Source organism: Abramis brama, assembly GCF_963993115.1.
Source record: "Abramis brama genome assembly, chromosome: 13".
NCBI classification, from domain to species: Eukaryota; Metazoa; Chordata; class Actinopteri; order Cypriniformes; family Leuciscidae; genus Abramis; species Abramis brama.
Window position 1 is genome coordinate 10811569 of NC_139975.1, and position 241784 is coordinate 11053352.

A 241784-nucleotide genomic window follows, 5' to 3' on the forward strand; every position below is an offset into this window, starting at 1 on the left:
CCGTGCTGTAGGTTGGCTGTCCTGAAGTGAATCCTGTCATCATGTTGCTTAGAAAGGATTCGGTGGGACGTACAAGCTTGCAGGCGGTGATTTAAATTCTGTGGGCAGGATATAGTGACAGGGAGTGACTGGTACTGGTTAGCCCGGGACCTACAACACCCCATCACAACCCACAGAGGATAAAATCCCCATATGCACTAATAGATATATGATGTTACTCATTTTATTAAGGTTTCTCTGAAGTTTTTCTTTTTTTAAATTGAATCTTTTCAGTTAATTTAAAAATGTTAATATACAGTAAGATAATAAAATGCTAAATTCTAAAAAAAGAAATAACTAAAAAAGAAATGCTAGCATTGCAAGCATATGAACCCACCCTCCCTGCATATCGCCGTCCAAAGACACGCCTCCTCCAAAACACATGAACATACACAGACCAGGAGCGAGACGACCAGAGACAATATTATTGGATTACATCATGTGTCATTCACCGGTGAGAAAACTTTACAGTACCCATAGTGAGTAACAGTACTATAATGAACGTAAACAACTGTTTGTCTGCCATTCTCGCTCTATCTGCACAGTGTACATGAATGCACTGATCACGTATTATGTGTGTGTGAACAGGCTGCGCACTGGTATGCAAACACACATTGACTGACAGTGAACACGTGCTTTCATTTCATTCGGACCGAATGCAATGATTGAACGAACATTTTATGGTCCTACGCCTTCCACAGATGATATACATTTATAAAAATACATTTAGACCACTTAACATAGTGACTGCTTTCAGGATATGAGGAGACTTTCAACCAGCATAACAAAACATTTTTTTCTGTAGAGAATCACCTATTGCACCTTTAATCATTCCAAATGCTACAAGTGAATTAGGCATAAAAACCAATAGAAAATGTAAGGTTTTTTTTCTTTTCTTTTTTTGGCCAAAGACTACATTTGACAGTGTTAATAAATTTAAGATTAACTTTAGGTGAAAGTTAAGATGATGGCAAATGAATCTTAATGTAAAAACAAGGGAAACTGACCAATAATAATAATAATGATAAATACAAATAATACAAATAAAACAAAATAAAAAACCCTCTAATATTGACAGATATGGTAATGATACAGTTTTGTGCATCCCTAATGCTAATTGATGACCAAGACATAATCTCTCAGAGTGATTACAGAGACCCAAGTTCAAGCCCTATGTCATTAAACTAACTTTCAGTAAACAAAAAGTGTGGGTGCATGATTTGCCTGCATTTATTTAGTGATTTTACTGACTTGATTAACTTGAGCTTTATTGTGTGGTGCTATTCAAATCCAACCTCCCACAGCTTTGGATTCTAGCAGGTGAGGAGCCTCTGCAGACAGATAACACAAAAAACTACCTACAGGGACACAAAATAAAACAATTTTGACTGTATTGAAACATGTGATTGGCAAAAACAACAACAACAACAACAAAAAAACACACAAAAAAAAATTGTGTCTGCAAATTAGACACATTAAATCAAGATCCTCCTCATTTTATGGTGTTACATGAGCCATCACAAACACATTAAAGGGGACATATCATGCTAAATCCACTTTTTTAGCCCTTAAATGCATTTTGTTGTATATTTGGAGTGTTTAGAAGTACAGAAAATTTGAAATTATTCTCTTTAGGTGCTTCGTTGATATCTTTATATTCTGTTTTGGTCATATTTTTCAACCTGTTCCGATTTTTCTGTTCTCTATGACGTTTTTTGAACTATTACGTCACAGTATTTGCAGCGGAACTGCCAAATAAGGACATTGACTTCCGGCCCACCACTTCGAGCAATCCGCCATTTTTATTTCTCGCTGCAATTTTGTAGTCCAAGCTCAAGGATGCAGAAGTTACGAGAGGGTAAGTTAAAATGTTCGGTTGTTGGATGTAGTAACCCACACGCTTCATTACACCGTCTAATGTAGATGAACTGCCGCGCTTGTGACAGGGCCATAGACTGTAAAAAATAGGACAGGGCGCATGTTTAACTGAAAGAACGAGCAGAGAGAGAGACCCCGGTCGCGCGCGCACTCTCTCTCTTCGGAGCCAGGCGAAAGTGTAAACAAGACTTCACCGTCTCCAAACTAGACGCTCTCTTGCTCTCTCTCCCTCGCACATATTAATCAAAATAAATCGTCACGTTGGTAAAAGGTCGGAAGACCAAAGTTTCATGTGTAAATACAGTAACACACCATTTCGATACTTCCATATGAAGACGTTGTTCTGCAGGTTCGTCGTCTTCATTTTCATCTCCCTCCGGCTCCGACTCTGGCTCGAACATGTAAGGCTGGCTGGACAAGTCTTCCGTTGTTGACATTTTGTTAATAACGTGTGAATAAAACGTTTCTGTGCCGCTAGATAATCGTATCTCTGCTATCAAACTACAAAAATGGCCGAACGGGGTGGAGTTGAACCGAGTGTCACCTCTGCAACCAGGGTTGCCAGGTGCCAGCAAGGTTTTCCAGCCCAAAACCTCGTCAAAAACCGCGAGAATGCACAAAAAAACGCCCAATTTTTTTTGTGGCGTGTTTTTCGTTTAAACACATTGAAATCACTAACAAGCTTTAAAATTACCAATTTTTCGACTTAGCCTATCCGATTTTAGAAACAATATTCAATCAAATGAACGCAAAAGTAGGCTGTACCTCAGTCAGACTATTCTATTATGTTATGGAAAATAATGCGATCAACTTAGGCTATCAATGAGTCTGTTTATTGTCAATAAAAGTCGCTTGGAAGCATTCAGTAACAAAAACATTGAGTGGATATATGGACATAAAAAATAACCCACTTTAACATTTCAATTATTTCAAATGGCAACATGAAACATGCATATAAGGGCTGGGAGAAAAAAATCGATTCACCTAACGTTAGGTAGGCTATATCGCTTTTTTTTTTACGATTTTAAAATCGTTTTTTTTATTACAGAATATTACAGATATTAATTCAAATTAAATTGCTTTATTTTTGCCCTTGCTTATAGATAAGGTTGACAGAAGTTAACCACTTTCGTTTCAAAAACGTTTCAGGATGAAATGTGTCGTTATAGAGCTGCACGATTCATCTTTAAAAGACTGTGATCTCGATTCAAACACCCACGTGATCTTATTCCATTTCGTCTGTCTATTAAACCTTTGACAAAATCATATCGCAACATTCAAATCTGTGTTGGCGCTGCCGCTGACCCAGAGAGAGTTGTCATGAAACCGCAATGTCAGTCAGCTAGCTAAGTAACTTTGAAAACCCCGTGGCGCGATCTAGTGTGTTGTTGTTTGAGGGGATGGTAAACCGCCCAATCTGGCAACCCTGTCTGCAACCTGGAGAGGGGGCGGGGTATGAAGTGTCTCAATTGTATTTAAAGAGACCGCACCAAAACGAGTTGCTCTCAGACGCACATCAGAAAAGGGGTAGAAAAGAGGCCTGTGGAGCTATAATAATGAGGAATTCAGACCCAAGCATTGCAGTTCCGCTTTATATAGACTACAAATGTATGATTTATATGTAAAAAGGAACGATTTAAAAGCATGATATGTCTCCTTTAACACATTCAGTAAGCCAAAAAGAATGCAACAGAAGAACAGAAGCTTGATCTTTGTCTGCTTGGAGAAGGCCACTCACTTATGTAATTAATATAATATGCTCCAAACAGGAAGGATGCCAGTAATATCCCTTGATATCAAATTCCTCCCCATCTGCAAGCCAACATCAGCTTACTTCACAGTTATATTCTAAGCTACATGACAGTAGTTCCTAAACACACACACACACACACACACACACACACACACACACACACACACACACACACACACACACACACAAGGCCTCTAACACAAGGTCACTAGTCTTTCATTGCATATGACTATGGAAGCAGAATAGTCTCAATTATAATTCACACAAAAAACTTGATTCACACATGCGTAGACAATTTCACATGCATGAAACCTAATTCACATACACACACACACAAAAAAAAAAAATCACATGCGTGAAAAAAATATATATTCACAAAAAGCAATTCACATGCGCAAAATAAAATTATATATTCATAAAATACATTTCACAAATGCAAAACACAATTCGTAGACATACAACTGTACACAAAAACCTTTGAATGTTTAAAATGTACGAGTTTATCCTTGAATGTGAATGTGCAATGAATTCACCTGTGAATCTCCTTGGATGTGTGTGTGTGTGTGTGTGTGTGTGTGTGTGTGTGTGTTTGAGACTTTCCTGGCAGCGCTCTCCTCCTACACAGATCAGTCATACTCTTTAGCCAATCAGATTTAAGCTTATCAATCGACCAATCAGCATCACGTGAGGGCGGGCCTACCTGCATGTTACTTCATCAGCTTTCGACCACAGTTCATGGCTGGGCAGAGGTATGTGCAGCTGATCGTTCATTTCTGTGTTTACTGAAGTTAAAGAAGTTAGCATCTGTTTTCATGCATGTGAAATTGTCTACACGTGTGTGAATCATGTTTTTTGCGTGAATTATAATTGAGACTATTCGGCTTCCATAAATAACAATCAGTGTTAGAAAGTGTGATACCTGAAGAAAGCTATTTTTTAGAATTATTAGCATTCCAACATGATCACTGCACATGAACAACATGACAAAACCAGAATGCTCTCATTATTAGCAGACACGGTCTCCTCTTCCATAACGAATGCGGTTCCCTTGGCATTAAGAGGTTACATTCACCCGCTCCTGTAATCTCACTGCTCTTGCAGCACCTCTAATTTGAGTTCTGGACGTTTTCTCCACTTGTCACACTTTTTTTTTTTTTTTACTTATCTCAGGTCTCCTTATCTAAAGTTCCTCACTTTATCAGACTTTGATGCAGCTTGGTGGAGCTCATTAGATGAGAACATGGCTTCTCTCCAGACCAGAGGAGGTGGCAATGACAATAAACAGTATCTTATTATTCCTGTCCAGAATCCAGAGGCGAGCAATATGTCTTCCACATAGGCTTGAATGCCATTTTCTTTGGCTTTTATTCCCTAATTTCCACACAATAAACAATAAAGAATAAAAATTCTCCTTTACAGCCTTTAGTTTTCAGGACACGTCACAAAATACTGCAGATGTCAGAGGGGCCACACAAAAACACATGAGAAAAATATAAACTAAAATATGCTCGTCCTGAGAGTGAGACGGTGCTTCTGCAGTGACATGGTGCAGGACAACCAGGCAGTTCCGGAAAGAAGATAAGTGATTAGATCAACAGAAAAAAAAGCGAACAAGTGTGGGGGAAAAAACAGTAGGCTAGGCTAACACAAAGTGACGGTAGTAAAACACAATAGGCAATGCCTTATTTTTAGATAGTACAACAAAGACAATGATAAAATGTACATAGTCTGGACCAAAAAAACAAAACAAAACAAACATTTGGTCAGAAAGACTGGCTTAAAAAGGGGGGGGGGGGCAGCGGGACTAGAGGAGAGAGGCTATCAGAAAGCCTGCAGATTCTGCAGACCTGGTGAACATTGATTTATGACAGGAGGCGAAGAATAGACGACAAGAGCAGACAGCACTTTGTAAAGGCCACTGGAAACATGACACAGCTCCATGTAAGTCCAATAGATTTCAAGAAGGGTCCTTTTACAATAAATAAATAAATAAATAAATAAAAAGTTGCATTCAAGTAGATTGATTGAACATTTGCATTTGACAAAACTGAATAATTGGATTCACTCATCACATCCATTGTGAATTCACATGGTATGATCACAATGTAGCAATTAGGCTGTGGAATTATTATTGTGTTGAATTATGTAACTCTAATGATTTCATGTGAAAGGTGTTTGCTCTTTTGGGAAATCTATCAAGCAAACACCTTTCAAAAATGTGTCATTACAATTACATGCATTGAGAACTACCAAAGTAGTCTATATTAAAACATGTGACATTGGATAAAGTCAAATCAGCTACAATTGTTTTGATTGATTGTTTTTCCCCCATTCACTAACCGAATGTGGTGTTGTATGACCAGGTCCATGACATATTAGGCAATCAGGCAATGTATAGACTGCGGTTGAGGGAAGAAGACAAAAAGAAAGATTAAAAAAGAAAGAAAACAAATCAATGCAATTTCATTGTTGTTGCTAAGGCTTTAATGGACTATAATGGTAAAGGGTTCAGCATGTTTGTCTGTATCATATGCTGAATGTGAATTGGCCTTGTGTTTGTTGTACCAATCTCTGTCGTTCCTCTAAGAATGTCCCTTATTTTCACTCAGCACATTTCTTCATTTTCTTTGGACATTCAAGGCCACAAACTGTTACAGTTTATGTGCACAAACTGGGAAATGAGCAAAACAGAGACAATTGGAAAACCTTGTAAGCAATAAACCAAAATGAACACTCGCAAACCACCAAATGTGAGTAATTAAGACTGGCAAAGAAGTTGTATCACCAGTTGGGTCTCACTTAATAATAAACATTTAACTACATTTAAAATCAATCCAAAGAAATTAGAAACATCTACTTCTAAAGAAATCAAATTGTGCCTCATTGGCTCAATCTAGAAATGTACCTTCAGATGATATTTAGGATGTCTAAAGTTTAAATTCCTCCAGAACTCCATGTGCCAACACACACTGTATGCAATATTCCTCACAATAAACCATCAACAGGAAAATATGAGCAGGAAAATCACAATGTATCTTCACATTTTTAACAGGTGGCTTATGATGCAAGACAAGTGACACAATGACCTGGACTATTAGTCACAAATAAACAAGAAAAAAACTGCTAAATAGCTGCATTATCATTGGCTGTCACTATTAATCCATTGTTCTATAAATAAAGCCATTATTTAGAAGGCAAATAAAAAGATACTATAGATTTTTAAGTTTTTAAGAAAATGTCAATTTGCTGGGGACACAACATCTGTAAATAGCCTTGCACATCAAAACGTATTTTGTCACAGATGATCTGTCATATATCATACCGTCTAATATATCAATGCTATCTCAAAGGGCTCAGCTGTCATGTGGCTATTAAACCCAGACATTTAATATTCAGCCATAATGTGCTGAATGCTGTCTCTTTGATGGATAAAGGAGAATGGTGACACAGTGAATGACTGCCATTACAAAGTGACAGTGGAGGCCATGATGAAAGAACAAAAGGCAAACACCCTGTAAAAGATTCTTCTTACACCATCTCTTTTAAAGCGCAGCCCTCCCCAGAGTGGCCTTATTTATTTATTTATTAAATTTTTGTACTTGGCTGCTGCAAACATACTGTCACACAGAACAGAAGTTTTTTATATGAAGATATGCATACATTGAAGTGTTGATGTTTTAGGAATGCATATTAATTCACTGCCAAAGTAAATACAATGCTAATGGGCCAACTAATATATAACAGAGCTTCTCAAATGATTTTATCAGGATCGAGATTTTACATTGGAGATCAAGTGGTGACCATCACCATAATTGTTTAGAAAAATTTACTTTAGGGCTGGGTAAAAATATTAACATTTGATAATAAATTACATTTGTTTTGTGATTTTTAAACAATGAAGAATCAGTTGCTGGACCCAATGTAAAGCCAGACAGCAGTTTGGAAGGTGCTTATTCATAGTTTTGACCACTAGATTGCCACCATGTTAAAAAGCTTAGAGTAATGAACCCAGTTATGATACAGTTGTGAGGAAGACTTTGGTGCTTTGGAAAGCTTTGTTTTTTTGCCACCAAACTAATGGCAGAGTTTGAGGTCCGAATGTAATCTGATTAGGTAAAAACCTACCGGGAAACAATTCTTTATATCGATTTGTCTTCGAAAAATGCACGCCATTTCGTACGGCAGGGTAGTCCGATTCACTCAATAAGTGACTCTTATGAAATGGTTATTTTTAGTAAATCAAAAACATACAGCGCAACCAGTGCTGTTCACAAACAAATGACTCTTTTGAGCCAGTCGTTTTGATGAATCATTCAAAAAGACTCATTTGAATTAGTCTGACTGAAAGAATTATGGAATACTTTAATATTTTACATGATGAATGACATATATTATAAATTTATATTTAAAAAGTAACAAAAGTCACCATGAAATACATTTTTTATGGAATATTTCCATAATTATTATAAATTATTTATCCATGCACATCACAGAAAATGGACATACATTCAGCTGATCTCATAGTAAAGCCTTTCTCCTTGAGGATTTGCCCGAGTGGTCAGTGGATGCCTTAGGGCATTTAACAACTGGTTCGTATCAGGGGAAGTGATGGGAAAGATCACATCACCACATCTTTCTCAGACTGCATATAGAGCAAATGAAATAGAGTCATTTAAGAGAACATTTGGTCTCAAGAGCATCAGCCAACTGCAAGACTTTAATGTGAAATTAAAATCACTTTCAGCTCTTTTGTCTCGTTCATGTTGTTCACTCCATTGTAACAAAATATATCATAGTTTTTACACATTTGATTAATAATCCTCCACAAATATCTAGAGGTGCTAACGTATCACCCGATAATAACAGTGAGATGAAACAAGCGAGTCTTCCTCTATAGCCATTTTCACTGCTTTGCCAAGACTGATGACAGCAGCCATCGGGGACTGGACGAAAAGATCTGAGTCAATTTGCTGCTTCAGGTCCCCATGTGACATCAATTTTACACAAAATAAGGAATTCAAACAGTAAAATTCCACCAAATAAGAATTCATCTCAAATTCCATGGCAATAGAGAGGGCGAGATACGCCATCCATCTATACATTTATGTATGCGGTGACACATAAACGGCTAGGCTAACAAAATATGGGATTTCAAAATGGCAAAAAGCATCTCCATTAAGGAAATAAATCAATTATTTCAATAGTACAAAGCTGTGCTTTCTCTCACCATTTATTTTCACTCCTGCTATCTGTTGGCCATTCCTACCATTCAATTTTCCTATAGTTCATTTTCATGCCTTAATATATTGGATACATATATTAAACTCCAACACATAATTTTTAAATAATTCCACTACTTTGGCAGATATGTCTTTTTTTTGCCATGTCCCCATGCAGTGCATTTCTAAGATGACATCTGGCATTTCCTTAAGAAATAATAATAGTGATTAGAAATGTTTCTTCGGTTTTGATTTTTTTTGAGGAATATTCTTTAAATTGGTAACCAATGTTTTTCTTTCTATGGGGAAAAAAACAGCACAGGCATTAAAAAATAATACATTTTAAGAAATCCATGATGTTTCTCTAACTTTAATACAATCCATCCTGTTTAAAAATTACAGCAATCTTTGAGATATTAACATTTTAAAAGATGACTTATCCTTTTCTTTCCATTTTAATGAATGAAGTGCTTGTGCTTAAAATTAGTTTGGCATATGCATTTACAGAAATAAATCAGAAATAAGCAGTTTTTTACTACTATTTTAAGTTACAGATTTAAGTACTGAATAACAAGAACCTCTTTGTAAACCCCTTTTCTCTCAAACAACATTATAGCGTTCATCATTCAATAGTGATCCATTATCCACTTCTGTATGGAGGACTGAGGGAAGATTTCTACTCTCCATTCCACAGGTTATTCTAGACTCTACTTAGTAGGGCTTCAGCGCCCTTATCTTTTAATCTCAACCTACCCGTAAAAATACAATCCTTGGGACACCTGAGCCTCATAAAAACCACATGATTTTATGATCTCTCCTCATGTTTACTGAAAACTGCAGCTGTAGTGAACTCTCTGAGATCATTTCCTCTAAATCCTCCCTTTATTAGTTGTTAAACAAACTTTAAAGATCATTATATTAAGTAATATTCTCCCCTCTTGTCAGTGAGAGGCCCTTGCATAGGTGACAGCACACTTGTCTCTATCTCAGATTTCCTATCCATTGCAATGAAATAAAAGAATGCAACAATACCTATAACAATACCTATAATGACAATACCTATAATGACATCGATAACGATAACAATAAAGATATGGTTTTAGAAATTGTTCTAAATGTCAACAAATCAACACTTTTTTCCAGCTGATAAAAACATTCATTCTGTCATCATTTACTTAACCTCAAGTTGTTCCAAACCTGTATGAATTTCTTTATTTTGCTGAACACAAAAGATGATATTTTGAAGAATATGGGCAACCAAACGAGCCAAAGGCCCCATTGACTCCCATAGTATGAAAAATAATAATAATATGGAAGTCAATGGGTGACTTTAACTGTTTGGTTACAGACATTCTTCAAAATATCTTCTTTTGTGTTCAGCAGAAGTAAGAAATTCATACAGGTTTGGAACAACTTGAGGGTGAATAAATAATAAATTTTTGGGTGAACTATCCCTTTAAGCATTTAAAGTGTTAGATGACATAACAGCAATGTGTACTTATAATTATAGTTATAGTTCTCGATCCAGGTGTGAACAGGTGTTAAAAGATGCAGTTTTACATGGTTTATTCAAAATTGTCAGTAAAGCAAATTTTGTTCCCATGACGTCTTCCCACAGAGTGTCAAGAGGCAAAAGGTCAGAGGATCAAAATATGCTTGACTGACAGTCTGGTTTTTGAGCTGCCATAAGGAACAGGAGCTTGGTAAAACCACTGTTGTGTTGCAGTACAGGAAGTGTTAGTGGTTTACAGCACAAACAATCATTAAGCTCTCTCAAGCCCCCAGGCTGATTGCAAAGGGGAAATTAAAAGCAAAATCTGATAGGCAAAGGGGTGTCTCTCTTTATCTCCAAACATTATCTGAGCATCTCCCAGGTAGCGCACAGGAGGGATGTCCAGGGTGGGTTTCTCTCAGAGGACACCACAGCTGTCTCCACGGGGAGAGAGAGCTTTAATTAGATGTCAACACGGCTGAGGAGATGCAGACTCTACAATACTCTGCGGCACAGGGCTTGGCTGAGCTTCTACAAAACTGACGTGACTGGTCATGGGTGGCAAGTCCTGTGGGTGGTTATATTTCCATGTGTGAATATAAATATGAGTCAACAAAAAAAATATATATTTTCCTAAAACATGTTGACTATGTTCTTATCAAAATGTCAGCATAAATGTGAACTATAATACTGCATCAAACAAACAGGTATAATGTTATGCTTACTTCTTGGGTACGAGCACTGGTTGTGAGCAATGAGTGAGAAAAATGTAGGTTTACCACAAATTTAAGTACAAATATATTATGTATTTATCAAAAACTATGGCATCACTTTACAGTAAAGTCTAATTTGTTAACAGTAGTTAACTAACTAATAGCAATGAGCAATATATTTTTACAAGTACTATGTTGTTAGTTCAAATTAACTAATGTATAACTAATGTGGACAAATTAAACCTTATTTTTAAGTGTTACCAAAAATATGTATATATATTCATTCATTCATTGTCACTATAATTAATACGGTTTAATTAGCTTGTAGTAAAGGAATTGTTAATTGGTTATTAGGAGTAAACCGTTTTTACTCACTTTAGATGAGGTCACGGAAAATGTGAAAAATTACTGTAAGTGCTTCAAACCAAACTTTATTAGACATTAATTGCTTTCATAATCAGTGTTCCTTAAAAAGTTTAAAAATACATTAGGCGCGCACGCACACACACACACACACACGGAACACTTAATACAATTAATGTCTAATAAAGGTTGGTTTAAAGCACTTAATGACATTTCCCTATTTTTCGTGACCTAATCTAAAGTGAGAACTATTTACAGTTAATAAGTTGTTAAAGCATTAAAAAAAACAGTATCTAACTCTTCACATATGAGCTACTTAATAATAGTGTTAATTACAGTGACAATGAATGAAGAACTCACTATTTGTATATATTCATATACAAAGAATGTAGACTATATATTAACAATATATTACCGTAAAACTTCAAATAATAGCCAATTCAGACTACAGACTAAGCAACGATTGTATTTAATTGTACAGTACAATCATAACATAGTACAGACATGATCTTAATTCCATAATATCCTTAAACATAACTATATTGCTGGCCATAAACTGACAAAGTGCGCGTCTGGTGTGCGATACCTCGAGTTGTCATAGGCGTGAGGCGGCGCTGCGCTTCTCGTCCGGTGTGCGACCGCCTTTAGATTTTTGGCAGCATAAAAAAACGAAACGATGAGACAGCCATGGGCTGAACAATACAAGTTACCGGTAATATCCATCGAGCCTATGAACTAGTTGCCCGAAACACATTAACAAGAAAGAATGAAGGCTACCCTGTAAAACAACTGCAATCATGTGATACAAAAGGACCCTATTCATCACTATCATCATCACCACGATCCTCAACTACAAGTTCATTGGTGAATTCCTCCTCCTCGTCGCTCTCCTCCACTTCTCCCTCTCCGGCCTCCACTAACTCTGCCTGCCTTGCTTGCGCTAACAGCTCCCGGCCAGATGCGCAGGGCTCTCTTGCGTGCGCAATCTGCTCCATAGAACTGGCTTAAACAGACGATCTGACGGGTTTTAGAAGATTAAATACAACCCGAAACTAAAAAACAGACCAGGCCTCTATTTGAGACCGGCCTTTATTTATCCAAACCTGTAGCCACACCAGGCGTGTAAAAGAGACAGGCGTCTATTTGGGACTCGGCTATTATTTGAAGTTTTACGGAATTAAAGGGGTGGTTGAATATGATTTCACTTTTCTAACATTAGTTAGTGTGTAATGTTGCTGTTTGAGCATAAACAACATCTGCAAAGTTACAACGCTCAAAGTTCAAAGCAAAGGGAGATATTTTCTTTTAAAGAAGTCGCTTTTTAAGGACTACAACAAACGGCTGGTAGGGACTACACGACATTCCTCCCGGGTTAATGACATCACTAACCCTAAAATTTACATAAACCCGCCCCCGGGAACGCATTTATAGATTATCAAGACAGAATATGCTAATCAATGTCACATACACATAAGCTACATAAATTCATCAACTAACCATTCAGAAATGTTGTCTACATGTTGTCATGTTGTCTTCTTGAGTCTCTCCATCTTTCTGACGTCAGTTTGAACATAAAAGGCTAAAAGTTTTTGAAGTTTCCAGTGCATGTCTGTGTGAGGTAAAAGGACACAAGCTGTTGAAGCCCCACCCTCTCAGCAGCTCATTTGCATTTAAAGGAACAGACACAAAAACGGTGTGTTTTTGCTCACCCTCAAAAAGTGACAACTCTAACATGCTATATAAAAATAGTATTTTGAGCTAAAACTTCACATACACACTCTGGGGACATCAAATACTTATTTTACATCTTGTGAAAAGGGCATTATACCACCCCTTTAACTATAAACTAATAGTTTGCAAATGGTTTTTAAGTACTTTATTACTGTACTCATTATAGTGTTTCCAATTAAAGACAAAAATGTGTGTGACATGAAGAACACAAGCCTTGTTGACTCCATAAAAGGGGAAAAAAAAGTAATTGAAGAAAAATGAGGGGATACAGTGAGTTGTTGTTCCCATGACTTATGACCTCTCCTCGAAACAACAGACACAACCTCCTCGTTTCAAATAGTTCATCCAACAATATTGAGCGCTTTCTTGCCTATGTTGTGGTTTCTATTTTCTAGAATATTTCCATAGAATGAAAACAACATAACTGACAGTTGTCTCTCAAGCAATCAATTTCCTACTGTGCACGTTTCACCATTCTATGGTCTCCTTCTTCTCACATAATAGAATAATTTAAACTCAAATCAATATTTCATGACCATTTATTTATTCGTTCATTCATTTGGCTAGTAGCTGTGTATTAAGCAGAATAATGTACAATCAGCTGATCATTATGGCAAAATAATTCGCTTCAGGGTGATATAAGACCCCACTGCGTCGCCTCTGACTTTATTTTGAGATAATGACTGGCTGACTGTAGATTATCCCTTAAATAATAATTATTTCTGCCACCAACCTGGCTGTGAGTTCACAGCTTGTTACTATTCAAACCCTGGCTCTCATACTAAACCAAACATGCAAGTAAAAATATGCAATTCTTAATCTTTCCATGAGAACTAATACTTTCCTTAACTAATAATACTTTCCCACCCTGGCCAAAAGTGGAACAGTCTACAGCAAAAATTCTCAGTCTATTGCATATACCGTGTTGCTCTTTGATGTGCCAGCATGCAGTCTAGGAAAGTTTGGTTTTATCTCTCTGTTCACCGAAGCTTCCATCTTGCTTTTGGTTAATTTGCTCTGCCATATTCAAGGACCTCAGACTGCTGAACACTGTCAAAATCGATATTTGCACACACCGTTGCTGGCCATACAATCGAATGCCCCTAGAGACACTGGTAAACACGAATGAGACAGAGAGTGGAACGACTGATGTGAGAGATGGTTGTGTTGCATCAGTGTAGGCTGTTTAGTATTCTGCGGTTACACTCTTAATTGTCTACTGCCATGTCAGTTGACTGCAATAGAAATCTTTGACTTCTATAATGGGAAAGAGTCTGTCTCTTACATCGGCAAGCAGCTGTATACCACTTAATTTCCCATCTGGTTTAACTCTACAAACAGCAGCCATGAACCTGCTTGAATATAGATAAGAAAAAACAGAAGAAAAAAAAAAAACAGGTTAAAGATAGAGAGAGAAGCACAATGATAAGGAAGGCAGCTTGAAGTTGCATTACATTGGTTCTCATTTGCATAAAGTTCAACTTTTTTTTCCAACTTTGTCACATTGCAGAACATGCCACATGCCAACAAGTTGCTGTGATTCTCACTGGAAATTAATTACTTTCAATTACAGCATCAGTTTTGCAAAAGTGCTCGGCAGAATGATATTGCTCAAATAGACTTACAATGTTAAAATTCACTTCCTAAGTTCCAAAGGTTTTAGAGGACAACTTCATCATACCATATCCTCAGCAAACAAAATTAAAACAAACAAACAAACAAACAAACAAACAAAATGCTGCCTATGGTGCAGATGTCATAAAACTCGAGAACCAATGACACTTGACAGATGTCAAGTCAAGTGTTAAGGTGTTAAGACACCTTAATCTGTTTTAGAGCTGTACCAAAGGTGAACTTTATCACAGAATAAGTAACTTAGAATGTAATAAAACTACATTTTAAATAAATAAGTAAGTAGAGATATACATGTCTAATATAAACATTAAAAAATATGAACTTAGGTTGACACCCCCATGTAAATTAAAGCAATCCTTCACTGAAGAATGAAGAACTTTAGGAGGATTCCTAACAGAAATAAAATATGAAATTTCCTTTCCATTGCAACACATTATTTATAATTATCTTTAAAAACTGAGTTTAAGAAATAACAACAGATATAGGCTGACATTTATCACCCGAAAGCCTAGCATACCCTTTCTATAAATGTTTCTTATTTTATTTTAAATAATATTATATATATATATATATATATATATATATATATATATATATATATATATATATATATATATACACACAGTGAGGAAAATAAGTATTTGAACACCCTGCTATTTTGCAAGTTCTCCCACTTAGAAATCATGGAGGGGTCTGAAATTGTCATCGTAGGTGCATGTCCACTGTGAGAGACAATCTAAAAAAAAAAATCCAGAAATCACAATGTATGATTTTTTAACTATTTATTTGTATGATACAGCTGCAAATAAGTATTTGAACACCTGAGAAAATCAATGTTAATATTTGGTACAGTAGCCTTTGTTTGCAATTACAGAGGTCAAACGTTTCCTGTAGTTTTTCACCAGGTTTGCACACACTGCAGGAGGGATTTTGGCCCACTCCTCCACACAGATCTTCTCTAGATCAGTCAGGTTTCTGGGCTGTCGCTGAGAAACACGGAGTTTGAGCTCCCTCCAAAGATTCTCTATTGGGTTTAGGTCTGGAGACTGGCTAGGCCACGCCAGAACCTTGATATGCTTCTTACAGAGCCACTCCTTGGTTATCCTGGCTGTGTGCTTCGGGTCATTGTCATGTTGGAAGACCCAGCCTCGACCCATCTTCAATGCTCTAACTGAGGGAAGGAGGTTGTTCCCCAAAATCTCGCAATACATGGCCCCGGTCATCCTCTCCTTAATACAGTGCAGTCGCCCTGTCCCATGTGCAGAAAAACACCCCCAAAGCATGATGCTACCACCCCCATGCTTCACAGTAGGGATGGTGTTCTTGGGATGGTACTCATCATTCTTCTTCCTCCAAACACATTTAGTGGAATTATGACCAAAAAGTTCTATTTTGGTCTCATCTGACCACATGACTTTCTCCCATGACTCCTCTGGATCATCCAAATGGTCATTGGCAAACTTAAGACGGGCCTTGACATGTGCTGGTTTAAGCAGGGGAACTTTCCGTGCCATGCATGATTTCAAACCATGACGTCTTAGTGTATTACCAACAGTAACCTTGGAAACGGTGGTCCCAGCTCTTTTCAGGTCATTGACCAGCTCCTCCCGTGTAGTTCTGGGCTGATTTCTCACCTTTCTTAGGATCATTGAGACCCCACGAGGTGAGATCTTGCATGGAGCCCCAGTCCGAGGGAGATTGACAGTCATGTTTAGCTTCTTCCATTTTCTAATGATTGCTCCAACAGTGGACCTTTTTTCACCAAGCTGCTTGGCAATTTCCCCGTAGCCCTTTCCAGCCTTGTGGAGGTGTACAATTTTGTCTCTAGTGTCTTTGGACAGCTCTTTGGTCTTGGCCATGTTAGTAGTTGGATTCTTACTGATTGTATGGGGTGGACAGGTGTCTTTATGCAGCTAACGACCTCAAACAGGTGCATCTAATTTAGGATAATAAATGGAGTGGAGGTGGACATTTTAAAGGCAGACAACAGGTCTTTGAGAGTCAGAATTCTAGCTGATAGACAGGTGTTCAAATACTTATTTGCAGCTGTATCATGCAAATAAATAGTTAAAAAATCATATATTGTGATTTCTGGATTTTTTTTTAGATTATGTCTCTCACAGTGGACATGCACCTACAATTTTTTTTTATTTATTTTTTTTTTTTTTATTGGGTTTAAAGGTACAACATAACTGGAATAATTCACATGTTATCACATTTGAGTCCTCTTGAACACCATTACTTATTCAGAGAATGCATACTCGACTGAATTCCTCCCTGACACTAATTCTGTCCTTGACCTTTGGCCTAAACCAACTTTGCTAGTCAGTATTACCTTTGTTCCCTCATGTTTCTGATTGGAGTTTGATTTTTGACTTCCAGCTGAGTGTAGCTTGAGCATGGGAAAGGTTGCATGCAGATTCACTGATTACAGAGTCTAAATGTGAACTGACTGATACCATAGCAGTTGCTTTAATAAAGAGGTGAACTCCTGTTGCTTAATGACTGTTGAGTCTCTTTTTGTGGACATCTGGATGCTTTAGTCAACCTGTGAACTCAGTCTGTCAACCTTCTGCGTATGAGGTTCATATTACTTATCAGATTTCATTAGCAAGCAAATGCATGGCAGTGACACTTGTGTTTAACATCTATGGCATATTTCAAAAAGCTACTCTGTCATGATAAAAAATGATCTTCAGTTTGATTAAGATCCTGTTTTGGCGTTGTAAACCATTGAAGAATTTCTAGCAGGCCTTAAAATAACAATAACAATCACAATATCAAGTCAAGTAACCTTTATTTATATATCGCTTTTTACAATACCGATTGTTTCAAAGCAGCTTTACAGTGAAAATATATAACAGAAATATAACATTTTATAGAATATAACAGAAATGCTTCTGGGAGATCTATTTTTGACATATACTGCAATCAAAACATTTGCACATTTGATTTTTGAGATTAAGATATCGGGTCAGTTAATGCACTTAATAATTGTTGGGAATTAACACTAACATTAAATGCAAGGACCTGCAATATATTAATGTAGCTTTTTTGAGAAGATAATAATAAGTGCATGATCATATTGATATTCTACGCTGATAGACTAAATACAGATGGTTATTTCCAGCTTCAGACCAAGAGTCATATAAGAACCTATATATTCTTGCTCCTGACTGCTAGAGAGAAAAGGGACTAATGAGTTAGTCTGTGCTGCATAAAATAAAGTCCTGGTTGCCACGTACGCTAGCATAATGCTCACCAAATAAATAATTATGTGGACATGAAATATAGATCTGACATTATTTAATGATCTTACCTGTATGTTATTTTAAAGCTTCTACTTTAAAAAAGTACATTACAATATACAAAACAAAATACAATTTTATTAACTAACATCAACAGAATAATAAATACTATAAAAAATGTATTGCTCATTGTTAGTTGATGTTAGTATATACATTAACCATTGTTAACTAATGAAACCTTATTGTAAAGTTTTGCCTTAAAGGGGTCATCGGATGCAAAATTCACTTTTATATGGTGTTTGCATATAAATGTGCCTTTGCAGTGCGTGGACACAACCACCATACAATGAAAAAAATCCATTCACTCCTTTTTTTTATCCTCAAAAAGCCTAAACACTCTCAATAATTAAGCCGTTTGGATTTTCGGAGCAATATGATGTCATATTGCTCATGCTCTGCCCACGACCGCTGACGGACTGCCCCGTATTAGCATATTTCCTGTATTAGCATATTTCCTGTATTAGCATATTTCCGCCATCAGCCATTTGTATACTGTCCGCCAAGGCATCTCTTTACATGTCTTGTGTCCACACCCCCCATGGAAGAGAGGGGTGGGGTGACCAGTTGCTCATTATCATTTAAAGAGACATGCACCGAAACGAGTCGCTGTGAACAGAGCTGTTTTTGAGGAAGTAAAAAGGGTGTTGTTTTACACAACCATTGAGGAATTTTGACCAAAGTATGTTATAAACTTTAAATGAAGACCCTGAAGAAGCATACCAACTTGTGGAAAATTGGCATCCGATGACTCCTTTAACATTTTAATTTATTATCATAATTATAATACACACATTTGTTTATTGCAGAAATAGTTTTTCCGTTTACTGCACTATAGTGGCTAATGAATCAGGAGTCTCGGAAAATAGCTTACGTCCATGTTGCAAAATAATAACGCGGAGCTGCTAATATTTATCTGATACTGATTAAGATCCATACCTATACAGGTTGGAATCAACAAATTCTAAGCCACTAAAACAACATCTCTTACCATAGGGGTGGGGGAACAGATTCCAACAATGATTGCTTGCCATCAGATTCTAATCCACCCATGTTTCTTCTACAAGGAGACTGTAATATTTATCAAAATGATACTGGTTAAGATCCAACTGCAGTGTTGCAAATGGATGACAGCAAACTGCTGTACGCTATTGACCGATCAAAATCATGTATCCCAGGGTACTGTGCAGTAAGGTTTTATCATATTGTTTGGTGTTTCTTTAATTGACTTTCATTGTCCTTTGTCAAAGTCAAATCCCAGAGGCTCTGATAGCAAACTTGATAGACTGATTGATTGTGGCACAATGCGGGTATGTGTGCACGTATGTGTGCACTCTTTCGAGTTGTCACTAAGACAGCCTTCTAGTCACGTTGCACACCATCTGTTGGTGACTACAAGATTAGAACAGATCTATTGGAATGTAACTGTTGACTTTGCAGTCTCCTGTTCCATACTTGAGGAAAGATATAAAAATGAGTATCAATTTAAACAAATTGAAACAATTAAAAAAAATGCCAGTTGAAGAGCTATTGTATTACATTTGTAGTTCTTTAAATGGTAAATTACATGATTTGTTTTACATTATTTTATGAAGGATTAACAGTTTTAGCTATTATAATTATGCTGGATTTAATATCATTTTCTTTCAGCATGAAAAAGTTGGAGAATTAATCAAAAGCAATGTTTTCTTCTAATGCAATCTGAAGCACATTCTCACTCACTTTCATACTTTCCTCAAAGTGCACAACTGCACACCAAACTGATCCCACTAATGAATCAGACCTGTAGTGGAAAGCATGATGAAACGGTTGTGTTCATTTTGAAGGGTATGAAAAAGGTAAAACAAAATAAATAAAAAATAAAGGCTTTAGTCATGTTCTGCCAAATCATCAGTAGCAGTAGTGCTGATGTACTGCAGATGGCTTCATAGAATTTCTGGCACTACTGTTTTTCTCTCCATTTCATTCCAGCAGATGGATATATAGTATATATGTGGAATATGATTTCAAAACACTAATGTGTACACCCATTTTCTGAGCTTGTGCTGCAATTTTGCAAAGTTTTAAAGCACAATCATTGATACATTCCTTAAGGAATGCAACAATACAGTTAGAGGTTTTGTGCCGTAACCTTCTTTTATGTTTTTTTTTTTTTTTTTTGGCTAAAGTACCGTCTCATATTGGAAACTTTGTTAAAATACCTTCTCCCATCTGCCATTGAGTTCTTTATAGCATAAAATATCAAAGAACTCAAACAATACATAATTCCGTTGGGAACATTGTGCTGTCAAATAGCACTTTGTAGTCAGCACACTAGAGAAGAGTTTCTTTGCGATAGTCAGTTCTTTGCTTTATTTTCAGTCCAAAGTTCCCAGTTATCCACAAACCAGCAAATTACTTTTGAACTACGATTTATTTTATTTTGTATTTATCTATACACTATAATGAGAAATATTATGAATATCAGGGTTGTGTGCTACAGACAGGGGGGGGGGGGGGTTGCATTCAAATTGCAACAAGGTAGGGACAAAATCAACCTGTTCTCTTGAGAAAGCATAACTGTTTTTTGAGGTGACAATATTTTGTGGAAATTCGTCAATATGATTAGCTCAGAAAGCGATTTTTAGAAAAAAGCAAGCATGTAGATCCACCACTTAACCTATCCGTCATTCAATCGCAAGTAGATCTTACGAAAATTAACAAATTAGATCATACAAATTCATAGGAATTAGCCACTAATTCGCTAAAACGTAAAATGGAATCTGATGGCAAATAGAAATAAAATTGCCATTAGAGTGTTATGACAATGGTTATGAATAACAGAACATGCTTTTTTTCAGTAGTGTAAGTAAAGAAACCTTAAAACCTACATGAATTATACTTTATAAAAGTTGTAGAAAAGAAAGTACAATTGCTCCAATGTCTTCAGACACTTGGCCTCAAGGTTCTGGGCTTAGTGTAGCATTTGGAGGTTAAAACCAGTGCTTTTATTGAACTGGAAGCATCAGACTCAATCAGTTGTAAACAGTTGTGACAAGACAAGAAGCTTGCTATCTTTGAAACTGCTCAAGCAAGATAAAAAGTAGAGAGCTACATCAATGGCAGCCATCTCAAACATGGGTCACCAGCCAATCAGCTTTCTTGCCCTTTGGGAACGCCTCTATAGAGCTGCAAAATCTTCACTCTTAGGCAGAGTTAGAATTCATATTTTCTCATTTTATTTGTCTTATCTTATCATTTTAGTGTAAAATGAGTAAAGCTGTTTGTTGTTAGTTTTTTAAAAGATACATTTTTAGGCTGCTCTGTCTCAGTGGTCTAACAACGCTTGTAGATCAAGATGGCCAATCAAATCAAAGAAGGCGGGTCTTACAGTCTTCACAATGCACAAGTTCGTGGAAAGATGCAAGTAGATGTAAGTATTAGACAACTGTTTTACAATAGAAATGTTCAGCAACCGACAATAAAATAAGCGATCATGATTCATGTAATTCATAAATAAATGTGACGAGACAAGAAACGCTCGAGTTTTCAACATATTAGACGTAGGTATAAGAGTTAATGTGCGCACATTTCAAAATAAACTATTTTCAAATAGTTTAAATTGATTACTTCATTGCAATTAGACCTAGAACTTCTTTTAGCACTTTTTATGCATTTATTCCCTTAAATCCCTTTTAATCCTTTAATTATTTAATTCCATTATTATTATTATTATTTAATAAATAATAAGCATCAGAGGATGGCAAAGGTAAAATTAATTAAATATCCTATATCTGCTAAATAAAACAATGCTGTCAGTGGGTGATTCATTCTCAGTGAATTGCATGTATGCTTAATTTTGTGGCTATTACTGTGTCTATCAAAGCACCAACTTTGAAAGAGCTAACATTTTAGTAGGAACAAAACAATTGATGCTTATTCATTCATTCATATATATTTTTTTAACCATGCCAATCAATTCCTGGAAGGAGTCGAGGAACCATGTAGAGGAAGTGATCTCACTGCACTGATGATGTGCAGGCCATTTGACCTTCAGATTAAATATTTATGAATGTAAAACAAACAAAAAATGCAGTTCAAGTTCTAGCTCGCTTATCAATTACAGAGAGATTCTTTAATCCTTCAACCAAATATTTCTTTAAGAATATTTAAGAAATGGTCAGAAAGAGAAGGAGAGGGGGAACAAAGATTTAAGTGACTTTGAATGTGGCATGGTTGTTGGTGCTAGATGGGCTGGTCCGAGTATTTTAGAAACGGCTGATCTGCTGAGATTCTCATGCACAACCATCTGGGTTTACAGAGAATGGTCAGAAAAAGAGAAAATATCCAGTGAGCGGCAGTTCTGTGGTGGAAAATGCCTTGTTGATGCCAGAGGTCAGCTGGACTGGTTGGAGCTGATAGAAAGACAACAGTAACTCAAATAACCACTCGTTACGACCGAGGTCTGTAGAAGAGCATCTCTGAACACACAACACATCAAACCTTGAAACAGATGGGCAGGAAATAACAGGAACAGGAAAATAACAGGAAACTGTGGCTACAATTCACACAGGCTCACCAAAATTTGACAATAGAAGATTGGAAAAATGTTGCCTGGTCTGATGAGACTCGATTTCTGCTGCGACGTTCAGATGGTAGGGTCATAATTTGGCGTAAAAAAAAGGAAAGTGTAGATCCACCCTGCCTTATATCAATGGTTATTATATATATATATATATATATATATATATATATATATATACATACATACACAAACAAACAATTGTATATTTCATACTGACAATACACTGACAATCATACCAAACATTTCTCTATTTTAAATGTTATTTTAAACAAGGGAGATGTCATATTTCTCTTTGTAATACCTAATCCTATTTTCATTCCCACTCGACACAACCAAGTTGCAGCTTCTGTCCGTCTGATGTTTTCCAGAGCAGCAGGTCCTTAGGGAACAGCTCACAACAGTCAGCAACTTTCAGCTTTGCTCACTGAAACCCCTTAAGAAACCTCTGTGGACTCTGCCAGCTCCAAATAACAGGAAGCAAATCCAGGTAAACAGCCAGCGAACAATGGATTCAAACACCTTGCCAAAGACAACACAGCTGTGCACTGCCTCCACCTGTATGCCATCTCTCCTAACTTAGCTGTCTTCTTTTAGACAACTTAAATATCTCCCAAATTTGCTGTTGGAGAGCAGAATGAGATTTCACAAAGTGGGTGGTGGTGGGTTTCCTTACACCTGGCTATATTTATAGAATAAACATTATGGTAAAGATGGAAATCTGTTAATGTGCTCTCAGGTATGCTATCATACACAATCAGTAAGAACAATATTTAATGCAGGTCTGTCACTGTGCCAGTTACATTAATGGAACAGTTGGTGTTGTCTTGGGCAGAATGATCTGTGTTTATCGCCTCATGAGGCTTTTTAAATCACTGTCCTGGCACTCCAAACGGAGTTTCTCTCACACATATGTAACTTAATTACGTCACTTGTAATTTATGCTGTCCTCATAGAAGACAAATACATAAAGTACGATAGATGGATAGACTGAATATCATTTATGTCTTGCATGACTACAGTAGTTCCACTGCAGTTCTTGTTTTCACATTAAACTTTTACTTTACTAACAGATGACAACAGTGTACAGTGATTCTACAGTGCACAGGCACAGGGGCGATTGACTAAAAGACGAGAATGAGAAAGAAGAAGGGTCAAGCTCCTGCAGGCAACAGAACAGCATGGCAGAAGGAGAAAGATGCATCCTCCCTGCTTTGCATCTCATCTGGTGCTCTCTAAAGTAAACAACATGGAACCAATGGAACTTCCTCATTCTAATTTAAACTGTCACAATACAGTACATGTGATTTAAGGGCCAATGAGGAAATAAACTTTTTTTTCTTCAATGGGAGCACAGAGAGGATGTGCACTCCTACAACCTGACTGAATTGTGAAAAATCTATATACAGTATATCTATCTATCTATCTATCTATCTATCTATCTATCTATCTATCTATCTATCTATCTATAGAAAATATAAGCACAATACAAATAAACTTTTTTTACAATCCCAATACCACTGCAAGTTCAATAAAGTATTCTCATATTTCATAAAAGTAAAGCGAGTTCATTCCCATATCTATTTTACAGTTTGTAGAGAACCCTCACAGCAGGATGTCAAATGTGTGTTAAATAGTTAACACCACTGCAAATGTCCTGTTCATTTACACTGCATAAAGCTGTCTTACAATATCGCAGACAGCCAGTATGCTCTTTTGGTTGTGACTGTCTGGAAAACGAATTTTTCACAATTGTGCTCATTTTGCTACTGATCCCTCTCTGTGGAGTAGATGTGAAAAGAGGTGTGGGCTGATTTAGCAAATGCTATATAAATGAATGAGAAGCTTTTGAACTAAAAGGGCGTGGATGCCTGTGCCCGACCACGACCAGGAACCCTTCTGCTTAGAAATGTGACCAAAAGCAGTTCTTGATTACATAAAACACTGAATTGAATTACTTTGGTGTTTTGAGAACATATTTTAATATCCAAAGCCTCAAAAACAAAGCAGTTACTCTGTCAGTAACTGTAAAGCCAATCATCTGTTACCATGGATATTCATTTTATTAACACATCATTATTGAGTTTGTTATCGAGTATTTAAGTTCCTCATTTCCTTGCTGTGTTCGTCCGGTATTGTTGGTGGTTACTATTTAGGGGTGTGTGATATCACGATTTTTGATTGTGGACGAATAAAATGTCTCCAACGATCTGCTTTTGTAGAAATAGCGTAGTATCGTGCTACAGTGCATTCTATCAGTTGCAGTCTGGCGCCTCCATCTCAACATACTGTACAACGCGACGCATTCACATCACATGTTAAAGCAGAGGTAAAGTTACACTCATGAGAGTCCCTCTAATATGGTTGTTCCAAACCTGTATTCATTTCTTTCTTGTGCTGAACACAAAATAAGATATGTTGAAGAATGTCGGTAACCAAACAGTTGCTAGTCCCCGTTGACTTCCATAGGAAAAAAAATATACTATGGAAGTCACTGGGGACCAGCAACTGTTTGCTTACCCACATTCTTCAAAATAACTTATTTTGGGGGAACTATTCCTTTAATGTTAATAAAATAACGAAAAACAAAGAGAAAATCTTTTTTCTGAAGATCTTGACTGAGAACTTTAATACATAAACACTACAGTCTATGTAGTGTTTTATTTTTATATTTGTTCATTTAATTTCTTCCTTGAATGCTACTGTTAAATACACATGTAGCTGAAAAAATAAATAAAGCACTCTTTATTTAATTTGTATATTAAGTTGTGTATATATAATGTGTATCTTTGTTCTTATTTTTTAATAACAAAAAAATAATGACAAAGATTTTTATCTTCGCCACTTTGGCCTAAATGTCTGCCATTCCTTTTCATTTTATATTTTGTGACCTTGTAAGGCTTTGTTTTTAAAATAGGGGCATTAGTTTGGTTGTAATGCTCAGTCACTTGCAAAATATTAAAACCAACATGCAAAAAAGAATCGTGATAAAATCGTGATGTTCTTGAAAAAAATGCAGAGTCTGCATAAGTGGATATTCAGAAAAACACACAACAAATTCCAGGTTGTTAATTTCATAAGTTTCTCCAGAACTTATTAAGTTTGAAAGAGAAAAAAAAGTTTAGTTTTTTTTATTCTATTAACAGATGCTGGAAAGGCTGTTAAGAGCCAAAGTTCTCCTCACAGCTTGTTTAACAGCTGGATCTCCATAAGCCAAACTGAGTCATTCTACAGGAGAAAGCATATGGAATAAAGGGAGAAAGAGAAGTGGGGATGAAAAGGGAGTTAATATACAGTACTGTATAAAAGAGCCAGCATTGCTCCATCTATAATTGAGGTGAACAACAGCTGTGAGCTCTGAGACACAACAAAGTTTGAGCCAAAATTATTGTTGTATCAAATTATATCTAAATGAACCAGTCAGACAAACACCAGCAGTTATATCTCTATTTCTTTGTTTATTTTACATCACACATGCCATCAGATTGTGAGTGGGCATCCGGGCGACATAGCAGGTAACAAAATCACTGTTAAATACAGTTCTGTCATGACAACTGAGTGTTTGGCATGGTAATGGGTATGAAAATATTGATATATTTGGTCTTGGTGGAACAGATCGGCTGCTGTTGGTTATTGCTGCTGCTGCTGCTGCAGAAAAAGTACGGGACTTGCTACTGCCAATACATACACGACACGCTGCTGTGAGCAAAGACATGCTGCTGCTGTACAATATAGCATACATGAATTACTCGTAGCAGATCTATACAGGTGGAGCTGGGGAAGGTGGAGGGTTTCTGAAAGCGCGCTGCACTGCTAAGGCAAATGCTAACAAAGTATTGAGCACACAATCTCATTGGCTACTGATACAGCAGGAACCAGAGGTGGAAAGTAACTAATTTCAAATACTTTCGTTACAGTACTTGATTAGTACTATAAATAAATTGTGGTACTTTTATAATTGTGTACTTTATCTGTCAATCAGATGCGTGAAAAAGTGTGGCTCGTTGCTATAGCAAGTTAGCAACAGTGGGCTACCAGACCATTTTCGGTAGAACGTAAAAAAATGTTTACAAAAAAATAGCATTTTATTTAACATGTAAACCCACACCCTACTTTATTGTTTTACTGGCACTTTTTTTATCCATACCATTTTAATCCTACATTTCTTTGATCAGACCTCTCACTTACTGTTCTTTGCTTTTGCCCTTCTTAAAAAAAAAAACATTCAAATGATCTTACATGGACTGACTTTTCAAATTTAGCAATAAATCAATTGCTCTTGGCAACAGGGATAGCTAATATGTTTGCTTAGCATAGTGACAAACATGACAATTTATGAGATTGATATCATGTTTTTCTCCAAAATCACTATATGTAGGCTACACGTCAGTCATGTTTGAAATAACTTGCTTCTGTGGTTCCATGACATGTTGCTTCTTAACACAGAGTGAGACGGAAAATATATAATTTTATAAAAATGCTATACTCTGATACAGGCTATATGTCGATTAGCGTTGCATAGATGTACATCATTCTTACGAAAATACTTGAGATGGCTTGAAGAACACAGATAAACACAGATCATTGCAATGTTTATTGTCTTCATGTTACATTGCAAACAGGTTGAGTTAAAGACCAATTAGCCTGCGCCATCTAGTGTTTCATGACAGAACTTTGTATTTCTCAGTTTTGTGGTTGTAATAAAATTCTACCGTCAAATGGAGAGTGAGAGAATAATTTAATGGAAATTCTTTCAAGCCTCAGAGTAAAAATTGAAGTGCTGCAGGGAAAAGAGCCGGAGTTCTATTGGGGTCAGGCTAGCTCTTTTAACAGTATGCCACAGCAGTTACAGAATAGTTAAAATGCCTTTAAAAATCAATGATTTTAGCTTTCTGGTAATGTGCTATAAGCACATTAGCATATACGCTGAGGCTGGTAATCTTGTTCTTGTTCCAAAACATATGTGGCTGGTTGAACAGCTGCAGCACCAACACAATTGACAATATCTCTCAGGAGTATTTGGATTCATTATAGTATTTCAACAACAAATCATTTGTCACAATGAGTAATTCTTCCGTTTCATGGGTTCCTGCAGGGAAATTTCACGTTTTAACTGGTAATAGTTTTTAAAGGGATTCAATTAGCAGTGTCCATATTAAAATTGATTTGTGACACTTATCCACTCCTAAACGTTTGCAATTAAAGGGATAGTTCACCCAAAGAAGAAAAATATTTCATCTTTTACTCACTCTTATATTGTTCTTATCTTTCTTACTTTACTTTCTTTTTGTTTTTGCCACTGTTTCCATACAATGAAAGTCAGTGGTGTCCAATGTTGTTTTGGACTTCATTGACTTTCATTGTGTGAAGAAAGACAGTTGAAACATTCTTCAACATACATGTTTTGTGTGTTTCAAAGAAGAAGTAAATTAAGCCATTTATGTTAGGAACAACATGAGGGTGAGTAACTAATCAAAAATGAAATTTCTGTCATTATTTACAGACATCAATTGATTCACAACAAATTATGTCAATGACAATGCAGCGCAGAACTCTTACATTTAGTACATTCCTGGCTGGTGGTTATTGAGTCTAAAACATAACAAAATTATTTGCCAGAGAGCAGTGTCTTTTCACAGGGATGTGTCTTTTCTGGTAACTGTACCTTATGGCTGTCCCCGTCCTCAATAACAAATATTGCCCCCAGGTTCCAGCCAGTTAATATACTGTAAGTGTTATAAAGGTTACATCTAGCAAAATCTCAGTTTTCTATAATTTTATCATAGCAGCTGAAAGCGATCATATGTTAAGTTGACAAGGCAGTGCTGTCACCATTAAAATAAGTTGGAATCCTCTAGGAATAATTCATTTGAAAGAAATTACTGCAGGCGTGGAGATGGAAAACGCAGTCTCATCAGACATGATGCTACGCTCACTTATTAAAGGTGCAATGGAGTCCTGGAACGAAGGTGGGGGGAGATTTGTGGATTAATGTACAATTTAGATCCCTACTTCCAAAGCACTTTGAATTATTCAGAGCCGAGGGGGCTGTCTATGCATATAGAGTAATAAAGCTGGGACGCAGTGGAGAACGTTCAGGGGAAGTTAGGTTTTCATAAGAATTCCTAAGGAAATTAGGCCACTGTGATATGGAAACACTGTGAGCCCAATGCAGGAAACATCCAAACGCATTACTATTGCGAGTCAATAACAGGTAAATTTGAGTTTATTTTTGATGCATCATCTCAGAAGTATTTGTGCTAAAAATATGACACTTTGCTGTGAGCAGCATGTAAGTTGTGTACCGGTAATAAGAGTGGCAAAAATTTCCCGAGAATGTGAATCCCAAAATGTTTATGTTATTATACAAAAATGCTATTTTCTTCACATGCTGTGCAATTTTACCAGTAGTGGGAACCATCAATGTGCCAATGACGGTTCTATAAACAGGGCATTCTGGGCTCTGATCATGTGTCCTGAACATTTAATATTCAATTGCACATTGCCTCAGATGAAATCAATCACACCAGCAGTCTCTTTATATATATATATATATATATATATATATATATATATATATATATATATATATATATATATATATATGTATATATATATATATATATTTTAGATTCCTCAGGGTATAACTTATGATACAGTATTTACAGTAGGCCTATATTTCTGCCTATTGATTGCCACACTTTAACAGTTATTTTTACACTACACAACACAACTACACAAATATCCAACAATGCAAAAAACAGAAAAAACAGTCTCAATATAGTATTTTAATGTTATACATATATATATATACACACCATTATAATTTCTTAAGCAGTAAAATAACATTACCTAATCATACAAACCCCGACTGGAATAATGAAGTTAATTAGATCCAGGCAGTATGTTATGCAGTGTAGTTACTGGAAAAGTGTCCATTATCCCATTAATAACAACGGCTAAGGAAAGTTGATACAGAGTGTAAATACAATACAGTCCCTGAAAGCCGTGAGCCTTTTTTCCTTTTATTCTTTTTTTTTTTTCTTTCCTCATTCTACAGAACAATTTATTTCATTATTGTTCCTATAATAGTCTCTGTTTTCTTGTTATTGACTTCACGGACCGGTGGTCTCCTAAAGTGTAGATGGAGAGATATTGTAAAAGAAGGGCGTATGAAAGCGACCCTGCACTTATGATAATATCACCGGCTCAATTACAGCACTGACCTTCTGCTGTCCAGAGAGAAAAAGAATAAAAAGATAAAACAAAGCAAAGAAAAAAACACCTCTCTATCAAAGTCTCATAAAAGCACCCTTGGGCAGAGGTGCTGCTAACACAAGCATCTTTGAGCTGACCGGAGATCATTATTACAGCAGGGCTTCACCCCACACAGAGACTGAGGAACAAGATGGATTTTTCATGTCTCGGCGCTCTCTGTATGTGCTTGGCATCATCCAGCAAACTCTTGTGCCATCTTAATTACACTTGCTTGCTGAGAAACAGATATCATGGTGTATGATTTACAACTAAATGCAATGCATGGCAGTTTGCTTGCATAAAAATTACCGTGGTTACACACAGTCTGCTTAAGTGCCAAGAGCTGTTCTGCACATGATGAAGAATGCAAATGTATAAATGGCAAGAGCAAAATTTCAGTCAGTTAAAAGATCACTTGTTCAGGCCTCAGTTCATTCCAAACCTGAATAGAAAAGAATAGAATCAGTGAAGACTTTAATGAGTTGTATGGACTGTCTTTATAGTGCTTTTTTTATTTTTGGACCCAGAACAATAAAAAATTAAGTAAAGATCCTTTAAGGTTTAGAACATCATCAGGCCGAGTAAATAATAATGATTTTAATTCAAAAATTTTCATATTGTCTTCTTAATGATTAAATTTGGATAGTTTTCTTCTAGAAAGACAAAAAGTTCAGGTGGAGAAAAAAAAACTTTTTCTTTACCTTGACATGTTTCGACTGCAACCTGCAGTCTTCCTCAGAAGCGTCATCTGACAGCTGTGACGTGTCGTTTATCAGCTGTTATTTCCTGGGCGTGGCCAACCCGGCGGACCTGACAGTTCCGCCGGGCTGGCCACGCCCTGCCCCCCCCGCCGCTCGATGTTCTCTGGAGGATGGTGTTCCATGTGTGTGAGAGCATGTAGGCTCCCTAATCAGAACCAAACAAATACAGAAGATGGATAAAGGAGGCGATTGAAATCAGGAAGCGGACCAAAGACACCATCAACCGGGACGAGGGAGCCTACATGCTCTCACACTAGGGATGGGCATCTCCATACCTAAGGCCGATACGATACGCATCTCGATGCATAGCCAACGATACGATACATTAAAGATACATATAAGCAGCTACCGATGCGATGCGATACGATTCACTACTATTACGATGCAGTGCGATACGATTTCGATGCGATTCAGCGCGATGCGATTCAATGTAATATGATGCCATGAAATTATAGATAGTTAACTTTTATTTATTTAAAAATAAATATCAGACATACAGCAAATCATAAAGTAGCTTAAGTGTCTGACTTTTAATGGCTCTTTCACAAACAAAAGATTTGGTTTTCACAAAAAATATATATATATTTTTTTTCAGCTGAAAGAAGATGCTGATTTAACAAACAATAATAAAAAATAAACGTTCATAACTGTATTCAAATGTAAATATATATATATCCTACTTTAAGGTTGTGACTCTCATGACACGCCTCGCACTCCGTATAGTTGTGATGCGTCATATTCACGTAGCAGCTGCAGCAGTGGTGATAGTTGAGTGATGGTGATGAGACGCGAATGAGGGGAAATCGCGTCCATCGCGCCGTGCTAAACGTGTCTATCGCGCCGCAAGACCACCAGACGCGCGTCAACGCGTCTTTTTTAACATGGAAACCACTAGCTCCAGACGCTCTATTCGCGTTCGTTGTGGACGCAGCAGTTACATAATAAAATATTGGTCACAAATGATTGATCACTTTCTAAATAGTAGAAGTATAGCGCATCTACTAATAAATATAAATTAATAAATCGTTTTTTACCGATGCAAATATGTTAGAAACGATGCATCGCGATACAAATGCCAACTTATCCGATGCACACTTATTTAAATCGATGCATCGCATCGTTAGCTTTTATGCCGATGCACCGATGCGAATCGGTGAATCTTACCATCCCTATCTCACACACATGGAACACCATCCTCCAGAGAACATCGAGCGGCGGGGGGGCAGGGCATGGCCAGCCCGGCGGAACTGTCAGGTCCGCCGGGTTGGCCACGCCCAGGAAATAACAGCTGATAAACGACACGTCACAGCTGTCAGATGACGCTTCTGAGGAAGACTGCAGGTTGCAGTCGAAACATGTCAAGGTAAAGAAAAAGTTTTTCTCCACCTGAACTTTTTGTCTTTCTAGAAGAAAACTATCCAAATTTAAAAATGATTTTAATTTATGGGTAAACTAAACCCGAATTTCCCCCTGGTTTTACCATACTGAAGATCACTATCAGCGCTGTGGGGTTGTTGTTTTTTCTTCATCAGGTGACAGAATGGAGAGAAGGAGTTTGAGTTCCTTGAGTTCCACGGTTGCCTCTGGCTTCCTTAGTTGGGGACACTAACACTCAGCAATATTATTGATTCTACTGCACTGACACATTCAGATGGGAACTAAACTGAGCTGGATGATGACATCACTGATGACATCACTGTTTTCTCCAGGGAAGAACTCTGAAGAATTGAACTCTGAAGAATTGAGAATTGAATTCTGTTTGCATCGATTATTATTTTCCTGTTTATCACTGTTTTGTATAAAGCGCTCTATATAACTAAAGGTGAGTTGGGGCCAAAAACAAGGTTGGGCCCTAGAAAACATAAAGGTTTGTGGACTTCTTTACACAGCGTAATTGTGTCCCACTTATTCCCAGCTTTCTCTGCCTTTCAGGAACATATTATTTCCCTTGGGAGAAGAGCAAGTCAGTTCAACCATGTAAACCTCTTCAACCAAAAGAAAGAAATCGCCAACACGTTCTACTCAGCAGTGTCCATCCTCTCTCATGTCATCATTTGTCTTCATGGAAGAGAGAGAGAGGACACTAAACAAGGAGAAAAGATCTGAAACTATATTTTCATCTTAATTTATACACTAGAGATCTGCATAAAAGAGATATGTGGTAAATGCCATTTGTCTTCTGTTTTAACACACTGTATGCCTCACATCTTGAACATAATTGGTCAGTATTGATGGCTGTAACCTCTATTGCTTTTTCTTCTACTGAATGGAATAAAATCCCACTGTCATTGCCTAGGGTTTTTTTGTTTTGTTTATATATTTATTTATACACCAAGACATTTGAAGAGCTTCATTACACACACAGACAGATAGAAGCCCACAAGCAATACCAAACAGGTAATAAGTACTGCAATGCGTTTTCTGTAAATGGAAGATACTTCAAGATGTGTACGGTTTGATTCTCTTTGTTTTGCAGACAAAAATCAATAGTCCACAATCTACAAGCAGGGTGAGATGTCATGTCAAATTTGAGCTAACCCATAAGCGAACAGTGTTTTGCTTTGATGTAACTGTAGTGAAATGCTTTGTTTTTTTCCCCCTCCAATTAAAAGTAGAAGGAATAAATGTTACAGCAAAAACGTTTTGTTTAACAACAGCAAAGCAATACTATAACATATCCGCATTCAATTAAATTACTTTTTCAGCAATACGGACCACTTCGCATGCTTTTTGATGGTAAGGTAGTATGCATTAGATTAACTCAGCAATCCCTGAGTTAATCCTAAATAATAATAATCCATACTAAATAATCCAAAAACAAAATAATGTGTATGAGAGAGAAAATAATGTGTATGAGAGAGAAAACACCATTGAGTCTTCAAAATACACAAATTTGACACTGAAAGTGCATGGACATTGTAACTGCCTACAGACAACCACTCTCATTTCTGCTTCCACACATCAAAAGAAATTCACCTCTCACTTCCCTGTTAGGGCTTGGCTTCCTTCAGTGATTACAGGATAACACAATAATTAACTTAGGCTATGATGAATCAGCATCAATTCAATGAGGAAATTAGGAAAAGAAACCGGAAGAGAAATAAAATTAAATTGCATTTTTTTATAGTGAAGGTATAAAACCTTATTTGCACTATGATTTAAATCATATAAGCATTCAGTTTGTATTTAATTTCAGGCAATGTTCATGCATTCCAACGAGTCATTTGAACTCATTGAGTGGATCCTGGCTCTCTCCCAGCGAGTCTGGAGAAAAGCGATATCTCCCATAAAGACTTTAAAGGTTAGACAAGGTTGAAATGACTCAATCTTTCACCTCACGGAGACCGCTAATGGGTTTTGCGTCTATAGAGGAAATATCAAAGGGGAACTGGCAAATTATTTAACTCCAAGTGATCAGTATTTCATGTCTATTGACAATCAGCAGCCATTATGAAAGCATAAAGTGCAAAGTTATTAGATGAAAAGAAGTGCTCACGATTAAACCAGCTTTCTGCCAGCCATGAATAGGAATGACATCTCCATGAATATTTCATAGACCGCTGGGATTCTTGTCCATGTTTCTGCTAGGCTTTTGGGCAGAGGAGGACTCATACAGACTTTCATAATGGGGATGATACATGATGTATGATGAAGTCCAGACACTACGCCTAAGCATTTCTACTGGCATACATTCCATATGCAGTCTCTGTTTGTATTAGAAATAGGATTAAGCACTTTTTGCTATTATGTTGGTACATTTATGAGGACTTTCCATAGGCGTAATAGTTTTTATACTGTGCTAATGATATTGTCTTTCTCCTAACCCCACCCCTAAACATAACCCTAACAGAAAACATTTAGCCTTTTTACATCTTTAATATAAACTTTAGCATGTTTATTTAGCCATTTGAAGTATGAGGAGAGGTGGATGTCATCATAATGTGTAGAGGAGTCCTGAAACCTGATTTATGGCCAGATTTACTAACAGCCTGTGCCTGGGCGTAAAAAAAAAAAAAAAATTAGGATCTACTAAAAACACACATGAAAAATTAGCACTGAAAAGGCGTGAGTAGGGTTATTTTTTGCGGCTGACCTAATTGCATATGGATTTGTAGGAGTTTACTCTTCAGATGCTAAATCTACTGGAGAAGAGTATTTAAATGAATCATGGAAGGTGATGTACTAAGGTTTGCGTTTGTCAATATACTGGTATTTGCATGTCTTAAACCAGATGTTAAAGGAGAAGTTCACTTTCAAAAAAACTTTTGCTGATAATTTACTCACCCCCATGTCATCCAAGATGTCCATGTCTTTCTTTCTTCAGTCGCAAAGAAATTAAGGTTTTTGATGAAAACATTCCAGGATTTCCCCCCATGTAATGGATTCTATTGGGACCCAAACGGTAGAAGGTCCAAATGACAGTTTCAGTGCAGCTTCAAAGGGCTTTAAACGATACCAGACGGTGAATAAGGGTCTTATCTAGCGAAACGATCGGTCATTTCCAAAATAAATAAAAAAGTTTAAGTTTTATAAGCACAAACGCTCGCCTTGCTCTGTTCTGTGATGCGCGTTGAAGACGTCACGTAATACGCAATTACGTTGAAAAGGTCACGCTTGACGTGTTTACAAATGTGCGGAAGGAGGACCATATACACATTTTCAAATGTATTTGTGTCAGTTTATCGTTTAAAATGCCCATTCGTGTGCGTATCCTGGGTGTTTTAATATTAAAAAGCCAAAAAGAACATTTTCTTCAGGACAGAAATTTTTCAAGCGTGACCTTTTCAACGTAATTGCGTATTACGTGACGTCACGAACGCGCATCACAGAACAGAGCAAGGCGAACATTTGTGCTTATAAAACTTAAACTTTTTTATTTATTTTGGAAATGACCGATCGTTTCGCTAGATAAGACCCTTATTCATCGTCTGGTATCGTTTAAAGCCCTTTGAAGCTGCACTTAAACTGTCATTTGGACCTTCTACCGTTTGGGTCCCAATAGAATCCATTACATGGGGGGAAATCCTGGAATGTTTTCATCAAAAACCTTAATTTCTTTGCGACTGAAGAAAGAAAGACATGGACATCTTGGATGACATGGGGGTGAGTAAATTATCAGCAAAAGTTTTTTTGAAAGTGAACTTCTCCTTTAATTTGAGCTGCTCTTGGTAGATATTGTTGGTCATTATGGAAGTGATCCTGCATTTGTGTTAATTTGCGTCAGTAGATCACGTGCAGAACTTTCCACCCCCATCTGCGCTTTTTTGGAATTGTGCTCACGCTAATTTTCCCTGTTTAGTAAATCTGGCCCTTATGCTGCCTTCACGTGCTATAGGAATTATCGTAAATACTAGTTAAAATCCTAGTTAAAAAATTGGACATGAACACCCTCTCAAGTCAAAAATTTTATGTGATGAGCATAATTAGGAAACCATAGGCGCGAAACACGTGCGCACTCTGATGTAAACAATCCCCACATGTAGAAGCACTGTGTGCATGCGGCGCAGTGCACGCTCTAGTCTAATGTAAACAATCCTCATATGGAGAAGAAGCATGGCGGAAGGAGGAACGCTGCCGACGATTTATCCCTCTTCTAAAAGCAGGGCTGCCAACTCCACGCATTCAGCGTGAGACTCACGCAATTTACACATTTCACACGCTCTTGCGCCACACATCCATTTTCTCACGCAGAGAAAAATCACGGAGCAAAGAGGACACTGACACCGACAGACTAGACAGAGCAGGTTACTTATGATATGAAAACAATTCTCAGCTCTCAGGTTCTGTCCATTTTATTACGAAATTCAGACAATAAATAGCCTACCGTTTTGGCGCTTGTAAATGTGACGTGACCGATCGCTGTAGCGCCTCAGTTCAGGTAAACCGATCATCTGTTACTTTTTATTTAAAGATACAGTACAACTTACCGAAAGGTATTTACATCCTAATACATGCTCAGTTTGAATACATAAATAAAAAAATATACTTTATACAATATTATTATTTGATAAGTAATTATATTCTGTTAAACCATTTGATGGCAGCCAATATAAAAGTAGCATGTATTTCTTCAGTGACAGAAAGGGAGATAAAAACATTGTTCCTTTTTACACAATTATCCATACATACAGCAGCTGTCTGTGGCGATGGTGCTGAATTGGTTGATATCGATGGCTCGAGAATCAATTATTCTCTCGTGCAGGGGCTGCTTCACTGCGTTATGTGAGAAAGCGGTGTTCTTTATAAAAGAAGCACTTCAGAAATAGTTGAAATTGCATTTATTAGGACTCATGGGATATTATAAAACATAATCCAAACTATAATAGCCTAGCCTACATATTTTTAAATTGTATCATATATTGCTGCCATAATAAACATTTCAAATGGAGGTGGAGCTGCGATGAAATATTGTTCTTGTAAATACTTTCCAGCATTTCAGTAATAAAAGTGTACATCTTACGTACGGTGCTCGGCAGTGATCAAAAAGGATTTAAACAGTGAATTTTGAATCTCTTCTTGTAAACTCAGAGATGTGGATTCAGACGGCAATTAAATTACCGCACGACCTGTTTGTCAAAAAACAGTTGGTACTAATTTGGCCAGGGATTTTTACGCAGGTTGGGTGAGAAAAAACACTGATATTATGGATTCGGACGGCATTAAAATCACAGACTTACCCCTTTAAATGTTTAAAATACCATACGAGCCCATGAGAAACAATTAGCGTCCAAATAGGCCTAGGACTTAACTGACAGTAGCCTATGCTTCACTGTCCTTTAAAAGCACTCTTTAATTAAAATTAATAATATCATATAATAATATAATTAAAAATCTAACAACAATCAGTGTAATGACAATTTTATTCTTTGCATGAAAACACTTGAATTAGCCTAATTGAACACTGTCTGGGTATATTAAAACTTCAGAATTATATTCGTATAGACCTGCAACAGTGATAAGGTAAAGCTAAGAGTGGTCCAGACCAACCTTCCAATCATATGACTTACAGAAGGTATACTTAACTAAGAACGTTTCGGGAAACACGTATTATCGATAAGGTACAGCATAAGGTGTTACTTAAGAACGACGTAGCGTTAAGAAGGTTTCGGGAAACGCAGCCCAGTACCTGAATGGGAGACCTGGGAAAACTAGGTTGCTGCTGGAAGAGGTGTTAGTGAGGCCAGTAGAGGGTGCTCACCCTGTGGTCTGTGTGGGTCATAATGCCCCGGTATAGTGATGGGGACACTATACTGTCAAAAAGCACAGTCCTTCGAATGAGACGTTAAACCGAGGTCCTGACTCTCTGTGGTCATTAAAAATCCCAGGGTGTATTTAAAAAAAAAAAAAGAGTAGGGGTTTAACTCCAGCATCCTGGCCAAACTTGCCCATTGGCCTCTGTCCATCATGGCCTCCTAATCATCCCCATATCTACTGACTGGCTTCATCACTCTGTCTCCTCTCCACCAATAAGCTGGTGTGTGGTGGGTTTTCTGCCACAATATGGCTGCCGTTGCATCATCCAGGTGGATGCTGCATGGTGGTGGTTGAGGAGATTCCCCCCTTCATTATGTAAAGTGTTTTGAGTGCTGAGAAAAGTGCTATAAAAATATAGCAAATTAGTATTTAATAAAGTCATATAGAGGTCAAGAGGTTTAGAATTTGGGTGAATATTTTGGTTTTATCATTTTGGCCATTCTCATGGACGCTTGGAGCATCACGCTGTAACATTGTGTGCCAAGCTAAAGCCAAACTGGCCACTGGCCATCCACTCTCACGCTATCATATTTATCTATCTGATAAATCCCAGAGAGCCTTTATACCAGAGCACCCTCTCAGACGAGGTATCAGCACTCGCAATGAGCTTATCTGACTCTAATCTATCTTGGCAATGTAAATGTAGCTGAGTACTTAGTTACCTAATGTGACCTTCACTGCTCTTCTCCTATGTCCACTCACACTCTCTCTCACGCTCTGACAAGACTTGCTAATAATGCTGTTAGAATTAAAAATGCATTAAACAAAAGTCTGAATAGCTAGTATGTTTAAAAAATGAGTGAATTTTTCCAAGTCATTTTATGTGCATTCAGCAACCCCCCCAAAAAGATAATTTAATTATAAGAATAATTTTTAATAAAAACTCTCTTGAGATGTTGAAAAGTCCTGTAAGCTATTTTATGAAATACCACACATAAACTACAGCAAAACAGCAAAAAGAAAAAAAGTCAGGGGCTTATTTTAGCTACTATATAGTATGCAAAAAGCAGTATGTCAAACAAGAGAAATGTATGGATAGGCTATGTGGAATTCAAAAACAATAGATGAAAAAAGCCACACTTTACTACTGTATCTCATGAGTCCATGAACAAAAAGTTACTGTATATGTAAATGAGCAGGGGTCTCATTTATAAACGTGGTATACGCACAGAACGGGGCTGGAAATGTGCGTACGCCACTTCCCAGGAAAAGGTTGTGATCTATTAAAAACAAACTTGAATGGAGAATGTGTGCACCTGTAAGTAAACTCTTAGTCATGCGTATGCACATTTTGGATTCTAATAAATAGAAATATTTGTAGTGGATGCAATGCTTTTGAACACTTTTCCTGTGGCATGCTGTGTTGTAATGTTTTAACTACAGCAAGGATTGCTTAGCGCATGATAATAGCAGAACAAATGGTCTTAGGAAATATTTTCGCGCAAATAATGACCAATAGTGCACAATAAGGCCTATCTGTTTACATTAAAAATGTAAAGCAATAAAAAATGTGAAAAAGTTTGACAAAAACTTTCTCTGAAATGTATTTTATACTATTTTGATTTATTTATGCAAAAACAAGGCAAGGATAGGCTACTAAATGATTTTTAGCAATGTAATGTGACGGTAATGTAAAATGTAATGTAACATCTACTGTCAAGTCAAGTCACCATTATTTATATAGCGCTTTTTACAATACAGGTTGTTTCAAAGCAGCTTTATAGTGATAACAGGAGAATAATGCAACAAAGTTTGTTTTCAGCTGTACAGCAGATCTAGAAGAAAATTGTGTCATGGTCCAGCTTCAGTAAGTTCATTTATGTTCATTTCTGTTGTAAAAAAGTTATTAATTTAGTTCATTAATCTATACAGCCGGTCTGGAGAAAACAGTGATATCATCATCCAGCTCAGTTCAGTGTATGATTATGATTCAGGCAGCATTACAGGTCAGAAGTCAGATTGGATCAGAACATTCAGAATGTGTGATGTTAACAAAAATGGTCAAAGTTACAGTAGTAAAACTTTTGAAACTGCTTTCAGCACCAAGTCCATTTGCATTTCAAATCTCTTCTGCACTTATTTATTTGTATTCTTCGTGTATTGTTCTTTTATTTTCAATGCTGTTTCTACCACAACAGTTCTGGATGTGCTTTAAATGGAGCTGAAGATGAGGAGAGTGTCATCACCCAGCAGTTGCTCAGAAAGCAAATGAAAGACCATTTCAATTTATTATGGTCTAAACGTGAATCATTTGACCCTGTGGGAAAACAGTGTGTTTACCCAAACACAGAGAGAGTGAAAAAATAGCTAGTCGTGCTGTCTGCTTTCATGCAAATACAATTTCATACGCTGAACAGTAAAGCAGCTTTAAAAGACATTTTGTCTTGAGATTATTCAGGCATTATTGCTATTCCTACTTTAAAAACACCATTAAAAAAACAGGTGCTGCTCTGAACAACAGTTCTTACATGTCTTGACAGCCAGGCCAAGGGTTAGCCAGAGACTAATGAGAGGACATGGCACTGGATTCATAGCACTTAAATATATATAGAGCTGAGGGTTTGAAATGACTTGAATTGAAGAAAGAACAAATCTTGGAGGGCATCAGGTGGTTGACACACCAGACTGCCTTGGGCAAATGACCAAATCAATAATTGATCAACTCTTGATCTGTCAATCATAGCAGGAACCTATGGTTAATGTCACAGTGAATGCAGACTGCTGGATTACATGGAATACACCAAACCCGGCCCATCAATGATTTTTATGCAGCCCTCCAATTGATCTAGATTACAACATTACAGTGATGCCTGATATATCAGAGGACTTTCAAAAGCAATCAGTCAATTAGCGGTTTGTGGTACATTTCAGACCGTGACGCAGTTTAGCTAGCTTTCCAATTACAAACCAGTATAGGACCATAGAAATGAATACCGTGAAACATCAGCCAAGGGGGAAAAAAAGAGACAATTAATTCACATGCTTCAAATGTGTAATCGATGCATCTGATTTTGTTTCATGCTTGTAAACTTTTTATTGCAATATCTAATATATTATGTATAATGGTTAAAACTATACAATAATAATAATAATACAATGAAAATTTGCAGCGAAAAAGAGACTTTCGAAGCCATTTATTTTCAATTTCCGGCTAGAGGTGACAAGTTGACATTATGCAAATGAGCAACTACCAACGGGAACACATGGCTTGCTGTGGGATTCCATAATCAAATGTACAATTTTAGAAAGATTTCTAAAGGATCATGTGACACTGAAGATTGGGACAATGGCTGCTGAAAATTCAGGTTTGCCATCACAGGTATATGAAAAACACAAAGTGGAATTTGTTCTCTGACCAACATTAATCAACGAGATGAAATGTCTAAAAGGGACCCTGATGAATTCAGTTAAGTAAGTGTTTGTATGGAAATTTAGGGGAATGTGTAACCATGAGACAGAACCTTGACAGAAGTGCGTGCCTTGCCTCAGTCAGGGTTTAATTGATCGGTCACATAATGCGGACCCTCTGTGTGCGACTGGCCCCTGCTCATGGAGACGATAAAGGGGAGGCGTGAGAAAATGGAGCGGCTTGTTAGAGCTTTATTGTGCCTCTTTGGAAAGCAAAAAAAACACACAAAAAAACCACTGCTGGCGTCTCACTGTGTTGGTCACTAAGATCCCCCGCTGCTATAGCTTGTCGATAAACATTCAATTAAACTTGCTTGCTCGGTTGTTTTTGTCCCACTGTCAGCTCAGCTTCCTCATGTGGATGTTTTTTTTTTTTTTTTTTGCATGCCCACAGAATGGAAACTGATATAAGTGGATATTTATATTCAATTTCATGGTGATAAGACGGTAAAAATGAGCATAGACAAAACAATAACTTGTCTGATCTCTCTAAAAAATATGTTTTTTTTTTGTGTGTTTTACACTATTCCCTTAAAACAATGCAACTGTTCATTGGGCAACAGGTTCTTCAAGGTTACAAGGCCACTGAAGAACATCTGGTGCAAGATGAACAGGCATAATGAAAATGTTCAGTGAATAATTTCAAAATCATTTTCTTAATCTGCTTGTTTTCCAAATATCATGCATCTAAAATATTCAAGTAAAAAATAAAATCTAAACAACATTACAACTATTTACTTGTTGTATAAGTCTTATTTTTTATTTGGGGTCTGTAAGACTTTGTGTTTGAAAAGATGAATTTAAAAACTATTTTGAATAAATGCTGTTCTTTTGAACTTTCTATTCATCAAAGAAACCTGAAAAAGCTTTGCCATTATATGAATAAACTATTTTTTTAAAGTAATTTTTAATTGTAATGATATTTCACAATATTACTGTTTTTACTGTATCTTTGATGCAACAAATGCAGCCTTGGAGCAATTGAAACGATACGCATATACTTAATGGGTGCTATACATGGTGGCCTGATTGTGAGTGGTAGCAAGAAATTTGTGAGAGTTTGAGTAGCATGATCAACTTCCAGCTGTTTTGCACATGCCCCACCTTCTACACCAATCAGATGATGCAGTAATTATTTCCACAGTCTGTTGGTATGGAGGCAGATAAAGCCCAATGTTTTGGGATGCACAGCAGAGATAATGTGCCTGCTTCACACAGTTCCTCTCATCTCCACTGGAGTTCATTCTTATTTGCTGCTTTTTTCTCCCTGTGGTAAACCTGGTAATATAACTTTACCCCTTTTGCCTTGCATTTTGTTCTTGTGTTTGTCTAATTTGACTCATTAGCAAGTGTCCTGGTGACATGTTTCATAACCAACTGTTTAGGATTTTTGTTTTGTAATCAAACAGTTTTCGTATAAATGTATAGATACATATATTTAATGTAAAATACCAATGGGGTAGTAAATGTACCCGCTTGGAAGCAAGTCTTACAAGATTTATCTATCAAATAAATTTGTTTTGTGTTAAAGATGTTTAGTTTAGGGGTGTTTGTTTGTTTGTTAGCAACATAGATGGTGACTAAATATTTCTATGTATTATAAACCATGCATTTAAATGTATAATTAACATACAATTACATTCAATAATTCTGTCCTTTCTTGTAGGCTACATATTGTTGTATGATGTGGATTTTGTTTCCTATACTTGTTGACAAAAAATAGATCACCCACACAAGGTGATCACACACAGTTCACCTGCTTAAGCCTGAAAGCTCTTGCACAAGATTAATAAAATAGAAGTTTAAATACTGACAAATGGTGTTTTTTGGCTCTTAAAGTCTTTTCTACATAGCCAGCCAAATAAAAATATTATCATGATAAATTTCTCTAATATTTCCCCAAGTTCACCCCTAAGATTCCATAATTACAGTAGGCAAGTGCATATGCAAATGCAATGTGGATTTAAACTGATGTATCTAATAATAAGCTCACACTGAGAAGCAAGATTAAATCTCATCCGGGGTCAATTAAAGAACAATGGTCATGGCAAAGAAAATGAAGATTGATGCAGGACAAACAGTCAATATGAAAATAATGAACAGAATGACACCTCATTGATGTAAACCAAACACACAACAACACTGACAGTAATTCAGATTTAAGAAAGAAAGGGCAAAGAAAGGCCACAATCTTCTTTATTCGAACCAGAATGAAGAAAATGAGGGAACTCTAATAATACCCACTAACAATATGTCATGATTATGTGTATTGTTAACATCACAGACCAAAAGATTCAACATCTAATATAAACTCTCAAAAGACAATACATATTTTAACCTCTCAAAGAAACACATAAAACTACATACTTCTATAGTGTTTGAAAAATAGTGAAATGCAGAGGCACAAGAATAATATAGAGAGTCTCAGCTTAAATCTTGTTTGTCCTTTAGCAAATCTTAGAATTATAAATCTGAAAGTGTGTGTGTGTGTGTGTGTGTGTGTGTGTGTAAGCCTCCAGCAATTCCTCTCCCAACAAGCATTTCTGGGACTCTTCTGTTGGGTTTCTATCGTCACACTCAACAGCTCAATTAGTTTGAAGTCACAAGAAGTGCTTAAAACGGAATGCACACTATCACCACAAACTAGTGCACAGAAAAATATGTTTGCTTAATTGCCTTAATGTCAGTGGGGAAAGCAAGCTGCCCACTTCATAGTTCAGAACCATAAGCACATAGGATAACAACTTTAAGAAAAAAGTATTATTTTTTATTTTTTTAAATACACACACACACACACACACATATATATATACATGTGTGTGATGATGATGATGATGATGATGATGATGATGATGATAATCCAAATAAATTACATTTTCTACATTAAATTATCAAACAATGTAAAATAAACATTACGTAATTTAAAAATAAATAAGCGTTTTGCTTTTTTGACAAATCATTGTGGGTTAAATATAAATAAAAAAATATTTTGATGCAAATCCTTCTGAATTCACCCCCAATCCATTATTGATTCACTTTACCACGTCATTTATCAGATTCAGGTTTTATGTATTGCAATCGATGCTTATCGTTTCATTCCTCTTGGACAACCCCTGTTTCACATGACTGGATGGGAGTCAGGCAGAATTACTAGCAGAATCACTTCAAAATATGAGCAAAGGCTCTGAAGGCAAACTAGTATAGCTTGGCACTATGAATTCAGTCATGCCATGCGTTACTGACACATTACAGATTTTGGCGGTGCAATCTGGAGAGGGAATGGGAGGAGAGAGAGAGAGAGAGAGAGAGAGAGAGAGAGAGAGAGAGAGAGAGAGAGAGAGAGAGAGGAGAGAGAGACAGAGAGAGAGAGAGAGAGAGAGAGAGAAGGCAGACCTAGAGAAAGGGGAGCACTGGAAAATGGAATGTTGTGTCGTCACCTATTGGGATGGTGATCATAACTTTGCCTGGCGGCCATAAATTGTCTTTGGGACATCTAGTGTTATGGCATTGACTTTCACGTGATGGTTTCCTGCCGCTCAGTGTCTACAATACATCATACAGTGACATTTGGCCTGCAGACAGCACAGCAGGAGTGTCCCCCGTCACATTCAAGGAAGCTCTTAGTGGTGTGGAGAGACGACTCACTCACTTACTGATCAGGGTGCACACAACTGTACCATGCCTCCAAAAGAGCTGAGCTGACTTACTAGTTATCAAAAGAGGGGTTTTTTTTCTTGTTCCATTCAGTGTTATGGGTAAACTTTAGCAAATTCTGCTTATGAATGTAAACAAACTATGGAAATAGCTGATAGCAAAAAACAATGGCATACTGTAAGAAAGCCATGCTAAAACCAAGTAAACAGTCTGCCAGAACAACAAACACACAAGGCCCACAAATCTGAGAACGCTAGGGAATATACTTTCATTTTACATTCTAATTTAATACTCAGTGTTCATTAATTATATTACTTGCATAAAAATTCATAGGATTTCAGTGTTATCTCAGAATTATGGACTCCACTCTGTGTATTTTATGCCAGGTGCAACATGAAAAGGCTTTTGTTCTCTCACTTTCTACAGCCCTCGCAAACGTTAATTTGGGTTCAGGTTCTAAATGTCACCTGCTATCATGTCTGAGGAATATTCAAATAAAGAGTTAGATCAGACTCAAAGTAATTTCTGCATAATTCAACAAATCTCTGTTGTATGTGATACATTCTCAAGAGTTGAGAATGACAGTCACAGTGACAGATGTTGGTATTTGAAGCTCTCGATGGTGTGGGAGTGATTTGTCAGAGAATTGCTCCACTCTGTTCTTTTTATATTTTTAAATTAAAAGTTTCTTTTGAGGCCCATTTTGGTACAATCTGGCATACTAAATGCAGATGCCACCATTCAATATTATTGTGTATTATTTAGTCTGTATTACTTGTGGGCCATTGCAATGGACAGGATTGGAGTGGACATTGTCCTACCCAAATTATCACTCTCAATTCTTACCCCAAGTGCAGGTCATGGATTGAATTTAAATGCAGTTTTACTCTACCATAATTCCCTGAACAGATCATGAAAATTCATGTCTGCTGCTCAAAACTTTTCTTTTTTTCTTTTTTTCTTTTTTTTTGTATTATATAGAGATGATAAAGTTGAAAGATTCATTTAATAGACACACAGGTCAGCTAACCTAACCATAACTATTTAATATGGCATCAAAAGATATAAAAAAAAGAGGCTATCAGAGGGAGAAATGAAACAGAGATTAAAATATTCTTTGTAAATATTACACACTCAGATTCTACGAATGTTCTGTTGTTGCACGTGTCTAAGCTCAAGAGGAACCGAGAAAAAGTGATACTACAATGCTAGTAAAATAAAACTGAACAACAGGTTATAATAACTTGTACAAACAGGCCTTGTCCGTTGTTTTCTGAACCAGCACTAGTGAATCAGTGTCTGTTTCGTCAGCCAATCACGAGTCGTTTCTTTTCAATGAATTGGTGAAATGAATAAGCCAAACAGTCTGAATCAGTTCACTATTCAAAATGAATCATGTGGACAGCTGAGCTCACTCACTCACTAATGGTCTCTGTGGTGTTTCGAACTCTGTAAAACAGGATTCTTTATAACACAGAACAAAAAGATCAATAAGAAAATAAGAGGATATTTACCGTCAATCCACTGAAACAACACCTGCTAATCCAATCCAGTTGTGTGTCAGCAACGAAGATATTAAATTACCACCGTCAAGTTCAACACCTCCGCCTGCAATGTGTGAACACTGTAGGCTACTGCAGGTAAACATGTCCAAACCAAAAAAAAAAAAAATTGTATTATCATGGTTCGACATTTATGTAACGTGGCGTTCCAACTAAATAGGCCTACCATAATACTACAGGCACTGTGCGCGCGTTGTCTGCTTATGAATTGACAGGAAATTACTTAAAATTAAAATCCCCTCTCTCTTTTTTTAGTTCATCGTAAATTAATTTGATGTTCCCGGGTTAAATGGACGATTAGCTTACATTATCAACCAGCAACCAATACTATCAATTTTTTTGTATGTTTACTGCATAGCCCATGTTGTGTAATATTCAGTTCCTGTGGAAAAACTTTCGGTGGGTGAAGTACACATGAATATTCATGATATGTCCCCTGTTGTGGGCGTGGCCTTGAGACAACGCGCAAACGAATGTGTTGACTGAACATATTAGTGCACGTTCCTCAAATCGCAACTGTTTAATGTATTTCGAAATAGTTTGTGTAAATATAATTTTACACAATTTTACAGTTTTGTCTCCATTGAGAGAGCTATCACGATGCAAAAATGTGATTAGGCTACAGTCAGTGTAAAGTCTTTTCTTCTATATTGTGATGTACATCCGAGTGTAATGGATTATCGGAAATAAAACATGTAGGGTGGAGATTTGGTTCTATGTATCATAAAAAACATTGTTGATTGGATTTTGAGATGTGCTAATTGCGCTCAAAAGTGGAGGCAGATTAACACAAGCTTGAAGGGGCGGTGTTTAAGCGGACTAAATGATTGGAGAATTCCTGCATTTATAACCAAAAAGAAGTGTCGTTTCCACTGGAATGTCCAGAAATGGCATTTTAAAATAAATAAATAAATAAATAAATAAACTTGTGCAAAGATAATTAGTTCACAATAAGCTATAAGCACACATATCTATAATATGCATTTATAAAATAGATATATAGGCTAAATTAATTAATTTTATGCTGACTTAAACCTTTGAAATATCCTATAGTCATCAAATAGGCTACTTTTTTGTCAGTCACTACTAGGTTTTTCAATTATTATTATTATTATTTATTGATTTAATAGCTTTTTTGGCAAAGCAACAGTATAGGTTAATCTTTCAAATGTATAATGCGGCTTTATCCGATTTACATCCATTAAGGCCAACTGAGCTTTGCCTTTTAAACCATGCAATGGAAATATAACACTTGAAAGACAATGTGCCCCAAACCTGTGAAGCGTGTGATCACACAGAGTAAGAGTAATGAATGATTTACAGACCTACAATTCCAAGCATCACAAATTTGTCTAACACCAGTGTTATTATGGCAGACAGAAACTCAATTTATTTACAGCTAAAAACACTCTTAAAACCTCTGATTGCTTTTTAGGGTCTGGATAAACAGCAGACAAGAGCTGCTTGTACTAACATGAATGGAAATACTAATAACAAAGGAAATACAGATTTTCTTGGTATCTTCTGTCTGTTTTTTAAAAGCTTGACTACATTCTAGCAGACCGCTCTTAGATGTGCACTCCACATCCTATCACTCATCGCAGCAGATTCAAGAAATAGTATCCGTTTCACTCGCACCACTTATTGAAAATAAACCGTGACCTACAGAGTAAATTTGTCTGAACAGCTTCCTGTGCTACACCTCTCAGCCCCCTCTCACTTCAGCTGCTATCTATCAGTATCAGAGTACCAATGCGATCTACCCATGACAAGATCTTTCTTCCCACTGTACAGTACGGGTCAAGTTAATCGAATCACAAAATAAAATGTGCATCAACTGATAAACATACACAATTTCACTTGGCTGAGATTCAAACTCCAGACATCTATCATTCATAGATACCACCATGTCATGTCATCAATATTATAACTTTTTATATTTGACACTTTTTTGTATTTATTAAACTATTATTTCGATTTACCTTTTATTCTTAATTTTTATTCTTAACTTTTTTCTCTCAGCAATGTAGATGCATATAAAGAATTATAATAAACAACAATTGATTACCTGTCTGATCGGACATGACAATAAGGAAGGACTGCCCGATGGCCCGGGGCCAGCATGAGAAATACTTGCTTGATTGGGACAGCTGACAGAATGTTCACATATTTTGTCTTGCCAATTGAAGAATCCAAGTGATTTAAAGGTGCAGTAAGCAATTTATGAGATGTTTCCATCCAAAGTTGCGAATTTAACTAAAACATTTGCGAATAAAGCACAGTTTCCATCCAGTCAGTTGAAGAGAACAAAATTATCACTTCCTGATAAACTGTCGATAAATATCACAAAGAAAAATGGAAGTTGATGCAGTAGGAGAAGCCACTACATATAATGTTTGTATATGGGTATAATATATTGCTTCTCAGAATGCGCAGATGAAACGCAATAAACGCGGTCATGTTAACTTGCTTTCTGAGGCAGATGCCTGCTGTTTGGGAACGCAGTCGAGTAAGACAGTACATTTTTAAAATGTATGCGCATCTTGGCATTTCCTTTCAGCTTTTCTTATGCTATATCCCAAAATTTAAAGAAAAATAGGTGGATAGAAGCATAGCTATCATTGGACACTGTTAATTTGAAATCAGTCCAGACAAACACACCTCTCCTTTTATTGTTCCATCCCCAAAATGCACAAACACACAATGCAAGAGTGGATAGTGGATTATCATAGCAGAAACGAAGCAAAACAAAGTGAAGATGACAAACGAACAGCAAAAAGGGAGAAATAAAGAACACACAGTACACAAGAGGATATATAGGCAAGATTTCATTGTTACTCGCCAGCAGCACACTCAAAACCAATGTTATTTATGTATGGAGTAGAAAAAAACGCAACCTCGGCGTCTGTTTTCAGGCCTTCGCACTTATGTCTCTCCATAAGACCTATTAGGCTTTTCTAATATTAGCACTGGTCCAAAAGCTCTTGTCTGATCACCGTCTTTTCCAGTGATATTCCTCCTGACCTTTTCTCTTTTGTAATGTCTCTCAGCAATCTTTCTTCAGATCTCCCTCTTGCTCACTCTCTCTCCTCCCCCATCATGTGAATACGTCAACTTCTGCTGATTGTGTGTTGTGGTGCTCTGTCCGATCCACTTTCAACAGCGTTTTTGGCAGTGAAAATTTTGGCGGGGAAGATTTATCGGACCATCAGTATGTTAGCGTTGAGCCCTTACTAGTACTCCATCTATACAAAATCTATCCAGATTACCATTGCAATGTAATCAAAGTGAGGACCACTTATATTTATCAGTATCTAAACTATGACTCAATCTTATAGATTTAACCCTATGAAAGATGTTTTCTTTCTATACTGATACGTCTTACCAGCAGAGTGCACTGCTTTTCTCAGATTAATGGAATTCTCTTAGGTTCTTCTCTCTCCTTGCAAAGGCCTTATCGTGAACAAACAGCTGGCCATGTATCAGTGGAGTGCAACACGTGCCTGCACACACAGAAGTGTGCGGCACTCTTAGTCGGGACTGTAGTAAATCAACAGCACAGAGCTGTAATGGGCTCGGATTCACAGTCTCTCCTTCAGAGAGAACAGCAGCACAGACACGCTGAGAGAGGGATGGTGAAGAGACATTTTTTTAAGACAAACATAGACTGAAAGGGGCTCTATAAGTGGATAACTTATTAATCCTTTATGGACTCTGTTTTGCTTTTCACTTTTGTGTGAGGTGTGAGCCAAAGTATCTGAGAATTTATGGCACTTAGCTTAATTTTTTGGAGGATATTAATTCCAGGTATGCAAAACCTCCTAATAGAATGTTTTGGGTTCCACATTTAAGATAAATCTGTGGCATTTCTAGCAGAAAATAATTCCAACTAGTCCATTAGCACTTACAAAAAAAGTTTGGTCTTCTGAGATAAATCCGCAGTATTTCTGGCATTATGTCAACTGCAACAGATAATAATTACAAGAAGTCATTTTGCACTTACAAAAAATGTTTGGTTTTCTGTGATGTATTCTACTTTTTTTTTTTTTTTTGCTGCAAATTCTTCTGAAAATAAGAAGAACTGTAATAATACTTATATGGCGTTTGACAGTCTTTCTCTTCTGTAAGCTGAGCACAAATATGGGTTTTGGAAATGGAAAAACAGTGTAACAGAAGAAAGAGAGTGAGATGAGAGAGTTACAGCGCTGCTGACGGAGTGGAAGCTGTTGCTGGACCTGCGGGATGAGTCATTGTTTTTGCCTTGGCAAACATACAGTACACAGAAAGAATCAGCAAACACGGCACCTCAAGCACCACACCTGTCCCAAATGAATCTGTCAGAGAGAGAGAGATATATGAAGATGAATGCTCTTTATTTTAGCCAAACAACAACATTAGCCTCAAGTTCTTTAGTATTATGCAGTTTAGCTCTCAATGTTTAGAGATGAGCAGGTTAATGTCATGCATCCCAGCTGAGAAAACCAGCTCACCCTCAAGTCATCCTACAGGTAGGTGTATATGACATTCTTCTTTCATTGTATTAAAAAATGTCCTGGCTCTTCCAAACTTGACAATGAATGGCCTTTTATGGTTTGAAGTCCATCAAAGTGCATCCATCCATGATAAAAGTGCCCCACACAGCTCTGGGGGGGTTAATAAAGGCCTTCTGAAGTGAAGCGATGCGTTCGTGTAAGAAAAATATCCATATTTAAAACTTTATCGAATAAATAACTAGCTCCGACAGACGGCCGTACGCATCGATTGATGGCGAAAAAGTAACACTTGACCTGACGCACGACGCACTGACGAACGAGGAAGCGCAGAGGATAGAGAAAAACAAAACACCAGTCACGTATTTGAAGTCTAAAACAAGAATTTTTTAAAGAGAAATGTCGGAGGAGCTTGAGTTTGAGCATTCACTGCCATTATAAAGCTTAGAAGAGCAAGGACATTTTTTAATATGACTCCGATTGTATTCGTCTGAAAGAAGAGGATGACTTGAGGGTGTGTAAATCATGGGCTAATTTTCATTTTTGGGAGAACTATCCCTGTAAGGTGGTTAGCATGTGACGCAGACTGGATAAGCTGGTGATATTGGTCTGTTTTGATTGGTTTTAGAGGGCTTTTGGGCACTTGTTAGCTGGTCAGGGCTAGGGAGACCATGCTGGTTATCTTTACCAGGCTGGGGAGACCAGCTAGACCAGATTAAACCAACTAAGCCCAGCAAACTATACCATATGGTTGAAGTTGATATGACAAATAAATAAATCCACTTTATTAAAGTCACCATAAAAGTAAAATCGACAAATCTTCTTTTTATGGAATATTGCAGTATTTATTATAAATTATTTATTTGTGCACTTTTTTCTTTTTTAAATCATTTACCCTCCTTTCACATAACATGAAAGGAGAAGAAATAGCAGAATCTTTAAGATATTTGTTATTTTCATAAAAATTCATATGGAAAAACAGACTGCCTGCCATAAAGGCTATCCAGTCACTTAGGGTGGCATGCAGGGGCAGCTCTTACAAGAAATACATTTCAATTCATCACTTCATTCATGAGATAGCACCCACTCTGTTATGCTCACCCTTTTCATTGAAAATGAATTGTGACCTATCGCGGAACATTTTTCCATCCACCCCCTCTTACTTGTGCTATCTATCAGCATTTTTTTTAAAAAATAGGTTAAGTGGTCTGCTCTTGACAAGTCTCTTGCTAGAAGTCAGTACAGGTCAATGTATTGTATTTGTTATAAAACATTTTTTTAACTCAGTACTTTGCTCACTCAATAAAAAGCTCATCATGTGACATTATTATTCAATAGCATACTTTAATAATTCTATTTTAGATTATAGTTTTTATTTATATTATAGAGAACAGGAATAGAGTACCTAAATGTAAAATAATAATAATATATTTTGTGTTAATAAAATTATTAATATTTTAAATTAGGTTTAAATTCTATTTTCAGTTTTAACTTTATAGTTTTAGTAATTTTGTTGTGTTTTTGTCATTCGGTATATATATATATATTTGTATAACCCTGCATGGAAGAAGGCAAAGCACACAAAAGGCTGAGTGAATGCATTTAGTATTTTTGGGTGGCTTTCTGGCCACTGTATTTTATGCTGGCCACTATTCTGTTCAGTATATTGGAAAATCATGCTAGTTTCATTTCTATGCTCAGTGGCAGTGCCTAAATATTTTAGCTTCTATTACACAAAAAAACTGAATAGTTACATGTAATTTTAATATCAAATATTTATAAATAAAAAAGCACCTGCGAGAGCATTTAACTTAGGACTTGTGGTCAATATGCCTTGAAATAATGATCAAGCGCAGGAAAAAAAAAATGCTTGTTTTATGCTTTGCCCGGTGCATAATTCATTGTTTTAGAAATGAAGGGAACAGGAAGGCAATGTCTGTGCCGTAGATGTGCACATGCAGAGGTACAGCAAGCAAAAAGGGGCTTAACAGATAAATCAATAATTTGTGCTCTGTTGCCGCTACATATGGGAGCTGGGGATTTAAATTTGCTTGACTGCTGATTGAATTTTACACCTTCAGCTTGGGAAAACGGGAAGTGTAATTACTTCGATGATGGAGAGAACAGGGTATAAAGGAGCACCGGACGAGAGAATTAACAGCATGGATCGTTCAACGCTGCCTCCCTTTTCACTCTGTAAGTCAGAGTAATGAAAGGCAGGGGTATAGAACACAGAATTATAACCGTGAACCCCTGTGATGGATGGCGATCACCATGTAGTTTAGCTAGCTGTCATCGAACGGCTGCAGCAGGAGACACGGATACTTGAGTTGCTAGCACTTGTCGAGAAAGCCAAGACAACCTATCAGTTCGTTTCACTGCACAGACCAACATGTTAAAATGTAAGACAGTTTGAAGTAAAACGCTAGTTTGTTCTTTTATGCAAATCTCCTGGAAGATTTCAATGATTTCAATGTTTTTGAAAGGCAATTTTTTAGATGAGAAATATAAAAGTAACATCTTCCAAACCACCGTCTCATGCAAACAAATCAACACATATCATAACCTTGATATGTTATGGAGTCCTCAAGTACCGTGTTCTTATCTCATGCAAAGAAGGTGGCTATAACAATATAACAACAGGTCGTAACAATGAGTTTACATGCACAGCAAAACATAAATTTGGGAAAACAATATTTTGTGATATATAGTTCCTTAGGACATCCTGCTAATTAAACTGGATGCTAAACTTCTGAAGTTAAATGCAAAAGAACTCAATCTGACTTCAGACAAACTCATAAGCATAGGACCCCACACTACTACTTTTATCATGATAACACATTAAAATGCAGATGGCTATGCTGTCATCAGTGATGTGAAGCACTTAAGGGTGTGAGCAATTAGATGAGAGCTTATCTTGAACGCGTTACAGCGCACTAATAGACGTCTGGCTTAAATGTGATAGATGAAGCATGCAGATACCAAATTGCAAATTTCACTTCGGGAACTTTGAGTGACAGTCCAGCTTATTGCCAAGTTTTTCCACTGTTGGTGTTTTGTAAAGCACTGTCAGCCCTTGATTTATTGTTTGGCAAATTAGCTAGCTAGCTAGCATATCAATGCAAGTGCAGAAAGACTAGAATGAATTCTTAAGTGGAGTACCAGATTCCTGTGGAGTTTATATCGAAGTTAAATTGTGTAAATCACATATGAAATATATCGTGTGTTCTGCCACCTGCTGTGAGAAACAGGCTAGAGAGAGATTTCGCTCATCTCCATGAGGAATAATTTAACTTTCTTGCTGAGATTGTCACTGTAACAGCTTGTTGTTATGATGGTGTACATTTAAGATTTGCCTGTTGATGTAAATACACCTTATGATAAAACAAACTCTGTGACTTCTGTGTGCTTCTGCAGCTGTGATGTATAAATAATCAATGTTGTAGGCCTACAGTAGTGCCATAAAATGTATATTTTCCAGTATATTCCAGTACAGACTCAGTGCTAATAGGAGTGGAACTAAATATTTTCTATTCTGAGAGCATCTGACGGCCAAGGGAGACTGAGGCTTTATCTGCTTCAAGTCTTAATTGGTTTCATTCCCTTTTAGAATTTTCCAATTATATACACATCTGGAGACCTCAGTGGCATTGAGCCCAACCAAATAAACACACATACTCACACAAACATACAAGGTGAAAGGGATGTCAGCTGTGCAAGTCTTCATGGTCACACCGAATCAGTGGTGCATTAATTACTGAAGTCAAATCAAAGCTCTGCTGCTCTGGTCCATTAAAGTTAATGTACAACTAAATCCACTAATGCATTAAAAACTTATTTTATTCATTTATTTATATTTATCAGTCAGTATTGTATATTTAATTGTTTCCACTTATTTTACAATTTAAATTGTCATTTTTAATTCACTGACATAAAGGGATAGCGATAGATTACAGCCAGATTTAACCGCAGTTTAAGAGATATTTTGCTTTAAGAGTGCATTTCGGCGCGAGTTGCTGTGTGTTTGTGCATACAAATGAGCCTCTTGAAAATGTACAGCAGCCTTTATTTATGTTACTTTGAAATGATTAGCAAACTCTTTGTCAGATCATCAATTTTCATCAAATTCTAATCATCAAATTTCTCAGCTCCAGAGCTCCCTTCTCTATTATTATGAGCACTTATTTTTTTATAATTAAAAAAATCCTTTATCCCTGAAGCACAGTTTATTAGACTGTGCTGGGTTTAACCCCGTAAGAAACCTGTTTTATTCAGTTAACACTTTGGAGGACATTTTTAATAAAGTTAATCAAAATATAGGCTAGTTTTAGATTTATTTATTTTTAGCAAAAAAATATAAAATCTGAAATAATTCTACCATAAATGTTTCTCACTATGAAAATATTAACAAACAAACAAACATGTCAATTTAATGGGCAACTTTGAACCTCAAACTACCCTTTTGAGTTAGTCTGTGCCCTGTCTGAAGCATCAACCACATCTATATTTGATTATAATTTCTGCTCCATTTCAAATGATGATCTACATACAGTACATTCATGCAAACATATTTACTTCTGTAACTGTAAACGTGGTGATGCATCAATTCGTAAACTGGATCATATTTTCACTAAAACTTTCAGGCATGTTTTGAATGATTAACTCTGCTTGCGTCCCATCCCATATTAATGTTTTAGTGTTAGTGTTAATAATTCAGAAGTGTGTCTAGATAAATGTGTGTATATGCAAAGGTGAAAGAGCTATGCTTTTATACATATGCAATTATATGTTTTGGAAAATATGTATGCACTGGACCTCATAAATGGGGTCCAAAAGTCTGAGACCACAAGTGAAAATACTTATTTTTTTGCATTTATCTGATTCAATACTGTATTGAACCCTACTGTATGATATGCATGCACATTAATATAAACACACATGATGGTTGTACAGTAAAGCTGTAGTCTATTACATACAGATGTCCTCTTTTTCCTTTCGTTGTCCTCTAAACTGTAATGAAACTCCCTCTTGGGCAGAGCTATTTCTTGTCAGCCTTGTTAACTCAGAATCAGTAGCAACATTCAGCTCTCTGGTTGCTTTACTCGTTATCTACTTTTGTCCTCAAAGCAAGTTGGGCGATACCTCGCAATTGGGTTGGTCAGACCTATAGCTTGGCTTTATGTGACAAGACCTGTTTGTATGCGGACACTCAAAAGACCTCTTCAGAGAGCTGTACAGTAAGTGTCTGCAGACCTGAATATCGATTAGACTACCGTATCGAGTTTGGCACCTCAAAAGGCAACCACTTTATACACATAAAAGCCCAGGGGAATCTTCTTTTGCTTTGATTGAGATATTGACCACACAGCCTGACCTCATAGACCAACTCCAGCAGGTGCTGTTATTCAGAGGCACTTTAAATTTTCCTGGAGAGGAAGAGAAGCATTTGAAGTGGTAGCAGAGAGCTTCCAGTGCTTATGTTCATGTTGATAACTTTATTCACAATGACAACAATGAGGTGTTATTGAACTTCTTTAATAATTTAAAAACTAACATCAAATATATTTGAATGATCATCATATAGCCATACACATCATTTATTTAGGAAATCCTAGGATTCTTAGATTTTTATTTTTAGTTAAAATCATCATTATCATCATCTTTCATATTTTTCCGTTTTCATAATTGTTTTATTGAAAAAAAATCAGTAGCCACTTTTATAATACAACTAAAAAACTTTCATTGCATTCAAGTTATTCATTTTTTCAGTTTGTGCATTGCTTGGGAATCCCATGATCTTACATGACCTTGAGCACATGCTTTATTATTTGAGCTATATGAACAATGTGTGTGATTTATGTGCAGTTTGTCTAAATGCAAAAAATTACCTTTAGCAAGTAAATGAGAAAAAGTGAACTCATCTACAAAAAGCATGGCCCCATTAACCCCTGGTAGATTTCATAATTATACCATCTGGCTGCAGAAAGCATCATATACAGTTTTGGGGAAGGTTACTTTTAAAAAGAATTTGTTACAATAATGCATTACTCTCTAAAAAAGTAACTAATTGAGTTACTTAGTTACTTTTTATGGACAGTAATGCATTACATTACGTCATTTCTTCTTATTATTATGGTGGAATTGGATCATCGAAAGTCAGCAGCAAAGACGTTGTTAATAAAGGAAGATTAAATACATATTATATTTGTATAATAAGTATATTTGTATTATTTAACATAATTAATGCAGTTTTGCATATTATTCTGAGTTTTCATTTCACTGTTTTTATTCATTTTGAGAAATACTGAATCTGTTTTTGTGCAAGTGAGATGAGTAAATGCATGCTCATATTTGGTCTAGAACTACAGTAACCATCATGTTTACATGATACAAAAATATATAGTAAATGTTTTAAATTGTGGAATGGATTTTGAGATTTTAGAATTGAAAAATAAGGTTGGAGTCTACTGAAACGCAGTGAACACTAAATCATCACATAGTTGTTTGAGAGCTGTGTTTGGATGCTATAACCATTCAGGAGACCTGGCTATGACACTTCTAACCCATCAGAGCATCTGCTGCCTCTGAAATTACTTAAGATGCTGTGATCCCTCAGTCTCCAGCGGTAGAGCCGCTACTTTCAGCTTGAGAGATGCTTGAGATCCCATGTGATGTGATCTAGTTAGCCGTACAGCTACCAAACACGTGGTTAGCGATGCTAATTAAACCGAGAGACAGGTATGAAAACAAATGATGAGGCTGTAAAGCCCTTTCTGTATTTCCATCTGTTAGAATAAGCCTAAATGTCTGAACACTAAATGCATTTCTGCTTAGCTGTATACTTTGCGTTTGAATCAAGAGCCCTGGGGGACATTTGGTTTCTTGAACATTGCTTAGCAAGGTGGTAAACTAATTCAGAAAGCACTGTTCATAAATCTCTGCAACATGCAATTTAATCTGGATCAGATTTTAAAGATGTACAAGGAGCGAGAATTTGATATAATGAAATTTAATGGCATAGTTCCGAACAACTAACCCTTATTTTTCTCTGTCTTGCTTTCTTCCCCACCCGCAAGCAAGAGCTGTCAGTGTACACTACCAATAAAGCTCCTCTAGTTGACTACAAAGGGATTCACACTATCAGAGACTTCCCACTCACACATTTCTATCGAAAGCTCTGCCAAGTCCTGCACTCAGAGGAGCCAACGGCCCAAAGCTCACTTCAGCTCTAAACAGGATTGCAGCAGACTGTCGAGTGGCCTTGCATCAAGCAGTTATCTTATGGGGATGATGGTTACAATCCATTTCTGATGGGGGTTGGACGTGCAAGAATGGCTAGAAACATTTTGTTTAATTGAATAAGTATTAAAAAAAAGTACATGGGATAATTTAGGAAGAACTGGGGTCATTCCGTGTCAAATCAACCAAAGTTCGGAAACTTCCCTGGCTCAAATTTTGGATTAAATGTCATAGATGTATATTTACTGAGTAATCCATTATTTTGGGGGGGGTCAAAATAAAAATTTTCACTAGAGATTTGGAGCCAAATTACAGGGGGGGTAAAATTACTTTAGAAAGATGGCAGCATCATTATTTAATTTTTACACAGAGATTGATAGGTCTATTGGACTTGGACCTGCTTTGAGATCCCCATATCTATGGGACTGAACTATATAGGGCCTTAAAAATGAAGATTTCAAAAGATTTTTTTTTTTAAGAATGAGAATCTAGAATGATATTAAAATATCTTGAATACTTTTAGAGTTACATGCATGACAACTTCAGAAAAATAATAGAAAATACAAGATCCATTTTTAGTTTTAACATTATTTGTTATTTAGATGTTCCTCTTTAAAAGAAAAAAAAAAGTATCAGCTGTATGCAAAGTGACCCACATTTGATTTTTGACCAATTGACCAATTTACTCATGGAGCCTCATTAAGATCTCCATATCTCTGGGATTGAACCATTGAGGGCCTTTAAAATGAAGATACCAAAAGGAAGGTTTGTTAAGAACCAGAATAACATTAAAATATATTTAATACTTCTTGACTTACAGGCATGCAAACTTGAGGCAAAAAACACAAGAAGTTTGCCATTTTTGAACTGGCATATATGAAACAAAGATTGCTAAAGTCAACAGATTTAATTAATAGACCAACCAAGCTCTGTGTAAAAAAAAAAAAATAATGATGTTGCCATCTTTCTAAAGTTATTTTTACCCCCTGTAATTTGGCTCCAAATCTCTGGTGAAAATGTTTATTTTTTACCCCCTCTATAAAATAGTGGATACTCAGTAAATACACATCTGTGACATTTAATATTTTGGCTTTCATCACTATTTGTGTCTTTCTACAGAAAAGAATATTAACAAAAATATTCTGGGGCCGGGGACCTCCGGTTGAGTTGACATGGAATGACCCACTGATATTTATGAGACTTTTTTTGTTATGACCGACAATTTTCAGCTGAGGCAACAACAAAGTGCAAAATCCTGATTCAGCACAATAAATCTGAGCAAGCAAAATACTGTATGCACTGTATGTACAACCAGCAGATGGTCCTGAGATTCTCTGTCATCATTTACTCACCCTTATGTTGTTCATAGCCTGATGGTCCTAAACGTCACTGGACCCCCACTAACTTTTTCATTATACGGACCAAAAAAATTAAATAAATGTGGGGTGCTTTTCAAAATACCTTTTACAGTATCATACAGGTTTGGAACAACATGAGGATAAGCAAATGATGGCAGAATTTCCATTTTTGGATGAAGTATCCATTCAAAAGTTTTTTTGTTTTGTTTTTTTTTGCTTGTTTTTTTGCAGTGTAGCTCTACTCAGTATTTTAAATGAGTAATCGCCCTTTAAAAATCATGGGTATGTTCCTACAGGACCAGATTGAAGCCGGCTTGGTAAGATTTTGTTAATGGGATCTGCTTTCCTGGGCAGTTAATGAGAGAGTGTGCTACTAATGCAGGACAGTGTTTCAGTCATTAATGAGTGTTTGTTAGGGCAGGAGGGAGCAGGAGGACTTGCAGTCAGTGTGTGTGGAGGCAGGTGGCCTGCAGCTGGCCAACCGTTTCACATCACAGTCACTCCTGACCAGTGTTGGGGGAAATCCATTAGTTTACGTAACTTGAGTTACGTAATCAGATTACTTTTTCAAGTAACTAGTAAAGTAATGCTTTCCCATTTATTGACTTTGTTTTCCCATTTATTGACTGACAGCTCTCTTGTCCCAATGCTGAGAAAAATCGTAAGTGCAGAGGCATTGTGTGTAACATGATGGTAATTTTAGTTCTAGACTAAATGTCAGCATGTGTTTACTCATCTCCATCCATCCATCCATCCATCTTCTTCCGCTTATCCGGGGCCGGGTCGCGGGGGCAGCAGTCTAAGCAGAGATGCCCAGACTTCCCTCTCCCTAGACACTTCCTCCAGCTCTTCCGTGGGGACACCGAGGCGTTCCCAGGCCAGCCGGGAGACATAGTCTCTCCAGCGTGTCCTAGGTCTTCCCCGGGGTCTCCTCCCAGTGGGACGTGCCCGGAACACCTTCCCGGGAAGGCGTCCAGGAGGCATCCGGAACAGATGCCCGAGCCACCTCAGCTGACCCCTCTCGATGTGGAGGAGCAGCGGCTCTACTCTGAGCTCCTCCCGAGTGACCGAGCTTCTCACCCTATCTCTAAGGGATCGCCCAGCCACCCTGCGGAGAAAGCTCATTTCAGCCGCCTGTATCCGGGATCTTGTCCTTTCGGTCATGACCCAAAGCTCATGACCATAGGTGAGAGTAGGAACGTAGATTGACCGGTAAATCGAGAGCTTCGCCTTGCGGCTCAGCTCTATCTTTACCACGACAGACCGGTACATCGACCGCATTACTGCAGAAGCTGCACCAATCCGTCTGTCAATCTCCCGTTCCATCCTTCCCTCACTCGTGAACAAAACCCCAAGATACTTAAACTCCTCCACTTGAGGCAGGAACTCTCCACCAACCTGAAGCGGGCAAGCCACCCTTTTCCGACTGAGGACCATGGCCTCGGATTTGGAGGTGCTGATTCTCATCCCAGCCGCTTCACACTCAGCTGCAAACCGTCCCAGTGCATGCTGAAGGTCCTGGTTTGATGAGGCCAACACGACAACATCATCTGCAAAGAGCAGAGACGAAATCGTGTTGTCACCAAACCTGACACCCTCCGGCCCCTGGCTGCACCTTGAAATTCTGTCCATAAAAATTATGAACAGAACCGGCGACAAAGGGCAGCCCTGCCGGAGTCCAACACGCACCGGGAACAAGTCTGACTTACTGCCGGCAATGCGAACCAAGCTCCTGCTTCGGCAGTACAGGGACCGGACAGCCCTTAGTAAAGGACCCCGGACCCCATACTCCCGGAGCACCCTCCACAGGCCGCCGTGAGGGACACAGTCGAATGCCTTCTCCAAATCCACAAAGCACATGTGGACTGGTTGGGCAAACTCCCATGAACCCCCCAGCACCCTGTAGAGGGTATAGAGCTGGTCCAGTGTTCCACGGCCTGGACGAAAACCACACTGCTCCTCCTGAATCCGAGGTTCTACTATCGGCTGTATTCTCCTCTCCAGTACCCTGGCATAGACTTTCCCAGGGAGGCTGAGAAGTGTGATCCCCCTGTAGTTGGAACACACCCTCCGGTCCCCCTTCTTAAAAAGAGGGACCACCACCCCGGTCTGCCATCCCAGAGGCACTGTCCCCGACCGCCACGCGATGCTGCAGAGGCATGTCAGCCAAGACAGCCCCACAACATCCAGAGACTTGAGGTACTCAGGGCGGATCTCATCCACCCCCGGTGCCTTGCCACTGAGGAGTTTCTTGACTACCTCGGTGACTTCAGCTTGGGTGATGGACGAGTCCACCTCTGAGCCCTCAGCCTCTGCTTCCTCAATGGAAGACGTGACGGCGGGATTGAGGAGATCCTCGAAGTATTCCTTCCACCGTCCAATGACATCCCCAGTTGAGGTCAACAGCTCCCCACCTCTACTGTAGACAGCGTTGGTAGGGCACTGCTTCCCCCTCCTGAGGCGCCGGACGGTTTGCCAGAATCTCTTCGAGGCCAGCCGATAGTCCTTCTCCATGGCCTCACCGAACTCCTCCCAGGCCCGAGTTTTTGCCTCCACAACCACCCGGGCTGCAGTTCGCTTGGCCTGCCGGTACCCGTCAGCTGCCTCAGGAGTCCCGCAAGCCAACCAGGCCCGATAGGACTCCTTCTTCAGCTTGACGGCATCCCTTACTTCCGGTGTCCACCACCGGGTTCGGGGATTGCCGCCTCGACAAGCACCAGAGACCTTACGGCCACAGCTCCGAGCAGCCGCTTCGACAATGGAGGTGGAGAACATGGTCCACTCGGACTCAATATCTCCAGCCTCCCTCGGGATCCGGTCGAAGCTCTGCCGGAGGTGGGAGTTGAAGATCTCTCTGACAGGAGACTCGGCCAAACGTTCCCAGCAGACCCTCACAGTACGCTTGGGTCTGCCGAGTCTGTCCAGCTTCCTCCCCCGCCATCAGATCCAACTCACCACCAGGTGGTGATCAGTTGACAGCTCCGCCCCTCTCTTTACCCGAGTGTCCAAGACATACGGCCGCAGATCAGATGAAACGACCACAAAGTCGATCATCGACCTACGGCCTAGGGTGTCCTGGTGCCACGTGCACTGATGGACACCCTTATGCTTGAACATGGTGTTCGTTATGGACAAACTGTAACTAGCACAGAAGTCCAATAACTGAACACCGCTCGGGTTCAGATCAGGGGGGCCGTTCCTCCCAATCACGCCCCTCCAGGTGTCACTGTCGCTGCCCACGTGGGCATTGAAGTCCCCCAGTAGAACGACGGAGTCCCCAGTTGGAGCACATTCCAGCACCCCTCCCAGAGACTCCAAGAAGGCCGGGTACTCTGCACTGCCGTTTGGCCCGTAGGCACACACGACAGTGAGAGACCTATCCCCGACCCGTAGGCGCAGAGAAACGACCCTCTCGTTCACCGGGGTGAACTCCAACACATGGCGGCTGAGCTGGGGGGCTATAAGCAAACCCACCCCAGTCCGCCGCCTCTCACCATGGGCAACTCCAGAGTGGTGAAGAGTCCATCCTCTCTCGAGGAATGTGGTTCCAGAGCCCAAGCCGTGCGTAGAGGTGATCCCGACTATCTCTAGTCGGAATCTCTCAACCTCACGCACAATCTCAGGCTCCTTCCCCGCCAGCAAGGTGACGTTCCACGTCCCTAGAGCTAGTTTCCGTGTCCAGGGATCGGGTTGTCGAGGCCCTCGCCTTCGACTGCCGCTCGATCCTCTCAGCACCGGCCCCTTACGGTCCCTCCTGCAGGTGGTGAGCCCACGGGAAGGCGGCCCCACGACGCTCCTTCGGGCTGAGCCCGGCCGGACCCCGTGGGGGGAGGCCCGGCCACCAGGCGCTCGCATACGAGCCCCAACCCCGGGCCTGGCTCCAGGGTGGGGCCCCGGCTGCGCCATACCAGGCGACGTCACGGTCCTCGGTTTAATTTTTCTCATAAGGGGTTTTTGAACCGCTCTTAGTCTGACCCATCGCCTAGGACCTGTTTGCCTTGGGAGACCCTACCAGGGGCATATACTGTAGCCCCGGACAACATAGCTCCTAGGGTCATTCGGGTACTCAAACCCCTCCACCACGTTAAGGTGGCAGTTCAAGGAGGAGGTTTACTCATCTCACTTGCACAAAAAAGATTCAGTATTCCTCAAAATGAATAAAATCAGTTATATGCTAAATCAGACTATGCAAACCTCCAATAATTAAATGTTAAATAAAACAAATATTTCTATGCATTTAATCTAACTTTATTGACCAATGTACTTGCTGCTGAAGCAAAAATGTATTTATATGTATTGTTTTTATTGGTGAAGTAAATGTTAAACTTTTTTCTCCTGCAATCCTGAAAGTGTTGTTAGAGCTGCGCCTTCTGTACACCCGTGAATTTGCACTTCCTTCAGCCTGAGGCTTATTTCAATTTTGGTGTGAAAGGGTCTTTACATTTGCCCAAAAATAGCACTTTTTTGTTTTTAACAAAACAAACAAACAAAAAAACAAGCCCAGCCCAGGTGAGAAAAAGTAACGCAAAAGTAATGTAATGCATTGCTTTTCTTAAAAAGTAACACAATTAGTTACTTTTTAAGGTAGTAATGCAATATTGTAATGCATAAGTAACTTTCCCCAACACTGCTCCTGACACAGGGAAAAGCTCACATTGCTCCTACATTTGCACACATCAGTTTTAATTTTTCATATACACATTTATATATGTATATTTAATGCATCCTTACTGTGTATGTGTATACGGTCACTGTGATTTTGCCAAGCAAGACATTAACATATTTTGTTGATCCTAGAACAAGATCCTACCCCTAAACCTAACCTTTACCCATAATTCATCCCTAAAATTAGAGGGAAATGATAGGTACATAACACTGATGTAGAAGCACTTAACTTAAATTGAAATCTCTGACTTTTGTTTGTAGGCTTTGATCTGAGCAAAGTTTGTGACATTTTATTTTAAATTTTTAGATCTTTTCTGAGACTCTAAAGGAAAACTTTTAGATTAATGTGGTCTCAAAAGAAAAACTTTTAAAGCTAAATTGCATATTAACATTGTAGCTCTATATTCTAACGCCTTGTCTCGTTGCCTTGCCTCCTATAGAAACCACTGAGACAAAGTTCATTCTTGCATGAAAAAATAATTGAGAGGTGAAGTTTCCCTTTAGGAAAATTCACCGGTCTTCTAAATTTGTGGCCCACATGGTGTAATAGAAAGAGCTCATAGAAAGAGCTCACAATACCTGTTAACAGCAGGATGCATATTTAATAAGCCATTGGTGTCTGAATAACCTTAAGTTTTTCACATAGTGTCCTTTTTTCAATTTGTCTATACTCCTTGCTTTTTCTTCTTTATTTTCTTTCATAATGAGTACTTGCATCAGTGTTAGGGCTTAGAATTGATGCTAAAAAACATTGATTCTTTGAGGCGTTGGGAACTGAGAGTTGACTCTAAATTCCTGACTACTACTAGAAGAGCCTTAACAGTTAGTAGAACGGGTTAGATTGGGATTTGAGTAATCCCAATGACTCAGATCTTTTGATTCTGTTCACAAGACCCACTTATTCATTCAGTTACTCTTTCTGTATGTTACATCATTACACCAGTCGTCAGGAAAAGGTGAGTGTATCTGAATATCGTGAGTGAATTGTTGATTTATACACTCAAAAGTTTCATTCAAATACAACAGTAGATGAGGAATACCAAGTGTTTTTGATTCAGTGATTCACAATGCTATCTTATTACCTCAAAACACCTAGAACATAGTGCATAATTTATAAACTAATAGATTTTGACATTTTCATCACATAACCAGCTCCATATGTATGGATTTTCTGATGTGGTAAACTTGCTTGGTAGGTACAGCCTTACACTTGCAATGTGGAATGCTCGGATGTAATAGGAATCAGGATGTGTTTCATATGAAGTAGCATATTGTGATTTCACCTAAATGAGAGTTACAATGGTTTTAGATTTAGACTATTAGTTTATAAATCATTTAGACTATTAGTTTATAAATCATGCACTATGAGTTTTTTGAAACACGAGTTACGACACTCGATAAAAGAGCTCAAAGCCTCAGAATGAAGCTAAAACGCAGGGTTTGTTCAGCAATTGGCTTTTTTTTTTCTCAAGTTAGCTTTTGCTTTTGGTTAGGATTAGGGTAGGGTTTAGTGGGCACTTGAGTATTAGCCTTTTAGAACACAGTTCATTTCTGAACTGTCGTGACAAGTACAAAAACCAATATAAAATGTTTCCAGAGTCACATTTAAGTGTTTCAAATTGACGTTTAAGTGTTTTGTTTTTATACTGAAAACACCATTTAGAGCCAGTCTCTGGATATTTTACTTTGAAACTTCTAAGCTGCAAGTAACCAACAGGCACATTTTTATGACGTTGGATAAACCCTCATCTGCAATGGAGAAAAAATTGAATCACTTACAGCACATCTTGTGGACTTGTCATCTAAGTGCAGCAAAATGTACCCAGTGCCACATATTTGGGGTTCTGCAGAAATTTAAGCAGGATGTATTTCCAATTAGCCTTGGGAAGCTTCAGACTGAAAATGTTTAAATATAATAAAAAAAATATATGTGTGAATTATTAAAGAGATAGTTCACCTAAAAATGAAAATTCTGTCATCATTTAAGAAGAATACGGGTAAGCAAACAGTTGATGGGCCTCATTGACTTTCATATGGGAAAAAATACTATTGAAGTCAACATTCTTCAAAATATCTTCGTGAAACAACTTGAGGGTGAGTAAAGACAGAATCTTCATTTTTGGGTGAAATATCCCTTTAACATGGCATGCTGAATCAGATTTTATTTTAATTTTTTTAGCATTTTATTATTTCCAATTTGTATCATTTCTAATACTGCACTGTTTACAAGATCTCACTTCACCTTCCTTACAAATCGAGGGACAGTAGTCTGAAATTGACTCTTGAAATCCATTGCATTCATTCGGAAATTGTAATTAAACAACCCTAATTGGTATTTGTCGAGCTACACACAACTGTCCTGTGATTTTACCATTTTAGCAGTTGTTAAACTCTGATAGTTATGGATCTTCTTCTGATAGTCCTTTTGACAGCCATGTTGACACGACTGGCATCATTTGTTCGACAACAAAAGAGAAGCCATGATGATGGTTTGATCGCCTTATCAACTGCAATCTAATAGATTATAGGAGGTCATTCTTTCAGATAGAAGGTCAGTCTGTCACCCATCTTTCACTTTCTGTCTTTCCTTTTTCCTCACATCCTAAAATTCTCTCACTCTTTTTCTTATTCTCTCTCCTTTGTGTGTCTGGCACACAGCTTTGACAGACAGGCTGAAAGGTGAAAGGCTCATCAGTGTTATCAGCAGGGGACAGAAAGACACAGGCAACTATACAACTCTCTGTGCTGCACTGTCTCTGCCTAATCATCCAGACCCATCACACATAAACACGAAGCCTTGTGCCTTGACGGGGTCAAGATCATGTGGGTTTATTTTTATTATCCCAAATAAAAGGGTGCACATTACTACTAACAATCAGTCCTATGGTTTTTAGGCCAAGAAATTAATTCATAATCTGTTCCAGAGAGACGACTGTTGCATTTGTTCTAATATTACAATCTGCTGTATTCACTGCTTATGCTCCCAATTGGTTTCAAAGGTGCGCTGAGATCAGCCAGCCTAATTGTCATCATATTTCTCCATTTAAATGAGCTATACAGACAATGTATCCTAGAATACCCACTTAAAAGTTGCCTTGATTAAGCATAAGGTATTTATCTTTTTTTAAATTTAACAACTTGGGAGCCTCATTCTGCTATTCGGAAAGGGTTTAATTTTTTTTCATGCATGTCCAATGAACCATAAACAATTATTGCCCATCCTCCTGTGGAACAGTCCTTAAGACAACAGTTTACATGTGGAAGACTATTCAAGTCACAGTTCCAATAACTTGGGCACTAAAGAGTCCTTTCTACTGACTCAGGAGAAAGATGCTCAGGGTATCTGATCACCTGCGTGAAAATGCTGTAGTCCTTGTGGGTGTGTGTGCGTGTGTGTGTGCATGCGTGTTTGTTGTGTACTGCGTCAGCACAGCTAGTGCCATTTTAGGTGGATGATAACGCTAATATGATAGCTTTCTCCGGGTATTATAAACCTCCTTGGCACTACTACATAAACTTGATGAATGTGTGACCTAAAGGTGTTTATTACACAGCCACATATTATTGCCATATCAGGATTACACCCTCATAAACCTCAAGTAGTCAGGGTGAAATGAAAGTCAGCATTTAGTGAAGTTTCAGTTAAGTGTTTGATTTCAAAGTTTTCAGTTTTATTCTTTTTTTGTGGAGTCTCCAATGAGTAGTATTAACAATGAGTAATTAACAATACTGAAAATAATTTTTTAACTAATTATCTATAATATCAGCTCAGTTGTACAGCTAAAGGTGAAAACCAGATGGTTTTAAATAGGAGTGTTAATATATTAGTTGTTTTTATAACATAATTATAATAGAAATGCAGATTATATCAATGATTTTTGTGCAAGATGTGGCATGATTATGTACACAAAGCATTGATGAAATTGCATCAGAAGCCTCTATTATGTTCTCCATGCTGTGGTCCTACAGGTTGCCTGCCAAAGCAAAGCCTGCCAGTAACATGAAGGAAGTCATTGCAAAGAAATGGCTTTATTTTTAATTCCCCCTCTCCCCTGCTTTGTGCTAAAAAGATTAGTGTTGCGAATTACATTAAGAATAAATTTGTTTCAATGGCCTTAGGAAAAAATATTCTTTTAGAAATGGATATTTGTATGGATGAATAGTTAGAAGCCAGGAAGATTGGACAAGTGGACAAAGCAGCATCCAGAACATTTCATTGTCATTTGTGCCGGGGACACATTTAACGAATAGCTGAAACATACTAAGACTGAACTGAACACACTTACAGACGACTTGAGCAGATTTAAACATCGACTGTGAACACCGACTAAACACAACTATCTCTTACTCAGCACGTTTGGGCGTGATCAGTTGTAAGTATCAAATTACATTCATAATTGGCTTTACCGGCTTTAACCTTACAGTCATTAAGTGTGTCCCCGGCTTTAACTAGTAGCCTGCTAAATTTTTCACAGGCCCTCAGAGTGAGATTCAAGTCATGACATGAGTAATTAAAAGAACTGGACCCAAGGAAGCTGTGATCCATGTGAAAGATATAGGCCAGCCGATACAGGTTATCAGTCAAACAGCAGCAATGTTTTTAAAAGCTTGAACACTAGCAAAGAAATCCGTAAAAGTCAGTAGGCTATGTATATTTTTGAAGATTTTAGTATCTTTACTTATCGCTGTTTTCAGCTTCCCATATAAGCAGTGTGGTTCATGAAGTTTGCTTTATATTTTAGTAGTTAGGGACTTAGTGAAAATAAATGTTTTGAGGTGCATTTTGAACATAGGCAGGGATGGGGCAGAATGGACGTGGAGGGGTAGATTGTTCCAGAGTGTGGGAGCATTGGTAGAGAAAGCCCTGTCCCCAAAAGTCCGCAACCCTGTGATGGTTTATGATGACAGAAGGTGATGAAGTTATATGCTTGCATGTTGAACTCCTGCATCTCCTCTAGTAAAGATATGTTGTTAAACGAATCTTTGCCTTGCCGCTCGTCATTCAACATAGTGTCAGAAGTGGTCCTCATTGCTTGGGCTTTATGGCTGTCTTCGGATGGGCCTCATTTCTCTCAATAACGCAGTGCACCAGGTCAGTCTAAAAGAGAACTCAAGTTTTGCCCAGCAGATTAACACAGAATATGCAGATCTCTTCCTAGATGAAGTAGGAAAGCTTCCTGTAACATATGAAACTTGACAAAGAAGCTCAACCTGTCGTCCGTCCAGCACGAAGAATTCCTGCAGCAATGCAACACAAGGTAAAAGCAGAGTTGGAAAGAATGGTCGCTATCGGCGTTGAAGGAAGACTTAAAGGCGTTAAGACTTAAAGGAACTTTGTAGGGAACTTTTCATTAAGGAAGATCTGTCACAATTAAAGAAGGAGGATGTAGAACATAGTGCTCTGTAGCTTTAAATCCAAACAGACTAAGTTGTTAAAGCTTGCTTCTACGCATGCGCGAGTATGTGTTACGGTGATGAAGTTATATGCTTGCATTTTAACAACCAATCGGATAAAACTGTGAAAACTTCTCCAGAACTGACATTCATGGAAAATACCCTTGTTCTTAGAATACAATTCAAATTTCAATATAGTGTATATCTGACCTTTGCTTTATTTAATGCGGGTCTGGTTTTATTGTGTTCACTTATTTTAAACATATATCCTCTGCTATAGGGAAAACAATTATTTGTGCAATTTAACTTCTGACTAAATGTATAGTTGCTGAAATGCGGCCTTTTTGGCAACTAGCCCCAGTCACCTACAGTATGTGTACTGTACTTCATACAGTATATAATATGAGCTGTAGTCCAATTGGTTGTCTGTTTCAGTCTCCTGTTGCTCAGAGATAACAGTGGGCTCTGGAAAGAGATAACCATGTCAGAAGTGAAGGCCTCAAATAAGCCTCTGCCTCCAAAAAGACTCTTTACCAAAGATATTCCCTTTACTTCGAACTCTGTAAATACCTCCTAGTGGTCTCTCTCTCTCTCTCTCTCTCTCTCTCTCTCTCTCTCTCTCTCTCTCCCTCCCTTTGGCTTTCTCTCACTCTCTCAAGACAGCAGGCTCATCTATCTTTTATTTTCTCACACTGTGTTTCAAGGCAGAAAGTGGGCAGAGAAAAGAGAGATGACTTTGAGTATGCAGTACTCATCTCAAAGTGCCACACCTGTTGGATTTCCTCAGCTCTTTGTTTTATTTTTGCTAAAGTGAAAAGCTCATATATACACAAATTATATAAAAATTATATTAAAGTATTTCAATTGTGTAAGCTTGATGTGTGAATGCACGTTCCATTTAGTAACAATAAATAATGCTTTTTAAAGCATATATGGCCTTTTCCATTAGTAAAGATAAAGGCATTTATACATAGATGGAATAATAACCGAAAACTTTAGGTTGTCATTATTTAATACCAAACACCTCATGTGATAGTTATAGAATGTGGTCCATCTACATCTCTTGAAATAAAGTGTGAAGGAATTTTCACTGTTAAAAAGTATAATTGTAAGAGAAGCAGCAAATGTTTTACACCATAGTGAGAAGCTTATAAGAAAAGCAGTGCATATGCAAAAGGGTAAAGTGGGGTTTGATTTAGTTTTGCACAACACCAGGTGTGTGTGTGTGTGTGTGTGTGTGAGAGAGAGAGAGAGAGAGAGAGAGAGAGAGAGAGAGAGAGAGAGAGAGAGAGAGATTGCATTATGTGGCAACAGAGCAGATGGCTGACTAGTTTCCATGTCTCAATGCACAGAAGTGCTGATGAATATGTTTCACAAGTACCACTGTATGGAATTTACTGAATATGCTTCAGTGAATTGAGTCTTAGACTGAGTGTATTACATTTTCATTGTAATGCATACAAGTAATTTGTTGCTGATTATATCTGTCTGATTTATTATATTGATATATGAGTAAGACTCTCTCAACATTATTATTAAATAACATATCAACAAATTAACTAAATAATTAATGTATTTAGTTTTCCTTCCAACCGCCCTAACTAGGGATTTATTTATTTATTTATTTTAGTGACGTCAGTGTCAACGCATTAATGCATGCGATACATTTTTTCCAGTTTTAACGCAATTAAGGCGGCATCCATTTTTTTCTGTCATCCTTTGGCAAGCGTTACATTATATGATCACACTCTTATAGACGCAAATGATTTTAAACCATTCAAGAGTGACAAGACAAAAGAGAACGCGCTGTCTGTGAATGTCCTGTCTATGTGACCAGCCACACACACAGACGCACAGAAAGACGCGAGTTCTCATTCGAGTTCTCATTCGCGCTTGAACGAACAATAACACACACAATTATGCCAAAATGTCCGTTGTGTATCCTCATAGTATCCTGGTAAGAGTAGTCTTAAATGAGTTAAATAAAGTCTTAAATGACCGTGAAGAGTTGTGAGAGAATGAGATGCGTCAGATCCGCGTCGTGTGCATCAGATGAAACAAAAAAAAAGAGCTTTTTGGCAGCAAGCACTTAACATGGGTTTGCTTCATACAGGGATAAAAAAAAGTAGCCCATGTGAAAAATGAAATACTCTGCTGTATCTTTAATGATGTGGGCCTAATTTTCTGCCAGAGGTCCTGGACATCTTGTTCAGATACATGGCATCATGGATTCGATCAAATACCAACAGATAAAAAAATCAAAACCTGACAACCTCTGCTAGAAATCTTATAACAGGCCACGTTTGGATCTTCCAACAGGACAGTGATCCAAAAACAAACATCAAAATCAAAACAAAAATGTGTCACTGACCACAAAACCAAGCATCTGCAATGGCCATCCCAGTCCCCAGACCTGAACCCTATAGAAAATGAGTGGGCTGAACTGAAGAGAAGAAGCGCCAACATGGATCTGGGAATCTGAAGGATCTGGAGAGATTCTGTATGGAGGAATGGTCTCTGATCTCTTGTCAGGTGTTCTCCAAACTCATCAGGCATTATAGGAGAAGACTCAGAGCTGTTATCTTGGAAAAAGGAGGTTGCAAAAATTACTTAATAAAAGGGGGCAAATAATTATTCCCAACACATTTTGGAGAAAAACATTTATTTCATAATGTGATTTTTTTCATTTCAGTTCTTTTACTTCAATGAAAGGTTAGACTTTTGCATTTTTTAAAAAAAAAAAATATCAAAAGGATAAACAATGCAGATTTATTTTTTACAGCCATCTTTGATCATATTTACCAAGGGGGCAAATAATTCTGACCAGCACTGTATATGTGTAGACCTGTGTTGCAAGTCAAGTCTGATTTAAGGTCAAAATGGATGGTGGTTTGCCCCTGTAACCCAGTCCTCACGCTAATGGTCCATTATAACCATGGGCAAGAGATGACTGATGTAAGGGCTTTTTGTTTGTTCTGTAGCCACAAAGGTTTGAGTTTCACTTCATCATAAGGCTGGGAGATTGAAGGACACAGAAATGACCCACAGAATTTCCTTTCTGTCAGCATTAATTTGTTGTTGCACATGTTAAAGTCCCATATTGTACACCTTTCTGGAGTTTTATTTTAGGTTTTGATGTCCTTAAGAATATATATTTGCGGTATAAGTACCAAAAACCATCTCAATATATTTTTACAGCTCCTTTCTCAGGAGCTCTGCAAGAACAGGTCGATTTTGGCCTGCCTAATTAATACTCATGAGCCTCTTTTCTGATTGGCCTGTTGTTTTCTGAGTGACGCACGGCCAAGCCAACCACAAGTGACTAGGGTCATGTATGCTGTAGTCTGCTGTGGTTTGGTGATGATCACAAGTAAGGTAAATAAAACACCTGTAATGATGGTGATAAATTATTTGTTATTAAAGCATAAACATTCACAAACCACTGTTAATTTAACATAAAAGCAAGCATAGGCTACTACGTGCATGGTATGACAGAAATAGCGCAAAGTGCGCTCCCTTTAATTCCTAAAAGCTGATATCTCAGTTCATCGTGATCTCACAAAGCTCCGTTATTATCAATGAAGCTGACTGCACAATAAATCTTTCATAATGTCTACACTTCGTTTGTTATAATCAGAGGATCTGCCAGCACGCAGAATTCAGCACTGCACAAAAACTCAGTTTTGAGCGGTGAGTGGATTCTATCTTAAATGCATTCCATTGGCCATTACGTTCAAGAATTCAACACATGTCTGTGATTGGCTACATTGCTCAACGCTGCAAACATGTTATAAATAGAAACTCGTTCTGGCCTGTAAATCGTTTTTATTTAGTTTTAGTTATTCTTGATGCTTTTGTGCAACATATGAATAACAATTTATTTGTTTTTGGATGTTTTATTTTTAGATATTTCTATTTTGCAGGAGTCCCATGAATCGTTTTATTCTCCCGCAACTCGCACATACACGAGTACCTTACGCCCACACTCAAATTTAGTCCCGCGCCGCACTCTGTTGCATTGGGTCCCGCGGGAGTGCAGGCGTCTACATCCATCAACTGAACAGCATTTTCTCTACATGTTTCCGTGTTGTTGTTGCTCAGCAACGATGTTGTCTGGGGGTTGGGCAAAAGGAGTGAGGGATGTTGGGCAGTGCTCGGGGTGGTGACTGAAGGTGGTGACTGAGTAGTTCTGACATCACATTTTTACGGAAGTCACAACGGCTCGTGAAAAGGCACAGCTAGGCCTACTTTATTCAGGCTGTGTGCATTTGTCTGTGGATTGACTGTTTTGAAACTTATATGGTAGTTACATAGCCCCTAGACCTCTGTTACCATGAAAAAAGCCAGGAAATTTCATTTTTGACAATATGGGACCTTTAACTTTTGTCAGCATCAAACTGCTCATTAGCTCACACTCTTTACTTCCACTGCTGTAGGCGTTTGGTTACAATCAAAGGTGATAAGTAGCACATTTAACACCATATGTCCTGTTATCTTGCTTGCTTTATTAATTTATTTTTCTTTTTTTAAACAAAAAGCATGCTGTACCAGTAATTCTCAACATGAGATGTTTTTTTTTTTATCAATACTATTTTAATCTATTATTTATAATACTTCTGATATTCATTTAACAACAATCTTTAATATTAGAATGGTTTAAATATTACAATAACCATTTTTATTATTTATTTTTTTGTAATTAATGATTTTACTAAAGTTAGCCTACTTTTAAAGATTAATCTATTTAATCTATTAAATCCATTTATTTAAGCTTAGACACAACCATAGATTAGTTAAAACACTGCAGACTGCATTTTTCAAACTGCAATTTTTTTTTCCATTTTTATCCTTTTTTTTTATCTATTGATTTATTGATTTATTTTGATTATTTGTTTAATAATATTATTATTTTTTAATAAAATTAACAATCAATTTAAATAATATCCAGTATAATAATAGTGGGTACCCACTGCATGATTTTTAAAGTCGTTTCACAACAAAATACACGTGAGAAATACAGGATAATGATGTAAGATCAAGTGAGAGACTGGATTTCTTCTTGTGAAAATGATGCACACAAGAAGCTTATGATTCAAGTTGTCTGTGCGCCGATTTTTTTGCGAAAAATAATAAAAGAAATTTTGCTGATGTTTTACTGTTGGATTCCTTCCTTTCCTTTGACCTGTATCTTGGGCTTTCATTAGCTGTAGGTTGCCGCTGATTCGAGTCAAAACACGTTTCACACTCCATGATTGAAAACTTATAGGCAGCTGACTTGTTGCCTCACTGCCATATCAGGCAATGACTTTATAGGCAGCGTTTGCAAACCTCACAATTTTCTACTTTTGAGGCAGCGTAATGGTTTAATGATCTACAGCAAAATAAAGTGAGCTTTGGTGATTACTAAGCACATAGTTTATTGCTAGAAATTTTATCAGAAGGGAAAAAAACATTAATTTACACACAAACTGACCATCAGCTGCAACTTTCAGACACCATCTTTATTTTTTAGCTCAACTGTCACAGAATGGAAAGCACGGGGTTGTGGGATATCAAATGCAGCGAATGATGCATGCTTCCTTCAAAATTCCATCAGATGAAGGTATTATAGGAGACAGGAAGTGAAGCTAACTTTGGATTCGGACGTGCCTTGATGCCTTCCTACCTTGGAATGCATCCTCCGAAGGCAACATTATTACGTTTTCGGTCACAGCCTCTGAGTCGTAGACTGGTCCAGATATTTAGCATGCTGAATATTTCATGGGCATCAGCGACACGTCTGCGCTTCTCTCAGATTGCATCTTTGTTCATTCACACTACACAATTGTCACTCACGTGAACAAGCACCGTTTTGTCTCAGATTTCGGTCATTTGTCTGTGATTTCCACAAAACAGACGGCAAGTAAAAATCGGGCTAAAATCATGCAGCGTGTACCTAACATAAGAGTTCATCAGAGAAACCTATTTCTGGATTGGTGTAGATGAAGAGGTAGTTGAACACTATAGGTACATATAACCAAAAGGACTGATAAACACTGTTAAATACCACAAAAACTCTTAAAGCAAGTGTTTTGTTTAACAGTCAATTGCAAAAGTGTTTATTTTTCAGTCATGCTGGTGTAATATTTTTGGAAGGGCAAAAATAGCCATGTAACTAGCCATTAAATCTACATGAAACAGTCTGATTTCTGACTACACTGATGATCTCAGCATGCTCTCCTCAAGTGCACCTGTGATTGCCATGTGAGAGTCAACGGTTCATCTCCACCTGTTCTACAATTAATGGCTCGCAGCGGCTGGACATTTCATTTCATGCGCGTCACTTGCTCATTACACAACAAGTTAGCAATTCATACACGTTGACTGAATTAGACTTCAGTGTAAATTAAACTCAGCACATGCAGCATTATTAGATGGACATTATTATCAGAAGTTAGAGATGTCTACAGAAAGCAGAACCTATTGAACATGCTCTGAATTTTGCAGCACTAGGGAATCATGGGTAGAATGATTAAACTGCCGAGGGCCGTGGAGATGTAACTATCTTATGGGTGTTAATGGCTGGAACTTGGCTTTACTGTGAATGTTGAAACTCTTGCAGTAGAGCCTGAGAGCGTTGTAGATTTCTCTCTCTCTCTCTCTTTCTCTCTCTCTCTCGCTCTCTATCACAATATACAGTATCTGACTTATAGGAGGGGGTCCCATTCAAAGACATCATCATATTCCGAGGTTGGTGGTATCAAAAAGATTGAAAGCCCCTGGTCTGGCGTAGAAGCTGAGGAGTAGTAGAGTCTTCATTTTTATTATTTATTTTTTTTTAAACTGCATGGGTTTTGCATACACAGGGCAGTGAATTAAAAAAAATGATGATGATGTTGTTGGAGAGATTGTACTTTCAGTGTCCAGGGGAAAAAAAAGTTTGTAGACCATGTATTAAATAAATGATCTGTGGAGCAAGTGGATGGAAATAAGTATGGCATTTAACAAAAAAAAAAAAAAAAGGAAATTTGGCAAAAAAGGGAGGGAAATTAAGTATTACAGCCTGATCTCGTTTGGTATTTGTGCCTTTTTTGTACTTTTTTATAACCCATTTGTAACTTGTTTTGTACATTGTAGATTTGGATATGAACTAAAGCACAATGTCAAAACAAACCTGTAAAATTGAGGTAACAATTTGCGCTCACTTTTATTTCGTATATGTCATTTCATGTGTTGAGTAAAGGCTACCTATATGACACACTAAAAGAAACTAGATAAAGTCTACCTAATTTATGTCAATAATATAATGTCACAGGTTTCCAACTCTTCCAAATTACAGTAGTTATGGCATGAACGCAGCATAAGCTTGTTGTTTTGGTTCAGGAGGATTTGTAAAAGGGGGCTGCTGTTTCGGTTGTGGTGCTCGGTGACTGCCGTCTGTCTAACTCTGCATAGCATGAAACGTGTTAATGACGTGATGTGTGCATGAGCAGGGTGTGCGGAGGTATGGAAATTCATACATTGACAGGCTGGTAGGACATCGTATCACTGCATTCGTCATGTTCACTGCATTCAAATGCAATGATTGGACGAACATTTTATGGTATACCACAGATGATATATATATATATATATATATACATGCATACTGTCACGTTTTGATGTGTTGAGTTCTGTTCTGTGATCTTGTTTCCCCCTGTCTTTGTGATTTTGGTTTAGTCCTGTTAGTTTTTCCCTGTCTGTTTGATTAGAAATGCCCATCACCTGTGTTCTGTTAATTATCTCATTAGTCCCAGTTCTTTTAAGCCCTGTGTTTTCCCTCAGTGTTTGTTGGTCGTTGTCATTTCATGGTTGTGTTTTGAAGTCCTGGAGTTTCTTTTCCCTTGTTCCTGTATGTTCATAGAAGTTAAGTTTGTAAATTACCTAAACCGCAGTTCCTGTGTCTTCGTCCTCGGCTCCCTACACAAACCTGACACATACATTTGAACCACTTAACATAGTGATTATTATCAGGATGTGAAGAGATTTTCAACCTGCATAACCAAAAATATTTCACCTGTCCTGCCTTTAAGTAAACTTCAGTTTTACATATTTAAGTAGATTGGACACAATTAAATTAAATAGAAACTAAAGTTTTAATAATTTTGCTTTAAATTTAATCAAGTAATTTAACAAGCAGTTTTACAGTGAATATAGACATATTAACAGTATCTAAAACTTAAAGTATTTTTTACTGCATAGATCTTGTAAATCTTTATGAAACATTTGCAGTATATTGATATTATAAATGTTTTGGTATGGTTACATTTTACTATTATGTAACATGTTACTGCCTGTCAATATTGTTGCAGCTCAGTGCTTGCCAAATGCATAAATATAAATAAAATAGAATCTGCTAAACGCTGTGCATCAACCTATCATCGGAGAGATTGTCACATACTTAGATATGTTCTTGCTGTTCCTTTTTGTCTGATTTGAACCCACAGTACTCCTCCGGGTCTAATTACCTGTCCTGTCTCCTAGGTTACACATGAATAATTGCTGCTGTTGACTGCAATTCTGTCTCTTGATAATTATTTTGCTTTGGGAACTTGCTGATCCTGAAGGGGTTAGGCTAGAGGTGACATCATGTCACCTGTTTAAACCTGTTATGTTTCTCAGGTTGGGTGAGAGGGCAAAGTGAAAACCTGGAAAGTCACAGGCTGATGTAATTAAAAGCATCGCTTCATGGATATGCGCTGCTCAGAACAAAACAAGGTTTAAAATGTAATTAAACACATGGATATTTATAGATCAGAGGTAATTGAAGTTACTAAACAAAGAAAAGGGTTGTAATGAAGCAGTTAACCAACAAATTGAACCAACACGGCATTTTTTTTCAGTAAATATAACATATTTTGTATCAGTCATCATAAGGGTCAAAATATATTATGTTGTTTTTTTATGGGTCAATATTTTGACTCACAAAGGTATCATTTTTGTCTATAATAATACATTTTATTGAATCATGGGTTACACTTTATTTTGATAGTCCACTTTAGACATTCTACTAACTATAAGTAACTTTGCAACTAAATGTCAAATAACTCTCATTAATTTGCAACTACATGTCAACTAACTATATTAGGTTAGGTTTTGTACTTGCAAAGTTACTTACACTCAGAATGTTTTTTGGGGACCATCAAAATAAAGTGTTAGCAGATATTAAGCAGACAGTCTACTAATACTCTAATGACTGATAGTTGACATGTAGTTGCAAAGTTACTTATAGTTAATAGAATGTCCAAAGTGGACTCAAATTAAAGTGGTACCGAATCATGTGATTTTGGTTTATGACTGTCAGTTTTATATTTTGTTTACACACACACACACACACACAAAAAGAATACAAAAATGTAATGTTTGTAAAAGGATCAAGACATATAGTAATTATTTGTCAATTTTATTCCTTTATCATAGTAATTTAGGCCGGTTTCATACCTACTCTCACTGGCCACTTTATAAGATACACCTGGCTAGTACCGGGTTAGACCCCCTTTTGGCTTCAGAACTGCCTTAATTATTCATGGCATTGATTCAACAAGGTGCTGGAAACATTCTTCGGATATTTTAGTCCATATTGACATGAAGCATCACGCAGTTTCTGCAGATTTGTCTGCTGCACACCCATGATGCGAATCTCCCGTTCCTCCACATCCCAAAGGAGCTCTATTGGATTGAGATCTGGTGACTGTGGAGGCCATTTGAGTATAGTGAACTCATCGTCATGTTCAAGAAACCAGTTTGAGGTGATTTGTGCTTTGCGACATGGTGCGTTATCCTGCTGGAAGTAGCCATGCGAAGATGGGAACACTGTGGTCATAAAGGGATCAGACTAAAAAAGATGGACGACGCAACTTTACATCTTGCGCTGATTTGGGACATGATTCTGCACAGTAGTGAGCGTGACGTGGAGCCGTGGTATCAAGGCCCTGCATATACTCCCGCAGAATTGGTTAGTACAGTTTACTGCAGAACAACTCGTTATGTTGATGTGAAATAAACAGTTATGGAAATGTAGAAATTAAACTTGAAGCTCCAATCTTCTCCCGTAAATCCCCCCAAAAAGTCTGTTGGTGCCTCAATGACTACTTCGCTCAGAGAATCTGTCAATCACAGCTGTCAATCATAACGTCACACTAACATTTTTATAGCATCAAATAAATAAATAACTAAGTCCAAACTTATTTTAAAAAAACGAATACTTAAACTTGTATAAAAAGTGTGATAAAAACTACCTAAAATGACAGAAAACATCTTTGGAAAAAATGTATTTAAAGTGTGTAATTTGATTATTTAATTTGTCTAACGTCCCATTAGACTCAATTGGTACTATAAAGTGTGCCAAGAAAATATCCCTACACCATTATGCCACCACCACCAGCCTGAACCGTTGATACAAGGAAGCAGTTTCTGAAATACCAGCCCGTCTTTCACCAACTATGGCACGTTCAAAGTCACTTAAAGTACCTTCTTCCCCATTCCGATGCTCAGTTTGAAATTCACATCATCTTGACCATGTCTACATGTCTAAATACACTGAGTTGCTGCCATGTGATTGGCTGATTAGATATTTGCATTTGAAGCAGTTGAACAGGTGTAGGCTACCTAATAAAGTGGCCAGTGAGTGTATACACTACCAGTCAAAAGTTTGGACACACCTGAATTAGTATCAAAGTATCATAGCTAAATATAATAAAAAAGCTCTGCAAAAATTTCTCACTCAAATATGTTGGTTGGTTGGTTGGTTGGTTATAATTAGTTTTTAGATTTAACAAGTGAACAAAACATTAAGTGAACAAAACATTATTTTAACAAAATTCAATTCTTAAATGACTTTGTTACAATGGAAATTACAATAAAAGCAGGATGCTCTTTCTTTGTAGAAAGCCATTAAATCCGGTATTGGTAATTTTGACTCCCTTTATGCATTCATGAACTCTTTAGGTCATGCATTTTAAGGTAGAAGACTGTTTTGAATCATTTTTCTTCCCTTACAGTAATTTTTATTGCATAACACGCCGGTAACAGTTCAGATACAAATTACAAGTGACCAAATAATCTGTGTGTGTGTGCGTGTGCGCGTGCGTGCGTGCGTGCGTGCGTGCGTGCGTGTGTGTGTGTGTGTGTGTAAAGCTCAATGGTATCCTGCTGCTGATTGAGACCGTGCAATTAGCTTCCTCCATAGTGTGGGTGGTTAAATCCATCCACAGCAACCCTCCGTCTGCATCACTCTGATTCTGTCTCTGAGTGCCTTTATCAGCTTTATTGCGTGAGTACTGTTTCCTCAGCCTATCAGCTTGAGCCATATGGGCTTTGTCTTTGCAGCTCTCTCTCCGTCATTTTTACTGTAGGTGTTTTTAGACAGCTAAGTGGGTCTGTCATCAAAACAATTATATGAAGATGCTCTCTCTCTCTCTGCAAGCCGTTTTTGGTGCTCTTCCAATAGTCGGCTGAGATATTTGGCTCTCTACCCTCCAGACTTGCCCTCAGAATCCCTCTCTCATTGTCTGTGTAAGGTTACTTTGACTTCTTCGCTTTCCCCATTGTGTCGTTACAGCGAGTTATTGTTTCTTTTGGAGCCCAGTTGGATACATTGTCTGATTGATATGTACTCCAATGTACAGTCACAAACATAATAACTTTTTCCATGTCAACTGGCTGCACCTAACAGGAGGTCTGTGAAGTCTAAATGGTACACCGTGGTGTAATAGCTGTGATGGCTGAGGCGTTCGTGTTAATATTTGTGTCTAATAGCACTACAGAGATATACAGAATAGCAATTTAGAAAAAGAGAAGATTGCTGATTTGTTGAGTGGAAATGCAGAATAGATCTCTCTTTTTAAAGCAGTGCGTCAAACCCAATGTTTACTTTAATCTAATCCAGTGAGTGAAATAAGTGACAGATTTTTCTGTCGTGTTTGCTCGATAAAACCCCTCTGAGCCACATAATGTTTGACACCATGATGAACTGATGAGTGTAGAAATCAGAGAGATACTTGAGACAGATATTAGAGTCCCAGCACAGATGTGAAGATGCGCCTTCAGAACATGGGTGGAATCCTGAGTGAAAGTGTCCCTGAGCAACACTATATATTGCTGATTTCATTTAAAAATTATATTTATATTTTATAATTATATTTTTGAAGGTATATACACGCAGGTATGCACATTGGAGTGTTTTTATTTCACTGTAAGTTACTCAGTTAATCATTATTATCTAGTGTAATGTATGTTGCCTTTTCATTGCACCATCTATGTTGTTGTCACTGCATTTTACAGTAACAAATCATATAATGTTAATATACCAACCTATTTGAGTTGTTAAAATTGGTTTAATAACATAGGCAGTTATTCAAATTTTTGCCATCTTTTTTACAGGTCACAAATCAATGCTGGACTTGGATCTAATGATTTACATTTACTGACCACAATATAAATCAGTCTGGAAGCACACGCAAATGCACCACGTGGAAGGGAAGGGAGAGGACAGGACAGGACAGCCTGCGCACAAACTCTGTTCATCTTTGTCAAGGACAATTCATCTAAACGGATGAGCTCAGACAAGTCGGCTGGCTGTTTCCACTCGTCGGTTTTTGCGGCGGAGCTTTTGATTGGCTGATTGTATTATTGTATGCAAATCCGGTCGGGGTTGCAGCCAGTAGGTGAAAGGCTCGCGCTGGTGTGGCTCTCGAGACCCGAAGCGCGAGGTGAAGCCGCTTTCTGTGGAGCTGTCCACTCCAGGAGGTGCTGAAACCAGGATTTTCACGTCAACCGACAGTTGGAAGGAATGCACTAACTCCGAGGACGCTTTATAGCATAACCAAAACGGGATTGGATTTACTTCGCAGTTAACATTATTGCTCAAAACTCTATCGGAAATATCTTTCTGGATGACTTGTAGTTGGATTCACAGGTATGTTTTCTTCTTTCTATGATGTACTACATATCCTGTTGTGATTTAAGATCAAGCCTCAGGTCCGTGGATACAGCACGGATGAATTTCAGTGGGATTTAAACGCATTCACTATATTATTTGTGCTTGCTTTTTGACTGGAATGCTGTTTTTCAAAGGGATTTAATAGAGAGGCACTGTGGAAACCACTTTCGCTGTAGAGTGTGAATAATTTAGCATATTGTGCAGTGACATTCAGCTTAGCGGGCACAACTGACTGAATACCAGTAGCCGTGCTTGATGGAGGGTGATGAAGTTAGACGAGCTTTTTCCATCAGCCGTTATCGGGGACAAGTTCACTCGTCGGTCGATCCGATGTCATGCTCCCTCAAACGGTGCTGCGATATTCCTCAAATGAATAAAGTAAATGTTAAGCGATCATACGGGACCCTGGGTAGAGCTCGTGGCCGTTTAATTTAGCCGCAGGGTACTTATCAAGTTGTTTTTCTTAGCACGCAAATCCTTGAGTGACACCGTGCGCGCGCGGGGGATTATACTCTTGTTTGCCTCGTGCAGATTCAATCTGGCGTGTGTGTGGATGGCGATCGCTGGTAATTGACGTGGCTGGCTGGAGACGGGCGACAAATTGGTGTCTGTAGTGCAATTATACGGATCCGTTCATATAGGACGTGTTCTTGCGTTCAAAAACAGATCGAAGGGGCGCATCGCAATAGAGCACAGGGCTCTCCAGACGCTTTTTAAGTAGTTTAACTGTTATAACTTGACAGCAGGATGAGAGGCAGCGAACAAAGACGTCTGTTTAACGTAGCCTGTGTGTTCATAAATCGACTGTTTGAAAACAGCGAGGAATTAAGACAAGAACGCGTCCTGTGTAACCGGTTCAAACGCTTTAACGCGTTCATACTCGAATTATGTTACATATATGACTATACTTTATTTGGATGCAGCCACAAATTATGACAAATCGGTATATTATCATTTTTACAGTTATTTCTAATGTCCATTCTAATCAACATCCAGATTGTTGTGGTTTGCACTTGAGATATTACAAGCAACTTTATGTAGATTATAAATTGTACATATTGTTGTTCAGATTGTGTGATGTGGCACTCATAGATCACATTAGCAGCATCTAATAATCCTGATCATTTGGTTGGCACCAAATGACATAACCAAAACTTCCAAGAACATTTGAATGTGATGTCTGTTACAACGGACACTGGGTCTAAATGGGTTAAACATCACTGTAAGATATGTATCACCATGTTCACAAGGTAGATAAAAAATGCCTATTTTCTAATCGAAACTGGTCATCTATCAATAGTTCTTGTCTTCTTCAAAGTTGATAGGTTGTAGGTGTAATTTAAAAATTGTATTTCATTTATTGCAGCAACATTAGACAACAACACCTCAAGAGACAGCATTTTAGATTTGAAGACAAGCTGTCACCATTTAGTCTGTGCCATATTCGCAAGCTCTCCTGTTTTGATATTGCCTGTTGGTTTGGCTTTTGTTTGGAGCCAGTGCTTTGTGTGTACACTGTTTGACTCCAGTTTATTTACAAAGTGAAAGGTATAACTGCTCAACTTGACCTTAGATTTAAAAAAATCACAGAAAAGAGTAAAAACAGAAAGGTGGGTGGAAATGCACGGCACCACCTTCTCAATGTATGACTGATGAGGCTCATAGTTAATGTATGAGAATTCAGTGAGGGTCAGCTACTGTATGAGCTCCCATTGCTTTTCTGCTCGAGTGATTCTAATGCACACCAAATCTATAGCGCTTAGTAGCGAAGAAGGCATTTAACACAAAGGCTCTACAGGGAACTCACACAGTGCAGAAAACGAGGAACAACAAACATTTGCTTCTCCCACAAGATGCAAACATGCATACTCGCACATATAGACACAAAAATGAAGCCTCAGGTCTGACAAACACATATTAAATATGCCTCCAAAGCAGATGTCCCTCAAAAAATCTGTAAGAAACGATGAAACCTAGCCGGAGAGGTTGAGGGGAAAAAAAATTAATTGGAAATATATCAATTTACATCGGCAGAAGGGAAAATGTACTGCAAGTACATCCTCAGCACTCGATCTTCCCGTAATACTGTACAGGGGACCACATTATCCTTCCTCATTCTGTAGCAAGACCTCACCCTCTCACTTTTCTCAAACTCTCCACTTATAGAGTTTCACCCAATTATTGTAAATGTTTCAGCAGCAGATAGAAGAGCTGCTGTAATGCTGTGCTGTGCGCTGATGTGAGAAACGCTGCTCACAGTGGAAATAAATGTTGGCACCATTACGCATGAGAGTGGTTTTGCATGCGAGATGGGAGGGCTTCCGATACATCATCTGAAACAGGAAACTACTTAAAGGGACAGTTTACCTAGAAATTAAAAGATTATTCACCCTCATGCTGTTCCAAACCTGAACGACTTTCTTCAGAAGAAGATTTTGCTAAATGTTTTTTGTCCGGATAAACAACAATATTTGGACCCCAACATACTTTCAAGGTACACTGTGTAGGAATTTCTCCCATCTAGCGGTGAAATTGTATTTTGCATTCAAACGAATAGTGCTCTCTAGCGCCTCGCTTTTTCAAATGCGTGTTGCAACTACGGTAGCTGTTATGTACCAAGATGCTATGACAACATGTCCTCCAATAGCACTTCATCATTTAACTATACATGTTCTACTGTTATGCTGCCTATATAATGAATTACACAACCAAGCAATGAAAAAAAGCTTGTAATTTAGACTGTAACATTGACTTACCTGTCGAGAAGAAAGCAGGCAATTTCAGCGTCCCTTTCAAAGTCTTTCTCCTTCATTAGAAGTACCGTGCAGTGCAGCCTTTCATATTTGCCGGGGCAGTGACAAGCGCCTCTCACTGATCTCATTGTCCGTTTCTGCTGGTTTCAGTGACGCTGGCTCTGAAACGCGTTGTGGAAACGCGTTGAGGTAGGCTAGTGCTCTTTGTCCCTCTCTGCTATTATAGTTTTTGAAAATGGCGGACCGACATGGAAGCCTCCTTGGACTTACACGTCCAATGTAAATAAAGATAAGAAATTCTTCGCTTACGAGGATAAGTCAGATCATTGGCAGAGGTAATTTTACACCAATGAGGACGTATTTATGCATAAAGACATTGATTTTAGCTAATAAAAATAAGTATTTTTATTAGCTAAAATCAATGTCTTCAAAAGCACTTTTAAAACTACACAGTGTACCTTTAAAATATCTTATTTTGTGTTCCTCTGAAGAAATTGTAACACCTTGGGCCCTATCATACACCCGGCGCAATGCAGTGCCAGGCAAAACGCAAGTGTTTTTTGCTAGTTTCAGTCCCACGCGGTTATCATTTTCACATCCTACGCCACGTTGTTTAAAGGAGAACTCCGGTCAATTTTAACATTGAGCTAATTTTTTTGTAAATTTGGAGTGCTGTCAGTACAGAGAACAACGACAAAAATCGGTGTTGCCTACACCGTGTTATCCTCTTTTTAAAATTTGCACCCTGTTGACTTAAATGGGGCAAGTTTTAAACCTGCTTTTAGCCTCTTAACATCCTTGATGTGTCATTACAAGTGCCCAGCCAATGTGAGTGCTTCCTTCAGAGTGAACACGGTGAATCTGACTGCAGTAGATGTGAAGATATGAATAAAAATGAAGTTAATTCAGCCAGCGCTCATACCTGTATTTACATCCTGTTTTTGGTCGAAGTCCACAGTAGTCGATTGTCGAGTTCACGCGCGTGATCATAGGTAACTAACTAACTGCGTGAACTCGACAATCGACTACTGTGGACTTCGAACGAAAACAGGAAATAAATACAGGTATGAGCGCTGGCTGAATTAACTTCATTTTTATTCATATCTTTCACATCTACTGCAGTCAGATTCACCGTGTTCACTCTGAAGGAATCACTCACATTGGCTGTGCACTTGTAATGACACATCAAGGATGTTAAGAGGCTAAAAGCAGGTTTAAAACTTGCCTTATTTAAGTCAACAGGGTGCAAATTTTAAAAAGAGGATAACACGGTGTCGGCAACACCGATTTTTGTCGTTGTTCTCTGTACTGACAGCACTCCAAATTTACAAAAAAATTAGCTCAATGTTAAAATTGACCGGAGTTCTCCTTTAAATGGCAAATGCATTTGTGCCTATTTGTGCACCCATGGGCTGCTGGTCTGAAAACGAGGTGTGTTCTGGCGCATTGTTGGTGCGTTGCTATTTTGAGGCAACTGAAATAGAGTGTTCCATTGACCACGTCAAAAGTCAATGGCGCAGTAATTTTTTTGTTATTTAAAGAGTGCGTTAGTAATGTGCGCCTATAGGCAGGTCCACAACACGCATACACTCTGCTTATTACAATGTAAAATATGGTGGAATCTGGACTGTCCCGTAGATGATCTGCTTGCATGCTTTAACCTCACACAGAGGCAGATCTGTTTCCTCTCTGGAGAAGCGTTCAGTCTTTCCACTTGCAAATTCCGCCAACGCTAACGCAACTGGCTTTTAAAGGGAATGGGAGATGAGACTCTGATTGTTTTTTTGCAAATTACGCCCAAAACACACCCATTACTCATTAAGAGAATAGGGACAACCCTTTTAGACCATGCGCCGGGCATGCCGACCATTTTTCCTGTCTTTAAACTAACAAAAGTGGATTCGGATACACACTAAGTGCGCTTGCGCCGTGCACTTTAGACCATGCACTTAGATCGTTAAAATAGCGCCCCTTGAAGGTTAGTAACTGATGGCAGAATTTTTATTTTTTAGGTGAACTGTCCCTTTAACATGCATGCCAGTAATGGATCAGCATGAGGCATTAATCATTTTCAGTCTTGTTTTTCATTTTCGTCATCACTATCCACTTCATCCTCAGCAACATTGTCAGCCACAGCTGCATCTTCATCATCATCATCATCATCATCATCACCACCATCACCATCATTGTCTTCCTGCTTTTCTAATTTTCTGCCTTCATCACAACTCATGGAATTGTTATTATGCGAGCATAATAGTAGTCTGAGATTTGCAGTTGTTTACTGCGCTGAAAGGCACTGCACTCACATGATACAAAAATATAAAAAAATTGAAGAGGGGCAATACAAACACTCTAATTGCTTTCAATAATTAATCTCTTCAAATGACTGCCTTGCCCTTTCTGCCTCAACGTGAATAGCATCACCCCGAGATACACATTCAAATAAAACACCAGCATTATTTTCACACAATGCCGCTGAGATGCATGTGCTGAGCAAACTTTGTTCCTGGCATTTGTGGATTCCCCAGTCCATAGATATGTTCATCACAGACCTGAGTGAGTCCTACTGTTGCACTAATGAATCCTGACACTGCCCACAGATTGGACAGGTCAGTGCAATCCTCCGTGACCAGCGAATAACACAGTTCACTGCTCAGTGGACATAGAGCTGTCTCATAGACTGAGCTCACAAAAGGCCTTTCTGACTTGCTCTATGTATCCATCTAGCAGTGTGAACTTTGGGTTTAGGGCAACTTTGTTGTATTTCTGTTAAGTTTTGATAGAAGTTATGGAACCCAGTTTAAAATCTATAGGGCAATCATCTCCATTAACTTTTAATGTTGGCATGTTATGGCAAATCTGTATGGCTGACTTGATTTGTGCTTGATAGGGAAGATTTGGGTTTGACAGGGCATAGTCACAACGTACTGTATCTGGCTTTGGGCTTTGGAGAAATTAATTAGATTGTACAAGCGCCATTTTGAAGTTGAATAGATTAAAGAACAAAGCCAAGCTTGGAAAAGTGATTTGAACTCGCATAGGGAAATTGTCAGGATATTTTCAGCTTGTTCTCAGGCTTGTTCCCAGATTGGTGGGCTGGCTGGCTGATCCTGCTGATGTGAGTGTGAGTGTGTGTTTGTGTGTGTGTGTGTGTGTGTGTGTGTGTGTGTGTGTGTGTGTTTTGTGCCCACATTGCTCTAGGTGTGAGCTCTGGAGCATGTCTGCACACAGACAAAAGACCAGTCTTTGTGAAGGAGGACTGGTTTTAAACTCCAATATGGCCAATGAGGTCATATTATTTTGGACTGACTTTGTGTATTATATGTGTATTTCTCTCTCGCGCTCTCGCTCTTACTCTGTTTGTGTGTGTGTGTTGTGGGATACGCAGAGCCCCAGTATGACAGTCTGAGCTGCCTTCCTGAGCTGTCGCATTTTAATGGATACAGGTGCCAGTTTCACATGGTAGCATCTGTCCCGAAACACAGGTACAGCTCTAGAAAGCATTGTATCTGTTGCATAACGTAACGTGTCTCTCCGCTCTAATCTCACCTCTGCTGGCTGCTAAGGTTGTGTGTGTGCACCACATTTAATGAGTCCAGATTACCCGGGGAGAAATGCTAAGCAGCCCAGTCATGTCATGACAAACTAAACTAGAAGATCAGGATGCTTCTTTGTAGGTCACAATGTTGTAATGACACTGACTCAGACTATGAATTAAATAAATTACTTTAAATTGCACTGTTAATTGCAGAAGGTTTATCATGGAATACAGAAGCTTTTAAATAATGATTCTTTTTTGAGTCAGATCTTTTAAGTAAACCATTTGTATTGGATGAAACACGTTGACTGGTTCGGTTCTCAAAAACTCACTGATCCGGTTGTGGCAGTTAACAGCGCACAGAAACATTATCAGAAAATCACAGTTTTAAATTATGTCTGTCACACAAATTTTTTCGTATACACTTGCAGTAGAATATAGCACACAAGTTGCATGAACTGCTTTTATGAACTACTTTTTATAGTACTTTTGCTTCCTTTCTAAAACTTATTTCTTAAAAATATGGATCATGCTTCAAAATATCTGCAATAGAAAGTCATATGGGTTTGAACATGACATGAGGGTGAGTAAATTATGGCAATTTTCATTTGATGGTGAACTAGCCTATCACTTTAAGATCTCATCTTTCCCATAAGGCTACACCCTTCAAGTGAATTTAGTGAAATGTAGGTTGAGATGGACGTTTTGGGGATGGTCTCGGTTAGAGGATAAAGCACTTGAGGGGGAGTGCAAGCAAGAGAGCTCCCTCAGGCATGACTACTTTACGACTGTTTGGTCCCGTTGTTACGCCTCTCATCTTATTAGATTTCAAAGAGAAAGACCACACATGCTCAAAAACGAGAACAGAACCATTTAGAGAAATCCTTATGCTCTGCCCAGGGGACTGCCTTACAATCTAGGCTGATTAGCATATTACCCAGCATGCTCAGAGAACTCATGTTAGTGGGTGGGGAAAACTGGGAAGTGAGTCATTCAAGGTGGGAGAACCCCTATGGGAGTTATTCCAGAATGCTCATAAGTATGTTTGCACATTAATCTGGTTTTAGTCCAGCTGAACATTGGCTTCAAAAGGGACCAAATGGTTTTATCAAGAGAAATAGAGATGTGAGCCCTTGTACTTGTTCTCCCTTCATGAAAAGGAATTCCTCCCTTTGATCTGAAACTTGTTTATCCTCCTGGATATGTACGTCTGTGCTGGATTTCGAGAAGGATTACCTCTAAAGAGTGATTTAGCTCTGAGCTCAATTTCCACGTAAAACGGGAAGGATTTAAGCATCTGTGTCTCTTCACTCCGTGTTAGACCCTTCTGAGCTGAACAAGAAAGCAAACTGGAAAAGTAACATCAAATGAAAGTTCAAGTTTAGACTTGAAAATGTTGAACTTGTTTTTTTAATACCTACAATGGATGATTCCCCATTTCTTGCACATAAATTATTCTTCTGTTGTCGTGCACATGTGTTTTAATTATGCAGTTATATATACACACACCCATTATGGTTTGAAAACTACAGAGACCCTAAAGGGACATACAGTAGGGAAGGAAATACAAATATTTGTCAATGCTTTTGCATTCTCTCGCAAATATTTTGCATTCCCCTGAGAAACTTTGCGTTCGCTTGCGAAATGGTTGTGTTCCCCCGAGAAACTTTGCGTTCAATCCCAAAGAACACAAAAGTTTTGCGAGGGAATGCAAAGTTTCTCTGGTAAACGCAAAACTTTTGCGAGTGAATGCAAAAGCATTAAAACATATTTTTCCTCCCATTTCATATTTTTCCTATTACCATATCCCTTTAGGGGCTCCATAGAAAACTTTGGTTCTCATTGGAAAACAATGTTAAATGCAAAAAAATAGCATAAAATAAAATGAAATTTAAATTTAAAGGTATTTTTGTGCACCTTTATTCCCTCATAATTAGGTATATTGGTTCCTTGTTGGGTCAGCACTTGAGATCTAATGGAAATCTGGGATAAAATATTGTTTAATGGATATTGTCAGGTGCAAAATATCCTTTAAAAAATAGCCCACTGTTGACACACAGATACAATCATGAGCACACGCGCACACACACACAGTTACACCTTCTCAACTTTTGACATTTCTTTATCAGTGACATTTCTTTAATGCACAAATGACTTACTAGGAGATATGCAAGACAGCACTGTGTTCAAAGCATGCAGCAATTCACGCTTTTTGTGATTACAGTGCTGCATTTGGGGAGATATCTGTATAAAAAGATAACACGTCTATGAAAATGATGAGCAACAATAAAAAATGCCACCAGGTACACATGTGCAGAGCAGTGTTTACACAAGTCCTGATCTCTTTTCTCATCTGTGATTGTGTGTTCCTGCCAGCGTGTTTTTATCTTTGTTTTTCAGCAGAACTTCGGGTGTAATGAGTCAGGGATATTTATGTACCCTACCCTTGGATGGATAAAGCTTACTCCCCTCATGCTAATCTGGTTAAAGAACCAGCACGTGGTTGACCTGCCCAGCTAAACCCTGGTCATGTGACATTTATCTGATCACATGATGTCCTCTATATGGAGAATGATAGACCTTCTTTAAGGAAGGAGACATTCTTAAACACAACTCTTAAATGTTTTGTGCACACAGATTTTCCTATTTTAAAAAAAAATAAAATATTCGGAAATGTTATGTGATGCTGCTTTGTTTAAAACCATCCCTTTTCATTTTAAGTTTCAGAAGCATTTTGCGATTTCTTTAAGTTGACAAACCGTAAGATGGAACTTTCCAAGGGGACCTGAACACAACATACTGTGTCCAAACTTGGTCCTGGAGGGCCACTGTCCAGGAGAGTTTAGCTCTAGCTTGATTCAAAACACCTGTCTGGAAGTTTCTAATATGACTTGTAAGACCTTGCTTAGCTGCTTCACGTGTGTTTAACTGGGGTTGGAGCTAAACTCTACAGGACAGTAGCCCTCCAGGAGCAGCATTGAACACCCACGCTGTAAACTATAGTGTTAGCTTAGCTAAGCTAAATGTACACATGGCAATTGTTATTTTTTTCTGCTCAAAATACTCCAACATGTGTATAAAGCTTCTTTTTTGATCATATTTGGATCCTTATAGAATGAGATAGAAAATAGATAATTTGTAGCTTTTTATACATTTTCCGATATAGCTACAATAAATAAAGTGGAGCATGTGGGATTACCCATGATGCATTGTGGCGGGAACAATGCATCCTGGATCTTTGACCAGTTAATTCAAGTTAATTGTAAATCACTTTTCTAGTGATAAAATGTAATTCTCTTCGAATAGTTAAGTACACAGAATGCATGTGTATGCTGTTGTTGTTTTATGTTCTCACTGTTTAAGAGTGTCGTAGCATCAGAGATTGGGTATCGGCTTAAGCAGATACATTTAGGCGACATTATTGCTTGTGTTTGTTATGTTTTATTAAGAACACTTTTACATTTCATTTCCATTCTGATTTAGTAGAAAGTTACTTTTTTTCTTGTAAAATCACCTTTACTTGTAAAAAAAGCCCAAATGAAGAAACATTCCTCTCATTATCAATGTTGACTACTTAATCTTTTTAAAAATGTGTTATACTTTTTTTTTTTTTTCGTGATTCTTAAAGGAATAGAAAGTTCAAAAGAACATCATTTATTTGATACAGAAATCTTTTGTAACATTGTAAATGTCTTTACTGTCACTTTTGAATAATTGAATGCATCTTTTGTTTGAAAAAAATATATATATACTTTACCGACCCCATCATATGACATCAGACTTATCTTCTTCGCTGATCATCTAAATGCTTGGGTGACCTCTGATAAATGAAACAAATAAGAGAGGTGTTGCACTGATGAATGCTCATTATTTATTGGAATATGGAGAAGTGTGACGCAAACATGACATCCATCAATATTTCTCTAAATGTGCACGGTGCTTCTGGACTAAAAGCCCATGACATAACAAACCCATTAGAACTTGAATGACTGCATTGGTATACTTTTTTTTTAACATCCTAAACATCCTAGATTTGTTGTGACAAATGAATATATTACTTTCGCTGAAAGGTTTCTGATACAAAACAGTGATTAAATATTAAAGTTAAAGACTTGATACCTTGAAGTTGAAGTATTCTGAATTATTGAAGTTGAAGACTTAATAAATAAATATATATAGTTTGTAAAAAATGATGAGTTTTTTTGTCTGTAAATACAATTAGAAATTTGGCATTAGAGTGGGGATCCTGCATGTGCACCAACAGGTTTTAATCACTTTACTTTTTTCCAGCTCTGCTTTACAACTTCAATAATGAAGCACTCCATGGGCGTGTGTTTATGAGCATTGCAGATGCTCATAAACACTAGAATCTCACAGTTCACCTGGAGGCCTGAAATAAAAGTTCCCTGATCATTGTTGACTTGGAGTAGCAGTGATGATGTTATGTTACTGCCAAAAATATGCTCTGTGATCAACAAAAGTTTATGATACTTACACATGCCGTCCATCAAAATAATTTTCACAAATGAGCACGACTTTTATGAATTTTGAAGCCTAAATACAATCACCAGAAATAAAAAGCTAACCTTAGGCTGTAAACAAACTATACATGGTTGCTCCACTTCAACGTCACCACCATCACCAAGCTAAAATTAAAATAGAATTTAAAAAAAATAATCTTTTTCCCTGAAAGTGTGAGTTAAAATAGTTTGCAAGAACGTGATTATAAACACAACAAGGCTGTGAAAGTGGACTAGTGAGAATAGATGAGATTACCTGTTCGGCATGATGACGTTTTGCAGGTTTTCATTTTGTGTGGTGACATTTAAACACTGATTGCAGTTTAATGATATTGAAACAACGGTGGAGAAGGATATTTTGCATGACCTTTAGGACACTCATGAGGTTTAACAATATTGCAGGCAAATTCAACACAAGCTTTTTTTGTACAGTCCAGTATAATTAGAGTTTCTGCTGACAGTTTACACGATGACAGAAAAGTCACGTTGACACAAATGGCCAACATCTGTCACTGCCCACAGCCCAATGATTTGACAGACTGCAAAATATAGGCGAGATTTTCACAGGGATTTGTTAGTGGAGCATTTCCAGACTTTAACAGTCACTGTCACTTCTCTCGACATGGCGCAAACAGTTGCATCTCAAATTATCAGGATGAGTCACAAGATTGCAGAAAGATCTGGGTTACGCTCTTATGAATGTACAAATAAATTACACTATTCCACTGTCAAAATTTGCAAAAAATAGAACAAAAAAATCGCAGCCACCAGGGGTGTAGGGAACAACTATGCATATCAATTAGACAACTGAATGAATATTAATTAGGTTGCGTGACATTTGTCAGTGACTGATTTGCTGAAAAGCAGATAAAAGGTTGCCATATTAGGATTACATGTTAATTCGTTCGATTTCAGAAGTTGCTTTCAGTTGGCAGAGAGTTTTATTTGCTCTTAAATCGCTGATCATAAATGTGCAGAGTTTAATTAGGTCCAAAATATACATTTAAAATTCACAGATATGAGCAACAGGCTAGGGAATAAAAACAGCCAGAGAAAGTAAGACTAAGGCCATTTTTTCTGACTCTCTCTGTACGCCTTGTTGCATGATAAATGTTTTATTAAGTCTTCAAATTCACCCCATCTGGTCAGTTTAGTTTGATGTTGAAAAGACCATTTCAGCTGAAAATACATTTGCACAAATGACATCAACACATAAATGCTTTTTCCTCTTCCCCAAAGCAAAAAAAAGAAATTGTATGTACAGTAAGTGCTAATAGAATGTTATGTTTGTTATTGCTGTTGCTGCCAGCTATGAAACCCAGTAACCAGACCTTTGGGACTGCTGAACAGATTTTAGCCAACAATAAAATAGGGTTTTTCTGTATTTCCTGAACCTGTGTATACTATCGCTACACTTTCCTTTTATGATATACTGTGTAATCCAAATATTTATTCATCTTTTGCAGCCCTGTATGTTTGTGTCACAATTCAAATAGTCAGAGCTTTTTACCTCACAGGAGAATAACAAACAGTTGCAAGCTCTGCTGTTTTCTTAAACGTACATGGCCTGGTGTAGATGTCCAGCATAGTTGACCCATATAAATGCTGAATAGCCATCAGGACAGATGTGGTCATCACCTGCAAAAGGACCTTCCTGTCGGAGGTGATAGTGATGTTTTTGGTCAAGATGTAGGCCAGATGGTTTAGCCCCCTGAGGAAGTGGAGATGTTGTCTAATTCCTTTGTTTATCTACATGAATTCTCAAGAACTGACTCTTTCCACGTCCCCCTGATGGAAATGTGATTGAAATCTTTGTGGGATGCATTATATATCATGAAGTTATATATATTTAACACTTATTTTATATTTTACACTTATTTTATATTTAATTTTCGCTGTAAAAATAGCTGTTGACCCTCTAATTTCTAATAGCTTGACCCTCTAATTTAATTTAGTAATTTTTGCAGTCGATGAGCCACTTTGACAACCTTGCCAATCTGTTATGGTCAGTTTTGGATGACTGTTGGATGAATTAAATACTTTATAGAGGGTGGCATAAATTGTTACTACAAAGATTACAAATTTCTGCAATGCCAGTGTTACCAACACAGCATTATTACTCTGGTCTACTCGAGCATGGGGGTGTACCGAGCGACGGAAATGATGGTTCAGAAGATCATGCTCTGAATACATGGCAGCACTGTTCAGTAAACAATCACTGCAGGTACAGTTTAGATGCAGTAGGAGACAATCGTATCGCTCTGCCTGCTGGGAGACTGTCACACGATGATCTATTGTGAACATTGTGAGTGATAGACAGCCCTCATTTGAAAGTCAATGCCAAGACACTTGGCATGGATGTGGCGTAGACGATTTATGGCCACCTGATAAAGTTATGATGACTGTCCCTATAGGTGGTTGCACAGCTTTCAATCTTCCTTCTTAATGCTCCCTCTCTTCTTGGCACACAGGCAGCCTGAAAATGACAGTCATGCATGGCGAGATTGAAATAAATACACAGATGGGTAGCACAGGTTTGCATCGAGAGCGCTTGCTCATTTTTTGGGCCAGTCATGTGCCTGACTTCAAACCGATGATGTAAAATGGTGTTTGGACAGATCTCTTCTTAATTGCTTAGTTCTGAAAACCAATGCCATGTCATTCTAAACTATTGTTTCGATTCCAAATCTCTGAACTCCTGCAGGACAACTCTCTCTCACACAGTAATCGGCCCGGGACCTGTGACGAGGGGGGCCTCGGAGTACGTCCTACTCATTTAAACCCATAAAAAAAAACTTGTCCCCATTGCTTTGTACTCTCATCCATATTTATTCATTTTTATTTGTTTTATTTATTTTTCTATACATATATTTGTTATGTTAATGAGCTAACTTTGTTGCTTCATTGCTTTCTCTGACAGGAACACTCTTTCTTTTTTGCATTGAAATACTGTGTGCAAAAGTGGCAAATTTGTGTTTAGTGAATTCAAATATATTTTTAGATGCCTTATTTTGTCACATGAGAAGGGGTTTTCAGTCTTTTAGATGCCACTGAACCCCACATTCTCAACTGTAAATAGGTGTGCAATAATAACGGTTTCTATTTCATTGCATTATTACTTTTTTCAACTTTAGTACTGAACTCTGTCAGATTGATTGATTAATTTTTTTAATACATTTTTAAAAAATAATTTCTTTATTTTAATCAATGTATTTCTTTATTTAATACATTTGTATTATTTATTAATTTCTTTATTTTAATCATTTTATTTATTTCTTTATTTAAATCTATTTTTATTATTTATTCATTTTTTAAATATTTTTTTTATTATTTTTAATGTCCTTATATTAATATTTTTTATCATTTGTTTATTTTAACCAATTTTTATTTATTTATTTAGTTAGTTAGTTTTTTATTATTTAATATTTTTCCTCTAAACTTTTACAGACACACTGGGGGTCACTGATTTAAGGCAACGAAACGTTTCCATATCCCATCTTAATCTAAATGTTACCTCGGTATGTGCGCCTGACTTAAAAACAACTGCAATCTAATTCACTCTCCGTCATTTCTCCGGTAATACATATGGATCCTTTTCCTTAGCTTTATCTTTATTTCCTCATGGTGCTCATTATTCCTTAATTGATTCTTGTAGATTTCTTGCCATTGAGTGTGGGCTTCTTATTGAAAGCATTAGTTTTAAACCCACAGCAGATTGGCATCCTCCTTTGTCTGCTCTAATTAGCTGAGCTGTGATGCATTGTTTGTTTCAAAAGGCTTCAAATGCTCCGCTTGACTTAACCTAGACAGTTCGTTGTTTGTGTATTCATGTCTTTTTGTTTTATTACAGGAGGGTAATGAGAAGCTCCAAAAGATGGTGGGCAGCTGTCCTGCTCTTGGGGGCAGCGCTGATCGCAGAGGCACGTCCAGGCAAAGAAGAATTTAGCCCGCTGGCGTATCGACCTCTCGTCAGATTCCGTCACAAGGTATCGATCTTTCCTATTTCATTAGCCATCCCTTTACAAGATGAGACTCCTTTGTGGCCGGTTACGACGCTAATTACTATGGAAATCCGCATGGCATCGAGCGCTTCTGGTTTGATTATTGTCACATGACGATTCATTATTATTCTTTTGCTCATGAACCAAACATCAGATATGCACAATAATATTTAAACTAAAAAGAATTGGATCTATGCCACTGGACATTTCGAACTGCAGGCGAAAACTCCTGCTGCGCTGACATCATGATGAAACAGCACAGCATGATTGTGTAATTGAATGTTTATTGACTGGCCGTTGCAGCGAGCTTTGTGGACACACACAGTCAGATACCAGCAATTGAGGCGTAATGCAGCACTAACAAGCTCCACTGGTTCCCTCTTCTCTTTTTACTTCATCACCTCCATGAGCAACCATTCATATTATGTAACGGATCAATTAAACTCTGACTGAGGGAGGGCACTGACTGACAGAACAGGGACTCATGGGAACATTTTCCTTTTATATCAACATAAACAGCTGGGAAAGGGGTCACAAAAATGGTCCCTTTAAGACATGTTTATTTTTCAGTTACCTGAAACTCATGGGGTGTTTTCATACTAAACCTTTGGTGCAAAGTCTGTTCAACGTTTGACGAGAGAGCTCTGCTTGGAAATGTGGTCTGGAGTAAATTGAGTAAATAAATTGTTATTGATTATGTAAATTTTACATCTTTGCATGCTCCCTGTCACACTCATTACACTACAATGCATTTCTCGGAGCTTCTTGTCTTCAAAGAAATGAGCTTTGGAGAGCATCTTTCATTCTTTTCATCTCTTGCAATACGTCTGCAGCTTTCAAACAGACAAACTGAAGTGGTGTTGTGTGCGTGTTAAGTTTTGCTGGTAAATCTAAAGGGACAAGTATAACTGGTGTCTTCTCCTCCTGAGTCATTACCTAGCTACAGTAAATAGCTGCCATTTGGTAATTACTGTTAGAGATGATGCAATCATGCCACTGTCCTGACCCAAATGCACAATGTGGAAAGAACCAAGCAATTCAACCAAAAAACACACCTAGGCTTTTAGAAAACGTCCTCTCCATTTCTCATGTGTTACCGTTTCAGACAGCTTTTAGTATTGTCAAGCTATCAAAATATTCCATTTATGAGTGAGGTTTTGTATTAAATATTATTTCATTAGAATTTGACAGATGGCATAGGCAGATATGCAGTGTTTCATTGATGACGAGCTTCCTGGGAATTTTTATTTCTTGTAAGACTGATAGAGCATTAATATCATGTCAGCCAGTTCAATTAATAATCTTATGTGCAGTGCAATTTAAGTCTGATTTATTTACAATGACTTGGAGGAAAATAATGGAGTTAACAGGCTTTACATTTGTTTTGCATCTGAGAAATTGGGATAGTAAAGATGATGATGATGATGATGATGATATTACTATTATTATTTAATATTTTGAGTATCTGAGAAATGAGGATACTACTACTAATATTAATAATAATAAATTATTATTATTATTATTATTATTATTATTATTATTATTATTATTATTATTATTATTATTATTATGAGTAGTGAGCAGCAATTGACATCAAACATGGGAAACTCTTAAAATAATGTGGAGCTCAGTCTTAATGTGACCCACTAATAAAAGTGGAAGATCGCTACTGCTGTTGTAGTTATAAATGTTTTTCAAGTGCACATTTAACCTAATGACACTGTCATTAATTCTCTGAAGGTAACCTTGAATATCCCACTCCATTCAAGTATCAGTGCTGTTTGCTAATGCTCACAACCCTCTTATGTAGACATTCATTTAATAAAGCTGGAAATCATGAATGAAGATGCCCTTCGCTCTTCTCTTTCACTATTAATTGCTAATGCTCTCATACATATCAGAAGGCATACATAGTTGAAATGTGGGAACTGTGGGAACACGTGGTTGCCATTTTTCTTGCAATAACTTCCTTATCAGACCACAGTGTGTGGAAAATCCATTAAATGCAAAACAAACAAACAAACTCCAGCCTCAGATAAGAATGTATTTGATGGCACAAACCAGAAACAATATTAGTAATTGTAATTATGCTTAGTGGTTGTGTTATATATGAATCTTATATCAAGGGTCATATGAGTGGGGTTATCATGGAGATTTCCAGCAATATGAAATCATAAAGATGACTGGCTAGGGTAAGGCAACTGACGTAGCGTTTCAAATGGGGGGAGGTGTGTTGGACGAGGGCTGCAGGGTTGAGCCTGTTTTTCTGGCACGGGCACAGAGATAAGCAGTGACCCCATTAGCTTTCCCTCAACTCGGCCTGCTTCAATCATCATGAGTAATTCAGCTTATAGTATGAAGCTTTGTCCTGCTCTGCAAAAGCCAATCTCCTGTCATAGCCAAAGGTTTAATTCACAGTAGCCCCATCCTTCCTCTACCTCCACTCAGATTATGGCCCAAATTTAGACCAATCAAAAAGCTAGACTTTTGAATGACAGATGGAGCACATGTAAGATAAAGCAAGTAGGGCGGGGTCTTGTAGGATCTTATTATAGCTGTGATTTCATTTCTGTAGTTCAGTTGCGTAATTGATGTACAATTGATTCCAGGAAGTTAATCTATTCACCAAGCCTCAAAAGTCTTCAGAGAGTCACAGCAGAATGAATGAGCTGTTACCGTGAGCTAAATGCTCTCTCTACTATTGCAGGAATGTGACTTTAAGATAACATGAAATGAATAACAGTTCAGGGCAATTACTGTATACTTCTTCCTCAATACACTGAATCAAGAAATAACCACTGTATACTTACATTTTAAATAAGAACTGCTAGGTCAGATGGTGAAAAAAGGAAACAAAATGGTAAGTAAAAGAGAAAAATCTGGAGAGAAGTGTTGGTGACCATTCAAGTACACCATTGTAAGTGCATAACTGAAGGTGTTTATGCTCGAGTTAAGAAGGTGCTGTTGTGAAACTGTCTTTGTCACGGGCACAGGAAGGGGAGGGGCTAGCAAAATTGGTTTCAATTTTGGACAGATTGGACAACTGGCTCCAAAGTCCTTGGAAAACAGAGAGAAAGCTTGTAATTGCCTTCCTCATGGTAATCACTCGAAATTAATATCCTCACCAGTTATTTATCTTAAAAGAATAATCCCTCTAGATATCCAAATCATCTTGTTGATCGATTTATATCAAGACCAATTACTGATATATTTACTGATTACTGATTTTAATGCTCGACTATACAACAAAAGTTTATTTAGTCACCATTTTCCCTCATACATACTCATACACAGCAATTCATTAAGCAATAGTTCACTATTTATCACTAACACTTTGTCTAGACTAAAAACAATAAAACTTAAACAGTGATTCTGTCTACAGTGGATGTGACGTGACCCGAGCAACAATCTTCGACAGTAAACTGATGCCTCGTTCTGTTTATGACGTACTGACAGGAAGTACAAATGCTCTGCAACGGGCGCTTTGTCGCATCCAGTGTAGACAACCTTTAGCTGTTGCAGCGTAAAAATAAAATACTTGTAAAAATACTTTATATGCACATCAACTGTCATTATATTGTAAGGAACAGCTTATAAATATTAATCTCATGTTGTATTTTACAAGAAAATTAAACGGAGTAAATGATGACCAAGTTTTCATTTTGGGTCGGCTAAAGCTTCTGGTTTAGAATTGTGTTACCCTTTTTCTTTTGTTTTTCATCTTATGGCACTGTTGTATGTCTTCCTAAGCAAAATGATAGCTTACATTAGCATTTCCCATTTGTCTCTAACGGTGGAATACGGCATTCTTTAACCTTTAGAAATAGACTTCGTTGAGAGACTGCCGTACCCTGGCTGGTCTGAATAAATGAATCATTTAACTCATACTGACAAATAATTCAGGCACCAACATTTTAAAAGAATATTTTGGCTTTCTATGGCAATATGCCATCGGAATTATGTGGCCTATAACATACTTTTAAAGAAAGAAAGGAGCAGCAGTTAATTAAATAAAGTCACATTGTTAATTTATTAATGCAATTTTATGTAGAAGTATAACAGGAATCAGATGCATGGGGGGGGTGTAAAACATTAAATATCAAGTGTGTGGATGTCTGTGATCAGGACTCAAATGACATTATATACTGTAAATTTATTGTAAGTCTTGTTTTTCTCTCTGTTCTTGTTCCAGCAGGATGGGATCTCAGAGAGTTTACGGATTAAAGGTATGTACAATCCCCACTTATCTCTCTTCCCACCCTTTTTAGACACTAAATATGGACCAAAAGGTACCAGTATTTTACCATTGTGTTCTTTGAAGTACTTTGAAGTGAATATGGTTATGATTTTGTACTTTGTTATTCATTATCTGTATTGAGAATTGAGCATTTGTTAGCATTGAGAATATGTTAGCATTTTGAACTAGAGAGTATGTATTAATTCATGTATCCCTTAAAAAAAGCTGCATGATGCCAGTATTTGGACTGAATGCATGTTTATTTTGTGTGGAGCAGTATTGGGTACTCAATCAGGCAGCATATAGCCACATTAATTATCATGCTAGCAAACTGTCTGTGGTTTAAGGTGTAAATCATGTGTTGGCTATTGCCCAGCAGTCATCTGTAATTAGGATGGCACAAGAGTTAGTCAGATGATGCCAAGAACCTACAGAGAGTGCTGAGATGTGAAAAATCCATCTCACTCCTCAGACTCTGTGTGAGGTGAAGTCCCACCATAAATTTTATCTCAGGTCAGCTTGTGTTAGCAGCTCCTTTGGCTACAGGTAATATAATCAGACTTTAATAGAGAAGCAGACTGTATTACTGCAGAAGGTCAAAGTTGAGTTGGCATTGTGATAAAAGAAAGGATCTCACTTATCTACAGCTGTTCAACCAAATGGATGCTCTCTGTTTTGTCTTCTCTGCCTTTTTAAAGTCAGTGAGCTTGTTTACATGCACATCGATGTGCTGATAACTCCCAAAAATCAGCTTATGGAAATAACTTGTTGTCCTGGTTATATGCAAACCAATAACCCGGCAATGAAACTAATCTATGTTTACAAGACTTTATTAATAAATCAGGTTATTTTGCGGTTGTGAATGTAATCATTGAATCTGACTAGTATTCCATGTTATGTCAGTTGTGATGTTAAATAAATCATTAAAAACTGAAGAGTATTCCAGTGGAAAACTTACAGACTCATATATTGTCCTCTCAGGCAGTTACTCATGCAGAACTTTGATTTCTTCTGAACCACTTCTACTTCGGCTGCATGAGATGAGAACGCATTTTTATAATAAATTGGGTCAGGAAAGAGTCAGAGTTTGCAATATATTTCCTTGAAATACTCTGGATGTGCTTAAAGGCACACTATGCAAGATTTGTACCTCAATATAAAAGCATCGAAACCATTTTGATGGTAAACAAACTCGTAGTAGGGCGAATCATCCCGATAGCAAAGCGGGGGGGGACGCCGCTGGAAAAACCAGCAATGCAAGTTTGAGAGGTGGCGCCCCGACAAATCTGGCGTGAATCACGACTTGCTATACAGCACAACGTCACATACATCAACAACATATGAAGCAGCCTCTATGGAAGACACTAGCATGCATTTCAGACGTGAATCATGGGAGTCGACGAAGAAAACGGAAAGTACTCCACAGCGATTCTAGGGGTCGCTGTTTGAGAAAAAAGGAAACTGCATAGTGAGCCTTTAAAGTGTTAGTTCACCCAAAACTGAAAATTCTATCATAATTTACTCACCCCCATGTCGTTCCAAACCCGTAATGCTTTCGTTCATCTTCAGAACACAAATGAAGGTATTTTTAATGAAATATGAGCAATTTCTGTCCCTCCATTGACAGATTACGCAACTACAACTTTGAAGTGTCAAAAAGTTCATTAAAACTAATCTATATGAATTGAGCGGTTTAGTCCAAATTAACAGATTTAATTTAGGCTTTTATTCACATAGAGCACTCATCAACGCACACGTCAGTTGTGGTAAACGGAGCTCAAGCATACTTGCTTGATGTAGGATAACTAAGGTTTGATCTCGTGTGTTACGCAGCACGTTTGAGCTTGCACAAGAACCATTTTTGTTCTTTCGTGTCAAGCAGGTTCGGTTGAGCTTCTGTTTATGTCCGCTGAGGAATGTTTATATGTCAATTAGAGAAGCTTTAAAAGCTTAAATTTTCATATTTTTTTTGTGAACTAACCCGTTCAATCCGCATGTAAGGATGCTTTTCTCTCACATACTGTATCAAACAAGCACAGTTCAATAAGCTGAAAGAACGCAGGTTAATGCGTTTAAATACTAGGAGAATGTATGGGGCAAAAATCTAGCTTTGTTGATCGGTTTATGCTTAAGCCATTTATGACTTTACTCCGATAAGGAGGTAAGCAGGTTAATGCGTTTACATGACCACGTGCATTTTGGCTTATTAAGCATAATCAGGTTAAGAATGTGCATAATAAACATACTCAGTGTGAAATCAACATTGACCCTATTTACTTTTTTTCATTCATGTTCCTTATTGTGAACGGTTAATCTCTGCTTGTTATTAAAATGTTCTTCATAAATTTGAACTTAAATTGAATAAGTTACTCGTCCTCTAAAATAACTTATGTTTTGATTTTATCACCACACAACCTATTGGATAATGTTGGCCAACAACCTAATGGCTAATTATTAGTCATTGTTTTAGCAAACTCACATTCAGTCCATCCAATCAGTTTTAAATGGATAAAATCAAGCCCCGCCCCTATTTTTCTAAATATTTTCCCCCTCTTTGAAGATAATACTTAGTGCATATATTTTGGACACATTCGAAAATCTTCATTAGCCTAACAAAAACGGATTCTCATAATCCTAACAAATGCGTGAACTAGTTTTTTATTTCTTCATATTACCCAAGAAAACCAATGTGGAAACGCTCGGACGGCTTGTTCTCCTCTCCACTTAAGATTCTGTCAGAAAATAATTTTTGAGGGGCCGTTTCAATTATTTATTAATCATTTTAATTATTCAGACTAATTACTCCATGTTTAAGTGGATTAAATTCTGACTTAGGTATATTAACTTAATGGAGGTTTTGGAAGATTCCTCCTGTGACTGTGTGAAAGTCTTTTGATGAAGTTGATTTATTTCTTTTGATGAAGCTCATCTATTGAATAATTATTTCAACTTTTGAAGTACATTAAGCTTTAGTGGTGAATACATTCAGTATAGTCAAGACAAACTGCTTTCGGCTTCATTTTTGACATGGCAAATGTTGCCTGCTTTGTGAATTCAAAGTGCAGAATACAAAATATAGCTGGAAATAATATGAAGCCAACTGAAATTGGCTGTCAGAATTTGGAAAAGAGAAAAACTAAGAAAGCCTGCACAAGCGCACAGCAGAATGCCCTGTAAATGGAATCTTAAATGAAGTGGTTGGCATATCCAGCTGAACTCAAAATATCTCACTTCTGAGGGTGAAATTACATCTTTTTGGGTTGAAGAATAGCTTTTTTAAATAGTATGAAAATTGGAGGTAGTGTATTTGGACCACCAGCCACTCGACACTATTACTCAAACCCAGCTCTCATAGCATGCAGGCAACTTTCTTTCAAAAGCTTTCTTTCTTTTTTTACATTTTTCCAAATACGAACATGGGTGCCAATAGTATGGAAGCTTGTTTCCGCCACAGAATAAAACATTTTAAAAGATAATTGCGACTTTTTATCTCACAATTGTGAGTTTACATCTCGCAATTCTGACTTTATTTCTCAGAATTGCGAGATATAAAGTCAGAATTGCGTGAAATAAAGTCGCAATTGCGTGTTATAAAGTCAGAATTGCGAGATATAAAGTCAGAATTGCGTGAAATAAAGTCGCAATTGCGTCTTATAAAGTCAGAACTGCAAAATATAAAGTCAGAATTGCGTGAAATAAAGTCGCAATTGCGTCTTATAAAGTCAGAATTCTCACTTTTTTCTCGCAATTGCGACTTTATTTCACGCAATTCTGACTTTATATCTCGCAATTCTGAGAGATAAAGTCAGAATTATGTAAACTCGCAATTGTGAGATAAAAAGTCGCAATTATCTTTTAAAATGTTTTATTCTGTGGCGGAAACAAGCTTCCATACAATAGAGCTCTTAGCATGCTCATAGCACAAAAGCAGGCCTGGTCCCTTGATCCTAACTTTTAAAGGTCCCGTTCTTCGTGATCCCATGTTTCAAACTTTAGTTAGTGTGTAATGTTGCTGTTAGAGCATAAATAATATCTGTAAAATTATAAAGCTCAAAGTTCAATGCCAAGCGAGATATTTTATTTAACAGAAGTCGCCTACATCGAACGGCCCGTTTGGACTACATCCCTCTACTTCCTTCTTTAATGACGTCACTAGAACAGTTTTTTGACTAACCTCCGCCCACAGGAATGCTCCCTCAACTCTACTGAAATTCGTTTATGTACTTGCGCACTTCTTATAACTTACTGTGTTTACTCAGCTCTTACGGTGATTTTCTGAAGTAAAACTGACGCTTCATCTTTTGTGTGATGTACACAAGGGCGTAGATTTGGTTTGAACATTGGGGGGGTTGAAGTTTGGGAATGCCTCTTGATATTGTGATCATGGTATAAATATTGGGGGGGTTGTAATGCATAGATTTAAATATTGGGGGGGTTATCTCCCCCCCGTCCCCCCCACAAACTACGCCCCTGGATGTACAATAAACTTTATTAAACTCATCAGTATATGTTTGTTTGATAATCATTCAGACAGCAGACTTGTAGGCTATTAATAAATAATGGATACATACAAGCAGATGACAAATACGTTATAATAACCGTAATTAAACTACTAAACTATACCTGTTTCATCTCTATACAGCACTCTGACTCTGTAGGCATTATTGTCCGACTCGAAATGAACACCGTTACTGAGAGTTTCTGATATTATCATCATTCCGTGAGATGAAATTGTCCTGAGAGACTGAGCGCGAGCTCATGAAGCTCCGCCCCCTGGGTCGTCCAGCAGCAGCTTATTTGCATTTAAAGGGCACACACTAAAACAGCGCGTTTTTCTGTGCCCCAAAAAATGACAATTTAAACATGCTGTAAAAAATGATCTGTTGGGTATTTTGAGCTGAAACTTCACATACACACTCTGGGGACATCAGAGACTTATTTTACATCTTGTGAAAAGGGGCATAATACGGGACCTTTAATACATTCACCTGTTCATCAGCTACTGAACATCCCATGTGTACTTGTTCATGTTTGATCACTTAATGTAATTGAATTCTATTTATGCAGATTTTTGCTAAATGCTATATTATTTTGCATGCCTAAAGAGGAGAGGAAGATGATATTTTGTAATTGGATGCTTGAAGGAATATTCGGGGTTCAGTACAAGTAGAAATGCACGATAAATAATAAATCTAATAAACCTGCTGCTGTGTTTTAATGTTCAAACACTGTTTAATGTTCAGTCAAACAAAGGACAAATAAATTACTCACTGCTCTTGACTAAATAAAAAGATCCATCTATATTTAAATTATACAGTAATGAATATGCAGTGTTTTTTCACATTTGATTGATTACTGTAGTTTTTGTTTTATTTAGGCTATTTATTTATAAATAAAAAATGGGGCCAAAATTTGCCCCATTACTTCCATTGTAAGTGCCTGACTGTAATCTCGATGTTTGCTTTTTTTTAAAGATGAATCTAAATTATTTTGTGAGCTAATCAACACAATATCACAGATTAAATTTAAAACTGGAGTATTCCTATAAGAACAGGCCACAGCGGCCAGTGTGGTAAAAGTCTGAGCACTATTATTTCTCAAATTGGTCTTTGACCATTAAGACCTTTAATTTAATTCCAGAATAAGTGTTCAACTCAGTAGGAAAAGTTAATATTGAATTTCATGAATATTCATTAGCAGAAAAAGCCAATGAAGCATGAGGGTGTCTAATTTCAACAAAGGGATTTGCACATGGAAGGTAATGAATCTCAAAAGACTCATATGGGAGATGAACGCTTCTGTTGTTGCTCTTAACAGATGTTGTCTCAGCGACATTGCCAGAAAAACCAGACACCTCTTGCTGAGAGTGTTTTTAAAAGCCCCACTTTAGCGGTTCTTATAGCCCATCTACATATAATGCTAATAAATTATTTAAAGGGATAGAACTCACCCTCAAGTTTTTACAAACCTGTATGAGTTTCTTTGTTCTGTTGAACACAAAAGAAAATATTTTGAAGAATGTTGGTAACCAGACAGTTGACGGCACCCATTGACTTGTATTACCATACCATAGTATTTTTACTTCTACAATGGAAGTCAATGGCTATCGTCAACTGTCTGGTTACCAACATTCTTCAAAATATCTTCTTTTGTGTTCAACAGAACAAAGAATCTCATACAGATTTGGAACAACTTGAGGGTGAGTAAATTATGACAAAACTATCCTTTTAATGCTTTATTAGTATTCAGCTAAAAGCACAAATAATCCATTCACAAAGTACAAATTAGACTATTTCAGACTATTTTTTTTATTTCTCCTCCAAATGTGGAGTTTAGTTAGCACCAAAAAACATTATCTCAGTTTTTCTATTGTTGCAGTTCTGGTGCATCTGGCCTGGACTGAATCTTGCCAACTCAGTAAATTAAACTGCAGTGGTGGCATACTATAGAAATAGACAACTAAATGAATGGTAGACTATATGAATAAACAAGACAGTGATATTTGCTCATTTAGACCTAAGGCTGAGAATGGTTAGAAATCTAAACTTTTTTCTGTAGTAACGGATGCCTGCTGCTCTTTCTCTCTCTCTGTCACTCCTTTACTCACTTTGTTTTTACCCCTTTTTCCAGTTAAGTGGCTGTTTTGGAAGCCACATGGACTCTTTTCGAAAACCTAGTGAGCTGTCCGCTGCCTACATTGGCAGCTGTCTTCTAAGGCGGCATTCTAACTGAAATGGAACCTCATAAGTGACTAATTTGGAACGTTCTGCATTGGCAGCAATGCACAAAATGCACAAAAGACTATTGATTTCAATAGAATTTGATGTGGGTATGTTATTTTGCTAAAAAAAAGTGGCACAACATCCTAAATATTAGGTTAAATAGTTCATTTTTAATTAGATGAAATGTATTTATCAGTGCTTTTCAGCATTATATAGTTAATATTTCAGGGCACTATGGGAGAGCTTCCATTACCCTACGTAACTCACTAGATTTTACATTTTTGTACGTGTCACGGATCCGTGTTATGTGACAGTATGCTTCTGTGTTATGTGACAATATACCTTTTGTAGTTTTTCATGTTGATTTCCCTTTCATTGTCTCCTCCAGGTGTGTCGTCTTAGCTCGTTATCTTAAGCTTGTAATTGTGTTGTTTGCTTCCACTTGTCTTGTCCCTAGTCTTCGTTTTGTTTTGTTTTGACTTTTGTTTCTTACATTAAAACCACTGCAGTTAGATCCACATCTCTGCCTGCCTTCTCTCGCTCCGCTCATTACAATTGATTTATTTTAATAAAATTTGTATTATTATTATTTATTTATTTACATTTTTTACTCAGATTTTCTTTTCCACAGACCCCCTTGTTCTACAAGAAACTCTTGAAAAACCCTGAAAGAGTATAGTTGATGCATACAGTGATAGTCGGTGGAATTGCTCAATGGCACAGAAATGGTTTAATGCTATATGAATTAGCAGGGTGAGGTTTCTGCGGGGTGTACAATTACTGAAGCATGGTGCCTCATAAATAGTGTTACTCAGTGGGACTTAATGACTGCTGCATTTTAATGGGGTTAAACTCCACTCGTTGTGCAGATCTTAACACTTTACAGATTCCACCTCTGAGCTGTGTTGCTTTCTATTGAACACCATATCTACTGCTTTATGGGAACCAGTCTATAACGGCGCCTGGCTTGTCATTAGCTGTAGGATGCCTTTACCCTCTTATAGTCAGTTTGTAATTTCTTAAAGTTCAGGCAAAAGTCGATTGGACTAAATTTGCATTCAAACAGTCATTGGGTCTGCATTGTTGTTTTTTCATAGAAGATCTTTTGAGACTGATTGAAGATAAACAATGTTGCCATCTAATGGTGGTTCATTTTCTTTTTCATTGATGATCTAAACATTAATAAGGAAGATAACGGTAGAATAAATGGTTGTCTTCAACCTTAAAGAGGGAAACAAATTGTCCTTGATCCTTTGAAGTCTTATACAGTGTACTATGAAAGCTTTCTGTAACCTTCAGAACTTAAAGAATCATCCCCAGTTAATAAAGACAATTCATTGAAACTAAGCTATATATTTGGTAATATATTGTGCATTAATTTATATAAATTTATAAATGTATTATATAATCTATAAGTATATTTATAATGATAATGTATTTATTAATGTGTATATATATATATATATATATATATATATATATATATATATATATATATATATATATATAAAGGTGTGTAGAATATACAATCTCTCATTAGATATAAGGAAAACATTCCTGCAATTCAAATTCACAGAAACATTCACATTATTGACTGAGTTTGGCTCAATCTCAGAGCTAAAAAGATGAAAAAGAAATGAAAATTCAGCATTTGTTCCCTTTGAGAAGTTTATTCTCTTTGAGGCACAGTAAGTTGCTTGCGTTGGGTAAATGTGATTAAAGGCCTCTATGAGGAAACATTATTGAATTCTTCATTTCTATATGAAAAGCTCTCTGTTCAATCACTGCAATATACCAGCATTACAATGTATGAGAGAACATCTTTACATCTTGAGATATCAAATAAGCTTGACTTAAAATTACTATAATAGTACTTGTGAACTGAAATTTAAGGGTCAGAGTTTAAGGGTCAAACTTTGTTTGAAGCGCTTCATCATAGACTGATATTTGTGTTTATTAATAATTCAAATACGTGAATTACAGTGCATGCAGTGACAATGTTTATTGTCCTTCTAAGACATCTCGTTGCAGTTTGTTATTGTGTTCCGTAGCTGCTCTCGTTCCTTTCAACAGATTTATTAGAGCTGATCAGAGTCAGGTAATAAAGGAAAATAAAATAATAAATGAGAAATAATGCCACAACTGATTCAAAGTGACGCGCCTCGGAGGAAGCAGATCGCAGATCATTACGCCTGAGATGCTGCGCCGTCTCACTTTAATTTAGCCAGTGCTGAGACGTGAATCGTTGTGCATAGTGATTGTACAGAAGCATGTTTAATGAATGAAAACCGGGAGCACATCAAACTTAGTGTTTTTCCACCTTTTCCATAGCAAAGCGGTCTATAAATACGGCTCCTCTCAGCCAGGTGCTTTAATACAACCCCCAGAGTGATGAGAACCCATCGTTTTGTGATATCTCAGTCTGCACTCCGGGAACGACTCCGGGAGAGATTTGGTTTGTTTAAAAGAATCTCAGAGTAGTTGGTAAAGAGAGAGCAGATGGAGGAGTAATGGCAGGCAGGTGAGCGCAGCGTGTTTCTGTGTTGTCTTTCATGAGGAGTTTGAAGCGTTGTTTGAAGGCTGTTTATCCGGATGTTTCCTCTGTTTTGGAGGAGCAGAGTCCACAGAGGCTTCTTAAAGGGCTGCAGCGAGCCGAGCTGAAAGCTGCCGAGTGTTGTTTACTACATTACCCAGAGTCCCTAAGGACCGGCTTCTGTGCTGGAAAACATCAGATGGTCTGGGACTCGCACCTTTGGTAGTGACAAGAGAATGAAACGATCACGCAGTGTTAAGAGGAAAGAGACAAAACCCATGTGTTTAAACAAAGGCTCTGAAAGTTTGACGTGTCACCGCTCATTCAAGCGCTGCTGTGTCAGTGTTTAGTTGAAAGCCTTTACGCAGACTTTGAAAACACTTTAATGCCAAATTCACTGAGAGCAACTAAAGTGAGGTTTTTTTATGACCTACATCATTCATCTTAATGTGTTGTTTGCTTCCACTTGTCTTGTCCCTAGTCTTTCAGGCTATGTTGTTTTTTTTATATATATATTTAAACAAAAGTAAAAGTAATAAAAAGTGGCCAGTGGCTATATCCAAATTCATTATTGTTTGAGCATGTGCATAAAAAAAAGGTGCAATTTTATTTTCGAAAAACAAAGGTAAAACACAGCTCTGATAACAGTATATAGTAAGGGATATTCATTGTTCTAGACTCAGGGCTCTTATATTTGAGCATTTTTTTATTTTTTTTTCGAAGATTCGATTCAGTCAATCTTGTAGTAGCCCTGGTAATGCATTAAGAAAACATTGCCTCACTGCAGACAAATTTTGTGCATCTAACTCTAAGTTTTGTAGCATCGTGTGTAGAAAGTGATTCTTGCTGTCTTTTTATCAGTCTGATTCCAGAGGTATTTTTTACAATTCTTTTTCCTTCATAGAGAACTCCATAGGGATTTCAAATTTGGTCACAAACCAAAATATGCCACAAACACACACACACACACACACACACACACGCACAAACACATTGGTACTATCAGTATCAGTATGAGGAGGACATTCCATTGACGTAATGGTTTTTATACTGAGCTAATGCCATTGTCGAGCCCTAACCCTAAACATACCCATCACAGAAAACTTTCTATGTTTTTACATTTTCAAAAAACATAATTTAGTATGATTTATAATATTTTCCTCATGGGTTCCCCACAAGGTCAAAAATTATTAGTATTACTATCTTTGTGGGGACATTTGGTTTACATTTTTATTGTTGTGTAACGTCACACACACTCACACATATACAGAATAGCAGCATTGATTAATAACCTCGGAGCTCATGGTAGGTCTGCCTTGAAATGGTTATACAGAGTGGTTAAAAATCAGTTTCTCTTTGGAGAAAAAGAATGGTATTTTTTTTTTTCCTTCTGAAACCAGACACTGCTCAATTTATCATCACAAATGGCTTTGTGCAGACGGATATCAATTACAATAGCTAAGATATGACAAGCATTCACCACTGTGTTGTTCTTTCGCACAGCTATTAGAAAATATTCACAAATACAGAGTAACTGATACGCTCGTCCTTTATTTTGTCTGGCGGTCTTCGGGTGTACATCTGTATGAATAGATATGACTGTATCCATCTCTGAAGCGCTGTGCTGTGCTCTTATTAGTTATCATTCATGTCATGGAACTGCTATAATCAGCACCTAAGGGCTGACACTAGGTTCAGAGACCAGCCGGGAGAGCGGAGCTCAGTTATTGCTCAGTCATGGCTTTGCTGTCGGTGTCAGGTAGAGGAATCGTTCCCCGGTGAAGACCGCTGCATTGCTTTGACCTCTTCAGGTCGTTGGAATTTGTCTTCTGTTTCTGCTGCTGTCAACTTTTTGTTGGCTCACTTTTTTGATTACTACTTCTTTTGTACTGTTACTTCAGTGCAGACATTGATCATTTTTCCATTATTATATGGCACTCTGTTTAGGATTCTCGCGATGGCTTTTACCGGGATGAAAAGTCCATGTTTGATGGTGGGCAGATGAAAGCCGGACACCACACCTTCACCCAAACCCTTCATCAGAATCAAGCGTTCCTTCTCTCGCTCTCAGACTCACTCTTTTCTCTTTGAAAAGCTGACTCATCAATAACAAATCGTTGCGACTGAATTAGTCATTTGTCTTTGATGTCACCGTGGTCAAGGCGAGGCACTGTGTGCATACCAATTAGACACTATCTTGGCTTCTGTCCACCCTGCTGGCAAAAGCCAATTTTCTCTTTTTACTACAACAACCTGCTGGGAGAAGGTCGTCATTATGTGGTACTTGATGAAAGAAGTCATAATTTATTTACACGCATCTAAAAGGTCTCTAACTCTCTAAAGGACAGTGTGACTAAAAGCTATTTACTTAGTTTTCTGTGATGTATTGAACATGATTGTTGTGAATTTTGCTATAGAGTTTTGCATTGGGAATTTTGCTGTAGAGTTTTGTTTAAATTGGAGAAAGGATTTTCATTTAATTAGATGTAATTTTCATATGTGTATATGTTTGTTTGTGTGTGTGTATATATATAGATAGATATATATTGATATATATTGATTGAAAATATATATATACAATACAATCAAAAGGTTATGCACATTTTAGGCTATGTTCTAACTTTTCAAACAAACTATAGTTCTCCTTTCATTTTTTTTATTTTTTATATATAATCCCTGAGTTTTTATTTATGGCTTTTACAGGCTTCTTTTATTAAGTTCTCTTACTCAAATGTAACTGCTATTGCACAGGGGAACTGAGATCTAAAATGTGACTGTGCATTTTCAATAGTTAATCTTTATGAATTTATCTTCTGCAGGAGGAGTGGAGCTCATATCTCTGTAATTGATAATTAGTGGAAGCGTGCTAGAGTTCAGGCTATGTTTTATTACAGTCATACATATTTTCTGCCAGCATTGTCAAAACCACAAATACAAAGCTACTGTATGGCATGACAAAACAATTGTGAGATTGTTCATAACTTCTCTATCTCTGCTCTTTTTACTGTGCTTTATTTTATAAAGTGTGTGTTTTAAAATACAGTAAGTTCATTGCTTAGTTGGATGTGGGATGAAACTTATATTTAAACTTTGATTCCATGATATGAAAAAGAACACATTGACTTCTAATGAAGTAAAGTGAATGAACATGGCATGTTTCTTCGGGTAACATTACAAATTAACATGATTTCCCCTGTATTTGCCGTGTCTTTGCAGGGTTCCTTGGTCAGAATGGCTTTCCTGGGCCCTGTGAACATAAGTACTGTGGTTTGGGGAAGCACTGTGTGGTTGACCGAGAAACAGGTGAAGGAGAATGTCAGTGTCTGGATCGCTGCAAACCACATTACAAACCTGTGTGTGGATCTGACGGCAAACTCTACCAGAACCACTGTGAGCTTCACAAAGCTTCCTGTATGGCCCATCAGAGAATAACCATCATGCACAGCGAGGAATGCTTCTACAAAGGTATGGAACCAATATGATTTGTTACGGTATATTGTCCATCACTGTCCAGCTGCAGCTGCATGAGTACTTTTTATTCATATTTTACTTTTATTCAGCAAGGACGCATTCAATTGATCAAAAGTGATTGTAAAGACATTTATAATGTTACCAAAAAAAATCTGTTCTCAAATAAATTCTGTCCTGTTGAACTTTTTATTCATTAGAGAATCCTGAAAAAATATTTCCACGAAAATATTAAGCAGTTTAATAAACTGTTTTCAACATTGATATTGATCTTAGAAAGATTTCTAAAGTTTCATGTGACACTGAAGACTTGAGTATGATGCTGAAAATTCAGCTTTGCCATCACAGGAATACATTACATTTTAAAATATATTCAAATGGAAAGTTATTTTAAATTGTAATAATAATTCACAATATTACTGTCTTTACTGTATTTCTGATTAAATAAATGCAGCCTTGGTAAGCATAACTTTTCAAAATCATAAAAAAATGATGTTTTAGTATTGAAGTGCTTTAGTGCTTTATTTGCTTGCAGCAATCATCTTTAATTGTTTTGTAACTTCTGAAAATGATGTGGAGTTATAAGAACAGCACATCCTGATGTGTGCAGCGAGGCAAAGGACATGTATTTGAGACATTTATTTTCCAAGAAAGAGAGAGGCTGTTTTGGTTTGCATAATCACGATTCTCTGAAATTATGTCCAGCTCTAATGGACTAGTAATGGCCACTAATGAATGAAACGTCCATATTGTGTTGTGCTTGTAAAATCTGATTTAGAATTAGGAACTTAACTTCCTTAAACCAGGATTCATTTTGAAAACAGTACAAATATCAGTTGTTGCCCATTTGGATGATCATTGATGTTCTGCTGGCTAATTTATTAGAAGTTTAATTTCTGGATAAGAACCAGATTTATTGAGACAACTTTACACTTTTGAAGATGACTTTAGTTTAGATGAACAAATTAAATGTGTCTGTTGAAGTAATGGACCTTCATTATTGTTCCAAACAAGTTGGTATATGAAAGATTTCAAAACAATGCTGAAATTGTATGTTCCCATACCACAGTATATCATCTCTTTTTTTTGTTGGGTTTTGTCAAGTACACTAAGGCCTGACAGCACCTAATGCAATACACCACCCTAACTACTTCATATATGTGCAGGAAAATTCTTCAAACTCTTCATCTCTCCACTTCCACATTCTGACCAAGAAATCAAACCTCTAAAGGCCCTCTCAAATCAAATCTCAGTCAAAGCATTTGGCCATCAGACGATGATATTGACATGCTTGGGCCAATCAGTGCAAGTTTGGGGAGCCAGAGAGATGAATGGTTCATGTAAAATAGATGATTGTCCTGCAAATCAGTTTCACAGAAGACAACACAATGTCGGATTGCAAAATTGCCCTCTAAAGATTGTTTTTTTGTTTGTTTTTTTCGTGCATTTGCTTAACAGGATATTTGTCTAATTGTTTTTTATTATTATTGTTATTTCAATAATGTATGTGGTTTTAGAAAATGGTTGGTTTGTTCTCCTCAGTTGAAAATTTTAAATATTAAACTGTAGAAATTTGATAACTAGAGAGATGATTGGATTGGATTGGATAATTAGGCGTTCTAATTATCAGTATTGTATCAAATAGGCCCTAATGGTTTTCACAATAGCAGGTGCACTCACAGCATAATTTCTGTGCTTATTTTCGGGAGTTTTAAGAGCTTTGGAGGAAAATGTTTATGTTCTAAAAAGAAAAAGAGACAAAGTAGGCTGATGAACTTTGAAGGGAGGCTTTGATTCTGGGGGTGGAAGATGCTTGACTGCACTATCCTCTCCTGCTTTCTCCTGTCTTTATTTCTCTCTCTCCCTTCAAATGAAAATAAGAGTAGAGCATTCAGATTCAGATTCTAATGTGTATATATATATTAAATAAATAAAAATATAGCAAATTAATTTAATATGTATACATATTTAATTTAATATATTAGAGCTGCACGATTCTGGATAAATTGAGAATCCCGATTTTTCTGTGTAAAATGGAGATTGCGATATATATCGATATATATCGATATATATATATATATATATATATATATATATATATATATATATATATATATATTTATATGTAAATATTTCAAATGGGAAAGAAAAATACACATCATGCAAGATATATTCTCTGAAAACAAGTCTTGTTTCTCAGGTAAATGTATTTCGCCTATGGATATTTAGATGTTTTTTGTTTGTTTGTTTACTAGAAAACAGTAAATGCATTGGATTTGATTGGACTACAGACACATCTAATGTAAACATGTATAGATCAGTGAATGCAGAAGCATTTGTACCTTTTCATAATTAAGTAGACTGATTATTGTAAATACAAAAATAGTGCTTGTCTTCTTTATGTGTGTAGAAATCAGTCATCTCTTTGCTATTTGCACTCAGCAGTGCCCAATTAAGTGCCAGAGTCTGCATACTATTCTTCTCTAATGCTTCATTTATACTCCATGTTTCCATCGCTGTGCCACTCCAATATTTTTTCCTGTCTCTTAGGGCTTTTGATTGTCTGGCTAGGCGGTGTTTACAAATACTGATATTGTCAGAGCCTAGTGATTTGGGGCCTGTGCATACGCCAGAGCAAATTAACCAAAAACAGCAGGATGAAAGCTTCACGGAACATCAAGAGACTGCTGATTCTTCCCAAACTATGTGCTGACCAGGGCAAAGATTAGAAGTAGCAGGGTAGATGCCATAATGCTAAGTAATAAAACATCACAGAACATATGCTGTAGGCTACAGAACTTCCATTTCCCAGTGGGAAGGCGGTGAAGGAGTTCTCTCTAGGCAAGGAAGAGGTTTCAGATTTTCTGTGCCTGTTGGGCTGTATGGTCTGGCATGAGGCGGTGGGTTTGGATAACGATGGGATGCAAGCTGTTGGGTTGGCAAAGCAAAATGTAAATGCTTTTCTAATTGCTAGCATACATTCGAGCCCAGCAGTACATCTCGTGCAATTACAAAGCATTACTTTCATAGGAAACTCTTTTGTTCAGTGCTGTACGGCAGGGGTCCCCAACCCCCGGGCCGTGGACCGGTAACGGTCCGTGGGACATTTGGTACCGGGCCGCACAGAAATAATAAATAACTTACCGTATTTTCCGGACTATAAGTCGCTCCGGAGTATAAGTCGCATCAGTCAAAAAATGCGCCATGAAGAAGAAAAAACATATATAGCCGAAGTCGCACTGGACTATAAGTCGCATTTATTTAGAAATTTATTTCACAAAAACAATGTTACGGACGGGACAGTTCTCCGTTACGGACGTGAGCACTCTGAAAGTGGCACTGAAAGACTGCTTTAAAACTTTCACAGAGACCTCAAACAGAAAGCACAAAGTCTTTAAATTTAATTTAGTTTTGTATTAATTGTATCTTAATTTTAATCAATGTTTCATCAACCAATTGTCTGGATTTAATAAATAAGAAGTAAATATATAAACAATTAGATAATCACGACACGGAGGCGCCGGCACGTGAGCTGGAGCTGGTCTCATAAATTAACCGAAACTCAGCGTATAAGGTAGCCTACTTGCCTCACAGACCTGAGAAATATATATAAAGCTTGAAATGTCTACTTTAAAACAGAACAATTCAAAACGAAAGAAAACAGACTGCTCTCTGCTTATGTAATCCGTATGAAGTGTGCATTTCTCTCTGGCGCGTTCACTACTGCGAAGATCGCGAGTCAGCATCGCTTCATCTTTCCAGCCGACACGGACATAACAAAAACTGGTTTATTAGTAAACAATTAAAATGTCTCCTGCTATATTTTACATACTCATAATCATTAATTTTGCCGGTTCGTTGTGACAGCTTTTAGGTGCTTTATTGGCAGCGCCACCCTTACTGTCATGTTCACCGTCTGTCTCTACACTACAATTCCCAGAATCCTCTTTGGCACACCTGCATTCACTCTCTCCAGATTACTAATCACCTGCACCTGTTCATAATCAGCAAGCTCTATAAAACACTCACCAAAGCCTCAGTTCATGGTCAAGCCTCCAACAGGAACAGACCATTATCCATTGTCTCCTGAAGTCTCTGATGCATCACGATTCCGCAAAGTAACGTATACTCACCTGTGAAACACTAACCTCTGTATCATTGTTCCGCTGTCTCCAGAAATCCTGTTTGACTCCATGTTACCAGTGATCCTGTATCCTCCTGAGCTTCCTGTGTTCACTCCGAGCTTGCTTGCGACTGCATCTGAAAGGGAAAAGACAAGTATTAATGAACTGTAACTGCTTGACATCAACTAACCTGAAGATAACATGCTCACCTGTTGTCTGCCCCGCACCAAAGAGTATAGAAGTACCAAGAGGCGAAACTCAATAGAACGTTCCATTGCAACAAACTCACCCATGCGCAGAGCTGCAGCTCCGCCATCTTGGACTGAACGCAACACAGCTGTCATAGAATTGAATGATACCGGTTCAAATTCAAAAGCGGTTAAATGAACTAAAAAGTAGTTTCTAGTTTTTAATATCTCTAGAGCAGACATCCCATGTCTCCCGGAAGATCCGGGAGTCTCCCGCATATTGATAGCGGCTCCCTGATGCCCACAAATTAGCTAAAATCACCCGGAATCTAGAGCGAGCGAGCAAGAGCGCGCAGCTCCAAACCGTGTAACGTTAGAGCACACGGCAGAAAGGGTGAGGAAGCGAAATATCAACCTAAAATGTGGAACACAACTTGTTCAGATTTTTTGCTTTCATTTTCTTGCAGTTCTAGAGTAAAATATATTTTGTTATATATATATATATATATATATATATATATATATATATATATATATATATATATAAATATAAATAAATAAATAAATAAATAAATAAATAAATAAATAAATATAAATATATATATATATATATATATATATATATATATATATATATATATATAAATATATTTTAAATTTGTGCATTTTAATAAACTCAAACTTATATAACTTTTTTCTGTTTCACTTTCATAATTTATTTCACTTCAACAATAATCTGACAAATTAAAACAAGACCAACCATAGGTCTAAATTCCAAAGCATTATTGAATTACAACCATTTAAGTTTGGATAGTGATTTTCATGTTTATGCGAAAAAAAGGTAACACTAGTTAAAGGGTTAATTTAGTGATAACAATGAATTAATAAAGCGGTCATTTGCCAGGTTAGGTGTTCATATATCTCTGAAAGTATGCGATTTAAAAAGCCCATTTCGAGTCTTGACAATTTCGACCAAATACATAACATTAGCAAACTGTTACTGCGGTTATGGGATAGCTTACATTAACGTTACAGCACCTGTTATCGTTGACGTTAGCTCACTTTAAAGTTAATAAAAACCTTTTCTACTTTACCTCTCTGGATCTTTGGGGAATCTATGAAATGCTAGTTGATTGGTTGTACACTGGTAGTTGTTGCAGTTGATGGCAGAACACTGTTTTCTTTGTTTCCAATTATTTCCAGACATAATGTTAATGCTGTACAGTAGTTGTGCTAACGGTAAAGCCGTTGGTTCAGTCCAAAATGGCGGCCACGCTACCAAAGCGCCACCTAGTGGCTGTTGTCAAAACTGCAACGGAGTTTTGCCTCTTGTTACTTCTATACTCTTTGCCCGCACTGAGTGATCTTCACCGAATCTGCACCTGAACTCTGAATACTCACCTTGCACTCTTGTCTATTTGAATAAAACTGTTTGGATTCACTTACCTCTGTCTCCGTGCCTGTATCCTGACAGAAGGCTTGACCTTAAAAAAAAAAAAAAGAGAGAACCTCCAGTGAAAGCCTCCAGTCGAAGATGGAGATCGGTAAGCAGGCCTTTGTGGGAACCCGCAAAGCTGTTTTCCGTGGGGTCCATGGAGGTCACAGGGGAGGATATGGGCGATATGGGTCCAGACAGCTTTTTCAGCACCAACATCTCTGCGTCCAGCCAGATCTTCACGTCCAGCCCGATCCTCATCTCATCAGCCCTGTCAAGCAAGAGCCAGAGCCAGTCTTCGAGCAAGAGCCAGAGCCAGAGCCAGTCTTCGAGCAAGAGCCAGAACCAGTCTTCGAGCAAGAGCCAGGGCCAGTCTTCGAGCAAGAGCCAGAGCCAGTCTTTGAGCAAGAGCCAGGGCCAGTCTTCGAGCAAGAGCCAGAGCCAGTCTTCGAGCAAGAGCCAGAACCAGTCTTCGAGCCAGAGCCAGTCTTCGAGCAAGAGCCAGAACCAGTCTTCGAGCAAGAGCCAGGGCCAGTCTTCGAGCAAGAGCCAGAGCCAGTCTTTGAGCAAGAGTCTGAGCCCGTCGCCTGCCCGCCGGAGACTGGGTACGCCGCACTAGGATCTGCTCATGAGGACACGGTGCTGATTGTGGCTGTTCTGTGTGTGTGGGCGGCACGCGCATCGACTGCGGTCCATGAATCCAGCCCCGAGTTCTCTGATATGCTGGTCCCGTCCAGCCCCGAGTTTCCTGATATGCTGGTCCCGTCCAGCCCCGAGTTTCCTGATATGCTGGTCCCGTCCAGCCCCGAGTTTCCTGATATGCTGGTTCCGTCCAACCCCCGAGTTTCCTGATATGCTGGTCCCGTCCAGCCCAGAGCCCGTTGATCCTGCGCCAGAGCCCGCTGATCCTGCGCCAGAGCCCGCTGATTCTGCGCCAGTCCTGTCCAGCCCAGAGTTTCCTTCGCCGCTGGTCCCGCTTAGCTCAAAGCCCTCTTCACCGCTGGTCCTGCCCAACCCAATACCCTCTTTGCTGCCGGACCCCCCCTTTCCTGTCAATTTCCCCATTAAAATGTCACGTTCACCGTCTGTCTCTACAATTCCCAGAATCCTCTTTGGCACACCTGCATTCACTCTCTCCAGATTACTAATCACCTGCACCTGTTCATAATCAGCAAGCTCTATAAAACACTCACCACAGCCTCAGTTCATGGTCAAGCCTCCAACAGGAACAGACCATTATCCATTGTCTCCTGAAGTCTCTGATGCATCACGATTCCGCAAAGTAACGTATACTCACCTGTGAAACACTAACCTCTGTATCATTGTTCCGCTGTCTCCAGAAATCCTGTTTGTCTCCATGTTACCAGTGATCCTGTATCCTCCTGAGCTTCCTGTGTTCACTCCGAGCTTGCTTGCTAGCGACTGCATCTGAAAGGGAAAAGACAAGTATTAATGAACTGTAACTGCTTGACATCAACTAACCTGAAGATAACATGCTCACCTGTTGTCTGCCCCGCACTGAGTGATCTTCACCGAATCTGCACCTGAACTCTGAATACTCGCCTTGCACTCTTGTCTATTTGAATAAAACTGTGTTTGGATTCACTTACCTCTGTCTCCGTGCCTGTATCCTGACACTTACATGTTACATGAACGCATCAGCACGAAAACATGGAGATTTTTTTCTTTTGGGGGCATTTTGTTTGTGTTCCGGCTTTCTCAGTTGTCTTTAGGCACGATGTTACGAGGACGCTGCTAATAAAGTTGTGAGTAGGCCTACACACTGGATTCATGTTTATTATTATATTTAAAAAATACCCCAGTTTTTATGCCGGTCATATAATTATATTTTGTTGTATTTATCCGCCACACCTTAAAGGCTGGTCCGTGAAAATATTGTCTGATATTAAACCGGTCCGTGGCGCAAAAAAGGTTGGGGACCGCTGCCGTACGGGACACCCACCGGTGACAAGGGGCCTGACCCATCACAACATACATTTGTTAAAAAATTGTTTTTCAAAGTTGTAAATAAAAATTCAATTTCAGTGTTTCTACTTCAGAATTTCATGTTTAATTGAATGTGTTACTGGTAGTTTCTTTGTAATTAATTGTGAAATTTACCCATCAATCCATCCATCCATCCACACCAGTTATTTCCCCACCAGATTGACACATGAAATGACTAAATGACAGAAATCTACAAAGATGAACAGAAAACCAGAACTGAAAAGTATAAAAAGTAAGCCATGTCAGATAGTTTTAAGTTGGACCCCCAAGATGTACCCGCTGCTCCTGTTTATTACATCAAACAAAGGAAAAATATTATGCGTCAAAGTTTTAAACTTTTCAAAGTATTTATGACGAATAATCATCAGACGTCTCAAAATACAGCTTTACTGTCAGTCGGAGCGGGGGAAAAAGATTCATTTCTTGCCGCGTTGACTGTTAGGAAAAAATATCCCCCCATTAAGCTTTCCTCTGTCTGTTAAGCTTCAATTATGTCCCTTATTCCAGTGACTCACCCGCCACATGACTATTTGCACTGGGGAAATTAAATGGCTCTTTCAGAATTCTGCACTTTGCTCCACACAGTGTGTAAGTTTGAGTTGTTTTGAAGATGATATATTCATCTCATTCTTTTCTCCCCATTACTTCAATTTCTTTTATGAGAATGAAGAGTTAATGACGCTTGTGGTCTGTCTGATGGAACTCCATTCAGCCTTCAGTCAGTCTTTCGCATGTCTTGTGTTTTTAAAAATAACAGCATACAGGTTTAAAACAATATGAGGAAAAGAATAACTGAATCTTCCTTTTTATGGTTTATTATTACATTTAACATTAGTGTGCCTACAAGATATATATATAAAAAAAGTGCTTCCAGAACAATAAGAAAAAAACCCTGTTGAGTTAGTTAAAAAAAAAAAAAATTATACTTTTTCTGTAATGACCCAAACGAGGTGCGACAGTGCCTCAACTTCAAACAGCATCTAAATAAGTCTGGCATGAGTGTATTTTAAATAAAACAAACAAAAAAATTCTGAAAATACTTATTGGAGAGAATTAATGAAGGTGTCTGTTTTTAAAGTCGGTGTGAACACATCAGGGAACAGGGAAGGCACATGTATCATCAGTGCATACTCATTAGAGTAAATCAAGTTTCCCTTTCTGTTCCTCATGGCCTTAGTGGGTTTTTTTTTCTTTTCTTCTTCTTTTAATTCTCAGTTTATCCCTTTAAGCCACGTCTCAGGCTCCAACAGGTATGTGGTCCCTAATAAGCTCATTAGCAGTCTGGGCTGCAGTAGGAGGGATGTCCAGGGTGGGTCTCTCTCAGAGGACACCACAGCTGTCCCCCGGGGAGAGAGAGAGAGCTTTAATTAGATGTCACACTGCAGACTCTCTCAATACTCTCTGGTATAGGCTGACACTCGAAACAACTGACATGTCTGCTCAGGTGCATCAAGCCATGTGTGAATGCAAATATTTAAATTCTGTGATAATGTAGCTGAGTAAACAGGTTTTATTTTGCAATAAATAATGTAAAAGGGTCAATTTTATAAATGGGGATCAAAAAATAAAGAAATGGAAAAATCGTACATTTGAGTGAACATCATCTCCGTCATGTTTCTAAAAACATGTTAAATATATTTGTAAAAATTATTATTATTTTTATTACTAATAATTCATGACTATCATTATAATTATAGGAAGTCATCACATGCTCATCTAACAGTTGTATTCAAGTCACTGTATGTGTGCACTGAATTTGTATTGTATTTTTGAAGAAATGAATAGACAAAAAAGTGACCAAATGTGCTTCATCTTACTGACTGAATAAAATGTTTTAGATTTTACACTACCGTTCAAATGTTTTGGTTCTGTAAGATTTTCAAAAGTTTTTGAATTATTTTTTGTATGTTTTCTATTTTATTATATTTTAATGTAATGCATTCCTGTGATAGCAAAGCTGAATTTTCAGCGTCATTACTCCATTACTTCAGTTTCACATGATCCTTCAGAAATCATTCTAATATGCTGATTTGCTGCTCAAGAAACATTTATTATTATTATCAATGTTGAAAACAGTTGTGCTGCGTAATATTTTTGTGGAAACCATGATACATTTTTTAAGATTATTTAATAAATAGAAAGTAAAACTTTTTACTGTCACTTTTGAACACCCAAAAAAAATCCAAATCCCAGACTTTTGAACAGTAGTGTCTCCACACTTTTATCCTACTTCCATCATGATTTAACCATAACATTTTGTACATTTGAAGGAACTCAAATTTTAAGGGCCCTATTTTAACGATCTAAGCGCATTGTCTAAAGCGCACGGTGCAAGTTCACTTAGGGCGTGTCCGAATCCACTTTTGCTAGTTTAACGACGGGAAAAATTGTCGGCGCGCCAGGCGCATGGTCTAAAAGGGTTGTCCCTATTCTCATAATGAGTAATGGGTGTGTCAAAAATAAATTATGTTATTTCCTCTACTGTCCAATATTTATTTGCCCTTGAGGAAGTTCTGGGATCAAATGTGGTCCACGTTGTACCATCCCAAACTTTACAGCTTCCAATTTTAAGAAAACAGAACTTCGGTCAATAAAGTTCAAGACTGATGTCTACTGTCAAGAGAATTGACATCCTTTAGGAAAGTAGACGTCTGTGCTATAAGATCCACTTTACACAGAGCCAGACTATTGCAAGAATCCAGGCATTTTATGATGTACACACAACCTTACACCACTTTGACCTAAGTGTTTATTTTCTGGTATAGAGAACTGTTTTCAACAATCAAGATTTTAGGGAAAAAATAGCATATCTAAGATGCACTGTAAGCTGTACTCAGATTTAAATTGCTCTGTAATTCTAGTGAAGCTGGGGAGGTAAAGATGAGGTCATGCATGGCGACGCTCCAGGAGGCGTGATTAAACGTTTCAACCCACCCCCGCGGGATTATCTGATCATCCGCATGCAGCGTGCGCAGGATTAAAGCAGCATCACAATCACATCTGCACCGAAAACTGAGACACGGGAACCTTATTAAGACCCTGAAATCATGAATGTAGACACGCAAGCACAAAGTTTGATGCTTTGTTTGGTGCAGCTTGATGAAGATGTTTTTTGGGTTTTTTTATTCTATAAGCTATTTAGTGAGAATATAATTAGAAAGTCAGCTAGAGTCAAAGGACAGTTTTTGGTTTTTCAGGCTTGTTGGGGAAATGGACAATTTTAAAGAAAATCTTACCAACCCCAAACTTTAAAATGAAGGTATAAAATATACAACTATATTTATGCTTATATTTATATACAAAATGTACAATTTATTGAAGATCAAATGTTTTGCGATCACTTTTCACTTTTTTTTTTTTATCTATTCATTTATTCAAAAATACATTCAATGAAATTCAATGCATATGTGACTTGAATACAACTCTTTTATGAGCATGTGCTCAATTTATTTATTTAAGGTTGTAGTGTGATTTCCTAAAACATGATATTTCTGAATTAATAATTCATGATATTTGTTTTAAAAAAAATTGCACTTTTTACACAAATATATTTACAACTTTTTTTGGAAATATGATTAAAATAAAGTTCACTCATATGTAAAAAAAAAAAAAAAAAAAAAAAGGTTCTCATTTTCTTTATTTTGTCTCTATTTCACCTTATTTCACAATTTCGCCTTTTATGTTATTGACCCTTTTATATAATTTCTGTTCATTTCTTTTTAAAACCATGAATGCAGACACACAAGCACAGGGTGTAATGGTTTGTTGGCTGCAGCTCGATAAGGGTGTTTGGTTTATATATATATACAGTAAGCTATTTAGTGAGGATATAATAACGGATTAAATGTGAGCTCACGTGAAAGGAATTTCTAGGATTTCCTGTAATTATAAATCATCAGCTCAAGCTATTAATGATAATGCTGAATGTCATCTGCTTTTTGAAGTGCTCTCTTCACATCTGATTCTGGAGGCTTCAAAGTCCTCATGCTTCCCTTTTAATAATAAAGGCAGGTGTAGTCAACAGGTGTAGTAGCCACTTTTAGGCATGAGAAAGTCTGGACTCCTTGATGTGCCCCTTATGATGAAACATGTAGGAAAATGAGGAAAAGTCTTTGTCTATTAATTTTTTTTGTGTGTGTGATTTATTTAATAAGACAAAAGGAGTGGAAAAAAGATGGATGGCATAGTTAGTGGAGACATAACATTCAAGATAATTGACTCATTGTCTTGATGGAGAAGCTCTGTCCCAATTTAGATCTACTAATTTGGTTAGCCGCCCAAGGAATATGATATTATTTCGTCAGGGACATACTTTGGTCTACGGTTAGATGGATGGGACATCTCACCTCTCTTATTGCGCTGGAATGAAGATGAATTCTGTGCATTTAGCCATGGTGATGTTTGGTTGAATTGGACTGCTTAAAGGAAAAAAAGTCAATGGCCCATTTTGTGTTGAATTGCTGTCATATGGGGAATTGAGGTTCGGAATTGTCTCATGGATCTTTTCGTCTAGAACCCGACGGCTGCTGTCATCAATCTTAGCAAAGCAGCGAAATAAGCTTGGGGAGGACAATTGCTTCTGCCTAGCTAGAATGTCGTAACACCCTGCTAGCTTATCAGTGGAAAAGATGAATGTTCTGAGTGTTACACGTTACTGTCAAAGGATGAAACCTCTGGAGATTTGTCGGGGGATTATTGTGAGCTTGGCTTGTTAAAATGTCTTTTATTCTATAATAATCTCACTTTTAAGTTTAAATGCTCTCTGTGCAAAACCAATAAATCCAGAATTGTTCTAAGGGTTGAGCGTTATGCAGAATTTAATTGGGAATACTCATTATGAAATAAATGTTTTTCTCTAGTTCACATTGGCCACAATTATTGGCACACAATTATTGCAATGTCCTTTTCCCAAGTTAACAGCTCTTAATCTTTATCTATAAGGCCTGATGAGTTTACAGAACACCTGACCAGAGATTCCTTCAAATCTCTCCAGATCCTTCAGATTCCCAGATCCATGTAAGTGGTGCTTCACTTCAGTTCACCCCACACATTTTCTATAGGGTTCAGGTCAGGGAACTGGGATGGCCATAGCAGAAGCTTCATTTTGTGCTCAGTGACACATTTGTGTGTTGATTTTGATATTTGTTTTGGATCATTGTCCTGTTGGAAGATCCAATCATGGCCCATTATAAGACTTCTAGCAGAAGTGGTCAAGTTTAGATTTTTTATTTGGTGGTATTTGCTAGAATCCATGATACCATGTATCTGAACAAGATGTCCAGGACCTCCAGCAAAAAAATAGGCCCACAACATTAAAGATCCAGCAGTATATTTAACTCTGGGCATGGGGTACTTTTTATCCCTCTTAGCACCAAACCCATCTGGTGGTGATGTAGGTGCTGTTTGATAAAAAAAAAAAGGCTTTCTGACCCCAAGAATCAACTAATCTCTGCAGTTCTCCAGCTGTGATCCTTATATAGATATAGACACACGTCCTCTTCCAGGCAGATTTGTAACATCTTTAGTTGATTGGAATTACGTTCAATGCTTTAGCTATTTTCTTACAGTCACTTTTAATTCTGCTGCACATCAGAACTATATTCTTTGGTTTTACTCTTTGTGATGAATGATGAAGGGAATTTGGCCTTTGTGTTTTCTCATATTTATATTCCTGTGGCCAATAATTGTGGCCAACATGCATTGGATAAATACCCCCCCCCCCCCCCCCCCCCCCCCACACACACACACACACATTCAATTGATTTACTTCAATGAAAGGTTAGAATTTTTGGAATTTTTTTAATGAAATATCAAAAGGATAAACATTGCCAGTTTGCTCCACCTTTGCTCATATTTACCAATGGGCACTGTACATTAACTTCCCAAGTCTTCAAAATAGACACATCTCAAAACAGAACAATTCAAGTTTCTCTGTTGTGTCATTGTGTTGCATTTTTTGCAATTCAATAAATTCCTGTTACACTTGTGCAGCTCTACACAGTCAGAGAGAGGTCATGTGTTCATTTCCCTGACTCCAACGCTATGCTAAGTGCTCAAAGGCATTCACTAACCTCTCAGATTGTGCAGAAATGTTCAAGGAGAGAATGTATATTTGAGGGAGGGAAGCAATTCTTTTTTATCTATAGAATCACAAACTGTCCTCCTACAGTATATGGAGTGGAGGAGCTCAGATTAGATAAAACTTTCACACTCTTTTTAAAGGGCAAGGAATTGTAGTTTTGTTATCAGTCACGTCTTTCAGTATTACGTTTGCTGTGATAGCTAAATTGCCATTGTAAAAAGGACTGTAGAAGATCTTCTGGTGACTGTTTGCCTTTGTTCTTATATCATGGCCTCCACCGTCACTCTGTAATGGCAGCCGTTCAATGTTTCACTCCCTTCCTTTTTCCATCAAAGAAACATTGTTCGGCACATTACGGGAAACTGAATATCAAATGTCTGCACAGCCAGCATGAAAATACTGTAGAGCCTTTAATGTTTATGAGGTGATATCAAGCACTGTGACACGTGACATAGTAATTTTGATCTTATGCGATAGAACTTCTGCTCCCCTTTGATTGTCACGGCTATTTCATGTTTTTATGGCAGCCTTCAGAGTGCATTAATGGTCACATGTTCATTACTCTGTCTGTATGGGCAATTATTTTGCAGAAAAGTCAACATGGACCCTTGAATTAAAATAACAGCACAACACATTATGGAATGTTCTGTAGAACAAAGTATGCAGCTACAGTATATATACATACTGTATACATATATACATACATGTATACACTATAACTACATACTTTGTTCTACAAAACATTTCATAATGTGTTGTGGTGTTATTTATATATATATATATATATATATATATATGTCTAATTTTATATATGTCTAATATCAACCTCGTTATTGGCCACTTCTCACATTTCACTTAAGACTGTTGTTAGGCACACAATGTCAATTTGAGACATTACAAATAAGCAAAGTGGCTGGTATTTTGATTAAAACCCTGGATGCGTGTTGCGGTTCTCCCATAAGGCCGCTGTGAAGACTGTCTGCTGGACAGCCCTATCAGTTTGACTGACAGTCCTTCCCAACCAGCCAACACAAAAAGAAAGCATGAGTGAGCGGGTTGCCAATACCGCAGATTACTTCGTTTATCACCAGCAGTCTGATTACACACAGGCCCAATGCCACAGTGGGCTGAGCCCATTTTTGGACACACATTAAATGAACGGGGCGTCCTGTGATCGTCAAGAATGCTGAGATACATGGTGACTTTTTTAGGTCAGCTTTAGTTTTGAAGGAACGAGGACAACCTATAACAATTGAAGTTTTGAATTGCCTCTTTAGAGACATGAACCGTCAATCAAACATTTTAGACTGTTTTAACATATTTGTTTCAGTTTTCTCGTGGATGCACGTGGATATTAATGAAGCACATGTCTGTGTGAGGTTGTGTGTGTGTGTGTGTGTGTTCTTTTATATATGGTTTATGAGGACACAAATATGTATGATGACATGGGTATTACGATGTAAACATGGATTCCTTGTAAACCTAAATTCAAAAATGCCAAATGTTTTCTGTGATAAGTAGGTTTAGGGGATAGAATACCCAGTTGGGTAACACTTTATAAAAACGTTCAGTTGTAAGTCATTTATAAGTGGTTAGTTAATGATGAACTAATCATTTACAGAACATTCATAAATGATTAGCAAGTGATATACTAACATTTTATGTATGTTTTGTATATTCCGTTACAAGTTATTTACAAGTGATTAGTAAATGATTAACTAATTATTTACGAAACATGACTATGCGTTCATAAATGATTAATAAGTGATATGTTAATTATTGTATGTATGTTTTGTAGATTCAGTTTTTTTTTTTTTTTGTATGTATGTAGCAATTAGAGGGTGCAGAAAGTGTTGTAAATGCCTTGAATACACGTACAGATCATTTGTAACAGGTAAGTGTAACACATTTACAAGTGATTAATAGTTTACACTTTAGATTAGGGTATACAGAAAGAAATGATATATAACACTTTCTGCATCCCCTAATCTAAAGTGTAAACTATTCATCACTTGTAAATGTGTTACATATACATAGATAACATTTGTAGATCTTATGACTTTTTGATTCTTGAAGTGGTAATCTACGAATGAAGTGTAAGACATTTACAAGTGATGAATAGTTTACACTTTAGATTAGGGGATGCAGAAAGTGTTGTAAATGATTTATTCATGCGTTTATACATCTATAACAGGTGTTGAACACTGTAGTGTGTACTGCAGTGTAAGTGCTGACTGGTGAGGGTATAGACAGCTGTCTTCTCTGAAACACATGGAGTCTTTAACCACCGTGCACCTGATGTGAGCAAAACATACAAAAAAAGTAACATCACTTATTAATCATTTATGAATGCAGTCATGTTTCATAAATAATTAGTTAATCATTTAATAATCACTTGTAAATGACTTGTAATGAAATGACTTGTAAATGACTTGTTACAAAACATATAAAATATTAGTATATCACTTGCTAATCATTTATGAATGTTTTGTAAATGATTAGTTCATCATTACCTAACCACTTATTAATGACTTACAACTGAACATTATTGAAATTGATATTTAATACCTGAATTAGAATTGAAGTCATTAACAGAATGGAAAAATTAAAGTAGAATTAGAAGAATTCAATTGAATTAGAAGAAATTCATGAATGAATTGAATGTATGAATGTAATTTTCAACTAACTACACAAGTTAGGCTTTTAATTAATAATTTAAATTTAAACTGTAATTATATGTATATATATTAAAAAAAAAAAATAGAATTTTAATAATATTTCACAAGAGTACTGTTTTTAATAGTTTTTATTTTTATTAGTAGTACTATTATATATAATTTATTATATTTCATAAACATACGTTTGTAAACCAGGGTTAAGTAACTTCATTTCCCAGAATGCTCTGTTGGATTTCCGTGAATTGCAATTCAATAAATTCCTTTTCCTGGCGTTCCCATTCAAATTATCATACTACTTTCCAATTCAATTCACATTCCAACTCAAGAATTCAAAATTTTGCTGATTAATATATATTAAGAACACTATTTTGTACATCTGTGAATGTAAGAGGCACTAGTGTTAATTAATATCAAAGTGAGCATTTACAGTTGCATAAATGTTTCTACAAATGAACACTGTAAAAAATTTCTAACCCTCCCAAATCAAAAATTTCAAGTGACCGATAACATCTAAATTTTTCAATTGGCCCAAGTGAAATTCTTGTTGCAATAGTCTGTTAACATTGGCTCAATGAGAAATAATACGTCAGACTAATTGAAAAATTTAGATGTTATCGGTCACTTGAAATTTTTGACTTGGGGATGTAATTTTTTTTTTACAGTGAATATTATACTACTGAAGACAGTTGGTTTTGTCGCCCTGATCATTCAAAATGATTGTTTCTTTCCTTCTGCTAGCAACAACTATAAGATCTCGATGCTTTTTGTTGCTTCTTCTGACAAAAATGCATTCTAAATTTAATAGATGGTCTTTCTTTGTCTTTGTCTCGTTTATCCTCTCTTCTGCTGATGTTATCAGGTATTATATCTCTTCTGTTCCTCAATGGTAGCTACTGCCAACAGCAACTCTTTACCACTCAGTCTGATACCAGTGCCAAAAAAGGCCCCACACAGAGGAAAAGAGTGACAGAGCCTTAAGAAATCTCTCTGTCCTCCTCTCATATCTAGTCTCTGTCTGTCACTGACCCTCAGGGTGGCCGGCTCAGCCGAGCCTTGCCAAAATATTGTTCCTCTTGACGAGATGGCCTTGTCAGCCTCTCACTCGTTATATCTGTCAAAGTCAGTTCCTCCAAGTGTGTACGGGACCTTCAGCACTTAAACTGAGTTTCGCTTCCACCGACCTTGCTAAAACTGACTGTAGTATGTGTGCATTACTTGAGTCTAGGGCTTTGCAATCAAATTAAAATTGATACTGTGATGTGGCCTTGCGCATTATAAAACTGCCAATGTTGAGAATTAATTAAATAAATATATAGCCTGCATATATTGCATGCTTCAAAATTAAGCTGTGTTTTTGTATATGGTGTTGAATGCCCCACACAAACCATCTCAGCAGGTGCTATGAGCTTGAATTCCATTGTAAAATCTGATTCACTTTTGCATCATTAAAAACAATTTTGCTAAAGTTTCTATAGAAATTGTAGGTTTCCAAGTGTGTTTGTTCTAGTGTCAATTTCATTAATGGAAACTATGATGGAAAATGTTTGTCGACAAGTTTTTTTTTTTTTTTTATGACTAAGTTGAGATGATGACAACACCATGGTAAATAAATGATAACTGTGACTATAGCAATATGCAATATCACTGGTGAAAAAAGAAGAGTCGACTAAAACTTGAATAAACAAAAACAGGAAAAAGGTTGACTAAATATGATAAATACTAAAAAGTACACTGATTCACTCAGAAACAAAATAAGTGACTCTTTATGAATAAGTCACTGATTTTATCAAATAAATATACATTTCTATTTCTATTAAAAAATGTAATTTAGTGCTAAATTGCAGTTACTATATTTGTCAAAATAATCAATTTACGTTTACCAATGTGTGCAGCCTACTCGACATTTCAGAACATTCCCAATTCAAAAAATAAATAAATATATAAAAATTGTTATAGTCCTTACAGCTCAAGACAGAGAGAGAAGGAGAGAGAGATTGTTCTGTTGCGGTTTTAGAAGAGTGATAATAAGACCCTGAGCTGTTTAATGTCACTGTCACCTCCAGCCTGAAGAGAAGCCACATCCGCTTCTACGGGCAGGTAATGAGCTCCTCAAAGGTGTAGCAGTGCCTGCGAAAGTGAGAAATCAGAGATAAAGGGACAGGGGTAAGAAAGGAGAATAGAAAGAACCTGTGACAAGAGAAAAGAGAGTGTGGAAATCAAATTAGAGGTGAAACGAGAGGTAGACAGCTGGAGAAGATGACTTACTTTATGTAGAATAAAGCAGCACTACTGAGACACAGAGAGAGACAAAAACAATGAAGACGAAAGAGGAAAAAGGACAAAACACTAAGGCAAATGCAAAGTTTTCACTCGCACATCACACTGGGAGAGCCTGAATAATAGCCTGGCTGCCAGAGAGTTGTACATTTGTCATTGCAACAACTCATATGGATATCCAGCAGCAGGTAGATTGTTATTGAATGCGCTCCCTGTGAAATCCTCCAGCGAGATGTTAGGTGGTCAGGCGCAGCGAGAGAGAGAGAGAGAGAGAGAGAGAGAGAGAGAGAGAGAGAGAGAGAGAGAGAGAGAGCAGACTTTACAGCCCACTGCGTTCACACGTCCATTTCTGCACTTGACAGCAATGGCACTGGCCTTGTGCCCTTAAAGACTGGGATCAGTGACCTCAGACTGAAGCAGAGACTGAAGCCGGGTGTGTATTTGATGTATAGAGCATGTAGAGCGATGTACTTTGAGAACAGAGAGGCAAGTCAGCACACAGAGACCCTGATCTACTGCTGTTGCACCGATCTGGGATGATCACAGGGCATCTCTACAACAGAGCGAAAATTTCACTGTGGTGATACAGACTGTAGTACTAGCATAAGCGTCGATTTCGGTGAGTCATTTTGTACCCACCACTTTTTTTTTCAGGTAACGTCCATAATAATTGGACTTTGGGTTAGATTTTTTGACAGTTTTCAGTGGTTATGAGGAGCAATATGAGAGAGAAATTTGGTAATCATTGTTTTGGTACATTAAACCACGTCATGTCATATTGTCAACATGGTACTTATGAAGCAGAATAGTGGGTCATATGTCTAATACTTTTTGAAAACTTAAGGCTTTCTTCTTCATAAATCGAGTCGGACATCATCACATTTTTGTATTTTTATTTATTTACATTAGTAATATACAGGACATCGTCTTTCAAAACATGACTTGCGCAAAAGAGAGAAAAAAAAAAATGAAGGCGTCATTGTACCCAGCACTTCTGAAAATGCACTTCCGAATGCGTCTCTGTCCCCAGCACATTTCAAACCAAACTGACGCCCATGAGTTCTAGCAAACTAAATATTAGTGTGACAGATAAGTTAATGAAACCAAGAAAGAATCCTGGTTGAATGCTTTGATTTTCTATACACTTTGATTAGGGCTGGAGCTAAACTTTGCAGGACAGTGCATGTGTCCCCTGGAGCAGTGCTGAAGATCTCGGCTGTAAGTCATTATTTTGGTGGAATATTACAGATAAAATATCATTACTCAGCTGAGATTAAGTTCAACCCTTGTGCCTTTACAAATGTTTATGCATGCATTTGTTCTGTGAAACTTTCATTTTGAATTTATTTATTTATTTATTACTTACAGTGAAAGTCGGAGGGGTCCAGTGTTGTTTTGGACCCAGTTGTCTTTCAATGTATGTACAAAAACAGTTCTTCAAAATATTTAATTTTGTGTTCCACAGAAGGTTACAGGTTTTAACTGATATGAAGGTGAGTAAATGATGAAACAATGGAGAAGGCCAAGAAGAAAAAAAAAACATTAAAGGTGCCGCTGAGTGATCTCAGCTGAGTAATGATATTTTATCTGTAATATTCCCCCCAAAGTAATGACTTATTTTATGCCCGTTTTATTATTATTTCTTAATGAATTATCTAAATGATAAAATTGGCTTGTTAATGTTAACAAGCCCTCAAGCTGTTTTTATTAATTCCACCATATTAAACCCACAGTCTGACAGGACTGAATTTCATCTGATCTAACTAGATTTACCAGTGTGGTTTTCAAAGTGAATCAGGGTCACATACATCACACGAAGTGGATCAAACATGCAGATATGAATGCAGGTGGCCGTCTAAACCAATTTCAAATGGAGAGAGATCAAATGCTTTTCCGGTGTCATTCCTCTGGGCAGCCTGGACGTGTCAAGTTTTGCTTCAAAGTGAACCATGCAGGCCACTTGAGTGGTTTTATGGCTTGTACTAAATGACTTTGTGCTTAATGCTGCATTTGTGTAATGCTTGTCAAAGAATACAGATATTCTGAACAGTTTTAAGAGGCTCTGGCACATAGGCAAACTGTGAAGTGCAGGGTTGTGTGCTGATGTCACATTAAACTGAATTGAGAATGATTTTTATGTTCCAATTTATTTTCTGAATTTGAATTGGGGTAGCAAACAGAATATAGAATTTAAATGTAAGGACATCAAATTAAAGTTTTTAACAAGAAATTTTAACAAGAACTGTCAGGACGAACTTTGAATATACAGTAGGCTAGACAAAACCTTGTTTTAAAGAAATCATTATAATATTCACATTATAATGTGCTGAAAACATTTCTTTGGGGGTGAGGAGGAGGGGGTTCAAGGTTTTAAATTAGTAAACAGTTTTAAATGAAAGATTTATTGTGTGTGGTCTAAGGAGTGAACTATCATTGTTCAGGACTATATTTAGGTGAATGCATATTGTGACGTCATTTCTTAGCGTAAAATTATTACCCCAATTATAATTAACAGCAGCTTGCCACAGCTAGACACATGCAGCCTAACACTTTTATTTGTCTACGTGTCTTGAATTGCCCATCACAAACTTGTTTATTGCAGCTTCTCACTTTTGCAAAGTAATATGACCCAAAATTCCCATCAGAATGGGCAACCAGCCATAGCACGCTTCTCGCTGCCGGGCCACGGGTCACAGCCATCAACTGCACGTCCTATGTGAGCAATGCCATCATACTATAATTTATTCAGGAACACACAAGAGGATGAATCTGGTTTCTTGTTAGACATGGATGGAGTGCTATTTCCACCGGACCTGGCGCTCACGTGTGTTTACTGAGATGAGAAACAGTTGCATGATCGGTCCATTATCAGTGACCTTCTGTAGTACTAGAGGTCCCGGTTGTGTCGTACATTGGAGGACGGATATATATTTAATAGCCTTCATCCATAAGAAACTCTCTGAGGGATGAAGGTTGAACAAATAAAGACAGGAAGGTCATTGAAGAACTTTGTAAATGTGCTCCTCTGTGGGAGAAAGTTGGAGAGAGAATGCATAGATAGATCAGTTGGAAACAATGCCTTTCTGATTTGTGTTCTTGCTATAAGTAAAACCTATTGCTGTTGTGTAGACGTTTCATCTTTTGTATAACACCCTACATACCTTATGTACTGGCTCGCACTTCAGCATTCTTTACAAAATATGAAGCATATAAGCATCTAATGCAGAACAGATTATTTATTTAGTTTATTATGCTTTTCCACAAGTAATTTATCATTATTTAATATACCGTTTTTTTCCTTCATATTATGAACTTGAGCATTTGAAGTGGCATATGCCATGAAAAGATGCACAATCTCATGAACAGTGGACAGGAATGTCATGACAGTGGTACTTTTGGTGTTTGTCCAGTCAATGTTCTCTTAAAACATAACTGCCAGTCTGAGCAATTAACACTGTCCTCTTTTAAAGCTGCTTTGAAGTCATTTATCTTGTGTGGTATGCAAATAAATCAGAATGGAACTGAATAATTACTTGTGATGATAGTATCCCAGATAAATCAGCAGTCTTGGAGAGATTGTGGATTCTTTACGATTTATTCTGTGTTTATATATATATATATGACACAGTCATATACTTATGTCATGCAATAAAATGCAAATTAATTATTTAAAAATCATACAATGTGATTTTCTGGATTTTTGTTTTAGATTCCGTCTCTCATAGTTGAAGTGTACCTATGATAAAAATTACAGACCTCTGCATGCTATCTGCCATTTATTGGTTATCAGCCATAACATGAAAATAATTCTCGGCTTACTAGTTTTGCATCCCTAAATTTCATATACATATCCAAACATATTGACTGCATTGTACAGTAAGTTATTTTAGGACCTTTGATTGTTCAAACTGTTTCTGGGAAAATAAATGGACCTCTTGAAACTCTGAAGACTTTTAGCCCTGAAATCCTGTTACAGTAAATATACAATAGATGTTGCAAATAATGAATCTTTAACAGAACAAAAGAAAAACACAAGATACTGTTGCTTTTTTTTTTTTTTTTTAAGTTAAGTTAAGGTCACAAGAAAAATGTGTTTTGAAGAAAACAAAAGCCAAAAAAAATACTGTGGGTTTCTGTTTTCGGAAACAGTCGTTATTTTTTCAATAACCAGTTGTGTCACTATAATATATGTACTGCTAATGAATCTTTGGTGCGTTTTTTTTTCCCACAAACATGGTTTCTCACAGCTTCAGTCCACACTAAAAATCAAAAGACACGTGGATAGGCTCCTGTTGAAATGCTGCTCATTCATGTAGCTCTGATTCTAGAAATCTCCAGTTTTCCACACATTTCAGAATTTTTCCTTTTGCACGGTATAACAACATTGCTGGAACTCTACAGCTGTCAAATCACAGGTGGATGATGCAGTATAAATATTCCCCCAGTCACACATCTGCAATTCTGGAATATGATAGAAGACATGCAGTTCCTCATTTGCCACGAGCCAAAATATGGGAATGCTAATGTGCCGTGTGTGCAAACGTGCACGCACACATAGGTTTGATGACACTGACCTTCATCTCCTCTGGGCAAGGTAGTCGGTAGACAGCCATTTATCTTTTATTCATTCTGACATTTCTAGGGAAGGAAGCTTTCCTGCCACGGTGGCTTGTCAAAGTAGAGGCCATTTTGTGATGTGTGGCACGCTTTGGCTGATCAGCACGCATGCACACAACACCAGGCTCAGACACGTATATTCATATATCTCAGTATATCACACACACACATTGCAGTTAGTGGTGCAGTCATGTGGAGATGAGCTGTGAATGACTTGACATCTGTCAGTGAAACTAGTTTGACAGTTTTTAAAACCAGCTGCTTTTCCTTAACCTCTTTCTTTCTCCCTCTTTTGCTTTCATTTCTGTTTCTGCCTTTCATTATCCATCTCTTATGCTCCAGAAACAACATCGGTATTCTCACAAGAAGCCACACTGCACCACCTGAGCTACATATAACGACAAAAACATCTCAAATATTGTCAAATGCTTTTTGACAAGACTTCCCAACCATTGTTTCCAGCAACTGTTTTAAGTCCCTATGCCACCTTTCCAGTGCTTTCTTAAACACGAAGTCTAGAATAATGCACAGAGTCTTTCCTCCTCTGCTGTGTTTGCCTAACACCGAGCGATTCTTCTGCAACCCATTAGCATTGTCGGGACAGCAGTATGGTGTTTTGTCATTATATTGATAGACATAATGATTGAGCTGTTTGAAGATTTAGAATAGCTGTTTTTTATCATCAGATGTACTACCTCTAATTTATGCATGCTGTTCTTGTAATTCAAATTACATAGTTACACCAGTTGGTTGTCTTCATGAGTGAGTCATTTAATCATTTATTGAAAATATTTGTTCATAAACGCTGATTATTTAGGAATGAAACACAAGACTGTTATTATGAGTTACTGAATCATTTGTCCAACCTTTTTTTTCTTCAAAAACGCTGATTTATTCAGGAATTAAATAAGTGAATCACTGAATCATTCATTCAAAATGCCAAATCATTCAGAATTAAATAAACGTTAGACTAATTTGTGTTGCTCGGAGATGTACAGTGGTTCTGTTTTAGTACAGAGGTTTTGTTTGAAACTAAAATGCATTGGCGGAACAAAACAAAGTAAGTGGTAATATTGTATCTAAAATGTAAGGTATTCAATATTAACTTCATGTATACTGAACTGTTGTATCCACCTTTAACATAAGAACAGGCGCAGCCAACTGTAACTTAAATGTGCTAGGCTTCTGGTGTCATTCGCTTCATGTTATTTTAGTTGTATGCTGCTTGATATTGCAAACTGGTATTCGTTATCATATTATTTTACGTTATTATCGTAATCAACACGCTGGTTTGTAGGACAAATAGTTTTTCCATTTACTGCACTTTGTTATTCTAGTTATTTGCCTATAGCGGCTAATGAATCAGAAGTCTCACGCATTCACAGAAAACAGATTTTTTTTATATTTATATAACAGAGGTTGAGGGTTTGATTCCCAGGGAATGCAGAATGTTAAAACATATGCTTTGAATGCGCTAATAATTAACATTTGATGAAAGTGCCTACCAAATGTATAAATGAAAATGCATGTGGAAATCCTCAAGTTCGTCTGATTCTTCTTGTGAGATCCACCAAATCTGCAAATTCTCATCATTTATTTACATGACAGACCTGTTAGAATTCCTCACATGACCATTTGTAAAAAGGGCTTCATATTGCCACAGTATTGATGAATTAGTAATGCTGCAGAACCGTGAATCCATCTCCATATCCATCACTGATCTGATCACCATTTCTCTCCCACTCTTCACAGATGATAACTGTCGTCTGGGAGATTATAAAAAATTGAAGACCAAGATGTTGGACTTACACGCTCAGAGGTACTTGACCTCTGGTAACCATGGCAGCCGTGAGAAGGATATGGCAACTAGGAAGCATCTGGTGGACATGATGTTCAAGCGCTTTGACGCAGATGGTAGTGGAAGAGTTGACAGCAGTGAGCTCTCACAGGTAAGACAGTTCAAGATCATAACAAAATCAGTCTCTTTTCTTTCACCCGTTTAATTGACGTATTTAAGTGGGGTCTTTTGACCTTCTTAACGTGTATCTGTCATCTTAATGACCATTTTCAAACCAACAGAAGAGGTCAGTTTTCTGATAAAAGAGAAAAATAGAGATGTTGTAGGGTTCAACGATAAAGATTGTTTTGGGCCTGTTGAGTGAGCTATCATTTATCATTTTAAACCTTTGCTGTTTTAATCTTTCATACATGTTTTTATGCCTTGCACATGAAAACATCTGAGTATTTATGATATGCTGAATTATATGTCACCAAGGTAGAATTAACTGCTAACATATACACTGTCTTAACCACAAATTATTGGTCAGGAAATTAGCCAAATTTAAGCAAATGCACTTCTTAAAATGCCATTGCTGCTTGTCTCAGAAAAACATCAAAGACAGAATGAAGTTTTCGGCAGAATATGGGAAGTTGTGTGTGGAGTGAAGAATCACGATGAAACAGGAGTTGCATGGTGATGCTCCAGATCGTGACTTTGAGAAATATAATAATAAATGCATCTAATAATAAATGCATCTCTACCATAGTGAATAATGGAGAAAGAGCTGTCATTGAGTGGGGAGCCTTTTTAGCTGCTGGTATTGGTGAGCTTCACTCTGAAAAGTAATTTAATGCTTTGGAGTACAGGATAATATTGCAGAATGGCTTGCTTCCCAAATGATCAATGATCAAATATTATTTTTCAACAAGACAATGTTCCTGCCCAAATTTCAAAGACAACCAAGAAGTCCATCAAGGCTGGCCTGGTCAGATTCCAGATTTGAACCCTGATCTCACATTAAACTCAAAATGAACTGGGAGGCATTTTTTAACTTCTCATGAACTGTTTTAAGCCATCAACATTGAGTGGAACAACACTGAGTTTTCATTCTGTAAAAAGCTGTCTACAAGTTTACCCACTCATCTTAAACATTTAAAGAAAACAAAGGTGCTAAGTTACTTTATCTACAGTATTTGTCCCAATTATTGCTCATTTCCTGACCAGTGTTTTGAGATTAAAATGGTTAAGACCGTTAAAAGTCCATTACATATTTTGTCATATTTTTGTCTTGACCCCCTTTTTTCCAATAGTGTATATGAGGTTTTAATGAAATTGCAAGAGTAAAGAAAAGGGAAAACATAGGAAATAAGGGTTTGTGAGAGCAATTTCTCAAAAGCAGCAGTTATGGGTTTTCTTGATGCATTTTACTCACCCTCATGTCTTTCCAAACCTGTATGACTTTAATTCTTTTGTGGAACACAAAAGAAGATATTTTAAAGAATGTTGCTAACTTAACAGTTTTTGTTCCCATTGACTTTCTATTGTATGGACAAAAAACAATTCAAGTCAATGCGGATAGACTGTTTGGTTATCAACAGTCTTCAGAATATCTTCTTTTGTGTTCCACAGAAGAAATAAAGTCATACAGGTTTGGAAAGACATGAGGATGAGTAAATGATAATGTAATTATCTATATAACTCTGTAATGACAGAATTTAAATTTTTGGGTGTACTATTTTAAGTTTACAAAAAGGCAAAATAAATTATGAAGTCCAATCAAAGCCTTTATGCAAATACACGTTGTTTTCGTTTGTTTACAATAATACAATATCTAATGTTTGAATCTGATATGTTATGAAAATAGCTGGGGATCACTTTTCCCACATTCTATTGAATTAATTTGAAATGGCAAATGAGCAGGTGAGCTTGTCTCTATTTTTAATAACTCGTTCATAAACTGATCCCAGGTCAGTTGTGCTTTATCTTGTCCTGCGGCAGAAAGATTACACCTGTCCATAGAGATACTGTGCATAGCAAAATGAGCAAAATATGAAATTATTCATATTTCTCCAGAGAGAAAACTCTGAACGCACTTTCACTCTCGGTTATAGGCGTGAGCCATTTCAATTTCATTGTGCAATATTTTCATGTCATTTGCATATTTCTTCATTCTCAGTGGAAGAAGAATAGATCTCTTTTCATGCATGGCAGATTGAAGACAATGTAAAAAGTGAAAATTTGGACCGACCCTGAATACAAAAGCTTGGCCTTTTGACATGAAGCTACTGCAAGGTTGAAAAGTTGTTAGGAATGGGAACATATTGTGAAATGCCTTGCAGCAAAATCAAAGCATTTTGCTCTAATAGAGCAATTAAACTGTATCAGTATTCTGCTCAACTCTGTAGGTCTTCTGGTACACCTGGAATAATATTCATGCAGAAAGTAAAGGGACAGTCCATGAACCCTTTCTGACTTAATGAATGAGTATTGTTATTGATGCCATATCATATATTTAATAATTTATTTATATTAACATAATATAGGCATATTTAATACATAGTGTCATTCTGGAAACCACTTAATGCAAAATTTTTATATATTTAATACCAAGCCTTAAAATATACAGTACATGGTATAAAATACCATTTGTATATAATGCCACCAAAACATGCTTAAGACACTTTAAAAATGTGTGCTTCACTACATCCAATGCAAAATATTAAACAAAGTTGCATCTTCAAACAAATGATGCTCAAAAACTTTTTTCCAGAACTAACTTTTTTCCTGCATTTTTGTGCATCTAGAAGTGTTTATATTTGAAAGTGATAGAATAAGTACATGCCTAAAGCTGTTCTGGGATTTCATTAAGCACGGTGGATTGGATGTAGAGAGTCGTTCATTATGGAAAACTTTGCTGACATCGCCTGTAGCATGCGGCGCGCATATCAAAGAGGTGCATCAACAAATTTCAGCATTTGAAAGTTTGCTTGTTTGTTTGGTTTGTCTTCGAAGTAAATGGTAAATCAACACTGTAAAGCAAAAGAGGAGAAAGTAAAGGTGTTGAATCCGTTTCTGTGCTGGTATCAAGTCTCTGTAAGAAGATTAGAGATGGCAACAGATAATAAAAGGACAGGATTGAATCTGAACACACAGGTCTGGTTTTAGTAATATAAGTCAGTGTGGGTCAGTCTTAGCACTAGGTATGCTAAAGCTTTCAGGACATGGTATATATATGAAGACTTCAGATGCAAAAGCCTCTAAGTGCCATCTGAAATTTTCTTCTAAAATTAGCATTTTTATCAAGCTCGTATATTTAGGTTCAGTAATTTCACTTTAATTACAATTAATAGGTCATTTTCATTGCCATTAAAGTGAAATAACTGAACATAGACATACAAGCTTGATAAAAATTATCATTCTAGAAGAAAATTTCAGATGGCACTTAGAGGCTTTTGCATCTGAAGTCTTCATATCAGGTATATATATATATATATATATATATATATATATATATATATATATATATATATATATATATACCATATAAACCACATAATGTATATAGTTTATATCACTTTCGGTAAGTTTTGAATCCATTGACCACCAGTCACCAAGTTAAATATGATTGTTCATACCGCATATGCTCAAGGCATTTTCCAAATCTTAACAGTGAATCTAACCCCTAACATTTATTATCAAAAATCCCTCCAGCTTTCTTTCTCTAACTGTAATTACTATCAGATATTTCTGGCATGGATGAATGATAGAACGTTTTACAGTAATCCCTCATGTTTTCCAGCATAAGGCTGTTATAAAATCTTGCTCACTTCTGGATGTTTGCCAGCCGACAGGATGCACAATGTCTGATGCAGATAGGAATCACATCTTTAATTATTCAGAATGGTACACTAGAGAAGTTTTGCTTCAGGATGGAGATTTTACATCAGACGTCATGTGGTGGAGGCCCAAGACGGCACCAAAGTTGTGTAAACAAACATGTCCTTAAATGTGAACATCCTTTGTTAGTATTTCCTTGAGCAACATTCACTGCACAAAACACATTTGCGCTGGTAAGTAATCATGTTATACAGTAGGTGCTGCTCTGGATTTAATCTCTTTAATGTTTTGATCTTTAATCTTGTTGTCATGCAGGTCATCAAGCAGGAAGGTCTGAGCAGGACGGCATCAGAGTGCACCCTGTTCGACCTGTTCAAATTTAACGACGTCAACGATGACGAACACCTAACTAGAGAGGAGTTCTACGCAGCTTTTGGTGAGTGTTGGGTTTTCATAAAGTGTTGAAAGTGAACAAAGCTGAGAGAAATTTTCAGCTGCATAATTAGCACCGTCATGGCTGAATGCACATTCAGTAACTGTGACACTTATTTTCAGTGTCATTTGTTAATAGCACAATGGATAATTGCAGTATTTTCATGAAGAAACTGAACACATTTTCAGTCTCGGTTACAGATGTGAGCAAGTTTATTTTCATTGTGCAATATTTTGGATATGTGTTTTGGATATTTTGGATATGGATATGTGTTCATTCTCACAGGAAGTAGATTAGTCTCTTTTTTATTAGTGATTGGACGTGTGAGGAAGTTAACTGTTCTCGTTCTTATTCCAATTAGACATGATGAAAGCAATGACTTGCAGTTCAGTAAGTCGAGAAACACTGATTTGTTCAAGTCAAGTTTGTTAACGACAGATTTTTTGTTATTGTTGTCTTCGATTTTTACGTTTTTTGACTGATTCAGCTAACTCAGTCAATTGTTCACAAATCAAACTGCAACTACTGAGGACTTAAAGGAATAGTTAACTTAAAAACACAAATTCTGTCATCATTTACTCATTTACAAGTTGTTTCAAACCTGTATGAATTTCTTTCTTCTGCTGAACACAAAGGAAGATATTTTGAAGACAGTTGATTGACCCCATTGACTTCCATAGTAGGAAAAAAAATGCTTCAGTTTCAGTGCAGTGCTCCGTTAGTGGCGTTAAAAAACTGCGAACAGAGCCAAACATCATGAAAATCATTAGGTTCCAGTAAAATATTGCAATATCCAGGTTCTTGGATTCCAGCCCTGCTCTTCATAGCAAGTTCAGACCATTGGCATTAAAAATGTAATGAAGTGACATTTCTCTGTTAGTCCATTCCACTGGGTCAACGGCCTCTGAAATGGACTGTGACTCTGACAACCCACTGTTAGAAAGTCAGATCTTGCGGTCATCGTAAAGGTGAATGGATCCTAATTAAGCTCTAATTGAAGTCTACAGTCACATTTTTCAGTAAGCCACTGAACAGTGGCGGCCTGAGTACCATTTTCCTCTTTCGTGTACTCATTAACGGATTTGCTGAAGAGAAACTGAGGCACACTAATTAACTGCATGACTCAAGATGCAAGTAACATTTGGTATAGAGCATTTGTGTCAGCCTGGAAACTAAGTTATTTTGCTAAAGTAGATGAACGCCCAGACTCCATGGAGTGCCTGTAGTAATCAAGCTGATGAAAGATGTTTTATGTTGAAGAGGTGGACAAGACTGACCTCACTAAACTGAGCCGGTCCTCTGGTTTTATGATACATTTTTCTATTTTATAGAAATATATTTCGAATGTATACACACACACGCACACATACACACACATTGGGTTTTCATGTTTTATGGGGACATTCCATGTACAGAATGACTTTTATACTGTGCAACCTGTATATTCTATCCCCCAACCCTAAACCTACCCATCACAGAAAACTTTCTGCATTTTTATATTTTTAAAAAGGATCATATAGAATTATTTATAAACTGTTTTCCTCACGGGGACCAAAAAATATCCCCACAAGGACAAGGAATTTGGATATCGTAATCTTTGTGGAGACATGTTGTCCCCATAATGTAGGGTTTACTAGGACCACACACACTGCTGTTCAAAAGTTTGTTAATGTTAATGTTTTTTTGTTTTTTTTCTTTGTTTGTTTGTTTTTTAAATCTATTATGCTAACCAAGGATGCATCCTTTTTTTGTAATTTATAAATGTATTTATAAACGTATTTATGTACTTATTTAGCAGCCATTACTTGTGATACTGTGATACATTTTTGTTTCTGGGTTCTTTGATGACTAGAAGGTTCAAATGAACAGCATTTATAAAACATTTAAATATGAATTCAAATATTGGTAACACTTTACAATAAGGTTCACAAGTTAACATTAGTTAATGTATTAACTAACATGAACTAACAATGAGCAATATATTTGTTACAGTATTTATTAATCTTTGTTAATGTGAGTTAATAAAAATACAGCTGTTCATTGTTTGTTCATGTTAGTCCACAGTGCATTAACTAATGTTAACAAATACAACCTTTGATTTCAATAACGTATTAGTAAATGTTGAAATCAATATTAATTGAGATTTATAAATGCTGAAGAAGTATTGTTCATTCTTAGTTCATGTTAACTAAGGTTGTTAACTAATGAACCTTATTGTAAAGTGTTAACCAAATATTGTGTAACATTTTAATTTAAGTCAATTGGAGATGGTGTTTTTTTATCAATTTAATACATTGTAGCTGAATAAAAGTATTAAAATATTCCTGACCCCAAACTTAATAGTGTGTGTGATATATAAATTACAAAAAAGGATGCAGCCTTGGTTAGCATAATAGAATTAAAAAAAACACATATATAGATAACACTTTACAATAATGTTTAATTTGTTATCATGTTATTGTACAGTATTAACTAACGTGAACTAACTATGAGCAATACATTTGTTACAGTATTTATCTTTGTTAACGTTAGTTGCATTGTTCATTGTTTGTTCATGTTAGGATGGGATAAAAAAATAAAGAAAGGACAACAATGCATAGAGCACTTTTCCGAGAATCCCGTTGTTACACACTGTGTTTTTGAGCAAAAAGCAGCTTTTCAGACAGGAAGTAGATTTTAGAATGAGAATCACTGCCTTTGTCTGTCTCCGTGCATTTACTCCGATCTCAGCGGGAGTTTGGATGAGGTGGGAACAGCCCTACAGGCAAATAAATAAATAAATAAATAAATAAATAAATAAATAAATAAATAAATAAATAAATAAATAAATAAATAAATGTCTTGCTACTTTTGCTATTCTTCTAAACTTAAAGATAAAAAGATTACATGACATTTTGTCAGACACCTTCAGAGAACTCCTTCACACTGTCTGTTTCCAGCTCCTGATGCTTTGAACAAATGTTTTTGAAGAGTTTGAAGAATACTACTTTATAAACAGTGCATGTTGGTTGTACCAACAGCATTAGAGTTCATGCTGTGAGATGGTGCTTTAGATATCTGCCACGACATGTATGAGAATGTGAATATCTGAATGTGTTTAGTCGGTTTCGACCTTCAGTGTGAAATTTACCCACTGATATGAGCTTCTCAGGTTCACCAGATCCTGGCTTCTTTTTCCATCACATGGGCACCCGCTCCAAACCATTTTCTCAAAATGTAAAAAGGTCTAACCTCATTGACCCTGTTCACTCCATGTATATTCACACTGATAGCGATCTGCAACATTAAAGCAACACGGAATCATTCATTTAATATGGGCATGTCCAACAAAGTTGAGTTGAGAAAAGTTGAACTTTATGCAAATGAGCATTGATGTAATATGGCAACTTTTGATAGAAGCAAAGTCAGTGATCTGTCTCCTGTGAGATAGTAGTCAAGTGTAGGCAAGATGGAGAGGTTAATGCTACTGTGAGCAGTTTCACCATTCTATGTAATTTGTTTCAGCCCACATACAGCGATAAAATACAAAATGATGCAAATAAACCATATCAGAAATTGATTCATAGAATGAAACTCATTAATCTTGTTCATGATGTGTATTATGTATTGCAATTTATACACAAACACTGCAGCAAGAAAACGGATTGATTTCCAAAACAGAATGGTGTCTTTTTTTTATCATTTACAAGATTTTAAAAAACTATGGCTAATTATATACAGCCCATCAATAATGTATAACAATAACGGTCAATAAGACAGCTACCTGACCTCCAGTGATAAAATTGCTCTCTGTGTGTGAGTCAAGCAGCTGTTCTCTTACGAGAGTTCTCTCGTACTGCGTTTTAACCAAAACGCTACGGGAAAAGTCTCTTTTCACGAAACACTGAAGCAAAAAATTATCCTTTAATTTTCATATATGTAAAACGCGTTGCGGCAGCAGTCAGCTATGGCGAGACGGCTTGCTCGCTCATTGGCTGCTCTGCGGCAACTGCATAAGCCTATCGAGCGAGGCCTGAGGTGACGTCAGGCCAATGAGGGCGCTTCGCGCCCTCCTCGCCACTTCCCGCCGAGACGGGCGTGGCTTACCTCTATAAAAGGAGCTCGAGAAGGCTGATTCACTTGATTTTAATCTCTTCAGCGAAGCGCACGCATCGCTGGATCACGAGGAAGCACGCGTCGTCTGATGCAAGCACTTCAGCGGGACGAGCCCTTGAAGCCGCTGGCCAACGCCGCCTTCTACCGCCGTACCTGCTGCGCTTTCCGACGCCATATCCTTTACATTCTTTGTTCTTGTGTATGTGTGTGTGTGTGTGTGTTCGCTTTGCAACACACACCCCTAAAAGAGCTGCGTCTTTTTCAAGACGACTTCTCATGCAGCGCTCGCGCTCGCTGACGGCGAACGCCTTCACTCCGAGCAAATTGCCTACGGTGACTCTGAGGACTCGCCGGGCATCCTTTCCGAGGCTGCCCTTCCTGGAAGCGGATGGCGGGATTAGTTTTTCTTTACGTTACAAGAAAAGCTACCCTGCCTCTGCACGCGTCATTCACCGGCGAAGGAGAAAAGAGTGTTCTTAGTCCCACCGTTGGTCGGTCTGACCTCTTTTCTCTCACATTTCTCAGTTCCCTGTTCGGCGACTGGAAATATTATTGCAGCAAGTGAGTCTGTTACACGCTTGCCTGCCAGCAAACGCCGAAGAATACATGTTGACGCCGCTTTCAAAAGCCTGTATCCCCCTGTGGCTCAGTGGTGGAATTATAGGTTTTTCACACGGGAGGCCGGGGTTCGGATCCCGGTCTAGCGGCATATATATTTATGCCGCCAATGCTTTGCTCTGTCAGTCCCCTGAAGGCGACTGCAGAGATGCATTTTGCAGCCAGCGAGCGCGTAGTACCCGCTTGCCTGCAACCGAACACCGTTTCTACGGTTCCCGTGCGTCACTGGCGAAAGGAGAATGGAGTATTTTCAGCCCCGCTGAAACTGGGCAATATCCACTCTTCTCACATTCTGGCATTTTGCAGGCGTCTGAAAATGCAAATCACTCTGTCTGTTCCCCGAGAGGCAACTGCAGACGTGTTTTTTTTTTTTTTTTTGCTGCCCACGAGCACGTGGTACATGCCTGCAAGCAAACGCCAGTGTGGATAATACTCGCGCTGACTTTGTCTATGTATCTTCACTGTGGTCCAGTGGTAGATTCTTAGACTTGCGCGCGGGGGATCGGAGGTTCGAACCCCAGGCCTGCCGGCAGAAAATATTTATGCCGCCGAAAGCAAATCACTCTGTTTGTTCCCCGAGAGGCAACTGCAGACGTGTTTTTTGCTGCCCACGAGCACGTGGTACATGCCTGCAAGCATACGCCAGTGTGGATAACACTCGCGCTGACTTTGTCTATGTATCTTCACTGTGGTCCAGTGGTAGATTCTTAGACTTGCGCGCGGGGGATCGGAGGTTCGAACCCCAGGCCTGCCGGCAGAAAATATTTATGCCGCCGAATGCAAATCACTCTGTTTGTTCCCCGAGAGGCAACTGCAGACGTGTTTTTTGCAGCCCACGAGCTACTTCTACCGAAGTCCCGGCCACGGCCGATGATGCTATATGTGTAGAGAAGATGCCCACTGCTAGTGCCCATCCCTACACACTAGCACAGCCCTTCACACAGGGCCCGCGCTCATATATTCGACTCGGGTCGATCACGCACACAACATAGTGAACGTGCCCACTGCCTAGTGCCCACAAACACTATGTTCTGCATGCCTTGTGGTTTCTGTAAAGACGAAACCTGTGTTCATTCACTCTGCTCAGACAGACAGTGCACTCATTGCAGTAACTGTGCCCGCTCTCCCGCGCCCACACTTACTCACGGTATTTTCTGGTGTCCCGGCCACGGCCGATGGTGCTATAAGTGTAGTGTCGATGCCCACTCCTCAGTGCCCATCTCTACACACAAGCACAGCCCTACACTTAGGGCTCGCGCACATAAAATCGACTCAGGTCGATTGCGCTTCCAACATAGTGAAAGTGCCCGCACAAACACTATGTCTCACAGACCACAGGCTCTCTGTAAAAACGAGATCTGTGCGCGCTCGCTCTGCTCAGTCAGACAGCGCGCACAAAGCAGTGAATGTGCCCGCTTCCCGCCCACATTTACTCGCAGACATGAGTCCCGCGGGACCCGCTCAGCCCTCCCTCACTCAGTCAAGCGCTGTAGTAAGGTCGAGGACGAGCGCTCTGCCCGCTGTAATAAGCGCGCCCCCCGCCTCGAATGCCACAGGTATAACGCCTACGTTATTGCGCCCCGAAGCGCCTCTGTCGCACGGCGAACAGAGCGCGCTTCGCATCCAGCCCTTAGCCAACCATGCAGAAGCATGGGCAGCGCTTCCAGGGGTTTCGGACTGGGTGCTAGGCATTATAAGAGAGGCTTCTCGCTACAGTTTTGTCGACGCCCTCCCCGCTTCACAGCGCGCGTCCAAACTACGGTGGTTTCAGAAGTAGCACACCTACTTCGCGCCGAAATATCAAAACTGGTAAGCAAAGGGGCGATAGAGCGTGTGCCCCAAGCTCAAAGCGAAGGGGGGCTATACAGCAGATACTTTCTAGTCCCCAAAAGGACGGTGGTATCAGACCCATACTGGATCTAAGACAGCTGAACAAAGCATTAGTGAAACGCAGTTTCAAAATGCTCACGACCAGGAAAATCCTCGCGCATGTTCGCCGAGGAGACTGGTTTATGTCAATAGATCTGAAGGACGCGTATTTTCAAATACAGATAGCGTCACATCACAGGCGATACTTGAGATTCGCCTTCGGGGGTCAGACATACCAGTATACAGTCCTGCCGTTCGGTTTGTCCCTGGCACCCCGTACATTTACGAAATGCATGGACGCAGCGCTCGCTCCTCTCAGACTCAGAGGCATGCGAGTGCTGAACTATTTGGACGACTGGTTGATCCTAGCCCAATCACGATCTCAGCTCGTGGAGCACAGAACCATTTTACTCGATCACCTCGAGAATCTTGGTATCACGGCCAATTGGGCGAAGAGTTCACTGAACCCCAGTCAAACGATTTCGTTTCTGGGTATCGTTCTGGACTCGCAGTCTATGACAGCGCGGCTGTTGCCACAGCGCGTGCTGCACATTCAACGCGCGGCGAAGTCTTTCCGCCGCGGCGCTTTCACCCCGCTCAGGAAGTTTCAAAGGATGCTGGGTCTCATGGCCTCAGCATCATCAGTTCTCCGGCTGGGCTTGCTCCGCATGCGCCCGCTGCAGTTCTGGTTGAAAGCGCGGGTACCCGGTCGATTACGCCTCAAGGTCGATCAGAACTGTGTTACAGCCCTGGTGCCTTGGATGGCGGACGACTGGTACCGATCAGGTGTAAGCCTGGGGACTTCCTCGGGAGTGAGGATGGTGTCGACAGACGCATCCACCTCGGGATGGGGAGCGCTGCTCGAGGGCAGACCGTTCTTCGGCCTGTGGTCGGAACGAGAAAAGCTCCAACACATAAACTGCCTAGAAATGCTGGCAGTGCACAACGCGCTGACGCGTTTTTGTCCCCACATCAAGGACCAACACGTCATAGTCCGTTCGGACAACATGGCTGTGGTGTCCTACATAAATCGCCAAGGCGGTCTGAAATCCACATCCCTGTACAGGCGTCAGAATGTGGGCCCAGACAGACTGTCCAGGAACAACGTTCCCCCGGGCGAATGGTCTCTACACCCACAAACAGTCCGGCTGTTGTGGGAGAGATTCGGCAGAGCGGAGGTGGACCTATTCGCGTCCCACGAAAACGCTCACTGCCCCGCGTTCTCTTCAAAGAGCGACAGCGCGCTGTCCCGAAGGTGGCCGCGCTGCCCGCTATACGCTTTTCCCCCCGTCTCCCTCCTGCCACAGGTGTTGGAACGGGTCAGGGAAACAAAATGCCCAGTGCTGCTTGTAGCACCGTTCTGGGAGAACCAAGCATGGTTCCCAGTCCTGATGCAGTTAGCAGACATCGCTCCATGGCCAGTGCCGTTGAGGAGAGATCTCCTCTCGCAGGCCGGGGGCTCGATTTGGCACCCACACCCGGAACTGTGGTCCCTTCATGTGTGGGCGCTCAACGGATACCCGTTGGTCTCGCAGAGGGAGTCATGAATACCATCACTCAGGCTAGAGCACCGTCGACTTGGCGGCTTTATGCTTCGAAGTGGTCGGTTTTCTCCGGCTGGTGTACAGCTCGGAGCCTTTCACCCCTCGAATGCGAGGTAACGGAGGTTCTCTCCTTCCTACAAGAGCTGTTGGATAAGGGCAGATCCCCTTCCACGCTCAAAGTGTATGTGGCGGCTATTTCAGCGTTCTCCGGTTCAACGCTGGGTCAGTCACTGGGAAGGAACGATTTAGTCATCCGCTTCCTCAGGAGAGCTAGGAGACTGAATCCACCCAGACCTCCTTCAGTCCCTATGTGGGACCTTTCTACGGTCTTGGCGGCCATGAAAGGTGCCCCTTTCGAGCCTATCCAGTCTATTAGCCTCAAACATTTGTCTTTCAAAAAAGTGTTTTTGATGGCTCTCGCTTCAGTGAAGCGCATAGGCGATCTGCACGCGCTCTCTGTGAGCCCGGCGTGCTTGGAGTTTGGTCCTATGACTCTAAAGTCATACTCAAACCTAAGCACGGCTATGTGCCGAAATCCCTCAACACGCCTTTTCGGGCTCAGGTTATTTCCCTGTCTGCCCTGCCGGCATCGAGTGAGGAGGGGGACTCGAGTTTTCTTTGCCCTGTTAGGGCTTTAAGAGCTTATATGTCCCGCTCTGCTGTCTTCAGACAGACAGAGCAGCTCTTTGTCTCGTTCAGCGGACGTTCCAAAGGAATGGCTGTTTCGAAACAAAGTCTATCCAGATGGATAGTTGACGCCATAGCGCTGGCTTATACTGTCAAGGGCATTCAATGCCCGTTGTGAGTTAGAGCGCATTCTACGAAAGGCGTTGCCTCCTCGTGGGCTTGGTCCAGCGGGATTTCCCTACAGGATATATGTACGGCGGCAGGCTGGGCCTCTCCGTCTACATTTATCAGGTTTTATAACCTAGAGGTTCCCGCCTTACAGGCTAAGCTTTTGTCGGTGTAATCTATTCAGCTGTCTAGCCAGACCTCCGAAATCGCAGGCGCAATGCGCTACCGACTATCTTGGGCAGAACTGTGTAAGACCCACATTTCCCACATTAGTTCAGGCTCCCTACCCTGTCTATGTGATGTCATATTCGCGTCTGTGGACATGTCTATATAAGGACGGAGGGAAACCCCTCCTGTCTTTAGACTCTCCCTGTGAGGTCACGTTAAGCCTGCGGACGCTACAGTATAGGGAATTAAGGCTCCCCTCCCTTATTCCCTGACTCTGTGTGAGTCTATCTGGTGATTATGCACTGTATGCCTGAAATAGCTTCCGGTGATCAGTGTTTTTATCCTAGCACGCACGGCGTTTTACAAGGGGTTCCCGTAGCGTTTTGGTTAAAACGCAGTACGAGAGAACTCTCGTAAGAGAACGTACTCGGTTACTAACGTAACCTCGGTTCTCTCTAGAAGAGGGAACGAGTACTGCGTTCTCTGCCGTGCGTCTGGTTCACTCTGGTTCGCTTCGGCGATCAAAATCAAGTGAATCAGCCTTCTCGAGCTCCTTTTATAGAGGTAAGCCACGCCCGTCTCGGCGGGAAGTGGCGAGGAGGGCGCGAAGCGCCCTCATTGGCCTGACGTCACCTCAGGCCTCGCTCGATAGGCTTATGCAGTTGCCGCAGAGCAGCCAATGAGCGAGCAAGCCGTCTCGCCATAGCTGACTGCTGCCGCAACGCGTTTTACATATATGAAAATTAAAGGATAATTTTTTGCTTCAGTGTTTCGTGAAAAGAGACTTTTCCCGTAGCGTTTTGGTTAAAACGCAGTACTCGTTCCCTCTTCTAGAGAGAACCGAGGTTACGTTAGTAACCGAGTACGTTTCTCCAGTATTCATTGTGACATTTGATCTGGCTTTGTCTGTTGTGAGATATTGTGATGCAGGAGATGCAGCTGAAAATCTGTAAACAGCATTATTTATTGACTGGTTTTAACATTAATTTATTGCATGAATGATTTATTATTTCACATGAATAACTCAGACTTACTCTTGCATGATTTTGATCTTGGTGGTCTGATATGGGGCTAAATGTACACTATGGTGTAGTAGACTCTGGTCTGATGGGGTTAGCACACTTTGGTATGATAAAGAAGGTTGAATCTGGTCTGATGGGATTTACTGATGTGAACAGAGCTTGTCAGCGTTGACTTGTGTTGTTCAAACTCTCCAGGTCCGGGTGTACATCAGTCACATGGGTATATATCTCAGTCCTGATGGAGGGTGACAGCCCATGAAAGCATGAAACTGTCCAGTTTTGGTTTGGAGAGTCTCTGGTCTTCCTAAAGTAAGATGGAGGGCAAGGGAATCTAAAAGAGCTGGGCAAGGTATCTTATGCGGTGTTTAAGTAAATTATGCAGCCTAAAAACTTTCTAATTGCACTGCATCTAAGTACATTACCGAAAGATGCTGCCTGGGTTCTTCATGCCCTCTCGATTCCATATTGCAGCAATTAGCACATGGTCTATGAGAAGTTTTAGAGACATGCTAAATGTGTTTACTCAGATTCTGGCCCTTTTCATAATTATTTGAGTAGTTCACACATTTAATGCTAAACATGTGACTCGTTTATTCATAGCAGTAATTATAATTAACGTATACTCATGTTTTTTTTATCAGGTTCGGTTCCCAACATGCATGAATCTCACAAGCTCAGCGAGCAAGCGAAAATTGGACTGGAAATATCTTGCATATATTTCAGCATCAGTTTAGAAATAAGTTTTCCAAATCTGAATGATGAATCTGCTGAACCAAAACTGGACGTAACGATTGGGTTGAATCAGTCAATCCATTTTGCGAACAAATCATTTAGTCTGGTTTTGTGAACTGGTTTAGCCAAAAAGCTTTGTTCACAAATTGGTGCCTTAACATGTTTATGCTTGCACTGGTAAAATATACCTTGACTTAAGGTAATCAGATTGTTAGTTAGTTAGGAATTACTTCAGGGTTTCTTATAATGTCTGAAATACAAATTAAAAGAAAGTTACAATTGTGTAAAATTCTTATATATTGTTTGGGGAAGTTTTTGAAGCCAACAATGTGTTGAAAAATGACAAATCTTCCTGTCATTTTTCTGCTTTTGACTCTTGTTTACTCATGCTCCTACTTGTGATTGGTGTGCCTACGTGGTTCTTTATCATGATTGGTTTGTTCAGCTGGCATATCTGTATGCTTCATGCTTCAAACTATTTACATCCCCCAGTGGAGTCAGAAGGCAATTACTTAACGCCACGCCGGCCCACAATGCCGTTCCTTTCACCTGTCAGGGCTGATATGCCTCCGGAGAGAACGTCAATCCACCTGCTCTGTCTGCTAAACAGACAAACACTCGCACACACACACACACACAGAAATTCAGGATCCGCTCAATATCATTGGCAGTGGAGAATTGCGTGATAAGAAACAGTGCCTCACTTGAAACAAAATTGACTTCGGTGAAAGGCAATACAGACTTTTAAATATTGCCATATGGAAAGTGAGAGAAAAAAACAAGGTGGCGAGTTAGAGAAAGATAGATAAAAATAAAAAAAATCACAGTTCTGTAATACGGTGTGAAATGCGCTTTAATTAATCAAATTTAACCAGGAGTCTATCCCATTTTTTTTCCTTGAACAGTCCCTCTTGTATATGAGCTCCAATTAGAAGTACTGTATGTGTACTGTGATGGCATGCTAATATGAGCGCATTCTCCAGTGTCTCTACTGACAAATGCCATGGAGATGGTGTTTTTCACAGGTGGTGTGAAGTCAGCCTTTCTTCAGCTTCTATTACTGCCTGTCTCTCACATTGATTGGGTCACAGTAAAGGTTTTATTCCATCTGACTTCAATGACTTCAACTTTTAAAAGATTCTGCAGCTATCACAGAAGCCTTACAGACTCATAAATGTACTAGTGGATGGGCGGCAGAGAGCGGAGCATGACTTTTGATGGAAGGGCAGCTGGTAATTATGATTGAAGACCGTTGACGGCATCGCTGCTTGTTGGAAAGGGTCTGTTGTTGTTTTCTTGAGCTTTTACACTGTATATTGTAAACTATCCTAAAGTAGCAGTTCTAAAGTCTAATGACTGAAATCTTGGTTCCTCTGGTTTTCTCTTTAGCTGTGTTTACATAGTGTTTGGGACTGACAGGTGTGACTCTCGAATTGTTGTGTTCATTCCGGGGTTGTCAAGACATTTACATTCCCGTTCAATTCCTGAATATGAATTTAATTTAAACTGAGGTTGCAATCAGATGCCGATAAGCATTTCAAATTTGGAGGTAAGGTAGAAAATTGAAGCCGTGTTTCCACTTCAGGAACTTTCCCCAGGAACTAGGAACTTTGGGGTGGTACTCTGTGTATTTCGACCACAGGAACCAGGGTCTAAATGAAGTTCGGGGTAAAGATTTCCCCCTCAGAAAGTCCCTGCTTGCGAGGTAGAACTTTTTCAAAGTTCAGGAACTTTCGGGGTGGGACTTGGGCGCTGAACATGCTGATTGGTTGAGTTCATGCCACATTCCGATTGGTTGACTCCACGCAGCATTTAAATTTAAACGACCATTTTTAAAAATCTGCTCTCCTACGTCTCCGGTCTAATTTCGGTGGAAACGCGGCTTTAGTAACACTTTATTTTGATGGTCCCTTTAGACATTCCGTTGACTATAAGTATCATTGCACCTACATGTCAACTAACTTTCATTAGAGTATTAGTAAACTCTCTGCTTAATATACTATGCTAACACTTTATTTTGATGGTCCCCCAACAGACATTCTACTGACTAAAAGTAACTTTGCAAGTACGTGTCAACTTATTTTACTAACCATACCAGTCTACTAATACTCAAATGAGAGTTTGTTGACATGTAATGAAAGTTAGTTGACATGTTATTGACATGCAATGTTACTTATAGTCAACAGAATATTCAGCCCGTTCTCATCCCAAGGCGTCATATACTGAAGCTTTTGACATTTCGTCTACATCGAACGCACATGGCACCCTTTAGCGTCAATATGAGACGCAGATAGATATGGGCCAGAAGGCACCTCCTAGCGGCCTAACCCTAACCCTACCCCAGACCTAAACCTACCCATAACCGGACAAAGCTCTGTGCGTGTCATATTGACGCTAAAGGGTGCCATGTGCGTAGACGAAATGTCAAAAGCGTCAGTATATGACACCCTAGGATGAGAATGCGTTGGAATATTTAAATGTGTCCATCAAAATATGGTGTAACCGAAAAATTCAAATAAATTGAAATTCAAAGAAATCCCCTTAACTGACGCTTTCAGCTAGAAATTTACACTACTGTTCAACAATTTGGGGGAGTGGCATAGCGGGCAGGCGTGTTGGGGGGCCATGCGATAAACAACCCCCTAAAAGAGGACTAAAAAACGTATTCTGCTGCTGTGTGCATGGGATTTCTCTCACTGAGTTGAAATAACTGTAGCTCTGCTTGCAGTAGAAGCATCACCACTCTGTAATGGTAAAGACTCATGCTGCTGCTGTGAGAGATGGTCGAGCCCTGAGGGAGAGTCTACTCATCTGCTACACGTGCTCTAAATGAGGGGTAAAACCTGTACTTGCTGCACTGTCATTAATCACAAACAATGACTGAGGATTAAATGCCTGGACAGCACCTGCCATACTATTTCCACATTATATGTAGTCTTGCATTGTGATTGGTGCACCATATTTGTTTAGGCTGCATCTGGGTATTTTTAATACCATAATCTCTTTCTCTATTTCTGTTTCCTACACTGACATCCACCTAAACAAATACTCATCTTCTCACTTGTATTCCTTGTTCTGAAAAATCCATTTGTCTTTCAATCCTACAGGTAATTGTAAAACGTGGTGCCTTGCCTTAGAGCAAATTCCAAATCTACTAAGACACAAAAGAGTGTAATTGAATGGCTTGAAAAAATATTGCTGAATTCTAGACCTCACTCATACACATGGTCTGTTTTGAAAGGTAGTTGTACTTGTACTGATTTACTGCATTCAGGCTTTATTTATTGTATTCATGAGAGTTCAGATTAATTTTTGCCAATGACAATAGGGTAAAGAGATGAAGATGTAGCCATGCTTAAAGGAATAGTTCACCCCAATTTGAAGGTCCAAAAAGGACATATAGCACCATTTGTGTTTGTGTGTGTGTGTGTGTGTGTGTGTGTGTGTGTGTGTGTGTGTGTGTGTGTGTGTGTGTGTGTGTGTGTGTGTGTGTGTGTGTGTGTGTGTGTGTGTGTGTGTGTGTGTGTGTGTGTTTTCAGGATTTTAAAATATTAATACACCCAAAACTTTTGAACAATTTTATAGCTCAAGTCACATGGACCACTTGCATTTGTCACTTTTTGTCCTTTATGGTGTCTGGCAGAAATAATCTCTACTTTTTTGTATAGAAAAAGGCTCAGATGTTCTGTAAAATAAAATGTTGTGTTTCGTAGAGATAAAAAAAAAAAAAACCTTAAGTAATGACAAAAATGGAATTATAAGAATCCTAGAAAAAAATATCAAGAGTGAATTGTTGCCTTTTGTGTATTGTCTATACACTCCATGAGAGGTTTAATAGTCATGAATAGAAATGACTATTCAGTCTGCTTTGTTCAGTTCTGATTTCTGAGTACCTCATATTATTCTCTCATTTCCCCATACTGTTCTAAAAGCCCCAATCTGGTAAGTCAGCAAGAGTTCATTCTCTTTGTCCACACCACTTTTTAAAACAGCTTGTCTTTTTGTTTTGTGTTTGTGGTGCTGAAATGGAAATTTTTTAATGTTTTGCTGAGAGTCACTGCATTCTTAGTGGAAAACAACAATGTCAAATTCAGCTCTCACATGCTCAGACACATGCTCCATATTGTCTAGGTTTTCCATGGCTCACTGTCTGTTTTTCTGAATTCACAAAAGAAATGCAAATACAGGGGTCATTACTTCTAATGTACAACCTCTGGTGTAGAGCTGCCATTTTGGTGTATTAAAATAAAAAGTTCTATTTTCACATATTAGAACCCAGAACCCTTTGAACTGAAAGCAACAACTTCACAATCAATGATGAATTCACAATCAATTGATGATCCTTGCATTAATTCATTGGCTTACAAAATCCCAGGATAGACTGTGACAGATAAATATGTTTGAAGTTCCTTTAAACACTTGAATTGAAGTGGAGCTGCGGTATCAAGGTGGTACCACACTCCCGCAATCCTCTTTTTTTTTTAAGTAGCCTGACTGCTCCAATTTTGATGTCTGCTGATTGTAGCAAAACTGAAGACTTGTTAAAATAAGATAACAGTGCTAACCACATATTCATATTTAAAAGTGACATATCAATGTATTGTTTACTGTAAAAAAACAACAACTAGTAACGTCATTTTTTTGGTGGACAGCAACATCAACAATCTTTAGCTCATGCAGTCTGTTTTAGGTTAGCATCCTAGAATTGATGGTTAACACTTATGTTTAACACATACATTCAATATGTCAGCAATAGTTATTAATGCAACACACCTCTGCTTTTCTCATATAGAACTGGGTTATTTGAATGGATTTTTAGTCATTGTTTAATTTTTGTTATCCTCATTTTAGACAAAAATTAATAGACCAAATAATTAGTAACTCCTATGAGCTAACGGTCACCTGCTTTTTACATTAGGCTTGTTGTCTTTTAGCTAGCTGGCCCATAACATTTATTAATTAGCTTCTAAAATAGTACAGTTTACTGCAGAACAATTCATTGTGTTGGTGTGAAATAAACAGTTATGGAAATATAGAACTGAAAGTTAAAGCTCCAATCTCCTCCCGAAGATCCCAAAAAAAGCCTGTTGGTGCCTCCGTGACTATATATCACTCAGAGACGCTGTCAATCACAGCTGTCAATTATGACGTCACATCCCCATTTTTATAGCATCAAATAACTAACTAAAACCAAACTAAATCGAAAATACGAAATCTTGAATATGAATACGAATAAAATACGAATATCTCTGAATGCATCAGCGTGATAAAACCCATATTTGAGACTAACAGAGACTAACACGGACAAGAAGAAATTGTTGAATAAAGTCATTTTATATATATATATATATATATATATATATATATATATATATATATATACAGTATATATATATTATTCTCGTCGCTTAATAAAATTAAGGTTGAACCACTGTAGTCACATGGACTATTTTAACAATGTATTTACTACCTTTCTGGGCCTTGAAAATGGTAATTGAGTTGTTGTCTATGGGGGGTCAGAAAGCTCTCGGATTTCATCAAAAATATCATAATTTGTTCCCGAAGATGAACGAAGGTCTTATGTGTTTGGAATGACATGAGGGTTTTTAATTAATGACAGAAGTTTCATTTTTATGTGAACTATCACTTTAACTCAACTGTGTAAAGATGTCTTTAAAATGTCATTTCATAAGTACTTTTCTGGCATCTTTGCAGTGTAAATTTGGCAACAGACAAGTTAAGGCTGCTCTGTTTCTGTTCAAAATCAGTCTAAAGATGCAATGCCGCATAAAAGCCAGTATAAATTATGTCTGCTCTGACCCAACTCATCTCCTAATATCAAAGTATAGCGTTGCGATTGCTGTGTAAATGCCTTTATGCCACCTCTGAGCAGCATTACACAGTCTGTGTGAAGACACTTAAATGCCACTTCAGAAGCACTTATGTGTCACCTTTGCAGTGTAAATTTGGCAACTGACAAGTTAAGGCAGCTCTGTTTCTGCTCAAAATTCAGACTTAGAAATAAGAAAACTCTACTACATATCTGATCTCTCGTTAAATACATAAAAGTGACACTCATGTGTTTGTGCTATGGTGTATATACACTCAGATCCTCTCTCTCTCATAACTGTTCCACAGAAGTATTCCCCTGAAATCACTCATGAACGCAGAGAGTGTGCCATGCAGAATTAATCAGACATTAAATGAGGGTTGCTAAAGGTGCATCAGCACTACAGTGCTGTTATCCACTATATGAGCTGAGAGCAACACAATGAATAAGAGACATTAGCGACTAATTTGGTAAATTAGCTTTAAATGAGAGCACAGCGCTGAAATGCGAAATTGCCGCTTGCGAGGCGAGAGGCATGTTTGTCTTGCGTGCAAGCTGGTTATAATTTCCAGGATCTTTAATTGCGTAAATTTGAGATATCCCAACCCATGTACTCATTTGTTTTGCCGCAGCTTGATTATGTTTTTCACTTGTGTGCATCTCTGTGCATCGCTGTAATTAAAATAACTGAAAAATCATTTTAGATGTCACTAACATGATCATGGGAATTAAGGAGATCAAATCAATCAAGACTCAGTGTGATTTTATTGAGGAAGCTACTTTAAAAATAGCTCGTCAGCCTGGCATAAATTAAAGTTGTTCAAGTACTGTAAAGGTACTCTTGAAAAAAAGAGTAGTTAGCTGTAAGCTAGCAATACAAAAGTACACTGAAGCCCCCTATGGAAGAAATCTGTTAAACAAATTAATACATTTCACCTTGGTTAATTGTTTCTTTTTGGAATTAAATGAGATGCTCTCACCCTACAGACAAATGTGTTTAGCCTAACTTAAGAGCATAACTACTTTACCTAGCTAGTAGAGTGCTGACGCTTTTCTTGGAGATCTCATTTTGCCATTTTTCTGATCTTTCTCATTTAAAAGCTAGTCGCTGTCTGCTTTATTAGCAGGTGTCCTTGGTTAACCCAAAAGGTCAGGGTATAGCTCCACTGAAAAGCAAATGAAGAGACTTTACCGTTAATTAGACCAACTGAAGTGTTGGCACCTGGCTCTATTATTCCTCTCACGCCTTAGAAAAACTGAAAAATGATATATGAGGATCTTTCAACATATCCTATAATGACTGAATGACGCTGTTGAGTCTTGGCTGTGGAGATAATTAAATTCAAACTAGATGTTAAGTTGAATAGTTTTTAGTTGAAAAGAAGCCTTCATAATGAACTGCCGTGTTTGGTTGGCCTTTCTGCTGAGAGGCTCGTAGGAACAGCTGTTAATTCTCACCGTCATTAAAATCTTAATTTCAAAACTAAGCGAAACTATCAGGAGATGCGTGCTTAAAGCAGCACAAAACCTATCAAAATCATTCTATAAAGTGTTGTGAAGCTATGATTTAGATTGTAAAGCCATCTTAACTCTCGCCTTGGGCAGTACAGCGACTTCGTCCCGCTCCAGGTGCGTGTTTGCTTATATGTTATGTGAAAGGTGACATTTCAGAGCCAGAAAACGTAGTGGCTTGTTGCACACACAATCTGTCCCAAAATCTAGTAAGCTGCCTATGAAGGCAGCATTCTAAGGCATTATATGCATGCTCCCATTTTGACTCATTTCAGATGCAACTTAGCTTATCTTTCACAGTGAAGACAATCCAAGAATGCATTGCATCAAGCTCAGTGCAGTGTTATTTTAGTATTATTTATATACTTTTATAGTATTTTATTAATAATTAGAATTTTAATTAGGTTTTATTTTTCTATTTTCAGTTTTAATTTTAATTTTAGTTTCAGTAATTTTATGTGCTTTTGTCATTTTTATCTTTTATTACACATTTATTATACATTTATTACATTAGTTGATATTTAAAAATCAACTAATATATGTAATAAATGTGTGTGTGTGTGTGTGTGTGTGTGTGTGTGTGTGTGTGTGTGTGTGTGTGTGTGTGTGTGTGTGTGTGTGTGTGTGTGTGTGTGTGTGTGTGTATTTTAATGTATGTATATACATTTCTATTTTTTGTTTATGTTTTTTTAAGTGTATATTTTTTGTTTTATGGAAACTTGTTTCCACCACGGAATATATATATATTTTTTAATAATTGTGACTTTTTATCTCACAATGCTTGTTTACATCTCGCAAGCGCGAGAAAATAAAAAGTCAGAATTGCATGATTTACATTCGGAAATTGTGAGAATTAAAGTCAGAATAAAGTCTTTCATCTTATTTTATTTCAGTTATACCAAAAATTATCTTTAATAGTTTTAGTTTTGGTTTTAATTTAAGCTAACAAAAGTAAGCAAACTTGATACCGTCAGAAAAGGCTGACTTTAGGTAGTGGTTTGTAGTGAGTGTGGAATCAAAACAACAACTCTAATATGTAAATGCTATATTTATGGTATCCTTAAATACATAAGCTATCTTTTAATAGTAGCACATAAATCATCATACTAAAATAACCAACCAACATGCAAAAGTCTCCTTTAAAAATGGGTATGACCTATTTGCACATGTGGCTATTTGTGCAATTATAATACCTATAGAGATCTTAGCAAAATATGTCCTTTGAGAATATTTTTGTACAAAAACTTCTTGAGCCTTGTATTAAATCTTGACTGAATACTGACTGTTAGATAAAACATGACCTTTGATATGCCGTGCTATCTTTTTCATCCAAAGTCCTCACAAACAAATAAAGAGATCAGACATATTGCCCTCAAGTGTGTAGGTTAGTGCTGGTTTGGACTCGAACTGGTGAGCTGGTTTGGGCTTGGTTCATGGTCAGATCATACCAGGAGCAGCTCTGTATTTATTCTCTTTTCACTTTAAATAATGATGCATCTGTGTTACCTTTGGACCAGCCTGATTTATAAAACAAGAAGTGGACTTTTAAACCTCCACTTAAGTGTCTGCAGCACTGTTTATTGTTTTATTGGAATGTTATGTGTCACAGGAAGTGACATTCACACCGGTAATGTGGCATCTGAGAAAACCAGATGATGTTCTCACTAGAAATCACATGTAGTCACAAGTTATACAATATTCAACTCATTTTCTAAGTCAGTTTAATGTAATTTAAGTTGAAATTAGTTTAACATCCAAGTTGATTGTGCTTAAAAATGTAAGGCAGCAACTTTTTTTTACAGTGTAGAAATATATTTCAATGGCTGATGTTGACGCCTTGTGAACAAATTTACTGGGAAAAGAAAAAAATCAAGCCGATATCAACTACACTTTGTCTCCCTTTGTTTCTCAGAGGTCTATCAGCTTAGCCTTCCCGAAGACCAAAAGCTGAGCGTCACCACGGTAACAGTGGGTCAGAGCGCTGTTCTCACATGTGCCATCACTGGAGACCAGCTGCCGCCAATCATCTGGAGACGCAACAACCATGCCCTCAACATGCTCGAGCTGAAGGACATTAACGTGAGTGACATGTGCCTTTACCCTTATTTTATCTCCGTCACACTCTGCTTTTACTCGTCAAGCGTGTGTGCGCGAGCCATCTGGAAAGTGTTGCAATCATCTACCTTTTTAAAGCTGATGAAAAGTGAGCGGCAGCATTTTCAAGCCAATAAATTGCTTGACACACAAGTGCAAACGTACATTCAACAGCGACCTTGTTTTAAAAAATGATACGACATGGTGTGAGATCATGCGATGTTCAATCTAATCTACTTGGACTCTCTCAATGTGCTTTCTGCTCAGTTTAGCTTTTAACGTAATGGAGTTTGGAGTGAAACATTCAACAAAAAAGATCGAGGCCAGGTGTGATTTCACAAAAGAAACCTATAAATAACACTAAAAGAGCTCAAATTAAAGTTTCCAAAGTCTCTAAGTTTTCAGATGTTCCACAGTTGTGCCACGCTCCAGCTATACTATATATTTATTACAGCAACCTTAATCAATCCAAGCTGATGAAATATCGCCCCATGATACCAAATTGAGATATGAGTGATGTTTTAAATGTTCGTACTGTAACGCAACATCACTCAACGCGGCTACAACTCAATAGAAAGCACATTAGTGTAAATGAGAATTGAGAGAGAAAATACTCAAGAGAAACTAAATGGGTTTGGTAGTCTTTTATGATGTTTGATTGAGCCAATATGAAATGAAGTCATTTAAGAAAAAAATAAATTAACAGATGTACTTAAATAAATGAATGCAGTCTAGAGAATATGTTACGTCTCTCGTGGGATATGCCACAGGCTAGAAACTCAGTTTGTCTAACATAAATGAGTACAAATTCATTAAACGCAGTGTTATATATTTATGAATAAATATATGTGCACTCTGCCAGAGAAAAGGGTTTGGGTTTTTTTGGGGGTGTATTCCCAACACACTACAGTTTATCCTACAATATATTATATAATGTAGAAGAAAGCTTTTCATGATTATGTATGTTACACTGTATTTTTATTTCTATTACTGTGTATATATTTGACCAGCCAAAAGCCCGTCTCACTTGGGGTATTTATTCAATTAAGTCAACACTAGCCTCTGTGTCATCCTCGATACATTAAACGTTTATGAGGCCTTTAAATGAGGAAGGAGTCCGTGGCTGCCAAGATCCATCTCAAGAACCTTCGCCCTGCAGTCCCTTCCACAATATCAGCCAGACGGGACACACTGTACACACTCACACAAGATGGTAGCATCTACATGAATAATCTACAGACTCAGAGGAAAGCTTGTTTAAATGTCAGCAGCTCTACAGACAATCCTTTAGGACAGCAAAGCTGGCTGACCTAAACCAGAAGACTCTAGTAGGCAGAAAAACATTCACATACCGTTGGGGTATCCTGCATTCCCAGAGAAATGAATGTTTTCATGTCTGTCACAACCGTCCCACATAAAGCCATGTTACATGAACATTTTATTTTTATTTTTTTATATTGTAATGCATTTCTTTCTTTCTTGTGTCTACTTTTTAGTCTTCTATCAGATAGAAGCTCATTTATCCAAGTATAGTTATATTGTTAAGTTCAGTGAATTTTATTTTTATTGTTATAAATGTTTGATTTGATTTGAATCATTATGCATTTCTTTATTTCTTGTGTCTACTTTTTAGTCTGCCTTCAGAGAACCTCATCTTTTTTAGAGTTGTTTTTTTGTGTGATTTGTTTTTGTTTTGTTTCGTTTTGGTCTTCTGTCAGATAGAACCCCATTATCCAAATATAGTTGGGGTTATATTGTTACGTTAAGTTTATATTTAAGTTTATTTTTTATAAATATTTTATTTTATGCATTTCTTTCTTTCTTTCTTGTGTCTACTTTTTAGTCTGCCATCAGATAGAACCTCATTAATGCAAGTATAGTTAGAGGTAATATCGTTAAGATCAGTGAATCTCGTCTTCATGTAAGAAAGTATCTAGTGCACGTTAATGTGATAAAATGAGGGCGCTTGCTGAGCGTTGCATCATGGGACGCTACTAAGTCCACCGCACGGCCATTATAAAACGGCTCCCTGAATACATAAAACAAAAGAAGAGGATTTAAAGACTAAAGTAGATACTGTGGGGAAAACTTTACTAAGGATTAGCAAGAAGAACCATTTGAGCTAGCATATGGTCTCACACTGTTCAATATTATAATGGCCTATAAAGGTGAATGATAAAATAAAAAAAGACTGCCTAAAGTAGATGTCTAATTATTAAAAAGTGACAGCTGTTTCCTATGCAACAGAAATCTGATAACCAGCAGTTAACTATCTTTGCATGTTGACTTTCTCGTTTGCACCTAAAATTATTCTTGAAACTGAAATGTTGTTTCAATTGATTTCCTTTCTGCAGATCCCCTCTCAGGTAGGTTCATGTTTTTTGGTTTGCATGCCTGTAAGCTGCTAGAGTCTGAAAACCCTAAAGCTAATCAGTTCTAACACCACAATTAACCCTTGGTGACTCACAAATCTGAAGACTGGGTTACGGTGCCTGCACTATTGAGCTGGTTCAGAGTCAAGGGAAATGAAGGAGCTGATGGTTTGCACTCTTCAATGCCTCTTCAAGACATCCTATTTCTCTGTCCATTTACCATGAGCTTTATGATGCCATTTCCTAGACTTATATTTTGCAGTGGTTTTCTGTATGTCATATCCCTTATATGGTATACTGTACATCAATGTTGGGGAAATGCTTTAAGCTGTAGCTTTGGAATCTTCAAGCTACCAGTCAAGCTTTAGAAAAATTAGTTGCACTACAAGTTACTAACAAAATTTGTATTTATGCATTTTTGGATTAAACTGATAGATGTAAACCTAATGACAGTTATAGTATACATATAGAATCAATCAGGGAATCAAATAAATCATCTGAATGAATTCCCATAATGAATCACACTTCCCAACAGAACTTCAGAGAGAGAGTGTGGGTTTGAGAGGGTGTTTGATTATTGCCTCAGTTTGTTAGGTTTTAAAACTGCATGCGCAAAATAGTGTCACATAAAACCAGCAGTGTACCATCATGCTACACTGGCACTCATTGGTAAAAGTAGCTCATTAAGTAGAAAACTGAGCTAAGTTAACAGCATCAGTGCTTATAGTTAAATTCTCCACAATACTGGTGTACACATTCATTGTGGTTTTGTGTGCATACATGTGAGTGTCCACGTATATTCAATCTTACTGCATAATTCTGCAGCAAAATCAAATCAAAATTTACATATTTAATCAGAAGCATCTGAATCGTCCTTGAAGGAATACTTTCATGTTCCTGAGCATCAGGATGGCAGGAAAGGCCGGTTGACCTTGTAAAAACAGTGGCGTTTGAATTTATTAGCTTCATGGGGTTTTGTTTGGACATTGATGCCGTTTCTCTTCAGCCTTTGTTGTCTCTGATGCTGCTTGTTGCTGTACGCACTGATTCTTCTTTTTTTCTATTTTTATCATTAGACTTTCAAATGACTTGGTACGATCTGATTTCATTTCATATTCAGAGGCTCCTCTGTTTTGCCTCTTTATAAAGCACTTTTTTACTGTACTGCGGTTTTCACTCATTAAGAGCACGTTGTGACAAAAAAAAAGGGCTTGTTTATTTGTTGATTTGCACAATCAAGGTCGTGGCCTGTAGTGAGCAGTTTTGCATCCTTATTAGTGCATATTAACACACAGCCAAACTGCCGTTCTTCATTGATTGTTCTATTACAGGTATGTCCAGAGGCCAGTTACAGCCCTCAGCTTGTCTATTAAAATATATGATATGTGGCCCGTTACTGTGGTGACACTAACTGAAATCATGAGATTGTGGCAGAAATGTGGGATATTCATATAAAAATGTATTATATTATTAAGGTAGATATATAGGCTAGTAAAGGAGGAATGATATAGGCCAAATTACATGAATTTTTGTTATAAGCTAGTAGTTTTTGAGCATTTGTAAGTATACCATATAAAGCCATTCCATATACCATATAGTTACTTTTTTGGTGCCACTGCCACTGGTCTCAAATATTAGTCTGAGCTCTATAAATAATGAAGGAGATGTATCCAGCCCCCAGGTGTGTCTACAACATCGAATTTAGCCCCCTTTAAAAAAAAAAAGGTTGGACACCCCTTTTCTGTTAGAACTGTGTGGCTTTGTAGAAACAGTAGATTAAATGTCTGTTAATGCTATTATCTGACTTGATAATGTAGTCTTTGAATTATCTTCATTTCAATTGAATCTGTTTACCATGTAATTCTTTCATCAGTTGGCAGTCCTAATTATTTGCACATTTTTTAGATGCATGTTCTATACCTTCTGCATAAATACTCATAAATAAATAAATATTTCTCTCTTTCTCTCATTTTTAAAGAGATAGTAAATTCTATAATTTACTCACTCGCATGAAATTTAAAACCTGTATGTACTTTTTCATCTTGCAGAATACAAAAGATACTTTATATATATATATATATATATATATATATATATATATATATATATATATATATATTAGGGCTGTGAAACGATTAATCGTGATTAATCGCATCCAAAATAAAAGTTTGTGTTCACATAATATATGTGTGTGTACTGTGCATAATTATTTTGTATATATAAATACACACACATGCATGTATATATTTAAGATTTTTTTTTTATTTATACATAAAATATTTATATTTATATATAATACAAATGATATATACAGTATATTTAAGCAAATATTTCTTAAATATATACATGCATGTATATATATATATCCATACAATGAAAGTCGATGGGGTCAGATGTTATTTTGAAAAAATCATCTTTTGTGTTCTGCAAAAGAAAAAAAAGTCATACACAAAATTAGAAGAAAGGGAGGTTGAGCAAATGATGACAAAATTCAGATTTTTTTGGATGAACTGTTCCTTTAAATTTGTTGTTTTTCTCAGAAGCAGTGTGTTGAGAATAAATGGTGTGTGTAGCGCTTTAATGACGGCCTGCAGCAGAGCTGATGCAAATGTCCGCTGCAATCTGCTCCTATTGATTACCTTGTTTTTTAACTGTGCCCGTTCTCCTTTTCTTTCTCTCTCTCTCTCAGTCCCTCTGTATTTTCTTTTCACTATGTCACAGAACAGTTTTATTGCAAGCTGCTCTCTTTTCTCTCTGCAATCCAGTATCTGGATGCTTGATTGCACTCCCACTTTTTTATTTGCAGATTTATGCATTCAAACTAACGTTGGTTATAGTAGTTCACTCTGGCATTTTCAGCTCTGGGCTGTTGTTTGCACTTGTGTGTCATAATCTCTCACTCTTTAAGGTCATGTTGATGTAATTTTGTGTATTTTTAACAGGATTTCGGAGATGATGGATCACTGTACATTACCAAGGTGACCACTACACATATGGGCAACTACACCTGCCATGCAGACGGCTACGAGCAGCTATTCCAAACACACATCCTGCAGGTTAATGGTATGTATTATACAAGCATATTCACTTGTGTAATGAGCAGTCAGAATCAAGTATTCGAGAGAGCATGAATTTAATCCAAAATTTAATATGCACTGTACTGGACAGTAGCTTGTGCAATGTATATGTTCATAGCAAACACTGATAGTGAGTACTTGACAACAAGCATTATCATCTCACATGTTATACTGTAGGTGGCACGTTATATACCAAATGTTACATGCTTTAATAATCACTAAATAAGTGAAAAGTAATAGCTGAAATATGTTGATCCACAAGTATGTAAAATTAATAGCTGAAATATGTTGATGAAGTTCACACCAAGGACGATAACTATGGTTATAATAAAAATACAGTTCTAAAAATTGTTCTAAATATAAAAGAATAGCAGAGTCCACACCACACCTTTAAAGGCACAGAGAAACGGTATAGTTGGAATCACTTTCAGAACGATTTATTTCAGCTGATGAACAATAAAAACAATGACAGCCAATCAAAACGTTATTGTCCGCTGTTGTTGAAGCTAATATAGTTGTTGTTATAGTTATCTTTACATTTATCATTCTTAGCATGTACGGGCCTTTATATTTGTATTTTCAATAAAAAATGTAGCAATGAATAGTATATAAAATGAAATGCATTTAAAAAAATACCTATACACGTATTCTATATTTATAAAACAATACTTATAAAATGAATAATAGTAATAATGCATAATAATTGTTTATTTTATCATACTTCAGCTATTACATTTTACTTATAGTAATTATTACAGCATTAATTATTATAAATATTATATTTTTTACTTATATTAATTAGAGTTTGTAATGCAGATTTATGCATAAAGAATCATATAATAAATTATTATTATTAAATAATATTGTTGTTAACGGAGTACTCAGTTTATGGTCCATAACACAAAGAGATTAAAAAGAAGGGGAGAATTAAAAATGCTTTTTTATGATGGTAAAAAGTGTCTTTTTGCATTTTTCTTGTTCTCTGCAGCTGAAATTGTACGTCTTTCACCATTGCTTGATCTCCTGCTACATTTTCCCTTGTTGTTTTTCATTGATACATGAAACACATGGCAATCAAATGGCCCTAAATGATAACATCACAATGCAATTGAATGAAAAACAATTGAATTTGCCTCCGGAGCCGTTGCCTAGCAATTAATCGTGGTCAGAGCTGGGAGAAAATTAGAAATTAATTAAGGGACGTGATACATGTTCCCTTTTTGTGTTTTGAGCCACAAGGGCACTATTGCTCCCCTTTACCTAATTATGCTTCCTGATGACCAAAAGCAATGGAATATTGCTTGGTCTTCTTTTTTTTCTCTTTTTTTTACATTCCACAGTCAGTTTGCTAATGCTTTTACTATTATTGCATCTGTGTAGATTAATTTAAGTTAAAGCATTTACGTTTCTCTCAAACAATTTTTAATTAATTTCCTGCACGGCACACGTAAATGACGGCTAACCTTTTGGCTTCAAATTGTTGTCCTTAGCGCCTTTTTCATTTAGAATAATGACAATATAAGGTTGTTGCTTTATTTTTAAGGCAAGGTTTCGCAAGGTTTCGCTTGAAGGTTAAAAAAATCAGGCAAAAAAAAGACAAACATTAATTACCATCTCTGTGGTGTAGTATGTATATATTGTGTGAGTGGGTGTCATTTTTCGTTATTTGTTTAAGAGCAGTGTTAGCTGTGAAAATGAAAGGGGTCAGACAGGTTCACAGAGACCCGCTGAGTCTCTGAGATGGTGAAATGGAGAGGAAACTCTAATCGAGGACACTGAAAGCTCATCAGAACCGACACACATACAAAAGCACTAGAAAAACACACAATTCTCTGTGCCGCATGTAATGGACACGTCCGCACACCAAGAGACAAGACAAACATAAACTAATAAATCTGACTCTCAATTTCACGGAGAAACAAATACACACAGAGAATTTATCCGGTCCAGTGATGGCGGACTTACACACCACCGAGCCAAAACACTTGCTTATTCTCACAGAAAATCAACACTGAGGAAAACAAAGAAAAGGAGTGAGATTGGAGGAGATGAGGGGCCATGAGAATTTTGTGATAGAGCTGTCAGCTTTGATGTGTTTCACACAGGGGACAATCTCAAGTCGATCCCCAGGTAATAAAATACACACAAAGACAGATAAAGGTACACACACACACACACACACACAGAAAGAAAAGTCATTTCGTAGGGATTTTATATCATTTCTAGGTTAAGCTTAGTAAAGAATGAGAACGAGAGAGTGCTGGTTATGTTCTAGTTCATTTAACCAAAATTGTTACCTGGTTTTTCTAATGTAATTCTCTAGCTATAATAATAATAATTTAAAAAAGGATGAATAAAGGGATAATTCACCCAAAAATGTATTGTCTCATTATTTTCTTACTGTCATGTTTTTTTTTGTTTTGTTTTTTGCAAACTTTTATGCGGTAGTGTTTTCCCCCAATATGAGGGTTTTTGAAGATTATCCTTGGTATTTTTCTCCATATAATTAAAGTATTAAATATACAAGCATATTCACACTTACTTAATGACCAATTAGAATCAAGTATTTAAGAGAATTTAACTGACATTCAAGAATGACTGTTGAATTCAAGGAAGCATCTGCTTTATCCTGTTGTTTTTTCAAAATTAGTGTTTTTGAAGATTGTCCTTGCAATTTATATTTACATTATATTTTTTCCATATATTTAAAAGTGAAAGGAAACCAGATCTGTCAAGCTGTAAAAATTATGTTGACCCACATCCATATAAATTTTTAAGTACATTACAGAGGATGGAATATATTTGAAGAATAATGATTTCAGGAAATAATAACGTTTCGGTCTGTTCCTCACACAAATCTATTTTAATGGCTTCATAACACTTTTCAGAATACAAAGCAGCACTTTTCTTGTAATATTAGTATTGAAATAGGGTAAAATGTTGATTTTTAAACTTCTTTCTCAAACTCAGTATTACACTTCAGATATGATTATATGTGTTCCTACATTTCCTTCATGCTTCATGGCTTTGTTTTCACACGGTTTACTGTTTATCAAAATCTGCTCATTAGCAATGAGCTGATCTTGGAACACCACAAGGACCTGAGCTCGCGATTTTTACACTAAATGATTTCTGCTTTTCAATCGTGAGTTGAACGCCACAGTCCCAGGGAGCTTAATGCTCTGATTCCACTCCCTGTGCCTTGAAGCTAACCATTTCATTAAATCAACCCCCTTGCGTGCTACAAAATTGGTCACCCTGCCAGCACTGTCCAAACATTTCCTCTCATTTCTCCCGTTTCCTCACTTATAGAGCTCTAAATAAAGTAAATAAGCAATAATATATGTACTTTCTTGAAGAATGAAAAAAAACTCTTATTTCACCATTCTGACCAGTTAGGGTTGTGTTTCCCAAAAGCATCGAATACATAAGTATATTACATAGCTGCCAACTTTTGAGTTTTGCTTGGAGTGAGATTTGGGGGGATGTAAAAAAAAAAAATCTTGCATCACAATAAATGTATTGTGATTGTCAAAACGTTTTAGTAACTAAACTGAATTTTATTAGGTTTAGTGACAATGTTTATATGGTACGATTTCAATTCAATTCTTGTGATTTGATTTAATATTGACTTTAATATTTTGGATAAATATTAGGTACACAAGATAGGCGTTAATTTTTCTCAAGAAAAAAAAAAAACTAATCTAATGCTGTAAACATAGGCTACAGACAGCCCTATCAGCTGGTAGTATTATTTAAGGTTAAAAATAACTATAATAAAATATTATATATAATATATATATATATATATAAATAATAAATATAATGCGTTTTTATTATAATAACTTTATTTAATGATAAGTAAAAATATAATAAATATGTAATATAGTAGGCTACACATATTTAGCAAAATACTCTCTATAGCTCTTTTTTTCTAGCCAACTAACGTGCTATAGCCTATATTATGGTCATTAAATGGCTTTTCTGAGGTAAATGTTCTCCAGCTGTTTTATTGACCCTTTCCGCAGTTGAAAAACACTGATTGATCGATATTATGTATAATGAATATACATTTCGGTAAGTTGTACTGTTTCTTTCAGCATTGTTCATTCGTGTTTATTGGCTAGAGCCTACTATTAGCTAGAGATGATCGGTTCACTTGCCGCTAGGGATCTGTCACGTCACATTTACAAACGCCAAAACGGTATTTATTGTTTGAATTTCGTAATAAAATTGACAGAATCTGAGAGCTGAGATTTTTTTTATATCATAAGTAACCTGCTCTGTCTATGTCTGTTGGTCTCCATGTACTCTTTGCTTCGCGATTTTTCTGTGTGTGAGAAAATGGATGTGTGGCGTGAGAGAGTGTGAAAAGTGTCAATCGCGTGAGTCTCACAGTGAATGCGTGAGAGTTGGCAGCTATGATATTATAAAATCATTGCCACCAATGGTCTCTACGATCAACTTGGCTCACAATGCTTTGGGGAAACACAGCCCAGGATGTTGACTGTTTGTTCATTCATTATCTTTGCTTACACTTTGTCCTTTCCTCTGTTTTTTTTTCTGTGTTTTTTTTTCATAGTGCCCCCTGTTATCCGAGTGTACCCAGAGAGCCAGGCACGCGAGCCGGGGGTCACAGCCAGTCTGCGGTGCTACGCTGAGGGCATCCCCGACCCACAACTCTCATGGCTGAAGAACGGCATGGACATCACCACGAAACTCTCCAAACAACTCACACTTCAGGGTACAAACAAATAACCATTGGACATTTCTGATTCTTTTTATGATTTATGATTGTAATGCTGCAAATGGCACAGAAATGACACTTCACATTTAAGGAGACAAGCATTTAAACATACCCTCTCTATATGACAATTATGGATGTCAATCTTAAAGAATTACACCATTTTCATTCTGGTTCCTTTCATTTAAAGAATATTTTAGTGCCATTAAGGAATAATATTTGTGGGAAAATGCAATTCCACTGCCAAATGATGAGATAAAAATCTCACAAGAGTCATTAGCCACTTTTTCACCATCGAGCCAAACCATTCTCATTGCTTAACCATTCCATTTCGTGCCGATCTGGCCCAGCCTGAACGGATATGGCTCCATGTTCCACTGTGGGGCTGATAACAAACCTCTTTGGAATGTAATACAAATGTGTCAGTCGTTGCCTTCGTAAGGCAAGACTTTACAGACGGTATGAGATGTAAATAGCGACCGCGTTGTGGAAGATGATTGGGTATTTCTTTTAATTGTACTATTAACTTGTGTTTATTACACTCAAATTGTGCACTTTGCTGTAGAGAAACTGTTAGCCAGGCAACAGACAAGCGACCAATCCTGAGTGGCGAGGTCACTACTCGCATTCTACCAGGCCGAAACACAGAATTCCTGGCCGAGAACGGGTTGTAATCGTGCCGTGCTGAACCAAGCTCAAATGAAAATATATATGGAACTGTTCCTTACCATTCATGACAGTTAAAGGGGCGGCTATCCATTCCATAATCAGACTGATCTATTTGACTTCACAGGTTCAGTAACAGTTTATGTGGTGTTGAATAAGTAGTGAAGGAAACTCTGGCAGAATGTTTTAGTATAGTATTCTGCATAAACAGAAGAATGCATGTGTGAGAACCATTAACAGAAAAAAGATTTTATCAATGCAACCAGTTCTGGAATTCAGAGAATTCCCAACCCTAATGGCAGTAGTGTCCTCTGTTCTCAACAAAAGCCTTTGCACTAGCTGATTTCACATTGGAAAAAAAGTGCCTGTATCTTTACACAAGCAGACATTGATTTTGTCGTTCTGAAGGAGCTTTATATAGCCATGATGCCTGCTGGTTCCACTGTAGCAGTGATTGACGTGTTTGTCATAATCTAGATCTTTACTCAATCCCACAAATTCCCCCTGTGGGGCCTCTCATCAACAAACGTTCCTCAAGTCAGCTAAAGCTAACATGACAACTTGAGAACACTATAAATGTTTCAGCAGTTATCAAACACATTTTCATGATCCCATTAGAGGAACTTGCATAAATGGAGCCGTTTCTTTCACAAGTGATTTAGAGAGGTGATGGAGGAAAAGTTCACTTCAGTCCTTCCTTCGTTCTCTCTTTCCTTTCCAGCTAACGGGAGCGAGGTGCACATCAGTAACGTTCACTTCGAGGACACCGGCGCCTATACCTGCATCGCCCGCAACGAGGCGGGTGTGGACGAGGACATCTCCTCTCTATTCGTGGAGGACTCTGCTCGGAAAACGTGTATGTATAAGTCATGATGTGCTGTCCATCCCTCCCTATGATGGAACTTCACTTCCTGTTTCTTTGCATTATTCATCAGACTAAACATTAATAGTTTATAAACTTCAGATAACTTCAGATAATAATAGTACCAGAAGGAGATAAAATAATGGAAGAAGAGTCCCAGCAGCCTGATTTTTCAATATTTGTCAGTAGGTTTATGGTGCTATGCAATGGAAATAAGAATTTGTTATATAAGATTATCTGAAGGAATTTAAAAGTTATAACAGTTTGAAATTAATTAAATGAATTATTATTTTATTATTTTATTCTTTTTAATTTAATCCATTTTACCTTTGTAGGGTAGGAAATATTGCTTGTTTTTATCTTTTGAAATGAGTGCTGCTTGTTTTGTTGATGCAAGTTTTTGTTGTATACTCTGCTAAGTCAAAATGCACTTGCGATTGTACTTGGGAGTGTTACTATGGGAACACTGAAAGCAAAATTGTATTGAATGTTTCAATATAATTTTTAGATTTTCCTCTTGCTGTCACCATTGATTAACGGTGCTCTAAGCGATGTTGGGTGACGTCACATCTTGTTGACGTTCGAAATATTGTCAAACAAAATGGAGGCTAGCTCGACCCTCCCTCCTCCTCATCCCGTCCCCTCCCCCTCCCTTCCGTGCTTCCTGAAACAGGCTTTTCCGATGTAAATTCGGGACTTTGCGCGTTCCTTCTCCTTTTTGCTATTTGTTCATCGGAATGTCGTCTCTTTGGTCGTGTGTCGGCCATATCAAAATTCAAAAGAATATAATTCTAACGTTAGTCGTTGTCGTTGTCTCGGACATCTCTCCTCTAGCTAACTTCCCTCTTCATGCTTCTTTCTCCTCCATTCCCCACACCCCCCTTCATGTGCACGCGCACTAACCCCCCAACCCCTACCCCCAAATCATTCTTGTCTGTTATTGGCTGGAACACTGTTTGTTATGTTTCGTGGTCCAGGTTGGCCCAGTTTGTTTTTCTTGCCGTTTGTGGAGCCTGGGCTGTCTACAGAGACCGTGCTTTTTTACAGTGTGTTCAGGGGACAGGCAGCTAGCAGATAGTGAGGAGATGTTTGCTGTATGTGACAAAAAATGTTTCTGCCTAAAAAACACGTGACATCGCTTAGAGCACCTTTAAACAACTGCAACTAGTTGAACAAAAGAACTCCAATAGTTAACTAGTTGATGAAACCCTTAGTACACTACCATTCAAAAACAAAAGACTGGTAAGATTTTGTTTTGTTTTTGATAAAGAATAAAGGCTGCATTTGCAAAATGCAGTAAAAACAGTATCTGTAAAATATTAAAAGAACTGTTTTCTATTTTAATATAATTTAAAATGTAATTAATTTCTGTGATGGCAAAGCTGAATTTTCAGCATCATTACTCCAGTCTTCAGTGTCACATGATCCTTCAGAAATAATTCTAATATACTGATTTGGTGCCCAAGAAACATTTCTCATTATTATAAATGTTAAATACATTTTTTCAGGATTTATTTGATTAATTGAAAGTTCGAAAGAACAGCTTTTAATTCTAATAGAAATGGTTTATAACATTACAAATGTCTTTACTGTCACTTTTGACCAATTTCATGTGTCCTTGCTGAAAAAAAAATTTTATTTCTTTTTTTTTTTATTTTTTTTATCTTACTGACCCCAAACTTTTGAATGGTTGAGTATGTGTTTTTATGTGCTTGTTGATACAGTCAGGTGGTTCATTGTATTGTAAGCAATGACATTGTGGACAGTGAAGGATGCAAAGGAACCTCACAGGTCACCATACAGTCATCGGTCATGTTTTGTCTAATAGTTTTGTTCAAAAAGGAGTTCAGATACATAGTTCAGAGTTCTGGCTATTGTAGTTTAGCGAGATGTGACCGTTCAATGCACTGTACAGACAGAAGGCCAGAGTTTCCTCACAGGTCATACAACCAGAGCCAGTGCTGTCTGTGTTTTCCCTTCATGCATAAAGGATGACAGTATTTTTTCAGATTCACTACAGCATGCCCACTGATCTGGAGTCAGTTCATCCAGACCCTTTGATCTCTGCTCCGTCAGATGAACTCCTCCAGCTGTCTGGATCAACACTCACTCTAGAACATCTCATACACAGTTTCTCCTCAAGCAGACTATGATCTCTGCATGTGAGAATATTCTCATAGGTGTCACAAATAATTTGTATTCTAGAATACATTTTCACTTTGGACACATAGTTAATGGTGCTTTTGCATCCTTAAAAGCTCCAGACCCATCTTCATTACATTATTAATTGCATAGAAAAGAGCATTTGACGACATTATTAGAAAGAACGTCATACAGGTTTTGATCAACATGAAAGTGAGCAAATGTTTTCATTTTGGGTTAACTGTTCTTTTAATAGTTCTGATTCGTCTCTTGTGTTGAAACTAGGCTAAATAGTTGGATTTGATAGTCTGTGCTATTGCTTTCATTGTGAATGAGAGGAACAATCCTGCACTGTCAGCTGGGATTTCCTCTTACATTAGTCCTGGAACGGCAGGTCTGAACTCATAAGCCTGGGATGATACACGGCTCCCTGCTTCCACAGAACGCACCAGCCTGGCAAATACATTTCCATATTGTGCCCAATCACCACATGTAAAATCTTTTTTTTATGGATATCAATGAGCCTTTAATATGCTGCCTCAGTTTTGTGCAATGAATTTGTCTAACTTATTTATGGGAGATGTTTTCTATACATTATATGCCTGAAAATACAGAAATCAGCTTTCATTGGTGCCTGGCTACACAAGATGACCATTGATACAGAACAGTAATAGCTAGAACTTATAGCAAAGTTGTGTGTTGGCTTTTGAATGTACAGTAAGTATTACAGCTTCTGAAAGGTTGCAGGGGGCGTGTGATAAAAGTAATCGTACATCTAAAGGGCAAAACAAGGTGAGGTTGGTGGTCAGCCATCAGTAGTTGGGGTCAGTGCCATTCTACAGGTCAGCGGGGGAAAACACACCACGCTCAGAGGGGAGATAATGATCTTGGTCCCATCCCTCTCTCTCCTCAAGATTTAAAGGTCAGACAGTGTCCCTCAGCCCAGCCACGGTGCTCTAGAGATCATGAAATTGGATGTCTGTCAAAAAAATTCTAATCTTCAAGGGCCACTGAGTAAAAGTCTTTTTTCTTTCTTTTTTCCTTGTCGTACTTTCCACAGACTGTGTTGCTGAACACTCTGGCCCGGTGTCACTTTCAAATATTGTTGTTTATATAATCGGCGCAACATGTCTGGCTTAACAAATAGGATTCCAGAAGTAAAAACAAACGTAATATATTTTTGCATATAGACTACTGTACTAAAGTTTGGGGTCGATAAGATTTTTGAATGTTTTTGAAAAAGTCTCTTAACACCAAGGCTGCATTTGTTTGATCAGAAAAACAGTGAAAACAGAAATATTGTGAAATATTAAATTTTCTTTAAAAAAAGATTTAAAAAAATAATTTATTACTGCAATAGCAAGGCTGAATTTTCAGCAGCCATCACTCCAGTCTTCAGTGTCACATGATCCTTCAGAAATAATACAGATTTGGGGCCCTATTTTAACGATATGAAACGCAAGTATCAATCTCGGGCGCTGTTGCTATTATATCGGCGGGATAAATGACTCTTGTGCCCGACGCAAATCTAAAATGGGTTGGTCTGAAGTAGCTACATTCGTCATCTCATATTCCCTTTAAAATAAAAGTATTATTTTAATATATATATATGTAAATATACAGTGAGGAAAATAAGTATTTGAACACCCTGCTATTTTGAAAGTTCACCCACTTGGAAATCATGGAGGGGTCTGAAATTGTCATCGTAGGTGCATGTCCACTGTGAGAGACATAATCAAAAAAAAAAAATCCAGAAATCACAATATATGATTTTTTAACTATTTATTTGTATGATACAGCTGCAAATAAGTATTTGAACACCTGTCTATCAGCTAGAATTCTGACCCTCAAAGACCTGTTAGTCTGCCTTTAAAATGTCCACCTCCACTCCATTTATTATCCTAAATTAGATGCACCTGTTTGAGGTCGTTAGCTGCATAAAGACACCTGTCCACCCCATACAATCAGTAAGAATCCAACTACTAACATGGCCAAGACCAAAGAGCTGTCCAAAGACACTAGAGACAAAATTGTACACCTCCACAAGGCTGGAAAGGGCTACGGGGAAATTGCCAAGCAGCTTGGTGAGAAAAGGTCCACTGTTGGAGCAATCATTAGAAAATGGAAGAAGCTAAACATGACTGTCAATCTCCCTCGGACTGGGGCTCCATGCAAGATCTCACCTCGTGGGGTCTCAATGATCCTAAGAAAGGTGAGAAATCAGCCCAGAACTACACGGGAGGAGCTGGTCAATGACCTGAAAAGAGCTGGGACCACCGTTTCCAAGGTTACTGTTGGTAATACACTAAGACGTCATGGTTTGAAATCATGCATGGCACGGAAGGTTCCCCTGCTTAAACCAGCACATGTCAAGGCCCGTCTTAAGTTTGCCAATGACCATTTGGATGATCCAGAGGAGTCATGGGAGAAAGTCATGTGGTCAGATGAGACCAAAATAGAACTTTTTGGTCATAATTCCACTAAACGTGTTTGGAGGAAGAAGAATGATGAGTACCATCCCAAGAACACCATCCCTACTGTGAAGCATGGGGGTGGTAGCATCATGCTTTGGGGGTGTTTTTCTGCACATGGGACAGGGCGACTGCACTGTATTAAGGAGAGGATGACCGGGGCCATGTATTGCGAGATTTTGGGGAACAACCTCCTTCCCTCAGTTAGAGCATTGAAGATGGGTCGAGGCTGGGTCTTCCAACATGACAATGACCCGAAGCACACAGCCAGGATAACCAAGGAGTGGCTCTGTAAGAAGCATATCAAGGTTCTGGCGTGGCCTAGCCAGTCTCCAGACCTAAACCCAATAGAGAATCTTTGGAGGGAGCTCAAACTCCGTGTTTCTCAGCGACAGCCCAGAAACCTGACTGATCTAGAGAAGATCTGTGTGGAGGAGTGGGCCAAAATCCCTCCTGCAGTGTGTGCAAACCTGGTGAAAAACTACAGGAAACGTTTGACCTCTGTAATTGCAAACAAAGGCTACTGTACCAAATATTAACATTGATTTTCTCAGGTGTTCAAATACTTATTTGCAGCTGTATCATACAAATAAATAGTTAAAAAATCATACATTGTGATTTCTGGATTATTTTTTTTAGATTATGTCTCTCACAGTGGACATGCACCTACGATGACAATTTCAGACCCCTCCATGATTTCTAAGTGGGAGAACTTGCAAAATAGCAGGGTGTTCAAATACTTATTTTCCTCACTGTATATATATATATATATATATATATATATATATATATATATATATATATATATATATATATATATATATATATATATAATGTATATATTCCCTTAGTTTCTAATCAGAGTTTGCATTGTACCCTTATAAAAGACACTAAGTACTATTTTGTGAAACCAGTTTGGAAATGATCATTATTTTTGCACTTCCTTTTAGTACGGCTTGTTGCACTGAAATTACACACTTAACCTTTACGCTTAAAATAACAGTCCCACATCAAAAATCTCCCTTGTAAATCGGTGCAAAAACCCTAATTCAATTAATACTTAAGACAGCAAATACTGTCGCAAGTTATACTGCTATCATCAAATATCTGAGTACATCTCCTATCCCAGAAGGTATATATGCCATGAGAATGTCAGCAGATATGTGCTATGGGAGGAGGATTCAAACAGGCGAGTGATTTGAGGCTGGTGTGATGCGAAGCACTCAGGTGTGATAATGCTCATCATCTATAAGAAAAGAGACGATATGCCTTTGCTGTCTTGTCAAGGGGAAAATTACTGGACAAGTATTTAAGGCTGTCGGATAAACGCCACCTGCTGCAAACATACAAACAACAGTAGTGCTGATCTCTCTGTGGTCTCACGCAGCTGTGTTCTTGTTGGATTATGGGATTCCATGTTTGCTCTGGTGTTATCATGAGAGATGGGGAATGGAAATAAAGGAACAGATGCAGAGAGAAACAAAATGTGTCTGAGTACCCACTTTTCCTCAGTCAAACACAAAACTCTCATATGTTAGCAAGTGTCTTGCCAAAAGCCAAATGGGAGGGTTACTTTGTCCATTTGTCTGATTTTTTTGTTTGGATAAGGAAGTTTATGCTCTACTAGAGAGCTTGTCAGAATTATCATTTCACACCCTGTAATTTTGTGTTCTGCTCTGTCACACACTAGGCCCATCAAAACAATGTAGGCATCTCTTCTCTGTTGCATGCTGGGATATGCCAATGATCATGCTCACCTCTGCCGTTCAGTGTTTCACTGGCTGAGTTTTTAAGTTAAGTGTGGACAGCTCTGATCTAAAGAAATCTTGAGCTGTATGCGGCCATTTCCTTGCTTTTATTCCTTTGAAATTTTTGTTATGAATAGTTGTTCAGAAAGGGAAAAAAAACCTAGTTCAGAAAACTTTTCTAAACAATTTGTTCACTACTCTCAGCCGTCATTTACACAGCAGGCTTCAGTCTATTGTGGTCTGTTTCTCACACAGGGATTTTTTATATTACTTTAGAAATGTTAGAACATAGCATATACATCACATAGACTCAGTCTGAAACCTCTGGTCTCCATTCATTTTTTTTTTTTTTTTTTTTTTTTTTATTGTGCACGATTTAGGCTTATATAAACTACCATTAAAAAGTTAGAATTTTTTTTTATACTTTTACTCAGCAAGAATTCATTATATTAAGTTTACTGAGTAACGTGTTATAAAAGATTTGTGTGTCAAATAAATGCTTAACTATTCATCAAATTATCCTATAATATACATACAGTATATATGATTTCTACAAAAATATTAAAGGGTTAGTTCACCCAAAAATGAAAATTCTGTCATTAATTACTCACCCTCATGTCATTCCAAACCCATAAGACTTTCATCTTCGAAACACAAATGAAGTTCTTTTTAATTATTTCTAAATGAAATTTAAACCGCTTAATTCATATGTATTACTTTTACAATCTCTTTACAAACTTTTTGAAGTGGTATTTGCGTAGGCTGACAATGGAAATCTCACCGATTTTATTAAAAATATCTTCATTTGTGTTCCGAAGATGAACAAAAGTCTTACAGGTTTGGAACGACATGAGCGTAAATGACAGAATTTTTTTTTATTTTTGGGTGAACAAACCCTTTAAGCAGCACAACTGTTTTTAACATTGGTAATAATAAGAAATGATTGTTGAGCAGCAAATCAGCATATTAGAATGATTTCTGAAGGATCACGTGACACTAAAGATTGGAGTAATGATGCTGAAAATTCAGCTTTGCCATCACAGGAATAAAATACATTTTAAAATATATTCAAAAAGATTACAGTTATTTTAAAATGTAATAATATTTCACAATATTACTGAGTAAATGCATAAATACAAATAAGTAGTGAGCATAAGAGACCATTTCAAAAACACTAGAAACTGTGTATAATTTCTGTTTAAAAAACATTCAGATAAAATTTGAGTGCATTGTCTTGCGTTTTTTTTTTTTGTTTGTTTGTTTTTTAAATTTAATGTAATTAATAATCAACTTGAACACTGTGTGTGCAAAGACGTGTCTAAAGGCCCGTTTTCTTGGACAGTTTAACCTTACACTCCATATTGCCGCTCTAAGGCAGAAATTAGCAGCTATTTTCTTTTTCCTTCTTTCATCAAATATATTTTCCAGAGTCTATTTCAGCATCAGCCACTCTCTGAGGTGTTGCCCTGTACCTGAGGGCATTAACCTCAATATCCAAAAGACTGTAGGAGTTTGTATTAAAGTTTAAAGAAAGCAATACCAGCAAAATAAGGTAGTGCACTCATCTGTAAGGTAGCATGACCTTCCAAACTTACTGAATACACAGTATTTTTCCATATACACACTACACACTATGTAGAAAGTAGGAAAGGTTACTTCAACAACTCCTTCAGTAGTATAGAATATTCACTTATTGAGTCTTCATAATTGTCATAATTAAATCATTTTCGGTCTTTTAATTATGCAGGACCACCAGGGGTATTTGCATAACAGAGCATTACCGCGATAGACGCAGAGTTGCATTCTCAACTCATGAATGCTTTGATAGGTCCATGAATGATTCAGAGAGGCAAAGCTGAAATGCGCACCCCAGGCATTTGTCTTGATTAGTTTTCCGTTGTGTTGGAGACCTAATTAGAGTCCAACACTGGCCTTCACCTGTTACACCGTCGCAGTCGACTCGTACCACTGCTTTATCTCCCACTGGCAGCTTGAAATGTGACTCTGCTGTCGAGAACATAGCGTTTCGGTCAAAGTGCATTTTAGTTAAGGGGGGTGCTCTTACGCTAATTTGCCCTGTTTAGTAAATCTGGCCCTTAATCTTTTATTTAATTTTTTTTTTTTTAGGTTTTGAGAATGTTAAAGGGGTCATATAATGCCATTTTTGTACAAGCTAATATGATTCTTTAGGGTCTAAAATAAAAGTTTGTAATATACTTTAATTAAAAATTCTCATTAGTATTGTAAGAAAACACTCATTTTACCTGGTCAAAAACAGCTCTGTTTTCAGCACGCCATTTAAGTGCATGTGTCTTTAAATGATAATGAGCTTTGCTCACCCCACCCCTCTGTTCTGTGCATACACCATTTGTAATAATAACACAATAACCATAACGCATTGTTCATTATAAACGTGGGATTATGAATTATATTGAGAACGTCGTACATAGAAAACATGCCATAATGTACCCTGAGTGTAAACTTTAGCCGCATTCATCATGAAGCGTGCAGCAAGCGATTTGCAAAGATTAATATAAATATTAATATAAAGGTTAATAAAACGTTACACTCACTTCAGTTCTTCTGAAGTTGCAGCAGGAACACGAATAGTTGGTACCGATCCTTTTTTCAGGAGTAGCTTCTTAGCAAAACCAGCTTTATACTGACCTTCGTTTGTAAAGCAGTCTGGTGTGAAATGATTCGCGCAAACATGAAAGCATTGACGTTGATCGTGGGGAATATTCCCTTCGAAAACAAAACTCAGCCACTGCGTCTTCAGCGGTTCGGATTTAGGAACATCAAAATGACTGCTGCGTTCCTTATTGCACCCAAGAACAGAACACCACAATCGCTTAGACGCCATTCTGCTCATAGACAGTGCTCCAGCGTATCCAGCGTATCAACAATGACTATGATTGACAGCTCGCTCACGAGCGAGGGCGGGTCTGTGTTGAAACGCTGCTGTCAATCAACAATCGTGGGAGGGGCGTCGATTTTGTGACGTCACAAAATCGAACGGCTTGATTTGAGAGAAGGGAAAACATATAAGAAGATTTAAAAAAAAACACTGGATGTATTTTTATCATTTTATGATGGTTGTGTACAGGCACTGCCAACACACATTTCAGTACAATCAACTTGTAAAAGTGCATGTACCATTATATGACCCCTTTAAGAATAGTAGTTTAGCATAAACATACAAAATGTTATGGTATTTGGTTGCATGTTGAGTCTAAAATGTAAGATAAATAATGTTCCAAACATCAAAAATATGAATTTAATTTGAACCCAGACTTAGAGGGACTCCTCTGAAAGAACCTCTTATTCCCAAAGTTCTTTATTCTCTCTGCTGAGTGATATTGTGTCAGTACACTGTGTTATTGGAAAAGACTGGGCTTATTTCTTCCAAACCACTCCCTTCTGCTTTCATTCTGTAGCGGAGCTCCGTGTTCCCCGAGTCTTTTTTACATTCCTCATCAATTGCTGATGCAGTGGCAATATTTTTCACAAAAGTCTTTTAGATTGCGAAGATACATTAACTCATAGAAAAAGAAGTTGACTAAGGACTTTTTTGAAGATTAACTCGAGCTCCATCACTATTCTTGAAAGCGTTACTCTGCTCCCCTGTCTTCTTGATGAAGTGAGAGTGGAGAATGAGAATTGCTTGGCGTAGGGATTGTAGCACAGGTGAATTGTGGGAGATTGATTCGCAGTCTGTGAGAGATTGAATCAGATTGCTGAGGAACGGTTAGAGGTCACATCTTCACTACAAACTGCACCAGTGAACAGTCAGAACGTAATAAGGAGGAGAATTTGGTCGTTACTGGCATAATGTGCTGTTCTCTCATGCTAATATATTTATCAATAGATCCTCTGTGACAAATATTGCGCAGAGATTAATAATGGCATATCTGTCATTTGTGGGTAATGGCCATCATTGTTATTTTTAGCACAAATGCTGTGGCCATCAGGGATCATTTCTGTCTAATGGAGGTGTTTTATTGTAGTTATTTATTCTGCTCTAAAATGCTTTTGGAATTATTCTGGAGTTAATTGTGTGATATTTTTTGGTTATGCTTTGCTAAGCTGCTTGATTGCCATAAGACCCATTTTAAAGGTATTTGATCATTGTTAGTAAGGCATTGATCTCAATCTCCAAAGTTTAAGTATTTTAAAAGGTAATGCTATTCACAGCAGTTATGGGTAAATAATCAGGCTTAATGCAAAGATAAGCTCCGACTTTCACCCTTATGCACATTGTTTCCTCCGTGTGAATGATGTGGTTGGTGGCTCTGCGTATGAATCTCCGCAGGCCGACCTCAATGTATAATGCCGACACAGTATTGATTACACATGAGCGAGTCAAATCAATAAACTCCTCAGGTTGCAGAGTATAATTACTTGGCCAAATCAAATACAACTCTCCATAGCTTCAAACTACGTTAGAAAAACCAACCAGAATTACAATTGTTGTTGCAATAATCTGTGGGAGGTTTATAGCCGGAAGTGTGAGTTCATCTTGTATCTCTGGTGTATCGGATTTTAAAACTTTCAGGAGAGTAAAGTGCATCAAACCTCTCTCATGTGAGTTCTCTTTGTGTTCTCTTACAGTGACAAACATCCTGTGGAGAGAGGACGGTAAGCATGGTGTTTTAATATTAATGTGTAGCGTTTGTCTGGACTGTGTTAATGCTGCGGTCCACCTTGTTTTCGGGGATCTGAGCCCTGAGCACTCTCATTTATGTCCCACTACAGGTCTGGGGATTGGAAACATGTTCTATGTGTTTTATGAGGACGGTATTAAAGTCATCCAGCCAGTGGCCTGTGAGATTCAGAGACACATCAAACCCAGCGAGAAGCTTCTTGGCCTGCAGGTGAGCTGTCGTATAAAAGAAATGTTAAAGTACTTTTAAATGTACAATAGAAACCCTCTGTTTTCCCTCCTGCTTGCTCTAGCCCAAAGTTTATGAGTGCTTTTTATATATCAGCTTTTTTGTACATTTATTTCACAACAACAATGGCTGATTGCTGATGTTTGCTACATGCTACCAGAGTTATGCTACTTTAGCTCATTTGCTACATACAGCATGGATGGTGCTGCATCCATCCACCCTTCCTTCCTTCCTCTTTTTCTTTCCTTCCATCCATCCATCCACCCATCCTTTCTTTCTCTCTTTCTTTATTTCTTTCTTTCCTTCCTTCTCTCCATCCATCCATTCATCCTTCCTTTCTTTCCATCCATCATCCTTCCTTCAACCCATCCATTCTTTCTTTCTTTCCATTCATCCATCCATCCTTTCTTCCTTCATTCCTTCCCTTTTCTTTCCTTCCTTCCTTCCATCCACCCGCCCGTCTTTCTATCCTTCTTTCTTTGTTTATTTATTTCCTTCCTTCTCTCCATCCATTTATACATTCATCCATCCATCCTTCCTTTCTTTCTTTCTTTCTTTCTTTCTTTCTTTCTTTCTTTCTTTCTTTGTTTCTTTCCTTCTCTTATCCATCCATTCAGTTCCTTCATTTTCTTTTTTCTATCCTTCCTTCCTTCCATCCTTTCTTTCTTTCTTTCTTTCTTTCTTTCTTTCTTTCTTTCTTTCTTTCTTTTTATTCCATCTCTCCATCTATCCAACCAACCATCCATCCTTCATTCCTTCCTTCCTTCCTTCCTTCCTTCCTTCCTTCCTTCCTTCCTTCCTTCCGTCCATCCACCTATCCTTTCTTTCTCTCTTTTTATTTCTTTCTTTCCTTCCATCTCTCCATCCTCCATCCTTTCTTTCCACCCATCCATTCATCCAACCTTCCTTCCTTCCTTTGATCCATTCTTTCTCTTTCTTTTTCTTTCTTTCTTTCTTTCTTTCTTTCTTTCTTTCTTTCTTTCTTTCTTTCTTTCTTTCCATCCCCCCTTCATTCCATTCACCCATCCTTTCTTTCTCTCTTTTTTTGTTTCTTCTTTCCTTCATCTCTCCATCCATCGTTCCTTTCTTTCCATCCATCCATCCTTCAATCTATTCTTTCTCTCTTACTTTTTCTTTCTCTTTCTTTCTTTCCATCCCTCCTTCATTCCATTCACCCATCCATCCTTCCTTCTACTTGTTCCATCCATCCATCCATCCATCCATCATTTCTTTTCCGTAATTCTTCTTCTGCTTCTTGGTTGCATATCAGTATAATCAGCAATACTGGACTTTCTTTTTAGACATGACCAGTGCTTTTACCCTGTGGAGTTTGATTCTCAGCACAGACATCAGTTGAGCTCCTCCCTCCATCACTTACATCCCTACACTCTGCATATCATTTCTCGGCTCTTTCTGATAGGTAGCTGCTAGATTTACACAAGCTATTAAATGATTGCCTTCCTCTGTTCTGCTGTTCCATCGGAGCTAAGTATGCTGATGAGACAGCTGTGTTTGTTTGGAGCTCTGGGTGGTGAGAGCTTGAGTTTCCAGCCTCCAGAGAGGCAACAGGCCTCTATTAGGACATCAATCAAATACCAGGCCATAACGGCAAGCCCCAGTGCAAACTCTGGGCAAGAACATTTAGAGAGCATTACGATATGTTTTTCCTATGTTCTGCTTGTGGGAAATCACTGTCACATGTGCTTCCCTCTTTTTAAAATATTAATTGATCATTTTGAAGATCTTACAGATCATTGCAGTTAAAATAGTGGCAGCTGACACTATTTTATAATTGATAAACACTATGTTTTGATAAAACTTCAATGGCAAATGTGCAACATTGTTGGTTAATTGTTAAAATGACACCACAACTGAAGGACAAATATATGTGACCCGCTCTGGCGAAATGAGTCGGAAGTCGCAACGTTCCATTTTAAGATATGGGCAAATTATGTGGAAAAACAATGAAATAATAGGGGGGGTTTTTGTTGTTGTTTTTTGTTTTTTTGCTAATTTCAAAGAACAGACATTCAAAAATAATCTCCCAAAGTTTCGTAGTCCAGATAATTGAGTAAAGGTATTTAAATGACTGTTAAAGTTTACAAAGTTTTACTAAATTCGCTGGAAATGAACATTGCTTTTCTCAACTCCTCTCGTCTCCTCTGAGCATTTCCCGGGTATCCCCTGAAACGTCACTATCTCTGCTCTCCAAATGGTGTTACACGTTGTATAGAACCAATCAAAAAGCTTAGAGATGTACACAAACGCTGATCATTTGTCAATGGGAAGCCCCGTTTCAACTGACCGGCACGCGATTGGTCCAGTCATCCTCCTGTCAGACTCGCAGCGCTCTGTGTAAACAAGCTAGCAGATCTCCTCAGAAAGATTAAATATTATTGATTTGAGAAATGTCGCTGTCAAAAGAGAGCAAAGTCGCCAAAGCATTGAACTCACTGGAGGCTTCTAACCGAAGCTCTGCTGCTGGTCATTAAGAGTGGCTAAGGCTAGTCAGTGATTTTTTTGGATCTGGAGACGTGTCATCCTCTGATGACAGCGACAGCGAAAGTGACAGCCCTGTGGAAGAGGATCACGACGATGATGAAAATGCTGAACAGCCTAAGATATGATTGCATAGGCTAGCATTATTTGTTCTCTGTTTCCTTGTCTCTCTGCCTCTCTCACTTTCTCTCTCTCACACACACACACACAGACACACACACACACAGACACACCCTCTCTCTCAAGCAAAAATGTAGCACCTCTGTTCAATCTTTCTGATTTTAGTAATTTTTTGTAAAAGTGCCTTTTAAATTATTTATTCAAATAAAAACTTTAAAATAATTTGAGCTTCATCCTGGTGTAATAGCATTTATATATATTAATGTCTTTGGTCAAATTAAGCTGTAAAATAAATAGTTTATCCCTTTAAATGCAATGGATTTTGAAAGATATCAACAAAAAACGGGCAAAAAACTTTAAAAGCGATTTTCTCAGGTTTTCAGTTGGAAAAAGAGGGCAGACAACCATAATTCAAATGTGTATATCTTTACAACCATTCAAGGTATGACTTTGACTTGGATATCATTTGAAAGCTTATGGTCTCCTCTTTCCATTAATACCAAAATATGTGACTCATTTTGCTGGATCAGGTCACATATAAATAATTTTCACAAAAAAAGAAATATTAAAATGATTCATGATAATTACTGGTTATTGATATATATAGGAAATATTTCTTGAGCACCAAATCAGTATATTAGAATTATTTCTGAAGCATCACTGAAGACTGGAGTCATGATGCTGAAAAATCAGCTTTGCCATCACAGGAATACATTTTATTCATTTTAAAATATGTTCACATAGAAAACCGTTCTTTTAAACATTGTTTCAGAGTGAGAGAGCATGTGTGGATCAATCTACAGCAGTGTTTATTAAATTAATAAAACAAAAACACTCAGGAGCACAGAAGAAACATTGGAGCAATACAAACTAATCTATACATAAGCAATAACAATAACCCCCAACTAAATGTGGTATTATACGGAGGACAAAACCAGGAACTAAACTAGCAACATATGAGCGTAATTGGTAACTAAAACAAACTAGGGCATAAGAAACCAAGGCAAAAAAAGCAACATTCTTTGTGATCTCATGAGTGCGCTTTGTAATTTACAAGCATTAAAAATAACCTTAAAAGCCGGTGGCTGTTGCACCAACTAAAACTGTATTTGAGTCATGCAAGAGTGTCGCTAGACCTGACGAACCCAGTCACATCCGTCTGAGTCTCCGTCTTGATTGTCGTTGGCAGCCCTTGAGTAGCCCAGTCAACCGCATCACCACAGGAGATGCCCACTTCTGCACAACCTCTGTGGTCATCCATCAAGCCAGCTCTCAGCTCTTTAACCACAGCACATTCAGCCTCAAGTCTGAGACACTCACATTTAGACCGAGCTTGCCTTCATGATGACACTTCTGCCCACTATCAGTCTCTTCCTCTGAGGCAGACGTCACAGCTTCTTATACTGTTTTCTTTCACAGTTTAACTAATTCATTTATGTGGCTTCATTGAAAAGTTTAATAGCATTGTTGAGGCCAGCAGTGTTCTATAGAAAAGAGGCCTTCAACTCAGAAATGAGACATTTTTAGATGCATTGATAATATCTCCATAATATTTCTGTGTTTGGTTACCCTTTTTTTTTTCTTTTTTTTTTTTCTGAAGGAGGAGGTCTGTCCACAAGTGGAGGGAGAGAAGGATCAGAAATGTATGTGGACATCAGCCGTCAATGTGAAGGACAAGTTCATTTACGCCACACAGCCGTTGCTGAATAGGCTGCTCATTGTAGACATCCAATCCCAGAAGGCCGTTCAGGTAAGCCAGTTAATCAGTAACCAAAACATTATTCTTGTGAACATACCGTAGACAGATGATCAAATTTGAAAAATGTTGCAATTTAATGTCTGTTATGTGGCATGTGTACTGCATAATTCATAATCCTCAAATCCACAATTTTTTAAATACACTTCTACACTTCTAGTTGGCATATTTTAAAGTCGGCACGATGGGGAAATTGCAATATTCTTTTCTTCCATATTGTGATGTATATCAGAGTGAAGCGGCTTCTCGAACAAGAAAAAATGTAACTTGATTTTGTCCATTGGCAATTGATTAGATGGTTGTGATTTGCTTTTGCTGTGATATCATGTGAACCAACATATAAACATTATATTAAAAAAATTAATGAAGTAACTGAGTATATGATTACGGATTTTTTTATTTTTTTGTGAATTATTAATTCAATTGTTGAAAAGTAGATACTTTTTTTACAATTTGATCTATGATCTAGACGTGAGTTGCAGTGAATGGCTCATGTGCCTGGCTGAAAAGTGGTTTTGTTTAGATTGAATGCCAGGATAAGTGCCAGCAATTCTCTCCATGCCAGGCCTCACTTAGGTATCCCATGATGCCTCATGATGCACTGGCACTCATGATTCAGTCATCTGAGAGTTTGGTTTTCATTACCCCATGCAGATTAGCAAGTGCTAAATAGCCACCTGATCTTTTAGAAACTGAAAAGCAGAGAGAAGAATCCAATATTTGTCTAAAAATCACATTTAATTCAGAGCATTCACTATTTATCAACGAAAATGCTGAAAATTTCAAAAGTTACAGCTTTTTGTGACTGCTAAGGATGGCGTCGAGAACTCGTTTTTATGTGCTGAAGAGTTTCTATTATTCAATCTAATCTTCGGAAGAAGAGGAGGGATGTGCTGGGATAAAAATTCAATGTGCACATCTGCTCCCACAGATAATTGCACACATGGAGATTGACGCTGAAGACAACAATCAGCCTCCTTCATCATAGCTAAACACGAACACTGGTTCACTCTTGGTTTCTGTTAATGCCGTGTGTTGTCGAAACAAGCTGTGCACATGCTCACATTGTGGAGAACTTAACAGGGAATGCTGCACCAGATGAATACAAAACACTCATCTGAAGTTGGAGACATTTTGAGGAAAAAAAAAAACCTCCGGCCCACTGAGAGTAAAAGAGAGTGTATAATCATTTTTGCGATGCTCAATGTGCAAATTTACTTTTTTTTTTTTTTTTTTTCATATTCGCGTGCATCCATGTAAGCACAATGAGGTGTGAAAATTGCACAGTAAGGATATCACTGCACAAAATGAATCATTTGTTTCCCAGTGGAATATTTCCAGCCAGGTGACAGAGAATGGATATGGATGCAAAGCTATAATTGCAAACTGGCTGAGCTATTGTTACTGTCAGCACTCTGTTTAAAATGCACACCCATAACCAAACTCTACATGTGCAAAAACAAAAACGTACAGCTGTGCTTTCGGAAGCGACACACGTTCTCTCTGTCATGGATTGTTGCTTTGGTGGACTTGTAAACTTTTATTGTGACTTTTGTAGAATGTCAAAAAGCATTGAGCTTTTAGCACATGGTGTGAATCAGCCTCTTGAATTAATATAATGAGTTCCAGTGATTTTATTGAATTCTCACAGGGACTCTTTAGAAGCAAACAATGTGGAAAATTGATCAATTTTTCAAAGAAACTCTGATGACCAGGGGCAAAAATGCTGAAGTGTCTGTCTTAGTTGTGCCTAGCATGAGATAATTATAAAATTTCACTCCGATGAATACTGTTTAGCTCATTTTGAATTGGATTGTGTGCCATTTAGAAGTGAATTGAGTAAGAAAATGTACATTAAATTATATTGAATTAATAAATGTGTATTTATCAATAAAAATAAGTTTCTTATGCTCACCAATGCTACATTTATTTTATAAAAAATACAGTAAAATATTGACGTAAATATTTTTTGTGGAAAACATGATTTTTTTAAGGATTCTTTGATGGATAGAAAGTTCAAAAGAACAGCATTTATTTAGAAATAAATATATTTTTGTAGCGGTGTAAAAGTCTTTACTGTCACTTTTGATCAATTTAATGCATCCTTGTTGAATAAAAGTATTAATTTCTTAAAAATAAATAAATAAATAAATCTTGCTGACCCTAAACTTTTGACCGGTAGTTAATTTATTAAATTATATATAATTAAATTATATAATTTTATTTTATTTTTATTTTTTAATGGATCATGAAGCCAATTTACAAGAGAAAAACCTTAAACAGAACAACTCATCTGTTTTTGCTTATTTTGTTGTTGTGTTGGACTAATGAAATTCCTCTGTTGTGTGACTGTGTTTAATTTATTTGAATTGCATTTAGTAAATTTCTCTTCCTGTCATCCCAGTTTAACATCCTGTGTGGATAATTCAGTTCAGATTTCATCCTATGAATTGCCCAACCCAACGTTTTACAGTATCTGATTTTGCTGAGCAAATGGAAATAGTTGATCTGTTGTTGTCAACAGACTGTAAGCACAGACCGGGTTCCAGTGAAGCTTCACTATGACAAGTCTCATGACCAGGTGTGGATCTTGAGCTGGGGAGATCTGGAGAAAAACTTTCCAACCCTCCAGGTAAGGCAAATCACTCTAGGATCATCTTTGAGTGTTAATCACCACTTGATGGCTGATTTTGAAAGCTGCTCTCAAACAAGAGAACTGGGACATTCTGCCTAACATTTTATCTCATCTGATTATTCAAGTATATGATTCGGCCCTGCTTGGTATGTTTTGATGATTTTAGTTGACATTTTTGGAGCATTCCCAAGTGATGTAATGTTGAACCAGCACAGCAAGGAGTCTCAGTGGGGTTCCATATCGCATAATTGGCACAGTCTGTCCCCCATAATCCATAGCTTTGGTTAATCACAGACAGAATACATTGAGCTCCTCAAGACAAGGGGAATTCTGGTGTGTGTTAGTGCGCATGAAGGCCCTAATGAAATTGCAAAACTCATGTTCCTGTTGAATGTGTGACTCTTCTATGCTTCAGGTGATCGGCCAGGCCAGTGAGAGCATGTCCCATCACACCATTCACACCAAACCAGTTGGCCATCGCTTCGACAGGGTGGAGGATTTCTTCATTCCTCCCATCAGCCTCACCATCAATCACATCAGGTAAAAGAGAGCGAGTCGTCCACCATGTATAGCCTATATGAGCAATGTATGAACACGTACTGACTGTGATTATAACTCCTGAGAAAACAGCTCTAGCTCTGGATAGTGTGTAAATTGCATTCAGGGACTGACATTTAGATCTTAATAAACCATTTTGTGCATTCATAGTCACTCACTTGGGGAAGTACATTTAGAGGTAGTCGAGGGTTTAAACCCTGAATAAACAGAACAGGAGATGTTGTGTGGATATGGAAATCTCATTTGAATTGATTAAAATCTGAATTGAAGATTACCAAGCATGCCCTGATCCTCTTACTGTCCTCTGTTGGCAGATGGATGTTTACTTAGGCTATCATGTCGTGCTAATATATAAAAATAAATGTCTCAATTCCAATCGCTAGATAGATTTACTTGTTCTCTTCGTCAAGAGAGCAAGTCAGTGCTATTGACGAGAACACAGTGTCAAACAATGTAAAATGTTCCCATGAAAATTACAAATGTGACGGTCGTGAAGAAATCGTACGCTCTGTTCCGAAACATTGCTGTCTGCTACCTACATACACAGCAAGTGATCAGAACACTTTAGAGTGCAACAGTTCAAGCCCTTTTTTTCAGTGGCTTTGTTTTCAGAAGTATTTTTCCCATTTTTTATATAGGGATTTAAAAAAAAGTACAGCATAAGCTATAAGGCAAACCAACCAGTTACAAAGTGAATCACAACATTCCAAACTTTGATTTGACAGAGAAAAGTATTTGAAAACAATTCAAATAGGCGAAGGTAACTGACTGTGAAACAGCTTATATATACAGTTATATAATATGGAATGTATTCTGAATACTTTTTGATTACTTTTAACGTTTGACTCATTTACAGGTATCACTTAAATTTGAATGGGATTATTGTGTGCCATATTCATATAAACAAAGAGAAAGAAATTATGAATAATTTACTGCCTTGTGTGAATAATATGTAATCGGTAGTCCATAAAAAAGTAACTGTAATCTGGTTTTGAGATCTGGTTTAGATTTTAAATGCAATAAAATATACTAAATGTTTGGAATCTGATTACATGTAACCAGTTAATACCCAGAACTGTGTATATATAAAGTAGTTTGAGGGCATAGGGAAACGTCATTTCAGTGCTTCATGGGAGTTGGCGGGTACTAAAGAGCTCTGTTGGCGCAATTTGCTTACTGCGATTCTCTGATTGGTAGAGATTTCTCTGCAGAATCATCGGTAATGTGGTTTTTCACCTGGAATTCTACTGTTAAACATGGTTATTTAAAAATGCTGAAATAATACAACTGGCTTCACCAAAGGCATATACCATCGATTAAAGGCCCGATCAAACAAGAACTATTAATGGGCCCCCAAAGAGGAAATTTGATTGACAGTTTCTTTACAATCTAATCAAATGAAAGCATATTCACATTTTAATAAGGATATCCACCAAATCAGCATACCAGTCAGAATACAATTTGTTTACTCATCTATGCAGAGTACTTTCAAATGTTGTTTTGTCACTGCAATTGTCTGTATCTCTTAGTTTAGTGTTTTCTGCTGTATGAAGGTGTTGGGGAATGAACATGTACTGTAGTTCATCACAACAGCTATAGACCAGCTTTTGTTAAAAGACATGATCTTAGTCCCACAAAAGAGAGTTCATCCAGAGGATACGGCGTAATGCACAAAGACCAGTTTAATTTTCAATCCTTTCGGTGTCTGAGATAATACGGCTTACACACATACCACACACACGCACAAAATACACACTCTCTCCTCATAGAGGAGTCACTGAATCCAGCGGTTTGATTTCACCCTAATATTTACTAGCAGTAATACTAGTAATGCTAGTAGATACATCCCCACTACAATTCAGTTCCTGTCACAGGAATTCAGTGTGTGTCAGTCTCGTTTTTCTTGAATAAACTGCAGGACGGTCAGCTGAGGGTATGTACACTTTTTTGGTGCTTTGCCCCAATAGACTGGTGACATTTAGCAGTGCTGTCTGCTCTCTGATGGAGTAATGTGTTTCAGTGCTCCGAGTCAACGGAGTGCAACATCAGCGCTCTATACTGAGATAGAGGTTAACTCCAGTGTAAAGAACTGTCGCCCTCTGATCTTCGCCTGCATGGCAAAAATTTGGATTTAGCACATGACATTAGCTTTTGAATAGTGAAGTTGTGTTTCTTTGGAAATGCTGTTATGTAACCTGTTTGACGAATTACATCATTGATCTAAAGGGAATAAGATAAAGATTGAGAGGATGATTATGTAAGAGAACAGACTCACAGATCAAGACCAGACATGGTGATCTCATAGGTATTTGTATGTAGAGTGTACACAATTATTGACAGCATTTGAAACATCTAAATCCCTTTTACGCACAACTTTTGAGAGCTACAAATCCTCTGAATTTGGTTTTACAGCATCTTAAGCTCAATAATGAATTCCAGACCCACAGTTATTCAGTAAATGTCGGAGAAAGATCTTTTTTATGGTGTTTCTTTACTGATAAGCACTTAGTTAATTAATTAGTACTCTTTAATTTGAATCAAAGCTTGACAGAGTATGAAATATGAGAAACACCATGTTTGATGTGTTTAATTCATGTACTGATTTGTGTGTTGTCACAATGGCATCAACCAATCTTCAGAAATCACATTGAACACAGTTAAACTGTCAAATTAAGTAAATATATTACCAAGGCTGCATTAATTTGATCAAAAATACAGTAAAAAGGTAATCTTATGATATTTGTAATAACTATTTTAATATATTTTAAAATATAATTGATTCCTGTTATGGCAAAGCAGAATTTTCAGCATCATTACTCCAGTCTTCAGTGTCACATGATTGGTATTCAAAATGTTGAAAAAAGTTGTGCTGCTCAATATTTTTGTGGAAAGTTTTTTTCCCCCTCATGATTCCTTGAATATACACTTACCTAAAGGATTATTAGGAACACCTGTTCAATTTCTCATTAATGCAATTATCTAATTTCACTCCTAGTTTCACGCACAACCATTTCTAGGGTTTACAAAGAATGGTGTGAAAAGGGAAAAACATCCAGTATGCGGCAGTCCTGTGGGCGAAAATGCCTTGTTGATGCTAGAGGTCAGAGGAGAATGGGCCGACTGATTCAAGCTGATAGAAGAGCAACTTTCACTGAAATAACCACTCGTTACAACCGAGGTATGCAGCAAAGCATTTGTGAAGCCACAACACGCACAACCTTGAGGCGGATGGGCTACAACAGCAGAAGACCCCACCGGGTACCACTCATCTCCACTACAAATAGGAAAAAGAGGCTACAATTTGCACGAGCTCACCAAAATTGGACAGTTGAAGACTGGAAAAATGTTGCCTGGTCTGATGAGTCTCGATTTCTGTTGAGACATTCAGATGGTAGAGTCAGAATTTGGCGTAAACAGAATGAGAACATGGATCCATCATGCCATGCCACTGTGCAGGCTGGTGGTGGTGGTGTAATGGTGTGGGGGATGTTTTCTTGGCACACTTTAGGCCCCTTAGTGCCAATTGGGCATCGTTTAAATGCCACGGCCTACCTGAGCATTGTTTCTGACCATGTCCATCCCTTTATGACCACCATGTACCCATCCTCTGATGGCTACTTCCAGCAGGATAATGCACCATGTCACAAAGCTCGAATCATTTCAAATTGGTTTCTTGAACATGACAATGAGTTCACTGTACTAAAATGGCCCCCACAGTCACCAGATCTCAACCCAATAGAGCATCTTTGGGATGTGGTGGAACGGGAGCTTCGTGCCCTGGATGTGCATCCCACAAATCTCCATCAACTGCAAGATGCTATCCTATCAATATGGGCCAACATTTCTAAAGAATGCTTTCAGCACCTTGTTGAATCAATGCCACATAGAATTAAGGCAGTTCTGAAGGCGAAAGGGGGTCAAACACAGTATTAGTATGGTGTTCCTAATAATCCTTTAGGTGAGTGTATATATATATATATATATATATATATATATATATATATATTTGTATATTATACAACCTATTTCAAGAATTCTATTAATCTCAAATGATTCATAAACATGTGTACGTCCTTAAAGTCACACATGCAAAAAGGTTTATGTTTAAGAAGTGGTTTGCATGTTGATTTTATGTCAGTGTTTATCTAAACCTAAACGCATGCTAGAACCACACTGTACGCATGAATACCCATGAATAATAAATAGATCAACCCGAGAGCTCAATGTTCCTTGTAAATTTATATGAATTTACTCACATTATCCTCAGGAGGATATTGATTTTTGAAAATATGCTGACATAATGAGATCCGTGGCTGGTAAACAGCGTCGATGTCATTTGTACAAAACACTGATGTAAGGAGGAATGTTTGGTGATCCGTGATCCAATAATTACTTCATTCGTTTCTCATTTGAAATGCCTCATATGCTTTGACATCACCTGTGGCAGTGAACTGTTGAGGAGGGATTTGTACAAGGGAGAGACTGCATGTGACATTTTAGTCAGGTTGTCAAATTATTTCAGCATATACACACCTTCACACTGGGAAAATAACAGCCTACAGGAATCCCATTCACAGCATTCATTGACTTTCTGTCATGCTTTTATCTGCAACCAGCCTGTGGGCAAATATGTTTACGCTTCAACAGTTAAAAAAAAATACATAACTTTATTTGTTTATTTTCTTTCCTTTTAATTATTCAGTAAGCCCTTTGCTAATGCTAGTTACATATTTTACACGTCTAAAGGGTTTTGTCAAATTAATATTGAATGCATTTGTATAAATGCATGTGTCACGATGAGTGAGTAAATAGAGTAAATAGAATAAAATAAGTGAGTGTGTTTTGTTTGTTCATAAGAAAGGTTGTTAGGGATGCCCAAGGTGCATGTGGAGAACAGAATTGATTTACGACAGGAAAGTGCTTCTAAAATTGCCTTACAGTGCATAAACAAACCCATGGAAATCACAAAGTATACACAATGCCACAAATTGTGTTTTTTGCGTTTTTTATTATCATATTACAAAGCTGTCCTGTATATTGACTGCATGGGTAGAGGCTAACTTTATAGAGTAATGAAAACAGCTTTATTCTTGTGGCTGCAGATATATCCCTGAGACAGAGCTGTATGCGCCAACTCAAAAAGATGTATTTGACACTATACAGATACTCTTCTGGTGTACTAAGGGATACATCATCACATGCCCCTGTAGAAATGTTTGTATATATATAGCACTAGAAAACCTGTTTGTAATCATCATTGAGTGATTTAGGTTTCCCCGTGGGTCGCATCAAACATACATCTGTTTTAACAAAGCTGAATGTTGATTCTACAAGCATTTTACCAACCCCCATTACATCACAGCCAAGTTCGACAACAGTGCAATACAGTGCATATGTCGTGCACAAAATGAGTTTGAATGTACTTTTCATGCTGGTGTTTTCTGTTTTCCTTGGAGTGAAATGTACTGTACATTCACCCTTATGTGCGTGAAGCAAAAGAAACTTTGTGCAAGTTCGGAAAATCGCATGTAAATTAGGTCACAGCTTGGAACACTGGTTAAACAATTTATTTCTTCTTTAAATTTTGTGACTTTTTTCTCATTAAGGGTCATAAATGTGCATGCAAAATTTTGACACATACAGTAGATGTGTTTTGGAAACACATCTCCCCCCCAAAGTGCAATTCATCAAAATGTAACACACTGAAAAGGTAAAAACAGAAAACCTTTATTCTAGCCTGTCAAAAATTAAAATATTAAATATATATTAACATAAATGGAGGCACAAATAGCTCATCAGGAGGGCATTTTTCTTGCTAGCAAAATAATCTTATTTACTGTACCCTTGGAGAGTTGACTGGGTATTAAAACGCACACTTTTGCATTCATGTTCCGTGATCTCACCCCCCCCAGTTGCCGGATCCGTCGCCAGGCCTTCTTCCTGGACTTCATAATTTAGAAATTAAGCCCAGAGCATATCGTCACAGCCTGGCCTGTGACTAATGAACAGACACCGGCTGCCAATTGATAGAGCTCATCACGAGCAGTGATAATCTGTCCCGTCAGTCCGTGGTAGACGTGGCCTTTTGGCCAGACTTACATTCTCAAGTGCGTAAAAGAAGATGGATGTCAGGGTTTGAAGTCTGCACTAGAACTGATTGGAGAGCATGCAGATTTAATTGAGCTTTGTCAGATCCTTCATTTCACTCACCAACTTCATTTGTTCTTTGTTCTTCTGAGATTTTTATATAGCCAATTATCGGGCTCTTTGGATTTCTCAATGGATAAGACAAAGTGTGGCTGATTAATTTTTTAATTGAAATAAATTATGAAACCCAGGCATCTGGCAGAGGATATTTAGCATAGACTGATGAATAGAGATGTGATATTGAATTCTTTTTTCTCCCCTAAAGCTTTTGGATCTTCCTCATTAGACTTGAACCTGCACTCTGGCTTTATTCACTCAGAAGCTTTGTTTGTTACTTTCGGTGTGGCAGCTTCTTCTTATCCAAAGCAACTTGCACTTCATTAATTGCAAGCCCAGTGCCCTCAGGGTAACATTACTCAAGTGAGCAATGGAGTTAGATCCAGTTCCAGGCACACTTTAACTTGGGATTGGATCTTTTATTTATCGATATAGACCCTTAACAATTACAGAGCTTCAGGGTTGGCAAAAGTCAACATTTTTGGATTAGCTTCCTTTCAAATCATGAGTTGAACTGACCTTGAGAGTGTTGAATTGGAATGGCTGGAAGAGGAATTTACTGATTTGCAATTTGCAAAGAAATTTAAGACATGACAACATATTACATGAAATATTTTACAACAAAACAAAACTGATTTCGTCTTTAATTTTGACTAATTATACCTATTTATTCAGGTAGAATTTTGTCCCCCAGCTGATTCGAAAATACTGTACTATTAAAACAGGTTTTAATTTTGTCATAGAGCACCACGCTGTGTCCGCCACATTGAATTCAGACAAATATTTTGTATACATAATAATTTATAATTTAAATAATATATTATAGAATAAATAAAACAATTATTGACATTGAAATTGAATTATATTATTATTTATTGATGTTTGATTGAATTGTAAAGACTTTGAGGTAAATTGTGGAAAATGATGGTCCATAAAATGAAAGTTACTATATTAAATATAATGAAATAGACCTCAACTAAATGCATATATGTGACCCTGGACCACAAAACCAGTCACAAGGGTAAATTTTTGGACATTGAGATATATACATCACCTGAAAGCTGAATAAATAAGCTTTCCATTGACCTATGGTTTGTTAGGATAGGGCAATATTTGGCCGAGATACTGCAAAAAAATCCTGCAATTTTTTTTTTGATATATATTTACGGCAGGACATTTACAAAATATCTTCATGGAACATGATCTTTACTTAATATTCTAATGATTTTCGGCAAAAAAGAAAAATCGATTATTTTGACCCATACAATGTATTGTTGGCTATTGCCACAGATATACCCGTGCGACTTGTGACTGGTTTTGTGATCCAGGGTCACATATAGATAATGTTTTGCATGACAGAAACCATGTTTTCTGATATCGTCTAATACATGTTCTCTCGTTAATAGGTTTGGTATAATCCTCCACAAGAATGAACCATCTCTTCATAAGATCGACTTGGAAACCACCTCCTCTGTGAAAAACATAAGTCTGCAGCAGTACGATTGCATCCCACAGTCCCTCGCCTACACACACCTGGGCGGATACTACTTCGTCAACTGTTGGCCGGACTCAACAGGTGCGGTACGGCCACAATTAATCATCGATAGCGTAACAGACGATGTCATCGGTCCTAATGGGGATGTGAGCGGCACGCCTTATGTCTCTCCTGATGGCCACTATTTAGTGAGTGTAGATGACCGTGACGGGCTAATGCGCTTGCAGCCCGTGTCCGTGCGGGGCGAGATCGGCCAACCCTTTGACATTCACACCAACCTGCACCTGTCCGATCTGGCCTTCATGCCCTCGTTCACCGAGGATAACCAGTATAACGTGTTCGGCAGCTCAGGTCGGCAGACAGATGCTCTTTTTGTGGAGCTCAGCACCGGTAACGTCAAAATGATCAAGAGCCTAAAGCTGCCCACGCCATCGGCGCAGTGGCCTTGGAACCGCCAGAACAGGGTCATGACTGGCAGCGGGCTGTTCGGACAGTATCTCATGACCCCGTCTCAAAGCTCCCTGTTTATACTGGATGGGCGGCTGGATAAACTCAACTGTGAGATCACTGATGTTCCACTGGGAAATACTGTGGTGTGGGTGGGAGAGGCGTAGGCTGTCTTAAAGGGGCTTGAGAGGGAAACAAACAAACAGGTTGCACTGAATTTGATCTCTGTTTAATTTATTGAGAATAAAAAAGTCTCAAAGTTTGGAACAAAAAACTAAATTGACTGTTCAAAACCCTGCATTGGAAAAGAGAACTTGGGAAATGCTTGTTTTTGATAAGTTAGCCAGGTTTCGAGTCAAATAGCTAATAAGAAGTTTCTCCAAAAATATTAGGTGGTGTCTAACTAGCATTGGTATCAGCGGGAATCACTTCGTTTGAAGGTGAGAATTGTTCAACTGATCAAATGGATCAACTCAACTGATACAGACCCATCTTTTAAGAATAATATTTCCTCATTTCCCCGCTATCACTTAATACATATACAAAGCGCATTCGGCCCAGTTTTTCCAGTGCCTTGAGGGAATACTCGCTAAAAAAGAAAGCTAACATAATAATTCCCCCCGAGCCTGTGGATTAAACCCTCCTTGGCTTTCTCACACACAGAGTGAAAACGAGAGCTACACTTAAATTTCACCTGTTTATAACTCCCACAGACCCCGAGGCATATCTGGCTTATTAAAACAGCATCATGCTGAGAAACTGTCACCTACTGTGGATATTGAGATATCGGTAACGATGTGTTTGACAACTGTAAATCTTCATGAAAAGTTTGGGTGTAAGAATGATGACACCGAGAATTGTGTGAAGTCTTTGTGTTGAAGCCCCAATTAAAACCTACACGAAAATCAACACTGGTTAGATCAGTGAACAAATGAGAATGAGTCTGTTATACAATAGAAAACATAACATACATAGGAACGGGTATGATCCTGTATAATCTTAGTAAGAGATGATGTAGAGTTTCAAGGGCACATAAAGAATCAAGTTTTAGTTGACTCAGCAGTCACAGCCACTGCCATAAGAGTCTGCTTTCAGTAACTGGTGCGTTGTGTGGTGTGATGTTAGACATAATTTATGCATTGCAAGGGTTATATAGCTGGGAAACATTTATTTAAGAGTTTGAGAGTCACAATGCTACAAGAGCACTAACAAAGGAATCTTTTAGTGTCAGTAGGAAGCACAAGCGTGTGCTCACAACGTTGAATTGTTTCCTCAATGGACAGTCTATGCATTTTCATTGACGCCAGCCAATGGGCTGCATGAATTGAGCTTTCCCCCCCAAATTAGTAACATTTATGTTTCCATGTTTTAGTTTAGATTTTGTATATTTTGTTAAAATGTATATGAAATGGCTTTTTATTGACTGTATTTTCCTTATTCCCCGAGTAACTATGACTGTTTTGTTTTTCAGTGACTTTTAATTTTACTTGTGTTCTGTAAATAGCAGGTTGGTCTACGCTCACATGCAAAACTATAGCTAGCTGAAATCATCTTCAAACGGTTCAGGTTGATTCGTTTCCCCTCACTTATTTTTTAAGACAAAAGAACTGCACTGTCTTTGTTCCACAAATGACCAATTACATTGTGATGTCACATTCAGAGATTTCCTAAGCTCCATGTAGCCATGTACGTTGATTCTCGTGGTTGTTATTTATGTAGAAACATGCTTGACATTTTGGCAGTTAAATAAAGCCTATAACTTTGAAAAAAAAAAGTTCTGAGTATTATTTTGTCTCGGCAATATGAGTTGAATAGACCGGAAAATGAATTAAAATCGCAATCTCCATTAATTTATGCATTAGTGCATCGACAAATTGATGGATTCAGTATGAAAGTGATTCATTCAAAGCGCAAATGTTATTTATCTTGCAGAATGTCATAATTTACAATTCAATTATACATCATGCTCCGTTACACAGTCAATCTTCATTTATTAAAACTCACTTTATGAAGCTCGAAGCGTGCTATTCCACACAAATAATGAGCACCTTGTAACAAGAACTCAGTTGATTTTTTGACAGGATTCAGTAAAAAGACTTGCATACTTGACTTTGGGAACAAATAAATCTGGGGCAATGACTGTCAGAAAAGCTTTAGATTTCAGTTTATTTTACTGTCCTCCTTTCCACTCCCTCCTTCCACCACTGACTTTCTTTATTTCTTTCTGTATTCCTTCCCTCCTCTCTGACTCTGATCCATTATGTTAATAGTCTTCTTTTTCAATCTCGCTCATAATACCAAATGAATGCACAAGTTGCTGCATGAACGAGACCAAGGCGGCACTGCAATTATCTATTGTCGGTCATTTATCTTTCTTCCATTCTCTCCTTCTCTCATTATAGGCTGCACACCCACCATTTTTAGAGAGATTTGGGGATAATTTAGTGGTCACAGTTTAATATGTTCATGTTCTTCCTTTTCTGAGTCTGATCATCATCATTCATGTTCACAATGTCCAACGGCCCAAAAATGCATGCTTTTTATCAAAGGCGTGCAAGTTGGGGACCTTAAAGGCCTGTTAACTATAAAGTTTTAATAATCATTCTAATTCCACACCACAGCAGTAATGATAACTAAACAGCACGATACCGTTGGAATCACTTTAGAATGATTTTTCCAGCTGATGACCGATAAAAACATTCACAGCCAATCTGAAACCACACGACTTTAACTCTTTCTTAGCCATTGACGGAATTTTCCAACTTTACGTGTTTTCACTGTTAGACGGTAGGGGGCACTATGACTATGTTATACGGTAGGGGGCACTTTCTGAAAACACAGGCAAAAAGAAAAAAGAGCCGAAAAAAGCGATAAGGTGGCCCTTATTTTTCAAGTTTTGATTTATATTTGTCTGACCCCCTCAAGTTGTTCCAATACATGAAAAAATAATTCAGGCAAAATATGAGCTCATTTGAACAATATTTAGAGGTGGCTCGATGACGTTGAAATTTTGTATAATCAGTTATTATGCTCAATTTGTGATAATTACCACTTGCCTAATTTTATCTAAACTATTTAAATTACATACTTGTTTATTTAATGGCAATTCTGAATTTACACCTATTTTGCACAAAATATATTCTATGCATTTCTTGCAGAAGCATAAATTGTGTTAACGACGGGCTAACGAAGCCACTTTCACAGAAATGCGTGGTGTTAAGAAACTCTGAACTATTGACTATGAACTGTGCAAACTTAGTCCAGGCAAAGTAGCGTTTTACGACAGACTAACTGTAAAATAATTTTTTGCAGCTTAGATAATTTCTATGAGGTGTCCAGAACAACATACTAAGTCCTAAGAAATCCTAGTTGAGGAAATATGTTAAATTCTCACCAATCCGAGATGTGTGCCAATAAGGCCAGGCAACAATACACCCCAATGGGGCTATTTTTTCCTTTACTCCTATCAAAATGAAACTTTACACAATGAAAGTACCCACGAAAATTATTTTTTGTATTACAAGTTTCTTTGAAAATTTATTTTAATATGCAAATGAGCTATACACTAATCGAATATGCCCAAAATACACCCAAATAGGCTTATAGGGTTATAGTATACCCCTGGCAGGTACTACCAAGCCAGGCAGTTTTCAGGTTAGAGGCCAATCTAAAAGCAGCATTGCCATCACCCATTGGCAGTAGGATGATTGGATGAAGATCAAGTCGATGTATTTGTCATACATATGAATGATGTTTCTGCCTATATGCAAATTAGGACATATTCAATAAGTGTGGCACTCGTGCATATTCAAATTCATTTCAAAAGAAACTTGTAAAACAAAAACGTTACTTTTCATGTATACTTTCACTGTGTAAAGTTTTATTGTGGTAGAAGTAAAGGAAAAAATTAAGCCTATGCGGGTGTATTTTGGGTAGCCTATATTCGATTAGTGTATAGCTCATTTGCATATTCAAATTCATTTTCAAAGAAACTTGTAATACAAAAAATGTGACTCTTCATGGGTACTTTCATTGTGTAAAGTTTCATTTTGATAGGAGTAAAGGAAAAAAATAGCCCCATTGGGGTGTATTGTTGCCTGGCCTTATTGGCACACATCTCAGATTGATGAGAATTTAACATATTTCCTCAACTAGGATTTCTTAGGACTTTTAGTATGTTGTTCTGGACACCTCATAGAAATGATCTAAGCTGCAAAAAATTATTTTACAATTAGTTCTATTTTTGGCTCCAAAATTAGTTACTTTGCCTGGACTAAATGTGAAAAGATGCGTATCATCAGTTATCTTACAATAGTCAAATGTATGTTGTGTAAGATATATTTGGTTAAATAATTAATATAGTACTCACATTGAACTGTGATCAAGTAATAGGCTATGTGATTTGATGCATTCTGCAAACTGTGTATAGTATTGAATACAATGCTCAATGCTAAACGTTTTAGAATGAAGAATTTTGCTGACTTGTAGAATTGCCTACAAAAACAGCGAACTTTGATGTGCTTGAGCTACCTCTAAATATTAATATTTTTGCCCCATTTTTTTCTGGGGTGTTTTTAGCATAAATGGAACAAATCTAGCGGGTCAGGCTGCAGAAAAACGGGAAAAAAATTTTTTCGTACATTTAAGGGCCACCCTATTATGCATGTTGTAGTCTTTAAAAACAATTTTCTCACCTTTTTGTTTAAAATATTGCTTTTAATGACATAACCCATATTCAAATGTTGATAAAAAATAAGAATGATTGTAGCAAGAATAAAAGTTTTTTTTGTTTTTTGGTTTTTTTTGCTATTGTTTAAAAGCAGAAGCTCTGTTCTTTCTTTTTGATATATTGCATGTTAAGATATTCGTACAACCAACATGGGGCCATGACATTTTTGTGAAAATTATCAAAATGCCCTTCTCAATAAAAGGGAATTGTGCGAGCAGGTCTCTGTGCTGTACTTCTCTTATCATATTGGCTGACCCATCCCACTTCTGCTGCTCCTCACCTCGAGGCCAAAAGTATCAAAGGAATTAATTTTAGTTAATAGCAGCAAAGAGTACAGGTCAAGTTAATTAAGTCAGCAAAATCACAAAATGAAATTCAACTAATTGTGCCTACGCTACTTGGTTAATTAAAATTACAAAATGTACTCAACCGGGATTTGAAGCTTCAGAGATACCAACAAGCATTTTTTTTTTTAATTGTGTTATGCAACTGTGCAATTTATACTCATCTTTGATACTTAATTGATCATTTATTGTATTTTATTAGTTTACTGCCACACATTTAAGCACTATTTCTCTGTCAGCATCAATTGTACCACTCTGCAATGCCTTGATTCCAGGTGTCAGGCCTCTGTGGTCAGAGGTCCCAGGGCATAAGCCCCATTGGCCTCGGTCGTAATCCATCCTTGATGCTAGCTAAGATTTCAAGAGATTTAATGATGAAGAGGTAGCAGAGGTTGATTCCTGTTCTGTATCACTTCTTTTCAGCTCTCTGGCTACATTCACACAGTCAGTGTTTGGAATGTATTAGTGTTATTGTCAGTGTCAGATGTGACCCTCAAATGGCACCATTCATACAAAAGCTTGTCGGAGCAACTCAAATACTGTCTGCATGAATGAATAACTCAAGTCAAGCACCTTTTCTGTTCTTAAGATGTCTGTGAATAGTGTCTGTAACCGTAGTGACAGTAATGAAAGTAAATATCAAAGATGGTGAGTTCCATAAAGGCCCATTCACACCAAGAACAATAACTATAAAGATAACTATATGTGACCCTGGATCACAAAACCAGTCATAAGTTGCACGGGTTTATTTGTAGCAATAGCCAACAATCCATTGCATTGGGTCAAAATTATAGATTTTTTTTTTATGCCAAATATCATTAGGATATTAAGTAAAGATCATGTTCCATGAAGATATTTTTTAAACTTCCTACCGTAAAGATATAAAACATTTATTTTTGTGAGTGAATGCACAATCGCGAACATAAATGGACAACTTTAAAGGCAATTTTCTCAATGTTTCGATTTTTTTGCACCCTCAGATTCCAGATTTTCAAATAGTTGTATATCGGCCAAATATTGTCCTATCCTAATAAACCATACATCAATGGAAAGCTTATTGATTCAGCATTCAGATGATGTCAATTTCATGTGACTGGTTTTGTGGTCCAGGGTCACATATTAGTGTCCACACCAGTGGATGATAATGTTCTGTTTATTATAAATGCATGCTGTGGTACTGCTATATCGTCAGCAGCTTTAAAGGGAGTGCTGCTGTGATGACAGATTTTTGTAGGTCAACCCGGAAGTTAGCATCACCATGGTTCCCTCAACAAAAGGATTTTTCCATTGACTTTTGGTTTATTACAGAAAAAAAAATCTGTTACCAACAGTGATTCCAATGATATCATTCCTCTGTGTCCTTAGCGTTGTGGTGTGAATTTCACTATTCTCATAGAATTAAAACATTTTATAGTGTGAACAGACCTTAACATCGTAGTCACAAATACACAAACTTAAAGGTGCAGTATGTAATATTGACAGCTAGCGATTGAACTGGGTACTGCAGTCCAAACTCAAAATACTGGAGAGAGTTGTTTCCCCTGCCTCCTCAGACTTGACACTCACGTGGGTTGCCAGATTGAGAACGCAATGGGAGCAATTGATTTTTTTCACATTTTAATATGCTCCCGAGATTTTTAGATGGATGCCACGGCTTTTTGGATCGGGTAGAATCTGCGATCACCGACCCAGTTCGTTTGCTGGCTTCCATGACTGCAATACGCTGTGTTTTCCGCCAACTGGCAACCCAGGGTGTCAAAATAACAGAATCACACAGACCAAAACAAAAACATACATTCCGACACGGAACGCACATTTCAAAGTAAAATAGCTTTCTGTAGCATTGTTTTTCAGAGAAATGAGTATGTGAACTTAGCATGTTTCCTAAATATCTGCAAACATATTATGGTATTTTATGCTTTAGTACAGTCAAAAAATTACATAGAGCATCTTTAAAGGGATTGTTCACCCTAAACTGAAAATTAAATCATAAATTACTCACCCTGGTGTTGTTCTAATGCTGTATGCCCTTCTTTCTTTTAAGGACCACAAAAAAAAAAAAAAGTCCCGCTCTCACTCATCCATATAATGGCAGTGAATAGAGATCAGCATTAAGCTTTGCTGATTTTTTGCTGAAAAAGATGCAGAAGTATCACAGAATGATCCCATGCGACACATGTCATATATTCTAAGTATTATGGGGGTAGACGATATGAAATTATGGGCCAGATTTACTAAACAGGGCAAAAAAGCGCTTGAAAGTTCTGCGCGTGATCTATTTACAACGTGCAAATTAAAAAACACAGATGATTTCATTTCCATAATGGCCAGAGCAATCTACCGAGAGCAGCTCAAATTAAAGGCTGGTTTAAGGCATGCTTTTATTTACCATTCAATAATGGAGCATATAGCAGTAAATTGACTAGCGCAAACCTTAGTAAATAACCTTGCATGATTCATTTAAATACTTTCCTCCCATAAATTTTGCCTCTGAAGGGAAACTCCTACAAATGCATATGTAATAATCAGTCGCAAAAATAAGCCTGTCCATTCCTTTTCAGCGCTAATTTTTCATTGTGTGTCTTTAGAAAATCCTGACAGTAGTTTTTAACATCAAAAGAGGATTTGCGCTGGCGCACGCTATTAGTTAATCTGGCCCTTAATGTTTATTTGTGTGCTTCTGCCATTTACTGCCATTATATGGACGAGTCAGAGCGGGACTTTTTTTGTGGTCCATAAAAGAAAGAAGCGCATACGATATTAGAACCACACCAGTAATTTATGACTTAATTTACATTTTAGGATGAACTATCCCTTTACATCCATCAAAACTCATTTAACTGTCAGCAGTTTTGAATGTTTGTATACTTTTTTATTACAGATTCAGGTAGTTTTCAACCAAATAATGTTTTTTTGTTTGTTTGTTTGTTTGTTTTTTCAGGCATTTAAATACACAAGTACTAGTGAACCATTTATAATAAAAAAAAACACACCAAAAAAAACACTGATGTAGTAAGCGGAAATAATAAACCTTTCAAATATAATTTTGAGACATGTCCCCCCCCCACACACACACACATTAAACGCACATTTTAGCCTATAGGTAACTATAAAATCTTCTCCCTGTTCACCAGCCACTCACTTTCATGTCTTTCTGGACAAATGGATGGATTTATGTGTTGTAAATATGACAGGAACATATAGCCCCAAAAAATGTCACGTGATGCTTGATATGTCGCCATGGGGCTGTTTGCAGCATATCATAAGAGACAGAGGAAAGACATTGGGACAACTCTAGCACATCAGCTAAGTCACTGCATTGACATATCTGAAGGATAGAACGCCCTCTTGTTCTGGGCTATAAACCGGAACACCCTTCCTGCACTATTCCGAGTGGCCATCAGGGTCTTGGCAGTGCCTGCCTCTAGTGCTCCAGTGGAGCGTGTTTTCAGCCATGGAGGCATCATACTACTGCCCCATCATGCACAAATGTCTGACAGACTTTTGGCCAATTTGATCTTTTGCAAGACTGTCTTCATGAGTTTGTCTGCATCCATGTTGCATGTTTCCTCTATCACTTGTAAAGTGTGGTATGGTAGCAGTTATTTCTTATGCATCTGTGTTTATTATAGGTTCCAAATAATGGCTTAGATACACTCATAGACACATTCTCTCACACACACATACAAAATGTGTAGCTTACTAGGTTACCAATAAAACAGTTTTTTTCACTGCCTTTTCCTTATTTTGTCATACGTAAGAACAATCCCTAAATTGAACTGAGATAGATGGGTGCCCTTTGTGAAAATTTTATATCGCAATCATGAAATTGAACTGCTAAGTCATGAACATATTTTAAAAGCCTTCCTGAGATAAATTAGTATACATTTAATTTACTATAGTAATTAACATTGAGAAATTTGTGCAATAAGCATTAATGACTTGTTTAAGACTTGAAGCTTAAACTTGAGGACTTACAACTTGACTTGGACTTGCCTGTCTTGACTCGACACTTGACTTGGGACTTGACTCGAGACTTGAATGCAAAGACTCGAGACTTACTTGACTTGGTCCCACCTCTGCAAATTTTTGTGTACAATAGTACTTTTATTAGTTCAAGCTGACTGGCTTCTCCCTATCTTATTCAATTCAATTCAAATTTGTTTGTGTAGCGCTTTTCACAATACATATCATTTCAAAGCAGCTTTACAGAAAATGCATGTGTCTACATTACAATTTAGAGTGATCTGTTATCAGAGGTGACCTTGTCCAAGTTTTGTATTTCAGAAATGTACATTCAGAAATGTACATAAATGACTGGTGTAACAATGAATTAATTTAACAGTGTATTAATTTAGGGCAGAAACAAAGAGCTCATTGAGGTAAAGAATACATGTTGTTAACAAATGTTTAGGATATATAGAAAAAATTAGCGTATGTGTGTAAGAGAGAGAGAGACACACACACACATTGTCCTTTGAAATCACATCATCACATTGCACTGACTGTCATCAGTAAGGTTACACCACCACTGCCCCGAGACACGGGTGAATAGACACCAGTGCAGTCGCACACAAACACACTCCTGCTAACAGGTTTTGTTTACCAGACTACAAAGCCTCAGAGCTCAAGACAGCAGCTCAGCCTGTCAAAACGCCGTCTGGAACAATGTAAATGTGTCAGTGGTCTCGAGGTATATCAGAACACCTGAGTGTACTTTTTCCATTTTTAGCAGAATATTTCCTTCCAAAACTAATATTGCAGAATGTGTGCACAATAAACCTGTTTATGGCATGAAAACAGACAGAATTAACAGTCAAAAGATAGAATTAAAATCTGAACATTCATGAAATTCATTCCAAACGATGCTGTTGTTGTGCTACAAGTATAGGCGAAGGTGCGCTAATGTATTAGCATCAATGTCACGTCAATGTCACGGTCGTTAGCCTAGCGTACCTGTCTGAGCTTGAGCAATAAAACACCTGCCAGAAGTGATACTGAAGGCAAATAATCACTTTCCATAATGGCTTTGCTCATTTGGTCTGCAGAGGAGTCTTAATTAGACTTTTGTGAAGTTGAAAGGACTCATTCACAAAGGACCTTGCTGAAGGACGTGCTAACACGGCGCTAACTACCTCACCGACACCCGCAACGTCTCTGCTATATATCAGCTACTACCCCTCCATTTTATTTCAGGAGCTTTCTCATAATTACAAATCACATGTTCCACCCATTTTTCATATGTTGTCGACAAGGGGGTGGGAACGTACAGAGATTGCTGCAGCTAGCATGTTAGCGCCATCATTCATCTCTGAACATGGCTGTGAACAGAAGCAAGCTAATTGAGTCACAAATCAAAGGGACCAGGAGTGTACGAGCTCAGAAAGCATGAGAGAGTGAGCGAGTGAGGCCACTTCATCCATATGAGCCCGGGATCTGTGCCAAAGTGCCATCATTAGAGAAATGTTCCTCATCCTGTCACTTATGAGACTGAATACACTGCCAGACAGACGCATATCTCCTTTCCCTTACGTGTAGAGTCGCCACGTTTAGCCAGAGCGAATAGATATACATAGATACATAAAGAAGCACAAATAATATTGGAACCGACATGTTGGATGAATATTTAAGGAAAATGTCATGTATAAAAATCTTGTGGGAATGAGCTTTGAATCAGGAGTAATGCAGTTATGCAAGCAAAGCTTATATGCAGCACTGATCATATAATTACCTTGGTCCAAAAGTCCAATCTAAGCTCCGAAATCTAATTTAAAAGTGGAAATAAACAGAAAGTTTATACAAAATTAAACAAAGAGACATAAAATAAAATGAATAAGAAAAATGTGTACGATTCTGTGCCAGGTCACTAATCAGAGCAGCAGATTTTAGACATTGATCATGTAAATGTGTTAGTATGTTGTTTCTTGTCCCAATAAGAAATATATGAGCAATGTTATCTATACAATATCTACAAAATGTATTAAATTAGAAAAAATGCTAAACAGAACCAATTTTAAAAGTGGTCTCTGACGTTTGGCAACACTTTGTATGTAATTTGTGTTTGTTTATGTGTTTGTTTACAGGCCAGGATCCCAGTTTAGCAGAAGTTAATTTATAACCCAATAAAATAGCATCCAGAATATCATACAAAAAACTGCAAATACAAGTAACAAAAGGGTTTTTTTGTTTGTTTATATGCTTGGTGATATAGGGCTCGGGATACTAAGGGGAGAAATGCAATCTAGCCGAGTGCAGCCCTCAAATAAACAGGTTTTTACAGTTCAGACGGCTGCGCAGATACACAGGTGACTCAGGAAAGCAATTCCAATGCACTGGAGCGAGTGGGTTTGGAAAACACAGATACACTGAGTGGCTCCTACACCCACGCTGCACATACTGAGAACTAAAAATGCCATAATTAGACTCAATGCTGGAATGATTCAACATTATATCTCTTAGCTCCCAAACTAAAGGTCGTAAAAAGTTTCAATAACATGTAAAGTTGTTAATGTCACAATATATAGGCCTTTACATTCACTATGCATACAGAGATTGAGCTTGTGTCCTGTATTTTAGTATATTTGCTATTGGCAATACAAGAAAAATAGAAGAAGAAAAAATTGAAGAGAAGGATAGGTAGAGGAACCCTATAAAATCTGCAGTCCGATTTGACTTTCAAATCTGATGCCACTGTTTAGTAGGCTAACTGACAAAAACACCTGGGAGAGCTTCATGCAAAAACAAAAAAAAGTATAATGCATAAAGTTGGATGTAATTCATCATTAACGACTATAACAAGCTAACTAGTGACAAATACTGAGTTTATGTTTCTCCCGTAGTATCAGAAACGCACTAATTGGTGCACTTTGTTGCAAACCAGTCATTTGTAAGTGTGCCAGTCTGCTGGGAGCGTGTTGTGACTGAATTCATATCACCACTTTTTTACTAATGAGAGAAAATAATAGTCTATCTTGAATGAAAATAAATCAAAAATGTGCTGATCATTTACTCCACTCACAAATGGCAATGGACACAAACACGATCATTTGAGTGAATCTAAGGGGTAATTCACAGAATGCTTTTTTGCATTCTATTGTGCTGCTTTCCATTGTTTTTCTATTTAACTATGTGCTAGCTAGACTGTCATGTTTTTTTTACTTTAAAAAAATGCCTCTCTGCCTCCATTTCTTTCCATTCCACTGTCCTGCATTTTACGTTTTTAACTGCAAAAATACGTTGTGTGAATGGCCCCTTATGAAACCTGACAGAACATGTTTTTTTGCATTCCACTGCTCTGCTTTTCCATTGTTTTTCTACGTAAACATGCGCTAAACTAATAGTTTGTTCACGCCTTCTGCTGTGTCTCGCTTTCAGTGTGAACCAGGTCCTAGGTAATTTCATTCCAAATTCTAAAAAGAAATAAGATGATGTACTAATTACACAGCTCTTTGGTGGTCATGATTGGTCAAACACAAATAAAAAAAATGACCGCAGAGGAATACAGTATTTATATTAATTTAATATTGTAGCCGTGTTTGTCTTATTGTTGATTTGTGCATTGTAATGAATTGCTTTTTTTCTTAGCAGAAGCTTTAATATATATAGTAAAATGCAGCACACTTAAAATTTACATCTCTCTACATGATAGTTTATGGTGTGATTGACTGATAATGTCTTGGCTGCCATTTTCTCTTTATAGGCTACTTTGCCCTTGAGCTGGAGCTGAACTTGTCCATTTTTTCTCCCTTCCCATGAGTATTTCGATATTGCACATCGATGCACACACATTCACCAATACACACACGACCCATTCTAATTTTGAATACTAATGTCACCAAGAGAGAGGCTCTCCATCGGAGACACATGCATCATCATCAAGGAGCAAAGCACTGGACGTGATGGTTTGGACTGGAATTAACCTCCTGACTAGTGTTGCCTGGCACTCTCTAATCTCTCCTCTGAAGTACAATTATTTTGTGCTTCATAGATGAGACAATGAATTATTGAGAGATCAAAGTACAACAGGGCTTTGCTTTAATTCAGGGGGCTCATTTCAGAGTGGAAATTGAGTGCTAGTCGCATGTGTCTTCAACATTTATCATAAGTGGTAATTATTTGCTTGATTGGTAAACTGTAGTTCTACAGAAATATCAGATTGCTCGAAATGTCACAGTAATTCATAAGCAGATGCGGTATGGTCAAGACCTGGTATGATTTGTTTGGAAGCCTTTTTAATTTATTTATTTATTTGTACTTGTTATGTATGCATATGTAATTGTTGCCCTTTACCTATCTTTGGATATTAACAATATCAGATCTCTTTGCTGCAGAATGTTAGATCATGATTACACCTATCTTATTCCAAGATTTTTGGTTTGAACTGTTCACACTTCACCGCTTTAAAGTCCTTGATGCTACAAATTAAGCATATACTGTATATATTTTATATTCATAAGTCATTAGGAAAGATTTTTGAACAAAAAATGTTTTTCAGCAATACAGGCCTACCTACAATTGGCTTTTGGATTACACTGGAAAAACTACTAAGAATATAATTCGTAATAATTCATAATTCATAGTCAAGTTTCTAGTTAGAGAGTAGGCAACTTGCTTAAGAAGAAACCAAACAGACTGAATTAATAAACCATGAAGAGTGTCCATGACCTACAGCATCATAAAAAGATTCTTCAGTAAATACATGTCCTCAGTGATAGTTATATTGCATAGGGTTAAGGTTTCCCACAGATACCTCTTCATCTTTACAAAATTGAGAAAATCTTCAGAAAAAAATCTCAAGAGGGAAAATGACAATACATTCCAATAATGACACTTGCCACATTAATTGAATAAGAGCACCATGAGTTACAGAACAGCCATGTAAATTGTAATTTGTAATTCAGCAAGCCACTGAAGCATGAAATACATTTTCCCCTTTCCTGTGAGAAGGCTCTTCAAATTCAATTTAATATATTTTCTGAAGATTTTTTTCTATGTGAATAGCAAGAAAGGGTGTCTTGATGCACATGTAATGGAGAATAAGTAGAGGAATCTTATATGTCTTGTCCCACCTTAATCAAATTAAATAATATTTATACTAATAATGTATATACACTACTGTACAAAACTGTGGGATCACCAAGATTTTTTTTTTTTTTAAAGAAATGCATCAAACTGATCAAAGTGACAGTAAAGACGCTTATAATCTTAGAAGATTTATATTTCAATTTGATGCTGTTCTTTCTTGTTAAAGATTTAGTTCACCCAAAACTGGAAAAAAATGTAATATTCTTATTCGCAGTTATTAAAGATTATTAAACGATTTTTTTTTTTTTTTTTTTTTTTTTATTGCACTACCACCAAATAGGTGGCGATATGCACTAAGTATGTAAATAGCCATTAAACAAAAGAAGAGGAAAGAAGCAGTATGGCACGCTTTTTTTAGTGGTGACTCGTCGCTCTGTTGAGAATGTCTTGTGTGTTAACTGTGAACGTACTCTGAGTTGGCTGAACTTACTCATGGATGTGTTTGTGGAACCAGCATACCTCGAGTAAGCAAGGTTTGGGTTAATCAACCGAGAGTTCAGGGTATGTTTAATGGTAAGATAACCTTGCTTTCTGTAATACCGCCTTTTCCCTGTCATTGTGTGTTGACTTCCTACTGTGTGCCGGTTAGTTACTGATTTAGTTCACCTATTATTCATTTAGTTTCCGTTAACCCCTGTGTATTTAAGCCATGTGTTTTAAATTCTTCTGGTCAGTTCTCGTTTGCGTTCATGTGGCTAGCGTTCTGTAGTTTTGCTCCTGACTTCTCCTGCGTGTTTGTTTGGATTATATATGAGTATATATAATATATAAGACGGTTATGTGTTTAACACAGCCTTCGTGACAAACTGTTTTCAACATTGATATAATAAGAAATGTTTTTTGAGCAGCAAATCAGCATGTTAGAATGATTTCTGAAGGATCATGTGACACTGAAGTCTGGAGTAATTATGCTGAAAATTAAACTTTGCCACCACAGAAATAAATTTCATTTTAAAATGTAATAAAATAGAAAAAGTTTTTTCAAATTGTAATATTTCACAAAATATATATTTTTTTTACTGAGCATAAGAGACCTCTTTCTAAAACATTTTTTTTAAATCTTACCGACCCCAAACTTTTGAAAGGGTGTGTGTGTGTGTGTGTGTGTGTCATAATAATCTGGCATATATTATTAATTTACATAATATATATGTGTAATTATTAATTTACAATAGTTATGATTCATTTACATTTTTAAGATGACATGAGTGCGCATAAACAAATACAAAAATAAATATTCAAAATATTGAAACAATTTAACATATAGCATTTCAAAACTTTTCTCCACAGTTTACATTAATCAAAAGCTATAGCTGAAAAAGACACCTTTATCTCTGAACCGAGCTCTGGGCAGCTGCAGTGTCTTGGCACTCTCTACAGGATGAGTCGCCCATCAGCTAACCTGACCTCAGACATTTCTCCACCACTGGTTTGCGGCACGCCTGCAGCTGTCGAGGTGCTCCAGTGTTTGGCAGGAGAAAAGAGGGATTTGAAGGTTCCGAAGCAGCCAGGCAGGAGCCCAGATCGTAGAGCCAGTCCCACTGAGACCCACGCGCACATGTGTGCACACACGCAGGTGTGATTCCTGTGACCGTCTGGGTGGCCACTTGTCTGCCAGGAACACACTTCCGAACCTCCCACCTGTTAATGCTCTTAGTTCCAATAATACTCTGATTTACTGGTATTTTGCAGCCTTGTTTGTGAAGCAAATTCATCCTTTTGTTGGGGAATCCAGCACAGATGGCAGATGCCATTTGCACTGGTTCACAGAAAGCCGTGCCAAACATTTCCAATGTTTTTATATGTCTGACCCAATAAAAGAGTCCAGAGTGAACATCAGAGAGCAGCAGGGCATCTCATAGCAGCAGGTGAAGGTGTGGAAGAGAATATGAAAAATCAAAAAAATCACACTAAACAAACACAGGGACCCTGTGGAAATATTTATACCTCAGGCTCTGGTTAAGCTGTTTACTGAACACACACACTCACACTCACACTCACACTCACACTCACACACACACACACACACACACACACGGCTGAAAGTCAAGAGATGGTGAAGCTCACCTGCTCTGTATTAACACATGTGTTGGTGTCCAGTGGTGAGTGTGACATGTTCCAAATAAAGTAATGTGTTAACTTGTTAAACTTGCACTATGATATCCGATTTACATTTTAATGCACATTGCTTTCTTATTTATTGAATTCCTTTACTGATAAATAGCCTATTGAAATACTATTGAAAGCATGCTTGTGTTAGGAGAAAAATATTTAGGCCTATATTTTTAACTATGCATTTGGAAGACACTTTTATAATGTGCACTTATATTGGAACAAACGCTGTCAAGCGATTAAAATGTTTAATTAGTCGAATTAATCACAAAATGATTGCAAATTTTGGCTGAGAAACTTCTCCCCAACAGATAATTTAAAGTCATTATTGTGTTAGATGAGAAAAGCATTGAATAGAAATGACAAAACACAGCTTTAGAAAGAAAATATTTTGATTTAAGGATACAATGTGGCCATAACATTTTTATTGTGGTATTGCTAAACTATATCATATGATATACCCTATACATACAATTCATATCTTGATTTTTGCTAACTGGATTATAATCATCATGCAGTCAGTCGATGCCCTGCATAATGTTCATTACTAAACTGCATGCAATGTAAGAAGGCGTAGGCTATATAATAATTGTAGCACGCTATTTTTTCCATAATTAATCACACCAAATAAACACGTTAAATTGACAGCCATAATTGAAACACTTTATTCTTTATATTTAGGGTGTGAATGCTTTGCAGGAATTGTTGTGGTACATTACATGTGACCATGATGGGTAATGTAGTTCTAGTGACACATTCTGCCGTAAAACCATATTAAAAAGCACTTTATTATGGTATAGTCTATGCTACTGCATGCAACTATGTTGTGGGTATATACACTTCCATGAACTAAAGTGTAATTAGTTTATTTTTATAATAACAATTTTTTTTTTTAAATCATTGTTTAGCCATGTTTTCGTACAAAATAAATAATTATGATAATATTTAAAATATAAATAAATGAATAAAATCAATCAATCAATTTTTCCTTAAATCATTCCGCACTTAGATGAAGTGCGACTTTGTTGTAACTGATTTGTAGATTTGATTTGTTTTATTGATTGGTCCACAATGTACTTGAGTCAAGTCCTATAGATTTGCTCACATTCTCTTTCGTAAAGTTCTCCACTGGTTTGAGGACTACTTTTGCATTTAAAATTCAGCTGCTAAACCAGTCATCACTTTTGGAGGCTTTTCATAAAGAAACGAAGAGCCTCTTGGAAGGCCACTGCTATAGTATGCATTGCTGCAGTCTCTGACTCCCTGTTCTCTCCGGCTATGAAGCTTTTCATTCATCCAGGTTTTGCTCAAAGGCCATATAGTTTCTTTCTCCGGCCATCTCTCATTTTTCCCCTCTTTCTCTGCTCTGAGATTAAGACTGCACCGAATCAATGTTTTCAGGCCAATCCTTTAGATCCATTTCCTCATGAGAAGCTTGAGTCCGTCAGTCTCTCGCTCTCCCTCCGCTTCTTATTACTTTTCCTCCTTCTGTCAGCCTCTTCTGATTGCAAGATATCTTACCTTAGCAGAATCGTAGAGAAGTAGGTAGTAAAACACAAATATTCCTGTGCTGAATGCTTATGCACTCATAGAGCCACAGAACATGCATTTCAAACACAGTCGGTTTTTAAATTCCAGAAAGAAAGATGCAAAAGAAGGCAAATTGATGTCTCTAGTAAATTCTCTCTTGAAAACTTTAGCCCTGCCATTCTCTCATTTCTCAGACAAAACAGACACTGATAAGAGCAACTAGAAGCACAAGTGCCTGACTGATCAATTCTGATGTTCTTGATATGAATTGCATCACTGCGTGTATTTTATTCCTGTGTTAGCAGACTTTGATTGCTCAACCTATGATTCATTATCACTCGAATCAATAATAAAAAACCATAAAATAACACTCACTCCAGTTCCCCATTTAATTATTTTAGAGAATTACATAATTATATTCAAGGCTAAACATACAAAAACGTTTTACTCTCTCTCTCTCACACACACATATCAATATATATATATATGTATGTGTGTGTGTGTGAGAGAGAAAGTAAAAAAATTTGTATTAGATAATAAGTATTATCTATATTATCTGTTTCTTGGCTTCTGAAAACTTGGAATAGTGTAGAAGTTGAATTGACTATTATGCTTCTATTGTCATTACTGGAACTCGACAGTAAAAATCCCTTTCAGGGTATGGAAAAGAGCAGCCTATGACATTTTGCAAAAAAAGAAACAGATAATATACTTAGATAATACTTATGGTATTTTTATTAACATGTTATCCCTCAAGTCTTCTGGAGATACTCCTCACCATGTTGCTATGTTTAGGTTAGTGATTGTGTGAAAACATTATGCAGTCACTTGAGCCGTAAAATTAACTTAATTTTACAAAGTGGCCATCAAATTGTTTGTTGTTTGTGAAATGACCCAGATAAGTGTGATTTAAAGGGTTTTATCAGCTTGTCTCTTAAATATATCTACAAGCTAAACTGTCAGCTGTGACGCATGGCGGCCGGGGCCAGAGCCACATTTATTTTGCCATTTGGTACATCAGATCGATTGACTATTTGTCTCTTTGGTCAGACTCCAGAAGTCAAGAAAGAGCAGAATACTAATTAACAGAGGATTGAAAAGAGCCATTTGGTCCTGGGTGGAGCAATATCAATAGAACTCAGAAAGCAGAAAAACACAATTCTGTCTTTTGTAGAGAAAAAAAAAAGAAAAGAAAATTGCATTTTTTTATTATTTTTTTCATTCCTGCATTATGTGCATTCTGGAAAGACTCTAAACCTGCCTGTAAAGCTTTAATGTTACTTGTCTCTGGAGGCTTCATTTTCTGGACTTACAGGACCTCTTCTATTTACAGTCATAACTTGTTATCTTTAAAAAGGAAGACTTATGTCCTTATATCCTGCAGTTCACAACCTCAGCATCTTCATAGGCAGCTCTCTATTGGATCTCCTCCATCATCAAGAGGTTGATTTAAGAGATAGTGTCATGAATAAGACATGTGGTAAAACACAGAGGAAGCCATGCTAATTCCATCCTGCCGTACACAGGGACAAGGTTGAAGACAATTAAGGAGTTTTGAGCTGTTCTGGGACCTGTGGGTGGGTTCATGAAGGCTAATAATGAATAAAAGCTTCCACACACTGACAGTTATTAAGTTTAATGGCTATCTTAGGACTTCTCCCAGGGCCACTGGATGGCTGAAGATAAATGAAATCTTTCTTCTTTGGCAGTTAGGGGGATGTTCTGGAGTAGCATTGGTACAGTAAGTACTGTATGTAAAATTAAATAAGATGAATTTGAACAGTAACCGTTAAGGGAAAAAAACAACAACTTTGTATTCTTTACCAAAACTCCTTTGAAATACGATCCTTTATAAAGACTATTTGTGTTATCGTGAATGATAGTATCATTAAAAAATTACAAATGTTAAGTGACTCTACGCCAATAGGTGGCGAAAAGTGGCTGTCTTTATGAGTGAGTCAATTAATAATTTATTCAAACGATTCCTCATTCAACCAATTCAAATGAACACTGGTTCATTCGGGAACAAACATGATTGCCTTTATAAATGACTCATTCCGGAACGAAACACTACTACTATTGCTTGGAGACTACTTTTGCTTTACTTGGAGGAGCAAAAACAGTAAATACTCTGACTTTAAGTTTTAATAGCCTATTAACTTGTTATTTATTGGACGTTGTGTCACACTTTTTCGACTCTTGAGAGTAATATGTTCATGTATCGAATTACATTTTGTTGTGTTTCTTTTGAGTGCAGCCCATGAAGATTTCTTAGGAAAATGTTTCTTGCCATTATTTCGTGTTTTATTGCATCATATTCAAAGCAGTCTGCTGCAAACTCACATTCACAACCCAGGTAAAATATGTTCCCTTTCGTGGTCACTCCGAGTTACGTCGGATGACGACGATTGGGGTTTCGCTTAGAAGCCTATCACCTTCGAGTATATAAAACGAGCCAATGGCAATGAAAATGCCATGGGTCTGCGGAATTTGCATAGCGTAACTCCGCCCGCCGCAGGGGGTATATAAGGAAGTACGCTGGCACAATGCAGACATGCTTTCGCTTCGGAGCCGAGAACTTCTCCACTCCTGTAAGCCAAATATTCTGAGTTAGTCTTCTCTTACCTTCGAGACGAGCGAACTCTCCGGTGTTGGTGTGACGGCGATTTCAGCGAGTGCTCACTACCCTGCTGATCTGTTCAGTGATCTGACAGTTAGTGTGTTTCTCCCTGTTCGCTTCAGCATCCGCGGAGTTTATCCTCTCACAAAAAGAGCATTGCACGTGGCACGTCTTTTTAAAGATGCCTCGCCCGTGCACTTCTGGTTGCGGTCGCGAGATATTTTTCTCTGATGGGCACGAACTCTGCTTAGCGTGTTTGGGTGTTGATCACGCTAAAGCAGCGTTCGTGGATGACTCATGTTCCCACTGCGGGAATATGACCATCTCCATGCTGCGGTCGAGACTCAATGAGCTCGTCAGAGCGAGAGTCCCCCTACCCACACCCCGATCTACTGGCTCCGAGAGGGCTAGTACTTCGGCTGGTGGCCGGGGTGACCTGAGGGTAACTGTGTGGGACATACCGCCGACACGTCCACGGTCCACACACCCCTCTTCAGCATCGGCACCCGCGAGTGTACAAACTGAGATCGCTGGTTCCTCTTCGGAGGCCCCGCGGGTTTCGTTTGGAGCTCCAGAGGAAGATACCATGTCGATCGCAGCATCACAAGGTGGGCGCGAGTCCTCGGGAAGTGAGGATTCGGCTGCGTTGCCGCCCTCGGGTGTGTCAGCGTTGCCCGAGTCTGATCCCGAGCTGACCGCCATGCTTTCCCGGGCAGCCGCGGCTATTGGTATTGAGTGGTCCCCGCCACCCGATCCAGTGCGCTCGCGGCTGGACGATTGGTTTTTGGGAGCGGCCGCTGACACCCGTCGCCGCCCAACCCCAATTCCTTTCTTCCCGGAAGTGCATGAGGAAGTCACGCGGTCCTGGAAGGCTCCCATGTCTTCCCGCGATCGTTCGTCGGCTTTCTCCGCCTTTCCTCCCCTCGATAGAGCTGATGCTTGTGGGTACACTGGGATTCCCACGGTTGAACGTTCTGTCGCGATGCAGCTGTGTCCGGCAAGCGCTTCATCACGTGGTGATCCAAAGCACCCATCCAAAGCCTGTAGATTTTCGTCCAGCATGGTCGCGAAATCTTACAGAGCGGCGGGACAGGCAGCTGCTTCTCTGCATGCCATGGCCATCTTGCAGGTTTACCAGGCCAAGATGCTCCGTGACATGCACGAGGGTAGGACAGACCCAGGGCTCTTTGATGAGTTGCGCGCCGCCACTGACCTCGCTCTCCGGGCGACGAAAGTGACCGCGCGCTCCCTGGGTCTGGTGATGTCCACAGCTGTGGTCCAGGAGAGACATCTCTGGCTGAACCTGGCTGATATGCGTGAGCCCGAGCGGACTCGTCTGCTTGACGCTCCCATATCCCAGGCCGGCCTTTTCGGCGGTGCGGTCGAGGACTTTGCCCAACAGTTCTCGACTGCTCAGAAGCAGACTGAGGCCATTAAGCATATTCTGCCCCGGCGTGCTGTTGCTGCTAAGCCGCCGGCACAGAATCCTCAGCCTGCTCGCCGCCGAGGGCGCCCTCCTGCGGCTCCCGCCCCTCCCGCACGGCCCCAGCAGCAGTCATCTGGGCCGCGTCGTGGAGGAAGCCGCAGGAAGGCGCCACAGCCCTCTCCAGCCCCGCCGCCCGCTAAACGCCAGGCCAAGCGGCGCTCCTGAGACGGGCAGCTCAGGATTGGCTTTCCTTTCTGTTCAGGAGGTGGTAGCAGGGCCACTCCTTCCCCCGGTGGAGGGCCGGGGGAGAATCTTTTGTTCTCCACTCCCCGCTGCTCGTCCCACGACGGGCAGCACCCTAATGTGGTTAAAGACAGAATCGAAATCCCCAATCCTGAGCCCACAGAGCCTGAGGGCCACAGTGCACGCCACCCTCGGGTCCCGCCACTGCCGCCCCCCTCTGTCCCAGAGGTGCGGGATGACAGCACGCGCCGCCCACGGGCCACGCTCCTCTCATCCCCCTCTGTCGCCAGACCCCTGCCAGAGCACGCCCCCGTGGGACGCGCGCCCTCCCCTGGCCTCCTCTGGCAGGACGCGGTTAATGACCGTGCCCCCGCACAGGGCCGCTATGCCACCCTCGCCGGTGCCGGTCATTCCGCCTCGCTGCCCCACCGACGGTACGTCTGTGGTTCGTATGACCCCGCTGGTGCACTTTCTGGAGGACTGGCTAGAGCTTCCCAGACTGTCCCGCTGGGTCGCGAGAACCATCAGGCTCGGCTACGCGATTCAGTTCGCGAGATCTCCTCCCCGCTTCAGGGGAGTCCGCTTCACTATGGTCGGTGGCAATGCCCCTGTCATGAGAGCGGAGGTCGCCACCCTACTGGCGAAGGGTGCGATCGAGATTGTCCCTCCAGCCGAAATGAAGTCCGGCTTCTACAGCCCTTACTTCATTGTACCCAAGAAGTCCGGTGGGTTACGGCCAATCCTCGACCTGCGCGTCTTGAACCGCTCCCTTCACAGGCTGCCGTTCAAGATGCTGACGGCCAAACACATCCTCCAGTGTGTGCGGCCGCAGGATTGGTTTGCAGCGATCGACCTGAAGGACGCCTACTTCCATGTCTCCATTTTACCTCGACACAGACCGTTTCTACGGTTTGCTTTCGAGGGGCAGGCATACCAGTACGCGGTTCTCCCTTTCGGGCTAGCCCTGTCTCCTCGCGTCTTTACGAAGGTCGTCGAGGCAGCCCTTGTTCCCCTCCGGGAACACGGGGTTCGCATCCTGAACTATCTCGACGACTGGCTGATCCTAGCTCACTCTCGAGACCAGGTTTGCGAACACAGGGACCTAGTGCTCCGGCACCTAGTTCGTCTGGGCCTTCGGGTCAACTGGGAGAAGAGCAAACTCTGCCCCGTGCAGAGGATCTCTTTTCTCGGTATGGAGATCGACTCGGTCGCCATGTGCGCGCAGCTTACGAGCGAGCGCGCGCAGTCACTGCTGGCTTGTCTTCGTCAGTTCGAGGGCAAGAGTGCGGTTCCACTGAAACTTTTTCAGAGGCTCCTGGGGCATATGGCATCCGCAGCCGCAGTAACACCGCTGGGATTGCTTCATATGAGACCGCTTCAGCTTTGGCTTCGCGATCGAGTCCCGAGGTGGGCATGGCAACACGGCACGCTCCAAGTCCCAGTGACTCCAGCCTGCCGTCAGACCTTCACCCCGTGGGCGAACCTCAGCTTTCTACGGGCCGGAGTGCCCTTAGAACGAGTTTCCCGGCATGTTGTTGTATCAACAGATGCCTCCAACACGGGCTGGGGCGCCATGTGCAATGGTCATGCTGCCGCGGGCTCCTGGACAGGACCCCAGCGCCTTTGGCATGTCAATTGCCTCGAGTTGCTGGCTGTACGTCTCGCCCTGCACCGCTTCCATGCGCTGCTCAGGGGTCAGCACGTACTAGTCCGATCAGACAATACCGCAACAGTAGCGTACATCAACCATCAAGGTGGTCTACGCTCCCGCCGTATGTCGCAACTCGCTCGCCACCTCCTCATATGGATTCAGAAGCATCTGAGGTCGCTTCGAGCCATTTATATCCCGGGACACCTGAACCAGGCGGCCGACGAGCTGTCTCGAGTTCGGCCTCTCGCTGGAGAATGGCGACTCCATCCCCGGACGGTTCAGCTGATTTGGGATCAGTTCGGCGACGCACAGGTAGACCTGTTTGCCTCCCACGACTCGTCCCATTGCGACCTGTTTTATTCCCTGTCCGAGGGCACGCTCGGCACGGATGCACTGGCGCACAGCTGGCCGCGGGGCCTACGCAAGTATGCGTTTCCCCCAGTGAGCCTTCTTGCGCAGACCTTGCGCAAGATCAGGGAGGACGAGGAGCAGGTCATTCTGGTTGCCCCGTATTGGCCCAACCGGACCTGGTTCTCCGAACTAGTACTCCTCGCGACAGCACCTCCCTGGCCAATCCCTCTGAGGAAGGACCTCCTTTCTCAGGGACGGGGCACCTTATGGCACCCTCGTCCCGATCTTTGGAACCTCCACGTGTGGCTCCTGGACGGGACGAGGCAGGTTTGAGTACCCTACCACCTGCGGTGGTGGCTACCATCACTTCCGCTAGAGCATCGTCCACGAGACATCTCTATGCGTTGAAGTGGAACCTCTTCGTCAACTGGTGTTCTTCTAAACATCAAGAACCCACGAAATGCCCGATCAGTGTCGTGCTTTCCTTCCTGCAAGAAGGGTTGGAGCGAAGGCTGTCTCCCTCCACCCTGAAAGTGTATGTTGCCGCCATTGCCGCACATCACGAAGCAGTTGATGGTAAGTCTCTGGGAAAGCACGACCTGATCGTCAGGTTCCTGAGGGGAGCGAGGAGACTAAATCCTCCTCGTCCTCCCCTCGTTCCCTCTTGGGACCTCTCAGTGGTTCTAACTGCCCTGCAGAGTGCTCCATTTGAGCCTTTGCAATCAGTGGAGCTTAAGTTCCTGTCAATGAAGACAGCGCTCCTGGTTGCATTGGCCTCCATCAAGAGGGTAGGGGACCTGCAGGCATTTTCGGTTGACGAAGCGTGCCTGGAATTCGGGCCGGCTGACTCTCACGTGATCCTGAGACCCCGGCTTGGATACATGCCCAAGGTTCCTACCACACCCTTTCGAGACCAGGTAGTGAACCTGCAAGCGCTGCCCTCGGAGGAGGCAGACCCAGCCTTGGCACTGCTCTGTCCAGTACGCGCCCTTCGTGCTTACGTAGACAGAACGCGGTGTTTCAGGACCTCAGACCAGCTCTTTGTCTGTCATGGTGGGAAGCTGAAGGGAAAGGCTCTCTCAAAGCAAAGGTTATCACACTGGATAGTGGATACCATTGCTTTGGCATACCAGCAGCAAGGTCGTCCGTGCCCCCTTGGTGTGAAGGCCCACTCCACTCGTAGTGTGGCTTCCTCTTGGGCTCTAGCGCATGGCGCCTCGCTAACAGACATTTGTAGAGCTGCAGGCTGGGCGACACCCAACACATTCGTGAGATTCTATAATCTCCGAGTAGAGCCAGTTTCTTCTCATGTACTCGCTTCAACCAGCCGGTGCTAGATTCTGCTCAGGTGTCTTCGCTTGCTCGCCATTCCTCTCCACGGACGGGATACGTGCGATATTTCTCTCAGGTGAGTCTGATAAGCTCTGAGTTCCTCCAGCACTGGTGACGTCAACGCCTGACTTATGCCATTTTGCCATAACGCAGCTTTTGCGCTTGACTAGGTGCCTCCATGTGCATGGTTCCCCCTCTGGGCGACCCCCACATGTGTTTTCCACTGTAAGTCTCCTTGTGAGCGTGTGTCTTTCCCTTGGCAAGCCACCTTGCCACCCCTGGGGTTTAAAATTCCACCTGCGGCTGGACACCCCAGTGATTCTCCATATGCATCCCTCTGGGTCATATGTGTATTCTAAGTCCCCCCCATCAATGGCTGGGCATGATTGCATATTTATCTCTGAGATATGCTTCCCAGTGTACCTTGGTATCCCTGTGTTAAGTAGGACTCCTTCGTTCGTGCTAGTCTCACAACAGGGAGCTCAGACTTACGCAGGGCACTGGAAGACAGCCGAGGTGGCGTGATTAGACTGGAACCCCAATCGTCGTCATCCGACGTAACTCGGAGTGACCACGAAAGGGAACGTCTCGGTTACGGATGTAACCCTCGTTCCCTGAGTGGGAACGGAGACGTTACGTCTTCCTGCCACTTCCGCTGTACCGCTGAAAAACGCCTGGGGCCAGTCTCGGCTCCTCAGCGAAGGCATGTCTGCATTGTGCCAGCGTACTTCCTTATATACCCCCTGCGGCGGGCGGAGTTACGCTATGCAAATTCCGCAGACCCATGGCATTTTCATTGCCATTGGCTCGTTTTATATACTCGAAGGTGATAGGCTTCTAAGCGAAACCCCAATCGTCGTCATCCGACGTAACGTCTCCGTTCCCACTCAGGGAACGAGGGTTACATCCGTAACCGAGACGTTTTATTTCGCCGTGACGTTGAAGATTAAGCAGAGGCAGAGTGTTGCATCATTTCAAAGCTGAGTAAAATTGATTTGGTAATTTAATCTATCACAGACCTAAATGGATTGCCTTCTCCACAAAGTTTATATGTAATGCTGCTTAATTTGTCCAAATGAAGGTACTGTGTTAGTAGCTACTATCACAATAATTTTGTGATGATCAAGCAGTTGGTGAAAGGGGCTTTGTGATTTATTCTAAGGCTTGTCTATGAGAAGCAGAACAAGAAATGGTCAGGAAATGATTGGATATGACTGCTTGTGTGTGGACTACTGTTATAATTGTTCCTCTTAACCAGAGACATAGTGCTGCTCTATAATGGTCTTCCCATGAGTCATCGCTCCTCATCTGAGAGGTGTCTCTTGAGCAAAGGGCAGCACTGCAGTCAAAGTCAGCTTCACTGAGAGGCTGCAGGCCCATTTGTCATCTCTTCTCACTGTCTTACACTTGTTCTCTGCTTTTCCTTTCCATTTAACCTAGACACCAACTAAAACAACAACACAGATTTCATACAGACAAACCCATGTGCTATTGGAGCTCTATGTTTTCATAGCCCTTGTAGAAATAACAGGGATCTTACATATTGCATTGTTATACTAAAAAGAAAACTAAAAGCCAAATATCTTCACCAGAACAAATATATGCACACACATACACACGTGTATTTTTTTTTTAACTATATACATTTCATGCAAGAAAATTACAAAATGATTGAGGCAGATTTCATTTACACTACCATGAACTGTTTTCCTTACCCTTGACATCTGTTTTTTAGTCTCTCTCTCTCTCTCTCTCTCTCTCTCTCTCTCTCTCTCTCGCTCTCTCTCGCTCTCTCTCTTTCTCTCTTTCTCTCTCTCTCTCTCTCTCTCTCTCTCTCTCTGCTATGTTGCATCCTGCATAAACAGCATCCATTGATATGACTGCAGTTGGATGCGCTAAGGTGAGAGGAAAGATAAGATTTCAAATAAATGGCGAAAGAGACAATTGAATGCAAGGTGCATTTCCACAGAGTTAGCAGTAATGGCTTCTTATCGACAGGCTAATTCCCTTCTGGAATTGAATGTGGCACAGCAGAAAACAGATGCCAGGAAAAGAGAAGCTGCATTTCCTTCTTGTCATGACTCGTGTCCGGCGCCTTCCCGTCTCTTCCAGCTGTCCAACAGTCTCATCATGTTGGGTTCGGTAATGCTAAGAATGAAGAAAAATGTTGTAAAGGGATTGTTCACCAAAAAATGAAAAATTCGGATTATTTACTCACCTTCATGGTGATCCAAACCTGTAAGACTTTTTATTTTTCTCTGTGGGAAAATCCTTTTTAATCCTCCTGGCCATTCTCTTGAATATCATGAAAGTGTCGTGAATGAGTAGGCTGTCAAGCTCCAAAAAGACAACATCGAAAAAGCAACAAAAGTTCAATATTCAATGAAAACCTTGAAATCTGCTACAATATAACAAGTCAAAGTGGACTACTGTTATACTTTTATGGTGGGTGTTTGAAAGCTCCAATCTCACTGTATTTGAATGCGACCAGTACATTTGTAATAAAGTCATAAAGGTTTAGGATGATGTGTGGTTTTTCATGGAATTTTAAACAATTTCAAAACCATGCTGCATCACTGAATGAGGTGATTACTTTAAACATATTGCATATTAGAATGAACAAAAAAGGTGTTTATTACTGCATAAAATGTTATAGAGATCATAAACTGGCAACAGGTATTGATATTGTTCATCTCCATGTTGTTCTTTGACCAATCACCTGATTGTTTAATAAAACGTGGTAGACACGAAAAAAAAAAAATTAAAATGTATTTAGCATAATTTGTCAACTAGCAGTCGTGTATAGCAAAGTGGCAGTTTTCAATGCCGCCTGCTCCCACTGGAAAAGAACTTGTGTCTACCGTAAACCTTGTATAATGCGACACCAAAAGCTCCAAGAACCTACTATATATCATACCAATAAACTTTATTGATCAGATGCCAAGCCAATTGTTCCCTAAAGCTTTCCCTTCGTCCATGGCAATTCATGAGGAATGTAAGAGTGAATCATGCTTATGGTGAAAATGTAGGTGTTAGCTATTCGTTTTTAACATGATTATAAATAAGGATAAGGCACTATAAAATTAATCTAACAGGGGCTCACTGATGCTGCTGGAATGCACTCATTTACATGATGTAATTTTAATGACTTGGAGAATTAGAGAACAGGTGGCCATGGATATGCCTGAACTCTCTCACCCTCTCTCTTTATCTATCTGTCGCACAACCCTTCTTTGTTTCTGGCTCAAATAGTGGATGGTGGTGTTTGATTAACTGAACTGCTCAGAAAATGAGAATAGACAGTTGCAGTCACAGCCAGGCAGCAAAACATCCGAGTTCTGATCATGCAATGACTTCCCTTCTCGATAGGCAGTTGCTATAAAGCTTAATAAAGGATGCCGCAGCAGGTACAAACAGCCTGTTGAGGAAAGCAGATGGGAGATGAAGGGAAAGAGAAATGGAGCCTATTTAGTCCTCTTTTGGGGGTATATTCTACAAGAAAGACAGGCCTCATTTACCCATTAAATATCAACAAACAATGCAACAACCATCCAAAGATCATTCTAGTAAGTGTGTGTGGGTTAATAGCAGGTTTAAAGCTCTCAGTGGGTTACGCGATTCCACAGACAAGAAGAGAATGAAGTGTTTTCAGGCATGACCATCTACAGCCTCTGTGAGTGTCGCAGCACATCACTGCAGTCATCCAGGTGAAGACAGTCTCTAAAAGAACCAAATCTGGACTTCAATTCCTGAAACAGCTTCTTACTCACAGCAGGAGTGAAAGCTTAGAGGTGTGTTCATTCTTCTCTCTGTTCTCTTCTGCTCTGCTATCACTTTTAGTCCCCATCACGCCTCTGTAGATAAGCGACCCCATCTGAATGCACTTGGGACATAATGTCATATCTGCTTTGGACTTTTTACAGTCTATGGTTTTGACTACAGTACAAGTATTGACAAAAAATGGCCATATTCTGTAAATTTTAAGCATTTTTTAAAATTTCATTCCTGAAGAAACTCTTCCAAGATATGTTGCACCAAATTCATTTAGTTGTATGCCACTTTTTACATCTAGAAATTAAATGGACTGCTTGTGTTTAGGGATGCACGATATTCGATATGCCGATATTTTCAAACTAATTTTGTCCGATGCCGATACCGATATATACACATTTTCCCCCTGATATTTTTACACTTTCATTTTACTGAAGAGAAATCCAAGTCTCTCTCCTGTACTACCTTTACCATATTACACTCATGTGTTGTAGATAAGGCAATACACAAGACAAACAAAACAACATTTGATTCTACCATAAATGTATAATTTTACAAATGTGGACAGACATTCACCCCTGAAAAATAGGTAAATTATTTCACTTGGAGAATAAATGATATGCCAGTGCCACATTTTATTTTTAAGTTCAGACTTCAAACTTCAGTCCTTAGGAGTAAAATAAATAAAAATTAATTTTCAAATAAAAAATGTACATCTTCTCCTACTTGAACAGGTCTACCAAATGCTCTCCTGTTTTCGGTGCTGATGCAGTGGTGACCCGTTCATGTAACATGTAAGGGTGGCGCTGCCAATAAAGCAACTAAAAGCTGTCACAAAGAAGCGCAAAAGTAATTATTATGAATATGTCAAATATAGCAAGGAGACATTTTAATTGTTTATTAATAAACAAGTGTTTTCTGTGTCGGCTGCAAAGATGAAGTTGACTGACTCTCAATCTTCGGAGTAGGCTAGTGAACGCGCCAGAGAGAAATGCACATTTCGGATTACATAGTTTTCTTTCGTTTTGAATTGTTCTGTTTAAAAATATGATTTCAAACGTTCTGTAGATAATATATATATTTCTTCTCAGGTCTGTGAGGCAAGTAGGCTATGCTGAGTTTCGTTTCATTTATGAGACGAATTCCAGTTCACGCGCGCGCCTCCGTGTCGTGATATCTATTATCTATTATCTGCTTTACTTATTATTTATTAAATCCAGGCAATTGGTCGATGAAACATTGATTAAAATTAAGATACAATTAATACAAAACGAAATTCACTTAGAAAGGCTTTGTGCTTTCTGTTTGAGGTCTCTGTGAAAGTTTTAAAGCAGTCTCTTTTAGTGCCGCTTTCAGAGCAGTCACGTCCGTAACCGAGAACTCTCACTGTTTTTCCTCATAAATGCGAACACGAAAAATAAAATAAAATGAATATTTTATGCTCTGTGGAGAGCATAGTAGCTTGGAGAGCTTACATTAGTAAGCTACAGGACATCGTCTTTCAAAACATGACCTGCACGAAAGAGAAAAAAAATTACTGCATCATTGTACCCAGCACTTCTGAAAATGCACTTGCGAATGCGTCTCTGTCCCCAGCACATTTCAAACCAAACCGGCTCATGCTCGAAATGCCTCCACATGTTGGAAGTTTAAGTTGCTGGCACTCATGCTATGTTCACGGTCGTCACGTGCACATAGGAAACACGCCACCCTATCGGCAAGGCTCATCGGCAGAAATATTCATATCGGCCGATGCCGATGATGGTCATTTAAAGCTTTTATCGGCCGATACCGATGTTGTGCCGATATCATCGTGCATCCCTACTTGTGTTAGTGTTCCTGTAAGACTTGTATGTGTAATGACCATTGTTATGATTAGCTCTAAGAAAATATCTTTTTATTTCAAAAACTGCTAGCATAGTTGACTCTTAAAATCATCAGGATGGGCCAAGGTGCTCGATAAGGGACTATTCACACAGAACATGTGTTTGCAGTTAAATACGTTAAATACACGGGTCAGTGGAAAGAAAAAATGAGACACAATATATTTTAATTTGAGCACCACATTTTCAGAACACTGTCATGCATGAGACTCTGCAAAAGTTGAGACAAGGGGCGACAGGGCGCAAACGGTCAAACATGTCCATCTAGCAGCACGTGTTTACATATAAAATAAATGGAAAAGTAGCGTCACCACCGTCTCCGGCACGGACACCACAGTCTCCGGAACGGACACCAACGACTCCGGCATGGACACCACCGTCTCCGGCACGGGCACCACCGTCTACGGAATGGACATCACTGTCTCCGGCATGGACACAAAAGTCACGGACACCGCAGTCTCCGGAACGGACACCAACGACTCCGGCACGGGCACCACCGTCTCCGGAATGGACAACACAGTCTCCGTCACGGACACCACCGTCTCCGGAATGGACACCAACGACTCTGACAGCCACATCTCCGGAATGGACAGTCCGTCTTTGGCACAGACACCAAAGTCTCCGACACAGACACCGGCATGGACACCACCGTCTACGGAATGGACATCACTGTCTCTGGCATGGACACAAAAGTCACGGACACCACAGCCCCCAGAAAGGACACCACCGTCTCCGGCACGGACACCAATGTCTCCAGCACGGACACCACTGTCTCCGGAAAGGACACCACCGTCTCTGGCACGGAAACCATCGTCTCCGGCACGGACACCAACACCGATTAATTAATATCAATGATAGCGCAATGGTAGGCTATTGTTAAAAAAATGTTGCGTGCACCGTCAAATTGCAGCCAGCCTGGTGCTCCTTCTGAAGGAGTCCTTCCACATCAAATCAAAACGTAATATCACAAACGCCTTCACAAACGCCTTCACAAACACGCTTCCCAACGATATGTTCTCAGTCACGGTTCTCCTGTCTGATTTGAGTGTATCTATGCCGATTCACGCATGCACACCAGACATGCTGGTGTGGCTACAGTGCCAGGGCTGAATTTATGTTCCAGCCCGCCCCTGACAGTTGCTGTTCTAGCCAGAGCAAGTGGATGTTGCAGTTAAAAGTCAAAGGTGAAGTAGGCTAATGTCAAATTTACATAATTGTGGTTGTGATTTATTTCTTTTATAGTTGTCTTCAGCCATTTTTATGTTTGAATTTACATCGTGAAAAACAAGGTTGTGTTCCATATTGTGGTGTTCAGCAATTTTAACATAGTATCGACATCATATCATTGTAGATGTAGATGGACCAAAATAAAAACCATCAAAATATCAAGTAAATAAATATTGTGATACTTGGTGCCACAGTGACACTCTTGTCCCAAAAAGTACTGCTATACCACAATACTCAATATGTTGTCCCACAGTGTGTCATTTTTCCCTGTTGCACCTACACAATATGGAACACTCCCCATTAAACCTGATGTACTTGTTACATCATAAGAAGGATGGCGTCTACGCTAATATTAGTCTCTCTGTTTATCTGAGGTTTACCGCAGTCCGCCGGATCCAGGCCGGATCCAGATCTGATGAAGGACCTGCGCCTGGACACGATAAACACAGTCCTGAAGTGTCAACCAGTCCCTCCCCTGTGAAGGCCTCCTTCCCTTCCCTTGACCTCTGTACAGATAAAATGTTTTTAATAAAACGGGTTTGTGTTTTTGAGGTTTGTGCAGAGAAAATGGATAATTGTTTGCACCTTCAAACCTATTTCAGGGAGTACATTCTTCCTGTTAGAACGGTGTTGTGTTAGCGGCCCCTAAGTTAAATGAAGGTGACTTGACTTGACAAAATTTGAGGGTTCCCCCACCTGTCAAATTCCACTTTAACCACTTTATATACAGTACTGTGCAAAAGTCTTAGGCATGTTAATACCCCGCCCCCCCCCCCCCCCCCCCCCCCCGCCCCCCCCAAAAAAATGGTTTTAAGTCAGTTATTTATATCTTTTTCTGTAGTGTGTCAAATATCAGTTTACATTTCCAATTCTTGACATGTAGAAATATCAGTTTACATTTCCAATTCTTTTTGCCATTAATTGTAATAATCCAGTGAGATTTCTGTATGCATAAGGAATCTGACAACAGCCAGGATGATCTGATCTCACCATCATTGAGTCCGTCTGTGATTACATGAAGAAACATAAAAAACTGAGACAAACTAAATCCAGAAGAACTGCGGGAATGTCTCCAAGATGTTTGAAGACACCTATCAGCAAAGCTACAGTACTGTGAAAAGTAATGAAAGCTTTAGCGTAAGTTCTGCCAGGAAGACTCAATCAGCGCGTCATGTATTACCTCACTTCTAACCAATCATGTGCTAACACTCGCAGTATAAAAGATTGGTACTTACATTTGTCTGAGTTAGCAGATGCTGACGCTGCCAATTACCTCCATCCTCCCCAACCACCACCGAGATGGTACCTTCCCCTTCATCCTCCCCACCACCACCAGGATGGTCCCTTCCTTTACCTCCAGGGGGTCGGCTGCGCCCCTGCCTTTGTCTTCAGGCAGGATATGCAGCTTCCTCTACCCTCGCATTGCACGCTAAGGACGGGGCCTACGCCAAAGAACTTTATAAATTTATGCTTGCTGGGTTGTTAATAAATATACGCTTGTTATATCAATTTATCTCCCAAGTCTTTCTGGTAGAACTGGCACTTGTGTTAAAATGCTGTAAAGTGAGAAAGCTAAACCGGCTTTTGTCCAGGTACACTTGCGCATAGTTTTTCAGGTAGCTTTGCAGGAAGGTTTCTTCAAGCATCTTGAAGACGTTCCCGCAGTTCTTCTGGATTTAGTCTGTCTCAGTTTTTTCTATTTCTTCATGTAATCACAGACGGACTCGATGATGGTGAGATCAGATCATACCGGCTGTTGTCAGATTCCTTGTGCAATCTGACAACTTTCAAATCTCACTGGATTATTACAATTAATGGCACAAAGAATGTTTGGAAATGTGAACTGATATTTCCTAGTGACACACTACAGCAAAATATATAAATAACTGACTTAAAACCATCTTTTTTTTGAGGGGGGGGGGGGGTATTAACATGCCTAAGACTTTTGCACAGTACTATACTGTATATATATATATATATATATATATATATATATATATATATATATATATATATATATATATATATATGAAGAGTTCAGATGCAAAAGCCTCTGTGCCATCTGAAAGTGCCATCTGAAATTTTCTTCTAGAATGATAATTTTTTATCAAGCTTGTTTAAGTTCAGTAATTTCACTTAAATGCAAATTAATAGGTAATTTTCATTGCCATTTAAGTTAAATTACTGAACTTAAATATACAAGCGTCATAAAAATGATCATTCTAGAAGAAAATTTCAGATGGCACTTAGAGGCTTTTGCTTCTGAACTCTTCATATATACATATACTCTTTCTCCACCATATCTATATAGCAATATAGCATATATTTTTATGCTTTATTTTCTATATCTTTAGCAAGAAATTGCAGGAAATGCATTGTACCCTTAATGTGAAACATCAGACATCATTTAGTGCAATTAGTGCAGAGACGCTCTGAGGTTTAGACAGCTGCGACGGGACCTTGGCTAAATCCGAGCGCTAGAAGAAGCACTGACCGGTGGCAGTCATCCCAGGCCTGAGCTCTGTTTAGACGATGAGGAACAGCCAGGCAGAAGAGTGGTGAGGGAGGAAAGATTTGATGAACAGATGGTGATGTGAAGAGCATTTACCCCTTTGTCTCTAATCACAGAAACAGCCAGTGCTCGCTAAGATCTTGTTCTTTGAAAAGTTGAAATGTTCAAGATGTCTTCTCAACGCTTGTCACAACTAATATCGAGAGCAGTGTTGGTCTAGCCAGCTAAATTATTGATGAAAATATTGGTTGAATAAGGGTTTTGTTTATTTTGTAAATGCTTTGCCAGTGTGTTAATTAGCTCATTCAAACACATCCTTACATGAGATTTATCAGCTACAGTATATCTACAATATAAATGTTATGTTTGATATATGTTTAAATTAATACTTTTTTATGGTAACACTATAGTATAGGGTCCAATTCTGACTAAGTTGCTTATTAGCATGCATATCTCTAGGATATTGGCTGTTTATTAGTACTTATAAAGCATATATTAATGCCTTATTCTGCAAATCCATATTCAACATCCCTTAATCCTCCCAATACATAAATTTAACAACTTACTAACTACAGTATTATTAAGCAGTAATTAGGAGTTTATTAAAGGCAAAAGTTAATAGCAGAAGTTGTGTTGTCGTAGTTAATAGTTAATACATGTTAGTTAATAATATATAATATAAATGAATATATATTCATTTATAAATGAATGACCAAAATTAATATTACAAGACAAATTTGACTTGACTAAATTTAAAGAACATTCTTAACAAACACAAAACATTTAAATTAACACTGAATGAGGCAACGCATGTGGAATTAAGATAAAAAAGATTTTTGCAAATACTGTATGTTTTATATAGTTTTCTTCTGAGAGATGCCTTAGGCACATTAAACATGTTTTTACATGTGCTGTGGTAGTCATTGTTGTAAAAGGAACATCAGATAGGTGTTATTTATGGTATAATAATTGCACACTGAGTATGGAACACTATGTGTCTTGTAAACATCAGAACATCAAACATATGACATTAAAATTTTATTCCTGACAACCCTGAACACAAGGAGAAAAGTACAAGTGCCTTTTTATATGAAATGCAATACGACAGATGGAACAACGTATTTGTATAATAGTGCACATTACTGACAGTTAGTGCCTCTATAAAGACTTTTTATTCCAGGAGACCTTTTCCCGATTGTCTTTATCTAATTCTCCTGTCATATAAAGGTAATACATGCTGTAGATTAGTGTTGAACAGCCCGGCAGGAAGCATATGTCTGATCTCATCAAAACCGCAATAACAAGAGACAATGGCCAAACCCTCAGGTCACACCAGTGATAATTACTGCACTTGAGCCTGTGCAGAATGCATCTGGACAATCCTTTACAATCTGAACTTCATCAGAACATGCTAATGAGATCCAGCATTTCTTTCTCAGTCCTTAGTGTCTTTGCTTTACCCATTAAAGTTTTTTGAAGTTGCTTAAATGGTACCGCCCTGCTGAAAAATCCAGCATAAACAATGAACTCCAGGCTGGTTTGTGCACGTTAGAACTGGTAACGTGCTGGTTTGACTGGTGGACCAGTCATGCTGTTCTCAAGCAAAACTTAGATGGTGTAGCTGGTCCACAGCTTCCCATGCTGGTCCCAGCATGCAAAAAAACATACCTTAAGCTGGTGATGAGCAATGCTGGATTTTTCAGTAGGGAGTGCAATTTCAGATGCATTATTCTGACAAAAAATTGCAGTGGCGGCTTGTCAGGGGAGGCAAGGGAGACACAGCCTACCCAAAGTGTTGAGGTTAAAATAGGAGAAGGATGATTTAATGTTAATAAAATTCACAGTTATTCATTTCATGTCTCAGAATGTGTATTATATTATTTATAATTTCACCTCTGTTTGTGAAACCACCGCGCTCTTCCCCGAATGTGCCAAATCTACGAAACGTATAGAGAAGGGGAGGGGGAGGCAAATCCATAGCCAGACACTTGTGCCTCTGTTGGTAAAAAATAATTAGCCAATCACCATCAAGTATTTTGCTTTCAGCGATTAGGAGTGTTGAGAAAAGTAACATGGCAGAGTAGGCTAGCCTCCCTTGGTCAACGAATCATCAACGAGACGTCAAATGACTAATATTAGTTTGAACTGCTACCGCTGATGTACCAACTCCTTATGGAGAGTAAAGATATTGAATATTTGATCGCAAACAAAATGATCAAACTATCATTCAGACAACGGCTACAAATTAAAAATGAAGCAAGACCCCACGCGCCTATAGGCTAAGCTAAGATATAAGCTACAGCAATCAGCTTCACTAAACGGCCGAACATGCTCTTTTAACACAGACAGACATTATTGAAGGACAGAAGGGTGATTTTTGCTTCAAGTTATAGGCTAGGTGAGTGAAGTTATATTTATATATAGTGAGTGAGTGAGTGAGTCTGTCTGTCTCTCTCTCTGTCTGTCTGTCTGTCTGTCTTGGAAAACACTGGCCTTTGATAAGTATACAAATCATCTTGAACCCAAAGCACGGAGTTGAGCTGTGTCCTTATGAGCCAACACATCTCACACTGATCTCCCTACATTTCTATACCACACCACATTCTATTGCTGATCGTGAATGCGAAGGAACGGATGGAACCCATTTCTTTCAGAAATGCAATTTTAGCACTGAGAGACCTTAAAGGCCCAGGGTAAATGAGACAGGGCGGGGTGCATATGAAGAATCTGGCTTTACAGAAATCAATAAAATGGCATGTAGGGAAAGGAATTACATGGGAGTACTCAAGGTTACACCGAGTAACATGGATGTGATGAGCGAACATTTATAAGCACTTCTTTGTCTCACTCAGCACTAAACGGAGGGCCAAGAATTTATTACGAAACAGAGAAGGATCTTAAAGGCTATGAATATGACAGCAAGGTTGGTTTGAGAGGATGTTTTATGGGGCCGTTATGGCAGAAGTTGTGTGGTAAACAAGTCACTTCTAGATGTCAGTTCCTGGGGTGCACCTGTCATTATTCAGCGGGATCATTACAAGTCTCATTTTTCAAAAACACTTCTGCCCTTTCAGATGATCTCATGATAACAGCTATTATTGTGTGTGTGCGTGTGTGTGTGTGTGTTTGTGTGCGTGTGTGTGTGTGTGTGCGTTTTGTTTTGTTTTTTTGCATCTTTGCAGAAAGTTTTTTGTGATTACCAGTCATCTTGATAGTATTTCAGTCAAATCAATCCATTAAATTATGAATATAAATAATCTATTTTTTTATTATTTTCATAAGAGCTCAAAAAAACTAATAAAATTGCTTGCAGCAAATGGATTTTGCAAGGTCTTCGGTACAGTAATAGTTTTTTTTACAATACTTTCTCATATTCAAGTGTATTTTCTAATATTTTAAATTTTTTAATTTTCATATTTATTTAATATTTTTATCTTAAAATCAAGAGCTATAGAAAATTTTGATTAAATATGATGTTTACAATGGTAAATATGTTAATATATGCAAATAAGTTCAATGTATTCTCATCAATTTTATGAAGTTAGTGTCAGAACTGTCACAGTGGTGCTAGGAATATGCTAAAGCTGTCCTCTTATTGCCTAATTTGTTTATTATCGAATAGCTTTTTGTAAATGTGTGGTTAATTGCTTATAATCAGATTTAATCAGAAACATGGAATATTTGCTCTACTGGAAATTAAAAAAGGACTGACCAGTCAGCATAAAATAATGTGACAGCTTCAATTACATTACACAGAAAACATCTTCAACTCATGCATGCCACAGTCTGTTAAAAAATACCTGAAAAAAAACCTGTGTACAGTAATGCAATTACAAAAGAAATCTGTGGGGCAAAACATTTCCAAACTGTCCTTGCACTTGGTTGTCTCCGTTATTGAACACCCAGCTCAGGTCATGCAGTGTCTAATCAGCTGATGAGTTGATCCACAGCTCTATGTTAAACAGTATATTCATAGCTAAATTAAGACTTAATAAAGCTTAATATGCTGTAAGTGCTTTGACAAGCTGCACATTTTTGCTTTTCCATCCTCCAGAATGCCTTGCTCAAAAGACTTCTACATTG

General features: G+C 38.2%; 1 protein-coding gene across 2 annotated transcripts; it reads left to right on the top strand.

Moving 5' to 3' along the window:
* Nucleotides 1-82272: 82272 nt before the first annotated feature.
* fstl5 (follistatin-like 5) lies at nucleotides 82273-204660 on the top strand. 2 transcript variants are annotated; one of them, XM_084132523.1, is made up of 16 exons: nucleotides 82273-82665; nucleotides 97351-97486; nucleotides 101697-101727; nucleotides 114210-114458; nucleotides 139622-139818; nucleotides 143802-143922; nucleotides 164017-164183; nucleotides 169513-169633; nucleotides 174230-174391; nucleotides 175779-175913; nucleotides 186892-186918; nucleotides 187036-187154; nucleotides 191392-191541; nucleotides 194072-194179; nucleotides 194598-194722; nucleotides 202351-204660. In XM_084132523.1, exons 1-16 carry the CDS (start codon nucleotides 82643-82645, stop codon nucleotides 203051-203053), a joined length of 2574 nt encoding a protein of 857 aa, XP_083988649.1. In that variant the 5' UTR covers nucleotides 82273-82642; the 3' UTR covers nucleotides 203054-204660. The 2 variants fall into 2 exon arrangements, with proteins under 2 accessions (XP_083988649.1, XP_083988648.1); XM_084132522.1 differs by having other exon boundaries at nucleotides 82293-82665; nucleotides 101694-101727.
* The last annotated feature ends 37124 nt before the right edge of the window (nucleotides 204661-241784 follow it).

Excerpts from the sequence above, each read along its gene's own strand:
- fstl5 (XM_084132522.1), top strand. The coding sequence starts at position 82,643 with ATGACTTGTAGTTGGATTCACAG. Across the intron at positions 97,487-101,693 it reads TCGTCAGATTCCGTCACAAG|CAGGATGGGATCTCAGAGAG; the intron begins GTATCGATCTTT and ends TTCTTGTTCCAG. Across the intron at positions 175,914-186,891 it reads GGACTCTGCTCGGAAAACGT|TGACAAACATCCTGTGGAGA; the intron begins GTATGTATAAGT and ends GTTCTCTTACAG.